The sequence below is a fragment of the Lygodium microphyllum genome, chromosome 20 (assembly GCF_053477565.2).
Source record: "Lygodium microphyllum isolate KBCC chromosome 20, Lygodium_microphyllum_v1.1.10, whole genome shotgun sequence".
In the NCBI taxonomy this organism is placed as follows: Eukaryota; Viridiplantae; Streptophyta; class Polypodiopsida; order Schizaeales; family Lygodiaceae; genus Lygodium; species Lygodium microphyllum.
The window spans coordinates 108,882,388-109,170,745 of record NC_141154.1 but is presented as its reverse complement, the minus strand read 5'-3'; the positions used below and the strand labels follow the sequence as shown (position 1 = coordinate 109,170,745).

The 288,358-nt window shown below is 40.7% G+C and overlaps 2 protein-coding genes across 7 annotated transcripts; both read left to right on the top strand.

Moving 5' to 3' along the window:
• The first annotated feature begins 32,744 nt into the window (after positions 1–32,744).
• Positions 32,745–35,919, top strand: LOC148019246 (putative xyloglucan endotransglucosylase/hydrolase protein 10). The gene is made up of 4 exons (XM_087660843.1): positions 32,745–33,236; positions 33,823–33,923; positions 34,146–34,342; positions 35,020–35,919. Exons 1-4 carry the CDS (start codon positions 33,005–33,007, stop codon positions 35,435–35,437), a joined length of 948 nt encoding a protein of 315 aa, XP_087516969.1. The 5' UTR covers positions 32,745–33,004; the 3' UTR covers positions 35,438–35,919.
• A 62,932-nt stretch (positions 35,920–98,851) lies between these two features.
• Positions 98,852–247,379, top strand: LOC148019245 (type 2 DNA topoisomerase 6 subunit B-like). Of its 6 annotated transcripts, XR_015687557.1 has the most exons (14): positions 98,852–99,300; positions 99,768–99,885; positions 99,971–100,075; positions 141,642–141,668; positions 141,844–141,946; positions 142,076–142,151; positions 187,827–187,847; positions 200,356–200,540; positions 237,520–237,661; positions 237,760–237,955; positions 238,107–238,231; positions 242,257–242,598; positions 242,778–245,909; positions 246,064–247,375. XR_015687557.1 is itself a non-coding variant. In XM_087660838.1 (13 exons), exons 1-12 carry the CDS (start codon positions 99,265–99,267, stop codon positions 242,554–242,556), a joined length of 1,434 nt encoding a protein of 477 aa, XP_087516964.1. In that variant the 5' UTR covers positions 98,852–99,264; the 3' UTR covers positions 242,557–242,598; positions 242,778–247,375. The 6 variants fall into 6 exon arrangements, 4 of the variants coding, with proteins under 4 accessions (XP_087516964.1, XP_087516966.1, XP_087516968.1 ...); XR_015687558.1 differs by lacking the exon at positions 242,257–242,598 and having other exon boundaries at positions 245,783–245,909; positions 246,064–247,370; XM_087660838.1 differs by having other exon boundaries at positions 242,778–247,375.
• Positions 247,380–288,358: the final 40,979 nt, after the last annotated feature.

Here is a 288,358-nt window from a genome sequence, read left to right as displayed (position 1 = left end):
CACAGGCTCAGCATTGTTGATCAAGCAAGAGGGATCGCTGAAGAGCAGCTAGCTCAGAAACTAAACGAAAGAAACTAGTTATGGTTCTATTCAAATGAGCAGCAACAAGTAATAACCACCCTGGCGGGCCAGCTAGAGGAACAAAGGCAAAAGGTGGAGGAGAGAGCCGTGGAGTGGGAAAGAAAAAACTTTGATAGGGTGAGGGATTTAACAGAACGGCTTGCAGTGACAGAGTGTGAAAGAATGCTGGCTGAGGCTAGGGTTGAGGCTGTAGAGATAACGACTAAGACCCAGCGACAGGCCTTTCTCAACACGGTGCTCCATGTGATGCAAGCCGAGGGCGATGATACAGTGGAACAGGTAAAAAGAAAGTTGGAACTAAGCACTCGGGCGCTACAATACGGCCTTCAAGAGCGGGAGCTTCCAACAAGTACATGAATGACTAAAGAGCAACAGTTCCACTACCTGCGATGTACAGACCTTTCCACTGCGGAGCTCGAGGAGTTAGGTTTTCAGGAACAAGAGCAGCCACTGCCACCACCACCAGTCGTTCCTCCTATGGTAGCACGAAATGCCGAAGAGGGGCCGGACTTCAAGCAAGATGAGGAAGACGAGCCGCAAAGGATGCCGAGTCCGCCTCAACCAGAGATCCTACAGGAGGAACCTACCGACGCCGAGCTACCTAAATGCATAATTGCAACAAGGCAAAGGAGACAGGAGTTAGCAGAAGAGGGCCAACGCCGAGTGCGCATACTTCCACGACAACTTTCTTAGGAGCCCATGCCACTGTGAAATGGTACACATCCGATAGATTGGCCCCAGGAGTTGGTCATATGGCGCTAGAGAGAGCTACATAAGAGGCCATTCGAGCTCTCATTCGCTTTTCCACGATCCCTGGACCGGGCCCTACCTCTAGGAGTCGTACCCAAGATCAAAGATCTGGCTAACGAACTCGCAAACAAATGGATGGAAGAGAGAAGCATAATAGTAACCAGGTGGAGGCAAGAGCCACAAGAATACTGGGAAGACAAGGTCGGTCTGGTTCCCAAATCCGTCCAAGGCTACCAGGCACAGCCAAAATGGCGGAGAAGGATTTGGGACACCAATTTTGAAGCCTGGACCGCATTTTGTAGCTCCCTCCCCGAAGAGCGCAATGATCCTATCTACATGCCCTACCCCCGTAGGCATGGAGTGGATTACAACAGAGATTTGCATGGGGATTTTGACTTCCCAAGAATCTATAATGTAAATGCTAGAAGCCCAGAGAAATGCTTAGCATTTAGGGCAGAAGATATACTTCCCTCCATAAATCGTTTCCTTGTAGATTTCTCCTCCTGCCCCGATCCAGCATTCTTAACCACTTGTAATTACCTTCGACTTCTCAAATTCTTGCTACTTCAGAAACCTGCCGCCGCAGAAAAAGCCCATCTCCCTCCACTCTTTTTTTATTTTAACCTAGGAATAGATAGTAGAACCATGGTGAGGTTGATGATGCGCGCTACTCTCCTCCCGGCCTTCTGCTTAGAACTATTAGAAAATATGAGTGACACCCATTTTGCAAGGTGTAATCACCCCTTTTTGTCCACCACTCCTCTAAGAGCTAGAGCTAGTATTAAGGAATACCTACAAAGTCACGCATTTTTATCACAATGCTTGCGACCACCTCGTGACTAAAGGGGTGCCCCATGCATCGCCCAATGCCCTCTCTCTCATTCACCAAAAAAAAAAACCAAAAAAAACAAAAAGAAAAGAAAAAAAAAGAGAAGAAGAAAAGTGATTGCTGCCTTCGTTCACTATCGTGGTGCACCATACTCACTGCATCTAGAGTCCTCTCTAGCCCCTCCCCCACTTCACGCTCAGGGCTCATCAAGGGCAAGACTTTCGGACTTGTCACCCTGAGCTTCGCATCGCACCTCAGAAGCCGCACAAACTGGATCCTCAAGTGTGGGACATTACCAAGGGCTTGCCCAAGGTTAGACCCATCTCCCAGTTCCACTCGCACGGGCACCATGCACTGCACAGTGAGACAGACACACCCCCTAGGAAGTGCACCACTTTTCTTGCAGGTTATCTTCATGTTTCCAAAACGGGCTGCTTAGCTGGCGGCGATCGCCTACTACATCCTCCGATGACAAGGAATTTTTCCAGAAGTCCAACATGACCCCGTTACTGCAACTTCAGGAGCTTCGCTGCGAAGGTTTCAGTAGCCCCACAGATTTCATGCTGACAACCATCCGCCCACTGATGGGCTGCCATTGGCATACATCTTGGAACCTCACCATCCGATGATCCATGCCCACTACATCAAGATCTACAGATCGCTTATTAGCACCACAAGCCTGAAGACTTTCACCTCAAAACCGAAGATCCTCTCCTCCCAGACAGGGGTTTTTTAGCCCATGCCACGGCTTTTCACGACAAACACTGGAGGGTTTCTCCAGACTAAATCCCCCCAATACCATCTTCCTAAGGGACTGCTTCTTGTTTCAAGCGTTTCGGATACTCAAACGACGACCAGTTCCAGAGGGGCGCCAGAACAGTGAGACAGATGCCGCAATTGTCAGCAAGCCTAAAGCACGCTGGAATCTCTCTTGGGCATCGTCATCACACCCCATCACCCCTCATTCACAAGCCTCAATGTCCTCCAACCGCCAGTCACACCAACCCATAGCATTCTTTATCCCACTACTTCCCGCCGCAGTGCCATGGGACTGGCACTCGTCTAGGAGGGGGTAATGTTAACCCCAACACGAAGAAAGCAAAAGAAAGTGGGAAAGACGCAGGGCAAAGGCAGAAAAAACAAAAAGAAGTAGGCCAACTGAAGTAGGAATAGGAGGGCGCATTTTAAAATATAAAGACGCACCCTGAAATCTTGTAAAAGAGCGCCGGCCGGGCTCTCACCCATGCAATTTGTAATTGTAGACGGGCGGTGGAAAGGAATCTAGGAAGATAGAGGGACAATGGGAAAAAGGGCCTAGGCTAATGGCCGGCCATGTAAAAAAGGGGGACAACTGCCCATGGAAATTAAGAGCATGTATATAAAGTTAAAAGGTAAATGAGAAGAGCATCCTCGTGTGTGGCAAACAATGCCTCCTTCTTCTCCTCCTGTTTCTCACCTTCGTGCCTCCTTGCTTGTGCTTGTGAGAGGGACTGAGAGCATGAGAGTGTGTGAGGGAGTGATCGTGGGAGGGCAAGGGAACCTAGAGAAGAAGCTCCCCATTCTCCCTCTTCATCTTCTCCTCCCCTCTTCTCTCCTCTGGTCTTGAACATGGCTATGGGGGATGAAGCTCATGGGAGAGGAATTGAGGTTGCTTGAGTTTGCCTCAAGGATCGTGGAGCTGCAAGGGTGCAAGAAAGAGGAGGGTACTCGATCGAGCATCAAGGTAAGCTCACTACACCCACAAGGTAGGCATAGCGCGACGACTATGTGAGAGGTAGCCATGGCTGCTCAGTTCTAAACACTTGAGCAATAAGTGGTCCGAGGGTCTTGGTGGTTGAGTGAAAGCTCCCACACTTGGTTACCAATCAAAAGTTATAAGTAGTTTTCTACAACATGGTCTAGTCCAAATTGACAATTTTTAAAGCTTAAGACTTTATACTTCCTTGGAGACATCACTTCCTTCCAATGAACTCAAAGCATAGTGCCTTATACATAAAGCCCCATAATAAATCCCTTCTCAATGAGACATTAGTGTGCCAAAACAGCCATGCCCATTCAAGATATTACAACTCTTGAGGCGAAATTGAACAAGGCATAAACCAAAAACCTTAAGACATAGACACAAGGATACAATAGAAAAGGAGTTGCTTGAGATGGCGTCATCCAAGACTTTTAGAAACGAGGATAGAGACAAAATAAGAAATCACTAGAAACTCAAAGAAACACATTAGAACCAACAACCAAACGAAACATAACCAACCCATCTCCCTAAACAAACTAAGTGTTATCATGCCTATCCAATAACAACAAGGGCTACTAAGTCAACAAACCCTTAGCACTTTAAGTACTACAACCTCACAAGCTTATGAAACTAGACATTGAGAGCACTGCACCTCTCTAAAGACAACCAATAGGAGACTCCACCACCTCTCTCTCAAAGTTCATCACCTGTATTGAAACCCTTATTATCAATTGAGAATAACCCATGACCATGGCTAAGTCAAGCTTCAATGTGGATACCTTAAAATTCAACACTATGGAGTTCCCCATGAGATTTTGGATCTAGGAAAAGGTATAACAATTGGAGAGAATGTAGGGAAGGATCCAAAATCCTCCTCAAATAACTATTATATAGGACTTCCATAGAAAAATGCAGTGCTACATTAGCCATCACACTCTTGATCAAATTAGGAGCAACACTAGAGCCACAAGTCAAGCAAAATAACTAATCATCTCACTAACCAAGCTGATAAGTATAAGGCATGGATGAACCTTATAGTTTTTTGAACAACTCAATGGGTCTTTGAGGTGAATAACCTCACAAATATTCATAAGATAGCATAAGATTTTGGGTTGTCTCTAGGAGAATAGAAATGAACATGGTACATTAGCCTTTAATGACACCAAGAAGAATGACTTTAACACCCTAACGCATTTGTTCATCAAACACTTCTTAGGGGCAAGATATGTGGATAACCTAAGTTTCAAGATCATTAATGTGAGCTAGAAGGACAAGGAGGAGATCCTAGACTACGTCACCTAGGTTGAGAAGTCTCTAGAAGCATATCCCTACTGTTGAATGGCCTATACCTAGGGTAGTGTCCACTATCTTTAGCAATGGAATCACAAACAAGGAGTTGTATAAGGTTATAGTGAGCAACTCAAGCTTGCAAAGAGACATATTGGAAAATGTGTTTGATAAAGCCATATGATTCAATGACCTATTAAAACAAAGGAATGGTAAGACTGTCTATCCAACATGTGTCATCACAATTCATAATGAGGGTTCCACTATTCGCAATGTGGAAGTGACATTTGAAGCTCATAACAAGGGCAAGGGAGTGGGTTTTTCACTAGAGATGTTAAATCTCAAGCTAAGAAATCAAGCTATAGGAAGCCTTGTGGAGACCCACTAGACCCAATGTCCAATGGCACACTACCCACTAGCAAAATTCTTGGAATCTAGGCCTACGATATGTTCTAATTATGGAAGATATGGGCATGAAACTATCCATTGCAGATTGCCACGATGCTTGCCTTACCACACCAATAGTATCTAATAAACCAACAATTCCAATTTGGATTATGGATTCCATTAACTCTTCTAGCACCCAATGAACAAAGACCAACTGTTACCTACAATAGAACTGGCATACCTAGACCCCATGCACCGATCATAATGTTACCACAAAGGGATGCTCTTGGTGCATTATGACACATCTATATGTGGGGTCACACATCTATATGTGAAAGACTATCCTAGTAGGAAAGCATCAACGAACAACTCAAGCATGCCATCAATATCCCTAGGTATCTTTGGCATTGAGTCCCTTGATGGCAAAGACACACCTATTCCACTAAATGTGATGACCCAGCACATGCCAAAAAATCCAGGATATCAATAACTCATCCTAGCAATCTAGACATCTCCTCAATTTGCAAGAATAACATGAAGAAGAAGAAGAAGAAAATAGCTGAAGAAATGATCAACCTAAAAGGTGACAATGCCACTACACTAATATTAGGGAGAACAATATAAGGATGCATAACCTAAATCTCAACTCCAAAAATAGAGAAGAAGGGGAGTGTTAAGGTACGGGAGCATCCCAATCTTAAGCACCAATTAGATATCATCCAAAAAGTGATGGGTTGTGTAGAAGAGGCTCAAGTACATATAGTTGAGTTAATACCAAAACATGATGAATATGTTAGAAGTATAGCATGAGAACCATGTGCAAGCAAAGATGCATGAGGGAAGGTGAGGTCAATGGACTAGAGGAGAGGGGAAGCCCTAGCCCGAGCTCACTTAGAGGATATATAACCATGGCCAAAGGTCACTCTCAATAGATGAGAGAGTGTGCCAGTTGTACCTTGAGAAACTTAATAAGCAATATGTTTTTCTTGTATTTGAGCTCTCCTTCTCATTCTTCTTGAGTAGCACATTTCTTTCTTTCATCACTAATCCTCATTTTCTTCACATGGTATCTAGAGCACCTTGGTTGAGTGATTGAAGTTGAGTGTGCTTGCATATCTATTGTAGAGCTTGAAACTCCATATCTAGCCATACCCACTAAGCTTGGAGGGCATGGTGGAGATTATTGATAGTATATCTCTCTAGGCCTTAAACTAAGGAATTTCTCCCCAACTCTAGGCACCCTAGTTTGACACTTCAAAGACCGTGCATTCATGCACAACATGTAGCATTACTCATTTTCTCAAGAAAATGTATAGTTTGTGTTTTTTTCTTTGTGTACCCATTAGAGGGTGCAATGGTGGTGGATGCCATAAGGTTTTGGTAGCCCCCTAAGAGGGCTAACTCCACCTAAGAGGGTTTGCTAAAATTCCTTCTATGTTGCTCACACTAAGTGAAACCCTAAATCTCAGTCTTCATGGCAGCCATAGCTAGAAAGCTTCAAGCTTTCTTCTTTCAACCCTAATCATCCTAGTTGCCACTAACAGTGATTCTAATCACTAATTAGCCATATCTATAGTTTTTTACAATTTGGAGGCTCAAAACTCAGAATGCCTTAACCCAAACATGACTCTCAAGCCCATCATTTAACTAGAATCCAACACAAGCATTTCCCTAAGCTTGGATATTAGTGTTCTTAAATACTACTAATCAATCTATTGGTCATTACTTGTTGATTCCTATAAAAATTTTGAATGTTAAGTCTGAGACATGAATGCCATTTAGTATTTGAGTATTGACATTAATTACTTCTCTCATTAAGTGACATTATAAGCTATGTGTAAAATTATAAACACTTAGACCATGTCATTGCTCCTCTCCAAATGTTATCTTGTTTATTTTTTTATCAGATTTTAAATAACATTTAGCTTGTTACTTATTTGATTCAAGCATCATTTCATTTTCTTCCTCTTATTGCCTCCTTTATAAAGGAGGATTAAACACGACCATTGCCTTGTGCAATCAGTAGTAAGACCTTCCTATCATGGCCTATGTTGATGTAAAACCTCAAATTGATAAGTTTGATAGGAGAGATTTCCATTCATGGTAGATATTGGGGAAATATAACATGATGAAGAGGGGTTACTAGCCCTTCATCAAAGAAACCAAGGCCATTGACCCATCCAACCCTATAGATGTAGAAGATGATGAAAGAGCCCAAGCTATAATAATGTTGCACCTGGATGAATCTTTAATCCACCACATTGATCAACTTGCAATTGCAAATGGGAAATTGGATGAGCTTGAGAAATTGTATAGTGCAAGAGGAAAAAACTCCAAAAATCTGCCTCAAAATAGAGTTCTTCAGCTTGGAATACAAGTAAGGAGAAGACTTCGGAAAGTTCATTTCCCACATGAAGGGGCTAATGGCCCAACTAGCTTCAATCCAAGCTCAAATTGTTGAAGAAGATGCCATCACAATACTTTTAAAGCCTGTAAGAAAAGTCTTCCCAACTCTTGTAACTACTTTAACAAATGTACCAAATCCTACACTTGAAGATGTCATTCAATCTTGTCTAGATGAGGAGAAAAGATAAGGCAGCACTAGTTCAACATTTACCTCAACAACCCATTATCAACACTTAGTTCATACCGTTTCCATTAAATGCTACTTTTGTAATAAAGAGGGACATATTATAAGCTACAACTGGAAAAATATCCCAACAAGATGAAGTGAAACAAATGTAAGAAAATAAGGCATATCACCAAAAAATGCCCTAACTCCATTGAAGCACCAAAAGAATTGGAGACCAACTGTCTCCAAAGCACTTGATGACCGTCTTTTCTAATATCCTTTGTATCATCTTTCCATAAGCATCCTTGTAGCCTACTTTATAAAGGCATCCCACTAATTGATTGAGGAGGGAAACATTTACATGCTATATAATCCAATGCCACCTTGGCATTGAGGGGGGATGCTAGAAGTATAGCATGAGAACCTTATGTAAGCAAGGGTGCATAAGGGAAGGTGAGGTGTCAATGGACTAGAGGAGAGGGAAAACCCTAACCTTGGCTCACTCAGAGGATATATAACCATAGTCAAAGGTCACTCTCAATAGATGAGAGAGTGTACTAGTTGTACTTTGAGCAACTTAATAAGAAAGATATTTTTTTCATACTTGAGCGCTCCTTCTCATGCTTCTTGAGCAACACATTTCTCTCCTTCACCATTGATCCTCGTTTTCTTCATGGAATAGGGATTGTTTAGCATGGAACCACCCTCTTTTCCAACCTACATGCAATTAGTGGGCAAGCCAGGGATTTGACCCCCATGTCCAACCACATCAAAGAAAGCCTATCTTGCCCCAACATGACATGAAAGTAAACATTCACCAAACAAGAGGGAACAAAACCAACAAAGTAGATGCAAGATTGCTTGCAGCACTATCATCCACTCAAGTGCCATTACCTCTTGGTGGATAGCTAATGAGGAAAAAACCATCATCTATGGAAAACATTCAAATCATGGATTGAAGAGCAAGGATTGACAATACTAGCAGTAATTAGACTCATATCCCAAGTGTAACACCTACCCCAATGCCAGGTTATTTATAAATTAATGCCTTCTAGGAAGGTGAGATTCACGTAGTCCTTCCATTTGTTGTGTTGAGAGATACCACTTGAAGAGGAATCGTGGATATGAGAATAGGAGCAAACGTCCTTAGCCATGCAATGTTGAGCTTGGGGAAGTCCCCCTATGGAGATTGCTCGATTCAATGTGACGCTTACTAATGGTACAAAAGTTCAACCATTTGGGGTGCTAAAAGGCTAGCCCATCAAGATATTAGGTGTCTAGTTCTCAATCAACTTCATCATCATGAAGGATATAGACTATGACATCTTGCTAGGTAGACCTTGGATGAGAAATGCTTGAGTAATCAAAGATTTGGGCCAATGGACTAATATTCCTTGGTAATTGGATTGATGTAGTTTGCATAGAAATGAACATGTGGGAGACTTCGCAATCAACCTAGATGCCATATCCACATTGCTCAAAGGAAATTCTAAAACCAATCCTAAGAATGGACCACTCACTAAATGCATTCCCGGTCCAAAGGATGAGTGTGACTAGATGCATATTCTTGCAAGCATCAACCTACCCTTCTCGATAGATGATGAGGAAGAATATAAGATGGTCAAAAAGGACAAGCAAAACAAGCAAGGCCATGACTATGCTAATGGTATCCTTGCGCATGCTTAACATAGATAATGAACCAACTCCCTGCATAAATTTCTAGGTGCCAACCTATAAGCTAGAGCTAAGTAAAGTCCTCGAGTTTCTTAGAAAGCCCTAAGAAACAATCCTGCAAAAGCACTACAGTAAAAGAGACAATTACTCATATCCAAGAAACACATAAAATAAACAAGAAAATATGAATAGAGCCATGATCAAGGCAACCATAGCTATAACTTAGATTTCATAGAAAGAAAGAAATGTAACATGCAACAAGGCACACACCCCTTGCAATGGTGGTGTAAGGTACACAATCTTTATAATGGTGGGAGGTCCAAAAGAAGTTCTCAATAAGGTGATTTGATTAATGGTAAAAATATTATGATTATGCCATCCTTACAACTTTATATACCCCCTTCCTGTAGCACTAAGTCCTAATGATTTATTACAAGCCTACCCAACCTAAAGAAGCATTTTCCTCAAAGCTTGCAATGAAATTTACAAATGAGTTACAAAGAGCTTATGAGCAAGTAGATCCCTACAAATAAATGAATCCATAGGTCAATGAAGAGCACATATGAAACATAATGCTAAAGAAAGTGAAATAGGTATAACTATCAAAATGGTACAAACAAGGTAACTGATAGAAAAATGCCCATGAATTGGTGTAGACATGTCCAAATACATTAAATGATATGTCATTAGAAAAGTCCCAATTTGACCGAGTTAAGCCGATTAATTTCAATGCAAAATTTTAATACAACAAGTTGCACTATTCATAGATTCACTATTCTTCATGCAAAAGCCACAGACTAGAGTAGGAGGATGGCTACCAAAGTAAACTCTTCAAGAGGAAAACCCCACCATTTGATAAGATGCTCTAGCAATGTTTTGTTCCTCAAAACTTTATGTCTCTTATGAATTAATTTTTAAGACCATCCTTATCCATTGGAGGTAACTCTTCCAAAACTGTAATGGTTGGACCTACATACTTCTTTACTTGAGAGACAAGAAAAACATTGTGCATGCACATAGAAGAAGGTAATTTAAGCTTATAATCAAACTCTCCCACTCACTTGAGGAATCAATAAGGACCATAAAACCAATGAGCGAGCTTATTGTTACCTTTCTTCAGAAGAAGCATACTTAGACTTGGGAACTTTGAGAAAAACCCAATTCCCCTTATCAAACTCTAATGGCTTCCTTTCTCATTAGTATAATCCTTCATGATATCTTGAGCTTTGCAAATATTTTCCATCTTCTCAAGTTTGGCCTTAGCTTGCGGGTTAATATCTTCATGGAAAAGAGCGTAAGAAACTTGCACTTTGTGCCCATAGAGTGCTTCGAAGGGCGGCATACCAATACTCATATATAATAAAATTCAACCATTGGTTCCAAGAATTTTGAGTATCATGGAAAAAATGGCGAAGATAACCTTCCAACCATTTATTGAGGTCCTCCATTTTTGTCCATCCATTTGGGGGTCATAGGCGATACAAGGAGTCAACTTAGTGTCCATAAAAGAGGAAAGAATCCTTCAAAAATTACCCATAAATTTAGTATCACAATTAGATACTATCTTTAGTGGATTCCATGAAGCTTGAATACACTCTCCATAAACTGATCAGCTTGGCTGTAATTTGGACTTTAGTACGGATGAAATGGGTAGATTTTATCAATAGATCAACAACCACAAATGTTATTCCATACACGCTTTGTTTTTTGCAATCCTATGATAAAATCCATGCCAACGACAGCCCATTTGCCCTGAGGAATAGGTAATGGCTAAAGTGATTGCCTAGGTAGAAGTGTGGAATCTTTATTTTGTTGACATGGTAGGCATTGCATAACATAATCCTTAACGACTTGCCAAATATTCTTCTAATAAAGACTCTTGTGGATAGTGTCAAATATCTTAAATAGACCATGGTGACCCACTAAAAGTAAAGATTGCATTCCTTGTAAAATGTGATACTTGAAATGTTAAGAAACACGCATCTTGAGCAAGGTTAGCTATGAAGGTTGGAAATCATAGACAAGAAGCATGATAACTAAGACTAGACAAGAATCTTACTCAAGTGAATTAGGTTCCAAGATTAATTAACTTGGACTCATAAACACAATCTTGAGTACATAGACTAAAAATAATACAATAGCATTATATTCAAATGATTGTCAAGTACACTCTTTTATAGTTGCAAGATGATACACTTTTCCCTCACTATGTCTATCATGGGATACAAGGTAGCTTTTCTAAATTATTGTAAATTCCTTGGCTTACTTCTCTATACAAAGAGGCTATCATACGAGTGTGATTGTATATTTCTTAACACCTCTCCTCAATCACAATCATGAAAGCACTCAGTATACAGAGGCTGTGATGAGTAGAACCTTGCTAAGTGTAGACATGGAAAAACCAACCATATAAATCTAGAGGTTGTCACAAGGCCTCACGAATTGTGTAGAGGTTGTAGTGCACAAGGTTACATGACGAGTGCAAGGCTTATGACTGGAACATTAATGCAAGTATATACAAGGCTTCAAAAAGTTGGTCTGAATAGTAGAAAAAGAAGGACTCACAAGGCTTGTCCTTCTATTGTTGAGTGTCTTCTTCTTCTTTTTCTTCATGATCTTCTTCACCTTTGATAGTTGCAAGGTAGGACTTATGTGATCTCTTTCTCTCATGACAAAATCTTTCAATGTGCCCATTTCTTTTACAAAAGTCACAAACAATATTTCTCTTCCCTTTGTACTTGTTGTTAACATAGAGCACATATTCTTCTTTTGAAGTGCTTGCATCCTCTTTACCTTTGAGCTTTTTCTCTTCTTCAAGGAGTGATGCTTTGATGTCTACCAGCTTTGGATCTGGTATATTAATTAGTGTGGTGGAGACATTACCAAATTCTAAAGGAAGACTCTTGAGCAAGTCTCCAATGCATATACCTTCTTCCATTTTTAAGTTAATCCCTACAAGTTGAGTTAGCATACTTTCCACATAATTAAGGTGAGTTGCAAGGGATGTATTAGCCTTCATATCCAACCTAAAAAACTCAATCAACAGTCCATATTTTGAAGATTTAGATTGGGCTCCAAACAATGTGTCCAACCATTCCCAAGTAGCATGAGATATATCACACACACATACATAGTGGATATAACTATCATCAAGCTCAAGCTTAATAATTGCTTCAGCTTTTTCATCGTCACTCTTTTGTCATACTGCTGCAAGAGCAACATCTCCAGGCTTCTTCTCCTAGCCACTAGTTATTGACCATAGACCTTTCTTCATAAGGATCAATTTGATCCTTGTTTGCCATGTGTGGAAGACTACTCCTTCGAAGCAGTAAGAGGGTGAATCCTTGCCCATTCTGGAGGTTTGAGCAATAGCAAATCTCTGAAAAGAGATCATCACAAGAGTTAAAACCAACCGTGTCAAGAGACACAAGTGAAAATAGTGTCAAAAGACACTAAGGGACTTAATGTGAAAATATTGTTAGAACCTTAGTGTAGCACTAGTTCAGAGTGGCATCAACAAGGTTGAGCCAAGGGAAGTGAGAGAAAGAAGAGATATTTGAGCTGTAGATAAAAATGGCTATGGTAAAATTAGGGTTTAGCAAACAAGCAACTAGTTTTCTCTTATCATAGCTCGAATAAGCAACCATTTGAGCTGAGATTTTATCAAGATTTTATCAAGAAATAGCCTAGGGTGGCATAAGCTTCAAAATCCCTAAGCTCTTGGGCTATATCGCATTGTGTATCATCAGAAACTGGAGGTTTATGATTGAAAAAGGCTCAGTTCTAGATAGAAAGAAGTGATTTCTGTAATGTCGAGTTTCTGAAGCAATAATGTTGATGTTTTTTGTGTTGGCTTGAGGTGCCCTAATGTAGAGAACAACTTCCTAGAAGAAATTGTAATGAGATATGCTTTGTATGAAGAGATCTAGCTACTCCAAGTGAGTAGGGTGTTGCTGGCTATGGAGGTCAAGAAGAGTAGAGTGAAGATGGAGTGAAGAGATGAAGACTCCTTTTGGAGTTGAGCTAAGCTGAGGTCGAGGAGAGCTGGAGAAGTAATGTGCAAAGCTAAATCAAGCTCCCCATGGCTCTGATACCATGTTAATAAACATAGATCTTGAGCAGGGTTAGCTATGGAGGTCAGAAATCATAAACAAGAAGCATGATAACAAAGACTAGACAAGTCTCTTACTCAAGTGAATTAGGTTTCAAGTTTAATTAACTTGGACTCATAAACACAACCTTGAGTAGACAAAGACATAGACTAAAAGTACAAAGTACAATAGCATTGCATTCAAATGATTATCAAGTACACTCTTTTATAGTTGTAGGATGGTACCACGTTTCCCTTACTATGCCTATAGGATACAAGGTAGCTCTTTTAGACTGTTGCATGTTCCTTGCCTTAGTACTCCATAAAAAGAGGCTATCATAGGAATGTGATTGCATATTTCTCAACATGAATGATATTTTAGGTGTTGAATAAGCCCAATCTTTATACCATAATAATCCATTATGCTATATAAAGTTTGGATACTCGTCACCTTTTCCTTGTTGAAATGTTCTCATCATAGTGGCTACATTTTGATCAAGCAAGTGTTGTTCTTAGATATCATGAATCTACTTTTTGTACAAAGTAGAAATGGAAGAAAGTGAACATATTGGTCTCAGTTACAATATTATATTTAGCCACCATGTAGGAGATATCAAATTCATAGCTTTGAAGTATAGATAGCCATTATCTTTGTTTAGGGGATAAAGTGGGCCGAGATAGATAATATTTCAGCACTCTATGATCACTCATGACTGTAAAATGGTTACCATAGATGTAGTGATACCACTTCTTGATTGCATGTAAAATAGCCAGCATTTCTTGCTCATAAACATGGAGTTAGCTTTCTTTTTCATCTAATTTTCAACTCTCAAAAGCAATTACTCCATGCATTATATAGAGAAATCCAAACAAACCAGAATGACTACCAAAAGTAACATGTAGACTTCAACTCATTGAAGCTTTTGTTTCCTATGGAATCCGAAAAATATATTCTTTCTTTAGCCTATAATTTAATGGAGTTACAATATGAGCATAATTCTTAATAAATCACCGATAGAAAGAAGATAGTTCAAGGAAACCTCTCAAAGATATAAAAGTTGTAGGGGTAGGCCAATTCTTAACACGTTGCACCTTCTTTGGATTCACTCTAATCTCTTGCTCACCAAAAATGTGGCCCAAATATTCCACCTCATCTTGCATAAAGGAACACTTGGATTCTTTGGCAAAGAGTTTATGCTTTCTCAATGTGACACACACTTCTTTGACATTTTGAAAATGCTCTTCCTTAGATTTACTACATATGAGGATATCATCAAAAAAGACAAAAATTGTCTTGAACAAGAATGGTTGTAATATCTTATTCATAAGAGCTTGAAAAGTGGCAAGAGCATTCGATTGACCAAAAGGCATCACAAGAAACTGATACCATTCCCTCTTGGTTCTAAATGCGGTTTTTTACTCATCCCCTTCTTTCATACGAATCTCATGGTATCCTAAACGTAGATCAATCTTTGTAAAAAGACCTTAGCATCCTTGAGTTCATCTAGAAGATCATCAATGCAAGGAATAGGATACATATTTTTAATAGTAAACTATTCATCTCTTTGTAATCAATGCACATGCGAAATGTCTCATTTTTCTTTTTCACTAAAAGCACTCGAGAGAAAAAGGGGACTAACTAGACTATATCAAACCCATTTGCAGCAACGCTTTAACTTGTCTTTCCACTTCTTCATATTCAAACCTTGACAATCTATAAGGGGGTTTATTTATAGGCTTAGAAGCAAGAACCAAGTCAATCATATGATTGTGAGGTGTCCGCCACTCTCAATCCAAGGCGTACCTTTTAGTAGTCCATCAGTAGGTTTTCCAAAATTATGCCACCTAGTGCTCCCTTGGAGTATCACAAGGTTTGTCACTAAAGCCCTACTGAGTCTACATTGCAACGGAAGAGTTCCGACAGAACCTACTAGGATCGACAAGAATTTTTGAGTTCCTAAAATTAGACAGGTCTCCTAACATCTAGCTAGTGTCAGTAATTTTGAGTTCACACTTCCTATAGGATTACTTGGACTGAAGCGGACTTGCCATTGCACTTGGTTCAAAGAGAATGGGAGACAGAGAGGAGTGTGGTACATCAACCCTCCTGCCCATAAGGCAAAATCCCATTCCAACCCCCTAAAATAATGCAAGCTGGTTCTACCTAAGACTAGTTGGTCAGTTTATCGTCTTCCTATTTCTATCGCCGATTTAAAAAAGCTCCCAAAGCTAACCAGGACCACCCTACCATTGGACAGACCTATAACACATTTATTGAAACATATACAACTAGATTTCTTAAATAGTCCCTTAAATCATAAGTTTCTTTACATAATTTATTTCACAGACACGCATACAGTTCAAACAAACCTTGAGTAAAACAAATTCCTTTATTATATTATTACAATTTTCATCTTTTCGATCCTGTGGGAGATAAACAGAATTCCATGAGGGTATTTTGCCCACCAAGATTCCACCCTTGTAACTAGTATAAGGGTTCCAGGATCCCATCTTGGGTCGCGAAGGGGCTCGTCAAATTCTAGGAGTAGTGTGGAATTTATGGCCAGAGCCCCCCCGTGGCATCCACATTTCCTACTACTCAAGACTTTCCTTATGGATAGACCTTTCCGCTATGGAGCTGATCTAAACCTCTCGAAGTGATAATCATGACCCCCTTGGAGTAGGGTCTCGCAGCTAGCTTAGGGGTAGCCTAGCACGATCTTTTCTTTTATCGTGTTTGTCAATGTTTTTAATAAGAGATCTAGATTCTAGCAAACACAAATAATCCTTTCAAATAATGACAATCACACCATAGCCAAGGTAGATCCTTAACCCAAGGTAACCTTACATTCTAACGACAAGGATTCTTCTTCCCATAAAGAAGTGTTGAGTACAAATCTTTCAACGTTGTTAAGCAAGACATGAATTTCCCGTTTAGGGCTAACTTACCCAACATAAGCGAATATAATTTAACGAGATGATTTACAAGATTCTTTAAATAGACTTTCACTTTTTAAGTGTTAATCAACTCCTAATCATTGTCGCGTTTGGTAATAAATATATCCAATTATTTTACTAATATCGAGTGCGCATAATGTCCTTTACTCATTTCGTACAATAACCTCCTACAACTATTTTCATCATGATTCTACGAATTATAATCTCCATTAATCTATCTACAAATCATAGGTAGCAATTAACTATTTGTGCATGTATTAATATGGTCTCTAGATGAAACTGACATTTCGTGTAAGTATAAAAGTAAAAGCAAGCATTTTATGTACTTAATTTTGGAACAAACTTTATTATTTTATGTGGCAATATGAAAATAATAGCCTATTTCTCAATTGTGAACAACGTGGTTTGGCATGACATCATTGCCCGAGGGTCCACTAAGGTTTACCGTATGGTACCACGTGAGTGTAAGGGAAGGGGTTATTTAAGGGAAGGAAGGTACATTTTATAAGGTAAGGCCCCATAAATAGGGGGTAGATAAGGGGTATTTTCATATATTTCTTGCACGCAGGTGATGTCTCCTTATTACTACTAGTGAATCCCCCATGCATCATTGGGAATTTTTTATTTGCTTGCACTTGCATTCACCACACCTGATGTTCCGTTTGATAGCGGCAATTCTTCTAAAAACCTTGGGCATTCTCGTATCTCTGGCAATACCGGTTATTTGACCAGTTGTGATGGATTTCATGGTCTTTCCATCTCATTGCTTTGGAGCCATTTTGGGGAGTGGGTTCGAGAGATAGAGAAGGTGGAATGAATTCAGGATGAGAGAGCATGAGAGCAGCTTGCCGAGTTGAAGACCGAGAGAGGGGGAGGTTGAGTTAATTCATTTCCTCTCTAACCCCCTCTCTAATTCCATCTCTCATAGCCTCTCAGGATCTTCCCTCTCTCTCTCTCTCTTTCTAATTCTCCCCCTCTCTAGCTCCCTCTCATAGCCTCTCAGGGGGGGATATTCTACCTCCCTCTCTTTTCCTCCCTCTTGCTCTATACTCTTGAGAAGGGCCTCTCCCCTCTTGCTCAGACTTCCTCAACTACTCCCCATGCCTCTTATTTATAGCTAAATTAGAAAAGAAGGGTTGTGGCTAAGAAGAAGAGCTCTTTATGGAGGGGATCTTGGCAAAATCGGCAATCTGAAGCTTCCAAGATGCAATCTGATTCTCAAATCGTAAATCTAATGGTTCCAATGGCTCCAAACAAGGGGTAAAACCCCACGACAGGACACCTAGTCAAAAGTCTTCCAAATTGCTCCTTCTCCTCGTTGTTTTTGGAGTAATGTTTGTTGCATGTAAACTGTGATTGCAACACACACGATTTCGCCAATCCTTCCTTTTGCATTAAATCTCCAAAACTAGCTGAAAAAATGTCAGGTTATGATCATCCGGGATTTTTTCTCGATATCTTTTCTATTTAACGATTTTAGAGTTCTTCAAGTCCATTTTGCAAGAAGTCGAGAAGATTTTAAATCAAATTCGGGATATCACAATGATCAACCTCTCTCCTGGGTGGTAATGAAGATGGGGGCTGAAATATGTCTTTATGTTCCTCCAACAATTTACTCAATGCTGAACTCTTATTCTTTTGAGTGAGTTTAGACTGATCTTTATTCTCTTTAGAAAAAAGAATGGCAAATACACAAGACTTAACATGTATTTCTCTCTGCAATTTCTTTATGGGAATGAACCCCATATACTTGTGATCCAGTGGTATGCAAGGTAATTGGCTAACTATTCCAAGAAAATTCCAATTTCATGGCATTCAAATCCATGGTAAATTTTCCTACTTTTTTCAACCAATCACAACCAAGTAATATGTCAATGGGTCCCATATCCAATGCTATCAAATTAGTTTGTATAATGCATGACAGTGAAAACTCAATAGGAGTGCATGGGTACACTTCGTGGTTGGCTTCAAAAGTCCCATTAGCAATATCTATCCTCAATGGTATCTCCATCTCTTTAGGTAGTAGCTTCAACCCTTTCAAGATTTAGTATTTATAAAACTATGTGTGTTGTTTGTATCCATAAGAATATAGGCAACCTTGCCATTAATAAGCCCTTTGATCCAAAGAGTATTTTCACCTCTATTACCTATCCATGCATTGTGAGATATAGAACAAATCATAAAACAACCACCCAGGTCGAAAAGAAAAATCGCTCATCAAATCATAGAACTCTTTATTTCCAACTTCTTCATCTTCATGTGGTTCCTCCACTATAGGTAAAGGTAAATATTGAAAAAACTCACTCTCATTCACATCTTCATCTGATCTCTCTTCTATGATCATGCGGATTTTTTCTCCCTTTAATTCGCACTTTGACTTATGATTAGGAGTCCATTTCTCCCCATACTTAAAGCACAAACCTTTAGTATACATCTCCTTCAATTTTTCAGTAGACACATGCTTACCTTGAGAATTATTTGATGTAGGTTTTCCTCCAAAATAGGTCATTTTAAACTCTAATTTTGAATCAACATTAGGCCTTGAATTTATTTTTTATTTTGTGCCATAAAATATAGGAAAAGTTGGAACCTTGATGTAAGAACTTTGAAATGTGTTCTCTTGTCTAAATGGTTTCCTTTATTGACTAATTTGTTGTCCCAACCTAAAAGGCTGATTTAAAATTGAATTTTCCATAGTTTTGGGCTAAAATGATGACATATCTCTATGATATGTTTGGTTATACTATTGAGCAAGCTGAATTGCCTCATGAATATTTCTAGGCTATATTGCACCCACCTCCAAAGAGAGACGTAAATTAAGCTTGAAGACGTATTTATTTAGCTTAACTATATTCATAATACCTTCTATATACATAGATAAATTCAAGAATATATTGGAGTAATTCTTTACAGACATTCGCCTTTGCTTCAAATCATACCATTTTCTTTGCAACATTTCCTTCTCCATTTGAGCAACAAATACATCAAACATTACATGCTTAAATTCATTCCATGTACCAAACTCCTCCATAATATTTTGCATGTACCTCCACCAAGTGTGGGCATAACCTTCAAGGTGAAGGGCTACATAGTAAATTTTTGTTGTATCTCTTCTTGGGTAAAGAATAAAATACATTTTAAGTTTGTTGATCCATTCTTCCCACTCCATAGGCAAAGAATTGTCTCCCTTGAAGTTGGTAATGCTAATCTTCTCCTTATAATCATAATCATTGTATAGAGACTGATTAGAGTTGGGGACTGTCAAAAGGATTGTTATCTCCAATAAACTTTATTCTGTGTTTGGTGCCTTTTATAGGGCTATCCATGTTGATTGCTACCAAAATCTTGATGAAATTATTGACCATTTCCTTGATTAGAGGACCTTTCAAATGATTGTCGTTCTCTTGGAAGTTGATCTTGCATAGATCTTCTTATACCCTCTTGTCTTTCACCATGATTAACCTCTACTTGTCTTGGCATGGTAGGGTACTGAGGATAGAATGACTTATAGAAAGGATCACATCCATGTTCTTCATCATCTATGCATACCTCCTCCTCATGCCTATTGTCATTCTTTTGACTAAATTGAGGTATTGATTTGTTCTTGATCTTATATCCATTGGGTTGATGTGTATCTCTAACCTTAGAAGTTTCTCCTTTCTCAATATTGTAGGATCAAGAAGTGGAGTAGAATATGGGTCTGTAGGAGAGGAAGAACACTATTAACTATAGGTGATACTTTTTAACTTTCAATTTTGGTATCCAAATAAGATAAAATCTATCTTGAGACCTTAATAATAAAGTCTCCAATCCTCCTACGTACTCTATTTTTCATTAGGAAGCCCTTAACTAATCCTAGAGTTAATTTTCAGCGAATCTATCCAAGATAATTCAAACACCTATATATGCCCTGTTTACACATGTAAGTACTCTTGAAATTGGTCTTAATTATACCAAATCTGAATAAACCTAAATTACACCTGTAGGGTACCTATAAGACCTATTATACCACTCCAAGAGTAGAAACACACCTACTATTAACCTATGTAAAACCTAAATTTTCTTTGAATTTCACTATTTGACTAAGAACCACCTGTATACACCTACAAATGGCTAAATTTCAACTCCAATCATCACTGCAAAATTTCCTTTTTCTTTTGTGTACACCTATACCCTGTTAATGAATGGTACAATAGACTGGAATAACCTATAGTTATGTTTATGCAAAATGGTCTTCAAACCTTTTCCACTCTATCCCAAGTAATCTTTCATGGTCCACCACATGTGGTGAGGGATAAAATGACAGAAGGGGCATCTAAATGGGCTCTAAAACTCCGAAAGGTGTGCAAATTTGTTCCGAGCCAAGTTGTGCATCCTTGCAGAGTCCTAACTAGCAAGGAAGGGTTAATCTTGCTTTCTCATCCGACTTTGACCTTTTTTCTCATTTAGTATGTATGCATGGCACTACTACGTTCTAGAAAACAAGTATGATATGTGTGAGTGAAATAAGGCTTTGGGCATTCAATGATATGCACCAATTTGAAAGCTTCTAATGAATCAAATGGGTCGATGAAGGTTTATCTTTAGTAATCACTAGGCTTATCTTTAGTAATCAATGACTCGCTAAATTACTAAACTCATTTTTTACAATTTCTTGGGTATTTTCAATGTAAAATATCACAAGAGATCAAAATTTTGAGATTAGACAATCACAAGAACTCACTAAAATTTTACGTTTCAATGTACTAGCATGCATGTTTCAATCATAAAGAATAGAAATTATGAAAATCAAGTTGAGGAGCTAAATTATCATTCACACAATGATAGAATTTCAATAAGCAATGAGTGAGCACTAAATTTCAACATAGTTTGACTGAATTTTCACTCCAACAAAGAAGTTATATCCAATTCAATCTCTCCATAAGCAATAGGCTATACTTCAACACTTGGAATTGGAGAGATTAGAAAAGAGTGAATGAAATGCCTTGGTCACTATTTGATGTTGATGAAGTATGCTAAGATTGATGTTGAATTTACTTGAAGTTTTTATCTATCTTCAAGTATGCCAATCTTGAATCAATATTCCATATATTAGTTGAAGAGTAATCAAAACCCCATAAATCCGAATCAATGCCTGCAATTATAGTTGAAGATTAATCCAAATTTCAAGAGAATAATCCAACCCTTGGTACAAAGCTTGGTTGTTAAGATACTTGAAGCAATTCTTGTTAAATGCTTGATGTTCCTCTTTAAGAGTGAGAATGACACAAGATTCTTCCATAGTTCAATAACATTGGCCAAGCTTTTGTGGAATGGATCTCCTTGTATGCCCTTGAAATGATTTAGCATAAAAGCTCCATGATTAGGAGCACAATGATCCAAGATTCTACAAAGATTCAATACTTTGTTGTAATGGTTGTCAAGAGAGGAGAAATCCCTTCAAAATATTGTTGAAGAAGTACCATGAAGTGTTTAGAGGATAAAAATTTCAAAGGATCCGTATGTTGCCCTATTTATGGCAGCCATTGAAGGTGGATGAACAAGCTTTAGTGGTGTAGGAAGAGGGAGAAGCTTAGAGGAAGGCTCAAATATGCCTTAAAGCTTGAGAAAGTAAGCTTGAGATGATTAAAGATGCTTCAAATATAAAATTTCTTATTTGTGTCTTGAATCTCAAAAAGGAAGCAAGAGAGACCATCCATTACTCACCTCCAAGAACTAAAAGATGTTCAAAACTTGATGGTCCTTCAATGTAGATTGTGAAAATCTTCATTTGGAGCTTTGTGGTGAAGCATATTGTAGGAGAAGTAGGCAAAGAGCTCAAACCATCCATGAAGCTTGAGGAAACTTGAAGAAGAACAAGAAAATAAGGGTTAAATTGAGGAAAAGTAACCACGATTACCTCCTTCTCCAAACTCTAGGAGTCCCACTTTGTTCAAGTTTCCTTAAAATTGATCTCTAATGGGATCACGACCTGTAAATTAGCATCTCAACCACCATTCTTTCCATATTCATGTCAATGGTCACCAAAATGACCCCAATTAAGAGTATTAAAATATATCCAACTACAAATATGATGTGACCACACCTTATAACCAAAATCTAATTACAATACCTTGTCTTGAGTTGATTATAACTAGATGCACATATGAAATTGATCATCTACTACGACTAAATCCATGCTTTGATACCAATGTAAAAGAGAAAGTTACTCATATCCAAGAAACACATAAAATGAACAAGGAAATATAACTAAAGCCATGATCAAGGCAGCCATAGCTATAACTCAGATTTCATGGAAAGAAAGAAATGTAACAAGTAGCAAGGCATACACCCCTCACAGTGGTGGTGCAAGGTACACACCCCTTACAATGGTGGGAGGTCCAAAAGAAGGAGTCTTGAACAAGATGGCTTAATTAATGGAAAAAAGATTATGGGCATATTATTCTCACAACTTTATATGCCCCCCCCCTTCCCTCCCACTTTAGCACTAAGTCCTTGATGATTTATTACAACTACAATCCCTAGAAGAACTCTTAAAATCTTGGAAGTGGAAGTGGACGAAGGTGCATGACATAAGGCTTAAGTACAACTATGCCCTTTTGAAGAAAGATGAAACTCTAGCTAATGTGAGCAACATGATGACAATGAGCCAACCACAAAAACATGCCCAAAGGATGAGCTTTCCAATGACAAACCCAAGGAAAGAGCATACCTACCTATCATCCTTTGAGACAAGGAACTCATGCAACTTGCCTATCTTAGGGGGTCAAGATAATGGCAGGAGCACACCTTAGATGCTCTCATTGTTTGACAAAGGATTCAATCAAAACATCTTGAAACATGATGCTTGTATAAAAATAGGGAGGCACAAGCCTATGCCAAGTCCAACTCTTCCAAAGATGAGATATGAAACTTTTTAGAAAAGTCCAGCAAGGTAATGTTGGGCATCGAGATAGAGTCTCCCCATGATCTTTCACAGGCTACCAATACAAAAGGGTTGGGACACAAACCCTAGTAGGCAGAATATTTTAATGATAAACCAAGTACAAGGTTGAGTACAACAATTAGTGCATACACTTAACCATACCCAATGTGAAAATCATCATGATTTTCAATAAGTGAAATACCACCTCTGCCAAGCAGAGAATGCCATCAATGTCTTCACTTGAACCTACTAATGCCTCTAGGGAGGGGGTAACACCCCACTCACTAATCCATGACAATAAGAGGAGATTAAAAAAAGACCAATAAGAGAAGTTGCAAAATCCAAAAGAAACCTAAAGAAGTGGATCTCAAAAGTTAAGAGTGCTAACAAAGATTTTTTTGCACCTATAACTCAAGCTCTAGGATCTATTTCCATAACTGGAGACCAAGGCATCATCAATATAGGAGGAGAACCAACACACAGATGTGATGGGTCTATAAAGCCTTATTGCATGCGTAGGGTTATTATGTTTGGAATAGATAGATCTAGCTCACCAAGCTTCAACAACCATCTATAGCTTTGCAGACTACCAAGAAACCTTCCACACATGAAACATATCTATGAGAACGTCTACCAACCCAAAACATTGCATAGTCTCAAATGGAAATATTAGTCGTCGTCAAGGCCACAAGACAATCAAAAACTGTGACTATGTATAGAAAGAAAGAGCCTATATACCAACAATTTCGATGCAACACAATGCCGCTAGCAGACAGAAGCAAGTCACACCCCCCCCCCCCCACATGTGTCAACCACAAAGATATCAGTGCCATAGCAACCTCAAGAGAATAACAAGGCCTCAACTATGCAAAAGAAAGAACCACATCAGCCATCTATGGTGGCTTGACTATGGCAACTACATGAATTAGTAGCTTGAAGAACAAGGAGAAGACCATAGAAGACTCAATGACTATCACCTTGTGTTCTTTAGATGTCGTGTCCAATGAAAATCAAGGTTCGGAAAAAGAACAACAATCAATAGCTACCCCACATACATCACCCACAACTAGTAATCGTGAGCAAGCATCGAAAGAAAATGCCACCATTGATGAAAAGGCGAGAACCCTCAAGAATCTAACATCAACATTGAAAACATCAACCAATCATAATCACCAAACACATAGCACTAGACCTTAATCACCTCCAGGTTTCTACCTGAAACCATCCATCCTAGATTTAGCTATCGACATGTCTACAAGCTCACATGAGAATATTGTTACAAGCATCAGACAATTGGATAGAGCCTTCACTTTGTTTGCTCATAGATATGATCAATTGGACTTAGGACTTCTAGATAACAAAACAGCTAAAGCAATTAAAAACCTCCCATGCTCTTGGAAGGACTACTAGTTTATCTTCATAAAGTGCACCACCATAATAGAAGATATTATAGCAAAAAAAAAGTATTAAAAGAAAGAGTGTTGTGTGACCACTTGATCACCTCCTTTAAGAAAAGTTGCATAAAAATGACAAAAGACTTAGATGAATTGGATCAACTAGCAAAATCCAAATCATGTTTCCTAAAGAAATGGTTTCCTCAATGAGCACAGTAGGAATGACTCAGTTGAAAAATCATGAAAAATGTTAAATAGCAACAAGCTATCAAGACAATTGAGTAAGACCTTACCTATGTTGTACACTAGCCTGCAATAGGCTCTTAGGAGATCTCATTATGCTACACCCATATTTGGACCACATCCTAAGTGAGGGAGAGCTTCATATAGCAAATCAATTAGGTTTAGGTGACTTCTTGATTGATGTTTTGACATCTAAACCCCACATTGGCATACATCCATATGACATGGATCATTACACATCACTTGAATACAATCCTCATTTTTTTGAATGGTTGCTAATGGGATTACTAGTAGCAAACAAACAACACTCCACACCATTGTCAATAAATTAATTTCTTTCTTTGTTTTTTTATACATAAAATTTATATATTTCTCATTTCTCTTTATTATTTTAAAAATTAATTAAAAAGGGCCATTAAAATGTACAATAGACAAGCTTCTTAGCCATCACTACAATGCTTGTAACATAGTACAGCATGGGGACAACAACAAACATTCCAATTTCCATCCAAAGTACAGTAGTACAAAACTCAAGCATATTTAAATTTCGAGAAAAAGGTTACTAAAATCTATGAATAGGGTTGACAACAACATTGAATGTAGCTTTCCACTGAAGAACCACAAATTCTAGCAGCATCCAGCCAAGAACTAACAAATGACTTGACTGGAGGCCAAAGAAGCCCTAACTATCCACTACAAAATATATTCCTCTTCAACAATGTGCCTTGAATACCATGATAACTAGCCATTCCATTCCTCATGAGGGTTGCAAGCATCCCATAAAAGACAAATCCCACTACAAACAATGACCACTCTTCGACCTTTGTTCTATCAACATTGACTTAAAAACAAGAGAGTAATAGTTCAAAATTTTGAAATAAAGTATATATGTATGGAGAAGACTTCTAGGAGATGGTCTTGTTGTTGGGCTAAGTTTATAGGCCCCTGTGTTTATTTAAGGGAGTAACTTTTAGGAGGCAAATTCATCATTGACCACTAAGGTCCTTAGCTTATCTTTACATATTGGTCGTTTGAGGTGTTTGTGCCTAAATAGAAAAGTCAACCCCAATGTGTAATGGTCCTTCTTCCATTTCGTCTTGAGTACTACACTACAACCATCACAAATGTAAAAAATCACTAAGTGCACAAATTCTACTTGCAAGAGCCCTAACCATCCAATTTATGAGATTGGACTCCCATCATGTCTTTTAGTACTCTTGATTATCATCTCAAACAATTTCTCCTCACCAATGGTAACATTTTCCACTTCATCCACCAGCATCCACCTTACTCCATCGAATTGTTGGCAAGAATCAAACTTTGGAATTGTCTTCTAATTATGTAATACCCTATGTAAGCACATGCACTCACATAATAAATACACCTTACCTATACAAGGATTGGGTCCTCAAGTGTGGGACAACACTCTAGGCATTCTTGGGGTTTGAGTCCACAACAAATGTCATGTGCACAGACAACAAACTAGCACTACCTTAGAAAGCAAATGCGCGTGAGGTTTACTCTTCCAATACATGGATGCATGAAGTGCTACTAGTGTAAATCCAAGAAGAAATCATAGTCACATCCATTGAGGAGGTACTTTACTATAAGATACCAATTCCCTACCGGCCTAGTGATTAACAATTCCAACAAACACATACCATGTAGCCACCAACAACATCAATGCTGACAATTTCTCCTTTTTTCTATCCCTATGCGACCAATCCCAACATTCAATGTCTTTAGTGCACACTAATGCATGCTACCTTTTTCGTTGAGTGCCAAGGGGCTAGCACTCATCTAAGAGGGGGTAATGTTAATCCTTTCCTGCAAATTGGGCTATGAGAGCAAAAAGTAGAAAAATTTGAGTAGGAAGCAAAAAGCAATGGGCGACAAAAGAAGTTAGAAAGTAAGTCATGCACAAAGATCAAGGAAATTGGCAAAATTAAAAGTGATGGTATGGAGGTACACTAACCGCATCAAAATAATAAAAAATCTAGGTGAAAGGTTAAAATACTTTTCAAAATTTTTAAAAAATCACAAATGGCATGGAGGCATCAAGCACTCCAAGAAAAATCAAGAATTAAATTCAATACCTAGGAAGCCTTAATAATTATTGTAAAATCATTATTGAGCATTAACCTCACTCTCATGCAAATTGTAATTGTAAACCCATATGCACCTAGATGTGTTGCATGTATGTGAGTCAATGCCAGATACACCGACGGGCCAAAACCTAAGGTTGCAACTAACAATGCATAGGTACAATGCTAAGAGAGAAAAGGCCGCCCAATTGTAAAATGACCCAACCATATTTAGGGTGGAGAAAACACTAATGAATCATTCATAAGGTTGCAAATCAAAAGCTTCTTTTAGTACTCTTGAGGATCATCTCAAATAATTTCTCCTCAGCAATGATAAAATTTTCCATCTTTATCCACCAACATCCACCTAACTTCATCGAATTGTTGGCAAGAATCAAACATGGAACTCTCTTCTAACTATGTAATAGCTTATGTAAGAACATTCATTCACATAATAATTACACCTTACCTATACACGGATTGGGTCCTCAAGTGTGGGACAACACTCTAGGAATTCTTGGGGTTCAAATCCAACAAATGTCATGTGCACAGACAACAAACTAGCACTACCTAAGAAAGAAAATGCACATGAGGTTTACTCTACAAACACATGCACATATGAAGTGCTACTAGTGAAGATCCAAGAACAAATCATAGTCACATCCATTGAGGTGGTACTTTACTGCAAGATACCAATTCCCTAACAACCTAGTGATTAACAATTCCAACGAACACATACCATGTAGCCACCAACAACATCAATGTCAACAATTGCTCCTTTTTGCTATCCCTATCCAACCAATCCTAACATTCCATGTTTTTAGTGCACACTGACACATGCTACATTTGTCATTGAGAGCCAAAGGACTAGCACTTGTCTAGGAGGGGGTAATGTTAATCCTTTTCCCCAAAGTGGGCTATGAGAGCGAAAAGTAGAAAAAAATGAGTAGAAAGCAGAAAGCAATGGGCAACAAAAGAAGTAAGAAAGTAAGGCATGCACAAAGATTAAGGAAATTGGCAAAAATTAAAGTGATGGTATGGAGCTACACTGACCGCATCAAAACAGTAAAAATCAAAACTAATAGTTAAAATAATTTCCATTTTTTAAAAAAATCAAAATTTGCATGGAGGCATCAAACACTCCAAGAAAAATCGGGAATTAAATTCAATGCTTAGGAAGCCCTAATAATTATTATAAAGTCATTCTTGAGCATTGACTTCACTCTCATGCGAATTGCAATTGTGAACCCATATGCATCTAAATGTGCTATATGTATATGAGTCAATTCCGGACACATCGACAGGCCAAAAACCCAAGATTGCAACTAATAATGCATGGGCACAATGCCAAGAGAGAAAGCTTGCCAAATTGTAAATTGACCCAACCATATTTAAGGTGGAAAAAACACTAAATGAATCATTCATAAGTCTACAAATCAAAAGTTTATCTCTTTTCTTCTCTTATGTGTAGACTCTCTCTCAAAGTTTTCTCTATTTCATGCAAGCTTGGCATTGTGTTGTGAATAGGTTTGTGAGCTTTGCTCTTCTGCTTCTTGTTGGCAACCTCTCCATCACTTCTTCTCTCCTTCTTGGGTTCTCCAAGTTTGAGAGGTAGAAAGACAGGGAATCTGTGATAATAGGAGCTTTAGGGCTTAAGAGAACTTAAGAGTTTCGAGGGGGGGGCATGTGCGTGCATGCGTACGCGCGCGTGTGTGTGTGTGTGTGCGCGCGCACATGTGTGTGTGCGTGTGTGCGTGTGTGCATGTGCGTGTGCGCGCACGTGTGTGTGTGTGTGTGTGTGTGTGTGTGTGTGTGTGTGTGTGTGTGTGTGTGTGTGTGTGTGTGTGTGTGTGTGTGTGTGTGTGTGTGTGTGTGTGTGTGTGTGTGTGTGTGTGTGTGTGTGTGTGTGTGTGTGTGTGTGTGTGTGTGTGTGTGTGTGTGTGTGTGTGTGTGTGTGTGTGTGCACGCTCGCGCGCGTACGCACACGTGTGTGCATGCGTGCATCATGCGTGAGTGCATGCATACGTGCATGTGTGTGTGTGTGTGTGTGTGTGTGTGTGTGTGTGTGTGTGTGTGTGTGTGTGTGTGTGTGTGTGTGTGTGTGTGTGTGTGTGTGTGTGTGTGTGTGTGTGTGTGTGTGTGTGTGTGTGTGTGTGTGTGTGTGTGTGTGTGTGTGTGTGTGTGTGTGTGTGTGTGTGTGTGTGTGTGTGTGTGTGTGTGTGTGTGTGTGTGTGTGTGTGTGTGTGTGTGTGTGTGTGTGTGTGTGTGTGTGTGTGTGTGTGTGTGTGTGTGTGTGTGGGCGTGCGCACACACAACTTGCTCGGCTTAGAGGAATAAGCGAGGAGCTGCAACATTATATGGAGTTCGTAGGATTGAAAGACACGAGCTTGCAAATATGCATTCGTCGAGATTGTTGAAACTTGGGAGCTCTTCAATGGACTCCTTGACTATAACAATTGGTGAGTTTTCTTGCTTTGACTATTTGTTTGATTCATTCTAATTACTTGGCTAGTTGCAGATTTTGTATGAGACTAGTCGAGTGGATAGGTGTAGATGGTAGGAGATCTTGCAAAGGTAAGAGACTTTGAGATAGCTTGACTAGAGAGAGCGCATAGCAAATATGTGTGCTTTTGTCTAGATCTTGCATGTAGACAAAGTGCACCTATGATGTAAGAAGTAAGAAGAGTGCTCACAAGATTGCACACCATAAGAATGAGCCAACCATTCACTTTCTAGCTTTTATACATGGCTTCAATTTTTCTTGGCCACTCTCCCATTTCCTTGGCTTAGATTGGTATGCTCTTGCCTTGCATACACTCTTGGACTTTTTTTCAACTCTTTTTTTACTTGTTGGGCCTAGATTTTTTTTTTTGCTCATGACCCTCTAAGAATGTTATTACAATTTGCACAAGAGTGAGCCTAGCTCTCTTTTACAAAATAATTTTTTGTCTCATAAATTTCATGTATTGGACATACACTCTGGTTTCCACTTTTCTTCGCATTCTTAAATTTGTATTCTTTTTTGTGCTTCCTGTGTCATGCATTCCTAGAAGGGTTTAACAACTACAATATTAGGAGTAAATCAAAGCAAAAATTGGTAAGGGAAAACTATAGCACTAAGAGAAAATTGAAGTGTAACATGGTTAGAGATCATGAGTGAAAGTTTAGAAGATATAATCCATCAAGCATTTGTGATTATTGATGTACTTTGTGCTTTTATTTAATGAAAACTAAAAAGTCACAATGTTTTATGGTCTTATAACTCACTAGCCTTGGAAATCAAAATGCACAATGTTGTGTGGTCATATAATAGTTATAAAACCATTTTTGAGACCCCTCCTCTAGGATGAGGTTTGCAAGGCCATCTAATTATGTTCTCTCTTATCATATTATTGCAAAAGATTATGCTACTAATGATTTTTGGATTGGCATAGTTTCTATCATTTACTACAAAGAATTGTGTGTTGTGCAATTATGCAAGCTATGTTGAGCTCTTTTTTTAACTTAAAATGTTGTATGTTTATATTTTCATAGAGCCTTTTTTATCAATACAATTTTCCCATAATACACTAATCATAAAGGGAAAAAATTCTTTTCTATAGAAGCCTAATTTTGTGACAAGTGTATACATACAATTTATTGTACACTAAAGCTCTGCATAAACAAGATATCACTAAGATGGAATGTTGCTAGAGATTGGGTACACTTTTGAAATGTGGTAGTATGCATTTAATTTATATGGTGGGTATGTTTGCATCCCCACCTAGAGAAGCGAGTATGGTTAAGTGGAGGTGGTTTTTCAATACATCAAGCTCCATTTAATGATTAGACTCATCATCTACTCCTCAAATATTACATTAGGAGAGCAAGAAGTCTAATAAGTACACTCACAATAACATTTATGCCAAGAATTGAAGTCAAATTAAACATGTCTATTCTCTACTATAATGGATTTTGGGTAGGATGAAAGATGTGGGACCTTTATGATTTCTTGATTATATATAGATAGTATATGAATATTTTGTTAATCAAAGACCAAGAGTTTAGACAACAAAGTGAAAATGTGCTAAAAATCCTTTATTTAAACTTTTTAGAAATTGTGCTTTAAAAACTTGAAAGTATCTATTTTGGCTTTAAAAATTTGGCTAAAATCTCCTATCTTTTTATATAGATGGGGTATTTTTCAAGATTTGAATCCCAAAATATTAGTTTATTCATAATAATAGCCTTTTTGAAAAAGCTATTTGAAAAAACTCACTCCTATCTTAAATTTAGATTTAGCAAACATTATATTGACATAAACCATCCTTAGTACATATACATGTAATTGGCAACAACTATTGTTCATATCACACAGACACACACACACACACAAAATTGATTGATTATGTATCTTACTAATCAAAATTCTTTTGCACAAAAGACCTATACAAGATATATAATTGTTAAGTTACCACATTCACAACTCTACAACCTTGATGGGATTTTTTCAATGATGTATATCACTCTTCTCTTTCAATGATTTATGCTACATATGTCCACATCTTGTGTGTGTGCGTGTGTGCGCGCACACGTGCGCGTGTGCGCACACACATGCGTGCGTACATGTGTGATGTTAAAAAGTAAAAGTTTTTTTAGAAAGAGTAAAATAATTTGTGCCCTCTGTTTAGCTTAGCAACATGATTGCGACACTAGGAATATTGTTAAACACCAATTTTTGCTACACAAAATTGTGATAAAGCCTTGGGAGGCAACCTTTGGTAGATATGCCCTCCATAAAGTAGGAATATCTTACATTGAGACACTCAAGAAAGGAATGGTCCTCCATTTAAGTAATGGTGTCTTACGTTAGGGAGACATTATGAAAGGAAAGGTGCCTTCTCTTAATCCACTATATACCTCTAGCAAATATTCCTAAAACCTTTACACCTAGTCTAGTTGGCTCACATGTTTATATTGAGAATTTGGAATTCAACTACATTGCTAATATGGCATATCCTTGGTAAAGCCCTTTTCCTAAAGCTTTCAAACTAGAGTCAAGTAAGAATAACTTTCATAGTTGTGTCAATTTTGAGCTTTGGATTTTTTTAATGCAAGTAAATTGATATTAATATTGTGAATATGGTTGGAAGATAGCCCTTAAGTTGCTTAGTAAAGCAACCCATCATTTTGGGTAAATTGCGCATTGCATCCTAACAACTTTGGATTTTTGAAGACCTCGAAAACATGTATTGTACAATTTGTGATAGTGACATACAAAGACCTAATTAAAAGATACTTGGATAGAGTTTAGATGCTAATAGGAATAATTAACACATGTTTGAAGGAGTTTTCTTCCCTACTTTCTTAATATTTGTGAATGACCATTGGTTTTGCATGATTGAAAATGGTACTTCTGGACATGGGCGAGAGGTGGAATGTCATGAAGAATACAGTTTAGATTCGTTGGCATTGCAATTTATGTAAAAGGTCAAAAACAACTGAACAAGAGTTTTCAATACGACAACGTGCAAGGCGCACACGTTTGGAGTGTAAGGGTGTATTGACCAATAGGTAGCGACAGCTCATCCCTCTCTCTCTCTCTCTCTCTCTCTCTCTCTCAAGCTGCAGGCTTCTCCATGCACGTCGTGAAATCTCTCTCTCTCTCTCTCTCTCTCTCTCTCTCTCTCTCTCTCTCTCTCGAGCGGACGCACATGTTGGACACCCCCAATCCCTGCATTGGCCATGTCTTTTCCTCTTTTTCTCCACTCTACTGGTGAGAGGCTCTTTATAATGTGTGCACTTATCCCAAACACACACACATCCTTTGATGATCATATGATCGATCAATAGCTGACCGTGGATGACATTCTCCATAATTAGCCGGCCTCTAATCAGCAGCTGCTAATCACCGCGGGTTAAACATAGGTGAAGCAGCCACTTGGAGAACTGATCTGCTTTTGGATCGTTGCCGGCATACACAGATTGGGCTAATTATCAGATTCGAACGATGACGATGAGCAGGACCCCTCATCGTCTCTCAGGTTTTGGCTTGTGTGCCGTCTGGCTCAGCACGTTTGTGTGGCTCATGAATTGGATGAGTACCAGTGAGAATATGGGGATGGTAGAAGCCGCCAGCAGCTACAAGTTCACGGATAACTACTATGCCGGGTGGAGACCAGACCATGTTTGGCTTCAAGATCAGGGCCGCACAATCAACCTCAAGCTTGACAACACCACTGGTATATCTTCCTGAGTCCTGACCATCAGCTTGCATTGAGTCAATCTCTTCTAATCCTCGAGGCTCGCTCCCTTTCAAAAGAAGGTTTACACATTTTCCAATGAAGGAAAGGGCAATCTTTTCCCTTTCCCTACAGTGTTCAACATCATGAGCTTTTGCTTGGGAAGTCTACATACCTAGATTTGGGGGCAAGGGCCTGTCGGCCCCCACCTCGGACCGATAGTCCCTACCCCCAATGGCACCTAGGTAGGTATGTGCATTGTTATCCCTCCCTTACAAGCTCGTGATGCTATGACAATTCAAAATATGGGAATTACTTGGGAATTTATCTAAAAATGTTTGTGTTTGTTTTAAGGCATCCCAAAGCATACTCTCTATTAGCCTTTGTATTGATCCATCTCTTCTTTAATCATCACTCTCTTGATCATTTCACGGCATTCCTAAGTTTCTTTTGGGGTAATGCGAGATAAGGAAGGCCATGCTTTGTATGCTGTGGCGTGATTGGTATTGCTCTTATTGCTGTCATTATTTAACAAATCCAATGCTTGATAGCTCTCATGTCGATGTCTTGTGACCAATATTTCCAGGTAGCGGATTTAGATCTATCAATAGCTACCTTCATGGCTATGTAAGCATGAAGATCAAATTGGTTCCTAGGAACTCTGCAGGTGTTGTGGTTGCATACTATGTAAGTAATTGGCTCCAATGCTGTATCACTTTGACAATTTGATCCAAACCATAGGAACAATTTGCTTAACTAATGATTGGCCCCATCGATGACAATTTTATTTTATTTTTCGAGACAGTGCAATGCCAAGTACACATTATATACACACAAAATAATCATTTGCCCTTGCTAATAGTTTTTCAGTACTCATTTGTTTTTCCTTGATATTTTCATGTTCAACAGTTGACTTCTGTAAGAACAAACACTTGGGATGAGGTAGACTTCGAGTTTTTGGGCAATGTGACAGGGGAACCATGGATATTACAGACCAACATCTTTTGTAATGGTACTGGAGGTCGAGAGCAAAGAATATACTTGTGGTTTGATCCAACCGAAAAGTTCCATACATACTCCATCCTATGGAATACAAAGCAAATAGTGTAAGTGTACTTCTATCAAAATCACAATATCTTTTCGACTCTCGAGATGTCATATTATTAATGTATGTGTACCCTTGTTGAACTTAGAATTTTCACTCATTTACAATGAGGTGCAATGAAAGCATAATGTTGTTGCCGATGCTGTAGAAGATGACGATGATGATGAAAGTAATGAGGTACAAATATAAGAAGAGTATATGAAAGAGGCGTATTAAAGTAGAATGGTCTTCTCGATACGTAGATTCCGAAGCTGATGATAGGAATGAGGTGTACTGGGTAAGAGTATGTAAGGATTCAGCCGATGGGATGGGTTGTAGCTTAGACGTTGGATCTAAGTGTGGGTTGCATCTTGCGGGTGCATGAGTTTGATCCTTGGGTTGTGCTTAACCCGGGAGCATCAATCTATTCGCAACTAAGAGGGGTATGATGAGGTGTAGGCGAAGCATGATTGGTTTTTGTTTGTTCAATATGTAGAAGTAGAAGATGACGATGATACTGATAACTAATGTTGTTTGACGTGGTGGTGCATGGGACGTGGGGCGGGGTGGTGGGTGGATATTGATGGTGGCTGCGCGACGACGTTACGGTATATGGATGGGGATAATTCCCACTATAATTGGCTGCATGAATGATGGGATGGATGTGTGTGCATCGTCTCTTCGGAGCACGGCGGCCAGGTGGTATGTGGATGCGGTACCCATTAGGGTGTACAGGAATAAGGCGGGCATAACAGCCGCGACGTACCCGAGGGCAAAGGCGATGGCGGTGTACAGCAGCATCTGGAACGGGGACAGCTGGGCGACCCAGGGCGGGAGGGTGAAGATCAACTGGGCCTACCAGCCCTTCATCGTCTCCTACAGCAAGTTCGTCATCGACGCCTGCAAGTGGCCCGCCAGCCCCACCGCCCCTCCCCCGCCCTGCTACACCAACAGCAGCGCCTTCTGGTGGGAGCAGCCCAAATTCTGGACCCTTTCCCCCATGGAGCGCCGCTACTACAAGTGGGCAGTCAGCCGCTACACTGTCTACGACTACTGCAAAGACTACCGTCGCTACCCCACCCCGATGCCCGAGTGTGCCATCAGTCCTTGGGACTGACCTTATTACTCCTCTTCCTTACAGCACTACAACACTACTCCATACCATCCGATTATCAGTCTCAGCTCCAAGCTGGCGCAGCTTCGGCCACCTATTAATGCTTCCGTGCACCAGCTTTAATCCTCCAGTACATCCCTTGCGCCAAATGTCCTTAATTAGCACCTCTCATTCATGACTCAATTCTCAAAAAACCAAGCAGCAACAAATGGTCTGTACCCGCACCCCCAACTATAGAAACAACATTATTCGGTCCTCACTTGTATTGCTCCAAGTGAAGCCTCATTCTTTTGTCATTCTTCCAATAAATTGTTTCACAAAGTATTACTTGTTCGGAATTCATGCCAACGATTCCAATTGTGATGTGATCATTACTTCATGATGTGGCTCGTAGTTGAAACAACGACACAAACATTGTTCCTTGTTTGTCATTGTAGTACAAAGTTACGCTAACATTACTAGCTCATATAGTCACTTGGTATTATCCCCAATGAAAGTACCTTGTTTTCTTAGTATCAAGAAAAAGTTACATTAACATAATTAATCATTTCAAATTTGCATATTTAGCTTATACATTTGAGGATGAATTCATTACCAAACACCTTATTTTGGAAGGGGATTAAGCTGGTGAAACCATTTCCAAATGAGAATGTATATTTTTGTGCATGAAGACCAGATATAAGAATTCTTTCACAAAAAGTGGACTCCTCAAACATTTAGTATGCAAGGCATACACCATTCTAGTCCTCCCCTCATATTTTTAAAGTCCTCAAAGTTGTGTATATACAAACTAGATTGCCAATTTCTAGTTGTAGGTTGCAATGGGCTAAGTCTTTATAGGATGTTGTTCATTCTTTGATCTAAAAGCCAAGCTACAAAGACTTTTGATTAGCAAGGAGCTAATAAGATGGGTAGTGTTTGCATTATGTTGTTATATCTATAGGACAAATACTTTTGAATAGTAAGAAGCTTGTAAGATGGGTAGTGTTTGCATTATATTGTTATATCTATAGGACAAATATGATTATAGAAAATCCTACCCTTACCTTAACATCTACTATAAGTTTACTCCATCTAAATTAAACTCTCTATGCTTACTTTATGGAACCAAATATAGAAAATGGAAAAAATAATTCAAGTAGGATTTTCCCTATGGAACATATAGGTACTTGTCATTTGCTCAAAGTATGTACAATCATTTTGTTCAGAAAAGAGAGGAGAATGAATAGAAGCATGGAACAAAAGGTAAATCATTTTTACATGTTGCATTACACATCCATGGGGAAGTGACTTGCTAGGTATGAGCTTGCCCAAATTGAACAAGAGGTCGTGAGATGCAAGTTTCAACATAGTGCACATCAATGAACTATTTGATACCCTAAGGGCCTCGAAGAAATAGCACTAATCATGCCTATGAGGTGGATCCATGAAGCACTGATGAAAGCACAATAGAAGGATGAGATAATCACAAAGAAGGAGTAGGAATTCTCAAGGGGATATAGGTGTGTGTCCCAATTGGCAATACTATTGGGGGTAAAGGCGCATGTGCCTAGCTACCCATGTATTAGTTACAATGATAGTATTTGCATACCCGCATACATATACACTGTAGGTGGTGGGCACCCATCACCATCACTTCATTCTTTATTATTTTAGTGACATTTGAATAAAGGGAAGGTCGCTTCCACCATAGCTCTTGATTCTTCTTCATGATTCCACTTCAAGGCTCACTCCCTTCAATTGGTATCAGAGCCATCTTCCTCAAGAGCTTGAGTGTGACCTAGCATTGCTTCAACTTGTGGAGAATATCTTTAGCTCACAATTTCAATGGCAGCCATGGATTCTTCACCTCGAGGTATGCATTGAGCTCTACCTTCTTCTTGATTGCTTCCTATCACTTGATGCTTGTTCCAAGGCTTTCCTAAGACCTACTGGAGCTTCGCTAGTGCCACATTCAACTCAAAAATGGCAGCAAGAGTGCCTAGTATTTCAGTGTGATTTGTGCTAGCCTGTTGGCCTCCATCTTCGATCAATTTGCTCCTCATCTTCAACTCCTGATCTCCTAAGCACTCTTGGGCATTCACTTGCCATTGTATTCAATACTCTACGAATGAGGTAGGCCTCATTTGAAGCTCTCGAGATCATCCTTTGGCCTAGAATGTATGATAGTTTGTTGTCATACACTTTGGGAGATCACTTCACTCATTGTCTGGAGGTCACTTATGCTTCCTAGGATGTTTATTTGATGTCGAAATCATATGGGGATGTTATCCCAATGTATTGATATGCTATGGGACTGATTTGAGCACTCTTTTGCTTAGTTTTACAGAGGTTGTTTACCGTTGTAATAAGCAGGATGACTAAATGCTATTTTATTAAAGAAACTTTATGCCTATTGCTTGTTGATGCTTCCGAGCACTTTGCATGCTACACTAGGGTATACCATTGAACTTACATGCTCGGTTATGCTTCTGGATTGCATTTTGAGCTAAGATTAGAGCTTTGAATCTTGACATTGACTATCATTCACCATTATGTATGGCTATTTGATGCTTCAGGAAGAGCCTTGCAAGTTACTTGGGACGGATGCTCCTGGATATATGCTACTTGGATCTTGGATGTATGAATGCCTTCCACATGATGTTTAGAGCTTTGTTTGCTCATCTAACATTTGACTTTTGTTCCTGTGGGAGTCACTACTTGACACTTGGATATTACATTCAGCATTTGTTTATGCAGTTGAGCTTAAGGGTCTTGTAGTAGTGAGACCATGGGACTTGGTGACATGTACATAATCTTGTCATACTTAATGTACACAATTGATGCTTATTGGACTCATCTAACATTCTTCTTGGGCTGGCACCTATCTCTGTCACAATGTTGTTAGTAATGTATGCATCTTGGTTGGTTATGTATTGAGCTTCCGTTACATTGCTCAATCTATTGTGCCTTTAGTTTGTCTCTTCTATTACCTGTGAGAACCACTCTATACATGATGGTTATGCCTATGGGATGTATCTCAATCTGACACACTTATTCTTTGATAGTTCTAGTGCCAATCTCATATTCACTCACTACTAGTTAGAGCTATTCCCTACTAGCAGTTGTAGTTTGTGTCTAATATCAATGATTTCTCATCTTTAACATTGACTTCTTCCTATTATACTTCATTTTCAGCATGTTGTAATTGCAGTTTACTGCACTATTTGTGCGAGCACACATCTCCATTTGATAGTTATTTGCATTGAGTTTGTGGATAGTTCATTACTTGGTCAATACCCCTTGTTTTCATCTTAATTTATTAGTGGTTTTAGGGTTGTTTACAGTAGTCATAGCAACCTGCTTTGACAGTTTGTGCACTTGTTTACTTTCATTATGGTTGGTGGCTTGAGTGATAGTGCTATCTTTAATATTGACAAGATGGATGGCACCAAGTATAGCTACTAGAAGGCCCATATATGGCAAGTTTTAGTATAGAGAATGCAGGTTACGCCTTTGAAACATAAGGGCATCAAGCCCAAACTTATTGATACAAAGGATTGGGCTAAATTAAATGAGCTATATAAGTCCACCATCATGTTGTCCCTCTCTAAGCAAGTATTCTATCATGTTATCTCTAATGGGCAATCTGCATGGGACTTATGGGAAAAGATTCACAATGTCTATGACTAGCAGAGCCTCACTTCTCAAATGTATTGGTGGTGGGCTGAAGCAACTCATGGACCTTTGCATAAAGGAGGGCACTTTTATGTTAGCTCACTTAAATGAGTTTCATTCCATTATTAGTCATGTTTCTTCGCATGGGATTGAATTCAAGGGTACTCTACACCCCTTGTTTCTTTTAGTTACATTACCTAAATCATGGGATACATTTCCTCTTGCTATGTATGCCAACATGCCTGAGGAGATCATACCCATCAATAACCATTAAAACTATTATGTACTAGCATTCTTACTACTCTCCATCTCTTCTCACCTCTCTCTTTGTCCCCCCCCTTCAATTTTCTTTCTTTCTTTTCTCTCTCTTCTCATCTCTCTCAATTTTTTCATTACCTCTCTATCTCTCCACCTTGAATTTTGTTTCTTTTAATATATATATAATTTTTTCTTGCTCTCCCTTCTCACGTTTCCCTCTCACGAGTTTTTCTTGCTCTCTAGCCTTACCTCTCCCTTTCATGATTTTTCCCCTCCTCTCTCTCTCTCTTCTCTTTCCTCTCAATTCTCTCTCTCTCTCTCTCTCTCTCTCTCTCTCTCTCTCTCTCTCTCTCTCTCTCTCTCTCTCTCTCTCTCTCTCTCTGATTTTTCTCTCCCTCACCTCTATCTATCTCTCTCCAATTTTTCTCTCTTCTTACCTCTCTCTCTTCTTATCTCTCTAATTGTTTCTCTTCTTACCTCTCTCTTTTCTCTCCCCCTCTCTCTCCCTTCAATTTTTTTCTTTCTTTTTTCTCTCTTTTTTCTCTCTTCTCTCTCCAATTTTTTTATCCCTTCTCATACCTCTCTTTCTCTCTTCAACTCTTCTTCAAAACTCTCTCTCTCTCACCCCCATTCAATTCTTTGTCTTTAAGTTTCTCTCTCTCTCTCTCTCTCTCTCTCTCTCTCTCTCTCTCTCTCTCTCTCTCTCTCTCTCTCTCTCTCTCTCTCTCTCTCTCTCTCTCTCTCTCTCTCTCTCTCTCTCTCTCTCTCTAAAGGTACCCAATCATCTTGCAAGTTGAAATACTCGTTTTTAGTACTCTTCTTTGCACTAAAATGCCTCCAAATTAATGTACGATTTTTAAACTCCATACGTGTGGTGCATGGGATCCTCTAGAGACAATTATATAGCCACTTTATGCTCCATTACTTCTTCCAAGTGCCATGTCAGTGAGATGGGGTAATTTTGGCCCCAAATTTTGACTTTTTCCTCCCTTCTCAAAAACGTAGTATTGTCTACCTCAAGATGTCTAACCACATTATATATTCATCTAAGCATTTTTCATGCTTTGTTCTGCCCTCTAATCCTTCTAAATGAATGTTATAATTTAAAAAACAATCTACACCATTTCCTCTCCTACCTTATATTTTATAATGGAAACACCAAGGGACATAAGCAATTGTAAGAGAAAAGTGGATTTGCATATTCATGTGGATGAAGAGAATGCTATTACAAAGACCTCTTAAAGTAAGCATGCCTATATACAATACTTTTCAATATCATTTATAGAAAAGAAAATTAATATTTGGGTGAATGGCTCATTGTATCATCCAAATGACCTTAGCACTATGCTAAATTCACATTTTAATGCCATTTCTTTGTTGCTCACTTCTATTGGGAATGGTGAACAAGGTCTATTAGGTTATTGCAAATGCTTAGGTGGCAATATTCATATATATCAATGTTATCAATCAATGCTAGATAATACTCATCAATCTTTGTTACAATCCCAAGATTGTTTAAATGTGTTGTAAAAAGTCTTGCAAGTTTAGTAAAATAAAGTGTATAATCCTGAAGAAGAATTAAAGCATTATAAAGATAAGGAACAAATGTTAGTAAAGATGTGTAAAGAAATTCATCCCTTGAGGAGGAGTGCTTTATTAAAATCAATTTTGGACCAATTAGAGAATGATAAGAATATTATAGAGATAAAGTTGCAAAAGTGCAATCAAACTCCCATGGGTTACAAGGAAAGAAAACAACAAGTACTACCAATAATGTTACTATCCTTGAATGGTGAAGCATGAAAAAGAAGTGTACAAGCATTGAGATTTGAAATCTCCCTAAAAGACAATGTAAAATTATTACATTGTGTGATAACATGTTTTCTTTTTTAAGAAATATTTTTTGTGATACCAAAGGCCAAGGTGAGGGTTAACAATTGGGGCTTTTAAAGATGTTATTAAAACACAAGCATCTAGTTGCAATTTTAAGAGATCCTTGGTATCAACCACTCCATGTTGCTACTTTAAATGAGATTTTATTCTTTCCCTTAATAATTTATTTGGTGGAAGAAGTGCAAATAGCTTGCAACATAGCTAGATTAGTTGATAGGGTTTTTATGCTATATATAACATGATGATAAATGCACTAGCTAGTAACAGATAAAACATATAGCCTTGCCTCATCCATTTTGACTTAGATCTATGTAACAAACACAAATGCATCAATTGAGAAATTTATAGGACAATACTTTTTTTATCAATGAGTATATGGAAGTCAAATGAATAAAACCCAATAAATTTTTTACTATGAATATGATGAGTTCAATAATATTTTTGTCAACCTAATTAACGTATAGTGCACAATGGTTTATTATTACAAAGTACAATGTATAGAAGGTATTGCCTTGTTAATAATATGACACAATAGACATATATTCTAAGATGTAGTTATAAACTATGTTTATCATGCATTGGTTCAACTTTGAAGCTTGTTGTGAAGATCTAAGAATGCCAATTTGTGAAGGGATACAAGTTGGAGATAGTAGGTCTTATACTAATGAATTATGCAATGGATTATGCTAAATACATAATACTCCTCCACTTAGTCTACAATTGGAAAATGAAAATTAGTGGCTAGTAGTAGAGCTTAGGTGCCTAAGGAGAGACCCATATGATGCTATCATAGATCATTCAATGAACTCCTTAAGACACTCAAGTGTGTGTTAAATTATGGCACCAAGGTATTGGTGTTGCTACCTTTTCCATATGGTATGAAAACACAAAATTGTTTTAAGTCCTTAGACCATGTCAAGTGGAATGGAGGAGCATTGGAGTGCAATGAAAATATGCCACCCAATAGGCCATACTTGGACAAGAATTGGTTGGAAATTCATATTTCCAATTAACATCCACAATATTCATTTTTGAACTCTACATTGCCTCATGTGCATCTTTGACAAGCTTTTAAAGCTACATATGAATTATGTGTATACAATGAAACTTGCTTCTAGGTGTTGAGAGAATATGGAGAACATTGAGGAGTTATTGCATTTCATAAGTGTGCATGGAGACAAGGTTAATATCCAAAAGAATTTAAAGGTATCATGGGATAGCTCATGATGTAACCTAAAAGATATATATAAAGAGGACCAAGGCCAAGAGATTCTTAAGTAACATGACCGACAAGTCTTCTAAGTTGAACTAGAAGCTTTGGAAATACATATACAAATGTAGTACAAAATTGGAAAGAGATCCCAACATTTAGAATGATCATGCCAAAGCTTGGAATTTCTTAGTATCCATAATGTTAAAACCCTCAACAAATACTGAGAGCGGAATTTTAGTGCCGGAAATTGCTTAAAAATAGCTAAAAATTACGAATATCAAGGGAAAAATATGCACCGTCAAAGGCAGCGGCTCGATCTAGGACGATTTTAAGCACCAAAGTGCTTTAAAGGTGCCCGAGCGACACTTGTTGATTTTTCATAATTTCTAGACAGTCGTGCGGGTTGACACGAGCTACTGGCCAATGCGGGATGCCAAGCCGGACGCCCAGGATTTTTCAGAGCTCAATTCCGAGTCCGGACGGGAAAATGGCCAAGGAAACGGTCAAGATGCGAAGGGGTGGACAAAATTTGGCCCAAATGAGTAAGTGACTCTTGGGAGCCCAAGAATGAAAGTCACATAAAATGTTGTTGAAGAATCGTGGAGAGAGAGAGGAGGAGATCAATGCCAGCATGCGGCGAAAAATACGCCCTTCTTGATGGAGATGGAGATGGGGGACTGCAAACAACCCCTGCAACTGATCATGGGCCCTCATTCCCTCTTGTCTGTGGATCTTATCGCCGCCCTTTGCTCCTCAATTGATGGCCTGAATGCTGAGATGGAAATCTAGTCTTTCTCTCTCCTCCCTCTCTCTCTTCTAAGGGGGAATTCATGTGGGAAGAGAAAAGAAGAAGAAAGAATGGTGGAGGCTTGTCCGGCATGGATCGGATTGCTCCACGGGCTGGAAATGGTGATTTGTGATTGTCATGAGCATGAAGTGTTGCTGATTTTCAGATTTGCAGCCATGGACATGAAACCCGAAACACGCAAATAAGCGGTAATTCAATTTTTTTTCAAAGGAAATTTGAGATTTCATGGCTTTTGATTGATAAAATATTGTTCATGTGGGCTAAAAATTGTTTATGTTGCTGTTTTCCATGATTAATTGTTGTTCATAATCAGAAAATCAGAAAAACATGCATCTTGTGACTCAAAATAATACATTAAAACACATAAAATATGGAAAATCAAGGGAAAATGATGTTTTTGGGCATAAAAATGGAGGAATAAATAGGAACACCAACTAAATTTTCATTTTTGTTGCAAGAAGGAACTAAGGGCCACAACTCATAACCTATTTTGAATTTTCAGTAATTAAATAATGTAGAAAATAAGGAAAATAGAGGAAAATCACTAAAAATAGGGAAAAAATGCATTTTGGGTGCGAAAAAATAATGAAAATTAAGAACAATGTTTGTGAATGTTTGTGGGGACTGAAGCATGAGTATTTTCCTCAGTTCAAACCCACCTTCTTGTTCTAGTGTGTTTTTCTCGCTTTTTACACATAAAATAATGGCAAAATGCCTTATAAATCTATACAACAATACAACATTTGATCGATGGGAGGGTAGAGTGGTTAGAATGTGTCTAAATGTGGAGTAACATGATTAAAAGATTGATGTTTTTTGTTTGCATGCCATATAGGTCGGTGAATAATTATAAAATAAGGGCCTAGTAGCACAAGGGTTTCCTCGATGCTAGGTTTGTGCAACGCCGCATAAGAACGGTAGTTGGAAATCATCGAAAGGATGTTTTCCACATGTGCACCATATTGATTTTATAATTGTTTGAGCACTTGGCATCCACACTATGCATAAATCATGGAAATATTTAAAGATATCAGAAATCTTGAATGCACAGCAATTGTTTTCATTAGGACCTTGACCCACGTTGAGTGAGAGACAGGACACCCTAAGCCATAGGCTAGTCGTGGGGTCTGGGGAAAAGAGAAGTAAGGACAATGGTACATTCTTGTATACGATTAAATGGTACCTTGAGTGGATTTTGTGCGACATGTTTATATGTTGAGCGACGCATCGAGGGGACAATCCCCAAAGTGTAGGAGAGTCGCAGAGGGTTGACGGCATTCAGCCGTTGGAGGACCCCTTATGTCTGTGCTTCGTGCCATTAGGCAATGTGTAAGGGACTCCCTCTGAGGAGTAGTGGGTGAGAGAAAAGTGGACTACAAACGACGTAATACAAACGTAAGACATTTAAGAAGGCAATGTATGTGTCATCAGCGCTCCTGGCTGCGAGGCCGTGGGGTTGTTGAGCGCGTGAGATAGAGGTCCGGCTAGAGCACGAGCCAGTGCCGGTCCGTTCTAGGTTCCATCAAATACTTTAACTTGATTTTAATTCCATCAAGTAGTTGTTGTGACAATTTTACAAATGCAAAGAAACCAACATCACTGTAATGTCCTTGGACTACTTAAATAGTGAGGTGCCATATTAACCATGCTTAAGGAACCAAATTGGAAAAACATAAAAGATAAGTACTAAAGTTATAAATTCTTAATATACCTATGTTTTCCATTGCTTTCAATTCACAACCTCATTGTTATCTACTGCATTGAGATCACAATCTACATTGACTTTACCAATTGGATGAACTTGAGCATCATCAACCAGTGAATCATGAACTCATGTGGCAAGAGTAAACTCTTTGAAGCTCTTGTTGGGATCAAGGCATCCACAAAGCAATGAGATTGAATGAAGCACTATGGAAAGAGAGACAGTTAGAGGCCATGCAAGCTACCAACCATAAAAAGAGAGAGATGTATTATTGAAGAAAGCAGGATGAATATGGGACCTTAACCTTCCATACTACCAATCTACCAATCCTAAGCGTGTAGCCATGCTAGCCAATCTAATGAAGGGGGAGTAAGAAGCCAGCCTTAAGGAGCTATATAGGTACCCTTATGCAAATTTGTAAAGGCTGACATTGTTGTGCTAATCACAATAGGATTTTATGTCATTCTATTCTACCTATTATTGTAAAAGCAAGGGAGTGATAAAGAGAAGATAGGAAGAGATAGAGAGGAAGGGAGAGGGAACCCTTCTTTTGTAATTCTTCCATTCTTACAAGTCACCACCGTCCTTTTGTTACCATCATTTATCCACATGAGCTATCATCCCGACCCCCCAAAGCGACACTACAAAAGAAGGTGAGAAAACTAATGGGGTCATCCAAGACCAAAGAAGGCTGGAATTCTACAAGATCTTTGAGCATGTGATGGCTCACCCAAGAGGAGCACTTTGGGTTTGATACATGTAATCAAGATGACATCTCCAATCCCAATTGGTACTCAAGCTCACTGGGTACATTATGTTAAGGTGATTGAAATAATATTCAAGCAAAGGACTCGCAAAGGATGTAATTCAAAATTATTGTGGCTTAGAAATTATTAGCATGACCAACACCCACTATATCACATTTGAATGTGTGGTGAAACTAATAAAAGACTTTTATTGGGTTGAGCATTAGAGGAACTAAGCATGCAATTGTAAATACTAGAATAAACCATTGAAATAAGAAGTATTGTTTAAGTTCTTGGTTTTTTTTTAACTTCTTTGTTTTTAGTTCCTTGAATAAAAGCGCACACATAAAAATGCAAACAAGATAAGTGATTTCCCTTAAATTTGGTGAAGGGTATGCGAGGGAGGGAGGGAGGGAGGGAGGGAGGGAGGGAGGGAGGGAGGGTTATTTTAAGTTTTTTATAATGCTCCTTGATAGACAATGGAATTCAACTCCTAAAGAGTTACATAGCTCACACAATCTTTTTTTGTATTACTGACCCTTATTTTTATATTTGAAGGGAGAGCCATGAAGTGGAAGCAAGAGCTATGGTGAAAGAACAAGAGCAAGAGAGAGAGAGAGACACACACACACAAGATGTGGAAACTCTAACAGTCACAATGTGTGACGAACCTTCCCTTGATTCAAATGTCATTGAAAGAATAAAGAATTAAGTGACAGTGATGGACATCTGCTACTTGCAATGTACACGTGTGTAGGTATGCATGTATTGTCAGTGTAACTAATACACAAATTGCTAGGCACATGCACCTTTAAACCCCAGCAATCTCCCACTTGAAGGCAAATGTGCCCCTAGTGAGGAGAGAACAAGAAAAAAGTGACAAAGTAAAAATGTACATAAATACAACAAGATGAGGAAAGACATCAAAAGTGACAAAGTAAAAATGTACCTAAGTACAACAAAATTAGAAAATACGTCATCTCATCCAATGCCCATCAACTTCCTAAGGAAGGCAAAACCCTCCACTTAGAGGCTCTTAGTAAGCATATCTGTAGGATTTTGGTTATTTGAGATCTTGGCAAGCTCAATGGACTTTCCCTCAATGACCTCTTGTATAAAGTGGTAATGCATCACAATGTGCTTCATGTTCACATGCAAGATTAGATTCTGGAGGTTAACTAAATAGCACTCATAGAATCCAAATGTAGCGTAGGAACCACATCAATAGTACCAAAGTCTGCCACCAGACGGCCTAACCAGAGAGCCTCCTTGCAAGCCTTAGTGGCTACAACATACTCTATCTCTGTAAATAGGCCCATGCATTTCTACACCCTAGACATCCAAGAAACAACATCTCTAGCAAAGGTGAAAAGATAGCCAGAGGTGGACTTCCTGTTATCTGCATATCTTGCATAATCAGAGTCAATGTATCCCACCACTCCTATATCCTAGCCACTATAACATATACAGATAGCTAATATGCCCTTTAAGTACTTCATGTTACTCTTGATGACATCCCAATGCCATCTGCTAGGTGTAGCCATATAGCATGCCACAACTCCCACTACAAATGCTATGTCAAAACGAGTGGCTATCATGGCATACATCAAACTACCCACTGTAGATGCATATGGGATATTGGCTATCTTAGCCTTCTACTCATCAAACTATGGACACTTGGCCTAACTAACCTTCACATGAGAAGGTAAAGGACATCCGATAGGCTTAATCTTTTGTAACAAGTGGAGGAGCTCCTTAGAGAGATCACATATAATGCGCATCCCAAGAATATATATGTGAGGCCTATCCCATGTCCTTCATCTCAAATCTCTTCTTGAGCTAACCTTTCAAGGCATCCAACTCATCATGAGCACTCCCATCAATAAACATATCACCCACATAGAGGATCAAAATCATAACGTTGCCATCATGAGCCTTCTTCTGTATAAACATGGATTCATATCACTACAGGAATATCTCTGTGATTGTTTAAAGGCATCAAACTTGTGATACCATTTCCTAAGTGCGTGCTTAAGGCCATAAAGACTATTTTACAATTTGTACACTAGGTGTTCCTTGCCAAGGTCTGCAAGGCCCTTAGGCTACTCCATGTAAATCTCATCATGCAAGTCCCAATGAAGAAAAGTTGTCTTGACATCCATCTGATAAAGATCAAGGTAAGCAACAAAGCCAATAACAAGTATAGAGTAGTCATCTCCACAACAAGAGAAAGTACTTCATCAAAGTCTACACCACGTTCTTGCTTGAAGCCCTTAGCAATCAATCTAGCCTTGTATCCTGGCTTCAAGTGTCTAGGGTACTTTCAAGTTTTACATCTACTTGCATGGCAAAGCACACTTGCCACTAGACAAAGGAACCAAATCCCACATATGATTTTTCTAAAATAAGTCATACATTGATTGCATGGCCCCCTCCCAAGAGTGACTATCACCTCTGCACATAGCCTTGTCATAGGTAAGAGATTCACTAGCATTTGTACCATAACATAATTCATAAAGGGCTCAAATCGTATAGGCTATCATCTATCTCTATTAGGCCACCTCAAGACAGGTTGTGGGGCTGTATATTCTGTGGAGCATCAGGGACCTGGGCCACTGGAGCATCAACCATTAGTACAGGTTGTCTAGTTGTTGGAGTTGTACAGTAGCAAGCGGCTCCTCCTAAAACATCACCTTCTATACCTCAACAATATCAGGCTGCTTATGCATTTTCTCTTCATGGAAGACAACATCATGGTTGCGAATCACCTTCCAAGCCTATGGATCCCATAGGTGATAGGCTATCTCACCTCATTACCATAACCAAGAAAGATGCATTTCCTAGACTTAGGATCTAGCTTATTGTGATTGTTGTCCTTGTGTACATGATAGAAATCCTCACAACCAAAGATACAAAAATGAGAATATGAGGGAGGTTTTCCATACCATACCTCCTCTACAACCTGATAGTTAAGTCTAGTTGTTGGTGTTGTACAATAGCAAGCGGCTCCTCCTAAAATATCACCTTCTGTACCTCAACAATATCAAGCTGCTTATGTATTTTCTCTTCATGGAAGACAACATCATGGTTGTGAATCACCTTCCAAGCCTATGGATCCCATAGGTGATAAGCCATCTCACCTCATTACCATAACCAAGAAATATGCATTTCCTAGACTTAGGATCTAGCTTATTGTGCTTGTTGTCCTTGGGTACATGGTAGAAATCATCACAACCAAAGATACATAAATGAGAATATGAGGGAGGTTTTCCATACCATAACTCCTCTACAACCTGATAGTTAAGAGTAGTACATGGAGACTGATTAATCAACTGTCGACAGTAGTGACTACCTCTGCCCAAAAATGTTGTTGTAAGCCTAACTGGCTAAGCATATTACTACGGACTCACTCTTGAATTGTCCCATTCATGCACTTAGCCATACCATTCTGGGGTGGGGTGTACAGGGCGGTCAATTGATGCTTAATACCCCTCTCATCACAAAATTTCTCAAAGGCTTTAGAGACATATTTTCCCCCATTATCTAATCTTAGGCATTTCAACCTATACCCATACTGATTCTCAACCAAGGCAAGCCAATGCTAAAATGTAGCCAAGACATCTAATTTCTACTTGATGGGAAATGCCTAGACTTTATGCATATAGTCATCAATGAAGGTAACAAAATACTTTGCACCACCTAATGACTGGCAGGGCATGGGATTACATACATTTGAATGAACAAGACCTAATGGCTCACCCATGTGTGTCATACCAAACTTCTTAATGAAATACTTTATGCCACCTAATGACAGGTAGGGCATGGAATCACATACACCCAAATAAACAAGAGCCAATGGCTCACCCATGCATGTCATACCAAACTTTTTATGCATATTACATGTTTGCCTACCATATAAACAATGATCACAAGACTCAAAGAACTTATAGTTAAGGGGTGAATGATACTGCAAAGGGCTAAGTATTTTCATTCCTTTCAACCAAGGCGATGATGCCACAGAGATACATGTGGAATTGCATCCACTATCAAAATGTGGTCAGCTGACCTATATACAAACAAGGGGTAGAGAGTATTGAACTTAGCACCATGTGCAATGATAAGATTCCCAAAGATAATCTTCCATGAGAAATCACCAAAAGAAACTACATAACCTATGTCATCCAAAGTGCCAACAGAGATAAGGCTCTTTGTGAGCTGTACATGACATACATCATGAAGAGTGAACATGCAAACTCAACCAAACTACAGCTAGATATCTCCAATATCAATTATTTCCAATGCTAGGTCATTACCCAAACAGATAGATCTAGTCATACTACTATGATAGGAGTAAAACCACTCTCTATGAGGGGTCACATGAAAGGAAGTTCCTGAATCTATTAGCAACGACAAACACTGAGAATACCTTGACAAAGCTTCAATCAACTATGAAGTATTAAGAGAAGAGGTTGTAAATATGAAATCATCATTAGAATCAATCTACACAACAATCTTAATGCTTGACTTGCTAGGGACAATGTTGCCATTATTATTTTTGTCATGTACTTTACCCTTACCCTTTTTCTTACACTTGTCTTTGTGCATTTTATGGCACTGCAGTCAAATATGTCTTTCTTTTCCATGATAAGGACAAGTCAATGAGAGCTGATGGCTACATGACTTACTACAAGACTATCCATGTGACTAAGAGCAAGACTATTGAGAGTCTCTCCCATGGTGGGCATTACTACTCCTACAATTATTGCCTCTAACTGTCAAAGCATGAGAGGTGCAAAAAGCATTGCAAAATTTTAGTGACTTTCCAACAAAGTGGTTATTTTTCCATTTGTAATAGACCGAAATATGGTTTATGCACAGAAATATTTGTGCATTATATTTGTAATTATTTGACTATCATCAATTTCCAAAAGGCTATTCTAAATTGTGACACTAGGTATGGCTCAAGAGTTATGCAGATGCTGAGTATTTTGATCTATGATCGAGGGGGATGCTTTCTTATATCCATGATAAGTGGCAAGTTGACATTATGGGTGTTTGACCCAAGTGGTGCATCTGTTGCACATACCCGAGGATGTGCACGTTCATAGGGGGTGGATGTCGTGCTACTACGCGGACATAGTGTGAAAAAATCTGGAGTGCATCATCATCCAACTTTCTTATTGATCTAGAGATTCAATGTGATATGAGTCATTAGTGTTAGTGTCCATGGCAGGGATGACCCAAAATTCTAGATTTTTGGACAATTTTAGCCTATTTTTGATATTTTGACATATATTGTAAATTGCATATTTATGTTAAGGTTCAAGGTTGGCCTCTTGAGATTCAAAAGCTCAAGAATATAGTGAGGTAGGGGATACAAGGCTACTAGGAACTCCAACCAAGATTTTTTTGTTAAATTTGAAGAAGAGACCCAAGAGAAAAGAAAATGGCAAGAAGGAGGACAATTAAATAGCAAAAACTAGATCTAGCAAAGAGAGAATAACATGACCTCCAAAGCCCCTTATTAAGAACTCGCTATAGTCAACGAAGGACACAACCAAGGGGGTAGCATTAGAGCTCAATGCAAAAGTAGAAGAAGGACCCATAAGAGCACAAGAGCACAATGAAGGCTCTGCTAAGAAAATTCCCAAAAGTTCTCATGGGTGGATGAGCATGGAACAACCTTCAAGCTCTACTAATCCAAAACTTGGTAGGGACTCTAGACACTTCCTTGTAGCATAAAGAAAGCCCACATCATTGCAAAGGAGTCACAAAAATAGCAAGAAAATAGATGTAACCAAGAAAGATACCGTAGTTAAATATATTTGACCTAGATGGTGATGAAACCTTGCCTACTTATGAATTAGGCTAATTCCTGATATAGGAGTTTATGCTAAATCCACAAATCAATGAAGAAGTAGAGCACAAAGTTCTACATTATGATATAGAGACTAGACTAGGACAAGTAGAAGTCGTATCCACTAATGCTTAGATCCAAAATTTTGGAGGCTAACCCTACTCAATATTAGGAAAATGTAAGATTGCAATGATGGCGAAAACCAATACTATCCCCATACAATTATTTTTCTTGTGGAACCAATAGCATGCAAAGAGGATAGTGCTACTTTGTAGATCTTTCAAAGTGAAGACAAGCATTTAGGTAAACTATCAAACTAGAACAATAGATCTTGCATTTCCTAAGGCCATATTCATCACCAAGTTCAAGCTCATAAGCTCAAAAGACCCAAGAGCCAAGCCAAGCGCATGAAAAGAAGCAACCAGACCTGATTTGAATGCTTCAAATAGCAATAGGATAAATGATTCGATCCAATCTTTGCAAGGGGCTCAATAAAAGAATCCTAAACTAGTTAATCATGTCACATTACTATTGTAGTAGGTGCAAAGGTATATGAAGCCAAAGAACATAAGGACACATTATAAACGAGGAGAAAATTGGTGAGGAAGAGGAAATGAGAAGCAATAGTTATTGGCAATGCAATGACAACTTAGAAAAACAATAGTCATCTTGATTCACTAGAGCATGATAGCTATGGCTACCAAGCAAAAGTAATGGGATAATCACCCAAACCAAAACTAATACTAAGTATCTCAGCCTACTATGATATAATAACAATCCATACAATGCTTAGAGTATGGACTACACTTAGCCCCACTCTGTGCTCTCAATGGTATACCTTTGTAGTGTATCATTATCTATTGTGTATCTTCTTCATGACATGATCCAAGATTGCAATCTAGTCATGTGGAACATCTTATGTATCTTGATAATTTGAGTGAATCTTCAAAAACCCTTTCATAGGTAGATACTATATGATGTGGGGAATAATTTTGGTTCCATCTCAATTTTATTTATAGCCTCAATTATTCAGCTCCCTAGATAGGTAGATGGCTAGGCGTAGTCTAGATCTCTATAAGTAGGCAACCAACCAACTTGGTGGATGTATAAAACAATTCAAAGATCAAATCTAGAATATCCCAATGGTGAAGTTGTAGTACACGAAGAGATGAACATTTCATATTTTTATTGATTCAGAAGTTGTGGTAGTACACGAAGAGATGAACATTTCATATTTTTATTGCTTCAGAAGTTGTGGGATTGAGATACATTAGCTCTACAAAACTTCTTGCAACAAAGGTGGTAACCATAAATTTACTTCTTGATTGAAGAATACTTTTCCATAGAAGAAGCAACCTAAAAATGTAGTGAAATGCATAGACTATAGGACAAGTAGATGAGAATACACTATGCACAATGTATGAGAGAAAGAGAGAGATAGTTTGGAAAGTAGAGTGAACTATAGTTGTTGATTTCATTGCTAGTAGCTGTATACATACATGGTATATTAAATGAGGTAGGTGAGTTCCTATTCTAAATATCTAGGATATCTTATCTATACTTTATCCTAACATCCCCCCCATAAAAGGATTCCATAGTAAATATAATGGAATACATCTAAATACAATTGGGAAAAAAAGGAACACCACTTAAGATCTGATTTATATCCATGAAGTCATGATTTACATACATCAATGAAGTCACATAGATGGATGTAAACCATGAATTCATGTTCTTCAAAGTTAGAGGAGTTGAAGAGAGTCATGGGCTTAGAGAAGGAGACGGGAGATGGGAGATGGAGGTTTAAGTCTAGTGACAATGAGGGCAGTAGGAGGTAAATTGTTGTAGGTTGAAGATATGGCAGCTATCCTTACTAACCTTTAAGGAGATGGGAGATGCAGATTTAAGTCTAGTGAAAATGAGGGTAGTAGGAGGTGAATTGTTGTAGGTTGAAGATATGTCAACCATCTTTATTGACCTGCAAGGGTTGGTGATAGAGTTAGAGGTGGTTTTTCTTCCTTGACTCCCTGCTATCGTTGAATGGAGTTTTTGAGGAGGGGAAGAAGACAGATGAGATTTTCGGGGAGCTAAAGATAGTGAGGATGGAGTGGATAAGTTTGTGATGATTGTTTGTTGGGTATGGCTTGCTGGTATATCTGTATTTTGAGGACCATTGTTGAGCTGAAAAGGAGGGAACTTCGTATGGCTAATGAGCTAGTTTTACAAGGATTTGTGGATTAGATATGAGTTGGAAAGAGTGCTGGGGCAATAGGCATGTTGTAGCCTATAGTCATGGCCTACTATGATGAGGTATCATGATCCATTTATTGAGTGTACTGGAGTTGATTTGCACCCTTTGAGTGGCCTAGTTTAGGCTAAACATATTGAAGAGGCTATGTTGCCACATTATGATATGGATAAGGGGGATTAAGCATGGAGTGGAGAGGAGAAGAAGGTGTTGAAGCTTGTGTAGAGATCTGGTCACCTCTAGGTCGTGAGCTAGAGGAAGGAGCCAATATATTTTGGCAATTAGTTATTTGATTAGGGATTTTTAGTTATTTTTGGTTTAGAGTGTTGTCCCATGTGACAATTGAGTTGGAGGTCCTATGAAGAGGCAAGTGGGTAGATGAGATGTGCAACTCGGCATTGGATGTGGGATTGGCAAGGCATGAACTAGAATATGTGGTTGCAAAGGGTGCAATTGGATAGAGAGTAAGAGATTGAGAGTTTGTGGTGGTTGAGAAGGCCAGAATGATATGAAGTTTATTAAAGATAACATTCCTACCATAAATAAAGACTTTGTTGTAACGTGCCCGCTCGAGCTTACCTTGGTGGTGCATTCTTAGTAGCCCATCAAGAGATGTCCTGGGAAGCGTTGTCCAGGATTTTGATGAAAACCCTCAAAGTTTGATAACTAGGCTCGCTTGAGTCTACCTCGCAGTGGAAGTTCTAGCCATTCCCATGAGGATCGACCTTAGTCTTTCTGGTTAAATGTATTACTAATGGTTGATTAGTATTAGCAGTTTGAGTTTCCATCCCCTATAGGAATCGCTATGACTGAAATGGACTTACGTTGTGCATGGTTCAAAGAGAATGAGATAAGTATGACACTTTAATTCCTTCTGCCCAAGGTTCTAAGTGATGGGAGTCATGCTCTCTAATCTCTAATGGTTCATCAAAAATGCAATTTTTATTCCTTCTTAGGAAAGCTCTCGGCTTACCGAGACCACCCAACCATAGGTCTAGATCCATCAGGGTTTATCCTCCCGCTTCCCTCAAGAGTGTTTTTAATTTCCTAATTACCTACCACTTTAGGTTCAACATATAAAAATAGCTTTTTTGAATTATTTCCTAATACAAATTCATCACACGCCTTTAATTCATGACATAAAAACAAAGTAAAGCAATTCCTTCTTAATAGTTCCTTTCAAAAAAATAACCTTTTACAATGTTTTCTATTCGAAGGCATTATTCTCTCCAAGTTCCATTCCCCAACTAGTATTGGAAGTTCCAGGACACTGTCTAGAAATCAAAGGGAAGTTGGCAGTTTGTAAGAGCCTAAGGAGTTTATGACCAGAGCCCCCTGGTATCCTCACCTCCTCCTATCGACTAGACTTCCCTACGACAAGACCTTTCACGTCGTGATTGGTTTATACTCACTAACATGAAACAAAAGGAAAAACCCCTTGGAGTAGGTTTTATTCACACTAGTCTTGGGGAGGTCTAGTGCTATTAAGAACACTACCTTGGTCTGCATTCTGTACTTGCCAAAATACTGCCTTAGTCAGCGATATATACTCAGTCACCCATATTTTAGCCTAGTGATTTTAGGAAAGATCAATACACCTGACTTACAATCACAAACATCTTATTTTGAATACATTATTTTTAACAAACTTATTTACAAGAAAAATATTTTCTTTCAAAAAATAATAACATCAAGGAAAAATTAGTGTAAGTGGCAAAATTAGCGTAAGTGGAAAAATTAGTGTGACTGACAAAATTAGCGTGAGTGGCAATGCCTTCCAATAGTCTTCCCAAATTTCCCCTCCCTCGGGATCTAGTTGGACTAAATCTAAACATGAATTTTATTCTTGAGAATAACCCCTTTAGAGTTTCATGGGTCCTTGCCTGCAATAAAAGAAAATCTTGGTTAGTTTAATTACGAACAATATTCTTTGGCAATTTCATCTCAAGGTCTCTTTTATACCAAGAATTAGCGTCCATGATTACCCATTAGAGGTTTCATTCAATCAACACAAATCTAAAATATTAAATCTTTTAGGGACATAGTACATTCCTTGTACTCGCTTAGGTTCATCTTGTACAAACCCCAAGCTACCCCTTGGAACTTGCAGTTACTAATTCTTTTAAAAATATTATATGCAAGAATTGAACAAAATCTTATTTTACGAATGTAGCTTTTGTTGCCTGTTCATGGAATGGTAGCCTACTAGCTACCTTAATTATAAAATATAGTATGTGGGGATCCATGATGAATGGTATTCGCAGCTTCGTTTGTAGCCTTAGTACTTGTCATTTCATTTGTAGTGATTGTGTCAGCAACATTATTGGCAACTCTTGCCTCCGCGACCTTCGTAAATTTCTTCTTCAAGGCCAATCTTTAATTGCAAGATTGAAAAGGGGATTTTTGGTGAAGGAGCTTGGGGGTAATTAGATTGATGGAGTTTTAATTGATGGGAGAAGGCGATCACCAAGAATTTAGAAAAATCGAGAAGAGTCTTGATTCCACAAAGAAATAGGATAGAAGGGATGGAGAATCTGATTCCAAAGTGCACGGAATATCCTTCTTGTCTTTGTGATGAGGGTTCTCGTCCTCGCGCTTCTCTTGCCCCACTACCTTTCGCTCTATACTCCTAAGGAGGGCCTCTCCTCTCTTTCTTGGATTGCTCTCAATGGCTCCCCATGCCTCGTGTTTATAGCTAAATTGAAGAAGAAGGGTTGTGGCCAAGAAGAAGAGCTCTTTATGGAGGGTTATATCTTGGCAAATCAGCAATCCAGAAGCTTTCAAGATGCAATCTGATGCTGGCGATTTGATCTTTGAGGCCCAAAGAGGCTTCCACAGATGCTATGACTGATTCGCCTGGCTCTCAGATGATCTTACTTCAATCCAAGCCTCTCATCGAATTGAGAAGGGGGAGAGATTGTTGGAGTTAACTGCTGAATTACTAAAGGAGAATTCAGGCTTCTTCATCTAGAACAAATCGAGAAGATTTGAAATTAAAGTCAAGATATCACATTTGTGATGTGGGTCATAAAATCTATAGGCTTTATGGCCATAAGGTGCACTATGTCTACTGAAGATAAGTTGTGTGACTCTTGGTGAGAATTTTGATTTGTGGTTTGTATTGACTAGAAAGGTAGTGTATCCAAATATCTTTAGATATGATAATTTAGGAAGGTGGCCAAACCATAATTCATATGGAGTGTGATTATGGAGGTAGAATACAACCTATTTTGAAGATAAGTTGTTGTAGCAATTACTTCTTCCCAATATTATTTATCAAGATGGGCTACTAATAGCATAGCTCTTGCAGCATTTAGCAAAGTGTGATTCTTACGTTCAAAAACTCCATTTTGTTGTGGATGATACAATATGGTAAGCTTGTGATGAATTCCAAAGGCTTTACAGTAGTCTTCAAACTTATTAGATGTCTACTCTCCTCCATTATCCAATTCTTTGTATTCTTGGAACTTTGAAAATACTTATGATTTGCTGATGTAGCCCATTGATAAAGAAAGCCCGCCAAGGAGCATAGCCCCCTCTCCATATAAAAATACGATTAAATGGAAAGCCACCAAAGGGCAATGGAAACCGAGATGCCTCGAACAGATTACCCTTGAAAACTCCAATTGGGGATGGGTGAGCCAAGCCTCTGACCCAATTATGAGACAATCACAAGGAACTATCAAAGGCACCATAAGCTACATAGGAACAACAAGGACCAAGGGCCAAGCAATAGGGAATGGTGGCTCAATGATGAAGAAAAGAGGTAGTTGCATACAAGAAACACCCAAAGGAGATTGTAAGTCTTAAAGAAACTCTTCACAATCTTGGAAAGCCCCCTTTGAAACACAAGGGGCCAGGAAATCTATAGTCTCATCACCAATATCATCCCCCTCTAAAAGGGATGGGAGATACAAGGAGGAGATGGAGGGGGATGGAATCGAACTTGTGGAATAGATGGTGCAAAATCGAGAATGGGTGTGGTAATAGAAAACTACCTCAGAGGGTTGTGCACAATGGAAGAGGGATGGATCATAGATAGTCCCCCTCTCCGACCAACCGGTCACAAAAGTGGCTCTTGTAGAAGAATCCCCAACAAAGACAGCCTTCTCGATGAAGACAATGCAGGCCCTAAGTCTAGGAAGGCCATAAACTGAGAGGAGAGGGAAGCCCAAGTCATGAACATATAGGGCCTTACAAATGGAGCTCGATGGATGGTTAGACAAAAGAGACAAGGTGCCAACACCACTAGTATAGGCACCGAAGAAATATCACTAGTAGCGATGATACCCTCAGGGGAGGCATAGGACTTGATGCACCACTCTCAAAGAGCCAAGGTTGCTCAGAAGACGAGACAATCTAAGAAGACTCCTCCACCTAACAAATGTGTAGAAACATAGACTCTACAGTAATAGCAGGTGATGAAGTAGAGGTAGACAAAGGCTCCAATGTAGATCCACCCTTGGCTCCTAGATGAAGGTGAGGGTATGTTCTCCAACACTTCTCCTCGGGGTGCGAGATCTTCCCACAATAAGGACATGTGGGATATCCTCTACGCTTCTCCACAAAAGTTGTATCAGAGTTGAAAGTGACTCCAAGTTCTTCCTCTCCCCTTTTTTCTACATGGCTTGTCATGTACCTATAGATAAAGCTACATAAGCATAGCCATGTGCATGGGCTCTGCAAGAATCTGGCTCATTGTGATGCGCATCTTGCTTAAGCACCAATGGGAGTAGCTCCTCCCAAAGTGAGAGTCTCCCGGCTATGAGAAGTGAGAAGATTGTTGTAGAGCACATCATATGTTGGTGACTGAGGATGTGAGAGAAGTGTCATAGCTAGGTTCTCTGAAGAAATATCTATACTAAGGAATAAAATCTCATCTCAAATCTCCTTCATCTTGTAGATGTGATCCCTCATCATAGGGGAATCTACTAACAGAAAGCTATCATAGCTTCAACACAAGAGATAAGTGATACCCAAATGTCTAGATCCAAAAGAGAGTTGCCAATCTATTCCAAATCCCTCCAATGGTGCGGATACATAAAACATGCATGAGCACAAAGTCTGTACAACTCAAAAGGAGAGAAGAGCGGCTTTGGTATTCAACTGATTCCATAAAGCTATCGAATCCATGGTCTCGCCATCATGAGATTCCACATTACAAAGGTCACAGTTGTCAAGGAGACATTCTATGCGGCACGACCATAGAGGGTAGTTCGTCCCATTCATCTTGTCAGATGCAAAGAGAGAGGGTTGGACTAGCACTTGGTCAAAAGATGTGGTCAATGCTAATCAGGGACTAAAAGCCCCAAAATATAACGAAAAAGAGTAATAAGATGGTGGTTAGTCTGAATGATCCCAAACGACACAGTGCCCCATAGCATACATGTTGGCCATAGATGTCCTTTAATTAAGTACCTGCAAGAAAACAAAGAAGATGCTACCACTAGAATAAAGGTGACCAGTCAATCCTTGGGATAATCAGGATTGGGCCATGGTATAGAAGAAGACCAACCTAGGGCAAGCTAGACAAAGAGTATTCAACACCGAAGGGAACACACAATGCCAGGCAAAGAGAGGGAGCGGTAAATGTAAAGGAAAACATGGCTTCAACCTGCAAACATAGCCAATCAAGGGGCTATTAAAGGACCATGAGTGCTTGGAAATAAAGTCCCTACAATAAATGCAAATCTACCATAATGTGGGCTTGCAATGAAGGCTGCTAACACCAAAAAGAAGTCACCTTGGTCAACAAAGGCCAGCTAGCATGAGAGCACATCAAAGAAAGAAATGTGTCCACATGTATACAGGTTGACTAGCAAAGAACAAGTGCCGCCTAGGAGGAACAGTTACCTACCTACACAAAACGTAGAGATACAAGGGTTGCATGCACAAAAACGTACGTAATGTAGGGCCTAGTTCTACAACATGCGCATTGGGGATTGCCTATAGAAAATGTAGGTATGTTTTGTTGTCGGCTAGAATGGCCGCCCAACTTGTTTAATGATGCTTGGGTGCAATAATGGTGCTTCCCAACCTAATAGAGGCCACTTTAGAGTAAAATGCAAATTTTCCCTGGTAACTACAGCTTAAAAGAAGGGCTAGAAACATGCTGCCTTGCCCTATTTGACTCCAAGTGCAAGGTCTATAGCACATGGGGATGACACCTTGCAAGTTCTATCACGCAAACAGCATGCTCCTCTTTGAGATCCTTGGCTCCTGCACGTGGCTTTCATACCATATGAGAGTGTGCAATGGAAAGAGAAAAGTGAACAAAGATAGAATGCAAAAGAGAGAGAAGAAACAATGTGACTATAATGGCTGAAGGTACAAGGATGTAGCAATCAAACCCAACAGATAGCTCTACACATTAGTGTGGGTGCCAGAGAGGGGATGAGAGAATGAGGAGGGTTGGTTGATCATGAAGGATTAATGATGGAAATAATGGATAATGAAAGTTGTAGGGCAAGCTGTATAGATATAGGTGAAAAAGAGGGAAAACCCTAAATGTGGTCAAACCCCTAAAAAATATCCAAAAGTGTACAAAAAGAAATGCACTAATGTGATCTCCATCTAAAGTGTCTAAAATACATAAATAACATAAAAATACAATGTCAGAGCTTCTAATTCCCTCGTTTGACTCGGACAGGGGCTCACAAGTAGGAGATTATCACACAAGACATGCATGATTGCTAAAACAGAGGCATCGTCATTGCTTGATTCCATCTCACTATATGATGACATCTTGCTATAATTAGTTAACTTAGCACAAAATCACAGTAATACAAAGCTTTTGGCTTGCAATTAGGTGCCTTAGGCCCACCAAGTCAAAGGACTAAGTGTTATCCCGGCAATGGAACCATGAAACCAGCCTTCCTTCTCAAAGAGGGTGGTAAAACCTGATCAAATACTTAATTATAGCAATTAAGAAATAAGCATGAACTGAAATGCACACTTTACCATAACATTGTTGGATATTGGACACCCTATTGGCCCCAAAACTTGCACCCCTACAGTATTTCTTTAACTCATATTGCTATTGGATGGAGTACGATTGAGATTTCTTAATCTCTTCCATTGATCCATATTACCTTTGTAGGAATTTGCTATCATCTTTGTCACACTCTTCATCGTTTGGAAAAACATAAGTTAAAAGCATTGAAATGAAGAGTTGGATCTATATTCTATCATGAAGTCCAAAGGTTATTTTTGTTTTTTGGGTTTATGGGAAGTATAATGCCACCTCATGCAAAATCGTTAGCAAGAAGCATGGCTGAAGATGCATGTTATGTGCATAACCCACCAAATCTACTAACATAGATGATGTTGAGCAACCAAATTAAATACATTAATTAATATATAGGTATCATGTATCTTGTCTCCAAAAAAGTAGTTCCAAAAAGAATTATTCATAACGAGTCATTTCTTAGACTCAATATGCACTTCATCACCATCATTATTCCTCTCTAGAAACTGCCTTTCAGTATGCAAACTACTAGTCTTCTCTTGACATGATCACTAGCCTTGGAAGTTTCTATTCCACCCTCATTCATTACTTGTTATTAGTGCTTCCTCTACTAGTAGTGGGTTTGCATGTTGCTTGGTGGTGATCCTTGCCCCTAGAGGAACTCTTATCAGCTATGATTTGTTGCTCAATCCCTTCTACCATTTGATATCACCCTATTTCCCGCACACCCTAAAGGTTGCATTTTTGTCATTTGGATGTACCCCATTATCTTCCACCCATCTTGGACTATTCACCTACACTCTTTGTCTTCTCGAATGGTTGTATCTTGGTTGGCATCTATTGTGCACTTTGATAGAGACTGTTTCTTCGCATTACATTGCTATGCTTTGGTTATTATTAGCTTTGATTACTACATTTACCATTGATTGAATAGAGATTGTTTCTTAGGATTACATTGCTATGTTTTGGTCATTCTTAGCCTTGATTGCTACATTTACCATTGATTTATTTGCCATTCATTCATCCCTTCATCATTACTTCACTTATCATTTATTCATTCATTAGATTAGCATTCTTCTTTTGTGTTATTCTATGAGTTGACTAGGTGTTGCTATTGAATATTGGTCTCACTTATGGTTTTTGGATTGAAGCTATTAAGATAGTTGTTCATTTGATTTATTAGTCACCTAGCAAGCCATAAGACAACAAGATTCTAGAAAAGTTGTGGTATGGAAAGAAACCCTCTTATGATCACTTGTGGTTTTTTGGCTATGAGGCTTATGTGCATGTCTTTAAGGACAAGCAAAATAAGCTTGATCCAAAGTCCAATAAGTACTTTTTTTTAAATATGGAAATTCGAGTGAGATGGGTTATTTTCTTCGGGATCCCAAAGATGAGAATATATTTTGTAATCATGATGTTATCTTTAATGGGGATAAGATGCATAAACAGCCTATCAACAGAGTTAAGATATGCATAGTAGTGTTCTAGGAGGATGGACATCTATCATATGAGTAGTATGTATGACCTATCCCACATGATTTAGGGCTTGGACAACCAAAAAATGTTGAGGTGGGAGTGCCACAAGTAGGTGGTAGCCTCACATGTAGTAGAGTAGAGAGATAGTCAAAATTTTCACATTAATCAAATAGATACACTCCACCTCTTACTATGTCATGCTTATAGATTGTGGAGAGCCTTCATGATATGTTAATGTTATGAGTAGGATGAAAATTATAAGTGGTAGAAGGCTATATAATTTGATATAGACTCTTTGGTTAAAGATGCTACTTTGGGAGTTGATTCATTTGCCTAAGGGTAAGCATGCCTTACCATGCAAATGGGCTTACAAGTCAAAAATTATCTCTATTTGATGTATTTCCTAGAGTACAAGGCAAGATTGGTGGCCAAGGGCTTAAGCAAAAGAAGGACATCAACTTTGATGAGATCCTATCACTAATAGTCAAGATGACAACTCTTCGTATGGTGCTTGCATTGTTTACATAGGAAGATATGAACCTTATGTGAGTGGATGTTAAGATAACTTTCTTACACTAGGATTTGCATGAGGATCTTTATGTGCAACAATGGAAGGGCTTTATTGTTGAAGGCAAAAAACAGTTGGTATGCAAGCTCCATAAGTTTTTATATGGATTAAAATTGGCTCCTAGGGAATGGTATCATTATTTTGATACCTTTATGAGGTCTCAAGGATACACTAGGCTTGAGATCAAATATTTCTTATACACATGAAATGCTATGGATGGCAGCCTCATAATCTTTATACTTCATGTGGATGACATGCTCCTTATTGGGAAGTTACTCATGGATATGGATGCATTGAAGAAAAGGCTACATGAAACCTTTGACAAGGATAACTTGGGGAATATAGGTCACATTCTTAGCATATTAATTATACAAGATAAAGACAAGAAGGTTCTCTATATGTCTCTTTACATATCTCAAAAGAAGTACATTGGAAATGTACTTGAGCATTTCAATATGGAGAGCGAGAAGGCTGTCAGTGTTTCATTCCTCCATATTTAGAGCCTAGCCAAGAGGATAGCCTTAAGTCACATGAGCAAAGGGCTAAAATGACCAAGGTATATTATGCATTGGTTATTGATAGCTTGATATATGCTATGGTTGTTGCCACACGTCCAACTATTGCCTATGCAATAAGAGTAGTTAGGATGTTTATGGAAACCTTAAGCAAGAAGCATTGAAAAGCATTAAAGAGTATCATGAGATATTTGAATGACACTAGAATTATGCATGTTTGCTTTGGAAGGAAGGATGAATTTGTCCTTGGATATATAGACATTGATTTTGCAAGGAATGTATACTTTAGGAAGTTTACAATATGTTTTATCTTCACATTCATAAGAGGTGCAATCTCATGGGGTCTCTCACTTTGAGGCTAAACATGTTTCAGTCATCACATGAAGGCATCCAAGGAAGTCATATGGCTTATTCATCTAGTAGGAGATCTAGGCATTGCTAGTAAAGAGGTGCCCACTTTGCATTGCAATACTCAAAGTGTCATCTAAATGGCACATAATCCTATCTTTCATGCAGAGAACAACACATCTAGGTGAAGTATCACTTGATTAGGGACATACTTGACGATAGTGAATTGAGCTTGTCAAGGTTCATGTAGATGATAACCCTACATATCTTCTCACAAAGAGTTTATCTTTGGAGTGCTTTGCATATTGTAGAGTACAAATGGCCATTGGATAGTATCTTCACTTGCTATACTCCCTTAAAGGTGTATTGGCCTTTAAGTGGGAGGTCGTTGAGGTAAAGGCCAATGGCCAATTGCCACAAGATGACACCTCCTATGCTAGCACGTACTATACAATTATATATGCATGAAGCTAATAAAGAATAATGGCAACTAAGTACCATGAAAAACCTTCTTGTGCTCTCTCTCTCTCTCTCTCTCTCTCTCTCTCTCTCTCTCTCTCTCTCTCTCTCTCTCTCTCTCTCTCTCTCTCTCTCTCTCTCTCTCTCTCTCTCTCTCTCTCTCTCTCTCTCTCTCTCTCTCTCTCTCTCTCTCTCTCTCTCTCTCTCTCTCTCTCTCGTCTGGAGGGCTGAATTTGCAGATTCAAGCCCCCAGACAGGAGCCTCTGTCCAGGGCTGCTCTAGGGGCCCAATCCTAGCAAAAATTAATCCCAATGGTCCTGATGCCCTAGAGGCCCTGTTGGTAAATTTGTGCACGAATCCAATGTATATATCTTTAGCACACTCCATGCATAGTGAGTCTGACGCTGAACTCGTGTCATGTAGACATTGTCTATATAGATGAATTTTCATCTAAACAAGGTGGCCGATTTGGTAGCCGAGGGTGCAGGACTCAGCATTGAAAGAGTATATCAGCCAGCTTGTAAGTGACATTATTGTATTTCATAAGACATGCTCTCCGGCTTTTGTTGAGAACTTCCTAAAGTTGAGGGCACTAATGAATGGGCCCTTCAAGACCATCCCAACAAACTCTAGCTTGGAGAAAGTAGTGTTGCTCCTACGTGTCTCTGTTCCCCCTGTTGTTCTCGTGATAGTCTTTGTTGCTAAAGTCACACACACACACACACACACACACACACACACACACACACACACACACGAGGAAAGAGATGACGTACCTCTCCCAATCACCACCTTTCCACTTTTTTTCATTAACGAGGAGGAATCAACCAATTCAAATTTGCATTGATATATGGTTTAGTATGGGAGCCAAGTTTGGGAGCTCTTTGGTGCTTTGGTGCTCTTGAACTTGGAGCTCTAATAATAAATAGTATAGATGTAATTCTTGTATTTGTTGGAGGTTTTTCTAGATGTTCATCTTAAGATGACACAATGCTACAACAAAACATAAGATCAATGACCATAGAGATTTTATTTTTAAAAATGAACACATATATACAAATGAGGGCAATGATTAGTGTGCTATCAAAGCAAATATAATGTCATTATTACACAACATTTTTGTATTACAATTGTTGTGTCAAAATTGTTGAGCTTTATGATGCAATACAAATGGTTTGAGTTTAAAAAAGTTCATATTGCATATTGACCTCCTTCATGCTATGTTTTTTTTTTCACACACACACACACACATATAAATTTAGAATTTATCCTACTAACTATAAGTAAAAATAGAAACATATAGTGATTTGTACTTTGATACTTACATTGATGTAAGAAAGCAATCAACCATGGAATGAAATCTAACTGAAATTGAAAATTAACTAAGCAACAACAAAGAATTAACAAGTCTATTGCACCAAGACATCCTCATCATGTATTAATGGTTGGGGATTCAAGAATACATGACGGCCATGGCTGAGTGCTTCATAGCCTAAGAAGAAGCTAACTTCAAGAAGATGGAAAAGCCAAGATTATTGAATGATCAAAAGATGTCTTGCCTTTGCCCTCTAGTCCCTTTTGTTCTAACCCTCTTTCCAAACTTAAGGGTTGTTCACACATGTACACGTAGGCTAGGGCTGAATTTACAAAGGCTGGAATTACAAGGTGCAAATATTAATGTTGTATTTTCCTTCATGACAAACCATCCCGTCCTGAAAATGGTTTTGTCCTCAAAACCAAGAAGTAATGGACTAAATCCAAGTCAAGGATGATAGTAATCATGCCCATTCATCTTCCAAGTGATAAGAAAGCACTGTCCATGAAAAGAAGACCTTTTTGCATGCCAAACTGTGAGAAAACTGGCTGCTGTCCAAACAGGGCTGATTCACTAAAACTGCCATAACTTTTGATATATTGGTCCAAATGAGGTGTATGAGGTGTAGAAACGAACTATACACTCACAAGCATCACCCCATAACATCAAAATCAAATTCTAATGAAGTCAGGACAGTTTTATTGTCTGCAGAAATTTCATACAGCAAGCTGTCTCTGCACAGTCACTGCATACTGCATCATATATCATCCTGTAATAACCAAGGAAAGTTACTGACATAAGTGGATGGTTGCCAAGAAGACTCTTCAATGGGCAAATTCTTCCACTTAATGAGATACTCAATGAGAGTACGATTTCTGAGAACTTTCTCTCTCTTTCCAATAATGCTTTCAGGTTCATATATGATCAGTCCTGCCTCATCCAATGGTGGTAACTCTTCCAATACTTGTACATCGGGCCCAACATACTTCTTCAGCTGTGAAACATGGAATACATCATGTATTCTAGTAAAAGATGGTAGCTTAAGTTTATAAGCAAGCTCTCCAATTTTGTCCAAGATCAAGTATGGCCCATAAAACCTATGAGCAAGCTTATTGTTCCCACCCTTTAATGAAGCATAATGCGTCTTGGGTACTTTGAGAAATACCCAATCTCCAACCTTGAAGTCTAAATGTCTTCTTTTCTCATCTGCATAGACCTTCATTACCTCTTGTGCTTTCCTTATGCTGTCCTTGCATTGCCTCATGAGCAACTCCATTCTTTCCAACTCTTCCTTTACTTATGGGTTGATGTCTTCATGGAATAAAACTGATGGAAGTTGGACTTTATACCCATAAAGAGCTTCAAACAGAGACATCCCAATGCTCATGTGGTGCATGTTATTATAGCAAAATTCAGCAAGGTGGATCCAACGATCCCATGAAGCTTGTGTGTCATGACAATAATGCCTAAGGTACACTTCCACCCAATGATTGACTCTCTCCGTTTGCCCATCAGTCTGAGGGTGATAGGCCGTGCTAGGAGTGAGGAAAGTACCCATAGATGAGAATAGACTTTTCCAGAAGTTGCCCATAAACTTCGAATCACGGTCTGATACTATTCTCATAGGCATACCATGTAGTTTGAACACACCTTCCATAAATTGCTCGGCGACTTGCCTTGCTGAAAATTGGACTTTAGTTGGGATAAAATGGGCTGATTTGGTCAATCTATCAACTACCACATAGATACTGTTCCATCCATGACTGGTAATAGGCAATCCCGTTATGAAATCCATGGAAATATCTGTCCATTTGCCCGTAGGTATGGGTAAAGGCTGAAGTAAGCCAGCTGGTAATAGAGTGGAATCCTTATTTTGCTGACACTCCAAGCACTGAGATACATACTCTTTAACATCTTTCCATAAACCTTTCCAATAGAAGCTTTGATGAACTCTATCAAACGTCTTGAAAAGGCCCAAGTGACCAGCCATTGGCGATGAATGCATCTCTTGAAGCACCTTCAACTTGAATTTACTGCTGGGAATCAAGTACACTTTACCCTTAAACCATAAGAGGCCATTATGCACTTTAAAATTAGGAAATTCAGCATCACACCCTTGCTGTAATTTCTGTAAAATATGGGCAGCATGCTCATCAAGCACATATTCCTCTTGAATGTCTTCAATCCAATCCTTATAGATGGTAGACACGGTAGATAGATTGCATGCCCATATTCTTGATAACGCATCAGCCACCACATTATCCTTGCCAGCCATGTATGATATTTCAAAATCATATGATTGCAAAGTGGCCAACCATCTCTTTTGCTTGGGAGAAAGATTGGGCTGCGAGAGAAAATATCTCAAGACCCTATGATCACTTTTGACTTTGAAGTGTGTCCCATAGAGGTAGTGGTGCCATTTCTTGATTCCATGTAAGATAGCAAGCATCTCCTGCTCATAAACATGCATCTCTCTCTCTTTGTCATCAAATTTTCTGCTCTCAAATGCAATGACACCATGCTCCTGTACCAAAACTGCCCCCAAACCTCTACCACTGGCATCTGCATAAATGGTAAAAGTCTTGGAGAATTCAGGGCAAACTAGTATGGGTGCTGAAACAAGCAATTGCTTCAGCTCATTAAAGCTCTTGTCAGCGATCTCATCCCAGAAGAAGGCCTCCTTTTTCAGCCGATCGGTAAGAGGAGCTGCAACATGAGCATAGTTCTTCATAAACCGTCGGTAAAAGGATGACAAACCAAGGAAACCTCTTAATGAAGTGGCATTGGTTAGCGTATGCCATTCTTTGACGCACTAAACCTTCTTAGGATCCACTTTGATTCCATCTTCTCCCACTATATGACCCAAGTACTCAACTTCCTTTGTCATAAAAGAGCATTTAGTGGCCTTGGCAAACAGTTTGTGTATCCTCAATATGTCAAAGACCTCTTTTACATGCTACAAATGGTCTTCTTTATTCTTGCTATAGATCAAAATGTCATCAAAGAATACCAAAACTTTTTTAAAGAGCAATGGCTGAAGTATCTTATTCATGAGAGACTGGAATGTGGCTGGAGCATTTGATAACCCAAAAGGCATAACCATAAACTAGTAAAGACCCCTCTCCGTCCTGAAGGATGTTTTAAATTCATCCCCTTCCTTCATGCATATTTGATGATATCCCGATCTCAAGTCAATTTTGGAGAACACCTTGGTATCCTTCAATTCATCTAAGAGATCATCTATTCTAGGTATTGGATACCTATTCTTGATAGTGACCTTGTTGAGATCGCGGTAATCAATGCACATTCGAAAGGAGCCATCTTTCTTCTTCACAAGAAGAACTGGAGAAGCAAAAGGTGATTGGCTTGCCTTAATGAGACCCATTTCCAAAATCTCTTTGACTTGGCGTTCTACCTCTTCTCTTTCCACTTTGGAGAGGCGATATGGTGGTTTGTTGATGGGCTTTGTATTGGGCAGCAAGTCAATGGGATGATCCACTTCTCTTTTGGGAGGAAGGGAGGTAGGTGGCTGAAAAATATCATCATATTCTTTCAGCAATTTACAAAGACATGGGTCCATATTGTTGGTAGGAGAAGAGGGCTGATCCTCTTCAATCTTGGAAAGAAGAATGGTGAACATACATGCCTTTGCATTTATCTCTTTCTTAACCTTCTTGGGGCTGATCATCTCCAATCTTTTCTTTTCAACTCCACGTAGTGTTACTTGTTGTCCACACCATTTAAACTCCATTTCCATGTTGTTGAAATCCATGGTAAATCTGCCCAAAGATTTCAGCCAATTGCAGCCAAGTATTATATCAATGGGACCCATTTCTAATGCAATTAGGCTCACCGATGTAGTGCACAATGGGGAAAGGGTGATAGATACATTTGGACAGCATTGATTGCTCTTCTCAAAATTTCCATTTGCCACTTGGATTTTGAGTGACGTAGGCATTTCATGCGTATTCAATTTCAGCCCATTGAATGACTTAGCATTAATGAAGCTATGTGTACTTCCCGTATCAATGAGTATATGAGCGGTCCTTCCCTTGATTTGACCTTTAAGGTGTAGGGTATTATCCCCTCTTGAACCACTCCATGCATCACTTGATATGGCACATAGCGATGGATGTAAATCAGTCCATGAATCATCCAAATAATGACCGCCCGGGTCAAAAGGAAACCCATCCATCGGATCATAGAACTCATCATGGACATTCTCTTCATTTTCATGCGCCTCTTCTTGAGTTGATGTGACATCAAGCTGAGCCAAGCTTCCTTCAATAGATTCAACATTGGAATCGTCCCCGATGATCATGCTAATCTTCATATTTTTGGCCTTGCATTTGGACTTATGATCGGGTGACCATTTCTCTCCACATTTGAAGCATAGTCCTTTAGCATACATATCTTTGAGCTTGTCATTCGATACATGTTTGCCTTGAGTAGGGGCCGAAGTTTTGGCACTTATATCAATTCTCTTTCCATCAAATCTATTTTCAGCATTAGGTCTGAAATTACTGCTTTGTTTTGACCCAAAAACAGTAGGAAAAGTGGGTATCTTGCTATAGGTATTGCTGAAAGTATTTGATGTCTTCCCAATATGCTGAAAATCAGTTTTAGCATGCCCATAATGGCCTGATGTCCTTGGGAACTGCGTAGGCTGAAAAGAATGCCCTATTTTTGGCTGAAGACCCTTGTATTTCTGCCCATAATGTTCAGCCAATTGAATGGCAGCTTGTAGGGATGTAGGATTCATGGCTCCAACTTCGGAAGAAAGAATAGGTTCCAAACCAAATATGTATTTATTCAACTTGGCACTATCGAAAACCCCATGAACATACATCGAAAGGTTCAAAAACTGATTTGAGTACTCTCTAACCGAGAGACCACATTGCTCAAGTGCATACCACTTCTTCTCTAACCGCTCTTTTTCAATAGGGGAAACAAAGACTTCAATCATAGCATTTTTCAATGCATCCCAAGACAAGAAGTCATGTCCCATCCTCGCCATATATCTCCACCAAGTGTGAGCATAGCCTTCTAGATGAAGGGCTGCAAATTTTACTTTGGCATTCTCGGGCCTTGGGTAAAGGGAAAAATACATCTCTAACTTGTCAAACCACTCCTCCAACTCCGTGGGTGAAGGGTTCTCTCCCTTGAAGTTTGATATAATTATTTTCTCCTTGTACTCTCTCTCGTATTGAGGAGGTTGTCCGTTATGGTGCTGCTGCCCACTATGGTGTTGTGGCCCAAAAGAATTGCCAAAAGATCCTTGCCTAGGATATTCATTATTTCCATGCCCTTGTGCATAAGGAGTTTGCTGTCCATAATGCATACCATGACTTTGTGGCTGGAAATAATGTCCTTGAGGCTGAAAGTATGTGTTGCTCACATTGGGAGGTTGTCCATGGTACCCTTGAGGTTGTCCATGCATAGGTGAGTTGAAAGGTGGTTGCTGCCCATTATTTTGTTGATTCCAACCATGATTTGACATGGGACTTGGCCTATTGGGCTACACTTGAATAGAGAAATTATGTTGTGGCTGTCCATAAGCATTTGGGGCTGAATTCACATGTCCATGTGGCTACCCATAAGAGTTTGGGGCTGAATTAACATGCCCTTGCTCATAGCCACCAACATTTGCTTGAGGGTAAAATTGCTTGTAGAAAGAGTTGCACCCATGGATGTCTTCATCATGCTTTGAGTTTGTTTGCACTCTCTCTTGAGGATCTTGCCCATGTGGCTGAGAGTGACCCTTTTGTTGATGGAATTGTGGCTGAAGTGAAGTGGGCTGAACAAAATCCTTAGCTTTAGATGACTCTCTAACTTCAAATTGACCTACCACCTTAGGAGTAGGTGGTTTAGGTGGTTCTTCAGCCATATGAGGATGTGGGACATTAAGACTAGCTATAGGCAACATTTTCTCACCAAGAAGTGCTACAAGCTTGTCAATACCCAACCTCATACCCTCGAAGCCTGATTTCATATCCTTTATGTCATTTGACAATTGTTGAAAACTGTTTGAATTCATTGAGATATGAGACATCTCTATGGGTTGATTGGTAGGGGAGTGGGTGGAACTTGCATCGACCTCTTCGTTCTCATAATGCATTCGGTAAATGGCATCTTGAGAAGTGTCATGTTCACCCCTTTCCTGTTGATGTTCACCCCTTTCCTGTTGATATTCCTTCAATTCTTCATTGATAGTATCCAAAACAGGGTCTCTCTTCTTATTGCTAGCCATGGGTTGATTTCTGTCCTGAATTTCCTGCAGTAGAAAAACTTGATTATCTTCACTTCTAGAGATCCAAATTACGAGATCTTTGTCTCTGTTCGAAGCTTGAAGAGTCCTCTATCCAAGAAGCTATCAAGTGCAGAAAATGGATGAGAACAAAAATTTCTGTAAGGGATTTTCTGTTGCTGTCTGAAAATTCCTGCATGCAGTGAATACCCTGTTCTAGTCAATTAATGACTTGTACCATCAATACCAAGCATGTACCAACTTCATAACCCTGTAGGAGAGTCTCATACATCTGCCCATACTGAAAATGACCTCTGTAATCAGTAAAATGGATGTCTAACTCAATGTAGACTGCAATCTTTAATGAGGGTATGCATATATACTCTGTCCCAAATTTTAATGCTGAACCATAGTGTCTTTACCATAGGATGCATACATTTTACTGTAGCCATATGTCTTCATACATTTGCCATATATTCATGAGTACCATACATTTGCCAATATCTCAAGAACTCACTCCCCATAAACTCATGCTGTAGGCTGATTTCAAGTGCCTTTGAGATTTGTACCTGCACCTAAACTTGAAAATGTGTGGGATTCGAGACCCGAGGGGTTTGCAAAGTTCCCTCTCGAGCCGGGTTGCGCTCCCCTTCAGGGTCCTCGTCGGTAGGGGAGGGTCACCTCTCTTTTGTCCTACCAACTCGCCCGGCATCCACTTTTCCTCGTGGGCATGTACATGGCAAGTGAATTCTAGCTCTAAAAATCAGTATGATATGCATGAAATAGGAAGGAAATACAATTGCCTTTTCATTTGCCCTTTCATGGTATGCAAGATTGGAATTGAAAAGGCTGAAATGTAAATGAGAAATGGAGAGGTATTTACCTCAACAGTGACTCACTGCTTACAAAGCTTTTCTCACTTACCAATTGGGTAATGATTTTCTTATGATCAAGAGGCAAAATAGGCAATCAATTTCATGTCAGGGTTAGGCAATAAAGATTGAGTAATGAAGATCAAGAAATTACTGATTTCAGTAAATGAAAGTAGATGGGTAATGCTCATTCATTATGGAAGAGTTTGAGACATTTGGAGATGGCCATTTCAGTAAATTGAAGAGGTTTAGTAAAGACAATGACTGACATAACCTATAGGCTTCATGTAATGCATTAGGCTATGAATGAAAGCTTCATTAATCCTCTTATTTCTCTTCAACAATTGGAAATGAGATCAGCAATTGGATGTAAAGAGAAATTAAGAGTGATTAGAGTATCTTATTTGATTGATTGGAGAAGAGTATTGTTGATGGAATGACCTTCAATCCATAATGCTTGACATAGGTGAGTTAAGCTTGATAATCCTTCTAAAATCAGTCCAAGAGATCTTCAATCTTCAAGAATAATCCCTTCCTTGATAAGCTTCAGCTTCATTAATCCCATGAAAGCTCCATGACTCCATGAATGCTCCAAATGAGGGTTGATGAAGACCGATTACCTTCTCTACTTGAAATAGGTTGCAATAGGTAATAGAGAGGGCTTCAATGTGTCCAAGAGATCCCGAAATTTGAGAGGGAATGCCAAAATTTAATGGCATAAAAGCTTCATGCTATCCATTGAATACCTAGACCTCCATTGGCTTCAATCTCCTTCAATGTCGGTCCAATGTTGATGGATTCTTGAGGGAAAATGGTTGAGGAAGCTTCAGAGATGCTTTGCCCACAAAAGCCCCATGATTTGCTTCAAAAATTTCAGGAATCTTTGATGCTGTCCCAAACTACCATAGCCAGGGTTTTGAAGAAGAGGGAAAACTCCAAAATGGTAAGAATCTTGAAGAAGCTTGTGAGAGACCTCTTGCCCAGGGTTAGTAGGATCATTAGCAATGCTCAAAGGCCATCATATCTCCGAATTTTCCACATAGTAGGGGAGTGTGTGCAGGCGGCGCAAACAGCGTGAGGACATACTCACGTATGAAAAATCCAAAACAATGCTAAGTAGCTATATTAGCTACTCCAAATGAAGCTCCTGAAACAGGGAAGAAGGTCATCTAATCCATTCTCATGATAGGAATGAGAAAGAGAAGATCTGATCTTGTCTTGGCCATGGATTCTTGTGGACAGCTTGAAGGAAAAGAGAAGAAACCCTTGTTTCATGAAAAGTAACTCTAACTTTTCCTTCCTCTAAGTCCTGTAACCATTAGTTTGTCCACTTACCCCAATTTTTGGCTCAAATCTTGATCACGTCTTGCTATTTTGGTTGGAGCCCGCCATTTCTTCCATTAGTAATGCCAAGAATCACCATCTTCATCCCTGTTTGTAGCAGACCTTCACATGTAACTCCGGTTTGAAGCCTTCCTATCCTGTCACTCAAATTCCTAACTATGGTTTGCTCTCCCTAGCCTAGGAAACTGAATCTACTAGTACTTGAAAATGACTTCTGCAAGGATCTAAGCTACTGCTGATACCAATGTAAGAAAGCAATCAACCATGGAATGAAATCTAACTGAAATTGAAAATTAACTAAGCAACAACAAAGAATTAACAAGTCTATTGCACCAAGACATCCTCATCATGTATTAATGGTTGGGGATTCAAGAATACATGACGGCCATGGCTGAGTGCTTCATAGGCTAAGAAGAAGCTAACTTCAAGAAGATGGAAAAGCCAAGATTATTAAATGATCAAAAGATGTCTTGCCTTTGGCCTCTAGTCCCTTTTGTTCTAACCCTCTTTCCAAACTTAAGGGCTGTTCACACATGTACACGTAGGCTAGGGCTAAATTTACAAAGGCTGGAATTAATCCAAGGTGCAAATATTAATGTTGTATTTTCCTTCATGACAATTGAGCTTTAAAATCAACATATAAACTTGAATGATTACATTTCACAAAAGCTCAAAGAAATTAATTGCTCAAACATTATGTAATTCTCATATCTATTGGAGGTTTTCTTGAATGTTTTCTTAGAATGGCACAACACAAAAGGCAAACACAATATCAATGAGCATAGAGAGCAAACCAAGCACATTAGCTTATAGATATAAATGAGAGCAATGATTAATGTGCTACCAAAGCAAATACAACAAGAGTAAAAGAACACCACCAGAGTGAAGAGGGACAAGAATAAACTAGCCTCCTTCATGTCCAAGAACAAGGATCTCATGCAGGTGCAATGGGATACAAAAGTACAAGTAAATCTAGAAGGGTATTGGCATATATAAATATAGCTCAAGTGATCAATAAACAACTCATGAGATGCTAAAATGACCTCTTACACTCTATACCTATTGATTGAAGTCCACACACACAAAATCTTAGATCTCTAGGTGCACATTGCGCTTGTCTAAGTTCAACCTTAAAGTTATACATAGGAGGTTAATAATACTTTTCTTTTAATGATTGAAAACACAAAAATTTAAGGTAACATTGATGTCACAAGTACTACTTGCTATACTACAAAATTTAGCTCCAATTCATGGAAAATATTTCTCTCTTATCCCCAGATATTGTATAATGCTTATTGTTCTATGGCTAGCCCTTTTATCCCAGTTCTCTACCTTTTCAAAGTCTTCAAAACATGGCATTTGAAGATTCAATGAGTAGAGACTAGTGTTCCATGCACACCACACTTCATGGTAGCTTCATGCTATTGCACAAAGCAGTCGCAAATTGGCAAGTGAAGTTGTACTACACAACAACTTTGCTTGATAATCCATTTCTTCTCCTGCTCTCTCCTCTTTCCCCTCTCTACTTCTAATTGGTTCTCTCTCCTCTTTCCCCTCTCTACTTCTAATTCTCTCTCTCTCTCTCTCTCTCTCTCTCTCTCTCTCTCTCTCTCTCTCTCTCTCTCTCTCTCTCTCTCTCTCTCTCTCTCTCTCTCTCTCTCTCTCTCTCTCTCTCTCTCTCTCTCTCTCTCTCTCTCTCTCTCTCTCTCTCTCTCTCTCTCTCTCTCTCTCTCTCTCTCTCTCTCTCTCTCTCTCTCTCTCATCAAACTCAAAACTAAAAGTAGTTTATAAAATTTGTAAGATAGAATGCCAGACATAAAAACAATCTCTTTTATGTACCAAACTTATGTATGTATGTATGTATGTATGTATGTATGTATGTATGTATGTATGTATGTATGTATGTATGTATGTGTCAAAGATCAAGCATTTCAAAAAGACTTACTCTAGGAGACCTAGTCAAAACAAAGCATTCTCCCTTTTTGAAGAATTATTTGAATCTCTAAGCAGGGCATTCACAAGATGAATAGAACCCAACACCAATATCTTTGGCCTCTTTCTAGCATTGATGCTATGAATGGAAGGTACAAGACATCCTACTTTCCATTAGCAAGCCATGAAGGTTGGGTTTAAGACATCCTACTTTTTGTCTACATATGCCCAATTGTTTCCAAGTCTTACAAAAATGGGCCGATGCCAACAAAAAAAGATAATGTCTCCAAGTAACCTAACAAAAATAGAGCTTCCTCTTCTTTGAGGAATCATTAGCAAAATCTTCATTCTCAATCAAAACATGCAAAGGTGAAGCAAGGGCTGATCACACAGTTTTTGTTAGTAATGGCATAGGGAATGTGATAGTCTTACCTCTCTTTTTGGCACCTACATTTGAAGAAAATTACAATATAAGTAGATACAATGACCAACAACCATTTCATTCCAAGCCATCAACAACTACACCTTAGCAAAAAGGAAATGCACATCGTTGCACCTTCTAAAGTATATCCTTGTATGCAATGTTTGTGGTCATATCCCTATCCTCTTCATCCAACAGGACTTTAACACCACCTAAGGATTTTACCCTTGAAAATACAACATACAACTGACCATGTGTAAATACTTGTGCTTTTAAATAAATTCCAACAACAAATAAAGTCTATCCATGTGACTTGCTAATCATCATAGTGAATGCCAATCAAATAGAAAACTACCTTCTTTTCATAGTAGATGGGATTTGCGTAGCATTGGAAATCAAAGTAATCATAGGAATGAAAACCCATTCGCTTACATGTGCCCCTATTATTATCTCAGTATCTATCACTTTTCTATTCAAAGCCTTACATATCAACTGTATACCATTACATTGTCCCTTTCTTGGGTTCATGTTTTTAAGCAAAATAATATATGCATTTATCCTTACCAATAATAAATGAGGAGGAAATCCACCTCCAAGTTTCAATGTATTTTAATACTCCATGGGGTACAAAAATGAGTTGTCTATCTCTGCAATTAAATATGCTCTGTAGTGCTACCTAACCTCCCCCAACATCAATTGCAATGCATGATTATTCACAGTAGTCACCTTTGTATTCCATGAGGCAAGTGTAGCCCACCCATTGAAATATAATGTATAGTCACCCACATTAGACACACCATTGTAGACACTACCAATCAATGTTTCAATAGAGTGGCCTTTTAGCGCCATGCTAGGTGGAACACACAACTTATCACTATTTTCAATAATGCCCACTCCATTCCTTATTCCTTACATCCAACAAATAAACCCATCGTCCATCACATTACCAGCAGTTGACACTCACATATTCCCAGATAGCTAGCAACCTCACATAATGCCACAAATGAGAGTAGCACAACACAACATTAATAATATCCTCATGTATCTCCTTTAGCACAACTAGAAGGACTTGTCTGAAATCCCTTCAAAATAAAACAACCTTTCCACCAAATGCCCTATCACAACTCATAACGTCTCTTAAAGTTATATCAATTGCTTCAAAGGCATATCGATGGGTCATAAGAGCCTCATCCCACAAAATAAGGCTCGACTATCTCAATAATTGAGTAAGGTTGCCTTGAACAAGAATATTCTAGGTGGATCGATTATTTAATTCTACTGGGATTTTAAATTGTGAGTGTTTTGTATGACTACCCAACAAAAGCAAGGTAGTAATACCACACAATGTTGTTGCCAATGCTATATGACCACCATTGTGCACCTTTGAAAACAAATGCTTGTACAAAAACATCTTTCCAAACCCACCATGACCATAAAAAAAGAATACATCCCCAAAATTTGCATCAGTAGCATCCATAACTGCACTATAGGCAATACTTTGTTCCTCATTCAACATTGCATCCACAAATTTAGAGACCCTACAATGTTTCGATGTACTGTATGTATATTCATCCTACAAAAGAGGGTTAGCATGCAATTGAGAGTTTGGTTGATGAGGTTCTAGCAACCCATAGAAATCAGAGAGTCTTCGCCCTATATGGCATGAAAGGTCTTGAAAATGTAACAAAACCGTGTTCGATGCCTCATGTTGTAGAATATCAGGAGGGATATACATGTGCTATAGTTGCAATCTATATAAGATATCCTCCATCATCGCTACCAGAACCTTTCCCATAACTGGCCCGATTGAGAAAGCTCACAAAAAACCAAAATTGCAACAAACAAAGTACAAAGTTGAGCACCAATTTGCATGGAGGTAGCTTCTTCCAAGGACATAGGATACTTATCATCACTCTCCAACATACCTCTTGCAATGCAAGCATCCTTAAAAGTATCATAGATCATAGTGTCAATAGCACATAAGTCTTTAAAAGAAGTGCATCCTCAAAGCACTGTTAAAAGCATTTGCAAATAGTAAAGTGAACCATACACAGACACCACAAAATATATCCGATGTATTCCCACGCTTCCTCTTTGCCTACATCTTATGATGTGTATTCCATATCTAGTACATTGGAAAGTCTTGATAGCAAAGGTTTCTAGGCTCTGGATGAATACGATTGCACACAAACCAATCAATAAGAGTAGTTTTTTAGAGGTTTTCATTTTGCACAACATCTGGTATATTATCTGTATCTTGAAACACATATAATTCTCCCCATGTGAGCGTACATGTAATTGCTATATATCAGGCTTTTCATTGTGAAATTGGTAATCATAGATCTCCTAGCATGCCCTAGAGGCAAAAACATATCATGCATCCAAATAACTTTGGATGTTGTTCACTTCATGAATATTGCCACTATTCTATACCAAATTAACCATGGTAGAAAATTTGATGTTTGCAGGGACATGCCCCTTGTACAGATACTTGTACAAATACTTAATAGTCGCTCTACTATTAAGCACACCTTCACATTTATGAGTGCATTGTATTTCCTACTCAAGAAAGGATTATATGGAACAATCCATTGATTATCATAACATTACCATTTATGATCATTGTGTTGTCATCATCTTGCCTTCAATAGATGGGATAGCTAGAACTATCAAATGTTGTCATACCCACTAATTTTCAAGGGTAGTCTTTAGTATGTATACCCTTTTCCATGCAAGGACTCTTGGGGTTCAATTCTCCGCAAGGGCCATGAATGTTGCATTTTGAAATTGTCTCAATTAAAGCTAAAAACTTAACTCTATCAAGTAACTCGACACAAACCATTCTATCATAGTAATATACTTAAGAAAATTTGAAAGACTGCTCTACAATTAGCAAAGTATGAGAATGTGGTAGCCCCCTCTTTTGGAATTCAATCACACCGACATAGCCTACAACCTTTCCAAAGAGGTCTCTTCACAACAATGTGTGCATCAAATCAGCATGCTTTTTGTTAAAAACATGAGTAGTCAAGTCTAGACAGTCATAAGCACTCTATCTAGGTAACAAAGCATTAGTTATCTCCAACCACTTTGGATCGCACATCTTTGTTATAAAAAGGTCAAGTTTTTCCTTGCATCGCACTATAGCCATGGTGTCCTAATATAATTTATACATGTGCCTTGGTCTACCTATAAATAACGATGCAAAACTATCCTCATACCAATGTCTGCCAAGACTCTGTAGGCCTCCTAATTGATTCTAGCGACACCAAGTTAACCTACATTGCTCTATTCTAGACCACTGCGCAACATGCACACCTCGGTATCCTCATGCACCTAAAGTTGAAATGCATAAAAATGCATTTGGGTAACACATTTTTTATTGGATGGTTCATGTATGCTAATAGAAACATTGACATTTCTATAAAGAACCTTTATATGCCAACCGCCATCACCACCATAAGGAAAAGAAGGACATATAACAGTGGCATATATGCCCTATGTAAGTTTGAAATAGCAATAGATTGACCACCTCAAGTGTAAACATCAATATCCCAATGATCAAGAGTATTCTCATCACCCTACACCAACATGATATCTGCAACCTCATTTTTTGCAAGAGTGAGTACTATCTGTTAGGTCTTTGAACTCCAAAAAAGTCATTCTTAATTCTTGGACATGATTATTTTGCAATGGCATACTCACAAATCGAAGAGCATGTACATATACATTGTATTGATGCATCATAGATTGAAGCTTTCTAAGTAAATCCAGTAACATCATGGATATCATAAACATAGAGTTATGCAAACCTTGGCCTTTCTTGGCATTGCATATGATGAAGCAAAGGACCTATACGGCGATAAATAGAGCCATGCACTCCAAAGGTGTAACCATTCCCAACAACATGCAACTTGTCAACATTAGCTTTGAGTGATACAAATGCAAGAGCATTATTGTATGCTCCTATGTTGTTTTTAAATATCCTACTCTGAGGGTGCATACCATACAACAAATCATGCAATGGTTGTGGTGGATATTGCAACTGAGGTAGCATTACTTTTCCATTCTGACATTAGTGCTTTCCAAAAAAAAAAGACCCTTACACTTGAGTCTCAAATCTTCACAATTTAGCTAAACACCTCTCATATACTTTAGAAAGAGTCTCTATGGAATGCACATCCAACTCTTGAAATAGCAACATCACTCTTGACGGATGAACATTCGCCATAGGAAAAGTACACAAAATGGAGCATAATCCACCATTTTGAAGATTGGAATATTATTAACACCTAACTCATTAAGCGTGGGATTTTCCACATTGCAGTCATTCCTAGCATCACAACCATCGGCCAATATTAAAATATTAGGCACACGATGATCAATATGCATCATAGTCAAATCTATATCAACATGTTGTTCAACTGGCTCATTATCCCCATTTGCAATTTCAACACAGTGAGACACACTCGCATTGCAATCGCTTGCTAATTGTAAAGCATTAGTCAAATCCATAAAGAATTGTGATTGAGCCAATATATTGCCACTTGTAATCTCAACATGAAAATACATATTCCAAACATCATGCATCCTCTAGAAACATCCTAAAATGGATCTATCGTGACCTAAAACCCCTCTGTGGGAGTTAAATGTAAAAAATTATGAACATGTGACCCATTTAATCACATGATTTTCTACATCCATGTGATCTCAAACATTGCAACCAATCATTGATCATAACTTATTCATAAAATCCATACCAAATTGTCATTAGCCTAGTTTGTAATACCATTTGGAATCTCTTGATGAAAAGGTAGGTTTTGAACATCCCTATGAATGTGTCTATCATGACCTAAAACCCTTCTCTCAGCCTTAAGCTTGGTAGTTTGTCTTCACCCACACCTTGTGAAGCTAAGCACATTCCTACAGAGATGTAACACATAGTCTTTAACCAATTGCTTGATGAGAACACCCCATATTGATTGGATGCCCACAGAATTTGTTATCAACACTTTTTATCGAATAAGGCATGGCTTAATATTTAGATGTATTGTAAATATTCAAATATCAAATATTAAATATAAATATTAAAATTAAACCACATACCAAACATCACTAAATTATCAGAAATGCTCCATATAGACCAAAAGAAAGAGACATCACATTGTACATATCCAATATACTTTACTCACTCTAGTTGTGTTTCATCAATAATAAGTATTGCACATCTTAGCACATTCAATGCAAGGTTCACAAAAAAGAAGCATATATTATCACAAAAAATCACTAGCCCAAGCACTTTAAAATATGCAACACAATAGGAGCTTATAAGCTCTATCTTGAGCAAGTCTTCCTCCTTAGTTGTGACCATTCATCTGATGATGCAATTGTTGTAGCAAGGCATTAAACCTACTAGCATTCATTTGCAATTGCAAGAATGGCAACCAACAAGCCCTTTGGCAAATCACAGGCTTGTGGTTATCCCCAACTTTCCAAAATGAAGCCCACACATCATTTACTAGTAGATTCATTAACATGCATGTCTTAGAAATAATTACTGAAACTACCTTTACTTCACCACCTAGATCAATCTCGTTGAGACTTGCTGAAGAACACCTTGGGTGTGCTTTGTCTCACACACAACACCATGCAAACCTTTTGCTTGTTTATGTAACTCCACTGAGTACATGGCAAGTGCATGATCAACATACACACATAAACTCATCTACATTTCCATCAACTCATTCATCTTGGTGTCAAGATTTTTAAAGTCTGAAGAACTTGAAGCAATCCTCGCGTTTCTTTGAACCCTTGCAGTTCTTGTATATTTAGCAGCATGCGTTCCTTATTTCCTTGCCACTTCTTTCATCTTTCACACATTCATTCTATTAGATTTTGGCTACATTCAATAGATACAAATGATTATCTCCAAAAATATATATAGTACTTTGATGCAAGCATAATTAATACAACTATCTTCCATACCCATGTAAATGGCACCAAGCTAGCAAGCACCAAAGAGATGATGTCGTGGTCGTTTTGTTTAATTACATTGAATCAATTGAATTCAATGGAGTCATAAGCACCATGTTTGGAATATCTTCCATGGCTTCACCTCGTTTCATGACTACACAAAACATTCAAGAGAATGTAAGAGTCTCAATAAACAAATCTCAAAGGTATTCAAGATATAAGTGACAAACACATTCATAACCACAAACCCTAAATCAAAGGTGTCCTTGACTCGATAAACAGTTCAATGATTCATGGCCTATTATTGATGAGTATATCCTATAATAAGGACATCCCATAGGACTATATTTTGAGATAAAAGCACATCAAAGACAAAAGAAGTCACGCATGAGTGCATGTATACACACTGCTCCCCAAATGCTAGCCAAGCTCTCTCTCTCTCTCTCTCTCTCTCTCTCTCTCTCTCTCTCTCTCTCTCTCTCTCTCTCTCTCTCTCTCTCTCTCTCTCTCTCTCTCTCTCTCTCTCTCTCTCTCTCTCTCTCTCTCTCTCTCTCTCTCTCTCTCTCTCTCTCTCTCTCTCAGCTATTATTCAAGGTATGAGTGATAAACACAATTGCAATTAAAAACCCTAAATCAAAGGTGTCCTCAACTTGATAAACAATTGAATGGGTGATGGCCTACCGTTGATGAGTATATCCCGTAAAAATGACATCATTAAGAGAAATAATATGGACTCTCTCTTTTGCCTCTTAAGGTCTCTCTCTCTCTCTCTCTCTCTCTCTCTCTCTCTCTCTCTCTCTCTCTCTCTCTCTCTCTCTCTCTCTCTCTCTCTCTCTCTCTCTCTCTCTCTCTCTCTCTCTCTCTCTCTCTCTCTCTCTCTCTCTCTCTCTCTCTCTCTCTCTCTCTCTCTCTCTCTCTCTCTCTCTCAAAAGAGATTCCAAAATAATGTTATAAGAAGAGATATTCTATAATCAAGCAAATCTCGTATTTGTATTTTTAATAGAATTCACCTATTATTTTATCCCCAAACTGTAGAGATAAGGTCACTTTTTTTTTAAATCCTCACAACTAAAAAAATGCAATTCTATTTTCTCCAAAAATGGAGCCAATCATTGATAGATGACTCTTTACTATCCTCATGACTTTTCAACATTAAAATATATTAGAATCATTCTCATTCTTGCTTCTTAAAAGAACTGAAGTTAAAAATTTGTATAAGTTGAGGTGCACATCATATTTTAAGATTATTTTTTACCTAAAGATACATTTTTGACTCGAGAGTTTCCTTGTAAATTTTTATCTCTTTTGGGCAAGTATATGCCCATTTCTGGTCATTTTTTTATTTCCTCTAAAAGCTCTAGTTTTATCCCAAATTTTGTGTACTCTTTTCTTTTCCTCTAGAATATGGTTACTTGCATACAAAATCTTCTGAAGCAACATTGAGGAGTGGTTTTGATACCATTTGCTAAAATCGAATAATCTCCATTTATAACACTCTCTACACTACTATAGGCAAACTCCCTCTTCAACATTCTATACTACAAGCAATCAAGTGATAATGGAGGTATCTTTTTTTTTTGTGATGTTATTATTCTTCACAATTGTTGCTTAATCCTTAATCAACAGTTCATGCAAAGAGAGAGAGAGTATCTAACTATGTGAGATTGTTCTTCACTATCCAAGCTTTTGTATAAATGTGTTTAATAATCTTTGACCAATTCTTTTGTGTGTGTGTGTGTGTGTGTGTAGAACAAAAGATAAGATTAGAGCCTAATAAGAAATTGATTTCAAGATAATATTAGAGGCTAACTAGGGGTTGATTAAGGTCTATCATGACTAAAATCAAGTGAAAGAGTCAAGATCCAATTGGGTAAAAAAGAATACAAATATAGTGAATCAAAGAGATATAATTATATGATTTGAATGTTAATCCAAGTTAAAATTATCATATATTTTTCTTTACAAAATGGAGGTGTAGTACATACTAAGAGAAAGAGAGATTTTCACTTCCAATTGGAGGATGAATATGCACCACAGTTCAAAAGAACTGTAAAAAGGGATGATGCAATAAGATACAGAATGCAACAAGAATGAAATACTGGGGGAAAAAATGTGGATCTTTGGGTTGATGGGTGCATTTATCCACCTAATCCACTAACTCAAAGATCACCATAATTTAATGGGCATACATCATTTGTAAAGTTTGTTTGTGAAGGCAATGAAGGATTGTATGGATACACATATAGACTTGTGACACAAGGATATGTAGGGGTTCATCAAGCCTTGACAAATATGCAAAAAAGATTACAAGGATATGTGCAGTCTCTTTGATGGAAAAAGATAGATTATTGGTTGAGAAGGATAGGGAGAATCAGAGCCTACAACAAGCAATGTCTATCATTGAAGATGCTATGCATGATACACAGGTACATAAAATTGAGTTACAGTCTAAAATTATGAAGTTGGAGAAGGAGAACAGAAACTTAAAGAGGAAGCACATAAAAACTTTGGAGATTGGGCCCACTTTAAAAACCAAAGAAGCGTGTCAACGCATCCGATTAGTTAAACCTATTCACCAATTAACCAAAGGAACTGGACAATATCATAGATGGATATATGCTCAATCTACTACAATGAGAAATATGTTTCCTCATGCAGAGAATGACACTATTGCAAAAGTCCTTAGCAAGGATATGGTCAAAAATGCATTGGAAAATCATAAATTCAAGGATATTGTGAATGGTGTCGCAAGTGAACATCTTAGGGATGTAATCAACTTGTTTACTACTACAGATGCTCAGGGATTATGTAACAAGGTGGGATTGAGTTCTGAGTCATACAAGTTTTAAGCAAGTTTTCAAAACTAAGCGAGTAGTGCCTTTGTCGAAACCATTTCATGTGAAGAAGGCTCGAAAAACAACCAAATGAGAAAGTTTTAGAACTGATTAGTGAGCCTACACATCTGAAACACACACACATATAAGAGTATGGTTCCAAAGAAGTTACCTTTGTATTGAATGCATCCAATAACTTTGTATTGAATATATGTAGGGTGAAAGTGACTATGGTCAAGTTCTACAATATGTGTTTGGAAGAATGTAGAGGCAAGGTCCTCAAACTTGACGAGAGTGAGATTATCAAGGGGCAAAAACTTGAACGTGCAAGTATAACACTTATGAATCGAGCATTTGATCCCGACATCAATGAAAACTATCCTTTATACTTCAGTGTGCAATCAGAGAATGAAATATGGTGGCTTGCAACATTTGAAGTACCAAAGGAGGATATCATGAAGTACTTAAAGTTTATTTTTAACCTCACTAATATACCCAGTGTTATTCAACAACAAAATAATGGAGCAACTTTACATGTTAAAGGATTTGAGAAATATCAAGTTGAATGGCATCTTGCAAGTGATTTAGAAACAATGAAGTGTATGTTTGGTTTATTGAATGCAGCAAATGCAAAATTTTCATGCATATATTGTATGCAAACTAGGAAGAAAGGGAAAGAAGGAACGAAAGAATGGCTTGCCAAGACAGGACAACAAGGTGCTCCAACATGTGATTAGAAAGTCATGAGAAATGGAGTGTTAGTCCCAATGGATCCAAAATGGCACCCTATTTTGGAAATACCATTGACAAGGGTTCACTTTTGCACATGCATTGTTTGGTTAGAATAATTGAGAAGCTACTATATGAATATGTATGATTCGCATATAAGATGTAGCTTGTGTCAGAAGCTGATGCTACATGTAAGAAGGTAGAACAAGTCTCCTCTAAAGTTGGATTGCCAAGGGCTAAGTAGAAATAAAAAAGGATGAGAAAAAATCAGGCAATAGTGAAAATATTCCTTGCAAACCATGCTTTGGTGGACCCAAGGCTAGGAATTTTGTATCTCCACCTCGAGATGAGGAGGCAATATACTTATGAAACAACCAGAGAAGTATAAAGCATGGAAAAAGTTGCACCTTGCTGTTCCAGATTCAAGCAATGGGGGAAGAACAAGGATTGCAAAGGCAAAAGTGTGGATACACCTAGATAGATTAGCAGCTCTCTTACAAAAGTTAAGGTTTAGGGATGGTGATGCCAATACATTTAAAGAGATAGTTGGTAAAATTCACAACTCTATGGTTGAGGCATGGACTTCAAACAACATAACACACTACATGGTTAGTATTGTCACCATTACAAAAATATATCATCATTGAGAATTAGTTTGTGTTTCTAATCTCTCTTTTGTATGTAGCATATACTTGAGGCACATGGTCCATACTTTGCAGATCAAGAGAGTTTAGTAGTATGGTCAACTCAAGGCATGGAACGATCTCACTGGCAAGGTCGTTGTGCTTCTCAAAAGGCAATTGATCATGGACGTGGTATAAATGATTCAAATTCTATGAGGCAATTATTCCAATGGTGGTATCGGAGATTAGAGATACGATACGAGAAAAAAAAGAAGTCCAAAACCTCTCGAGCAGAATCTATAAGTAAGGCAATAATATATGAAGTGAGGAAAGCAAGATATGAAAATAGAATCTATAAGTAAGGCAACCCAAGAGAGAGATAGCAAGAAATAGAGACCTATATAAATGATACAATTTTGATGCATTTAGAGTCAAAGAGAGAGTACAGGTAAGGATATGACTCATCAATACTCCTATCTTAAACATGAGATGTCTTTAACACTCCTATCTTAAGCTTTAGATAGTTTGTTTATTTGAATTTGGCTAAAAGAGCATTTTGTAAATTTTGTTTTAAATTTCAAAGGTTCAAACTATGTTTTTCAAATTTTTGATATCGATTGCTCTATCTTTTGAGTTTATCAATCTTAAACCACACTTCTTCTTGGGAGAAGAACAATGTAACAATGCCTATCTTAGAGAGTGAAGTTTAAGATTATCTCTACTTAAGTCCTTTATTTGACTATAGATACAAGATATTATTAGAACTTTTAAAATTTTGAATTTAAATTATAAAATTTTGATTTTAAAATCCTAAGATAAAGATTTGAAAATTCCAAACCTTGGAATATTCACTAGCCTAGAGAGAGAGGGGCATGAGGAGGGTGGCAAGAGAGAGAGAGAGAGAGAGAGAGAGAGAGAGAGAGAGAAGTTCATTTATGCTACAATGAATTTGAAAGTTCATTTATACTAAAGTTATTTTAAAGTTCATTTATACTACATTAAGTTTGAAAGTTTTATATTTAAGTCAAGCCTCTCCTTTCATTTTTTTCCATTACTCTTCACTCTACCCTCCACTTTTCTATCATACATCGTCACAACCATAGCATGTTCCAAGCTTCCTATTAAGAAGGAGCATGCAAGAGTAAGAGCTCAACACCCTTCTAAATCTAGTGAGCGTATTGTGAGTGATTATAGCCCCCTGGTGGTGACCGACAATAGTGGCCCTACTACAGCTTCTTATAATGGTGGTGCTACTGTGACCAACAGTGGTGACCCTAGTGTGGTCAATCATGATGGCCCGCCTATCAAGAATAATGGTCCACCATTGTGCAGAAATAATGGTCCATGTGCTCCAGTTGCTCCAGCTTCCACTACTACTCTAGCTGGTAATACACATCCTCCAACACATGAGAAGAGAAGATGGAGACCAAGTGCAACTGCTCTACGTGAGATAAGGAAATTCTAGAAGAGTATAAACTTAATTATTCCTAAGGCACCGTTCTCTAGGTTGGTGCGAGAAATACTACAAGATCTGGAATCAAGGCATCATCACAAGTTCTTTTCAAGGAACCACACAATGTGGAGTGATGGTCAAGCCAACAAGCCTTGCTTTCTAAGAGGCAGCTGAAAGCTACTTGATTGATCTCATGAGTGATGGTCAACTTCTAGCCATTCATGCACAACATATCACTATTAAGCCCGTAGATTTTATTCTAGTTCGTAGGATTCGCAACAACAAGGATGTATTTAATCTTAATGTCAACAACATGCTTTGAGAAGCTACCTTGTAAATGGATCTATGTTTATCTTAGGTGTAGTTGTAGATTTTATGGAGCTTAATTTCTAGTTATCCTTCCAATAGACCTTCAAATATTTGATTGTTGTGGCCTTCAAAATGGAGCTAAATATTGCCTAGCTCTACTTGTACTTGGTGCGATATACTATCTATCATGTATTTTGTGGTTTTGTAATGCTATATCCGATATGTGATATTCTATTTTGCCCATGACTTGCATTGTGTGAATTTTAAGTTTCCATTTTTGCAAGTAGTTTTGTTGAGGATAAATTTTGTGTGCAATCACACACAGGACAGTGAACAGTTGTACTTGGGTCGATGTACTATATCTTTACTGTATTTTATGGTTTGTCAATACTATCTCTGATATATGATATTCAATTTTTTCCATGATTTGTATTTTGTGAATTTTAAGTTTCTAATGTCACACATAGTTTGGTTGAGAATACATTTAATATGCAAGTACACACACTCTGTGAATTTTTTTTATTCTCAAGGAAGTATAATCTAGTTAATGCATTTTTCAAAAAAAAGATTCAATCGTCAATTTTATAAATTAGAATCTAGTGAAACTTCACCCATGTGCCAAGCATCATAAGAACTCATGAAAACTAAAAAGTTGGCCCCATCATAAGCCTTTGGGACACCTAGCCAGAGGCTCATGTGTGGAGCCTTGATTTCCCAATTCAGGGCCCCACACATGAGTCTCTAGCTAGGTATCCCAGATGTTTCTGATGGGCTTTTTTTTTTTAGTGGTTGATGTGTCCTAGAAGAGTCCACAAGTAAAATTTCAAGTCAATATAATCACTAGTCATATTTTTTTTTAAATCTAGGTACATTAATTAAAGTTTATGGATTTTTAAAAAGTTTGGCTATAAGTTGAAAGTTTCACCTCATTTTACCCATTTGAGTTCTGTGTTTCAAGTTCTCACTCCTGGAAGACATGGCACATACCAAGCAAGTGGCTCGCAGATTCCCCCCAAGAACTCCCACGCAGAGGCAACCTCACCCTGCTCCACCACCACGCCACCATCGCAAGTGTCAAATGGAAGCCAAGCACAGTGACCCTCCAAGAGATCTGTCATTATTAGAAGACCACACACCTCTTGATACCAAAGGTTGCATTCCCAAGTGCAAGAGACAATGCAGAACATATTGATTAGAAATAGCAAGAGAGGCACTTCCTCGATAGTTCAAGTGTGTGTCGATATGATCGGTGGACTGCCCAAACTCTCCTTGCACTACAAGGAGTTGCTGAAGACTTCCTAATTGACTTGTTTGGAGACTCGGTCTATGCAACAATGCATGCAAGAAGGGTCACTATCAACTGACAGGAATCTATGAATAGTGAGATTCTTTCGGTGATGGAGGGACAGTCATGGCGGAGAGCAGCAAGGATATGTGGAGAAGTACATTGCTTATATGTTAGGGATCATTCACTATGAGTCCTGACCTTTCTATTTTCTAACTTGAAATAGAAGTTGCACATGGGCTCATTGGACATTAATTGGATTTCTTGTCTCACAAAAGAAATGGGCCAATGACTCTCTATGCTAACCACATCTATGAGAGTTGAATGTGTCTCATCTCGAATATCTTGATCTAAACTGATCCATTTCCCTTGCAAAAGTCGCCATCTTCTATATTGAAAGTGAATGCACAGAGTTTGTCTATCGATGAAATACTTGTAATTAAAACAAAAAATATGATAGGTAAAAGTGATTAACACAACAATTCATCTATGCAATATCTATATATCAATTTAATCAAGGCATACAATTCAGTAAGAAAGATTTACATGAATGTAAGATCTGATTGATTAACCTTGCACTTTATCGTCTTATCAAAATGTTTTTTTCTGACCTGCCATGACTCGCCCAATAGCTAACTCATCCATTCCTCAGACAAACACTTGCATTGATAAATAATATTTGTTTTCTTCAGAACCTCATATGAACCAAACAAATGTGCAAACAATGAAAATGGAATAAACCAACTAAGATGCATATCTTTGGAGCCTGTGTTAGGTTTCATAGCACTATTGATGTCAGATTTTATCTTCAACTTACATACTCATGACAACTTAAAGCCACCAATCAACCATTCACAACTAGATAATGGCGGCAATGGGACATGCTGAAATCTCCGACTTTCTACTACATATAATGAATTATAAAAAAAAGATATTTTGAATTGCAAGTTGACTTATAGAGTTATTATCATAGATCAAAGAACTTATGTCTTCATGCCAAACGTGTATCTTGCCACTCAAGCATTCCACATTATGCCATTCATGCAGATTCAATGGATATAGAGCTGTCACTAAACACATGTGAATTAGAACACTACACAGATTATACAAAACAACTCTGATGCAAAAGAAAAAACAATGATAAAATTTAGAAACTTACTATTTTTAAAAATATTTTGCAATGTTGTTCTTGTCATGCACACAAATTTGTTTATGCGTAGAAACATGTTGGATCAACACTTTTGTTACTGTACTTGTCCCATTAAACACTTTTTTGAACTCTAAAATTCTACCTTTCCAATGTTTGTTAGGGTCTACAATATCCTTATGCTTGACCTTGAAACTTCCTCAAGTACTTGGATACATCAAAATCCAATCCAAATCATAGCATTTATCACAAATTCAATTATTGCTACTATCTTTCCTGTTGAAGACCTCCATTGCAAGTATGTTACAGATGTTTTTCCTCCGTGAAGACATCTATATTAACCAAATACAAAAGTAATCTATTAGCAAGTTTTTATGTGCTTTTATTATTACATGTAAGTGAATTTGTCCATATATAAAATCATGAGTATAATAATATTTTCATGCATAAGCATCCCTTTGTCATTTTACATATATAATTCTAATATTATGTGATGCTATGGACTGCAGCACTAATGCTATCTCATGCTATTCTAATATTATGTAATGCTACGAGATTGCAGCTCTAAAGCTATCTCATGCTATTCCATGGTTTTAGAATCTAAATAGAATTATCCTAACGAGATAAAAACTAACAAAATCCTAACAACTTTTAAATATCCTTATAAAAATATCATAGCGACTTCTAAATATAAAAACTATTAACGTTACTTAATGTTCAAATCTATACTAGATATTTATTCCCATAGATCCTAACTAGATGTCAACAACAATAATTCATAAAAAATACTTATATGTGAAAAAAAAAATTACATTTAATCATTGTAGAGAGCAACACACTTGAGAAACTTTGTAGCCCTCAATCCTAAGGCTATTAAAAAAGAAGTCGATTTCTCAACAAGAAGTGTATCTTGCTAAGATGGAGGCCTAGGATACAATAGTAAAATGTAATTTAACTCAAAATATGCATAACTTGCAAATGTTTTCTCCAAATGCAATTTAACCATGAAGTAGTTTTTAAAAAATGACATTGTAATTGTAATTCTTTTCACAAAGAAGGCCGAAGATGTTGAACAAGAAGTTGAGTTATTACAAGATCATTGTTTCTTCACTGTGAGATCCCTAGAGTATAAAAACAAAAGAAATGTCATGTCAAAGCATGCATATAACTTACATAAGCTTTGTCCAAATGAGTTGAAATTTAACCATGGAGCAACAGAAAAAAATGACAATATACTTATGGCTCTCTTTGCAAAATGTTGAAGAAGTTGAGCTTTTAGAAAATCTTTGTTATTCACTGTGGGAGATTCTTGGAGTACAAAAGCAAAAGAAAGCTTAGTATGCATATAACTTGCATAGATTTTGTCCAAACGAGATGAAATTTAACTATGGAGCAATAAAAAAACAAGACAACATACATGTAACCTTGCTTACTGAGAAACCCAAAGATGTTAAAGAAGAAGTTGAGTATTTAAAAGATCATTGTTCTTAACTGTGAGAGACTCCTAGAGTACCAAAACAAAAGAAAGTTCATGTCAGAGAATGCACATAACTTACACACGTATTTTCCAAACAAGATAAAACTTTACCATAGAACATCCATGGAAGAGAACAATATATCTGTAAATTTTTGTTAAGAAAATCTTAGGGCTTTTGTAGAATAAGCTCCGCTCTCATAAAACATGAGAAACTCACTCTGTGTTTGTGTAGAGGCAATGAAATTTTAAGGGCCATAGACATGGCAAGTAACAATGAGGATGTAAAATTTCATCAGGAAAGAAGAAGCGAGGAAAGAGAAATGATAAATTTGAGTTTTGCCTAAGAAAGAGGGAAAAAGTGAAAAGGGAAGATATGAAAAGTCAAACATAAAAAAATGAGAAAAGAAAAATTTGAGTTACTAACTTTCTTGTATTCCCCGCATTTTCCCTTATTTTATTATTGAGGGAAGATTTGGGCCAAGATATGGCTAAAAAATTCATGCTACATGAATCTGGAATACTAGCTCTCTCATTGGTTAGGCCTTATTTTGTTTATTCACTCCTTAAGGGGCAAAAAGAGATTCCATATTTCTCCTTATAATGCCCATAAAACTATATTTTGAGGGGCAAAAGAAGTCATGCATGAGCACACGTGTACACATTGCTCCCCAAATGCCTACCTAATATCACACCAAAACTTAGAGATATCCTAAATTCAAAAGCATCAGTCCTAAACTTGAAGGTGTCCTAGACTCGAAAGTGAAGGAATAGAGATGCATTAGTTTTAGCATACATAAGTAAATGCGTATATGGCCATGCATGAGCATATGCATATTTTGAGATGAAAGCACATCAAATACTTCTTGGTGCTATTGTCAATGATGCTCCTAAACTCTAAGAGGTCCCAAATAAGAAGGTAAAACATTTGTTTTCTCTAATATGATAAAGAGAGATGTACCCTAGTTGCAATATGAAACTATATAAAGCATCCAATCAAAAGAAAAAGCTTTATCTAAATACTATCATCATGAGGTAACTTAAGATGAGAAATCCACAATCATCATCTGTGTTACACTTGATGTGTTAGCTAATGTCAACAGAGGAAATAAGATGCCAACTAATCATGAGGTCACTTGAGGTGAGACCTTGCAACATTCATTCATTTTTTTAAATTATCAGGTTACAATAAAACATGCTATCAAGTCATTTTTGTGTCTCAACACCTTTAAGCTTCAACCATCCTATGTATTTAATCCAACTTATGAAGGCACTTTAGTCAAATTGTATCCATCATAATTAACTAAGTGAAACTCTTTATTGTTATAAGCTTAAAAGTGGGAATGTTACAAACTAATGAGTGTATCATTACCTACTCTTTTCTCTTTGTAACATTTTATTATCCTTGCAAAAGAAATGAGCATGAGCAACACATCAATACATTTGTTGCTCATGTAGTGGTAAAGTTTAAGAATATATCTTTTCAACAATAAATTCGACTACAATGTTATTATATAGGTCCCTTAGTCAAAAGGAATAATGGAGTATCTAATGTGCTCATTTTTCAATGATACAAATGTTCTAAAATTCAGCATGTACTAACTTTGAGGCTAGGTCACAACAATAGCAATTAAAATGAAGAAGAATAGCCACACATGAGTACACATGTACCTGATGCTTGCTCCTAAACTCTAAGTTGTCCTAAAAACAAGAAGTCGATTATCTACTTCTAGAACACCTAAAGACCAACAATTTTCCCTTTTTAACATTTTATGATCCTTGCAAAAGAAATGAGTATGAGTGACACAACAATACATTATTTGAGAATGCACTGGTAGAGTTTAAGAATATGAAAAATTTCAATAAGAAATTCAACTGCAATGCTATTATGTAGGTTCCTTAGTTAAAAGGAACAGCAAAGTATTTAATGTGCGATTTTTTGATGAGAAAAATGTTCTAAAATTCAACATTAGTACATGAAAGAACTTCAAATCTAGGTCACAACAATAGCAATCAAGAGAGAGACAAAGGAAATCAAGGACTATTAAAAAGGTTTAAAAACAATTTTATAATTTGCAAGAGATAGACAATGTATTTCAAAATGGAGATCTTCATAAAATAACTCATTTAAGAAGTCTTGTCGATATTACATATATTAACCAAACTATGGATTCGAGGATGAGCCTACATGGCAATTCAACTTGGTTGACATTTCAAAAAACCTATTATGATAAACTTTCAAAGAAGCAAGTTGCAAATTAAGGGAAATGTTCACTAGTGCAAGAAGATGAGCCTACATGGCGATTCATCTGGGTTAACATTGATGAAAACCTATTAAGACAAACTTTCAAAGAAGTAAGTTGCACATCAAGAGCAATGTTCTCTAGTGTGACTAAGCTCTCCTTCTTGTAAGCAATTAACTCTCATACTCCATCCTCTATATGACCTACACTATGAATAAGTTCTTTCAGCTTCTCTTCTTGATCATCAATAAATCTAGCATGTGGCCACTAAAATTTCTGGATGTGTTCATATGTGTCCCATATATAACCCTTGATTTCTTCTAAGTCACCTTGTATCGTTGCTCCATCATCATCACGGTTCCCTTTATATTTATCTTCCAATATTCTCTCGATCCTCTATAGGTGGTCACCAATGTTCTCACAAAGAGAAATCAAAGCTTTTTGATGTCGAAATACCGTCTTCACTTGCTGTTCAATCCCATCCAAGTGACGAATGATCCTCAAGAAACCAATAGAACTATCATGCCCTCCAGCATGCTTGAGTGCACAATGAATTGTCTTTTTCCTTGTGACCTCTTTCATTTTGCATACATTCATTTGTACATTAGAGATACATTGGACAACATTTGCTTCGGACATATTCTTGTTTGCTATAGAAGCCTCCATATTGCACAAAACACATGCGTTAACAATGAGAGGTATATTCACTATTCTCAAAATTTAGAAATAGTGAAAACTCCTAGATGGCATTGGATTAGCCTACTAATGTGTCAAATCCAATGTCAGCAAAGTTCTAAAGCCTTAAGGGCCTAGATTTTCAAATGATTTTCTAAGTGAATCTCCAAAGCATCTTACTTAGCCCATATAATGAAAGTTTTTCACATGGTATTAACATCAAATGATATATTTTTGATCACCTAAAACATTGAATGATCGATGTGAATATTCGATATTGATTGGATTTTCACCTTTTTTGCTTGAAGGTGAAGGATTTCAAGCATGACCATCTACACCTATTGACCTAAAAGAAGGTTATCAAGCACTTGATAAATGTCATTTTAGAGAGAGAGAGAGAGAGAGAGAGAGTCTTTGTCAGTTTGTCAGTTTATCAGTTTGGGTTAGATCTCTCTCTCTCTCTCTCTCTCTCTCTCTCAAACTTACTGACTAAACTAATAATAGTAAACATAAACGTACTAACATACACACAATCTTACTCATAACATAAATATATTAATATTAACTTGCACACATAAACCAATAAACAATTAATGAACTTACTAACAAATTAATAATAATAATTAAATAAACTAATAAGTAAGTAACAAATAAAAACAAACAAATCAATAAATTAAGGATTAATAGATAAACTAATATATAACAAATAAATTAATAACTAAGCAAAGCTAAAAATTAAAGTAACTAAACTAAAAATCATTATTTTTTCACCACACCTCTCTCTCTCTCACCTACATGACAAACTAACTAACTAACAATAAACAAATAATTAAATCTCTCTATCTTTCTCTCTAACTAATAACACTAGCAAAACTAATCCAAACTAATAGATTAACAAATATATATATATTCTCTCTCTCTCTCTCTTTGCGTTTCGGTATGGGTTGTAATTTTGTTTTGTTGTGTTTGTTGGTTTATCTATTACAACCCATACCGAAACGCAAAGAGAGAGAGAGAGAGAGAGAGAGAGAGAGAGAGAGAGAGAGAGAGAGAGAGAGAGAGAGAGAGAGAGAGAGAGAGAGAGAGAGAGAGAGAGAGAGAGATCACTAATCTTAACAATAGTTGTCAAAAACTACCCAATAGACCAACATGCAATCAAAATACCAACAAAGAGTAACATAATAAAGTAAACTATACCTAGCAAACCTCTCTCTCTCTCTCTCTCTCTCTCTCTCTCTCTCTCTCTCTCTCTCTCTCTCTCTCTAAAACCTAATGGCAAAACTAATAACAATAAACATAAACTTATTAACATATATACACAATCTTACTAATAATAACATAAACCTACTAACACTAACTTGCACACATAAAGTAATAAATAATTAATAAACTAATAACGAATAATAAACTTCTAACCAAGTAATAAATAATAAACCAATAAATAACAAATAAACTAACAACTAAACTAAGCTAAAGATTAAACCAACTAAACTATAAATCATTACTCACTCACCACATCTCTCTCTCTCTCTCTCTCCCCACCAAAATATTATCATCCTCTCTCTCTCTCTCTCTCTCTAACTAACCTCTTACCATCCCTCTCTCTCTCTCTCTCCTACCAAAATATTCTCACCCCCTCCCTCTCTCTCTCTCTCTCTCCCTCTCTCTTTAACTAACGACCTCCCCCTCTCTCTCTAACTAACCTCTAAGCACCTCTCTCTCTCTCTCTCTCTCTCTCTCTCTCTCTGTCTCTGTCTCTCTCTCCCCTTTCTCTTTAACTAACCATCTCCCCCTCTCTCTCTAACTAACCTCTAAGCACCTCTCTCTCTCTCTCTCTCTCTCTCTCTCTCTCTCTCTCTCTCTCTCTCTAACTAACCACCTCCCCCTCCTCTCTAACTAACCTCTAAGCACCTCTCTCTCTCTCTCTCTCTCTCTCTCTCCATCCACCAAAATATTCTTACCCCCTCTCTCTCTCCAACCAACCTCACCATCCCTCTCTCTCTCTCTCTGTCCCCCCACCAAAACATTCTCTCTCTATACTCTCTCACTACTTCCCTCTCTCTCTCTCTCACCACCTCCCTCCCTTCCTCTCTCTCACCATCTCTCTCTCTCTCTCTCACCATCTCTCTCTCTCTCTTCAACTAACCTCTCTCTCTCTCTCTCTCTCTCTCACCACCCCCATCTCTCTCTCATCACCTCTCTCTCTCTCCCTCTCTCTCTCTCCACATTGTGGTGCAAGTTGCCCTATTAACTAGCACAAGACTAGCTCTTGGTGATGACTTGGTGACTCTTGGCGACAATGAGCCCTCTCTCTTTCTCTCTCTCTTCCCACATGTAAGAACTGAACCTCTTTCTTTCTTCCCCTTGCACATTCTCCTTTGATGCTTGTGTGCTTGTAGCTCTTGGTGGTGGCTAGTGGCTCTAATGACTCTTGACAGCAACTTGGTAGTAATGAGCATTCCTACTCCATCGTTAGTGTCTAGTAGCATGGGACCTAGTAGGTAATGACTTGGTGGTGGCAACCACACTACCCCTTGTATGTGGTCTTCACTGTCATGCAACACCTTTGAAGATTCAAAAAAGAACGAGGTAGCTACCAACCCAAGGACACGTTGATGTAGAGAGAGAGAGAGAGAGAGAGAGAGAGAGAGAGAGAGAGAGAGAGAGAGAGAGAGAGAGAGAGAGAGAGAGAGAGAGAGTGAGAGAGAGAGAGAGTCACCTACTGATAACTTGTTGATGACCTGTTTCCTATCTCCCTCTACTATGTGCCTTTGCTTCCCCTACTATTCTCCCTCTATTGGATGCATCTACTCCCTCTACTATTTTCTTGATAGCCTTTGTGTTGAGAGAGAGAGAGAGAGAGAGAGAGAGAGAGAGAGAGAGAGAGAGAATGTACCTCTCCCAATCATCACCAATCACCACCTTTCCATTTTTTTTGTTGGCCAATTTAAATCTGCGTTGGTATATGGTTTGGTATGGGAGTCAAGTTTGGGAGTTCTTTGGTGCTTTGGTGCCTTTGAACCTGTAGCTCAAATAATAAAGTAGTATAAATGTAGAGTGCTTTCTCTCCTCTAGCTCTATGATCATTCAAGACTTTCCCTCCTTCACACTCTTAATTTGACATTGTTTTTAATAAATGTAAACTTAGGTATGGGGAAGGTACCTTGGTTATCTATACTTGTGTTACTCATTTATTTACCTATGTTGAACTAGAATCTTAACTTACATGTGTGGCTATGCTAGATTCACCCAACAATATTGCATAATATTTGTTATTCATGATCATGCCACACTTAGGTCATGAGTAGACTTTTTCAATATCTAATAAGTAAAGTTAGCCCCTTCTAATTTGTGGATAGATCTCATCGTACACATTTTTCTTTTTGGAGATATAAGAATATAGAAGCAATCCTCATGAAACAATTTTGAGTTGGAATTAGAATTGGCCACCAAAAAGAAAAAAGAAAATGTGACTTAAAAATTTGGGTGTGTAAATGAATTAACTTTTTTCCCTTTCAAGATGCTGAAATGGACTAATGATAAAATAGAGGTTTAAACCCTCATCTACAGGCATTTAGAGCGGCCACATTATCTCTTTATAGTGACTACACTACTTAGAATATTTTACAAATACTTTCTGATTGCACCATATTTGAGCCCCACTAGCATCAATAATGTGTTACAATATAAGGCAGTTGTTCAACGATTGGTCCTTTTACCCTCGTGTCAAAATGGAGGGTAACTTAGATAACTTGCACAAGTCTCCTTGATCATAAAAGCAAGCCATCGACAGTCAAGATATTTGGACACGCTCCGGGAAGCGTGTACCATGTAGACTTGGGCAGGCAGACCTGCGCGTGTCCCAGCCCTAAAGATGTTGCGTGAAGTGAGAATTAAAGATGTTGCATGTAGTGAGAATGTTCATGCCACCCTTGTCACCTCGATCGCAAATTGTATATTGTGTTGAGAGAGAGGGAGAGAGCATTCTAGATGCTGTTGAGGTGGGGTGCAGTCGTCACTCGCTTCTTTCCTTCAATATGGCCTGCCAGAAGGCTTGGTGAATGTTTGGAATTTGATCAGACGGATTTTGCGCCAAAACCGATCGAAGCCAAGCGCACAACCTTCTGCCATTTCTTGCGCACCTACAATTTCATTTTGTTTTCCATAGAAGCTTCTTCGGTGCCGTCACGTCAGCTTTGCCGTTCCCTTCCAGGGTTACAATATCGCGGATACTAGATGGCAACCATTGACGGCTACGCTCTTTGTCATGCTGTGAGAGAGGCGTCCTCTTTGTTGAGTTTGAAGAGAACATTAGTTTTCTTGTTTGGAAGCATGGCTTCCGAAATTTAGAGCATCAGTTTTTTTGTGCTTTCAGTCTGCACGCAGCGGTAGGACCGTGTGTTCAAGTGTTGCTAGAGAAAGTAGCTCACAATTAGAGACTGTTTTAGTCTTGAAACCGTGTGCACATCAGCCTTGGATCTCCTTTTCGTGAGATTGCTGTCCGATTACCTTGGATATTCTGTTTCTTGAACTTGCAGGAGTCTCGTGTTTGTTCATAGAGGTCTGTTAAACCCTTGGTGCCTTAATGTGGCCTCGAGGGTTAAACATGCTCGCACTCCAATTGGTTGGTTTTGCCACAATTCAAAATGTCGAAGTTGAATGATTTTGTTTCCATTTTGAGTAGGAAATTTTAAGCAGCAGAAGAAGAAGCGGAATTTAAGTGTAAGCTCTATTTGCAGCTTCTGGGGGATGCCTTGAACAGATGTAGACATAGTGACACTCTCTGTAGAGTTACTATAAGCATCAAACATATGGAGAATGACAATCCCGACACTCCTTCGTTGTTTCAGGTTTCAAGTAAGGAATTTGTTAGACGTTTTTTAACATTGACCTTTTCAAGGTTTTGGGACAATTAGTTTCTTGATATTGGCTTCCTTTACAGTCTCCGATACAGGCCCTGGGATTCTTCATGAAGGCTTCTTCAACCACTATCAAGTCTCTGCATCAGCTCACCGGACGCCTATGTGCAATGTTCCATTGTTTTGGGGTGCTAGTCTTAACTATCACATCCTTGTGTGGATAAATGGAGTTGACATAGCTGCATTGGAGCTACCTTGAGAAGGTTTCTGATGTAGCACATCCTGTTAAGTATGGTAAAGCTTGACAACTGTCCTAAAATTGCATTGTAAGAGTGAACAACACATACTCACAAGCTTAGTTGAATGTTGACATTAATGACAGGTATCTCCAAAAATGCCACGTTTTGTAGTGTTTGATTCATTTATCAACTCCATTTGAAAATCATTTAGCGAAGAGGGTGTAACTCATTTGACAGGAAGAGAGAACCAAAATTGCTCTCAATAATTCCAAGCCCTTTTGAGAGAGCAAAAATGTCTGAAGAACTCCAAGCTCTTTTGACTTGGTGGTTTAAAAAGAAGAATCCTCCTCTTGTTCCCTCACATACACCATCACCATAGGTGCTCCCTTACGCATCAGTACTTGCAAATGCAATATCAATGTGACTTGCTCTAGTCAGGCTCCTTAAGGAGCTTTCTTCTTGAATTTGATTAACATAACCCACCCTGCATCTCCTATTAACACTGATTGTGTATTGTGATCCATCATTCCCATGTGATCATACTACCAAGGCTCTCCTATGACCATGTCAACACTCATTAATGGAGCAACCTTTGAGGCTTCAATTGTGGTGAAGCTCTAAATTGGAGAGTAGCTGCATGCACTTGCTCATGAACAAGTTGATTTTAGATTTGTATGATATTCTTGGTAGATGTTTGCAAACATTTGTAGACTTGGAGTATGATATATGGTTTTCAAGCGTGGTATTTTTAAAAGGTTAAAATATTCATAAATGGCTGAAATACAATGCCGTTTTTGGCCCATAATTTTGCATTTGTGAATCCAAATGCAAGAAGAGGACACTACAGTGTCATTGTCACACATGAGGGCAAGTAGAAGTGATGTTCGTGGCCCAAATTTCCTTGGTAAGCATGACACAGATGACAACAATGATGATGATGAGGAGCAAGAGAAGGAGGTGAAGGAAGTGATCTTTTAAAGGTTAGTGGGCATAAAAATGGCCAAGAGGTTATAACTTTGTTCAATAATGATTCTACTTGTCAAAGACTGTGGCTCGACACGATATTTGTTGACCGAATTTATTGTGTACAATATGTGGAGAGACCTATTGTGGATTGTTGGGATCAGGTGGTATCCAATTTGGCTCTTTTGATCCAATAATACTATTAGCTTATGGATTTCCGACTCATGAGTTTTTGAAATGAGCTCAACGTGAGACTATTGGAGACACACTCTTATTCTTTTCAAGGGGTTTTACACACAAAGTCAATGATTATTTCTTACATAGTCTACTCACATACATAAAATACAACAAACTAACCTACCACTTGTTGAATGATAGATTGATTCGAGGTAGTTATAGTGAGAACGCTTACCAAAATTGCTATGTTATATTTGTATGCCTTGTTAAACATTTCTCCATGATCCATATGCGTTGCTCCTTGGTCATGTACTTTCTTCCATTTTCACCATGCAAAGAGAGGAGTTACAGGAAAGCTTGAGGAAAAGAAGCACCACTCATCCCTTCCTCCCTCACTCTTTCAACCACACATCTCACCCTTAACATAACACATCAAGATGGAGTAGAGAATAAGATAAAAAGAGATGATAGCTTCACTCCTTGTCTCTCACTCTCTCACTCTCACACACATTTCCTCTTCCTTACTCTTTCTCAATAGGCAATATAGGAGAAAGATAATACGAGCTTGAATTAGCACACATATAAATAGCTTTTTCCATTCTTTCTCATTTTTTATATACAAGTTTCTAGGTTTAGGGTTTACCCCTTGGGCATCCTATCTAATTTTCTAACACATAACCAATCTTTCCTCATTTGCATACGTTCCATAAGGCCTTTGAGCTTTCATTCCTCTTGAATTAACTAATACTTCCATAACTTTTCAACAAATAATGAATGACTTATTTCATTTGTATCTTAGAAAGTGGATAGTCATTTAAAAATTCCTTGATGACATTCTTATTTATAGTAAGTTGTTGAAGGAACATGTAAAATATTTGTGAACTATTCAAGTGCGAATTTTTTCGCATAGAGGTGTCATATTGTGTTTATGTCATCTCAATTGATGGCATTTGGATTGATCTTGAAAATGTTCGAGTAGTGCTTGATTGGTCTATTCTAGGAATTATAATGTAAGTAAAATATTTTTTCAATTTAGTGGATTTTTAAAGAAATTCGTAAAGGACTATGCTCATATTACTGAATCCTTGATACGTTTGCTTGAGGATATTTAAAGCAAGAAGAAGCATGTTAGTTTGGTGGTTGTTTGGACTAGTGAGCTCAATCAATGCTTTTAAATATTGAAATGACTGGTTATTACTATATTAATATTGTAGATTATTGATCTAAATAAACCATTTGAGGTTCATACGGATATAAGCGACTATGCTTTGGTTACTGTCCTTTATCAAGATGGTCGACCTATTGTATTCGAAAGCTGTAAGCACACCGATATCTAAACATGGTATACCACCTAAGAGAATGAATTATTGATGTTCATCCATGCACTCAATGGCGTTATTATTTGTATGGCTCTCAGTTTATTATTTGGACAAACCATTCATTAAAATACATTTGTGATTAGCTTGATCTCCGTGGTTGCAATGCAAGATGAGTAGAGCTTATACAAGAGTTTGACTTTGAAATTTACTTTAGAAAGAGCGCAATTAATGTTATTGTCAATGCTCTTAGTCAAATTTTTGAAGTTAATGCTTTATCCTTCTCCAAAATTTTGATTGATTTTTATCTTTATTTCAAAGGGCGTTGCCAAAATGATGTTCACTTTTAGTAAGATGAAGCAACTAGTTGAAGAGGGACCTTGTAGACTAGGGAGCTTTGGCGTCTTGGACACCCGAAAGTTCGCTATTGAGAGAGAGAGAATAGAAAAATATTCCATTCGTAATGATTGTTTTTTAAACAAGGGAAAGTGTGCGTGCTTAATGATCAGGATATCTATAAGAAATTTTTTTACGTGTTAAGATATGCTGAGCATTGGACACCTTAGTATACATCAAACTTTGGCTTTGTTTACTTGCTACTTTTATTGGCCACATATTAAGATTGTGGGTGAGTCTTATGTGCGTGAGCGCTTGTAGTGTCAGCTTAATAAAGTTGAATGGCACAGATAGACATGGACGTTGCACATTTACAAATTCCCAATAGAAAGTGAAGTAGCATTTCTATGGATTTTGTAGTAGGAATGCCCCGTACAAATTGAGAGCATGATGGAACTAGGTTGTGGTTGACCGATTGAAAAAAATAGGTCAATTCATTTCTACAAAGATGACGATGAAGAGCCACGAGTTGGCTAGTCTCTTTGCCAAATATCTTTATAGACTTTATGGTTTGCTCGATGAAATAGTTATTGACCAGGATTCTAAGTTCGTTGGCCATTTTTGGCAAACATTTTTCAAAAAATTGGAAACTCGATTATCCATGTTGACCTTAGAACATCCTTGAAACATCTTGAATTGATAGATAAACTAAACAGACAAATCAAACCATAGAGAATATGCTATATGTATATGTCTCCTATAGGTAGGTAATCTCATTGGGAGTGTTATCTTTCTTAGATTGAGTTTGCTTATAACAATTCTAAGCATTCGGCTATGGGTTATAGCCCATGTATGCTTATGTACGGTTATGAGTCAAAACCACCGATTACCATTTTATTGATGGGGTGAAAATGCAATCTATAGTTGACTTCCTGTATGATATGTAGGAGATGTTAACGATTGCTAGAGAAAGCATTAAAACGGCCTAGGATTGTGCTACATTTTATGCTAACCAACTCTTAAAGTTCCAAAGAACTTTGATTCAATAACTACTGGTAAGTGCTAAAATTTCTTCAAAGTATTGTGGTGCTTTACAGATTACCAACAAGATAAGTAACATGTTTTATGAGCTGGATTATACTTTATGCTAATTGTTGATGATTTTAGCATGATGACATGGGTGTACCTCTTGGAGTTGAAGTCCGATTCATTCTTACACTTTAAGGATTGATTAATCTTTGATGAAAAAAGGTTTGATAGGAATTTCAAGACTCTACGTTTTGACAATGGTAGGGAGTTTGTCTCCAACAAGAGCTGGCTAGGTTTTATGTAGATAGTGATATTCATTAGGAGTTTGCAAATATGAACACACCTCAGGGGAATTGCATATTGGAGCGGAAGAATCATAGTGCGATCAAGATGGAATAGACTATGATGGAGCATCGATAGATACCCCAGTGTGTATGGGTTGAAGCAGTAGCCACCACTGTCCACGTCCTTAATCAATTACCTACATCTGCCATAGTTGACATGACACCTTTTGAGGCTTACTTTGATCGAAAGTTAAATGTGTCATATTTGAGGGTGTTTGAGTGTGTTGCTTGTGTTCACATCTGAAAGGAACAAAGGGATAAGTTTGAGCTAGCTTTAAAACGATAGTTGTTTGTGGGTTAGAGCTTCACAAGGATATATGCTTTATGATTTTGTTTCATGGGAGGTATATACGAGTTTGAGATGTTCGGTTTGTGGAGTTTGCAGATGTAGAAGGGGGTGCTAAGCATCCAGTACTTGCAGATCTGGCCTTGGAAGCCTATGTCCCTTGAGGCTCCACCATTAGTGGAGGAGGAGATGGCTTCACCACCAGATTCACCCATTGAGTTGGGACCCGTGGATGTCCTGGAGACTTTATCAAAGGTAGAGTAGCAAGGGGAGTATTGGCCTTCTCCTTGTTGTGCACGTAATATACTTTATGATGCAGGGATTGAGGAGATCCTGAGGATTGGTAGTTGTAGGATGGCCCACAATGATATTGGAGAAACTAGGTACATTCCACCGAGCTTGTTTGTACTAACTATTGTTTGATGTCTTTTGCCATATAGGGTAGGGAGTTCAAATTCGTGAGGGAGGCTTTGCAATTATAGCATTGGAAGAAGTCTATAGAGTAGGAGTTGGAGGCTATTGAGAAAAATGACACTTGGGATCTTATGCCATGGCCCATTCATAGGAAGATAGTTGGAGTCAAGTGGTGTTGAGAAATAGACAAATGATGTATGCTCCAAGAAGAGAGGTCCTGAATCCCATATGCACAGTGAGGAGAGTGGACAACCCAACTTCTATAAAGCATTGTACTTGACCATCACTTTTACAATGATGAATTCTGACTCCAAGCTTCCATCTTGGAACCTAATTCACTTGTGTAACAATTGTTTGCTCATTGTCCATGTCAACATGAAATTAGTTTTTACCTTCCAACCTCCGTAGCTCCTGCTATGCTCTAGATCCAACATTTTCACATGGTATTAAAGCTCAGCTGAGCATGGCATAACTCTCCTCTCTGCTCTCTCAGTCCCTCTTAACCTTAGGTCATCTCAGATCTAGCTCATGGTTCCATTTCTCGCTTCCATCTCCACTTGACCTTGTGGTGGCCATAGCCAAAACAGCACCTACCTGACTTTGAGCTTCTGGATCTCTCAAACCAGAGCATATCTCTTCAAGCTCTCGCTTGGAAATCTATTCCTTGACTCCCTAGGTAACTTTCTATCACTTCAAACACTGGCATTACCCTTGGCTATAGCTCAACATTGACGAAATTTGAGTTCGCTATTGAAACTGTACTTGTTGGCATTTATACGGTGGCCTGCTCCTCCTGCATGTAGCGCGATACTCGCTGTCACCATAGGGCAACTGAAGCTCTACCTCTAAGCTTTCTCCAGCTTCGAGGGTTCCCTAAATGATCTCTTGTATGAGGTGAAATCTGAGAAAAACCAGTCAGGTATAGAAACCCTAACTGTGGACTCCATAGCCACTCAAGCTTCAAGCTCATCTTTCCTACATTTTCTCACTCTTGCCACTTGAACCAAGTTCCTACCACTGAGATCTGTAATTTCCAGCAAAGCATCTCGCTAAATCAACAAGCAAGAAGTAGATCAAGCATCAACATCCAACATTGAGCTCCAAGATAGTATCCTTTTATTACTCATGCAGTGTTGTTAAACACTAATCACCTTGTGTCTCTTGACACATTGAAGTACAACTCTTTTGCTGGCTGATTTGCTGCTGATAAAAAATGGCAGAGCTTGAACAAGTAGCAAAGTTCAATGGAGAAGGTTTCCATGCCTGGAAGGAAAAGACCATGTACCACCTCATGAGGAAAGACCTCTGGGATCTCTTTGAAGATAATGAAGGTGATGTAGATGGTGGGAAAGAAGATTCAGAAAGTGGGATCCTTGCAATAGCCTCACCAAAAACCAAAGAATGGAAGAAGATGAATAACAAGGCACTAGGCATCATTGCTTGGGGACTAAGTGATAATATGTTACATCATATCTTTGGCATCAGATATGCTAGAACTGCTTGGGAGGAACTTGACAAGATCTTTGGTACCCAAGCAAAGAATTCAAAGGTAAATAACTCATGCAGTTTTATAAACTGGATATAAAAGATAGTGCTTCCATGACCATACATATTAACAAGTTCAAGAGCCTAAAAACCAAGCTTGCAACTCTTAAAAAGAATATTGATGAAGATCAAGCAATAGCTATACTACTTGCAAGTGTAAATAAGGATCCATACGAGAATCTTATATCCATCCTAAGTAATGTTTCAAGTCTCTCACTTAAAGATATTGAGCACTCACTACTTAATGGAGAAAGCAAAGTTAAAGATATTGAGAATCTTGTGTCCATCCTAAGTAATGTTTCAAGTCTCTCACTTAAAGATATTGAGCACTCACTACTTAATGGAGAAAGTAAAGTCAAAAGCAAGGATGCAAAGGAACACACCACTAACAACAGTCTCTTGTACACCAAGGGCACTTATGGAGCAAAAGGTTGTGGTCGAGGACTCAACACCAATAACAATAAGGATCGGATTATATGTCATTACTGTGGCAAGACTGGCCATATAGCTAGTGACTGTTTCCACAAGAAAAGAGCACAGCAAATGCAGAATGATCACCACTTGAACCGGTTCATGAATAAAGAAGAATAAGAAGATGCTTTTGCTACCATCAATAACTCTGACAGATTGTTCTAAAGAAATTTCATTGTATCTTTTATATGTTTTTCCATAGTGGATCTCTATTTTTCCCTTAGTGGATTTGCTTTGTAAAAACCCTTGCCAAAGATGTAAAGTTTCAAGCTTTAACTTGACTAGGTTGCCTATAAGCTAGTCTCCCAAGCCATGTCATCATATAGAGGGGGGCAAAAGCCAACAAGTGTAGGAACTCATCATTTGAGGGGGGGTGTTGAGAAATAGATAAATGATGTATGCTCTAGGAAGAGATGTCTTGAATCCCATATGCACAGTGAGGAGAGTGGAACAACTTAACTTCTATAAAGCATTGTACTTGACTATCACTTTCACAATGATGAATTCAATATCATGATACTTTCCTCTTTCAGTTAGTGTCATTGTTATTGTTAGTCTAATACACAAGATCGTCTTTATGAGTCCAAGCTTCTAGCTTGGAACCTAATTCACTTGTGTAATAGTTGTCTACTCATCGTCCATGTCAACATGAATTTAGTCTTCATCTTCCAACTTTCATAGCTCCTGCCATGCTCTAGATCCAACATTTTTACAAGTGGGTCTTTAAGACCAAGTACCATAGTGATGGCACTTTGGATAAGCACAAGGTGCGGCCCGTTGCTAAGGGATTTGTGCAATGGCTAGGAGTGGATTTCTATGACGCCTTTTCACCTACAGCTCCGATGGCTATCATTAGGGCAATTCTTGCCTTAGCCAGCCATAGAAGATGGCCGGTTTATTAACTTGATGTGAATTTGCTTTCGTTAATGGTGATTTAAAGGAGGGGATCTATGTTTATTAGCCTCTTGGTTTTTCCTCATCAATGGCAAGTATGGATGTTTCTCTATTGATCCCCAATTGTATGCCCACACCTTAGATGGAGGGTACTTGTTGTTCATGCTTTATGTGGATGATCTCATTTTGACAGTGACCATGCATAGAAGGTCAATGTAAAGAAAATACCCTAACACAGAAGCATAAACAAAAACCGTACGACAAAGCACAGACTGATAAAAGAACACAGTTAGGGTTAGGGTTAGGGTAACTCAGAGACAATGAACACGGTGAATAAATGAAATGATATGACTACTAATAATACGATGCTCATGCAGCAAACACACTATGCAGTGAATGAATACTAAACCTCAAACTCCTGTATCTCAAGGATCAGGGCAAGGGTAGTGAGCTGGAGAGTGTGTCGTACTTCGAACAGATCCTGGATCGCAGCAAGGCAGCCTCCGGATGTCGAACACCAGCAAATGCAGCAATGTGAGCTGGATCTGATACCAGACTGCAGTCTAGAGAGAGAGTGTGCAAAAAACGCAGGTTGTGGAGGAAGGTAGACAGCAAATGCAGGCAGTAGAGGGAGGTAGATAGCAAACGCAGGTAGTGTGGAGGTTGGTGACAGCTGTGGAGAGAGAAAAACTGTTAGGCGCAACAGGTAGAGAGAGAAAACTGCCAAACGACAGCTGACAGGTGAGAGAAAGACTGCAGCGACTGCAGCAGGAGAGAGAAAACTGTCAGCGTGGCAGTTGGGGCCTGCAAACGCAGCAGTTTGCTGACGTGGCAGGTTGTACGACAGCAGTGCAAATGATCAACAGTTTTGCCAGGCAGAAACAGCAGCAATCAACGTGTGGAGGGCTGGAAACAGGTGCCTGACTGTAGGGAATAGTGCTGGACAGCAAGGGCTGAGATGTCCTCCGCGAACGGGGTGTGGGCAGCAAGCTAATAACACTTGAAACCTGCAAAAACGAGATTAAGGAAAGAGTGGAAGGCTGACTGTCAATTTATAGAAAATTAGAGTTACAGATCCTCTTCCACTTAACTCTCTCGATCCGCTCCCCGTTTTAGGGTTTTGGCTAAAATAAGCCTAAAATAAGCATGTTTTGGGGCTATTTAAGTGGCTAAGAGCAATTCTTAGCATAATACCCCCTCTCAGGCCCAAAATAGGGCGAGAAAAGTAGGCTAGCCTAAATTCTGATTTACCTTAAGGCGTCCTATCCCAAAGCAGCCAAGGCATCGGACAAAGGGTGCACGTCGGCTGCCCAGTGGCCTACCAAGACTACAAAGGCGATGGTTATCTTACCAAGGGAGCCCAAGTGATCACCCCAGAGAGGCCAGGGCATCGGACCAAGGGTGCTCGGTAGCTGCCCAAGGGCCTATCAAGTCCTACAAAGGCGGATTGAATCAATGGACTTTAAAAAAAAAAAGTTTTGAAAATACATAAGTAATATAGGGGCAGCGGCCGATTAAGTGATAAATAGGAAAAGATAAAGAGAGTTTTAAACGCAAGTCAAGCACAAAACTAGCAAGCCAATCCTTGGCACTGACTAGGAGAAGTGTCTAAGGATGATAAAAAGTGGGTGTATGTGCCAATCATGTGGTGAAGATATGGTAGAACAAAGCTAAAAGCTGATGGGACTTTAAACATGTAGAAGGCTCGCCTTGTAGTGTAAGGGTTTTGGCAAAAGCACGACATTGATTATGAAGAGACCTTTGCTCCTACTGCACGGTTGACTTCCTTTCGGTTGCTACTCGCGCTCACCGCTCACCACGGCTGGCTGATACATCAGATGGATGTCAAGAGTGCCTTCCTGAACGGATACTTGGAGGAGGAAGTCTATGTGGAGCAGGCACCGGGCTTTTCTTCAGGGAATGCTAGGGATTAGGTATTCTGCTTGCAGAAAGCTCTTTATGGGCTGAAGCAAGCGCCGTGGTGTTGGTTCCATAGAATGGATGAGTTCTTACAGACTCATGGATTCCATTCTACCCCTTATGACCCGAACTTATATGTTCGATCCACACCAGAGGGGGTTAGCTATATCCTGCTATACGTTGATGACTTACTCATCACAGGTTCAGATTCTGCTACCATAGCGGAAATTAAGGCTAAGCTTAAAGCTACATTTGAAATGATAGACCTTGGTTTGTTGTGCTAGTTTTTGGGGATGGAGGTAGTTCGTTCTGGAGGATGTATTTTTGTGTCACAGGAGAAGTACGCACTTCAACTTGTGGAACAATACACTTCGGATCAAACACGGCCAGTGGCCACGCCTCTTGATCCTACTGTCCACTTGTCGAAGGATTCCCTAGGACAACCCTTCGATGCACACACCTATCATTCTGTTGTCGGAGAACTTCTTTGGTTAATTTACACTAGGCCAGATTTAGCTTACTCAGTTAGCATACTCAGTCAATATTTCACAGCACCTAGGATGTTACATTGGATTGCATGTCTTCGTGTGTTGTGTTATTTACAGTGTTCTTATTCTTATGGCTTGACATATGGTTTTGGTTTATGTTTGCAGGGGTACATTGATTCTGATTGGGTAGGAGATCCTGACACCTGGCGTTCCCATGGTGGCTACCTCTTTACTTGGTCCAGCCGTAAGCAAGAGACGGTGGCGGCTTCCTCAGCCGAGGCTGAGTACCGGGCTCTCTTCGATGGCACCACCGAGGCCATCTGTCTGAGGAGTTTACTAGCGGCACTTCATTTTCCTTGTGTCTCTCCCACAATTGTCTACTGCAACAACCAAAGTGCCATTGCCCTTGCGGGCAATCCGATCATCACACCATGGGAGAGGGGGTATTGAGAAACCCTTCACCCCTCACCCGCAGTTTGTGTTTTTTGCATTTCTGCGTTTTGCGTTTAGGGTTTGCAGCCCCAAAAAGGGGCCCCGTCCTAGATTGACTGTGCCTAATTATAGGCCACTCTCTTATTCATTCCTTATGACTGATTCATTCAGTCTATTACCTCTTCTCTCCAGCCTCTCCACTACCCTCTTAGACCTTTAGGAGGACATTGCAGTTCGTGGTTTATGGCTGTCTTCATCATCTTCCTTGTGCTACGACACCCTTGTTCCCTTGTATCACATTCACTCCATGATTCAGGTCTTCATCATTCCATTCATCAGAGTTTTTTCTCTCTTCTCTTCTCTTCTCCATGTTTGCCGAGTTCACTCCGTGTTCCTCCCCGCCAACCCTACTGTCTCGTTGGTACGCCATCTTCTGACACTGCCTGCATTTGCTGTCTACCTCCCTCTACTGCCTGTGTTTGCTGTTTACCTCCCTCCACAGCCTGTGTTTTTTGCACACACTCTCTCTCGACTACAGTCTGCATCAGATCCAGCTCACATTGCTGCGTTTGTTGGTGTTTGACATCCGGAGGCTGCCTTGCTGCGATTCGGGATCTGTTCGGAGTACGACACTCTCTCCAACTCATTGCCCTTGCCTTGATCCTTGAGATACAGGAGTTTGAGGTTCAGTATTCATTCACTGCATAGTGTGCTTGCTGCATGAGCATCGTATTATTATTAGTCATATCATTTCATTTATTCACTGTGTTCATTGTCTCTGAGTTACCCTAACCCTAACCCTAACTGTGTTCTTTTATCAGTCTATGCTTTGTCGTACGGTTTTTGTTTATGCTTGTGTGTTAGGGTATTTTCTTTATCAGAGCAAGGGTAATGAGCTAGAGAGTGTGTCGTACTCCGAACAGATCCCGAATCGCAGCAAGGCAGCCTCCGGATTTCGAACACCAGCAAACGCAACAATGTGAGCTAGAGCTGATACAGACTGCAGTCTAGAGAGTGTGCAGAAAACGCAGGCTATGGAGGGAGGTAGACAGCAAATGCAGGCAGTAGAGGGAGGCAGACAGCAAATGCAAGTAGTGTGGAGGTTGGTGACAGCTGTGGAGAGAGAAAAACTGTTAGGCGCAGCAGGTAGAGAGAGAAAACTGCCAAACGACAGCTAACAGGTGAGAGAAAGACTGCAACGACTGCAGCAGGAGAGAGAAAACTGTCAAGGCGGCAGCTGGGGCCTGCAAATGCAGCAGTTTGCTAACGTAGCAGGCTGTACAACAGCAGTGCAGATGATCAGTAGTCAGTCGCCAGGCAGAAATAGCAGCAATCAGTGTGTGGAGGGCTGGAAACAGGCGCGTGACTATAGGGAATGGTGCTGGACAGCAAGGGTTGAGATGTCCTCTGCAAACGGGGTGTGGGTAGCAAGTTGATAACACCTGAAACCTGCAAAAACGAGATTAAGGAAAGAGCAGAGGGCTGATTGCCAATTTATAGAAAATTAGGGTTCTAGATCCTCTCCCGCTTAACTCTCTTGATCTTCTCCCCGTTTTAGGGTTTTGGCTAAAATAAGCCTAAGATAGGCATGTTTTGGGGCTGTTTAAGTGGCTAAGAGCAATTCGTAACACAACAAGGAGGCATTACATGAGATGCTAGAGATGATGGATATGGGACTTCTTCCAACAGTGGTACGTGTAGGAGCATTTTACCACTTTTTAGATGGAGGATTGTAAGACTATTTCTACTCCCATAGATCGGAATTGGAAGGCTGCGGCCCATGTAGATTCTCCGCCAATACATGCTATCCACTACAGACACTTATTTGGATCATTGATATGGCTCCTAAATACTCAAATTGGTTTTTGTTTTCTTGTAGGTTTGCTTGCAGGGTTCATGGGTGAACCCAAGCTGGTCCATTGGAAGGCTACTATGTGGATTTTGTAGTTCCTAAGGGGGACCTCAACCTAGGTATTTATTATCAAGCAGGAACAAGAGATTTAGCCTTTGTTCTACAAGGTTGGAACTTGGGCTGGCGATGTTGACCGTAGGAGGTCAAGTGTAGGATACAGATCCTTGAGCCTCATGCCACATCCAGGATCTGAGAAGGGGTGTTTGAAATTCAGTTATTGCCTGGATAGGCACAGGCAGTGTACAGTTGTACAGTTATTACTCTTGGGAAGATCTATGCATTTCCTCAATCAGGTCGGACAGTTCCATGCAGTCGCCAGCTGACCTCTAGCAGTTCTGGGCAGTCGTGCAGGTGTGCAATAGTTGGACAGTGCCATGTGGCATGCTGGCAGCACTTTTGCTGCATTTTATGTATTTATTTATTGTTATTTGCAGCAGTCGGTCAGTTTTTGGCTGGCCGACCTGCAGATTTTATTATTTTATTTCTGCCTATGTATTGGCTGGCCTGTCATGGTCATTCTCACTTGTCTTTTCAAGTGGAGTGAGATTGTTTGGTGGAGATACACTAGACAGCCTGTTCTACATGTCTGCCCTTCTTTATTTTAGCATTCATTCACTGCAGATTTCTGTGTTCTACTGTCTCTTTCTCTCTTCCTCTTCTCTGTGTGTTCTTTTTTTCTCAGTCTGGCTGACAGAGAATGAAGTTTGTTTGGAAAGATAGAGAGATATGAGAGTTTAGAGGTTAAAGAGTACGAGAGAGGAAACCAGAGTATAACAGATGTAATTTGCATATAACAGAAACAATCTGCATTTAATGCAGAACCAGGCCGTTTGAAAAAAATGATTCAGGGGGGCAGCTTAGGGGCTTGCTTCCTCTCAAAGTTAAAGGTTCAAATTGAAACCATGAAAGAGAGATCAAAAGTATTAAATGAAAGGGCAATTGCATTTAGGCGAAGTTGTCAATCCAGGTGTCATATAGAAAAGAAGATTCAAGACTTTTAAGACTGTGTTCTCATCCTGCCATACAGCCCCCAAATCACCACAGGCTATGCTACGTGGACTATACACGTTCAGGCTCCCCTCTTCCCCCCACACGGGGGCACCATGGATGCCCAACTGAACGCAAACGGGCTGCCTCAACGGCAATCCGTTCCAGGCCGCCGCCCTCCAACTTCCATCTCTCTCTCTCTTTCTCTTTCTTGACTGGACCTTTGTCTCTCTCTTCCTCTTCAACTGATCACTGCCGATGCCACATGACTGATCATAGCCAGTGCCTTCATTCTTTCTCACATCATGGCTGTCTCATGGCAGTCAAGGACAATCATACTCTTCTTTTCTCCAAACATTATGTGCACTTTCTCTCTCCTCAACATCATTTACTTGGATTTCTCTTTTCCCAATATCAAAATTATCTGATGTACTAAGGCTAACATTAAACGTTGATCAATAACAATGTTAACATAAATATTAATCATAACATTAATATAAACAGTAAGGGTTAAGAACCACATTAAAATTTAATGTTACATTACCATTAAAATTAATGATAACATCAGGTCAGTGTGATTAAGAGAGAAATTTCGATGCTCAAACAAATTGAGATTTTGACCACTAATGACAGTCCACCATAGCCTTGGAGTGGTAACATCTTAGGCTCCCTCATCAATGCAACCGAAAACTTCATGCACATGAATCATGCCAACACAAAAACGTGAGCATGAGTACTAGACAAGAAACGTACCTTGTCAAACCCACCACCCGCAACACATGCCTCCTATGCACACCCCTCCTACTAGTAGTATCCCATACCACCCTAAATGAGACAAAAGCGTACTTGGCAAGTGGAAGTCATCGGATCTCATACCCAATTGTAAGTTGATGCTTTGTGCCAAATGAAATGTTCCCCTTGGATCCAACTTGCCTACGAGACATGACACAAGCCACATTCGTGAATATAAGGGACTGGACATCAAACTCTCATCCTAGCCATAGAGCCAAATGCACTCACCCTCGAGCCTAGGAGCTAGCAACACTTCAAATTTTGGGTCATGACCACATCCCGAGGGTTGGTGTCCCATACCACCAACTCACACCATCTCAGTGTACGGATGTATTGGCCAATGGGCTAAGAGTTCAAGAGTGGTGATCACACAATTATGTGAACAAGAGGGCCTTGATTCCTATAAATAGGACTCAGCTGCCTTAACCTTGAAGTGTACTTAGTGCATACACACTAAGTCACTTCATAATCATTGTGACCAATTCTATTAGCATCCACTTAGATGTTCTAAGGATATAATGGAGACACTGGATTTACTAGAGGAGGCCCCTTTAGAGAGTATGATGGGATTTAGGAGCGTGGGTTTGAAGGGGTGTAGTCCTTGATAGGCTAGGCAACATGTCCTTAGGATACACTGCAAGGCTAAAGAGAAGACTTTAGATGAGCAGGATCAAAGCGCGACCATTAGCCACTTTCCATTGGTATAGACAAGGCATCTCAAATCATTTCTTGTCAAACTTTTGGAGAAAACTAGATGAAAAATTTAGATTAGATGACAACTTTAGCCTCTTCCTATGGCTATTAGCTCACAGGAGCTTAGTAGTTGGTACATGGCTTGGATATGGTAGTGTACTTGTGGCATGTGCAAGATGTGGTGAGCCAAAGGAGATGCAAAGGCACTGCTTATGGGATTGTTCTACAATCTTGGATATATAAAGGATAGTCCTCAAGATGGTATTTCATGGCACAACAAAGACCATAGTTGTGACTTGGGGGGTTGTAGTTTGGGTCACAAAAGAAGGCTCAACATGGGTATAAGGATTTTCAAGGGAGCCACTCCTTTCTCATCATTGGTTAGCATCTGAGGAGGATTCACACCATTGCAGATTGCTCACAAGCACAATGGACCTGGGGACATTGCCATAGATGAGAGTTGATTGCTAGTATTATTTCTTGGTACATTTGGACTGCAAGGTACATCCATACAATAGAACTCTATGATGCCTTCACTCTATAGAGACTATTTCAAGGTTTTGGAGAGAGATCATCCATACTCTACTTGGGAGATGAGAGAGGTTGTAGGTGTGAGAGCGCAAAACGGGAGAACACGAACACAGAGGAGGAGAGAGAGAGAACAGAAAATGACGGAAGAAAATCTGCACTGACTGTAATGAATGCTGAATACAAAACTGTGGACTGATCAGTCCCTGCACGCAGCCCGAAGCGTCAGTGAGGGAACCAGATCAGGCTGATGATGACGGTAGCACCGAAGATGGAGGAAGATGACGGAGTCGGAGTGTGCACCTGCCAAAGAAGGAGGGAAGATGATAATACTACTGACTGCCAAGTGGGAAATGGCTATAAATAGCCAAAAAACCCAAAAACTGGCCGACCTGAAATTTGAGGCCATAAATATGTCCGACCAACATTTAATGCTGATCCGACCAGCATTTAATGCTGGTAAAAATGCCAGAAATGCTCAGAAAAATCCCGGAAAGGGTGGACAATGTCCGGCGGGTGAAGCAGGCTGAAGAATGCAAAAACTGCCCCGGGAAATGCACATAAAATCCCAACTGGAGAAGAAAATGCACTGAAATGCAATAAACTGAGTGCTCTAGAATGAGCTACCTCCTCCGTCAAAACAAGTGATAGACAAGTCAGAGCTCCTAAAGTCCTCATCTGACTCAGACTGAGGCTCACGGGCAGGAGATGACAAGGCATGACAAACATGACTGCTAACACCCCCTCTCAGATCCTGGATGTGGCAGAAGGCCAAGGGAGAAACGGATCCTGGGGTGGCAAGAGGAATGCCAAGGTCGATGAAGTCCGTTGATGTAGATTGCTACTGAAGGAGCTCCTCACGATCCTGGGAATCCCCCTCTAAAACACTAGGGGCCAGGGAATCCACAGCCGCATCACCGAGAGCGTCCCCCTCTGAAAGGTATGGGAGGTACGAGGGAACCACCGGAGGAGAGGGTGGGGGATGGGAAGGAACCTGTGGAATAGAAGGTGCACAAGCGGGAACGGGTGTAGCAATAGACTGCTCGGAGGACCCTGCATCAAAGAAGGGGAATGGAGCCTGTAAAGCCCGCTCTCCTGCCAACCTGTAGATAAGATAGCTTCTGTAAAAGAATCCTCAATAACAACGGCATGCTCGGTGAAGATCACTCGTGTGCCAAGCCTCGTAAAGCCATAAACTGAGAGGAGGGGAAGGCCCAAATCCGGAACATGTAGGGCCTGTGAAAAGGAGCTCGAAGGTCGGTCGGTAAACAAAGGCAATGTGCCAACACTACTAATAGGCACCGATAAAATGTCACCAACAGTGACTGAACCCTCTGATGGACGTAGATCCTGTAACAAATCACCTCGGGGAGTCATATGACTCGAAGCACCACTGTCCACTAACAAAGGCTGCGCAGAAGACACTGCAGCCACGGAAGAAGGATCCTCCTCCAAAGCATGGATATGAAGGAACACTGACTCATGGGTAACAATTGGTGTAGAGGTAGAAGAAGGCTCCGATGTAGATCCATTCTTCGCTCCCGGACGAAGGTGAGGGTACTTCTTCCAACATTTCTCCTCTGGATGTGTCCCTTTCCCACAGTGTGGGCACTTCGGTCTCTCTGAATCTAAGTCAGAGCCTGAAGAATTGTCCTTCTTCTTAGCCTTTGACTTCGTCTTCTTCTTCTTTTGTCCTCCCGAACCTGCAACAAAGGCTCTAGTGGAGTTGGATCCACTAGCACTGACCTCTCTGAGTTGCTCGTCATGCTCCAAGACAAGCGGGGATAGCTCCTCCCATAGAAGCTTCTCACGGGTCCTCAATGTAAGAAGGCTGGTGTAGAAGACATCAAACCGAGGCGATGGCAGCTGAGTCAAAAGAATCATAGCCATGTCTTCAGAAGATATCGTCCGACCGAGGGATGCAATCTCATCCCTCATATCTTGTAATCTGTTGATGTGGTCCTTCATGGAAGGGCTATCATCAATAGCGAGCATCCGCAACTTCTTTTCGAGAGATATCCGGTGGGCAAATGTCTTCTGTTGATAGAGAGACGTGAGCTTTCTCCACACGTCTGCTGCAGTCTTCAACCTGTGAACATGAACAAGGACAGAATCCTGCAAACTCAGAAAGAGGAAAGATCTGGCTCTAGAATTAAGCCGATCCCATAATGTTGCACGATCCATAGATGTCCCATTTGCGGGATCCACCTGAGGCCGGGGAATAGGAACAGAAACAAGCTCCCAAAGATCGAAGGAGTCCAAGATACACTCCACCTTGTAGGACCATAGAGAAAAGTTGGAGCCATCCAACCGGTCCTCTTTGGGCAGCTGAGGAAGTACGGGTACCTGTAGAGGGGGTACCAAAAGCTGCACCTTCGGCCCACTGGAAGGGGATTGCCGAGATACATGAATAGTGAAAGGTGAGAAGGATCGAAGCTTGCACGCGAGCTATGGCGGGAGAGCAAGAGTAAGAAAAGAGAGAGACAAGAAATGGGAACTCCAATAGTCACAATGTGTGACCGGGCCTTCCTTTATTCAAACTGTCACTAAAAGAATAAAGAATAAAGTGACGTGACGGGCGTCCGCCACCTGCAGTGTGCAGTGGTGGGTACTGTCAGTGTAGTAATACACGGGGCGGCACGGCGGAGGCGCCTTTACCCCCAACAACCTCCCACTTAAAGGCGAATCTGCCCTAGTGAGAGAGAAAAGAAAAAAAGAAAAGACAGTACAAATGTACATAGGTACAAGGGATGAGGAAAGGTGACATCTCATCCAACGCCCATTAACCTCCTGAGGAAGGCAAGGTGCTCAATAGTGAGGCTCTTCGTGAGTAGATCTGCAGGATTCTCGTCAGTGGAGATCTTGACAAGGTCAACAGACTTGTCCTCCACGACACCACGTATGAAGTGATACCTCACCTCAATGTGTTTCGTCTTCACATGGAAGACCGGATTCTTAGCCAACTGAATGGCACTCATAGAATCCGAATGCAGTGTAGGTGTAGCATCAATCCCAAGGTCAACAACTAGACGGCCTAACCATATGGCCTCCTTGCAAGCTTCAGTGGCTGCAACATACTCGGCCTCAGTGGTAGACAAAGCCTTCTGAACCCTGGACATCCAAGAGACAGCCCCTCCAGCATAGGTGAATACATAGCCAGAAGTGGACTTCCTACTATCTGCATGTCCTGCATAATCGGAGTCAGTGTACCCCACGACCCCTGTATCCTGGCTGCCATAGCAAATACACATATCTGCTGTGCCCTTCAGGTATCTCATGACACCCTTCACGGCATCCCAATGTCTGCTGCCAGGTGTAGCCATATAGCGTGCCACAACACCAACTGCATGCGCAATATCTGGACGAGTGGCTATCATGGCATACATCAAACTGCCCACGGCTGAAGCATAAGGGATCTTGGCCATCTCGGCCCTCTGCTCATCTATCTGCGGACAATCGGCCTGTGATACCTTCACATAAGAAGGTAATGGACAGCCAATAGGCTTTACGTCCTGCATGCGGAAGCGCTCAAGGACTTTATGAATGTACTCCCGCTGTGAGAGATACAAAAGCCCCTGATGCCTATCGCGCTTAATGCGCATCCCAAGTATATGTGAGGCCTGTCCCAAATCCTTCATCTCAAAGCTCTTCTTCAGCTGAGATTTAAGAGCATCTAGCTCATCATGAGCTTTCCCTGCTATCAGCATATCATCAACATAGAGTACCAAGATAAGCAAACTACCATCACTGGCTTTCTTCGTGTAAAGACACGGATCCATAGCACTCCTGCTATAGCCCTGTGACTGCATAAAGGCATCAAACTTATGATACCATTCCCTAGGTGCCTGCTTCAAGCCATACAAGCTCTTCTTCAACTTGCACACTAGGTGCTCCCTGCCAGGTTCTGCAAAGCCCTTAGGCTGATCCATATAGATCTCATCATGCAAGTCCCCATGTAGAAAAGCCGTCTTGACATCCATCTGATATAGATCCAAGTCAAGCTGTGCAACCAAAGCCAAGACTAAGCGCAGGGTGGTCATCTTAACCACAGGAGAGAAGACCTCATCAAAGTCCACACCATGTTCCTGCTTAAAACCCTTTGCTACCAATCTAGCCTTGTATGCCGGCTTGGGGTGTCCAGAGGTACTTTTCAGCTTGTACACCCACTTGCATGGCAAAGCCTTCTTGCCCTTAGGTAAGACAACCAAATCCCAAGTCTCATTCTTATGCAGGGAGTCTATCTCAGACTGCATAGCCCTCTCCCAGGAGTGATTGTCACCCCTGCGCATAGCCTCATCATAAGTGAAAGGCTCTCCTGCATCTGTAACCAAAACATAATGCATAGAGGGCTGAAATTTGTCAGGTGGACGTCTGTCTCTAGCAGACCGTCTCACCGCAGGCTCTGCTGCCTGTCTAACTGCCTGTCCAACACCCTGGCCCTGTGGAGGAACTGCTGCAGGCTGTACTACTGGCTGTGCTGGAGCTCTAGGCTCCTCCTGAAAGATCACTCTGCGGATCTCAACCACCTTCTCAGGCTGCATGTGCATCTTGTCTTCATGGAAGACGACATCATGGCTGCGTACTATTTTCCGCGCCTGCGGATCTCATAGGCGATAGCCCATCTCTCCTGACTCACCATAGCCAAGGAATATGCATTTAATGCTCTTTGGATCCAATTTACTCCTCTTGTCCTTGGGCACATGGCAGAATGCCTCACATCCAAAGACACGGAGATGCGCATAAGAGGGTGGCTTACCAGCCCAAACTTCCTCTGCAACCTGGAAATCCAATCCACTGGAAGGCGATCGGTTTATGACATGCACTGCCGTACTAACTGCCTCAGCCCAAAAACTCTGGGGTAGGTTTGCATGGCTAAGCATAGAGCGCACACGCTCCTGAATAGTCCTGTTCATGCGCTCAGCCAAACCATTCTGGGGTGGGGTGTAAGGGGCGGTCAACTGACGCTTAATACCCCTGTCATCACAAAATTGCTCAAAAGCACGTGAGACATATTCTCCCCCATTGTCAATCCTAAGGCATTTCAGCCTATACCCAGTCTGGTTCTCAACAAGAGCAAGCCATCTCTGAAAAACTGCCAAGACATCGGACTTCTGCTTTATGGGATAAGCCCACACTTTCCTAGAAAAATCATCAATGAAGGTAACGAAGTACTTCGCGCCACCCATAGACATGCAAGGCATAGGCCCACAAATATTGGAATGCACCAATGCCAAGGGCTCACTCATGCGTGGCCTACCCGATTTCTTATGCGTAGACCTATTTTGCTTACCATAAAGACAATGATCACACGAGTCAAAACATGCATAATCCAAAGGCGGAAGATACTGCAAACTAGATAACATTTTCATTCCCTTTAAAGACATATGCCCCAAACGGGCATGCCAAAGTGATACATGTGGGATAGAGCCCACTGCCAAAACATGGTCAACTGAGGACCCAGATACAACAAGAGGATAGAGGTTGCCAGACTTGGCACCTCTAGCAAGCACAAGTCTGCCACGAGTAATCTTCCAGGCAGAATCCCTAAAACATACATGAAATCCTGCATCATTCAGCTGTCCTGCAGACATAAGACTGCGCGTGAGCGCAGGTACATGACGTACATCCCTAAGCAAAAATGAACTGCCAGTGGAAAACTGCAACTGAATATCACCCATGCCCACAATGTCAAGAGACCTGTCGTCTCCAAGTCTGAGTGAACCAGATATAGTGCGGTAAGAGTGGAACCACTCACGGTAAGGCGTCACATGGAAGGATGCTCCGGAATCCAATAACCAGCACTGTGCATACATACTAGATGTCTCAGTCAAGTGTGAAGCATCAGAAGAACTAGCCGCAAGTATAAACTCATCACCACCATCGGACTCCTTAGTCTGCGTGACATTAATTTCCTCAATCTTGACGCTGGACTTCGCAGGTACTATGCTGCGATCAGAGGACTTCTCCTGCACTTTATCTTTCCCCTTATCCTTGCGCTTCTCATTGCGCAACTCATGACACTGTGGTCTAATATTGCCCTTTTTTCCACAATGATGACAAGTGACATTTGCATTGCGCCCACGCGATTTACTACGCGACTTGCCACGAGATTTAGACCGACCCTTCTGCGAGTCACGGCCTCGGCCATTACCACGGTCATACTTGTCATTCCTGCCTCTAACTGTCAAAGCATGACTACCACGAGAGGCATCTAAGTTTTTGCGATTCACCTCTTCCTGAAGAAGAGCACTCTCAACATCTGCCAATTTTAGAGTAGCACTAGAGGCACATAGGGCAGTGTGGAATACATCCCATGACTCATTCAGAGTCCCAAGCAAGAAAAGAGGAGTTACTTCCTCTCCAAAGGTGATATCCTGCGAAGTCAGGTTCTTCAGTATAGCATGGAACTGGCTCAAGTGAGCAGACATAGTCGCATTATCCTTCATGCGCAGATCCATAAGCTGCTTCAACCAGTACATCTGACTTGCCGGACTTTTCTTATCATAAAGATTTTTTATCTTATTTCATAGATCCCATGCACTCTGTGCTTCCTCAAATACATTATAATGTACCTGTTCAGTGAGAGAATACAATCGTGGACTTGCATAGCTCATCAAGTTCAAGCCAGTCGTCATTGTCCATAGTTTCAAGCTGCTCCCCACTCAACCGAAGTGGCTTAATCTGAGATTTTTGCACCAAGACCTGTCAAATTTGACTCTTCCAATAAGAGTAGTTGGTACCATCCAACTTTGTAATGTTAAAGATGGCACTATCATGCGAAGATGACGCCATTATGCAGGCTGGAAATGCCCAAACAATCCAAAAACTGCTTGCTGTTTTACTGCAGAAACTGCCCAAAAATGACCAAAACGGGGTCCAAAGGGCGAGCAAAGTGTGCCAAAAGTTGCTGCCCAGTTAGTACTAGGTGTGGTACACCAAATCAGGATATTTCAGCATGAAAAGTACACCTTAGTCCACCAATAACTGCTTGCTGTAATAAATTGCAGGTATGCAGTCTAGAGAGCAAACTGTCCCAAAATAGGATCCAATGTCAAGCAAACAATGCTAGGTCCAAAGCCGGCATGAAACGGACATAAGCAAGGCCAATGACAGTGAAAAGAACATGAGCTCAACACCGAAGCATGTCAAAATAACATCTGCCAGTGAAAGGCACACCCCCAGACACTCTAGGCAAAGTGTTCCTGTAACTGCTAAAACCTGACACAAATAGGTGTCTACTCAAAGAGAGAGATCCAAATATGAGACTCAGCTCATAAGCATCCTGTGAACCAAGAGTACATCAATGCATATCCATAAAGATCGGAGTATGATCCCAAAGTCTCAATGCGTATGTAGCTGCTCAAGACATAAACTGCTCCAAATACATGCAAGTGCTCCAATAGCATGCACCTGTCAAAGGTCAAGCAAGCATGTAAAATGCTCCCACTGGCACAAAAGGCGTACAAAGCGAGCTCAAAAGCTCAAACAACCCAAGAGAAAGCACCAGTGATAAGTGACCCTGTCAATGCATCAAGCGCATCCAAGAGAGCATGACATACATGAAGCACCGGTCGTATTAACCATGAAGCAATACATAAGCCCAAATAAGCTCTCGGTCAACTCAATGACATCCAAATAGCAACCAAGATCAGTGATCAAGTAAGCCGGGAATGCTCAAATACATCCAAATCCAAGCTCCAAATGTCGGTATGGCATACACGAACCAAATAGCATATGTCACGAACCAAAGCATGTAATGCAAAAGCCTAACTGTCAAGCAGAGACATGAGGCATAGGCGGTCCACGAGCATGCCAAGTCGGTCCAAATGCCAGTGAAGACGGAGCTAATGCGAAGCTCAAAAGCATCCCATAATCTCATACATATGCTCCAAGTCGTCCCCAAATGTCAGAGACATCATGCCAAAGCTCAAAGCATACATCCGGTATCGGTAGGTAAGTGCGAAAGCATGTAAAGTACCTTCAGCCCACTGTTATTCCAGCATGTATTTACTGTTCTAAACAGTAGATTTCAGCCCCGAATTCAAGCCAAAATCATGGTCAAACCAAATGCATACATCCCCAATACATCCGGATAGGAAATAGACCGCATACGGGCATCAAATAGCACAATCGGAATGGAGTATAAGCAACAAATGCTAATGCCAATGGTGCTGCCCTGTTTTCAGCCTGTTATGACAGTTTATGACAGTCCCAAATCTGAAGAAATCAGCCCCGAATGATCAAGACCAATGCCCAAAGCTTGAATGACATCAAACATGAAGTCTATAGCCCTCTTGATCAAGGTAGAGAGCAAGAAGCAATGGCCAAGTGTGGAGCTGAAGTAGATGAGTGCTCACAGCCTGTAAAAAAATGATGCAATCTGCCCTGTTGGTGCTGAACTTGCTGCTGCTCCACATGGGCTGAAAAGGGGGTAATGGGGGGACTCAAGAAGGGCCTATCAAAGGCCTATGACAAGCCTCTTTGAGCCTTGATAGGTGTAAGGCACAATATGAGGGGAATAAGCTTCAAGGGTTTGAAGCCATGGCTGCCCTTGCTGTTTGCAACCTGTAGACTGAAATAAAACCCTGAAAGAATGATCAAATACCTCAGTATCAATGCCTTGAAGGTGCCTCAATAGGTTGGGAAGGTGCTCGGGAAGCCGGGGAGTGACGGGAGCTCGGGGAGATCAGATATGGCTGCCGGGATGGAGATCCAATGCGTGAAGCGAGTCGATGCGAAGGTCGGGAAGCACCGAGTCGAGCTCGAGCAAGAGAATGCCAAGCTCTGATACCAGTTGAAAGGTGAGAAGGATCGAATCTTGCACGCGAGCTATGGCGGGAGAGCAAGAGCAAGAAAAGAGAGAGACAAGAAATGGGAACTCCAACAGTCACAATGTGTGACCGGGCCTTCCTTTATTCAAACTGTCACTAAAAGAATAAAGAATAAAGTGACGTGACGGGCACCCGCCACTTGCAGTGTGCAGTGGCGGGTCCTGTCAGTGTAGTAATACACGGGGCGGCACGGCGGAGGCGCCTTTACCCCCAATAAATAGAAGGGGGACGGGAAAGAGAAATAGACTTCGGACGACAGTCCTCGTGATAAAAATCACGCCTCCGTTTAGATGAGTGTCGAGACAAAAGCTCGTCATCTGAGTCATCAAAGCCCGTAAACTGATGAGAAGACATCTTCCAATCTGCAAAACACCAAACACCAAAGAAAACTGTGCCGAAGCCAAAGTAGGACCAGAAGTTTGGTCACCAACCACCAAAACGCAGGCTGTGATAGCCTACAAACACATGGAGCTGCAAAACGCGAGGGTATCTAATGAAGATCACCAGAACAGAAACCGCCAACACCAAAACGCAGCCTGGGAGTGGGCTGCTAGCAGGAGATGAGCCACCAAGAGTGGAAACGACCACCAGATCAGGAAAACGCAGCCTGATGATGTGTCGCCCACCTGAAGGAGGGGCCGCCTGATGGTAAACGCAAGCAGGAGGGGTCGTTTGATGACGTGGCAGCCTCGAGAGTAGTCGTCTGCAACAAACACAAGAAGAATGGCCACTTGGAAGGGCCGCTTGGGCAGTTGGAGATGAGGCGACAGCAGCAAAAGAGGGGTGAGGTATCTCTCCACAAGGTTAGGTCCTCCGTGCTCTCAGTCAGGCGATGATACCATGTGAGAGTGCGCAACAGAAGAAGAACACGAACACAGAGGAGGAGAGAGAGACAGTAGAAAATGACGGAAGAAAATCTGCACTAACTGTAATGAATGCTGAATACAAAACTGTGGACTGATCAGTCCCTGCACGCAGCCCGAAGCGTCAGTGAGGGCACCAGATCAGGCTGATGATGACGGCAGCACCGAAGATGGAGGAAGATGACGGAGTCGGAGTGTGCACCTGCCAAAGAAGAAGGGAAGATGATAATACAACTGACTGCCAAGTGGGAAATGGCTATAAATAGCCAAAAAACCCAAAAACTGGCCGACCTGAAATTTGAGGCCATAAATATGTCCGACCAACATTTAATGCTGATCCGACCAGCATTTAATGCTGGTAAAAATGCCAGGAATTCTCAGAAAAATCCCGGAAAGGGTGGACAATGTCCGGCAGGTGAGGTAGGCTGAAGAATGCAGAAACTGCCCTGGGAAATGCACATAAAATCCCAACTGGAGAAGAAAATGCACTGAAATGCAAAAAACTGAGTGCTCTAGAATGAGCTACCTCCTTGTCAAAACAAGTGATAGACAAGTCAGAGCTCCTAAAGTCCTCATCTGACTTAGACTGAGGCTCACAGGCAGGAGATGACAAGGCATGACAAACATGACTGCTAACAGTAGGTGGCTGAGCATGAGGAGCAAGAGATATACCTTCTTGCAGCCCTAGGACTTTGTCACCTTTCTTCAAATATCCCCTTAGATGGTTTGGCATTATAGCCCATTAGATTAATGGCTCACATAACCATTGTATTTATGATGTACTTTGCTACTATGTGCAACGTTCTTTGTACTTTGTATTTTACCTTAGGGGGATTTTCTCCAAGGTGTTACGAATATAATTTTCTTTTCTTTAGGAAAAAGAAAAAGGATGGCAGCAAGGAGAGCTGGCATTGATGTGGGATGGATGGGGTTGAAAGTTGGAATTATAGTAGGTTCCTTCTATAGAACTTTTTGAGCCATTTGCCCCACCAAAGTTCTTGAAAATTGTGTTCAATGAAAAATTTCTATTTGTAACAATTTTGGGAGCCAAAAAAATGTGATAAAGTTGTGGTAATTTCCACGTTGCTCAATGTGCTGTTGTCAAAGGATTAGAACCGTAGTGTGACAACAAATGCTTTATATATCCTAACCTTGTTAACTTGCACAATGGAGAGTTGGAGAAAATCGGGCTCATCAAAGGAGACCTCTTTGGAGGCTATAGTGGAATTGGAGTGGGTAAAAGGATGTTGAGCTAACACACGCTTTACTGCTAATTAGAATATTTAAACAGCCCCAAAACATGCTTAATTAATGAAAAATGCAAATTTGGTGTGCGGTTTGAGAGAGTTTCAATGGTCCCCCAAAACCCTAATTTTTTGGGGAACCCTTTAACATCTATAAATAAATGGGCTGCCCACCATTCAGCCTCATCCTGTGGTGTAGGTTTCTCACTCCACTATGTAGATTTCAGCCACCAGCCACCTACCATTTGCTGTCTAGCCATCACTGACTGCAGCCCATCATTATCTAGCCCTAGGTGGCCTGTTTTCAGCCATCGCCCTGCTGTTTGGAGGTTTCCATGTATTGTGTCATCATAGCACCTCATCAGCCTGCGTTTTCAGCATTTGGTGCTAGGTGACAGGCTGCCGCCATCTCTCCTATTAGGCGACTGCTGCAATTTTGCATTTTTGCTGTTCAATAGGACTTCTACATCAGAAAAACACCTCTCTTGTTATTTCCTGATGGTTCTCTGCCTTGGGTGATCAGTTTTCAGCCTTCCTTTGGGATACACTCCTATGTTTACTAGATTTCAGCCTCCGATTGTTGTGTTTTGGTGACTACCTATTGCCCTTTGTTATTTAGCACTCTCTCATCTCCGACTGGTAATTATTGCACTTGGGATTCATCTCAGGTGGACATCACTCTTTGAGACCGCATTGCCTTGCCCTTGGGCATTTTGTGCACTCTTACATTCATTTATAGCATTCATTCACTTCAGAGTTTCTTCTCTCTGTATTTGTCTCTATGTTTGAGTTTTGAGTTTTTGCATTTTGCATTTTGCATTTTGTGTTTAGGGTTTGTCTCTGTTTGAGTCTTTGTGTTTTAGTCTTGATCGTACATGTTGTGTTTTCTTAGTGCAAACCCTAGCATATCTTCACATGGTATCAGAGTTGGTGCTCTTCTAAAGAGTATCCTATGGTGATTGTGGAGGCTAGTCTTTATATGAGACTCACACGTGACTTGATTTTGACTCATAATGTCTCAGGCACCTTCTTCTTCAGATCGTATGATGCCCTATTAGGCTTCTCCATCATTGGAGACTCTGAGAAGGCATTATGGTCTTGAGGAGGAGGTAGACACACCTTTACCTTTACTATCTTCTTCTTCTCATTTTGGTAATCTTACAGATGAAGAGTTCGAGGAGTACTTGTGCATCACATATAGTTCAGTTTACACTCTTTCAATGAGTCCCGCTACTTCGTCTAGATTGATTGGTAAGATTGGCCATCTCTCTGATCTTGGAGGGACCACGACATTTGACACGTCTGGCGATCCATCTCCTTTATCTCAGCTAGGCCCTATGTTAGGTTCGTATAACCCTTTTGAGTTGTATGAGTCAAAATCCTCTTCTGTTTCTTCTTTTGGTGTGTAGGATCTAGATGGTTTTTAGTATACCGACTTTAATAAAGGAGTCTCTCGAAGCAAACACCCTTTATCAGGTATATCTCTATCATCTATTTCATTTGAGTAAGTAAACCACATTTCTCAACTCCCTCTCATTCTACCACTATCTTCTCCACATTCTAATCTACTTACATCTTCATTCCAAAATCTTAGATTACCTTCCACTTTCACTCAAAGCACACTAGGGGTTGGATCTTCCATCTAATCTCCTAGCACTTTCTCATTTACTATCCCACAATCTACCTACTCTCCATTCACTTCACCTCTTGGTGTATCGTTAGGGGGAATGCCACCCTTTTAACATTGTACCTTCCGTCTACCTCCACTTTATAACATTCTTTCACTTTGGGACAACTATGCTGGGCATCCCCCTTACTACCCTCAGATACTTATAAATCCCCCACACGACCTTTCAAATGCAAGGATATCCATCCTTTGCTTATGGACTGTCGTCACACATCCCTTGGGTTACTCCTATGCAGGGATTTGCATCCATTGCTCCTTGTGTCTCTATCCCTCCACCTTGGGCTCCACAGGTGGTTACCATGCCCATACCCAATCTGCCCTTGCCCACGTTCAGATTTGCTATGCACACTTCTTGTATGCATGGTGAATGTCACGAGGATGTGAAATTTTGAGATGCTTTAATCTTGCTAGTAACATTTGATTAAGCTATTAATCAAATGTGCAAGGTTGTTTAGCACATGTGATGCACATGGTAGTTATTTCATGGGAACGGGCCAAGGACCTCGAGGATGTAGTGGGTGTTAAAGGAAAAAGTTGTGTTAAGTTATGTCAACTGGGTTTTGGGGGTTCTTTTGGTGCCAGGTTGGACCCTAGGACAATTGTTTGGCCATTAAGTGTCAATGGTGACACTAGGGACTAGCATTAATTAATTAATTAATGCTAGTCTAAGGGTCAACAGTGGTTGGGAACCACTCCAAGTTGCAAATGGCCTAGCCAATTTCATTACAAATGGGCATGTTTAATTTTGAGCAGGGTCAAAAGGGCTGAAATTAATTTTCAGAATTAATTAATTCTAAAAAATTAATTTAATGGCTGAAAATGCATTAGGAAGGCTACCACTTGGCAAAACTTTCCCATGCAACTAGGAAGAAGGCTGTTGAAGGGTGGTGGAAGCTGAATTGCAGCCATTCTGAGCTTGGGGAAGGGAGAGGAGGTCATCAGATTTGGCTCTAAGAGGCGACGACGATTGATTGTGCGCTACGATAGGACAAGGGGCAGCAGGTTTCCTCTTCCGCCTCAAGAGAGGCGCCGGTAGAAGAGGAGGGCTCACCAGTTGAGTTGGTGATTTACCCCCCTTTTGAAGCTGTTTGTGCCATCAGATTTGTCATCAGAGCTACGACTCAAAAGATACATTTCAATTGATTTTCTCTCTCTTTACAGCATTCTCTTATCTCCTCTAGTCTATCCTTAAGCATTCTCAGTAATTCTCAGCCATTGGTAGTAGAGTACCACCAAATTTGGTGGACAACAGAGAGTTTACTGCTGTAAACCCTAAATTACAGCAGTGATTAGGGTTTAGCAGCCACCTTGGGACCCGTGCCATCAGTTAGAGGCATTGTACACTGAAATCAGCATCGGAAATTTGTGGAATTGTGAGGATTTCAGATGCCAACTCATCTATTGTGAATTTGGGGCAACATTTGACCAGTTGGGGTTCCATTAGAGCAAGTCTTGGGTGAAAATCAAGGGGCAATTTGCCCAAATGCTTTGCTGATTATTGGAACAGCAAGGGGCTTTTGAATCAGCCAAGGAGATCGTGAAATCTCGGCTTGTAATTTATCCGTTAGCAATTGAAATTAAAGAAATACGGAAAGGGGTGCTAGTTTTGGGGCCAACAGGATGTCCGCTGTCCAAGTTTATGAAGATAAAGTGAGCATTTCAGTTTATGTTCATTTGCTGATTGCTGTAATTAAGTGCTTAATCAGGTTAAACCACCCTATCCGAGAAGGAAGGCTGGTTTCAATGGACACTCTAGGATTACTTCCCAAGTGTACTCCACTCCATCTCCCTATCCTCCCAATCTACCCTATCCCCATTACACACCTTCTCCATCTTTTAGCACTACCACTCCTGTTGCAATGGCCAAGAATGCCTTCATGGATAAGACTCGTTCTCGGGGACTTCGGGATCTTATCATTGGTATCGAGCCGGACCATCGATTAGCTTACCCTAATCACATCCATCAATGGAGTGCCCGCAATGCCATAGCCAATGTTGAGTCAGGGGTTGCTTCCTTAGTTCCACTCTCAATTACATCAATTTGCCCTTGCATCTGTGTGTTGGAGTCATCTCATTGATCCCTATGCGGCTCAATATCGCACTTGATGTATCAATCTCGATTTTGAGCTTTAGAAGTTTTCCGTTAAGGAAGGGGATGATTTGAAAGTCAAGTTGGTCAAATATTGACAGTTACTCGTTGAATTTGCTACTATTGACTCCCCAAAGTCAGACGACGATCAAGTCACGTTCTTCTTGAACAAGTTTCTCGACAAATATTTCCATTTTATCTAGCATATTATCTCACTATCTAGATTTCCAATCTCCTACGTGTTTAAGTGTTAGTTCTTGTGTTACGTAAGGCTGCATGATCAAGTCCACAAGAAGTCCTCCACACACATTCATTCAGAGAGGTGAGGGTTGGTTGCCTCTTCTTTGGGAGGGAAAACCAACAGTGGCAAGAACTCACAAGATGTGAAGGCAAGCCAAAACAAGGGTGACACCACTTTCTTCGATAGAAACAAACAAACACAACCCCTTTGGTAGCAAATTCCTAAGAAAAATAGGTTTTGTACACATTGCCAGAGGTTGGGCTATGTGGATGAGGAGTGCCATACCAAGGCCCAAGGTCTTTCTCCTAGAAAACCACAATAGAATGATGTGAGTATCTCCACTTTGACTGGCCAATCCAGTGGAGCTACGTCTCCTACTACTATGCTATCTACTGTATTTGCCCCAACGGCTATTGGATATATGGCATGGGGATAGTCTTAGTAGTCTATCTCTTGCACTACTCTTGAAGGATTGGATGCTTAGTCTGCTAGTGACTCACCTATTATACTTTATGCATCCATTCTTGGGACATCCACTGTACCTTTTGGGACCACTTCCCTACCTTGCTATACGCGTTGGTGGCCACACACTTAGCCTTTCTCCTTTTAAACTTCTGTTGCATACTTACATACTCATTGCATTGCACTTAGCTTTGCTTTATTTTATTTTTTTTGTAGTTTTGTTTTTTGGAGCATCACTCCTCACATCTGTGCTTGTAGATTTTGATCTCTTTTGCAGGGATTATATTTTAGTGTAGGGCTAACATGCTTGCTTGTGCCAATCCCTTTGAGCTAGAGATAGGAGATAACACGCCATTCCTTTCATAGTTTCATCTACTTGGAGTTTTGCTCTTCTACTAACATGGAGACTTTCCCTCCCGCAGCGGATCATGCAACATCTGTCTTGATACTATAATGGCAGTGACTTTTATCCTTGCTTTTCCAGTAGGGATGCTTCATCATTTTCATCCACATGGTTCTTGGCTCCACATGAAGAGCGACATCCTCAGGCTCTTTCGTTTTGGGTATCAACATCTAGCTTGAGAGGGGGTTCCTACTCTTCTTGGCATTCTACAGGTTTCAGTATTTGTTTTCGACATCGGACTTTTCTCCCTATTGTACATTCACCTATACATTGCATGATTTCATTATCTTTGTACTAGGGTGCTCGGGAAAGTGAACAATTTTCCCACGAAGGTCCAATTGACACTTGCTACATGAGCATTCTTCAGCATGTAGCATACTATGCATCCCATTGTGTAGAGCACCACTGGATGGATAGTAAGACGTTTCCACCAACAGATTACACCACCATTCTTCTTCACATGACACTTCATTACCTTTCTCGTCATTGACATTCTCGAGTGGTCGGATAAGCTTGTACTATTTTGTGATGTGTTGGGTGTACCATCCCTACTCTCGTCTTTTGGATCACTATTACTTCACCCGTCACCCCCAAATTTAACTTTCCACAAAAAAGAAAAAATCTTATAAAGAAAAGTTAAATGTGGTTCCATTTGCCGTTGTAGGGCTTGATAGGCCACTGGGCAGCTGACAGCATCGTTCGTCCAATGCCTTGTCCTCTTTGGGGTGACTACTTGGACTTCCTTGGTAAGATAACCATCGTCTTTGTAGCCTTGGTAGGCCATTGGGCAGTTGACATGCACCCTTTGTTCGACGCCCTAGCTGCTTTGGGGTGGGACACCTTGAGGTAAACATTGCCGGTCTTTTTCTTTTAGCTTAGTTTTAGGCCTGAGAGGGGGTGTTGAGCTAGCACACGCTTTACAGTTGATTAGCAGTTTTAAATAGCCCCAAAACACACTTAATTAATGAAAAACACAAATTTGGTGTGTGGTTTGAGAGAGTTTCAGTGGTCCCCCAAAACCCTAATTTTTTGGGACACCCTTCAACATCTATAAATAGACAGGGTGACCACCATTCAACCTCATCCTTTGGTGCAAGTTTCTCACTCTACTGTGCAGATTTCAGCCACTAGCCATCTACCATTTGTTGTCCAGCGATCACTGATTGCAGCTCATCACTATCCAGCTCTAGGTGGCTTGTTTTCAGCCATCGCCCTGCTGTTTGGAGGTCTCCATTTGCTGCGACATCATAACATCTGATTAGCTTGCGTGTTCAGCATCTAGTGCCAGCAGGCGACATGCCGTTGCCATCTCTCCTACTAGGGGATTGCCACAGTACGTATGTTTTTGCTGTCCAGCAGGCCTTCCACATTAATAAACACCTCTCTTGTTGTCACTTGATAGTTCTTTGCCTCGGGTGATTAGTTTTCAGTCTTCCTCTAGTGGTACACTTTTGGGTTTACTAGATTTTAGCCTTTGACTGTTGTGTTTTGGTGACCAGTTTGCTGTGCTTCATTATTCAACACTCTCTCATCTCTGAGTGGTGGCTATTGCACTTGGGATCCGTCTCTAGTGGATGTCACTCTTTGTCATTACATTGCTCTGCCCTTGGGCATTTTGTACACTCTTACATTCATTTTCAACATTCATTCACTTCAGAGTTAATAACTCTCTATGTTTGAGTTTTGAGTTTTGCATTTAGGGTTTGAGTTTTGCTTGTCTTTGTCCGAGTCTTTGTGTTTCAGTCTCGGTCGTACATGTTGTGTTTCCTTAGTGCAAATCCTAGCATATCTTCACAAAGGACCCTCTCCTTGAGAGGCTCTATGATGTTCCCATCTTTGGTTATATTACCATGTTGGAAAGGAGACTTTAGATGAGCTAGATCAAAGCGATGCAAGCAGTTGCCCAATATTGGCATAGACACATCATCTCTTCGCCTTTTCCATTGGACTTCTATAGGATATCGGATGATAGTTTCAGACCCAAAAAATTTCACTCCTCATATGGCTTGTAGCACTCTGGATTTTAACAGTTAGCTCATGGTTTGGATATGGTAAGATACCAATTGGCTGTGCTAGATGTGGAGAGGTAGAGGAGAGATAGAGACACTGCCCTGGATTGTCCTAAAGCTTGGGAGGTTAGAGAGGAGAGTTCTCATGCTGGTTTTCAAGACCGTGAGCAGCAATTTCTTGGGTCACAAATAGAGGTCCAGCATGTGGCCATGAAGACATGGGAGTAATTGATTAATTTATTATCTTTTGGCAGTAGTTGAGCACTATTTCTAGACAAGCCTCTCACATAGAGTGAACTTTAGGACATTGTCAAAATGGGAGTTGACTGCTAGTGTAACAACTTGATACATTTGGACAAGAAGATGTAGTCATGTCATTGAGAGACAAGATGTATGGCAGCAAAGACTCTTTCTATGATTTGGAGGGAAATCATCTAGACTCTACACTCTCTCTTGGAGATGAGAGAGGTTGTAGGGTGATTTGTCGGTGCATGAGCAAAAGCAGAGATGCATTTCTTAGTATAGGGGATATAGGCACTTTCTTTGTAGAGTCACAGATGGCTTGGCACTGCAGACCACCAGATTGACTTTTTAGTTATTGTAGTGGAGACTTTTTTGAGGGCTGACAACTCAAAGATCATTTCTGTTGGGTTTGACTTATGCCTATGCTCACAGAGGAGTGTTGGTGATCAGTAGAATGTTGGGGCACTTTTTACTCTCCTGACGAGAGGTTTTTTTTCTCAAATTTATTTCCTTCTATTTTATATGCCTATGTTACACAGTTTGGCCACTTATCGTGTTTTTTACCTTTTGGGTGTAAACACCCTCTTACAACCCTAAGGTTTAAGGGTTGTATTTTGTACTTGCACCTTACACTCTATTGATGATTGTGTATCCTCTCACCTCTCACATTTGGTATTAGAGCACCCCTTTGCTCAACCTAGCTTGTGGCCACCACCAATTGAGCCGCCACGCTCTAGCTCCTCGGCATTCAATCCAGCAATTTGCTCCACCACTAGGCTTGCAGCGCTGCCCCACGCAGTGCCTTCGCTAGCTGCCAGCTCTAGTTGCGCCTGACCCACTAGTCAGGGTAGCACTCCTTGCCCGCTAGCTCTAGTTGCGCCTGAGGAAGTGCCTCCACCAATCACTAGCGCTCCTTGCTTGCCAAGCATGCATGTGCGTTGCCTTTGCCTATTGGACTTCCACCACTACAAGCGCCACCTAACAGCTCCGTGTGGCTGTTTCTGCAGCCCTTTGCAACATTGAGTCTGCTAGATGACACCTACTCTTTGCACCACCTAAGTAGGAGACGCCTCTGCTTGTAGGCTCTCGCCTATTGTGCCTCGCCCCTCCAGTTGCTCTAGCTTGCCTCTTGTGCGCTTTTGCCTTTGGCTGTTGGCCTTGGCCACCCTCAATGCCAACACCGCCTAGTCTTGAGTGCCATCCGTACAAAAAAAAAACCTTCAAATTTTTAAATTTTTGATTTAGAGTTCATGTTGGAAGGGGCTTGTGCGTGGGCAGCATCTCTTTGCTTCAGCAAGTGTCTGGGACACATTTCACGCAAAGATTTTGTGCAATTTTGGATCAAAATTTTGGGGCTTTTGTTGTTAGATTAGAGATTGGCAGATGTACTTCAGTGACAGTCTAAAATAGACTGATTTCGTGCATTTTGGGACAAGAATCTTTGGGGTTTTTGCATTTTCAATGTTGCTGGGCACTTTTTGCATCTTGGACAGCATGCATTTCAAATAGTTCTTTGATAGAGTGTGATTAAATTTTCTAATTACAGCAAAGTGCTTGCTGTAATTTCTGGAAATTTTGAGATTTCCAGGTTGGTTCAGTTTGAAATATTACTCTTTTTCTCCTTGATCAGTGACATTTATCATGGCAAGTCAAGGAGGCGATGCATTTACATGTGTCCAAGGAGGATTAGGTTGGATGGCAACAACTATTTCCTATGGTCTTTTATGATGAAGAATGTGCTGATTGCAAAGAATCTTTGGGATTATGTCAGCAGTGAAGAAGTTAGGCACGGAGTTGTGGCTTTTGCTACACCTCCTCTAGGAGGATGTGGATAATGGGCAACTCAGCCCGCTCCAACTCAACCACTTTCCCAAAGATCAGCAACACAAAAGGCATGGGGCACATTGGCAGTTTAGCGATCTATCATCCCCCTATTTGGTTTGTAGCTTCTTCACAAGAAGCTTAACTGACCTTAGAGCAAATGTTTGCTAGAAAGAATGAGACACACATCTCTTTCTTAAAGAAAGAGCTTGAGGTTGAAGATAAATGAGGGTGATTCTATACAGGATCATCTAATAAAATTCGGGACTTGCATGAGCAACTTATGAATGTAGATGAGTACTACTTAGATGTGCAATTGATATCCACTACTTTGAATTCATTGCCGCCCTTATATTTGGCCTTTCATATGGCCTTGAACCTCACTATGAGGATTTTCCCACAACCACTTTCTTTCCTTTAGTTGGTCAGTCTGCTCTGAGAGGAAGAGTATACAAGAAAGAACAGTGGTGTGAATGTTATAGCCTTTGAGCAGGCTTTTATGGCAAGGCAAAAGGGCAAGGGCAACCAAACTAAAAATGCTTCACAAAGCTCTGGGACTTTACGTACTTCATAGGATAGCAAGAAATAGGGGGACACGGAAGCCAAGAAGGGCAAGTGCCACTATTGCAAGAAGCCAGGATGCTACGTCACAGAATGTAGAAAGCACATAGCCAAGGAGAAGGAGTTAGGGATGTCTAGTTTTGACGCACCTTCCACTGCTATTGAGTCCGTATCTTTTGTTGGAGACAGGGACGATTGTTTTTACACATGCAGTTATGACTCTTCTTGGGTTGATAGAGCATTTAGCTCTACTGAGGATGCGAGTGCATGGTTTTTTGACAGTGGTGCTTCGAGACACATCACATCTCGCAAGGATTTGTTTTCTTCTATTATTGCAACCCCTATTGGCAGGTTTGTATAGTGTGCCAACAATGTATCATACCTTGTTAGAGGCATCGAGGAGATTGTGTTGACAGCCATTGATGGCTCTATTCTCCGCTTGCAAGATGCCTTATTTGTGTCAGGCATAAAGAAGAAATTGCTAGCTATTTCTTCTTTGACAAGGTGTGGATTGCAAGTCACCTTTGATGATGACAAATGTATGGTCAAAGATAAGGAATACATGACTTTGGTTTTGATCGGCACTTTATGTCATGGGTTATATGACTTGGATGCCTTTTCAATTGATCAATTGGTCTCTCTTACATCTACTCTCACTTCTGCTATGTCATGGGCAGAGTTATGTCATGCTTGCATGAAGCATGTAAACTATGGTAGCTTGATGCTCATGCAGCATATACAGATGCTTGATGGTTTACCTCTCTTGGAGAGACCTCTTGAGCATATATGCAAGGGGTGCATTTTGGGAAAAATGCATGGTTTTTCATTTCCTCGTGATGTTGCTTTTAGAGCAATTGGTGTTAGATTATAGATTATATACTTGGATGTATGTGGCTCTACGCAAACAAAGTCATTGGGTGGCTGTTACTATTTTGTCACTTTTATTGATGACTGTACTCGCTTTTGTTGGGTCTACTCTTTGGTGAAAAAGTCAAAAGTGTATGATGGATTTTTGGCTTTTGTAGCACTTGCTGAAAATCAATCTGACTGCAAGGTGAAGACTCTCCGTTCGAACCAGGGGGGAATACATGTCTTCTATGCTGAATTCTTTTTTGAAGCAGAAAGGCATTGTTCATCAATATACTATTGCTTATACTCCACAGTAGAATGGGATTGCAGAGAGGAAGAATTGGTTACTCATGGAGATGGCCAAATGTATGCTGAAAGGAAAGAGCTTGCCACAGAGTTTTTGGATAGAAGCAATTATGTGTGCTTGCCATGTTTTGAATAGGTGTCCCATCAAGGCATTAAAGAATGTAAGGCCTTTTGAGGCTTGGAACGGTCGGAAACCTTATGTTGGACATTTTCGTACTTTTGGGTATCTTGCGTATGCACACATTCCCAAGGTACTTAGGAAGAAGTTGTATAACAAGGCTGTTAAATGCATTTTTGTGGGGTATAACAGTGAAAGCAAAGGATATAGATTGTATGATCCTATCTCTAAGGAGGTATTTGTTAGTAGGATTGTGGTTTTCGATGAAAAAACAGAATTATCCCTTGCTGGTTTTGATACATATTAGGCTGCCAATGATGTATTTCAAGGGTTGCTGCTCATTTCTTTTGGTGATAAAGTTGGAGCTTCAGCAAGTGAACTTAATGTTCAGCTAGCTGCTCCATTGGGTAATGCAGAAAATCAGCCTATGGCTGATATGAATATTCAGCAAGGTGCTAAATTTGAAATTCAGCAAGAGCTTATACACAGTTAGGAAGCTAGGTAGATGCCTAGAGGGTATTTGTAGACTATGAAAGAAAGTCATTTGGATGCTCCTATTGCTAGTCGTACTAGAAGGCAAGCTCGTATGCATGATGGTGCACATACCATGGAGTTTGTTATGGTAGCAGATACACTTGATGATGAGGAGCTTGAATGTTTTGAGGTTGCACAACATAGTGTGCATTGGATGGCAGCAATGCAAGTTGAGTTGATTCCATCATAAAGAATCAAACATGGGATTTAGTGTCCTTGCTTCTTGGGAAGAAAGCCATTGGTACAAAGTGGGTCTATAAGTTGAAAAGAAATACAGATGGATCCATTGATAAATATAAGGCCAGGCTTGTGGCTAAAGGCTATGCACAGAAGAGAGGCATTGACTATGAGGAGACATTTGCTCCTACATCCCGCATGACTACCATTAGGTCTATGGGTGCTTTGGCTGCCCATTATGGTTGGATTTTGCGCCAACTTGATATAAAAGCTGCATTTTTACATGGGGAGCTTCTAGAAGAAGTGTATGTACAGTAGCCCATTGGTTTTGTAGTTGTGGGATCCAAAGACGATGTGTGCAAGCTGAAAAAAGACTTTATATGGTTTGAAGCAAGCTCCTTGAGCTTGGTATGCAAAGATTGATGCCTTTTACTCAGCCAAGGGTTCATAAACAGCTCATCAGAGTCTACCCTTTACGTATGTAGAGAGGGGGGATCCTTGTTGGTCATATGTCTATATGTTGATGATCTTTTGCTTACAGGGACACATGGTGATCAGATTTCAGCATTCAAACAAAATTTGCAACAAACTTTTAAGATGTCAGATTTGGGGCCTTTGCACTATTACTTGGGCATTCAATTCATGCATGATGCCAGAGACATTGGATTATCACAGTCTAGATACTTTGGTAGACTTCTTGAGAGGTTTGGCTTACAAGATTGCAAGCATTGCAGTGTGTACACCAATGGAACCTGGACTAAAGTTATCCTTGTATGATGACTGACTTGTTTGATATCTATATGTATGCTCTTGAATCTATTCCGCCTTCTTTATCTCTTGAATCTACTTCCGAACGATGGCCTCCAAGTTGGATGTCTCATTTACTTATGCAACACAAAGCCAAGCATACAATTTGCAGTTTTAACCTTGAGCAGATATATGCATTAGCCATGCATGTCACATTGGTAAGTTGTCAAGTGTGTTTTCAGTTACTTGTAGGGTAATAGGACTCTTGGATTGCTTTATGCCAAGGGGGGACCACTGCACTTATATGCTTATAGTGATTCTGATTGGGTTGGTGATTATGATTCTCGTCACTTCACTAGTGGTAATTGTTTCTTTCTTGGCTCATCTTGCATCTCTTGGCTTAGCAAAAAACAATCCACTGTTGCCACATCGTCATGTGAAGCTGAATACAAGGCAGCTTTCACTACCACAGTTGAATGCGTTTGGCTTAGATGCCTGTTAGCTGATTTGGATGTATCTGTCATGGAGACTACTACTTTGTTCACTGACAATTAGAGTGCCATTGCAGTGGCATGGAACCCAATGTTTCATGCAGACATGGAACACATCAAGATTCACTATCACTTTGTTAGAGAGAGGCTATATGTAGGTGATATCAGCCTTGTCTACTGTCTTACCACTAGTAATGTGGCAAACATCTTCGAGCTCTTCCTCCTGACAAATTTGAAGCATTCCGCAATGCTTTAAATTTGATCTCCTTTGATGGGGATGACCCTTGTATATTAATCACTCTTCACTCTAGGGGGGGTTTGTTGGGTTTGACTCACGCCTATGCTCACAGAGGAGTGTCGGTGATCCTCGGTAGGATATTGGAGTGCTTTTTACTCTCCTTACGAGATTTTTTTCCCCTATATTTATTTCCTTTTATTTTATGTGCCTATGTTACACAGTTTGGGCACTTATCGTGTTTTACACCATTCAGGTGTGAACACCCTCTTACAACCCTAAGGTCTAAGGGTTGTACTTTGTACTTGCACCTTACACTCTATTAATGATTGTATTGGGTGTCGTGCTATCACACTTAAACACGCTCTCTTCACTGTCAACTGTACTTGCAGCTGAGCTTGAGCTTCGATCCTTGTGCATCCTCTCACCTCTCACAAATTCTTCATGGTTGTCTTCTTATACAATACTTGTATTTTATTTTGGCCTTGGTTACTTGACTGCTGGATTTTTTGGGTAGAAATGTCTTTTTCTGGAAAAAAAGTTTTTCAAAAAGTTTCTGAAGTGATGCTGTCTTTAATGTGAGCACCGGGATGTTATAGTGTAAGGCTCATTGTAGCTAAAGTGGAAAGTGTAATCCAATCCTTTAGACACAAGACAATTTGCAATACAGGTTCTAACTTCTCTTCATATAGTGAGAATTCATCATGTTAGTGGGCTTGTATAGGTGCAATAGTTGAGCATAGAGGTTGCAATTAGCCTTGTTGGACTGGGTAGGCCATAGTAGGAGATTGATTTATTGGGTTGCCAAGTTTACCTATTTCAAACTGGTTGAACCTGATTTTGCTAAGGCTGACCTAGCCTCAAAAACAGCTACTTTACTTCTGTCATATTCATTCATGTCTTTGTGTGTTTATTCAGAGTCAGCATTTTATTTCTCCCTTGCTCATGTTACTGGATTGATAGTGTATTGTGCTCACCTGTCCTTGGTTCACGGCATTTTTGCACACTCTATTTGTTGTATAGAGACTTTGTCAGTGAAAGGGGCAGCTGATTGCTATGATGTGAGTGGCTGGCTTGTAGGTAGCTTGAGAGAGAAAGCCAATTGTGCCCGTGTCACTCAAACACAGCATAGGATATTTGTACCTTCGTGACTTCATCAGGAAGATCGCAACTTGTCTTTGATGTGTGTAGTGCATGCATGCTTTTCAGAGCATGTCAAACCATTTTGTGAATATTTGATAGCATGCAGGGTGTTAGCATTAGAAATATTCTTGGTTCCGTAGTATCTCCACAATGCAAACCTTAAAAATAGAGGTTGGTGTAGCACCTCACACATTTCCCACCTCAATCTGTCCTTGTGTGTTGAAAATATCTATCTAGTCAATTTCAATCCCATCATAGAAATATCAAAGAGGCCTTAAACTGCTTATGTCAATGATTTATTTGATAACATGTGTACATATGCTACTAAGATAAGGAGAAAGGGAGAGCGAGAGGGAGCAAGGCTGCCAATGTTGCACACCTTCATGAGTGCCTCATGTATCCTTTTGGATGTTTCCTTCCACTATCTGCACAATTTGATGATGATGTGTGCACAGTGCTAGAGGCAGAAGGCAGTTTCTAGGAGTCCATTGCAGGTTTTAACTTTAAAAAAAAAAGGGGGCGGGGGGGGGGGGGGGGGCGGGGGCGGGGGGTGTGTGCACAGTGCTAGAGGCAGAAGGCAGTTTCTAGGAGTCCATTGCAGGTTTTAATTTAAAAAAAAAGGGGGGGGGGGGGGGGCGCTTCTTGTGACGGGGAATGCTGGAACGAGGGAGGGTATTAGGTAGGAAAGGAGGGAAGGGAATTTAACAAGACAAATGCATTGGCATTGTACATATATTTAACCCTTTTGAGGGGGGCGGGGGTGTGGGTTTTGGGAAGTGATGGGGAAAGATGGAAGAGGGAGTGAGTTAGGTTGGAAAGGAGGGGAAGGGAATTCAACAAAACAAATGCAGTGGCATTGTGTGTATACTTTGATTTCACAATTGCCTTTTGGATAGATTTAATCATTTTCCATGTCATGTTGAAAAATTTTCAGGAGGAGAACTTGAAGTGATGTCCACAGGTAGGAGGTCAAGGAGCTTTTATTTTGCTAACATCCAGAGCGTCACATTTCAGGCTATGATATTCAGTTCTATCTTACAATTTCTGGGTTATTATGTGATGTCTGACTCAGCAAAGTATTTTCTCTTGAAAATTGAATAGATTAAAAAAATATGATTAGAAACATGTCATAACAGGGCTAACAGAAGAAGAGGTTCGCCACTATCAAATTATCGATGCATTTGGAAATGCCAAAGTGATGCAGCTTCGATCAATTAGTAAGGGACAAAGATGTTATAGGTATTAGTTTCTAATTTATGCTCTTTATCAGAACAGTTACCTTTCTGGATAGAATGGAACCCTTGCTGAGATCAGGCTTTTCAAAAGAAAGAACAAAACAAAATAAGCTTTGTATGGCTATTATTGCAGTGGGACAGATGCCACATTCCATCTCAAAGGTTATCCCAAAACACTTCTGCAGTACATCCTTGATATCTGTAAAAAGGTATAGTTTTAATACAGCAAGCAACATTTCACAGAAAATTCAAATGGTTTTGAATGTTCTAATGGAATCTTGTGAAAGAGAATGGTAAGAATTGCTGGAGAAAATGAGGACATGTTCACATCAGTTTGAAACCAGCAACCAACAAAATTGGCTGCCCCCAACCCAAAAAAAACGAATCCATCTCATCTCATTCCACATCAAGAAGACTAGTGACTAATTCACAGCATAGCATGCAACTTGGCAGGTCAGAGAAGACCAGGAGAAGAATGTGGGAAGGATGTCGCAGTTCCACTACCAGTTTGAAACTGGTGGCTGGCTTTTTACCCAATGTCAACATTTGGAAGCGAAAACTGGAAACTGCCCTAAACCACTTCTGGTTCCCCCTGATGTAACAGCCGAAGAGTGTTGAGGGAAATGACCTGAATTTGGAAAGGGAGAGCCTTGTTGGCATGTGGAATGTGCCGCTGGGACAGCCATTGTTATTCTGACAAAGAAGCCATTGATTGCTATATAGTGATTCCTTCTTATCATGATGATAAGGAGCACTTGTAGCTGTCTTTACAGCCTCCGGAACAGATCTGCATGATAAGTCAAATGAAGACCAATGAGGAGGAGGAGGAGGAGGAGAAGGTAGATTCTGGTTGAGCAAACTGACATTGAGGAGCAGTCTATAGAGTGCATACTTGCTTTTGTGCTATTAAGAAGATTACGATAGTTGCACTGATGAAAGCTGATGTTCTCAAAGACCACCTATAAATTTGCAGGCAGAACACCAATGCTTGCAAGGCAGTCATTGGTGAAAACAACGTTCCTTCTGTTGGGGTAAAGGACAGTGCCCACGTAAGGGCCAGGTTGTACATAGTACATATACCTATCTAAAATCATTATTTAGGTACACTCTTCAATATCACAAATCGTGTGTCTCTCTCTCTTCTCTCTCTCAACCTACATCTCTATACAAGATCCATTGCAACTAACTTAACAAAGTGGTATCAGAGCTTGGTTCAGGCAATTAGGAGCTTGGTATTTCTCCAGGTGCAGGAGCTTGAAGTTGAAGAAGAGTTCACTGTGAAGAGTCTACAGGCAGGCCAGCAAGGTTTGAAGCCTCTTCTTGAAGCTTGAAGCTTTCCTCTTCATTTGAGCTTATTGGCAGCCATCATTGGCCACTTGAGTACCCTCCCCATCATCTCCAACACTTGGACCAGCATTCCAATCTCTTCAGGGCTGAAGGCATCATCAGTGTGCATATGCAAATCTGGTTTTCAGCATGCTCAGGACTTACAGCAGCTGCTCCTCTTCATTTGGCATCATGGTTGTGCTCCAAACTTTGCATCTAATGCTTAGCATTGAGCATTGAAGTGTAGTATTACACTTGGGGCTGATATACATTTAGCTTTAGGTCTGAAATACATAGTATTCAAATCTGTAATAAACAGGGCAGCATGTGCTGTCTTGAGATTGATGCTTGTATGATAGCTATTTGGATGTATCTTGATGTTGGATGCTTTGGGAACAATGTGACATTGTCTTGAGGCCATTTTGAGCTAATCCTGGCAAGGATTTTGGCTCATTTTGCAGACATATTTGGTTGTTGGAATAATAGGGCTGAATGACATTTTGACTGCATATTCATTATGTCTTGCTTCTAGACTTGGTCTCGGGCATTCTATACCATCTATTCATGCTTATGATGTTACATGATTGGATTTGATTCCAGAATGCATTTAAGCAATGATTAAAGATCATTTTTGGATCAGCTTTACCTACAGGTCTATTGCAGTACATTCAGGACAATTTCATGCATATTTAGAACAACATACCTCACTGTCAAGAAATTTGATATATTTCTATGCAAGAACATTATGGTGATGTTTTGAGCCGCTTTGCATGATCTTTGGAGCTCAATCTCAGTCAGTCTGAGAGGTTATTTTAGTTCTGAATTTTTAGGACTTAAATGTCAGGTCAATACTCTTGAATTGTAAGACAATCACCTGTATTGTCAAGAATTTTAGGATTGCGCTGTTTTTGTCAGGAAATTGGTATGTTTACTGTCATCGAATGCTTTTGAGGCATTTTAGACAATAAACTGATGTATATTATTGCTGCTACATACTTGGGGATATTCTGGAGTGGATTTTGGAGCTTTCAATGCTTGGCATTAGCTGTCATACAATTCTTTGGTTGTGAATCATGGCTAGCAGTAGTGACAATCATCTTATGCATATCAAGAAGCTTCAAGGAGCACACAACTTTGCAATTTGACAAAAGAAATGCTATAATATCTTGTTGTAGAAGAAGCTAGCAAAGCCGATTAAAGTAAAGGGAACAAAACCAACTGATGTAGAGTAGTACGACTGGGATGAGCTGAATGAGCTTGCACGCTCAACCATTAAGCTGTCGATTTTTGATGCCTTGCTGTTTAACATTGAAGGGCTGGATTCTGCTTATGACGTTTGGAAGCAACTAGAAGAATTGTACGTCCAAAAGAGTGTTGTAAGTAAAGTCTACTAACTGAAGAAACTCATGGATTTGCATATGAAAGAGGGTATTGCAATGTCTACTTACCTTAGTGAGTTTAACTCCATTTTCAGCTAGCTTGCCGCTTTGAAGTTCAATAATGATGATGAGTTCAAAGCTATTTTCTTGCTTTGCACTCTCTCAGAGAGCTAGGATACCTTCAGGACTGCTATGAGTAATGCTAATGCTATGCTTTTGTATGGTGATGTAGAGAGTGTTCAACTTATGGAAGAAATGAATCGGTAGAACAATGTATCCAGTAAGTCTTCCAGTGGTTTGCATACTAGAGGCAGATCACAGTAGAAAGGCAAATCTGATAGCAAGGGATGTAATAAATCATGTAATAAGGATGTTGAATGCCATCACTGTGGCAAGAAGGGTCACTTCAAACGTGTCGCTATAAATAGAAGAAAGAGAAAGGGAAGGGCAAGAAGACGGATGATAGCAAGGAAGAGAAGAAAGAGAGTTAGCCTGCTAAGAAGAGCAGTTATTAGATCGAAGAGGTGAATGTAGTTAGCCATGAGAGTGACAATGGAAATGATGTACTCTTCGTCTCTTCATGTTTCAGTGCACATGCTTTGATAGCCGATACGGATGATGACATTCACACTTGGATTTTGGATTCAGGTGCCTCTTTTCATATCACCCCTCACCGTTAGTGGTTTACAGACTAAATAGGAGGTTAATATGGTGTTGTACATCTTGGGGATAGTTATGTATGTGACATTGCAGGCATTGGTAGTGTGCAACTGCAGCTTCAGTATGGATCTGCCTTCACTTTTCAAAATGTAAGGCATGTATCTCAGCTCAAGAAGAGCTTGATTAGTATTGGACAGCTAGATGATGATGGATTTCATACCACCTTTGGCGATGGGAAATGGAAGATCTGCAGAGGATCTAGGGTTATTACCGGAGACTCAAAGAGCAATACTTTGTATCCTCTCCATGTATCTAGTGTGCGTGACTGAGCAGCCAAGTGTTTCCTTGTGGTATGGCCGGTTGGGACACATGAGTTAAACAAGAATGAAAGTGCTTTCTCGTTTAGGTAACTTGTCTTGTATTCGTTATGCTGATTTTGAGCATTATGATCATTGTGTATATGGTAAGCATGTGCAGACATCTCATAAAAAGTCTCTTTCATTGAAATCTTTGCCTCTAGAGTTAGTACATCCCAATGTATGTCAGATGCGAAGGTTATCTCTAGGAGGAAAGAAATACTTTGTCATATTTGTCGACGATGCTACTCGGAAGGTATGGGTTTATCCTATTTGTAGCAAGGACGAAGTGCTTGACAGGTTTCAGAAATTCTTGGCATTGATTGAGAACCAGATTGATAAGATACTTGAAAGTGTCTTCGCTTTGACAACGGGGGAGAGTATGTGTCGAAAGCCTTTTAGGCATTTTGTGACAACAAGGGGATAAAGAGGGAGCTCACTATCCCTTATAATCCATTCCAAAATGGAGTTGTAAAGCGCATGAATTGGACCATATAGAATAAGGTCCGTACGATATTGTCTCATGTTGCATTACCCTAGGGCTTTTGGGTTGAGGCTACTATGACAACCGTTCATCAGATTAACAGGTCACTGAACAGGTCTTTGGGAGGGAGAGTCCCTCAGGAAGAGTGGTTGGGCAAGCCACCTTCTTATGCTCATTTGCGAGTGTTTGGCTGCGAGGCTTTTGTGCACATACAGAAAAAAGAACACCGCAAATTGGAACCAAAGTCATGTAAATGCATATTACTAGGACACGGTGATGAGGGTGAGATGGGATATAGACTTTGGGATCCTGAGAAAATAAAGATAGTACACAACAATGACATCATCTTCCGTGAAGATCATATGCATAAGTAGCTCGAGAAGACTGAGGAAGTCAAGAGGGTTGTTTTCAGGGAGGATGTACCTTTTAGATAACCATTTGTGCCCAGTGGATAATAGCGTATACCTGTTATAAATACTCTTGAAAATGCAAGAAATGGTGCTTGAGATGACCACAAGGTATTGCCCATGATACACCACAATATCAGCTTGAAAACATGCAGTTAGGACAGCCTGAACTGTCAGGACAGCATGTTGGAATTTTAGAATAGCAACCTGTACATGCAGAATTGCAGGCTCATATTTTAGGACAGCAACTTGTACACGCAGAATTACAGGCCCGTATTTCAGGACAACATGTAAATGCAGATTTGCAAGCCCAGCAGCCAACAACAAATGCAGAACCTTCATTGCGTAGGTCAACCCAACCTTCAAGGTTGCCAAATAGGTTTTTTCCTAGTGCGCACTATGCTGCAGATTATGTCATGTTGACGGATTGTGGTGAACCGTCATGCTTCAAGGAAGCAATGACTAGACCGGACAACAAGAAGTGGTTCAAGACCATGCTATCAGAGATGGAATCTCTTGAAAAGAATGCTACTTGGGACTTGGTGCAGCTGCCTAAAGGGCAGAAAACTCTTCCATGCAAGTGGGCTTACAAGATGAAGGTCACTTTTTCGCCAAAGTACAAAGTACGGTTGGTTGCAAAGGGGTACAAGCAAGAACATGGAATTGACTTTGATGAGATCTGCTCTCCCGTAGTTAAGATGACTACTCTAAGAACCATTTTGAGCTTGGTTGCAGCTGAAGATATGGAGCTCATGCAGATGGATGTAAAGACTGCATTCTTACATGGTGATTTGCATGAGGACATATATATGCAGTAGCCCGAGGGGTTTGTTGCTAAAGGCAAAGAGACGATGGTTTGTAAATTGAAACAGAGTTTGTATGGGATGAAACATGCAATGCGGGAATGGTATAATAAGTTTGATACTTTCATGCAGTCTCAGGGCTTTTAGAGAAGTCAAGTTGACCATTGCTTGTACACCAAGAAGGCAGCAGATGGTAGCCTGATTATCTTAGTTATGTATGTTGATGACATGCTGATTGCTAGCAGGGATACTCATACCTTGGATTCATTGAAGCAAAATCTTCATGGCAGCTTTGATATGAAGGATCTTGGTGATGTCAATCACATTCTTGGGATGCGGATACTCAAGGATAGATAAAAGGGGTTACTCTATTTATCTCAGCAAGAGTATGTATCCAAGATCTTGCAGCGTTTCAATATGGAGGGGGGAAAGCAATTGGAGTTTCATTGCCTCCATATGTGAAACTCAGTGTAGAGGAAAGCCCTACATTTGATGATGAGAAGATTGAAATGGCCAAGATTCTGTATACTTCAGCCGTTGGCAGTTTGATGTATACTATGGTTGCTACATGTCCTGACATTGCCTTTGCAGTGGGAGTGGTTAGCAAGTACATGGCAAACCCTGGCAAGAAGCATTGGGAAGCAGTGAAAGATATTATGAGATACCTCAAGGGCACAAAGGATTTGTGTATTTGCTTTGGCAAGTAGAAGACATCTGTCGTCGGCTTTACGGATGCAGACTATGTTGGATATGCGGACTGCAGGAAGTCCACTACAAGGTATGTGTTTAACTTCAGACGGGGATCTCTCTCTTGGATATCCAGGCTGTAGAAGTGTGTTGCACTGTCTGCTACAAAGATAGGGTATGTGGTTGCCACTGAGACATGCAAAGAAGCCTTATGGCTGTCACGTTTGGTTTGCTGAGCTTGGGATTATTAAGGTTCGTGTCCTCCACTGTGATAGTTAGAGTGCTATCATGTTAGCACGGAACCTTGTCTTTCATGCAAAGAGAAAACACATACAGGTGAAGTATCATTTCATCAGAGAGGTACTTACAGCAAGAGCATTGAGTTGGTCAAGGTGCACACTGATGATAATCCTGCAGACCTTCTCACGAAAGATTTTCTAGCAGAGAGGTTTGGCCATTCCCGGAAAATGATGGGTATTGGATAGGTATAGTCTCTTTAGCTTTGTACATATATAGATTTAGCCGATTCTTTTCCTCTACCATTGGGCACATTGCGTTTAGGGGGGAGGTTGGGATAAAGGGCAGTACCCGTGTCCGTCCGTAAGGGCTAGATTGTACATAGTACATATACCTATCTAAAATCACTATTGAGGTACACTCTTTAGTACCATAAATTGTGTGTCTCTATCTCTTCTCTCTCCCAACCTGCATCTCTACATAGAAGCTCCATTGCAGCTAACTCAACACCTTCTTGCCAAGGGTGGTATAAACCTGATATAACTCAAATTACAGCAAGCACTAAATACACAAATCTGAAAATATACACTTTACCACTTAATCTTGGACAGCCGACACCCGATTGGCCCCAACAATTGGTGACCCTTGTGGTATTTCTTTAATGCATTGCTCTAATTTGAAGTACAAAAGAGAGATACATTGATCCCTCTTTAAATTAACACAATGTGCTATCATAAATGACTAGCATTGCTTGGGCATAATTTGCTCCTCGATAGTATAACAATTTGGGCATAGATTGGGTCACAATCTCTTGCATGCAAGCCACAATAATTTGAGAATCGGATTACCCTTGTTTCAGCTGCAATATCTTGACTTGAGCTGCTACCCCAAGTTTTGGGTCTTTAGTAGTTGGGCATGGATTCCGAATTGCTTGTGGAAACCCTGATTTTTATTGTAAAATTAGGATTTGAGTAGCAATTTCTGCAATTTCACTTCACCCCAAGCTGGAATTGGCTGAGAATTGCTAGGGGCTGATTGGTAGACAAGAAAGAAAATAAGCTGAAAGGAGCATCTTTTGATCGGTAGCTCTGATGGCAAGTCTAATGGCACCAATAGCTTCAAAAGAGAGGTAAAACCGGAGTGTGACACTAGTGAGTCCTCCTCTTCTATCATTCACTCTCATTGAGGTGGAGGAGGAAACTTGTTGCATCTATCCCATCGTGTTGTGCAATCAGTTGGTGCCTCTCTTAAAGCTCATCCAAAGGCTCCCTCTTCCTCCCTCAGCCTTTGAATGTTGAGATGACCCTCAACCAACCCCTAAACAGTTCTCCTCTAGTTTATGTGGGAAGTTTTGACAAGTGGCGATTATTTAACCATTTGATCTTGCCCAAGAACTCATTAGTGCATTCACATAAATTGTGCTAATCGACAAATACACGTCCTTATGACATACCTTTCCCTTGAAATCCTTGCAATTATTTGCGATTGCACATAAACTTTAACCAAAATTGTTTTGACCAAATAACCATAGTAAAGCATAAACTGTGCATAAATCATGGCTAAGTTGTCAATGGCATCCATGAAACACATGGCTTTGTCCATAAAAAACCAGCTGAGTACTACAAAAAACTAGTGATAATATATTGGAAACCAACAATTGATAATCAATCTTTGATGATCATAATCTAATGCGAATGTACAATTTTAGAGTTGCAATGAAAACCATACCCATTTGCATACCAACGCCAATGACTAATACAGTGAATAGTGACCCAGAGCTATTCATCACTAGATGAGTGGAAGGGCTACCTCCCCCTTGAGCATTAGGCAATGCTCTAGACTTTCTAAGCTCCGTTGAGCTGATCTAAAGTCCAATTGAAAGGCTTCTAGGTAAAGGTGCAACAAGTGAGAGTGGTTTGTCAAGTCACCCTCTTCCATCCATTTGGCATCCATTGGTGAATAATTTTGAAATTTTACCAAGTATCTCTTGAAAACTTTAACTCTAATTTTCCTTATCTTTAACTTGCTGCCTATTGGGAGAGTCCCTTACCACGTGCCTCTCCAGTTCACATATAAAGCATTTATTTGCAGCCATTAACTCCTTGTGTTGTCAAGTGATTTTCAAGTTTTTCCTTACTGTTTTTGGGTCTTCTCAGCCCTATTTTCAGATCTGTCCCATTTTCAGCCTTCGAAAAATTCTCGAATGGCTCCTTATCATTATCTTGGAAGCTTGAATCCTTTCCACATAGCAAAACATCATTTGTACTCGTCGTCTCTACAAGTTGTGACATGCTAGTTGCGGTGGTCTTTATGCAAAAATCTTGATTCCTTTAAGCAGCCCATAACAATCCTTCTCAATTTGCTCATGAAGGGGAATAACACAATAAGAAGTAATGGGTAGTGATGCTATCTAAAACTTCTTATTATACTGCTCCAAATATTTGTATTGCAATGCATTCAACTTATTCCAAGAAGTCATAACATCCACTTCAAAGGTGCTTGTTAACCAATTAGAAGTTAACATTACTTAGATTGTACCTATGTTGATGGTGCTCTACCTTGCATTAGAAGTGTGGACCACCATTGCAATGCATTGTCCTTCAAAGAAGTGGTTGGCAACTGCCTTTTGAATCTTAGAGGATTTGGTGAAGTTGTCTCTTAAGTAAGCTACATCAAATTGTTGAATTAAAGTTAATGCTGTCAATCTACCTTACGCATCACGAAAGTGTGGAAATATCAAGTAGTATGCTCTAATACCATGTGAAGATATGAAATGGTAGATAGCATGTGGAGAAATGCTAGGGTTTGCAAAGAAAGCACGGAGTGAAACTCGGAGAACTCAAACGGAAATGTAAAACACAAACATTGTAGAAAGATAACTTTAAAGTGAATGAATAAATGTTGTAAATGAAGGAAAGAGTGTACAAGATGCTCAAGGGGAGAGCTGTCCAACAGAATTTGATGGCTCTCGTGGAAGCCGATTGAGGGAGATGTCGGTGTATGGCATTCATCGGAGATAGATCTTGAGTGTTGTAACCACCAATCAAGACCTAAGATGATGTAGACAATGGAAGGGCAGTAGGTTGGAAACCAAAACACAATAGTCTCTAGGGCCATAGCTAGTAAATGTAACAACGTAATTCCGTGGAGATTATGGCAGCCGATTACTGAAGGCTGTGGGAAGTTAGGCGATAGTAGAGAAAAGTGAAGACGATGCTAACTAGGCCTATATCGTAGTAAATGCAAGTTGCAATATGGATCGAAAGTGGCTAGATAGCAGGGCGATAGTTATGGATAAGGTGCTAGAGGCTAGTGATGGTGTGGCAACAGTTGGCGATGGGCTGGACTGCCATTGGAGGGAAAGTTGATGGCCGAAATGTGCAAGACAATGGATAGGTTGAATGACGGGCAGCTTGCCTATTTATAAATGAGTGGATTTTTCCAAATTAGGGTTTAGCTTATGGGACACAGACATTTTGTAGGACAGTGCATGGTCTAATGAAACTTCAAGTAATTTACATGTTTTGGGGCTGTTTTAAAGGGCTTATTAATTTATAATGCAGGTTTAAAAAGCTCAATACCCCCTCTTAGGCCCAATACTGGAACCAAAAAGAGATTGTAAGAAAAGCTCGAGCCCATTTTACCCCAAGGCGTCCCATGTCAAAGTAGCCAAGGCATCGGGCATATTAAAACATTTGCATATGAGTGGTGCCTTCTTTGTATGCAACATAATATGAACTATACCTTAGAGAGTGGGTAGATGAGGATGTTGAGTTGGATGGATAAGGATTTGAGGTGGCAAGTCAAACTTAACTGAATACAATGTATCTAATGTACTCATGTGCCGATTTAAGAGGCAAGCTCTATGCAACAGGTTGGGTGCTTTTATTTGCTTTCTTAAACCTATGGCTTATTTTCTCTACGATCCTCCTTGAACCTCTATCTCCCTCAGTTGGTATCATAGAAACCATCCTTATGGCTGTGAGGTTGTGCATCTATCATCCAAGCAAAGCATTGAAAATCGAAGGCAAGAATAGGAGCCTTCTTGATGCAAATCAAGAAGCCATTGCCACTCAAGCTAGCATTAAGATACATTGGGTTCATTCAGCTTATCAATCTTATTCAGTTTTCATTTGGTGGTTGTGATTTCTTGAAAGAAGAGGGCTTGTTTAAGCAGAGGCCCAACTCAAGCTTAGGGGTAGCTTGAAGAGAAGCTAAGGGCATGCTTCAACAAGTTGGGGTAACAAGCTGGGGGTCAGTATCCTTTAGAGACACAGACTTAGACAAAGAAGAAGAGAAGAAAGAGAGATCTATTTGGTGGAGCTCAAAGCTCTCAAATTGATCGTCGACTGCAAAAGTGTATTCTCCATTGATTCATTTGTTGTGCACATATACTCTCGACTTGTGCAATTTTGCATTGTTTGCTGCAATCGTTTGTTCAAAACAATAAGGTTTCTTTTGAAAAAAAATTGCCTTTGCTAGTAAGGTTTTAAAAAAAGCCCTCTCTCAATTGAGCCCTTTTCGCATCTCTCTTCTCTGAATTGGTTCTCATTAAGTCCCATTCGTATTGGCTGCCCAAACTAGTTCATGTTCAAACTGCTTTCACATCTTGAATGTTCTGAACCAATTAAGACAAAACCACATTCGCACTAGTTCATGTTCAAACTGCTTTCGCATCTTGAATGTTCTGAACCAATTAAGGCAAAACCACATTCACACCAAAGATTGCATTCTCATTGATGAACACTGAAATTTGATATTGAAGGCTATTTAGATACAAGTTTTTGAGTGTCTTCATGTAAACAAAAAGATATTTCTTCAAAGCATCTATTGAGCATATTTTGTAAGGAGTTAGACATTGCTGTGGGAAATAACCCAGTAAGATCTCTTTGTATCCTTGATGCATAAAAGGCTTTCAAAAATGTCAAAAGTCTCAAGAAAAATCACGTGGTAAATCATGTGGAAGCCATTGGGCAATGCCTAAAGCAATGTAATGCCCACATCAATTTACATGTACATCATAGAGCCAAAGGCCAACAAAATCCCAAATTCTATGAATCCCAATATTATCTTTCATGTTCCATCAACCGTGTATGCCACAATTCCATTAAGCTAAAGCAATGTATCCTTGTGTATCCATCTTATTGAGCAAAAGGAGACTATCATAAAACTTGAAGGCAAAGAGTAATTGATTAAAGAAAAATCCCAAACAAAGATGAAGATCATAGAGACTAAGAAGATCAAGAAGAGCAAGGATACTATGAAGCTTGCCAAAGCATGTCAAAGACTAAGAAAGGAAGCCAAAAGAGCAAAAGTAAAGCAAAAGGAATATCAAAAGTGGAGCCAAAGGCCAAGTGCAAAGCCAAGGAGAAAAGAGGAAAACAACCAAGACAAAAAAAAGTAAGGGCACATTTTTTGAAGATAGGAACAAGAAGGCTTGAAGACATGAAGATTGCAAGACAAAGAGCTTGACCACCTACTAGTAGTGACCATAGAATGCACCTAGTTTGTGTGGGGGGGGGGGGGGGGGGGTTTCAAGAAATGATAGAGTAACTAAAGAGACAGTAAGGTTTGTAGGGGGAAACACAGAGTGTGGACAGCAAACCTTGAGAAGAGAAGAGAAGAGAAACTCAGATGAATGAAGTGAAATAATGAAGTGAATTTGATACAAGGGTATTGTAGCACAAAGGATGCCCTGGAGCAGGGAGACTGCCCAAGAAGCGCTCTGAGTCTAGAAACGTAGGGATAAAGAGGTGTCGCCTGGGGCAGGGAGATTGCCGTCTCGGAGGAGCCTTTGAATCCACAGCACAAGGATGATGAGGTGATGCTTGGAGCAGGGAGATTGCCGTCAAAGGATAAAAAAACTGTGTTTTCATTATAGTGCATATGGTTGTGGCTTGGTTACAAATTGCAAGTTTTGCAAGGTTGCTCATCTTATTGAAATGTCTAACCATTTTAATCAAATCATTAGTGAGAAGCTTGATAAGATAATTATCTTGCATGGAAGTTCAAGATGATAAATTTTTGAGGGACAAAGGTGTTTGAAATGGCATCGAAGGAGACATGGTCTCTAAATTTGCAAATGCAGGCCTGAAGATTGATTCCAGCTACTGAGGAGTGATGCGAAGAAGATGGAAGAGCCAAAAACTGAAAACACAAATGTAGTAGTCTCTAATGATGAAGCACTAGTTGGAAGTTTGATGCTTGATGATTGGGGAGTGGCCAGGAACCTAAATGCAAGGTATGGAGCTTGGAAAGGTGATGCCAAGTTGATGATGTAGATGTTAGGTGAAGGAGAAGTATCCATACGCTGCAAACGCAAATCAAAGGACTGTGAAGATGATGCTAGGTGAGTGGAGATTGACGCCTAGGTGGAGGAAGTTGTTGCTAAGATGGGGATATTGACGCCAAGAAGAGATGAGCCACTAGCTTCGTCACATCATGTTGGAAGGAATACGAAGGACTAGATTGGAGAGTCGTGAGGGATGACCTCATCACCACCACTAGAAAGCAGCTAAGGGGCCACCAAGTCCTTCCCATGATCCGAAGAAGAGGATTCCTTCCACGCCTTGGACTTCGCCTTAGCTAGAGGATTTGAGTCAGAATCTGAGGCTGATGATGACTTGTCAGAGGAGTCCGCATCCCCAAAAACTGCCAAAAACAGCAAAAACGGCTTGAAGGCACAGTCGCCTAGCTAGGAAGGAGACAGGAACACCAAAACGCAGGTTGAGTACTACCACAAATAGGCTAGAAAATTGCCGTAGTAACCTGAAAATTGAAAACGTAGGCAACAGAGGGGCTGTAGACAGCAGGTGATGGAAATCTACAGAAAAACGGAGGTAAAACAGGTCACCTGTATGGAGCAGCAATCACTTGATCAGCAAGGGTGAAAACAGTCCTAAAATCAGCAAGAAAACACAGCAGGAATACAAATCCTGAAATCAACCTTGCTCCACAAGAAAAATTAGACCCAAATTAGAATTCGTTGGTTGGCCTTTTGAATCTCCTTGAAACTCTTTTCAATTTCAGTTACTTGAATTCAAGTCCTAGGCCTTCAATTTTGAGCACACATCCGGAGATAGTTATCAAAACCTTGATTTTTGTTGTTTTAAATTAGAGTTCATAGTAAAGATTGGTTGCAATCTCTTCCTTTGATGACTCAAATTGCCAAGAAATGCTAATGGGAGTTGAGAAATGGTTGGAGAATGAGAGAGAATACTGAAGAGAGAGAAAATTCAGAGTTTCATTACGAGAAAGGGCTGAAATCTATTGCTGCCTTGTTTAAGTAACCATAGAAACTAATCTTCATTGATGGAACACCCCAAACATAGTGTTTCTTGTTTAAAACAACCCTCAAATTGTTGTCATCTATTGTTCTAGACTTGGCTAGGCCAAATTTTCTCCCAAGTATCCCTAGTTGTTGGCCCATAGATTGGCATTACTTAATTAATTAATGCCTACTCTCTAATGTTACCATTGACATTAGTGGCCAATAAATTGGTCTAGGTCCAAATCTGACAGCAAGTACCACCTAGTACCTATGAGGCATAACTTATTATAAGTAATATCTTTGGCACCAACTAATATCTTGGGGTCTTGGGTTCCATTTTGAAATAATTGACGTGCACCTCACATGTGCAAGTCGCATTTGCACATCTGATTAATTATAATCAAATGCTAAGAAAAGCAATAAAATTTCACATCCTCATGACATTGTCTTCTCTTCTCTTTGGTTGTAGTGGGGGGTAGCTGGTGAAGCTCCAATCATGTGAATCTCCATGCTCTGATAATGGCAGCTACGAATTTGACCTTAAAGCTCCTCCTTGAGTTTTTAATCTTGATCTCTTGAAAAATCTGGTGGACGCTACGCTACCATGGTCCTCTATGAGCATGTGTCATAGCTTATAGCCTCCCTATCACGAGTTTCTTCCAAGGCTCCTTGCCTAGAAGCAAACCTCTGACAATGAGCTTAGCCAACAAGGCTTTGCTCTAGTTGTTTGGGTTTATGATTCCCAATCCTTGCTTGGGTCTAGATTGTATGGTAACATTCCAAGCAATCTTCTCTTTGGCCCGATTCTCATCTCCTTCGAACGAAATGAAATTCTTGATAAGGTGCTTCACTTGGCCAATGCATGACTTGCATAATGCCTAACAAGAAGTGATGTTCAACATAGTCATAATGGCATGATTGGCTACCACTACTCTCCCTATTAGTGAGAGTGTCTGAAACCAATCTTTCTCCTCGGATAGGGTGGTAAAAACTCATCAAAAACTTAATTAGAACAATTAATAATTGAGCATAAACTGAAATGCATACATTACCTTAATAATATTGGACAATAGACACTTGGTTGGCCCCAAAACTGGCGCCTCTTTCCATATTTCTTTATCTTTAATTGCTAATGGACAGGTACAAGTTGAGATTCCATAATCTCCTTTGTTGATCCAAAAGCCCCTTGCTATACATATAATCAGCAAGCAAGTTGGGCCAATTGCTCCTTGGTTTTCACCCAGGAATTGCCCATGTGGAACCACCAATTGGCCAAATGCTGTCTCAATTTACATTGGATGACTCGGCATCTTGAAATCTTTGTCAATTCCACGAATTTCAAGTGCTGATTTTAATGTATGATGTCTATTCTTGTTGGCACAGGTCCTAGGTAATTGTCAAACCCTAATTTCTACATTATCCAACTATTTAATTAATTTTTAGAATTAAATCATCCTAAAAATCAGTTTCAACCCTTTTGACACTGCCCAAAATTAAATGTGTCCATCCATAATTAAATTGGCTAGGCCATTTGCAACCTAGAGTGGTCTCCAACCTCCGTTGATCCTTAGGCTGGTATCAATTAATTAATTAACGCTAGTCATTATTGTCACCATTGACACTTACTGGAGAAACAACTATGCCAGGGTCAAAACGGACACCAATTGACCGCCAAAGCCAAGCTGGCATAACTTATCACAACTTTTTCCTTTGACATCCACTGTATCTTTGGGATCCTTGGCTTGTTACCATGAAATAACTGCCATGTGCATCACGTGTGCTAAACAACGTTTTACATTTGATTAATAACTCAATCAAATGTTATTGGTAAGATTAAAGCATCTTAAAATTTGGTGTCCTTGTGATAGACCTCCATCTTGAAATCCCTACAATTGTTCTCGATTACACTGCATTGTGCCAAAGAAAAAGCATGCTGCACTGGAATTTCCACAAGGCATCACAATCACAACATTGGCCACTGTTGTCCAACCATGCCATTTGCTACAAACTTACTGAAAATTTTCAACCAGCATAAACATGTTATAAATCTGAAATACAATCCAGAATTGTTGCTAGAAACCCATTGGATGCATCCATAACTCATGTTTCTCAACTATTCTGACATCACGACCATCATAAAGCATATTCTCAGTATAAACCATGGATAAAACTATCAATGGCATTTACTAACATGTTACGTCTATGGAACTAGCTGTAAACATCTACAAGATTGGGCAAAACTTTGACTCTTGGGAGGAGTTCAAGCAAGCAATGATTGATGTCTTTTGTGTCATTGAAAATTGAGCATAATCTAGTCATAAACTAATCATTTGCTAATCTGAGAATTGATCTTAAACTATTGCAAATGTGACCTCAAACTAATTGCTAAAATATATCTGCAAACATGCAAAAACTGATCCCGAAAGTGACCATAAACGGTTCTCAAAATGATTAAAAACTGAGTTAGAACTAAGTAAAAATTGATCTCAAAACTAAGGCAAAAGCTCATGCCCCAACTAATCATGAACTAATCTCAAACTAATGCAAAAGTATAGTCTTAAACCGATCTCAAACCATGCTCATCTGCATATATCTCACAATGTTTAGTACATTGAGTAGAGATCCCATGGCAGACATACTATCAACACAGTACCTTGGATGCATGGTAAATATATTCGAGATTCACTACATATGAGAGTTGTTCACAATTGGAGGAGTGGAAGTACTACCTCCCCCTTAAGCATTAGGTAATACTCCAGATCCCTACTCAGTGAAACCCGACTGAGCCCAAACTGAAGTTGGCTCTAACTGAAAGGCATCTAGGTAAAGCTGTAACAACTGAGGATGGTTTGCCAAGTCATCCTCTTCCATCCATTTTGCATCCATTGGTGAATAATTCTGAAACTTCACCAGATATCTCCTAGAAACTTTACCTCTAACCTTTCTTTCCTTATGTGCCAAGATCTACTTAGGTATGAAAATCTCATCCAACTTCTCAACCTCAGTTTGATTTTTAGCAAACATATGTTTTGGCATATCACCATGAAAATGACTAAAAAAAACTAACATGAAAGGCATTGCGTATTCGCCAATGTGGAGGTAATTTCAGCCAGTATGCTACATTGCTGATTTTTTCCAACACCTGGAAGGGCCCATAGTATCTCATACTTAACTTCGGATACAATCTCTCTCTTCCTTTCAATATATAATCGCTCTCTACAAATTGCAAAGCACATCTATGGCGATCAACTTTCTTCTTCTACTTTTCCTGTGATCTCTGAAGTGCATACTTTATCTTTACATAGGCTGCCTCTAGGTTTTCCACATAACAACAGCCTCAAAGATCTTATTCTTAGTCTGCAAGATAGATGGTACCTTCTTGGCATCCTTACCATCTTAAATAGAGCTTTGCTAGTGGACTACGCATTGTATTATTAAAAGCAAACTCAACTGAGGGAAAATATTGCTCCCATTGTGTCTTGTGGTATGAGACATAGCGCCTCAAAAGATCTAACACTTTGGAAATTGCTTTCTCTGACTGACCATCTATCTGTGGATGGAAGGATAATGAGAATTTCAACGTGGTACCCATGTTTTCAAACAACCCCTTCCAAAATAAATTGGTCATTTGAGAGTCTTGGATCGACTCTAGCATACCATGATACTTAAAGATATGCTGCAAAAACAAGCATGCCATATGATTAGCCTTTATTTTCTTTCTCATCGAAATGAAATGGGCTTGTTTGCTAAACTTGCAAATGATAGTCCATATTCCATCATTCCATGTAAGCGTCCTAGGATGCTAAAAAAAAGTCTATTGCAATGCTCTGCCAAGGCCTATCTGAAACAGGCAAAGGCTGCAATAAGTCTGGTATCTTTTGCCTATCACGTTTTATCTTTTGACTTACAATGCATGTCCTAACAAACTGCTCTATATCATGCCTCAAAGTTGGCCAATAAAAGAAATACTCCACTACCTTGACTGTGGCATCAATACCTCTGTGTCTTGCATATGGATGAGTATGACTTTTAGTGATAACTCTAGGCCTCAATTGCTTTGTGACACAGTTGTCCATGCATCTCCAGAAATCCATCTCTAAGCACAAAAGTACTGATGTGTCTGGCCATTGCAAAGCTTATCATAAATATTAGCAAAGTCCAAATCAACGACATATTACTCTTTCATGGCATCCAACTCAGTGTGATAAATCATGTTGATGGCTGAAATTTGTGGCTTACATGACAATGCATCAGCCATAACATTCTTTTTACCATCAATATGTACAATCTAAAAATGAAACATAGAGAGAAAATTCACCCATCTCATTTGCTTCTCTGAAAACTTTGTCTGCATTAGAAAGTACCTCAAAGTCTGATGATTTGTTTGCACTGTAAAATCAGCCCCCAACTAATAGTGTTTCCATGTAGATAGTGCATGAATTACAGCCAAGAGCTCTTTCTCATAGACCTGCAAATTCTTCTTTACACTGGAAAATTCAGCTCTCATAAGCCACAACACAACCATCTTGCATATTAACAGCTCTAGTGTTGTTACCATAAGCGTCACACAGAACCCTAAATAACTTTCTTAGATTGGGCAACACAAGCACAAGATCTAAATTCATCTTATCCTTCAGCTTTTCAAATGCTGAAATTTCCATTACTGTCCATCTAAATGGCACATTCTTCTTCTACAAGGCATGCAATGGAGATGCAATTTCAGCAAACCCACATACATACTTCTTATAATAAGAACATAGACCCAAGAAGTTGTGGATCTCATGCACATTTCTCAAAGGTGGCCATGATCGTATTGCCTCAACCTTTGCAGGATCCATGTGAATACCATCAATCAATACAACATGCCCCAGAAAGTGGATTTCATATAAAAAGAATTCACTCCTTGAATAGACAATCATGTCATCAAAGATAGTATCCACAAATCCTCTATGTGGCTTGAAAATACGATCCATCATCCAATTGAAAGTGGTAGGAGCATTTGTAAGCCAAAAGGAATGACAAAAAACTCATATAGCCCAAAAGATGTTTCTGAAAGCTATCTTAGGTACATCCTCCGGTCTAATGCGGCGTTGATGATTACCACTTTTTAAATCTATATGACTGAATATGGTTGTCCTTTGCAATCTATCCATAACATCATCGATTTGAGGGATTGAAAAACGATTATTTATAGTGATCTTATTCAAAGCACGATAATCAATGCACATACGCCATGAACCACCCTTTTTTTACACCAAAACATTGGAAAACAAAAAAGAGATGAGCTAGGCCGAATCAACCCTTTTTCTAACAACTCATTTACCTGACTCGTAATCTCCTCTTGCTAGGTTGCACTAACTCTATAGGGTGGCTTATTAGGTAGGCTACGTCTAGGGATAAGATCTATGCCATGATCTTCTGGCCTTTCAAGCGGCAGTTGCCTTGGAAGTGATTGAGAGAAGCAATCAGCACACATTTTCAGAAATGACCTATGATCCACCTCTAACTTAGACATATTCCGAGCATTCTAACTATGAACTTTATCCTTAGTAAAAACCAAGTAGACTAAAAGATGATTTTTCATTACTTTAGAAATGGTAGTTGCAGATACAACAAGGACAGATTCACCTTTCAATTTTACAAGTGTGTGTCTTTTTCTTATGCTGAATAGTGATCTCTTTTGCATGAGAATCAATCATTACATGCATACGATGACACCATGTCATTTCAAACAATGCATCACAACCTTCAAGTGGAGCAATGAAGAACTCTTTGCTGTCCACATATCCCTATATATGTGACCAAACCTTTCCAATGAGTGGTATGGTAGGTTCTGCATGGCCTTTACATGCCATTCCAACTTTCCCCATGGATCCCATCTCATCTTCTTTGATGCCTAGACGGGTTGCCATGTCAATAGAGATGGAGTTGGTTCGTGCACCATTATTAAAGAAAATCAATGCATGTTGATCCCTAATTTTGCTCTACGCTCTGCATAACTCAGTAGCATCATCGTTGGGCTGATCATTAACAACATCGGCCACCAATCCCACTAATGTTTTGGGCTTCTTTCCCTTAGGATCTCCTTGATTTTTTGATTTTTCAATTGGCTGTCTATTGGGACAATCCCTTGCAATGTGACTCTCTTGTTCACAAATGAAGCATTTATTTGCACCTATCAATTTCCTACGTTGTGTTGAGAAATATGCAATCACACTCCTATGATAGCCTCTTTGTATGGAGCAGTAAAGCAAGGAATATGCAATAGTCCCATAGGCACAATGAGAAAAAGTGGTACCATCTTGGAACTATAAAGCAATGTACTTGACAATCCTTTAAATGCGATATTATTGTACTTTGTACTTTCAATTTTGTCCATGTCTACTTAAGATTGTGTTTATGAGTCCAAGCTAATCTATCTTAGAACCTAATTCATTTGAGTAAGAGTCTTGTCCAGTCATTTGTCATTATGCTTCTTGTCCATGAATTTCAACCTCCATAGCTAACCTTGTTCGATATCCGTATTTCTTAACATGGTATTAGAGCCATGATGAGCTTGATTTAGCTCTACACATTGCTCTTCTGGCTCTTCTCAACCTATGCTCAAGCTCAATTCTAGCATATGACTTCATCTCTTCACTCCATCTTCACTCTACTCTTCTTTACCTCCATAGCCAGTAGCACCTTGCTCACTTGGAGCAGTTAGATCTCTTCATCCAGGCAATATTCTTATCAACTTTTTTTGGGAAACCTTTCACTTTCTCTTGGAGCTTCTCCTTGGCACCTCAATCTCTAATATTGGTGTCACTTCTCTCTAGCATTACGCATTTTCCTTGTTGCTGTTCAAACTGTGCCCTTGTCTGCTTGTATGGCTCCCGTCATTTGTATGCTGCGCAATGCTGAGCTATATCTTAGGGCTTTTGAAGCCTATCCTCTAAGCTTCTTTCTCACCAAATCTTTTGTGAAATAATCGCTTCCTTGAGCCACGCAGATTGAAAGATCAATCGGGTTTAAAAATCCTAACTATGGCAGCCATAGCCACTTAACTTCAAGCTTATTTTTCACTTCATTTACTCATTTCTCTCAGCTCAAATAAGTCACTGCCACTTTGATCTGGTGCTACACTGAGGCTTCAACAAGATTACCACATCAAATCAGCAAGGAGGGAACATCGATCATCAAAGCATAGTGTGTTTTAATACTACTTCCACTTGTGTCTCTTGACACAGTTGGTTTCAACTCGTGTTGATTTTTTTTTAGAGATTTGTTGCTTTTTGAACCTCTAGAATGGGCAAAGATTCACTCTCATGTGACTTCAAAGGTGTCGGATTCTGCACATGGCACACAAGGATCAAGCTAATCCTTGTGAAGAAAGTTCTCTGGTCAATAACTAGTGGCCAAGAGAAGAAGCCCAGAGATGTTGCTCTTGCAGTAGTATGGTGAAAGAATGATGACAAAGCCCAAGCAATCATCAAGCTTGAGCTTGATGACAATTATATCCACCATGTAGGCATATGTGATACATCTCATGCCACTTGGGAACAATTGGATACACTATTTGGTGTCCAATCTAAATCTTCAAAATATGGATTGTGGATTGAGTTTTTGAGGTTGAATATGCAGGCTAATATATTCCTTGCAACTCACCTTAACTATATGGAAAGTTTGCTAACTCAATTGGTAGGGATTAACTTAAAAATGAAAGAAGATATATGCATTGGAGTCTTGCTTAAGAGTCTTTCTTCAACATTTGGTAATTTCTCTACCACACTAATTAATACACCAAATTCAAAGGTGGTAGATATCAAAGCATCACTTCTTGAAGAAGAGAAGAAGCTCAAAGGTAAAGAGAAAGCAAGTACTTCAAAAGAAGAACATGTGCTCTATGTGAATAACAAGTACAAAGGGAAGAAATACATTATTTGTGACTTTTATAAAAGAACTGGGCACATTGAAAAATTTTGTTATGCCAAGAAAAGATCACAAAAGGTCTATCTAGCAACTATCAAAGATGAAGAAGACCATGAAGAAGAAGAAGAAGAAGATACTCAAGAGTAGATGGATAAGCCTCATCAATCCTTCCATTCCCACTATACAGGCTGCCTTTTTTAAGCCTTGTATATACTTGCACTAATGCTCTAATCATAAGCCTTGTAAACCTCATCTAACCTATGCACTACAGCCTCTGCACACTTAGTTAGGCCTTGTGACAACCTCTAGCTTTATATGGTTGGTTTTTCCATGTCTACACTTAGCAAGGTTCTACTCGTGACAGCCTCTGTATACTCAATGTTTTTATGGTTGTGATTGAGGAGGGGTGACAATTACACTCCTATGATAGCCTCTTTGTATGGAGCAATAAGACAAGGAATATGCAATAGCTTAGAAGAATTGCCTTGTATTCCATAGGCACAGTGAGAAAACATGGTACCATCCTGGAACTATAAAGCAATGTACTTGAGAATCCTTTGAATGCAATGCTATTGTATTTTGTACTTTCAGTCTTGTCTATGTCTACTCAAGATTGTGTTTTTAAAACCAAGCTAATCTATCTTGGAACCTAATTCACTTGAGTAAGAGTCTTGTCCTATCATTTGTCATCATGCTTCTTGTTCATGAATTCCAACATCCATAGATAACCATGCTCAAGGTCTGTGTTTGTTAACACATTGCGCCAATGTGTTCGAGCCCTTTCTTTGCTATTTTGGTCTCTTTCCAGGTGGATTTTCAGATCTGCCCCTTTTCTCAGCCTTAGTTAACTTTTTATTTAGCTTATATGCCAAGAATCTCCAAGAGGTAGTGGGTGTCAAAGGCAAAAGTTGTGTAAATTTATGCCAATTGGGTTTTGGTGGTCGGTCGGTGTCAATTTTGACCCTAGGACAGTTGTTTGGCCAATAAGTGTCAATGTTGACACTAGGGACTAGTATTAATTGATTAATTAATGTCAGTTTAAGAGTCAAGAGAGGTTGGGGACCACTCCAGGTTGCAAATGATCTAGCCAATTTAAGTATGGATGGGCACATTTAATTTTGAGTAGGATTAGAAGGATTGAAATTAATTTTTAGGATGATTTAATTTTGAAAATTAAAGAAATGGCTGGATAATGCTGAAAAATGCGTTTAGAAGGGTGCCACTTGGCAAAAATGCCCATGCAAACTGAGAAAACATTTTTGGGGGTTGGGTCTCATCTATGAATTTAGTTTATAGCTTGGGGGGAGAGAGATAGAGAGAGAGAGAGAGAGAGAGAGAGAGAGAGAGCTGTTGGTCCAATTTCTAATTAGAGAATAACAATTCGCTAGAGAAGATAGCCATTTGGGGGCCTAAATAGGTAGGGGATGTTGAGCTAAAATATGCATTACTTGCTGATTACCCTCTTAAACAACCCCAAAACACACTAAAAATGCTCTTTTAGAGTAAAACCCTAAAACCGGGAGCGGTTTGAGAGAGTTCAGTGGAAACCCTAAAATGGGGAGCGGTTCGAGAAAGTTTAGTGGAAACCTTAATTTTTGGGCCGCCCTTCCACATCTATAAATAGACAGGCTGCCCCCATTCAACAATCATCCTTGTTTTGCAGGTTACACCAACCCACACATCCTCTGCTATTGTTGGCACTCAGTTTCCAACCTGCAACTCGCCTCCATCTGCTGTCCAGCCATCATTGACTGCAGCCACATCATCTTCAGCTTGTCCATTGCTGTAGGCGACAGCTCTCAGCTGCTGGCGACTGCTCCAGACTGTCCCAGACTGCTATTTAGCCTGCTGTCCATCATCTCTAGGGTCAGCCAGCTTGCGTTTTCAGCATTGCAGGCCCTAATACTCTCAAACATTGTTTCAGCCTGCTGTTTACAGCAGACTGTGCATAGTTTCCAGCCCCCGATTGGTGGTACACTGCTGTGTTTACCAGTTTCTAGCCTCCAAACTGCTGTGTTTTGGTGACCAGCTTGCTGCCATTCACTATTCAATACTCCTACACTCTGACTGGTGGTCACAGACTTGGGATCCGTCTTCGGTGGACGTCACACTCCGACATTGCTCTGCCCTTGAGCAGACTGTATACTCTTACATTCATTTACAACATTCATTCACTTCAGAGTTGTGTTCTCTCTCTCCCTTCTTCTGTTTTTGTTTAAGTTTTAAGTTTTGCGTTTAGGGTTTGAGTTTTGCCCTCTGTGTCTATGTCTGTGTCTTTGTGTTTTTGTCGTGGTCGTACACTCTGTGTGTCCTCAGTGCAAACCCTAGCAGTCTTCTTAGCATGGTATCAGAGCCGGTGCTCTTGTAAAGAGTATCTTGCAGATATTGTTGAGAGCTAGTCTTTGTGCAAGGCACACAATACGACTCGTAACCGAATCACAATGTCCCAGACACCTTCTTCTCCAGTTTCTATGATATCTTATAAGGCTTCTCCATCATTGGAGGCCCTGAGACGGCATTATGGACTCGGTGAGGAGGACAATACTCCACCTTCACCATATTTCACTAACATGACAGAGGACTTTGAGGAGTACTATTGCAACAAGTACGGTGATGTTTACACCCCTCCTACCAGTTTTGCTACCACATTCGGACCGGTTGGTGAGGCTGGCCACCTCTCCGATCATGGAGGACATACGACATTTGGAACGTCTGGCGATCCATCTTCATCATCTCCGCCAGGTCCAATGTCAGGTTTGCACAATTCTTTTGTGTTGCATGAATTAAAACCCTCACCTGTTTTTTCTTTTGAGGTACAAGATCCGGATGGCTTTGCGTATGTGAACTTCAATAGATGGGGCTCACGAAGCAGACGAAATTCAGGTACATCTACAGCTTCTATTTCATTTGAGAATATTACACACACTTCTCACTTTCCCTCTTCTATATCACACCTTGATCATCTCTCATTATCTTTCCAAAATCTTGGATTATACTCCACATCTGCATCACACACCCTAGAGGTTGGATCTACCATCTCCGCTCCTAGCAACTTTTCCTTCTCCACCCCATTCTCTACCTCTTTGCACCATGGTACTTCATTAGGGGAAATGCCACCCTTTAACACAATGCCTCTCACCTTTCAGCAAATGAGCACACCCATCACTCTTGGGTCGACTGTGATGGGCATCCCCCTCACTATCCCCAGCTTCATATCTCCCATGACCACTTATACGCATGGGTTTCCATCCTCAGCTTATGGTGCGTCTTCATACTCTCCTTGGGTTATACCTACGCAGGGATTCCTATCTTCTGCTCCCCGTGTTCCCATCCCACCTCCGTGGGTTCCTCATGTGGCTACCATGCCCATGCCTAGTCAGCCCATCCCTACCTATGGATCCACCTTGCACACTACCCGCATGCCTGGTGGGTACTCTGGGGCCCATTCCCAAGTGTACTCCACTTCCCCATCCTACCCCCACTACACTTTTTCACACTATCCATCCCGGAGCACTACCACTCTTGTTGCAACGGCCAAGAATGCCTTCACGGATAAGACACGTTTTAACGGGTCAAATTTCACTACTTGGTCGAATTTCATGCAACAAGTGCTTGAGTCTTAGGGTCTTTGGGACCTTGTCGTTGGTCTAGAGTCTATGCCGGATCCTCGATTAGCTCACCCTGACTACATCCGTCAATGGAGAGTCTGCAATGCTACAGCCAATGTTGAGCTGATGCAGGGATTGCTTCTTGAGTTTCACTCTCAGTTGTAGCACTTTCCGCTCGCGTCAGAGCGTTGGAGTCACCTTCTCGACCGCTATGCGGCTCGTGATCGTACTCAGCATATCAATCTCGACTTTGAGTTTCAAGAGTTCTCTCTTAAGGAAGGGGATGATCTGAAAGTCAAGCTGACTGACTATAGGCGGTTACTTGTCGAGTTCGCCATTGTTGGCTCTTGAAAGTCAGATGACGATTAGATTACATTCTTCTTGAATAAGTTGCCCGCAAAATACTTCAAGTTCATTCAACACATCATCTCCCAATCTCGATTGCCAACCTTCTACGAGTTCGAGTGCTAGTTCTTGCATTACGCAAGGCTGCATGATCAAGTCCACAAGAAATCCTCATCACAACCTTATTCAGAGCAGAGGGGGTTGGTTGCTTCTTCTTCGGGAGGGAAAACCACTAGCGGCAAGAACTCACTAGATGCGAAGGCAAGCCAATCAAAGGGTGACTCCTCTTTCTCCGATGGAACCAAAGAATCAAGACCTATCTGGCAGAACTCCCTAAGAAAAACCAGTTTTGCACACACTGCCAAAGAGTAGGCCATGTGGACAAGGAGTATCGCTCCAAGGCCCAAGATCTTCCACCTAAAAAGCCTCAGCAGACCGCTGCGACTTCATAGTCCAGTGGGGCTACGCCTTCCGTTGCTGCCCCATCTACTCCTCCAACCCCCACAACGACTACTGGACATGTGGCACCCGCACAGCCTCAGCGGCCATCCTTCTCTACTTTTGAAGGATTGGTTGATTGATTTGCAGGTTCCGATTTCATTGCACTTCATGTATCCATCTCACCTTCCTCCCCACCTCGTCAGACATTTCCTTGGCAAAGCCCTGCTATTGGACGTACGCGATTGTGGCCACCTTCTTAGACTAGCATGTCTCTAAGTCCTTTCGGATACCCTAGGTCACTCTAGCATTCATTTTTTGCACTCTTAGAGTCGGGCCTATAGGATTTTTGTCTCTACATTTTAAGTCTTCCGCTGCATTTACTTACACATACATACACATTTGCATCTTTGCACTTGTTTCTTTAGTTAGCTTTTTATTTTTGTTTTGTTTTGTTTTTGGAGTATCTCACTACTGACCTTTGTGATTGCAGACTTTGATCTCCTTTGCAAGTTTTGTTTTCAGTGTAGGGCTAACATGCAGGTTTGCCCAATTCTACCTGGGTTGGAGACTTGGGATGTGCACCGCTCCTTTATGGTTTCATCATCCTTGGAGTTTTGCTCTTCTACCAGCATGGAGGCTTCCCCTCCCGAGGCAGATCGTGCAGCATCTCTCTTGATGCTATCATGGTGGTGACTTCTACCTAGCTCTTCTAGTTGGGATGCTTCCTCCTCCTCTTCATTCCTTATGGTTCTCGGCACCACACGAATATCGACATCAGGCTCCTCTTCCTTCTTTGGCATCTACATCCATGTTGAGAGGGGGTTCCTACCCTTCTTGATATTCTACAGGCTTCAATACTTTGTCTTCGACATTGGCTTCTCCCCCCTGTTGTACCTTACCCTTTGCATTGCACGATTTCATCATCTTTGTACTAGTGCGCTTGAGCAAGTGAACAATTTTCCCGTGAGGGACACTGCCAAGTGGCACCTGCTGCATGAGCATTCTTCAGCATGTAGCATACTTTGCATCTTATTGTGCAAAGCACCACTTGAGCAGATCCTAAGTTGTTTCCACCGGCGGCTGTTGTTACCACACCACCATCCTTCTTCATCACATGGATATCTCATCATCTACTTTTTCTCGTCATCGACACCTTGAGTGGATGGGTTAGCTTGTACTGTTTTGTGATGTGTTGGGTGTACCCTCCCTACTCCCATTATCTGGGTCACTATTCCTCAATCAGCCGCATCCCATAAAATTTACCATACTTATTAAAAATAAAATAAAAAACACAAAAGTTCCACGTAGTTCCATCCGTCTTTGTAGAGCTTGGTAGGCCATTGGGCAGCCGACGTACACCCTTTGTCCGATGCCTTGTCCTCTCTGGGGTGACTACTTGGATTCCCTTGGTAAGATAACCATTGCCTATATAGTCTTGGTAGGCCACTGGTGGGCAGCCGACGTGCACCCTTTATTCGATGCCTTAGTTACTTTGGGGTGGGACACCTTAGGGTACATCAACATCACAATGGCTGGCCTAACCTTTCAGCTTAGTTTTGGGCGTGAGAGGGGGTGTTAAGCTAAAATATGCATTACTTGTTGATTAGCCTCTTAAACAATCCCAAAACACACTAAAAATGCTCTTTTAGAGTAAAACCCTAAAACGGGGAGTGGTTTGAGAGAGTTCAGTGGAAACCCTAAAATGGGGAGTGGTTTGAGAAAGTTTAGTGAAAACCCTAATTTTTGGGGCATCCTTTCACATCTATAAATAGACAGGCTGCCCCCATTCAGCAATCATCCTTGTTTCATAGGTTACACCAGCCCACATACCCTCTGTTGCTGTTGGTGCCCAGTTTCTAGCCTGCAGCCCGCCTCCATTTGCTGTCCAGCCATCATCGTCTGCAACCACATCATCTTCAGCCTGTCCATTGTTGTAGGCGACAGCTCTCAGCTGCTGGCGGCTGCTCCAAACTACTGTTCAGCCTACTGTCCATCATCTCCAGGGTCAACCAGCCTACGTTTTCAGCATTGCAGGCCCTGACACTCTCAGACACTGTTTTATCCTGTTGTTTACAGCAGACTACACACAGTTTCCAGCCCCCGATCGGTGGTACACTGCTGCGTTTACCAGTTTCCAGCCTCCAGACTGCTGCGTTTTGGTGACCAGCTTGCTACCATTCACTATTCAGCACTCCAACACTCCGACTGGTGGTCACAGACTTGGAATCTGTCTTCAGTGGATGTCATACTCCGACATTGCTCTGCCCTTGAGCACACTGTACACTCTTTACATTCATTTACAGCATTCATTCACTTCAAAGTTGTGTTCTCTCTCTTTCTTCTTCTGTTTGTGTTTGAGCTTTTGTGTTTGAGTTTTGAGTTTTGCATTTAGGGTTTGAGTTTTGCCCTTTGTGTCTATGTCTGTGTCTTTGTGTTTCTGTCGTGGTCGTACACTCTGTGTGTCCTTAGTGCAAACCCTAGCAGTCTTCTTAACAGGGACAGTGGGGAGACACCTTCTAGGGGCTGGCAATAGCATTGTTGATCTAGTGATAGCATTTTTAAGGTGCCTAGTAGTAGGTGACTGCATTAAATGCAGAGTGGAGCAAGCAACATGTAGATTTTAGGATTTTCTCAGAAGGAAAATTAGATTTCTCTCTCATCTTGGCTTTCTCTCACTTCTCCAATAATTTCTCAAAAGATCTCAGCATTTCTCAGCCATTCTCAGCAGATCTCAATCAAATTTATTGGATAGTAGAAGGATTTCTGCTATAAATCCTATTTTTTTGTAGAAATTAGGATTTGACAGCCACCTTGGGATCCGTGCCAATAGGAATAAGCATCATACACTGAAATCATCACTTGAAATGGGCTTTTGGATTAGCAAAGGAGATTGTGGAATCTCAACTTGTACACTATCCATTAATTAAAGATAAAGAAATACCGAAAGGGGTGCTAGTTTTGGGGCCAACCGATTGTCTATTGTCCAAGATTGTTAAGGTAATGTGTGCATTTCAGTTTATACTCTGTTAATTAATTGTTGTAATTAAGTGCTTGATGAGGTTTTATCACCCTATTTGAGGAGGAAGGTTGGTTTCATGAAATAACAGCCATGTCCATCACATGTGCTAAACAACCTTGCACATTTGATTAATAACTTAATCAAATGTTATCGACAAGATTAAAGCATCTCAAAATTTCATGTCCACGTGACAGTGTCACTGAGCTCCAATAAAGAAGTTTTAGTCTTACGCTCCTAAGAGAGGTGCATTGTGATTGACACGTTTGCATTCTTGGACAAAACTTGTTTGTGTGGAGTGGAGTGGATGATATTTGGCATCAATGGGGTTAATCTGAGATTGATTGCCTTTGCAAGGATGCTATTGGCAATTTCAAGAAAAGTGATTGGTCACCATTGTGTGATCTCTAATTAGGCCTCCCTTCGTTTGGGAATGAGGTGAATTGATCCCTTTGAAAGTGTCTTTGGCATGACCCTTGATGCTATGATCTCCTAGAAAGTTGAGATAAGGCATACATTGATAAGATCCCAATAGCTCAAAACGGACTTATTTGGTTCGTTCTCTTGTACACTTGCTTGAGAGCAATGTTGGAAACACCCTTTGCACCTCCTCTGTAAAATGAGCCATCAAATATGGCTCATCTAGCTTGTATAATTACCTTTTTGGTACTCTGCCATATTGTCTCTTTATCTCTCTCGTAGCTTGGTGGCCTAGTAGTGGACCCAAGCCAAGCTATATAGTTCTTTGTAGCTACTTATCTTGCCTCCAAAGAACCCTATTCAATAGATCCATTTTCTCTCCTAAGTTTGCTAGCACTCTATCTAGATTGTTTTGGCCTTGTGGTGTGGGAAAATTCTTTGTTAATCATATCATCAAACTGAGTCCAAAAGAAGTCTTTACATGAAACCTATACTTTGATATTCATATCATCGATATTTGTTGTAGCAATGTGCATCCTCTCAACTGTCCATTTGCACCTTGGCCATCTCTCCTCTCCCCTTGGTAGAGTAGGGTAGGCAATGATGCTTTTGTTGAGATGACAAGCTCAACACATGCAGACATTAATGATGGACCGTCTGGTTAGATGTGTCCGCATGTTTACACTTAGCACATCGGTGGTCATTATGACTCTCACATGGCCACTGACTCATTACTTATTATATTCAGGTTGTTATACCTATTTACAGCTGGCATAGTTATAGCGCCAGTCGACTAGTGTAGTTGGTTATGCATTGTTTGACTTAGTAGGACACTTTCTTGTATGTTGTATCTTATCTATACTTTGTGTACATTGTAAAGTGTGTGGAAGAAGAAGAAGAAACCAGTAAGAAAACGTTTTGGCCTCCATCTCTTTTCTCGTCTCTTAAGTGAGCTTCTCCTTGTGCATTCTGTGTGTGTTTGGTGCAGCATCTTAAGCAAGTCCCCCCACCATGCGATTCTTGACATGGTATCAGAACCGCGCCACTGAGAGAGGCTGATTTCGAAGGCTGAAGTGAAGGAGAAGAAGCAAGGTTCGAGCAAGCAAGCCACGGGTAAGAAGCTCTCCCATTCTTCTACTCTTTCTCTTGGACAATACCTGTGGAGGCACCAGAAGCAGGGCAAAGCAAAAATCTCAGATTGCAGTGAGATTTGGTGTGCGCGAAGAGCGCTATGTATTCTGTAGATAGACCCTTTAGGGCTTTCCCGTTGCTATTTTGGCCATCCGAGGTCATTTCAGGCTCCGTTTTAGAGCCGCAAGGTTGCGGACAGTAGTTCGAGATACCCTGCAATTTTAGCTGTGTCTGCCGTATACAGGTGCACAGGTTACAAATTTTAGATCTGTAAGTTCAAAGGTGTTTACCAGTGAATAAACACAAGGTTTATCTGCAAACTTGTTGCAGATTGCATATATTGTTGAGCAGACAGTGAAAAAGGTTGTTTGGTGTATTGATGTGCACTACAGGTCGAGGGTTGTAGAAGATTTGCTTGTTGTTTGGTATTAGTTTTGTGATAATGGTAGAGAACAGTGGAAATCCCATCATTGAGAAGCTCGACAAGAACAACTACCCTTCATGGAAGTTCTGTGTCACGAACTTCTTTATTGGAAAAGGCCTCTATGAGTTTGTGTCAGGTGAAGAAAAGGAGCCGGAGGTGAGTGATCCTCCAACTGCAAAAGAGACAAAGGCACGGAAGGAATGGAATGCAAAAGACAAAAAGGTCATGTATTGGTTGTCTGCAGTAATTGACAATGATATGCTGGGACATATCAGAAATGCAGAGAATTCATATGCAGCTTTGACCATACTTGAAAGTATGTTTTCCGTAAATACAAAGGCACGAAAGATTCAACTCAAGCAAGAGTTGAATACATTGAAGAAAGGGAAGATGTCTATCAATGAGTATGCACTGAAGGTAAGGAGCATTGCAGATGCCTTGGCAGCAATTGATGCAATGCCCGATGATGATGATTTGGTGTTGTCTACCTTGGGTGGACTTAACAATGAAAAGGCTTGGAAGTCTTTTGTAACTTCCGTATATGTCAGAAAGCCATTCCCAGATTTCAATGAGTTGGTCTCCCTTATGATCGCTGAAGAGATCAACATGCAAAGTGAGACATCTGAAAGAAGTGGTGAACAGGTCCAAGCTTTCTACTCCAGTTTAGGAAGGGGACGTGGCAGGTTCTCTTCAAGAGGCCGTGGTACGGGACGTGGTAGTGACAACCAGCAAAACAGATTGAATCAACAATTTGGCGATATGCAGGTTTCAAGAGGTCGTGGTAACTTTAGAGGCAGGGGGAGCTTTAGAGGAAGAGGTGGATGGCAGAACAGAGATTCTAACAACTCTGGTATTGTGTGTCACTACTATGGCAAAACAGGTCATATTGTAGCCCAATGTTATGCTAAGAAAGACGATATTTACAGTGGTAAGTTGCAGCAAGGAAACTATGCATCATCTTTACGACAGAATAAAGATAAAAATGAACGTCTGTTTGTTATGCAGCATATGTTGAATGCTGTTATAGGAAAGGAAACACATGATGATGTTTGGTATGTTGATTCAGGTGCATCCAATCATATGACCAGCCATGCAGAATGGTTTGGAGAGATGCAGGATTTGCAAAATACAGGGTATGTGTAGATGGGTGATGATTCATGCCACCCAATTTCACACATTGAAAAAGTTCCCTTGTCCTTGCATGATGGTAAGACAAAGAGTCTTTCAGATGTATTACATGTGCCATCTATTATAAAGAACTTGGTGTCAGTCGGTCAAATGGTAGAGCAAGGGCTGCAAGTCAGATTTAATGCAAAGGATTGCTTTGTAGAGGACTTCAATGACAAGTGCAGGTTGGTTGCAAAGGGAAGTAGAGTTGGACGTATATTTACTCTGGATGCTCGAATTCCTACTATGAATGCTGATATGTATGCTAAAGGAAAATGTGTTGTTGCAGATATTAAAATTTGGCACAAACGCATTGGACATGCAAATGTACAAAGACTGAAATTAATGCAGTCCCAAGGGTTGGTTACAAGTTTGCTTACATTTAGAGTTGCAGAATTTCATAAGGTATGTGAAGCATGTCAGTTTGGTAAGTAGGCAAGACAACCCTTTTCACATGATAGAGATGTAAGCAGAAATATCCTTGATGTTGTGCATACAAACATTTGGGGGCCTACACAAAATGTATCTCTTAGAGGCAGTTCATACTTTGTCACATTCATTGATGATTATTCTAGAAAGCTGTGGGTATATTTTATGAAGGAAAAGAGTGAAGCGTTTGAGCACTTTAGAACTTTCAAGGCTACAGTTGAAAGAGAAACAGGCTTAAAAGTAAAGTGCTTGAGGTCAGATGGAGGGGAAAAATACCTCTCCAATGAGTTCAGTGATTTTCTGAGGTCTCATGGGATAAAGAGACAGTTTACATGCAGGTATACCCCACAGCAAAATGGGGTTGCAGAAAGGAAAAACAGGCATATTGCAGAAGTTGCACGCGCCTTGATGACTGAAAAGAATATGCCTAAGCATTTTTTGTCAGAGGCTGTTCATACTGTTGTTTATATTATGAACAGAACTCCCATAGTTGCAGTCTATGGTATGACTCCTGAAGAATGCTTTACTGGCAAGAAGCTTGATGTATCGCACTTGAAGGTATTTGGCTATGTTGCATACATTCATGTGCCACATGAGCTATTGAAGAAGCTTGATCCAAAGGCAAAAAAATGTGTTTTTATTGGATACTCTTTAGAGCAGAAAGGGTATCGTTGTTATAATCCTGTCACACGTAAGTTCAGAGTGAGCAAGGATGTCATCTTTAATGAAATGAGCAGTTGGTATGCATCTAGTGGTGATGCATTGGATGATGATGATGATCATGACACTCATGTGCAGGTTGAAAAGCAAGAATCACGGACTCTTAGTGGACCAGAGACATCATCTGGTAGTCGTTGGTCTGGGAGACTAAGAAGTAGCTCTATATCTTCAAGTGCATCTAGTAGCACTATAGGTAAAGACAAAGGAAAGAATAAAGTGCCAGATGGCATTGATGCAGTTCTTGATGGAGACTCCAGTGGCTCAGAGAGCTTGGATGATGAGCTTGGCATTCCTTCTGTTAGGACACCAGGTGTACAGAGAGCTCATAGTAATGTAAAGGCTCCATTGAGTGATCCGGTGGTACGCAGATCTGGCAGGGTCAGATACCCTGTTAAAAGATTTGGTTTTGAAGGTTATGCAGCTCACCATTATGCTTATATGGTGAAACTAGTTGAGGAAGTTGAGCCCACTTGTTTTGAGGATGCTATTGGTCATACTCATTGGAATGCAGCAATGGATGAGGAGATGGCTGCATTAGAGGCCAATAAGACTTGGGATCTAGTATCATTACCGAAGGGCAAGAAAGCTATTGGATGTAAGTGGGTTTATAAGATTAAGCACAATGCAGATGGTTCTATCAGTAGGTACAAAGCTAGGCTGGTTGCAAAAGGCTGTGCCCAGACATATGGCATAGATTATGATGAAACCTTCAGTCCAGTTGCTAGGATGACAACTATCAGATGTGTGATTGCTTTGGCAGCAGCCAAAGGTTGGAGATTGCAGCAAATGAATGTGAAGAATGCCTTCTTGTATGGTGATTTGCAGGAAGAAGTGTATATGGATCAGCCAGCAGGTTATGAAGATTTAGAGCATCCCACATATGTGTGCAGGTTGAAGAAGGCGCTCTATGGACTCAAGCAAGCACCTAGAGCATGGTCTGACAAGATCAGAGAGTATCTTGTCAATATTGGCTTTTATATTTTTGATACTGATCACTCACTTTATGTGAGAAAGGGAGATGTAGGTTTGGTCATCATAGTCATCTATGTGGATGACTTGATTATTATAGGTGATAGTGATAGTGGGATTGCTGAAGTCAAGGACTTTTTGAAGAAGAAGTTTGAGATGAAGGATTTAGGTGAGCTAAGGTACTTCCTTGACATTGAGGTGATCAGATGTGATAATGGTATATGGTTGTCCCAAAGACAGTACGGCTTGGATATGTTGTCCAAGTATGGTATGATAGCATGCAAACCACTTTGAGTCCCGTTGGAGCAGAATGTAAAGTTGAGTGCTGATGTTGGGGATGAGATAGAAGACCCTACTATGTTCAGGAGGATAGTGGGGAGTTTGATCTACATGACCATTACAAGGCCAGACTTGAGCTACGCTGTTGGTCTTGTGAGTCAGTTTATGCAAGTATCTAGAAAGCCACATTTGGATGCAGTCAGACGCATATTGAGATATGTGAAGTCCACATTACATTATAGACTTTTGTATGAGGCAGGTACAGATGTACAGGTGTTTGGATACACAGATGCAGATTGGGCTGGTAGTATGTCTGATAGATCTACCAGCGGATACATGTTCTCTCTTGGTAGTGCAGCAGTTGCTTGGAGCAGCAAAATGTTGGGTATCTCACACGCCTTACTTACGCCTACGCTCATATGGGAGTGTGCGGGTGATCACTAGGACACTGGGGCACTTTTTACTCTCGGTAGGAGAGGTTTTTCCCCAAGATTATGTGTACTATTTTGTATGTGCTTGTGGTGCACACTTACGGGCACTTACTGTGTTCGGGTGTGAACAGCCCCTTATAACTCTAAGGTATAAGGGTTATCATTTGTACTTTCAGCTAACTCTCTATTCAGTACTATTGCATTGGGTATCGTGCTCAACTCTGTCTCTCACTCTCACACTGTCTACTGCACTTCAGCTGCACCTCGATCCTCTCCCATCTGACATTTGGTATCAGAGCTCAGTTCTAAGCTTAGCTTCTGCTTGCAACGTGCAGTCCTGACCGCACTCGAGCCACCTCTGTTCTGCATCTGCCCTGCGCGCAGCTCCAACAGTCGCCGCGCAACACTGCCCTGCCCAGACACCACCTGTACCTGCACTCGCCCTGCCCAGGCGCTGTTCCTCTGTGCGTCGCCTTTACTCGAGTGTCCTGAGTCGTTTGTAGTCCACGTTAGCAGCACTAAGTCAAACGACGCCCGCCAGACGACCTATTATGCGCAGCCCGTCAGCCCGCCGTTTTGAAAAGTTCACGTCAGCACGCGCGCTGTTCGTCAACGCAGTCTTCGACAGTCCTGCCCGCCGTTTTTTGACCACGTGCAGCCCGCCTGCCCATCGCGACTGGTCAGCCAGTCTGACGACCTGCTCCCGCCTGCCCGCCTGCCTTTGTCACGTCAGCAGCTCGCGACGTGCTGCACGCCCAGGTAAAATTTTCAAAATTATTGTCATTCCAGCCCAGAATAAAATTCTGGAAGCGGCGGTTCACACGCGGTTGGCACAGATTTACTGGAAAAGTAAATTTCATGCAAATTTCTGACTGAATGGTCAGAAATTTTTGGGGCTTTTGTGTATTTGGAGGACAGATGCATTTAAACTGCTGATACAGTCACAGACCGATTGTTTTTGACAGAGATTTTGGCAAAATTTTGGGGATTTATTCATAACAGTGTTGCACTGCACTGTTTGCACATTGGGAAACGTGCTGTGTCTGTCTGTGACACATTGAATGCACATTTTGGGGCTTTTGTAACAGACATTTGTGACAGAAATTTTGGGCAGAAAATTTTGGGGCTTTTGATGTTTTAGTGCTGCTGAGCACTAATTGCACCTTGGGAAGCGTGCATCAGTGACAGTTTTTTTGACAGAGTACCCTTTGCACATTAATTGCAGACTTGTGTTTGCTGCAATTTCTGGAAATTTGCAGATTTCCAGCTCGTACTGCATTGACATTGCTCTATTGCCTTTTGGGAAATAATGGCAAATCAGGGAGGAGATGTATTCACCTATGTGTCCAAGGAAGACCGATTGGATGGGAACAATTATTCCCTTTGGTCTTTCATGATGAAGAATGTATTAGTGCCAAAAAACTTGTGGGATTATGTCAGTGGAGAGGAAGCACGACCGGGAGTTGTGGCTCCCGCTACTCCTCCTCCAGGAGGACGTGCAAGAGGGCAACCTCAGCCCCCTCCACCTCAGCCCGCTCAGCCACTTCCCCCAAGAACTGCAGCTCAGAAAACTTGGGATACACGGGATGCACAGGCTATGTCGCTGATTGCATTGGCAGTTCAGCGTTCTATCATTCCTCATATTCGTTCAGCAGCTTCTTCACAAGAAGCTTGGTTGATATTGGAGCAGATGTTTGCAGGAAAGAATGAGACTCGCATCTCTTTCTTGAAGAAAGAGCTAGAGACTCTAAAGATGAATGAGGGTGATTCTATGCAGGATCATCTCAACAAAATTCAGGACTTGCGGGAGCAACTCATGAATGTGGATGAGTACTACTCAGATGCGCAGCTGATTTCTACGACATTGAATTCACTGCCTCCCTCTTACTTGGCTTTTCATACTGCCTTGAACCTCACTATGAGGATTTCGAAAGAGCCCATCACTTTCATTCAGCTTGTCAGTTTGCTTCTAGAGGAGGAGCAAACTAGACGGAACAGTGGTGTGGATGGTATAGCCTCTGAGCAGGCTTTTATGTCAAGGCAGAAGGGTAAAAACAGCCAAGGGAAAAATGCTTCGCAGAGTTCTGGTAGTAGTAACACTTCACAGACAAGTCAGAAACAGGGGGGCACGCAAGCCAAGAAAGGAAAATGCCATTACTGCAAGAAGCCTGGCCACTACATCACTGAGTGCAGGAAGCGCATCGCCAAAGAGAAGAAGAAGGAGTCAGGGATGTCTGTTTCTGTAGCTCCTTCCACTGCTAGTGAGTCCACGTCCTTTGTTGCAGACAGGGACTATTGTTTTTACACTTGCAGTTATGATGTCTCTTGGGCTGATAGAGCATTTAGCTCTACAGAAGATGCTGACACTTGGTTCTTTGACAGTGGTGCTTCACGGCATATCACATCTCGTAGAGATTTGTTTGCTTCTCTTGGTGCACCTCCCGTTGGGAAGTCTGTTCAGTGTGCTAATAATGCATCATACCCTGTTCGTGGTATTGGGGAGATTCAGCTTACAGCCATTGATGGCTCTATTCTCCGCCTACAGGATGCTTTGTATGTGCCTGGCATTAAGAAGAATCTGCTTTCCATTTCTTCTATGGCACGTTGTGGTTTGCAGGTAACCTTTGATGATGACCGTTGCATGGTCCGTGACAAGGAACACATGACATTGGTCTTGACAGGTTCTCTGTGTCATGGGTTATATGAGTTGGATGCTCTTTCGGTAGATCAGTCTGCATATTTGACATCCACTCTTACTCCTGCTATGTTAGAGGCAGAGTTATGGCATGCTCGTTTGGGGCATGTAAACTATGGCAGCTTGATGCTATTACAGCGTACTCAGATGTTGGATGGATTACCTCTTTTGGAGAGACCTCCTGAGCATTTATGCGAGGGTTGCATTTTGGGGAAAATGCATCGTTTCTCTTTTCCCCGTGATGTTGCTTTTAGAGCAACAGCCAGATTGCAGCTTGTGCTTTCGGATGTTTGTGGGCCCATGCAGACACAGTCATTGGGTGGTTGTTACTATTTTGTAACATTTATTGATGACTTTACACGTTTGTGCTGGGTCTACTGCTTGAAAAAGAAGTCAGAAGTGTATGATGCATTTTTGGCTTTCAGTGCACTTGTGGAAACTCAGTCTGGTTGCAAGATTAAGACTCTCCGTTCGGACCGAGGGGGGGAATACATGTCCTCTATGCTGAATTCTTATTTGCAGCAGAAGGGCATTATCCATCAGTACACTACTGCATATACTCCACAGCAGAATGGGGTAGCAGAGAGGAAAAATCGGTCACTCATGGAGATGGCCAGATGTATGCTGAAGGCAAAGAATTTGCCTCATAGTTTTTGGATGGAAGCCGTCATGTGCGCTTGCCACATTTTGAACAGATGCCCTACCAAGGCCTTGAAAACCGTCACACCTTTTGAGGCTTGGCACAGCCGCAAACCTTCTGTTGGCCACTTCCGTACTTTTGGGTGTCTTGCATATGCCCATATTCCACAAGTACTTCGAAAGAAGTTGGACAACAAGGCTGTAAAATGCATCTTTATGGGATATAGCAGCGAAAGCAAAGGCTACAGACTCTATGATCCCGTGACCAAGAAGGTTTTTGTCAGCAGGGATGTTGTATTTGATGAAAAATCAGAATTATCCTTGGCTGGTTTTGATACATATCAGGCTGCCCGTGATGTCTTTGAAGGGCTGCTGCCCATCACATTTGGTGATTCAGCTGGTACTTCAGCAAATGAACCTAATGTTCAGCCAGCTGCTCCTATGGAACATGCAGTAAATCAGCACATTGCTGAAACTGAAATTCAGCAGGAACTTGTACACAGTCAGGAAGCAAGACAGGTGCCTAGATGGTACACGCAGACTATGAGAGATAGTCATTTGGAAACACCCTTGGCTGGTCGTACTCGAAGACAAACTCGACTGCATGATTCAGCACATTCCATGGAGTTTGTTATGGCAGCATGTACTCATGATAATGAGGAGCCTGAATGTTTTGAGGATGCACGACATAGTGTGCATTGGATGGCAGCCATGCAAGCTGAATTGGATTCTATTCATAAGAATCATACTTGGGATTTGGTGTCTTTGCCAGTTGGCAAGCGTGCCATTGGTACGAAATGGGTCTACAAATTGAAAAGGAATGCAGATGGATCCATAGATAAGTACAAGGCACGGCTGGTAGCTAAAGGCTACGCACAGAAAAAGGGCATTGACTATGAGGAGACCTTTGCTCCTACCTCCCGTATGACGACCATTCGGTCTATGATTGCCTTGGCTGCACATTTTGGTTGGAAAGTGCATCAGCTGGATATAAAGACTGCATTCTTACATGGGGAACTTCAGGAAATAGTGTATGTACAGCAGCCCATTGGTTTTGCAGTTGAAGGCTCAGAAAATTTAGTATGCAAGCTGAAAAAAGCTCTATATGGTTTGAAACAAGCTCCACGAGCTTGGTACGCAAAGATAGATGCCTTCTTGCTTAGTCAGGGGTTTGTAAACAGCCCATCTGAGTCTACCCTTTATGTACATAAAGAGGGGGGATCCATGCTGATTTTGTGTCTATATGTAGACGACCTTTTGCTCACTGGAACACGTGCTGATCAGATTTCAGCATTCAAAAATAATTTACAGCAAACTTTTGACATGTCTGACTTGGGTATTTTGCACTATTACTTGGGCATCCAGTTTGTACATGATGCTAGAGGCATTGGATTATGTCAGTCAAGGTACATTGGGCAACTTCTTGAGAAGTTTGGCTTACAGGATTGCAAGCCAGTTTGTACACCCATGGAACCTGGGCTCAAACTGTCATTACATGATGACAGTGATTTGTTTGATATCCATACTTATGCTCCAGCAGTGGGATGTCTCATCTATCTATGCCACACTCGGCCAGACATACAGTTTGCCGTTTCAGTTTTGAGCAGGTACATGCATCAGCCTCGTATGTCGCATTGGCAAGCTGTGAAGCGTGTGTTTCGTTACTTGCAGGGTACTAGAGCTCTTGGATTGCTTTATGCCAAGGGGGGACCACTGCAGTTACATGCTTACAGTGACTCTGATTGGGCTGGTGATTTTGATACTCGTCACTCCACTAGTGGCAATTGTTTCTTTCTTGGCTCGTCATGCATTTCTTGGCTTAGCAAGAAACAATCCACTGTTGCCACGTCGTCATGTGAAGCTGAGTACAAGGCAGCCTTCACTACTGCAGTTGAGTGCGTATGGCTTAGACGCTTACTTGCTGATTTGGATGTATCTGTTACGGAGCCTACTCCTTTATATACTGACAGTCAGAGTGCCATTGCAGTGGCACGGAACCCTGTGTTTCATGCTCGCACGAAACACATAGAGATTCACTACCACTTTGTCAGAGAGAGGCTACATGCAGGTGATATCAGCCTTGTCTACTGTCCTACCACCAGCAATGTGGCAGACATCTTCACCAAAGCTCTTCCACGAGACAAATTTGAAGCATTTCGCGATGCTTTGAATTTGACGTCCTTTGGTGGCGGATGATCCTTGTACACTTGATCACTCTTCACTCCAGGGGGGTTTGTTGGGTATCTCACACGCCTTACTTACGCCTACGCTCATATGGGAGTGTGCGGGTGATCACTAGGACACTGGGGCACTTTTTACTCTCGGTAGGAGAGGTTTTTCCCCCAGATTATGTGTACTATTTTGTATGTGCTTGTGGTGCACACTTACGGGCACTTACTGTGTTCGGGTGTGAACAGCCCCTTATAACTCTAAGGTATAAGGGTTATCATTTGTACTTTCAGCTAACTCTCTATTCAGTACTATTGCATTGGGTATCGTGCTCAACTCTGTCTCTCACTCTCACACTGTCTACTGCACTTCAGCTGCACCTCGATCCTCTCCCATCTGACACAAAAAGCAATCTACAGTTGCTTTGTCGAGTACAGAGACTGAGTATAGAGGTGCTGCTGTTGCAACATGTGAGGTAGTATGGCTATAAAAGTTATTGGCTGATTTAGATGTGCAGGTGCAAGGTCCAGTTGTCATTTATTGTGACAACATGAGCAGTATACAGTTGGCTAGGAACCCTGTGTTCCATGCCAGGACAAAACATATTGAGGTACACTACCACTTTGTGAGAGAGAAGATACTAGCAGGTGAGATTGTCTTGGTGTATATTAGCACACAGGATCAGATAGCTGACATTTTCACAAAGGCATTGGGTACAGAGAAGCTTCAAAAGTTTCAAAGCTTACTTGGAGTTATAGAGATGCAGTTGAGCTTGAGGGGGAGTGTTGAGATGACAAGCTCAACACATGCGGACATTAATGATGGACCACTCGGTTAGATGGGTCCACTTAGCGCGTCGGTGGTCATTATGACTCTCACATGGCCACTGACTCATTACTTATTATATTCAGGTTGTTACACCTATTTACAGCTGGCATAGTTATAGTGCCAGTCGACTAGTGTAGTCGGTTATGCATTGTTTGACTTAGTAGGCCACTTTCCTTTATGTTGTATCTTATCTATACTTTGTGTACATTGTAAAGTGTGTGGAAGAAGAAGAAGAAACCAGCAAGAAAACGTTTTGGCCTCCATCTCTCTTCTCGTCTCTTGAGTGAGCTTCTCCTTGTGCATTCTGTGTGTGTTCGGCGTAGCATCTTGAGCAAGTCCCCCCACCACACGATTCTTGACAGCTTTGGTAGATCTCTCCTTCTCTAGAAGGCCGTCTCTGATCTAAAATAGTAACTCCTCCCAAGCAGCTTTATCTTCTACTTTAATAGTTTCCATGTATCTACCTCTCCTATCCTCAAGAGCCTCCACCATATTAAAGTCACTTCCTACTATCCAATGATCCATGTGTGGTAGAGACTAAGGATAGTTCAGAATTGCCTCCTAACTCATTGGCCATTTGGGGCATAAATGACCAATAGACTAATAAGTGACTTCTCCACCCTCACCGAGACCCACAGCTTTTCCTGGAATCACAATACACCAGCCTTGCACCGATTGGGTCCATTGCTCCTCAACACATATGCATACTCCAACCTCTATCTCTATACCTCTGTACCCCCCACAGCTGTTGCCACACTAAGTGTGACTTTGTCTTGGTTGTAACTTCCCGTTGCATCGAGATATCCTCTCTGCTGAGAGATGGTGCTCTTGCAACATGAGAAAATCAATCGCTCCTCATACTAATGCTCTGTGCAAATCGTGCCTCATGAGGCTCTAGCCTTGCTTGAAGTGGCATCCTCTAAAGCCTTGTACATTCCATGAGAGTATCCTTGTGGAGTCCATCTCAACCTCTCAGACCAGCATGGCTCTGCCACCTATGCTTGTCTCTGCTGTCTTCTGGCATATACCCTCTCACGTGTCCTCTTTCTAGCTCTACTATAGGGCGTAGTGGGGGAAAGTCCTCGGAGTATGTGTGCGAATCCTCTACCTCTTACTCACTCTCTATGTTGAGTATCTAAGATGAGATCGGTTCTAGAATCTCTGCTTGGTGAACTAGAAATCTGGGAGACGGTGATGTGTCTGTGGCTTGATGCATCTCCTACGTTGCTGCAAGTATTACTCCCTCTGTGTGCTGTCTCATCTATTTGTTGTGTTGTTGTAATGTGTGGTACTGCCATAATCAAGTGTTGTGGAATGTTTAGCTCCTGGATAACCAAGGGAGTGACTATGGAAGTTGTAAGAGATTGAGGTGGCACCATATGGACCGGTGGTCTAATGTCCTCGACCACTCTCCACCGTCCCTCCAAATATCTCAGCTTTGGGCCTCTTTGCTCTTGCCCATGCCCCTCCCTCGTATGCGTGCTTTCACTATTACTCGTAATGTCTCCTCCTTTGTCTATCATTGTGTTGTCTCTTGCACTCTACATCACTCCTTGATGCCCTAGGTCTACCACTTCCTTCATCTCTAGAAGAAGGTGTGGTGTTGTTGAGTCTTGAGGCACTCCACTGCAAGATCTCCGATATATCCTGCATGCCAAGCACTGGCCTGGGAGTCCCAATGGTCTAAGGGAGGGAATGTAAGGCCTTGGTGGGAATGATAACTCGAATTGATGGGTATCTATGTGGGCCTTCCGAGATTGTATCGGCAAAAGTCAACTCTCTCTATATAATGTGGCTGTAAGCACTACCAATCTTGGAAGTTTGGTGTGAAGTACTCATCAAGGCTAGGAAAAGCAATGGTGATGGCAATGCCATCCCTACAATGATTTATCTCAACCCTTGATCCATTTGTCGAAGTATGCCATTGAAGATTTGATATCAAGCGGGTTGGTAGCAAGCAATGCCTCCATTTTCTCGGGCGTGCTAAATTGGATCCTAAAGCACCCCTTCCCTAGTGATACCACTCATGTGACCTTGGTTAGAGTGCTAGTAGGAGTTGACTTGATGGAGTCCTTGAGAATGCAAATGGGCAACCAATCCACAAGCCAAAGAAGATGCCTCAAGCATTGTCACCCTATCCTTGAGTGCTAGCTTTGTGTCTGGTGAAGTGAATCAGTGGGAAAGCATCAGCCAAGGGGGATGCATTGCAGCCCCCTAGTGGTGGTGGGGGACTTGCTACTATCTCGTGTGACACAAAAGCTCCATGTGACTATGGTGCTGGCTTTGATTGGACAACTGGTGTGGAGCTCTATTTTGGAAATTCTCATGCCAGAGGATGTGCCAAAAATGGGGGAGATGGATGTAGCTTGGGCAAGGAACCCGACAAAGGCTGCGAGGGTGGATGAGGAAGCTGAAGATGCATCCATGTATGGCCATAGCTAGACTGCACCTATCCACCTTGGAGCCTATGGATCCCTTCAACCAAGCCATCTCAGGCATATCTTCTTGACCTTAGGGCGCTCCCTCTTGATACCTCAATCATAGGCATTGATGATCTTTGACTCCAACATTCTAGAAATTTGCACTCGCTGTCCTGATCACGTTGCCGCTTGGTCGTATGATTTGGGCTCCTTTTACACGCAGCGCTTTAACCTGTAAGGCTTCTCAAGTACCACATGTAAGCTTCTTCTTCACTAAAGAGTTTGCCAAAACATTGTCCCTATGTACTACACGAACCGAAAACACAGTCGCGTGTTGTAACCCTAACAGAGAAGCCATAGCTCTTTCAACTTCAAGCTTCTATTTCACTTCATTTTCTCACTCTTTTCAGTCAATTCGAGTTTTTGCCACTGGGGTTAGAGTTTTACTCAGTTTGCGTTAACACTTGAGGCATCAAACCAGCAAGGAGAGGACATTTTGGAAGATTCAAGTTCAATCCAAGAAGATACAAGCACAGTGTCCATTGACACTCATCTAGTGCTTTTAGCACTTGTGTCATTTGACACAATCAGTTTTTTTTCCCTTGATCAAATCTGAGAATTTGGTGCTGATTTGCTGCTGCTTCAACCATCCAACATGGGGAAAGGTTCACTGACATGTCGATTCAAAGGAGTCAGGTTTCACACCTAGCAAATCCGCATCAAATTCATCCTGATGAAGAAAGGCCTATGGGCCATTACCAATGGACAAGAAAAGAAGCATCGGGATGCAATTCTTGCAATTGCTTGGTAGCAGAAGAATGATGAGAAAGCACAGGTCATTATCAAATTGGAATTGGATGATAACTACATCCATCATGTAGATGCTTGTGACACATCCCATGACACTTGGCATAGATTAGATACCTTATTTGGTGCACAGTCCAAGTCCTCAAAGTATGGTTTACTGATTGAATTCTTTCGACTTGATATGAAGCCTAATACATCCATGGCATCTCATTTGAGCTACATGGAAATTCTCTAACTCAGCTTGTGAGGATAAATCTCAAAATGGATGAAGATATTTGTATTGGTGTTTTGCTAAAAAGTTTGTCTTTTGATTATGATAATGTTTCAACTACCTTAATCAAAATGCCAAATTCTAAATTGGTTGACATTAAGGCCTCTCTATTGGAAGAAGAAAAGAACAAAAATAAAGAAGAATCAAGTACTTCTAAAGATGAACAAATGTTGTATGTCAGTAATAACAGGAACAAAGGAAGAAAGGACCATCTATTTTGTGACTTTTGCAAAAGAACTGGACACACTGAGAAGTTTTGCCATGTTAGAAAGAGGTCTCACAGGCCTATCTTGCAATTGTAAAAGAAGAAGAAGATCATGGAGCAAAGGAAGAAGAAGAAGACCATCGGGAGCAGAAGGACAAGCCTCATGAGTCTTTCTATTCCCAATTTTCTGATAGACTCTTTTGAAGCCTTGTATGACCTTTCCCTAATGCTTCTGTCATCATAAGCTTTGTAAACTCCTCATGTAACTTGGCATTACAACTTTTGTACACTTTGTGAGGCCCTTGTTACAGCCTCTGGATGTCCACCATGTGTTTAGTACCCACACTTAGCAGTTTCTGCGACGGCCTTTGGTGTTTACCATGTTTGTGTGGTGACCCACTAAAGTCTCTACACACTTTGTGCCTTCTTGGTTGTGATTGAGGAGGGGTGTTGAGATTTAGGCAATCACACCCAGGAAATATGTGCAAGTCAGGGCCAGTGTCGTTAGGGCTATGGGGTCAGTGAGGACAGGCAGAGTCAGTTGCAGGGCGATGGTGCATGTCTTGTCAGACTCTTTTGGTCAATCGACGACGTTTGTTGACTTGGCAGGTAGGGGGATCTCCTTGAAGCAGACGGAGTGCTTCGAGCAAGGGGCTACTTCCCAAAGCCATGGAACTATATTCTAATAATCTCTTTTCTAGACTTTACGGCATGAGTTATCAGAGTTTAAACTGTTTCTAGTGACTTCATGTTCATGTTTGATGGATTGTTACTAGTGAGTTCATGTTCATGTTTGATCTAGCTGTACACGATTACTGTATTTTCCTTCCTTTATCAAGGTTAGTAGAAAATAAAAGGTAGGTACACTTGTCAATGACCATTGTACGATTTTGTGTCCTGTATTTGCAGACTTATTTTCTCTCTTTGTATTGCCAATTGATTGCATGCAGGTGGTGATACTCATGCTGAAGGTGAGTGCCACAGGATTATATCTTCGTGCAATGAGTAATTCATTGAACGTTCCATTATTGGTTGTGTAAATGGTTGATCCTCAACTAAACTTTCTTCCCCTAAAGTTGCCATTGTCCTTATTGCATAAAAAACAGTTGTCCCTGTGTAAGTTCCTCTTCCAAAGAAAATATCATTCAATGAGTGGAGATGAAAGTTTGGCAAATAAAGTGATAACAATTTTGTCTTTTGTAGCAGTTTCTTTCTTATCATACTTATGTAACCATCACATGCTTTTTCCCAGGACAGAAAAAGAATATTTTGAAGTCCATTGGTAGACATATATTGCTAACCTAAAGCTTCAAGAGTACCAACTCCTATAGGCCTGAACTTCGGAAAATGTTTTCAAAGCTAGGATATTGCCTAACGTCCATTGGCTTCCTTTACCCAAACTCAAAATTAAAGTGTCAATCAGAGTATTTTCTCATGAAGAGTCCATTTTGAAATATAAACGGCCATGGTAATCATGATGCCTAACTACAGTGTTCAGCATGGAGAGTGGCTGGAGCAACTATTGATATCCGACTTCTCAGAAAGCATCATCTTATTGTTGCATTCCTTGCGTAGGATCAAATCCTCTACATCCTACTCACGCTCTCTTTTTTTTCCGTAAATAGTCACGCTCTCTCTCTCTCTCTCTCTCTCTCTCTCTCTCTTTTGGTGTGTGCTTTGGCGGTTTTGGGTGCAACCATGATGTTGAATTCTGGTCAATCTCTTCGAGTCCTTCAACAGTCATAAATGAATTGATGCAAAGGTCTCCTAAAGGACATCAAATGATCAAGAGTGGTATCATCAATGACCACAGTTTTTGAGATTCCCAAACAGTCCAAAGCTCCCAAAACGGTTTTGAAGTGAAGAGGAAAGTCTCAAAGGAGCATGGATAATGCCAAAAATCCAAAGGTATTTGCTAAAACCGATGAGAAGAGAACTGCATCCTCAAATAATCTGATATCCTGGCACCTGTTCAAAAGCTCAAAAGTAAAGGGAAAATAAATAAAGTAAAAATTATAGGTTATAAAAAAAACGATGTTATTTCCTGCAGATCCAGTGCATGACTACATCTTACAATCCAACTAGGCAATGATACTAGCAATCAGCCTGCATCAACAACAATGTCACTTGTCCATTTGTGTGTCAAACCTTGAGAGTGGGAATCACGCTTAAATGCTAACCAGTTAGGAGAACGTGCAGCCATGGAAATCATTCATGTATTTATGCGCTTTCTTTCTTTCGTTCAGGGATTTGCATTTTATTATTGTGCATAAGCTTTTGCTCGCAGAATTTGTGTTTTAGTCTTATGAGCACTTGCATAATGACTTGTACCATGAGTTTGGCTTATGCTTGCTTCTGGGCTTCAACACCTTAGCTCGTATTACTGTGAACTGGGTTAAAATGAAACTCTCTCATGATCTGGTATCTGTTGGTTCTTTCATCAGGATACAGTTAAAATGCTCCTGCTCCTCTTAATGGGGCACTTGAATCCACTCTTGTGGTTTCTTATATTCCTCCATGAAGGTGAAACACTGCAAGAAATGTAGTTTATCTGACTTCAATTGTTATAAAAGTCAATTATCGGGCAGATGTTAGTGGATCCCAACCAATAGTTGTTGGAGATTGATGATATTCGTTTTATTGGCCAGGCATTTTGTACCTAAAACCTTGCATGCAGAGAAAATTTTGTTCTAGCTTTAAATATTATCATACTTTCAGTACTTTTTGATTGATCACCTTCCATTGCAAATAAGAGCCAGATGATTTGGTAAGCATATGGAACCAGCTTATAATCTTTCTTAATTGAACAAATGTGGGTGCATTGAAAAGGTCTGTGTGTTTGGCTCAACATTCAACCTTGACAACTACTAGATGATCAGCATGGTGATTCGCTTATCAAAAAAACACTAGGCATGGGAACTGGTATTTTTCTAGCCTGTTTTGCACAGATTCTTCAGAAGATACTTTACTTTCCATTGCTACTCATAAACTAGGCACAACAAACCCCACTGGTACCATTGCTTCTAGCCAATAAACAAGCTTCGACGGCTTCATTATTGTAGTTTTTTTATATGTTGTCTTGATGCCCACAAAGCCGAGTCCAATTCAGTATCCAATCTTTCTTCTCCTCAACTATTTCCTTTTGGATTCTAAGAAAAAGTTTATTGGAACTCTCTACTTGCAGATTTGCTTGTGTACAACACCCACTCCCCCAAACCAATCTCAGGGTGTATAAGGGAGGGGGATGTTTGCCACCTATATTGTGGTAGAGTCTGGTTCTGTCAGCTAAGTTTCCAGTTGTGGCTCAATTTCCATATAGTAGTAGGTGGCCTAGGGTATCAACCAATCAAATCACTTCTGTGGGGATCTGCCACTGTTGTGTGGTATGCAAAATGATGCCAATATGGGAGTACCATACTTTACTCCACTGGTTGATATCCATCATGAATGTGGGCCACTGCTTGGAAATCAGCTCAAATCCACCCACGCCTAGCCACTGTGCCATATAGATCCATGTTGTTCTGAAATTTGTGAATCATGTAGATTCCCACCTCCAAAGGAAGCGGGAACTCTCTGCGACCCACTAATCTCATGTACAACCATGGGCCACTATGGAAAAATTATTGTACTGGTAGCTGAGCATGGTGGGGGAAAGCTCGAGCTGTCAAGGGGGGATCTTCCCCATGGTTGGGATGGACCATCGGGAGACTATTGCTATCGAGGTGAGGTTGTCAATGTGTGTACCTAGTCCCCTCTAGGAGGGATATGGGGATAAGGGTAATAGGGGGGATGATGGGAGGGGGAGGTGGGGGACCTTTTCTTTTTCTTGGGTGGATGGGAGGCTGTTTTTGTAAGGTCTTTGTAGGTATACCATGGCATTGCCTACAAAAACACTTATATAGGGAGTAGTAGTTACTCAAGCTCGCCTTGGGTCATACTTCTATATGTGATTTCCTAGGCTTAGTCGCGAACCCTCACATGTGCAGCGTCATAGGGTGTAGTCTTGAGATGTGCCAGTTCTGTGTCTCATGATAGGTTATGGCTTGAAGTCCCGTGAAGGTATGTAAAACTTGGTATTAGAGCAATTCTAATGTGAACCATACTAGCTTGAGAGGGGAGCAGGCTCATGGATGCAAAGAAGATCCCACCATGACACAACGTGACGCGACGACCTCAACACGACACAATGTCACATCGCACAACACCCCCTCGGGTATGATACCTCTTGAAAACTGGAAGAGAACATGATGTGCCAACAAAGTTGAGGAGTCGTAGCGTGATAGCAACGCATGGCATACTATCCAAATGATGACATAGAGAGACTTGAAGCTATGGAAGGACACTTTCTTTGAAGAAGAGGATGAGCTATGTCGTTGGCTCAAGATCACATACAAGGAGCTGTGGCTCAAAATGATCGAGCAAACAAGGAAGACAATCAAAGCATTGGAGAAGACCCACAAAGGAACATATGTGTTGTACAACTGAGCATGTAAGCCACTCTTCTCAAATCCCTTCCATTCCATATGCCTCTTCTAGCCCACACCTTGATTTTCTCGCTTCTTTACTTTATAACCTTGGATTACACTCCACATCTGCATGCTCCACGCTAGGAGTTGGAACCTCCGTTTTTGCTCCTAGTACATTCTCATTCTATGTTACGTACTCACACTTTCCTACTCCTTCACATCATAGTACATCATCAGGAGGAATGCAACATTTTAACAATGCACCTTCCACTTACCCTTAAGTCACTTTGCACCACGAGAATCCAAACAAAACAGGACCTGTTCATATGGAAAAAGCAGTAAAAACACACCCAGAAATCCAAACAATCCGTAAGGTAGAACAAGGAGCAACAAAAAGGAAAAATGTTTGAGGAATGATGGGCAATAGGGCCATCGAGTTAGAACGCAATTTTGGTGTAAGAAAGACGTATTCACATGGAAAAAGGAACAAAAATGCATAAGGAAACACAATTAAAAATTAATAACAAAAATTTGAATTATGAGAACCAAGGGGAGAAAAAAAAAACATGTCTGGGAAAATTAATAGCTCAAGGCTATCCAAACAAAATGTCGTTCCGACAAGAAAAAAACATGTTCACATGGAAAAAATAGAAAAATCGCGTAAAAATAAACTTGCAAATACACAAAAATAAATAATAGCCAATCCATGCATCGAAAAGAGGGGTTGTAAAAAGAAAAAGTGGTCACAAAAAGAGGAAGATTAGGTTCAGGGGCCTTGTTACAAGGCATTCCACCCTTTACTACAATTCCCTCCATCTTTCTATCAATGAGCACATCATTTGCCACTGGGACAGCTATGATGGGCATCCCCCTTACTACTCTAGTCACCCACCTCCTTTGACCTCTTAGACGTAGGAATTTCCATCCTGTGCTTATGGTGTGTCATCTCACATTCCTTGCGTTACTCCTACACATGATTTCCCATCCTTTGCTTCACATCCCTATTCCTCCACCATGGGCTTCTCATGTGGTTACTATGCCCATACCTAGTCAACCCATGTCCACATTTGGATCCATTGTGCATACTTCTTGCATGCATGGTGGGCACTCTCGGATTACTTCTCAAGTGTACTTCACTTCCCCACTCTATCCCCCTATCCACTCTACCCCCATTACCCACCTTATTCATTTCCCAACACTACCACTTCTATTGCAATGGCCAAGAATGCCTTCATAGATAAAACTCATTTTAACGGGTCGAATTTTACCACTTGTTGAAATTCATGCAACAAGTGCTTTAGGGACTTTGGGGCCTCATCATTGGTCTAGAGCCTATGCTAAACCCTCAAGTAGCTCACCCTGATCTCATCCGTTAATTGAGAGTCCATAATGCCACAACCAATGTTGAGTTAATGGAGGGGTTGCTTCTTGAGCTCCACTCTCATTTATAGTATTTTCCCCTTGCATCCAAGCGTTGGAGTCCTCTCATTGACTGTTATGCAATGCGAGATTGTACTCAACGTATAAATCTAAGTTTTGAGCTTTAGGAGTCTTCCATTAAGGAAGGGAATGATGCGAAAGTTAAGTTGGCCAAATATCGGTGGCTACTCGTCGAGTTTGGGACTATTGGCTTCCCAAAGTTAATAGACGACGATCAAGTCATGTTATTCTTGAACAAGTTATCCGACAAATACTTTCATTTATCCAACAGATTATCTCACTACTTAGATTTCTGACTTTCTATAAGTTTGAGAGTCAATTCTTGTGTTATACACGACTGTATGATCAAGTCCACAATAAAGTCTCCACACAACCTTACTTTGAGCAGAGGGGGTTCATTGCCTCTTTGAGAGAGAGAAAACCAACAGTGGCAAGAACTTGTAAGATGTGAAGGCAAGCTAATCAAAGGGTGATTCCTCTTCCTCAGACGGAACCAAAGACCAAAACCCATTTGGCAACAACTTCCTAAGAAAAAAAGGTTTTGCACACACTGCTAGAGATTAAGCCATATGGACAAGGAGTGTCATACCAAGGCCCATGATCTTCCACCTCAAAAACCATAGTAGATTGCTATGTCTACGTCCACTCTGGCTAGCTAGTTGAGTGGGGCTACGTCTCTCATTCTTGCACCATCTGCTCCATCTGTCGCAATGGCTACTGAACATGTGGCACGTGAGCAACCTTAGCAACCTATATCTTTCATTACTCCTGAAGAATTAGTTGATTGGCCTACTAGTACCAATCCCATTGCACTTTACTCATCCACTTCACATTCACTTCCATCTAGAACTACTTCACCACCTCATCAAGCATTTCATTGGCAGAACCCTGCTAGTGGGTGTACGCATTGGTGGCCATATCCTTAGGTTCTCTCCATCTTCCCACTCTTAGGTCTTTAGGCTATTGTGTCGAGCCCATAGGATTTTGTCCTTACATCTTTATTCCTAAATCTTTTGCTGCATTTACTCACATACATATATACATTTGCATCATTGCATTATTTATTCAGTTAGCTTTTCATTTCAATTTTATTTTGTTTTCTAGATCATCTCACTACTGACCTTTTTGTACTTGCAAATCTTTATCTCTTTTGCAGGGTTTTGTTTTGAATGCAGGGCTAACATGCAGATTTGCACTAGTCCTACCTGGGCTGGAGACTTGGGATACCGTTGTTCCATTCATGGTTTCATCATCCTAGGAGTTTTGCTCTTCTATCAGCATGGAGGCTTCCCCTCTCAAGGTGGATCATGTAGTATCTCTCTTGATGCTATCATGATGGTGGCTTATCTTGTTCTTCTAGTTGGGATGCTTCCTCATATCATGGTTCTCGACATATACCAAGACTGACATCCAACTTCTCTTCCTCCTTCAGCATCGACATCTATGGTTGAGAGGGGATTGCTACCCTTCTTGGTATTCTTTAGGTTTTGGCACTTGTCTTCAACATTGGCCTTTCAGCCCATTTTGTACCTCCTCCTTTTGCATTGCATGATTCCATCATCTTTGTAAAGGGTGCTTGGGCAAGTGAACAATTTTCTCACGAGAAACACTGTCTAAGTGGCACTTGCTACATGAGCATTCTCAGCATGTAGCATACTATGCATCTCATTTTGCAAAGCACCCTTAGGCAGGTCTTGAGTTATCTCCACTGGAGGTTCTTATACCACACCACTGCTCCTTCATCACTCCTCTCCTCGTCATTGATATCCTCGCGTGGATGGGTAGCTTGTCTATTTTGTGATGGGTTGGACTTAACCATCCCTTCTCATTCTCCCGTATCATACGGTTACTTAATCAACCGTCAACCATCTCTCCAAACACCTTTATATTTATTTATTCAAAAAACAAACCACACAATTTATTGTGGTTTCATTTGCCTTTGCAAGACTTGGTAGGCGATTGGGCAGCCGATGAGCACCCTTTGTCCGATGCCCTATCCTCTCTAGGGTGACTACTTGGACTCCCTTGATAAGATATCCATCGCCTCTTTAGCCACTATATGCACTCTTTGTTCGATGCCCTAGCTGCTTTGGGGTGGGATGCCTTGGGTAATTGACCTTCCTTTCTAGCCCTATTTTGGGCTAGAGAGGGGGTGATGAACTAAGAAATGCATTTCATGCTAATTAGTCTCTTAAACAAATCAATGCATGGTTCGAGAGAGTTTCTATGAAACCCTAATTTGGAAGGATTCATCCACTTCTATAAATAGACAGATTGTCCCCATTCAATCTTTACCCCTTCCATGCAGGTTTTTTGCATTCATGTGGAGATATTTACCATTAGCTTGAAGCTCCACATAGCTGTCCGGTCTTTGTGAGTACTGCTACCACTCCCTTTGTTGCTTCAAACCTTGGTGACTGTCCTTTCAGCTACCACTTGTTGCATGGTGCTTCTTCCATTGCTGTGTTTGACCCCAAATAGCCATCACCAATCCCTATCAATGCCTTTTCTATTGTGTTTGGAAGTTTCAGCCATCGTTGGCATCCTTGTGCATCTCCATTGCTGTCACCAGGCATCGTATTGCTTCCGGTGATGTGTGTTTTGGTCTTCTACACCCTCCAATACACTTCAAGTGGTAGTTACAGCAATGGGAATCCATCTTCGGTGGACATCACACTCCAACAATCACTGCTCTACCCTTTAGCATTCTATACATCCTTAGATTGCTAAGAACAACAATCCATTAAGTGGGGGTGAATCATAGTAGCGATGGAATGGGAACAAGAACAGGAATGCTGTGTCCTAAGAGAACGAGAACGAAGACCCAAGGGGAACTGGAACGACTTGTACTATATACATGATTTATATATTTCAAACTATTCATTTATATATTTCATAAAAGCTCTTTGAAAAACACATGCACAATTTGCAAAACACGACAATCTTTTTCATATATGAAAGGATGGTTACATTGAAATGGCACATAACTTATAAGATCCAAAATAGATGATAGTCTAGGATTATACTACATGAAAGAATCAAGAAGCATCGAGTAACAAGCATAGTTGACAAAATATGGCAGCTTAGAATTTGAAAGTCTCTCAAAGTAGCTATTGGATCATACATGGCTACCACTAGCAGCAAGACTATCCAAAAGACTATCATCCATATTGTCTAAGAAAGCCATATCATCATCAAAATCAGCATTTGCAAGTTCCAAAGCATCTTGATCATCGGCCATATGTGTAGGCATAGGTGTCTCCCCATCCTCATCATCAGAGGAATCTTCTTATCAAGAGCTATAAAAAATTTTGCTCTGAGGGAAGCCACATTTGCAAGCGCAAGTTTGCACTAACAAATATCAAGTCATTCACTTGTTTTATCTCAAATCTATTCCGCTTTTTATATGCAACATGTTGAAATACACTCCATACTTGCTCAATGGGAGAAGGGCTTGCACCTTGAGATAAAATCCTTAGTGCCAATGTTTGAAGCTTAAGTGTATATGCCCCATAATCTTCCCACCACAAGACAGTCCCAATCCTAAACCGATCTATTTGTGCATCAACTGACCCAAACCTTTCTAACTTGTTTCTATAAAAAGTAAGTTGATCTTTCACCAATCTTCTCTTAGTATCAATCGGAACCAACTTAGAAAGCACTATATCCCGACCCTACATTACCTCATCATCCTTGACCACACCCTTAGAACTTTGGATCTAATACATATGCTACTACATGCATAGGTTAGTGATAAGCATTCCATCTTACCTCACATAAATCTCGGACTTCTTAATACTTTGCATCATCCAAACAATGCTGTCCTAGCTTCTCAATCATGCAATCTACCCCCTCATAGACCTTTCCAATGCATGGCTCTCGTCCATCTGCAATTCACATCAAGTGCATGATTGGCTTGATGACAATATTGATGCTTTTCAATTTACTCCAAAATGCATGATCTTGTATGATGTTCTCCACTGCTATACCAGCCCTTGACCTAGTAGTAGCCCATCCCATCCACTCATTACTTACCACCAATTGCTTCAGTGGTAAACTTACCTTCTTAAATCTCTTTGTCATGAGAAAGTTATAGCCAAAGCACATCTCAAAGTACTTTAAGAGATCCTTTTTAGGTGATCTCTTGTGGAACTCACTAAGAATGAATTGATGGCTTTGGATGAAATTGATTATATCATTGCCCTTTTGGATGAAGGGATCAATCCATAACAAGCTACCAATGTTTTTCAACAAATTGCTCAAACAATGAGCAAAGCATGGGCTGAATGTGATCTGCAGGTATCTCTCCTGACGTCTCATACTTGCTGCCCTATTTGTTGTCTCACCATCAGCAATAAACTGGATTATATTTTCAGCCCTTACTTTTTGAACACCTTCTGCCCATTCCTCCACAAGCTGATCTGCACTTTTTCTTGTACTTGAGGCATCATGTGAGGAAATGAATTGCATCTTTCCTCGAGAATAAGCAACCATCCCATGGATGGACCATTTTTGAGTATCATACCACCCATCTGCTATCAAAGAGACACCATTCTTCACCCAACTTTCTTGCACAATTGCCAAAGCACATTCAATTGCATCCTTTTCCTTTTGCAACAAAGTAATATGCAGTGTCTCATATGATGGAGGCTTATAGGTTGGACCATATTCTACAATCTCTTGGACCATCTCAAGGAAGTAGGGAGATCTTATAACATTGAATGCAACATGTTCATGGTAGAAAAACCTTGCCACAACTGCATCCACCCTATCCTTTCTACGAGGATCCCAAGTTGTTCCCAAGGTTTGTTGCTTGTTGCATTTTCCATGATGGGATTGTGAGGATGCAAAAGTTCCAAGTCCTCCATGCATGGCTCCATTACCCATGACTATATCATCAGCTTGTCCACTAAAAAAAAAGCATCAATTGCTTGCTTTTTCCTTGCATATACTTTGTCTTCTTCGCTTGGGTACTTTGCAAAGAGCTGCCTTCGCATTTTGGGTGTGGTATTTGGGCAGAAATTTATGTGGGCTCCAATGTCAATATGGCATAAGTGTTGCTTGACACGATTGGATCCTTATGTTTTCAATTGCTTACACCTTTTGCATTTCCATTTCTTTGCACCTCCCTTTGATGCATAATGGCTCACTTTCTCAACCTCGTCCCACCAATTAGGTTGAGATCACTTATTGCTCAAACACTTCGATCTCGAGGAAGCTATGACTTCTACAAATTCAAGAATCTAAAGCATTAGTTGACCCTCCATGAGATAACTTGTTTTTTTTGTGTGTGTGTGTGTGTGTGTGAGAGAGAGAGAGAGAGAGATTAACGTCTACATAAGGCCAATGTGGCCTATGAGACAAAATCCAGAGTACATCCATGCCTAATGTCATCTCATCAGTAAGGTAAAGATAACATTACAAATAAGTGGGTGGCCTATGAAACAATACTGAAAATAACTATACGATGGGACTATACTAGGGTTGAACCATGTATAGTGTTGTTTCATCGATAGAAAAGAAAAGGAAAGGAAAGGAGAACCCAAATAGTCATCTGTGAAAACCAACAATTCTTCTCACCTCCTGCTGCTAGTTGTCTAGATGAGGTTAGTGCCAATCTAGAGTATCTATGGCGTTGAAGTTCCCATAGTCTATGCCAAAAGGTCACTACCCTGAAGAGTGCCTTCGTAACTATAGGTGTTGCCCCTAGCTCTGCTCTGACAATGGGATGTGGGGTGGAGGGGTTACTCCTAATTATATGTGCTATCATCATGATCAATGGCCTTTCCATGCTATCCCAACCATCATAATAATCCCTCTCTACTCCAATCTGATCAGTGAGTGGGCTAAGACGTCTGTGGTACAAGCTGCAATGCTCCATATAGTAATGTACGTGTGACTAGGGTGTCAAACAACCAGAATTCGGTGCGGGGCTCCTGGAACTGTATGTGAGCACATTGACTCTGGAGTGCACCTAGTGTTGCATATCCATGTACCAGACGTGCCTCTAATGCCCCTCTCAACAAAAAACATGGGCTAGAGAAGGTTTTTGACTTAGGTGCACAACCTTGGGCTGCGGACCAGAGGCTCCCATTCTGGGTGCTTTGAGGGAAAACCCTTATCAGGAGCTTGTCAAAGAGAAAAGGGGTGAATGCTTTTGTAAGGAAGGGAGGGGGAGCAAGCAAAGACGAGGGCCATGAAAAGAGCAAGGAGGGGGCACATGGGATAGAGGTGGTGGCAAAGCCAAGGCAATGGAAGTGTGGTGGTGGTCAAAGAGCAGAGGTGAAGCTGCAAGGAGCTGAGATGGACACAATGGGGTAGCAAGTGCATGCAGAATGACGGAAGAGCAGTGAGAGGATGGGAGGTGGCAGGATAAAATGGTGAGAGGGTACAACGAGTTGTGCAATAGTTGAGATGAGAGGGTGGCATGATGGCTAGGTGGTTCATATAGTTACTGGCAATGGGGTTCATGTTTGCAAAATAGGATAACCCATGGGAGACAGTATTGACCACCATAAAGGATGTCTTGTTGCTAAAAGTATTAACTTTGAGGATCCATTTCCACCCAAATCCCCCATTGTTACCATTCAACGATTCCTATCTATTGCTGGTCACATGCATTGGGAGGTACATCAGCTTGATAGTAAGATTGTATCTCTTCATGGTGACTTAGTTGACGTTTATGGTAGTCAACCTCTAGGCTTTGAGGTTACAGGTCTTGAAACTAAGGTATGCCAGTTGTGTGAGGCCCTTTACAGTCTAAAGTAGGAATCCCATGCGTTGCATGCAAAGATAGATGCCTATCTGTTTAGCATTGCCTTTCAAATAGTCACATCAAGCCTACGTTCTATGCCCCATTGCAGACCTCTCTCTCTATGATGAAGATGGCTCGGTGTTTACAAAGCTCCAATATTTTTTTAATGTCCCATTGGAGACCTCTCTCTCTATGATGAACATGGCTTATCAGGTGTTTACCAAGATCATAAAAAATAGAGCCACTTCTCTTGACATATGTAATCTTTACACATTCTTCAACGTAGAATCGTCTAGTATTATAGACTTCACATAGCACTTGTATTAGACACTCTCCTCAAAGTGGATATCTCAGAGAGCTTTTTATTTTGTATTATCATGGTTGTAACGTTTCTGTTTTCCAGAGGTATTAACCACTTTAATCAAAAGTGGCCAAGGTAAAAGACAATACAAGCCTTGTCTAGGAAAAATAATGTTTCAATGATACATACAAAACAACAAGAGATAAAAGTGTTGGAAACCCCAAATATAAAAGAAGGGAGCATACAGATTAGTCATCTCCTATGGCTGCCTTCTAGGGACAATGTCTTTTAGCTTTTTGATTTTGAATTTGTATTTCAAAACATACATTTTAACTTTTCGTTAACTTTGGATGGAAAGATTTTGGGAAGAAACCAATATTTAGCATTCAGTTCATGATTTTTCTGCATATATTTACTGGTCAGAATTGATTAGGAAGTTTAATTCTCTGCAGAAATTAGGTGAACGAACTTGCTGATCAATTTCAAAACCTTAAATTCTGTCTTTGTGGTGCACACAGAATGTTGCTATTGAGATTTGTTTATTGATGAGCAAAGGCACCTTCAATGAGGAAACTGTATTTTTTGGTGATGGACTTTCATTGCGGCAAGGCATCTCAAGCATAGAGAGACTTAGCTATGGTCTAACCACCTATCTCTTGGATAGTGTCAATGATTCAAAATGTTCAGCTGCCGATCATAAGAGGTAAATGGATTGACTAGCTTGGCAAGAATTTAGATAGTATTTGCTTTGGTTGGCTTGTGACAAAGACAGCTACCATCTACTAACCAAGGCACAACAATTCATGTGGTTTGGTTGGAGAAGTAGATGTCCTTTCATGGCCAATGGAATGAAATAACACAATTCAACTGAATACCTTTTACTAATCTCAATGATATTTTCTTGCAAAGGACATTATTCCTTCCAACAGTTAGTTTTTGAGATTAGACCAATTCAGAGTTGAATTTGGTATGTAATGTGCCTAGGACATAATTGTTGTCTTTGTTGTGAAGTACGTGAACTTTGAAAAGGCATATAGAACATTTTGCTAAGCTAATAGCTACATGTGGCAGCTATTCAATCATATGATATTGTACCCTTATGAGATGCATGACCAAAGCCTGTATGTGGTTAATCAGTTCTTCCCAGGTCTCTGTCTCTGATCTCTAAACGATCTATCTGATGCTCAGCCACCAAGGATTACCCAATTATGGTCTGATCCCTTCCAACTGTGGTCTGATCCAGTTAATAAAGTGAAATGGAATGATGAAAGAAAAGTTGATGTGCTAATTATCACACTGGTTTCAGGATCAAGTTTGTAATATATATGTATTACATTATTTCCAGTCATACAATGTTTTGCAATTCCCTAATAAAATTGAGACTAGAGATAGTGGTTTGACAGAGGATAGAGCAGCCCAAAGTGATGGGCTAGAACTTGATAAAGTACTGGAGAGAGAAAAGGCAAAAGAAGCATTGTATGATACGTTTGGACCTGCACCCTACCTGCTTCAACATGGCATGCCCCCTTGCCCGCTGCTCCTCTTGCCTCTGGTGCATTCAAACAAGATGTCTCCTATAAATGGAATAAGAACAGACACGATGACTGGATCTTTGCCCATTGGGTGACCACATCAAAGCCATGTTTGAAGAAAAACCAAGTCAAGAAGATTCATGACTCATCTTGAACCACCAGAACTGACAAAATTAAATAGAATCCTGAAGCTACAAGACCAAATCAAGAAACTTCATGAAATAATACAAGTAGACATGAGGACTTCAGAATGCTAAGGATGACCCTGTGCCCCAGCTGGAAACAAAAATGATGGTAATGTGATGGCAGTCAGGGTTCCAAACTAAAAGAGGGAGGATTAAGAAAAAATGATTAGGTCATTTTTAATGAAGAAGATGAAAACAGTGAGTATCAAGGTGCTGAGTTCAATTCCAAGAGATGGATTGGCCTTTCTTGCTCTACCCATATCGGTCACTGCACAATATCTTAAATATCTCACATTGAAGAAAGAAAGAAAGAAAGAAGAAAATGAAAGCTAGAAAGATGGAATGATAACGAGCTCAGCACCGTCGCGACGGTCAGCACTACCCCCCCGCTCCATCTGATCGCGCCCACCCCCTCCATCTGCTTCACGCCCTTCGCCTCCACCTGCTCGTGCCCGCCCTCCAGTGGGAATCACGTCCCTCGCCCCTCTAGTTCGCGCCCTCCCTAGTTCGCACCCCCTAGATTGCAACCCGTTTTTGCTTCCGTCAGTTCGCCCCCTTCGTTCGGACATCTGCCCCCCGCCTCTGGCCACCCACGTGACTGGCCAGCTCACCCACTTGGCGCTTCCCCCCACCTGTCCACCCAGGCGTGACAGCGCCCCCCCCCCACAGCTGTCATTCCCCTCTGCCCCCCTCAGTCCGCGCAGGCAAGACTTCCCCCCTCCCCGCCCAGACATTTTGCGGCTCCCTCCCCCCCCCGCCATTGATCCCCCCCACCCACAAGTTGCTCCCTCCCCCCCCACCCTCCAGTTGCTCCCTCTATCTGCAGCAACTCCCCCCCCCCTAGGTAGCACCGCGACATGATTGGTAGTTCTCTCAGAAGGGACGCGTAATGGAAACCTCTAGTCAGACGTTGGCACACTCTGCAAGTGTCCCCCAGTCAAACACCTTGCGGGCAGTCCTCTTTGAGGAGCAATTCTTAGCCGTCCGAGCTAAGGAGCTGGAGCTAATGGAAACCACGATTTATGGTCAGGTAGTAGGACATTCCCCAGCCAGGGCCCAGCTTCGGGACTGGTTTTACTCCACACTGCGCATCGGCATAGCGCAGATCGTGGAGGCGGCCCTATTGGGCCAAGGGATCTTCATGGTACGGCTCAGCTCGGCGGACGCCGCTCGCAAGTTACTCGCCAATGTACCATATGTGTCCACGAAAGGGGTCATATACATGGTCCCTTGGTACAGTGGCTTTACTGTGGAGGCATTTGCACTCCACAACAGGTTTCTTCAACACCCGGTCACCCTTCTTTTCCCCGGCCTGGCGATTGAGTATTGCCAATTAGTGGAAGACTTTGGATGGCTCTTCGGCACTTTCCTTCCCGAATCTTTCGCAGATGCAGTGACAACAGCAGGAGTCTCAAAGGTACGGGTGGCAGTGAAAGAGGTCAAGAATATCCCACAGTTCCTAGAGATTTGAGGCATGGGGGCATTCCTTTAGGCAGCAGGTCATTGTGACTAAGCAACCAGGGCACTGCTTGTGCTGCCACGATTTTGGGCACCAGGTAGCAGTTTGTACACGTTTCGGTGCCAAGGCGGCTCCGCCAATAGGCCCGCACGTGGACACCAACAGCTTTACTCGGGTCCAGAGACGAGAAAGAGGGAGACGGCAAGGAGGGCGCAGCCAGCTCATCAGGCCCAACCTCATTAGCAAGGTGCAGGCAGGAGTGCGACACCCCCTCGACAGAGCACTCCACAGCTCCCCCTGTCCGTCCCACCCGGCAGGTCCGTAGCCCCCCACATCCTCCACCCGCGCCACTGACCCCCCCGCTTGAGTCCCCATAGTCCCCTCACCCATCCCCCCACATCCCATGCCCCTCTCCCCACTGACCTTGGCCCACACCCCCCCCCCTCTCCAAGGTCGCCACCCCCCCTCCCCCCACACCTGCCATGCATCTCCATCCATCCCACCATCCCTCGATCCTCTTTGGCATTCCTTTAGATAGCAAGTCATTCTAATTGGGCATCCAGGGCAGTGCTTGCGCTGCCACGATTTTGGGCACCATGTAGTAGTTTGTACGCGTTTCGGTGCCAAGGCGGCTTCGCCGATAGGCCCGTAGGTGGACACTGACAGCTTTACTCGGGTCCAGAGATGACAGAGAGGGAGACGGCAGGGGGGGCGCAGCCAATTCATCAAACCCAGCCTCGTCAGCAGGGTGCAGGCGGGCATGCGACGCCCCCTCGGTAGAGCACTCCACAGCCCCGCCTGTCCGTCCCACCCGGCAGGACCGCAGCCCCCCACATCCTCCACCCGCGCCATAGACCGCCCCGGTTGAGTCCCCACAGTCCCCTCACCCACCCCTCCCACATCCTATGCCCCTCCCCCCACTGACCTTGGCCCACACCCCTCCCTCTCCAGGGCCACCACCCTCCCTCCCCACACCCGCCATGCATCTCCGTCCATCTCACCATCCCTCGATCCTCTTCCCCCCCACCACCCCCCCTCCCCCCCGAGCACCCCCCCTGATCCGCACCCGGCTCTGGTGACCCCCCCCCCCCCAAACCCACACCCCCTCCTCCCATAGGAGGTGATGAGCCACACACACCTACCTGCTCCGTGCACCAACACTCTTCCCCCTTCCACACAGCCACCAGCTCATCTACCCCTGCCACCCGCCATACCTTCCCGAGATAGGCACAGCTGTTGCCACAGGAGTTCTTCCGTAGTGGACCATGGTCCTACCTGAGAGTTGCGAAACGCAGAGAGTTTCCACTACCTCTAGAGGTGGGGTCCTTCGTGGTTCGTAAGTCAAGGAGGGGCAAGGTTCACCTACTAGCACCACCGGATGGACCAAACTACGTCTTTTTTCTTCAGGCCTCTCACTTAGGGAAATGGAAGACCACACAGATTGAGGAGTTTAAGAGTCAGGTGGTGGATCACATCTCCCAGTGGATGGGAGATGAAGGATTAGCATTGTTTGCACAACAATGGCTTGGTTGCATGATGGACATTAACTGGCGGGCTGGTGCCGAGGTCCCACACTTGAGCATTATCTTTAGAGCCCCCCATAGTGGAGAGCTCCGAGGGACGTGATTGAGTATCCCCCGGCACTAGGCGGCCTGTTTCTACCAGTGTACAAAGTCGCGCTTCTCAGCATGGTTGATAGTATCACCTCGTGCATCTATCACCCCTATGGTCCGACTGAGGGCCACCATGGGGGACTGGAATTCACCGTCCAGACCAACGGCAAAGCGCACTTGCATGCCTCATAGTCTCTCCTCCTCATCAACAACATCCACACCGAATAGATGCCTGTTAGGTCAGTCATAGGTTTCCCATGAGCTTACACCTTGCATCTTGGAATGTGAATAGTCTCCACTACAGTGGGGCATGTGGCCACCTCACCTGGGAACCCACACCCCCCACACCCTCCCCAAAACACCTGCCTTGTGCATCTGACTACCCCTCCATCCCTCGGTCCTCTCCCTCCCCACCATCACCCTCACCACCAACCCCCCCAATCTCCATCCAATAGAGGCGACCCACTTTCTACCCATCTCCCTCCCCCCCAAACCACCAGTTCGTCTGCCCATGCCGCTCGGCACACCTTCCCGGTACAGGCACAATTGCTACCATAGGAGTTTTTTCGCAGCGGGCCATGATCCTACTTGAGAGTTGCGGAGTGCAGAGAGTTCCCATTACCCTTGGAAGTGGGAATCTTCGTGGTACGCAAGTCAAGGAGCGTCGAGGTCCATCTACTAGCACCACCAGATGGACCAAACTATGTTTTCTTCCTTTAGACCTCTCACACGAGAGATTGGATGATGCCTCAGATAGAGGAGGAGGTGAAGAGCCATGTGCCATATCACACCTCCCAGTGGATGGGAGAAGGACTGACACTTTTCTCTCAGCAGTGGCCAGGTTGCATGATGGATATCAACAATGGGCCAAGATTCCACATCTAAGCATTATCTTTCGAGTCCCCCCTGCAATGGAGAGCTCCGATGGATATGATTGAGTGGCCCCTAGCACAACAATAGTATGTCCTTACATGAGCTTCGAATCCGTGACACAAACAAATCCGAACAAACAAAGCGTAGAATTAAATCGTACAAGCCTTTATTGGGGACTGATCTTTTACTTGTTGTTTCATTCTCTAATTATTGTTTCAATTAAATATTGCCCTAGTGGTACCACACCAAGCGTATCCATCATCCCTATGGTTCACCCAAGGGCTACCATGGGGAATGGAGTTTACCATCCGGGCCGGCAACAAAGCATATCCGCATGCCTCATAGCTTCTCTTCTTCGTCAGCAGCCTCTACACCAAACCAATGCTTGTTCGCAGGTTTCTCTATGAGCTTACATCTCGCATCTTGGAATATGAACATTTTCCACTATAGTGGAGCACGGGGTTCCAGGAAGTTGATCCTTCAACAGGAGCTACAGTCTGCCCTTGCCAGACGGATTGACATGTTACTGTTATAGGAGCATAGGCTCACTCCCGCCCAGGCCCACCGAGTAGGGAAGGTACTCCTGGGCAAGTCATAGACTTAGTGGAAGCACTCCATTGGTGCCCACGGCACAAGTGGAGGGGTATGCACCTCGATTGCTTGTGTACGGGACCATGGGACGATTGTGGCAGGGAGGATTCTATGGATCAAATTGGATATTGGGGACTCGTGCCTTAGAGTCCTCAATGTCTATGCCCCCACTGAGATCAAGGCACGCAGCAGGTCCTGGGCGGAGATTGTAGTAGGACTCCTAGATGTGGACTCCTGGATTGTTGGAGGAGACTTCAACAACCTAGAGGCCTTAGAGGACTAGCACGGTCGGTAGAGGCAGAAACTACCAGGGCATGGCTGGGGAGGAGCAGGAGGCATGGGAGGTCTTCCTATTGGCAGTAGGAGCTCGCGACGCTTGGAGAGACCCAGCTTTCCACAGGAGGGACAGGTCGTTGGATTTGTCGTGGGGATACAGGCGGCTAGGCGGAGTCTTGCTGGAGCGGTTGGACAAGTTCTATGTGGGAGAGTGAGGATGTTTTTGTGGAGGCTAGATAGGGTAGTTGGCTGGCACCACTCTGCCCCTGATCCTCCTAACACTTGATCCCCCAACATCCTCCTTAGGTACACGATCCTGTCGGATCCCTAACTCGATCTACAGGGGAGAGGAGGTGAAGAGACAAGTTGATTAGATTTGGACTAGGGAGTGGAGTTGGGGGGACTGGATCGTAGAGGAGGTTGTAGAGATCCTAGCTGAGTTGAGTAGTATCTGCCAGGAGGCAGCCCTACAAGCCAAGTAGCATTGTTGGGAGGAGGAGAGAGCACTCCGGCGGGACCTAACAACCACGTAGAGATTATTGCAAGAGACACCAGGGGATCCCATCCTCCACGCACATGAGGTGCGCGCACGAGCAACCATCGCCGGCCTAGAGGACAGGCGCTCGGAGTTCTCATTCCGCACCTCAGCAACCTTTTGGGCGCGGAAGGGGGACACGATGTGCAGGGAGTTCTTTCAAGCACACCAGCCCCGCACCTCAAGAGAGCAAATACGTAGCCTTTGGGATCAATATGGGAGTATTCGTTCTAGCCCAGACGAGGTGATGGAGATTGTCACTGATGTCATGAAGGAAAATACAACATAAATATTTGCACCTTGGATTAATTCCAGCCTTTGTAAATTTAGCCCTAGCCTATGTGTACATGTGTGAACAGCCCTTAAGTTTGGAAGAGGGTTAGAATAAAAGAGACTAGAGGCCAAAGGCAAGACATCTTTTGATCATTCAATAATCTTGGCTTTACCATTTTCTTGGAGCTAGCTTCTTCTTAGCCTATGAAGCACTCAGCCATGGCCGTCATGTATTCTTGAATCCCCAACCATTAATACATGATGAGGATGTCTTGGTGCAATAGATTTGTTAATTCTTTGTTGTAGCTTAGTTAATTTTCAATTTCTGTTAGATTTTATTCCATGGTTGATTGCTTTCATTACATTGGTATCAGAGCCATAGCTTAGATCCTTGCAGAAGTCATTTTCAAATACTAGATTCAGTTTCTTAGGCTAGAGAGAGCAAACCATAGTTAGAAATTTGAGTGACAGGACTTGACAGGACATGAAGGATTCAAACCGGAGTTACATGTGAAAGTCTGCTACAAACAGGGATGAAGATGGTGATTCTTGGCATTAATAATGGAAGAAATGGAGGGCTCCAGCCAAAATAGCAGGACGTGATCAAGATTTGAGCCAAAAACTGGGGTAAGTGGACAAACTAATGGTTACAGGACATTTTGACTGTGGTTACTTTTGAGAAGGAAGAGTTTCTTCTTCTCTTTCCTCATTCCTTCAAGCTGCCATACAAACTGCCATGGACATTTCTTCTCAGATCTTCCCATGACCTCTAATCCTCAAATGGCTTATGTAAGAGTGTAGTATGGGTCTTAAGCTACCTATGGAGTACCTACATGTCTCATATCCACCACGTTTTCATCACGTGATGCAAGAGGATGTACAGCAGCAGTTTGCGCTGTTTTTACAGCCCCCCCCCCTTCGTGATCAGCAAACGTGATGCAACCAGAGCTTGTACTCTTCATGGGATGATCAAATGGAGTGCAACTATGAGTATACATCATCTTCTACTTGATCTTTCACTCCTTTTGGAAGATGGGAGCTTTCTCAAACCCTAGGTATGGAGTTTTATGACAGTTTTGGACAGCACTCAAATTTCTCAAATTTCTTCATCAAGATCAAAGGGTTTTTGCTCTATTATACTCCCTGAGGCTTCTACATGCATCCTAGTACCAACATTGATTGATCTTGGATATGGAGATTGCAAACTCTATGTATAACAGTTTGGGACAGCATTAAAGATTCCTGAAATTTTTAAAGCAATTCATGGGGCTTTTGTGGGCAAAGCATCTCTGAAGCTTCCTCAACCATTTCCCCTCAAGAATCCATCAACATTGGACCGACATTGAAGGAGATTGAAGCCAATGGAAGTCTAGGTGTTCAATGGACAGCATGAAGCTTTTATGCCATTAAATTTTGGCATTCCCTCTCAAATTTCGGGATCTCTTGGACACATTGAAGCCCTCTCTATTACCTATTGCAACCTACTTCAAGTAGAGAAGGTAATTGGTCTTCATCAATCCTCATTTGGAACATTCATGGAGTCATGGAGCTTTCATGGGATTAATGAAGCTGAAGCTTATCAAGGAAGGGATTATCCTTGAATATTGAAGATCTCTTGGACTGATTTTAGACGGATTATCAAGCTCAACTCACCTATGTCAAGCATTATGGATTGAAGGTCATTCCATCAACAATGCACTTCTCCAATCAATTAAATGAGGTACTCTAATCACTCTTAATTTCTCTTTCCATCCAATTGCAACTCCATTCTTTCCAACTCTTCCTTTGCTTGTGGGTTGATGTCTTCATGGAATAAAACTGATGGAAGTTGGACTTTATACCCATAAAGAGGTTCAAACGGAGACATCCCAATGCTCATGTGATACGTGTTATTATAGCAAAATTCAGCAAGGTGGATCCAATGATCCCATGAAGCTTGTGTGTCATGACAATAATGCCTAAGGTACACTTCCACCCAATGATTAACTCTCTCCGTTTGCCCATCAGTCTGAGGGTGATAGGCCGTGCTAGGAGTGAGGAAAGTACCCATAGAGGAGAATAGACTTTTCCAGAAGTTGCCCATAAACTTCGAATCACGGTCTGATACTATTCTCATAGGCATACCATGTAGTTTGAACACACCTTCCATAAATTGCTCGGCGACTTGCCTTGCTGAATATTGGACTTTAGTTGGGATAAAGTGGGCTGATTTGGTCAATCTATCAACTACCACATAGATACTGTTCCATCCATGACTGGTAGTAGGCAATCCCGTTATGAAATCCATGGAAATATCTGTCCATTTGCCCGTAGGTATGGGTAAAGGCTGAAGTAAGCCAGCTGGTAATAGAGTGGAATCCTTATTTTGCTGACACTCCAAGCACTGAGATACATACTCTTTAACATCTTTCCATAGACCTTTCCAATAGAAGCTTTGATGAACTCTATCAAACGTCTTGAAAAGGCCCAAGTGACCAGCCATTGGCGATGAATGCATCTCTTGAAGCACTTTCAGCTTGAATTTACTGCTGGGAATCAAGTACACTTTACCCTTAAACCATAAGAGGCCATTATGCACTTTAAAATTAGGAAATTCAACATCACACCCTTGCTGTAATTTCTGTAGAATATGGGCAGCATGCTCATCAAGCACATATTCCTCTTGAATGTCTTCAATCCAATCCTTATAGATGGTAGACACAGTAGATAGACTGCATGCCCACATTCTTGATAACGTATCAGCCACCACATTATCCTTGCCAGCCATGTATGATATTTCAAAATCATATGATTGCAAAGTGGCCAACCATCTCTTTTGCTTGGGAGAAAGATTGGGCTGCGAGAGAAAATATCTCAAGACCCTATGATCGCTTTTGACTTTGAAGTGTGTCCCATAGAGGTAGTGGTGCCATTTCTTGATTGTATGTAAGATAGCAAGCATCTCCTGCTCATAAACATGCATCTCTCTCTCTTTGTCATCAAATTTTCTACTCTCAAATGCAATGACACCATGCTCCTGTACCAAAACTGCTCCCAAACCTCTACCACTGGCATCTGCATAAATGGCAAAAGTCTTGGAGAAGTCAAGGCAAACTAGTATGGGTGCTGAAACAAGCAATTCTTTCAGCTCATTAAAGCTCTTGTCAGCGATATCATCCCAAAAGAAGGCCTCTTTTTTTAGCCGATCGGTAAGAGGAGCTGCAACATGAGCATAGTTCTTCATAAACCGTCGGTAAAAGGATGACAAACCAAGGAAACCTCTTAATGAAGTGGCATTGGTTGGTGTAGGCCATTCTTTGACGCACTGAACCTTCTTAGGATCCACTTTGATTCCATCTTCTCCCACTATATGACCCAAGTACTCCACTTCCTTTGTCATAAAAGAGCATTTAGTGGCCTTGGCAAACAGTTTGTGTATCCTCAATATGTCAAAGACCTCTTTTACATGCTGCAAATGGTCTTCTTTATTCTTGCTATAGATCAAAATGTCATCAAAGAATACCAAAACTGTTTTAAAGAGCAATGGCTGAAGTATCTTATTCATGAGAGACTGGAATGTGGCTGGAGCATTTGATAACCCAAAAGGCATAACCATAAACTGATAAAGACCCCTCTCCGTCCTGAGGGCTGTTTTGAATTCATCCCCTTCCTTCATGCGTATTTGATGATATCCCGATCTCAAGTCAATTTTGGAGAACACCTTGGCATCCTTCAATTCATCTAAGAGATCATCTATTCTAGGTATTGGATACCTATTCTTGATAGTGACCTTGTTGAGATTGCGGTAATCAATGCACATTCGAAAGGAGCCATCTTTCTTCTTCACAAGAAGGACTGGAGATGCAAAAGGTGATTGGCTTGCCTTAATGAGACCCATTTCCAAAAGCTCTTTGACTTGGCGTTCTACCTCTTCTCTTTCCACTTTGGAGAGGCGATATGGTGGTTTGTTGATGGGCTTTGTATTGGGCAACAAGTCAATGGGATGATCTACTTCTCTTTTGGGAGGAAAAGAGGTAGGTGGCTGAAAAATATCATCATATTCTTTCAGCAAATTACAAAGACATGGGTCCATATTGTTGGTAGGAGAAGAGGGCTGATCCTCTTCAATCTTGGAAAGAAGAATGGTGAACATACATGCCTTTGCATTTATCTCTTTCTTAACTTTCTTGGGCCTGATCATCTCCATTCTTTTCTTTTCAGCTCCATGTAGTGTTACTTGTTGTCCACACCATTTAAACTCCATTTCCATGTTGTTGAGATCCATGGTAAATCTGCCCAAAGATTTCAACCAGTTGCAGCCAAGTATTATATCAATGGGACCCATTTCTAATGCAATTAGGCTCACTGATGTAGTGCACAATGGGGAAAGGGTGATAGGTACATTTGGACAGCATTGATTGCTCATCTCAAAATTTCCATTTGCCACTTGGAGTTTGAGTGATGTAGGCATTTCATGCGTATTCAATTTCAGCCCATTGAGTGACCTAGCATTAATGAAGCTATGTGTACTTCCCGTATCTATGAGTATATGAGCGGTCCTTCCCTTGATTTGACCTTTAAGGCGTAGGGTATTATCCCCTCTTGAACTACTCCATGCATCACTTGATATGGCACATAGCGATGGATGTAAATTAGTCCATGAATCATCCAAATAATGACCACCCGGGTCGAAAGAAAACCCATCCATCGGATCATAGAACTCATCATGGCCATTCTCTTCATTTTCATGCGCCTCTTCTTGAGTTGTTATGACATCAAGCTGAGCCAAGCTTCCTTCAATAGATTCAACATCGGAATCATCCTCGATGATCATGCTAATCTTCATATTTTTGGCCTTGCATTTGGACTTATGATCGGGTGACCATTTCTCTCCACATTTGTAGCATAGACCTTTAGCATACATATCTTTGAGCTTGTCATTCGATACATGTTTGCCTTGAGTAGGGGCTGAAGTTTTGGCATTTATATCAGTCCTCTTTCCATCAAATCTATTTTCAGCATTAGGTCTGAAATTACTGCTTTGTTTTGACCCAAACACAGTAGGAAAAGTGGGTATCTTGCTGTAGGTATTGCTGAAAGTATTTGATGGCTTCCCAATATGCTGAAAATCAGTTTTAGCATGCCCATAATGGCTTGATGTCCTTGGGAACTGCGTAGGCTGAAAAGAATGCCCTGTTTTTGGCTGAAAACCCTTGTATTTCTGCCCATAACGTTCAGCCAATTGAATGGCAGCTTGTAGGGATGTAGGATTCATGGCTCCAACTTCAGAAGAAAAAATAGGTTTCAAACCAAATATGTATTTATTCAACTTGGCACTATCGGAAACCCCATGAACATACATTGAGAGGTTCAAAAACTGATTTGAGTACTCTCTAACCGAGAGACCACGTTGCTCAAGTGCATACCACTTTTTCTCTAACCGCTCTTTTTCAATAGGAGAAACAAAGACTTCAATCATAGCATTTTTCAATGCGTCCCAAGACAAGAAGTCATGTCCCATCCTCGCCATATATCTCCACCAAGTGTGTGCGTAGCCTTCTAGATGAAGGGCTGCAAATTTTACTTTGGCATTCTTGGGCCTTGGGTAAAGGGAAAAATACATCTCTAACTTGTCAAACCACTCCTCCAACTCCGTGGGTGAAGGGTTCTCTCCCTTAAAGTTTGAGATAATTATTTTCTCCTTGTACTCTCTCTCGTATTGAGGAGGTTGTCCATTAGGGTGCTGCTGCCCACTATGGTGTTGTGGCCCAAAAGAATTGCCAAAAGGTCCTTGCCTAGGATATTCATTATTTCCATGCCCTTGCGCATAAGGAGTTTGCTGTCCATAATGCATACCATGACTTTGTGGCTGGAAACAATGTCCTTGAGGCTGAAAGTATGTGTTGCTCACATTGGGAGGTTGTCCATGCATAGGTGAGTTGAAAGGTGGTTGTTACCCATTATTTTGCTGATTCCAACCATGATTTAACATGGGACTTGGCCTATTGGGCTGCACTTGAGTAGAGAAATTATGTTGTGGCTGTCCAAAAGCATTTGGGGCTGAATTCACATGTCCATGTGGCTGTCCATACGAGTTTGGGGCTGAATTAACATGCCCTTGCTCATAGCCACCAACATTTGCTTGAGGGTAAAATTGCTTGTAGAAAGAGTTGCACCCATGGATGTCTTCATCATGCTTTGAGTTTGTTTGCACTCTTTCTTGAAGATCCTGCCCATGTGGCTGAAAGTGACCCTTTTGTTGATGGAATTGTGGCTGAAGTGAAGTGGGATGAACAAAATCCTTAGCTTTAGATGACTCTCCAACTTCAAATTGACCTACCACCTTAGGAGTAGGTGGTTTAGGTGGTTCTTCAGCCCTATGAGGATGTGGGATATTAAGACTAGCTGTAGGCAACATTTTCTCACCAAGAAGTGCTACAAGCTTGTCAATACCCAACCTCATACCCTCGAAACCTGATTTCATATCCTTTATGTCATTTGACAATTGTTGAAAACTGTTTGAATTCATTGAGATATGAGACGTCTCTATGGGTTGATTGGTAGGGGAGTGGGTGGAACTTCCATCGACTTCATCGTTCTCATAATGCATTCGGTAAATGGCATCTTGAGAAGTGTCATGTTCACCCCTTTCCTGTTGATGTTCATCCCTTTCCTGTTGATATTCCTTCAATTCTTCATTGATAGTATCCAAAACAGGGTCTCTCTTCTTATTCCTAGCCATGGGTTGATTTCTGTCCTGAATTTCCTGCAGTAGAAAAAACTTGATTATCTTCACTTCTAGAGCTCCAAATTACGAGGTCTTTGGCTCTGTTCAAAGCTTGAAGAGCCCTCTATCCAACGATCTATCAAGTGCAGAAAATGGATGAGTACAGAAATTTCTGTAAGGGATTTTCTGTTGCTGTCTGAAAATTCCTGCAGGCAGTGAATATCCTGTTCTAGTCAATTAATGGCTTGTACCATCAATACCAAGCATGTACCAACTTCATAACCCTGTAGGAGAGTCTCATACGTCTGCCCATACTGAAAATGACCTCTGTAACCAGTAAAATGGCTGTCTAACTCAATGTAGACTGCAATCTTTAATGAGGGTATGTATACATACTCTGTTCCAAACTTTAATGCTGAACCATAGTGTCTTTACCATAGGATGCATACATTTTACTGTAGCCATATGTCTTCATACATTTGCCATACCATACATTTGCCAATATCTCAAGAACTCACTGCCCATAACTCATGCTGTAGGCTAATTTCAAGTGCCTTTGAGATTTGTACCTGCACCTAAACTTGAAAATACGTGGGATCCGAGACCCGAGGGGTTTGCAAAGTTCCCTCTCGGGCTGGGTTGCGCTCCCCTTCAGGGTCCTCGTCGGTAGGGGAGGGTCACCTCTCTTTTGTCCTACCGACTCGCTCGGTATCCACTTTTCCTCGTGGGCAAGTACATGGCAAGTGAATTCTAGCTCTAAAAATCAGTATGATATGCATGGAATAGGAAGGAAATACAATTGCCTTTCATTTGCCCTTTTCATGATATGTAAGATTGGAATTGAAAAGGCTGAAATGTAAATGAGAAATGGAGAGGTATTTACCTTAGCAGTGACTCACTGCTTACAAAGCTTTTCTCACTTACCAATTGGGTAATGATTTTCTTATGATCAAGAGGAAAAATAGGCAATCGATTTCATGTCAGGGTTAGGCAATAAAGATTGAGTAAAGAAGCTCAAGAAATTACTGATTTCAGTGAATGAAAGTAGATGGGTAATGCTCATTCATTATGGAAGAGTTTGAGACATTTAGAGATGGCCATTTTAGTAAATTGAAAAGGTTTAGCAAAGACAATGATTGACATAACCTATAGGCTTCATGTAATGCATTAAGCTATGAATGAAAGCTTCATTAATCCTCTTATTTCTCTTCAGCAATTGGAAATGAGATGGCAATGCAAGGACAGCATAAGGAAAGCACAAGACGTAATGAAAGTCTATGCTGATGAGAAAAGAAGACATTTAGACTTCAAGGTTGGAGATTGGGTATTTCTCAAAGTGCCCAAGACGCATTATGCTTCATTAAAGGGTGGGAACAACAAGCTTGCTCATAGGTTTTATGGGCCATAATTGATTTTGGACAAAATTGGAGAGCTTGCTTATAAACTTCAGCTACCATCTTCCACTCGAATACATGATGTATTCCATAATTCAGAGCTGAAGAAGTATGTTGGGCCTGATGTACAAGTATTGGAAGAGTTACCACCATTGAATGAGGCAAGACTGATCATATATGAACCTGAAAGCATTATTGGAAAGAGAGAGAAAGTTCTCAGAAATCGTACTTTCATTGAGTATCTCGTTAAGTGGAAGAATTTGCCCATTGAAGAGTCTTCTTGGCAACCATCCACTTATGTCAGTAACTTTCCTTGGTTATTACAGGATGATATATGATGCAGTATGCAGTGACTGTGCAGAGACAGCTTGTTGTATGAAATTTCTGCAGATAATAAAACTGTCCTGACTTCATCAAAATTTGATTCTGATGTTATGAGGTGATGCTTGGGAGTGTATACTTCGTTTCTACACCTCATACGCCTTATTTGGACCAATATATCAAAAGTTATGGCCGTTTTAGTGAATCAGCCGTGTTTGGACAGCAGCCAGTTTTCTCACAGTTTGGCATGCAAAAAGGTCTTCTTTTCATGGACAATGCTTTCTTATCATTGGGAAGATGAATGGGCATGATTACTATCATCCTTGACTTGGATTTAATCCATTACTTCTTGGTTTTGAGAACAAAACCATCTTCAGGACGGGATGGTTTGTCATGAAGGAAAATACAACATAAATATTTGCACCTTGGATTAATTCCAGCCTTTGTAAATTTAGCCCTAGCCTATGTGTACATGTGTGAATAGCCCTTAAGTTTGGAAGAGGGTTAGAATAAAAGGGACTAGAGGCCAAAGGCAAGACATCTTTTGATCATTCAATAATCTTGGCTTTACCATTTTCTTGGAGCTAGCTTCTTCTTAGCCTATGAAGCACTCAGCCATGGCCGTCATGTATTCTTGAATCCCCAACCATTAATACATGATGAGGATGTCTTGGTGCAATAGATTTGTTAATTCTTTGTTGTAGCTTAGTTAATTTTCAATTTCTGTTAGATTTTATTCCATGGTTGATTGCTTTCATTACAACTGACTACTACAGATGCCTTTTCCAACAGAGTACAGCCTCAGCCAGAGGACAACGTTGCAGACAACAGGTCTAGGATCACATCCCATCCCTCGTCACAGAGGAGATGGAACACTCCCTCCTAGCCCCCTTCACAGAGAAGGAATTAGAGGAGACTTTCCACACACAGGACGGGCAGAAATGCCCGGGAGAGGACGGCCTAAGGCCTTCTTCACCACCTTCTAGGAGGTAGTGAAGGACCCCTTACTGCTTGCTTTCCAGGAGATTTTTAGTTCAAGTCAGATGCCATGGAGTTTATCGGCAAGTCTTATCAGTCTCCTCCCCGAAGGGGGAGACCGGTTGGAGCTATCCCAGTGGAGACAAATCACCTTGTTCCCAGTTTCCTATAAGGCACTGGCAAAGATGATTGGTAGACGACTCCACCCTGTGCTTCCAGACATCATTCATGACACACAGACAGGCTTTGTCTAGGATAGGAGCATCCTAGACAAAGTCTTTACCTTCTTTGAGAGGTGACAGAGTGGGCCCATCATAGTGGTTAGGGATTGGCTGTACTACTTCTGGATTTTGAGAAAGCCTATGACAGGGTGGACTGAGACTTCTTGGAGGGCACCATGGAGAGGTTGGGCTTCTCCCAAGCATGGATCCATGGGTTCTCCACACTCTATAGATCGGCTACCAGCAGGGTTCTCATAGGTGGCAGGAGAGAAGAGGAGTTTCAGCTGGAGAGATCGGTACGGCAAGGCTGCCCATTGGCCCTGTATCTGTTCCTACTCTTTATAGAGGCGATGTCTCACTTCCTCAAATCATATGTGAGTGGGTTACACGGCCTCCGACTTCGAGTGAGAGAGGAGACAGAGCTATTAGACTCAAAGTATGCAAATGATACAGTACTTTACATAGAGGACGATGAGTTGATGTTGGAGAGAGTGAGACTAGCTCTTGAGGTGTTCTGTACTGCAGCAGGAGCGAAAATCAATTGGCGGAAGTCGATTGGTTTCCTTACAGACCCGGACTCTAGTACAGAGTGGGGCGTCCACTTGGGATTTAGATGGGTGTGCAGAGGGTAGACCGTCCGTTACCTAGGGTTCCATGCGGGACTCGACATCACCTCCACCGAGCAGTTTCTCCCAGTCATTGACTCTATTCGGAGGAAGCTGACCTATTAGAGTACTGCTCGCCTCTCCCTAGCGGGCCAAGCCCTGGTGGTCAACCAGGTCCTCCTAGCGACGGCTTGGTACATCGCCTCATGTTGGTGCTTCTCCTCGTCCTGTATTGCTCAACTTCGCCGCCTAGTGCCGAATTTCCTCTAGCCCAGGTTGGACGGTTCTAGGGATTCTCGGGCCAAGGTGGCATGGGCGACCATCATCTGGCATCGGTCAGAGGGAGGGCTTGGGATCATTGACCCAGAGTATCAGAGTATGGCCCTTTTGGGCAAGCTTGTAGTCCGCGGTCTCACACCAGAAGGGTAAACTTGGAAGGTCCTACTACAGGATGGTCCCGAAGAGTGCAAAGTGAGGCTTGGCGGGGATTGGAGACCGTCCTTGAGATGGATCTTCACGATGGCCTAGATCACGCCCCCCAAATCTCCCTTCCTACGTAGCTTACTTCGTGTGTGGCAAGGCCTTCGTAAGGCCCTAATTCAAAGCCTCCCAGGTTGCCAAGAGGAGATAGACCATCAGTTGGTGATCTGGAACCCCTAGGTCAAAGATCAGGAGGGGGTATAGATCGGTGAGTGCCCCCACATCCAATGGGCTGGTTGGGAGGCCGGCCGGGGCTCCCACCATCAGGACGTGGCGGGAGGTGTACAGGTTGGTAGACGTGGAGGTGTTGCTGCGGGCATCAAGTTGCCAGAGAGGTGTCGAGTTGAGGAGAAGGGAGATTGATGCAACAATACCTCAGGAGTGGCTTGGCCCCCCACTACAAGAGAGAGATATGGACCGCTAAGTTTTCACCGACAAGTATCCCCCTACAAGTAGCAAGTAGAGTAGGCGGCACCCCACGTGGGACTTTCTTCACTGTTCAGAAGGGGGAGCGTCTGGCCCTTGGCAGAGGGCAAGAGGATGAGGGGATAGCTGTCCTTTTATGGAGGAGGATTCGGGTGGTGGGCCTTCAGGGGAAGACATGGTGACACCTCTGGATAGCTCCAAGAGTGGCACCTCTGGATTTGGGGGGAGGGCAGACCACTTGATGAGCTAGAGTGGGATCCAAGAGAGCGGCTATGGCTAGCCACTGCGGTCGCTAAGAAGCCATTGAGGTTCTTGGAGTACATAGCCAGGATTGGCAAACACGTGCTGATGCAGGAGGACATGGACTGCGTGCCGTCGCGTAGCAGGTACTAGACAGAGCACAACATCACAGATACTTTCCGACGGACTTTTTGGCACCGCCTATGGGACTGCTGGAGGCCGAGGAGGGTATCGTATTTCGTATGGTTGGTAGCACATGGAGGCCTGGTGGTAGGGAGTTTGTTAGCCCAGATGCAAAAGGATGGAGGATGTAAACACTGCACACAGCAGCTTCTAGAAACTCCAAAGCATTGTCTTTGGTCGTGTGAGGCGACACAGCTAGTGTGGAGAGGAGTATGCTGCATCCTCCACCGCATAGCACCCAGCCTTGGATGTATCTCATGGGGAGCTTTTTGCTGGCAGGTAGTCAGCCAGGGTCGTCACCTTCTGTATGAGGCTAGGATGCATGACACAATCTTCCTTATTGAGGTTGGGTCGTGCGTAGTAGTCGGCTTGGAGACTCTACCCATCCGCCAGGTACTGGAGCCCATAGCAGACCGCTCTGAGGTATGGGAGATTGTAGGGAGTCTCATTGGGTGGCATATCTGGAAGGCGCGGTGTCAGGAGGTTTTTGGAGGAGAGAGACTTTCTATATGTATAGGCGACTTTGGTAGAGCTCCGGACCTCCATCATCCACTCCCTTCGTGGCCGATGGGACTAGGTGTAAAGCTCGAGCTCGTCAGGAGCTCCGTCTTCACTTCATGCGCACTTGGGGTTGTCAGGACTTGTTTTTCGTGATGCAGGCAAGCAGCCACAAATGGCAATACACCCCCCCCCCCCCCCCCCTTCCATGGCTTCTTGCTCCCATCCCCCCTAGACTGCCCTGAGAGGCCTATATATTTAATATATCTATGACTCTGCATCAGCTCCTAGCTAGTCTGTTGAGCAGGAGCACTTCTTTGTATTCAAGGTTTTTCTGAAGTAATATAATTAGCCACACTTAATTTGCAAAAAAAAAAATGTACTACCTCATCCTTCCATTTTATCCCTATATGAGCACTATCTTGTTTTGTACATTACTTTAGCTTCTTTTCATAGTATATCACCGACTATCTTTTATTATATCACACTTTGATATCTAGTGATGACCAGCATTGTACATGTTTTTGTTTCATAGGCCAATTTTGGCCTCAACAAAGGTTAATCTCTCTCTCTCTCTCTCTCCAAGCCATAAAAGAACAACTTTCCCTTTGGATTTGAGTAGTCCAAAGGGAGAAAAAGAAAACCTCTGCTGCAACAGCCAGCCTCCAGACATATTCGATCCCCCTACCAACAACAAAGCCTTTGTCATGGACATCTTACCTACTACAAGAGTTGGAAAAAGTTCAAGGAGAGCTAGTAACAATGAATCAAGAAATGATCAAGAAGTAAGAACACATATTATAAGAATTGTGGAAACAACAACAAGGCATGAAGAAGGAACAATAGAAAGCAAAGGAGGAGCCCGTACCAAAGTCATTACAAGCAGATTTGGCCAACTTGATTAAAAAAAGTGAACTCATCTAATTCAACACACTTTTGTACAAAGATTATGTTAGTAATCGAGGAGAATGAGAGAATTGAAAGTAATAGGAGAAAAATAAGGCTTGGTGGTCTCTCTCTCCTTGGGCTGGGACAAGGAGAATCTTGCTCCAAAGTTGGAAGAAGATTTCATCCTAGAGACAGATGTCCTATGAGCACAGTGAAGCCTTTCATAAATTTTGGACAGCCCAACAACATTATCTCAAAAGGCACACAAGCAAAGGTCGGCTGCATGGATATGACAAAGAAGATAGCAATGATGAACCAAGCTAGATCCCTACTACAAGGGACAAAGCGTGGATAGCGGATGAGTTGGCTCTATAGTACAAGGAAAGGGCAAAAGGAACAAAGTGTGCAACTTGAAACCTTCATTAAATTGAAAGTTTGCACCTTGTCCAATGAGCAGCTCACTTCCAATCAATGATGAAGTCATTAATTAGCCCTTAATATAAAACGTCAGTCCTTCTATGAGTTTTGAACAGAAGTCAGTTTTGACTTCAAGTGACTTGTCTGACTTGCAGAGTTGCAGACTTATGTGACTTGCAGAGTACCAGAATTTGCAGAACTTGAGTGATTTAGCAGACTTGCAGAATTTAAACTTGTTGACTTTGTAAATTCTGTGTGACTTGACTTAGTGTAGTAGGCTTGAGAGACTAAGCGGCACAAGAATTTGATTAAGGAGCAACTAGTTATTCATTTGGAAACTTGAGCTTTGCTGTTTGGGGCTCTCTTTCTCTCTCAATTGTGGAGTTGCCCAAGTTTCAAAAGCTCTAACAACAAAAGGAAATGCATGATTGCTGATTGTTCGTGATGAATAGCAAGAGGAGAGTCTTTTGCAAACATCCTGATATGCTGGACAAACGGGAATAAATGTCTTTCTTCTCATTTCTTTCTCTTGGACAGCCCAACAATATTAAAGAAATACTCTAGGGGTGTTCACCTTGAGGGACAATCTGGTGTCGTCTACTGTGCAAGAGTGCTCTAGTTCTGAGGTTCTTTGTGCCATTATTTTCTTTGTTAAATTGAATAATATGTGTGCTATAAGTTTAAGGAGCAACTCGTTATTGATTTTGGAACTTGATCTTGGCTATTTGGGTTCTCTTTCTCTCTAAATTTAGGAGCAATCCAATGTTGGAGAGCTGTAGCAACAAAAGGAGATGCATTCTTGCTGAGTTTTCATGATTAACAGCAAGAGGAGAGGGTTTTGTAGCCATTCTAATGTGTTGGAAAGCTTGGAATTCATCTCTTTCTTCTCCTTTCTCTCTCAGTCTATGCAAGCTCTATTTTACAGCAGATCAGAATAGGGTTTGCTGTTTACAGCAGATCAGTGGCTAGAGTTTGCAGAAGTCAGTCATCTTGAGTGTGGAATTGCCTGCGCAAGACATTCCAACCCAAAACTCTAATTTCCCCCTGTTTTGGGTCGCCAAGTCAGTTAAGATTTGGGGCAGACATCAAGGAAAATGTATTCAGACATGCAGATCTAATTTCCAGCCACTTAAAGCATTAAATTCAGCACCAACCTCAGGGAAAAATGCATACCAGAGATTAGGCTTTATGGACAACAGGTTTATAGGTTTGAATTACTTCAATTTGACAATGAATTGAAGTGCCTCGGTTAGGGAAAGGCTCTAAGATTTGGACAATCAAGGTTGAGGCCTCATTAGATGACTTGAATTGGTCTAGGATTGAGATTCGTGCGAATTCCTCATTGATTGCACTATGGTGGCAATGAGAGACCATGGATGCATTTCTCAATGTTATGTTAGTCAACATTGATTGTAGCTCTATATGCTTGAAGACATACTAGTTTGGGTGTGTAATTGAGACAGATTCAAGGCTCGTTGGCCAACCTTGGTGAGAGCAATTGAGGACATAGCAATTGGAGAAAATTTGGTCCATTAAAGAGCGAGGCATGCGAGGAATCATTAGCAGAAAGAGTGCTAGTTTGCGACAGCTGTGTTGATGGCATGGGCATGTCACAAGTGGTTTGTGTAAAGGCTCATATTCAACATTAAGGAAATACCATAAGGGGTGCTCACCTTGAGGGCCAATCTAGTGTCATCTACTACACAAGAGTACCACAGCTCTTAGGTTCTTTGTGTTATTTATTTTCTTTGTTGAATTAAATAGTGTGTGCTATAAGTTTATGTTCATTGACATGTAGATCAAATCTAGAGACCAGTTTGAGGTGGTTAGAGAATAATACCTATCCATGCTGCAACCACCTCTCGGAGGATCACACTAGCTGGAACCATGGAGGTAATTTGTCATAAAAACAATCCTTGAACATGGCCCACATGACCACAGATACCCAAGGCTGAATCGAAAATAAAAGCATTGTGTGTTTGCTAGATGTTGCAAAGACCAGTTCAACGTAGAAAATGAAAAAGATAGGGATGTTGCGGCTGTAAAGTGGCAGTGCATGACATCTTGCCCAAAATGGATGATTGTTCGTTGATTTGTCCACTAATGTCCATACTTTGCAAATGAAATCCAGATTTGTCTAGCAACTAGGCAAAAGATTAAAAAAGGAATAGGAATCTCATCACATGTAATATAGAAGACACATCTACCTCAGTAGATGTTGTGACCACATAGGATATGCTTTGGGGGGGAGGCCCTTGATAAGAAGCTTCCATATAAAACTTTCTCCCAATAAGGAAGCTTAAATCTCCACAATTGAAGCAACCAATCACACCAATTAGCTTTACCATCTCAAGTAGACTAGATTTAATTTGCTTTCTCAGTCACCCATCCCTTATCCTCAACCATTTTATGATAAACCTAATTGGTAGATCATTCCAAAAAATCATTGGTTTCACAAAAGCCTAGTCTAGCCATAGGGAAAATGTCGAAATGGCAAAGGGAAAGGCTGTTGAAGTTGTTTCTCCAAGTTTGACCAAATCAACATGTAACCACGAGGCACCCTAAAGCATTGGCAGATACGATGGAAAGAATAAACCTGAGACTAGCCAAGAATGACAACATCCTATGTAGTCCTCAAACCCAGTTCTACCATCCTATTAAATTTATCATGCTCTATGTGCTTAAGGCTAGTCAAACAACCTAGATGTAGCCAAAACCTTAGCTTACAAGAAATTAGCCTCCTTTCTAGAGTCACGAGGATGCCAAACAATGAAGCAAAAAAGGCAATTAGAAAAAGAAGAAAATACACTTCTTTTGATTGTTAGAGAAAGAAGAAAAGACACTTGTTTTGATTGTTTGAGTCGAATTCGACACATTCCACCAAGTTGCTTGGATTCTAGTATGGGCATGTGAGATGTCCATTTCCTCAATAAAAGCCATAGCAACGTCTGTCCAAGGATGATGTTGCATACATAGAGATTGTAATAGGGCAAGCCACAAAGCTGTCATATGAGTCTTAACATCCAATAAGAAAGTGCCACCCAAATGTTTTGGCATAATAACATGTTGCCAAGAGACCCATGCTTGGCCCAAACTATTTCCTTGCTTTTTCCATAGCATAAAATGGATGAGTACACTGATTTTGCAACGACTTCTATGTCCAAGGAAGCAAAGGCACGAAATAGGAGATCATACTTGTGATGACCATTTGAGCAACTTCAAGTCACACATGTAGAGGCAAGCATTGAGATTTCCAATATATAAACTTGTCATGAATGCATAAAGATATCCAATCAAGCAATGCACAAGGAGCCACATCCACCCTAATGTGTCTAGTGATCTCCCCTCAAGAAACAATCCTGGCCTGCTTACCTAAAGCATGCATATCTCTTTTTGTACAATTGATCGGAAATTCATGTGCATTGATGTTTCGGCTGCCCGAGACTAGGGTAAACAGTCTCCAATTAGCCATTGCTCTATCCATATTAGACTTCTTAGCCTTAAGAAACATAAATGAATCATCTGATGTGGGAAGAGCCAAACCAATGATTTCTCTATGCACTATCTTTCCCTATGTTGAAACATCCTATGAAGGAGATATTGGGATCATGGATGACACACCAACACAACATCATCTTGTTGGTTTTTAACATAGTTGCATTCGTACTATGTACAGATTGATTCATTCCATACGGTTCGTACTGTAACATACAGTATGTATCCATACCAATTCATACCAAAAAATAAAGTACTTTTTGCCCATGAAGATTGGACCATACAATATCTTTCAACTTCCAAGCCTTATGTTTATTATTCTAATATCAAGCCTCTCTCACACTCTCTCTCCCAACTTCCAAGACAAATACATAATTCCATCCCTCTCTCTCCCTCTCTTTGTCTCTCTCCTCCCTTCCCTCCCAAATTGCCAAGCCTCTCTCTCTCTCTCTCTCTCACTGCCCCATCGAAGTTGAGGCCCTCTTCCAAACAATGGCCTTCTTGCACCAACTATGGGATTTCCCCGGCATCGATACCCCAGACTCGCGCTGTAGTCGTCCAAACAACTAGCACTACAAGGGGACACTGAATCTTGGTATGCCTAAACAAAGACGTGGCTACGGCCACATGGCCTACACATGGACCACCTCCCCCCACTACAATACAGCCTAGATTGCCCCCACCTGGAGCTCAACCGAGAGGAGGTGAACCGTATTATCAGAATAGACATCATTCAGCTACACACGGCCAAGACATGGGTGACTCCTACAGAAGACCTAGGGACAAAGAAGGCTTTCTACCGGGAGCACTTCTTGCATATATCTATGGACAGCTTCATTACCTGCTCAAGCTACATGGACACACACTTGTCCCATGGAGTCAGAAGCGCCATCGGGTAGATGTGTACATCTTCACACTAGCTACGTGTCGAGACAGGTAGATACGGGGCCCACCCCCGCCCCCTAGAAGATCAGATCTGTGAGCTTCCATTGCCTGTTCAGAGAAAGATTCGGGCCACTCTCTAGAGTGATGGATTTCAAGGACTAGAGATGCCTTGGGCTCTTCCTGTTGGAAATATGGTGCCATAGAGACCAGCTCCTCCGGACCTCAGAGTAGAGACAAGGAGCTGCCCAACACTTGCACACGGAATTCTACCGAGAGCCAACCACCATCTCCACCCGTGAGCCCCCACCAGCCCCACTAACCTCCCGGCCGCGGGGGACCACCCTAGCCATAGCCACAGCAAGAAGCAAAGCTTGGCGCCCATGCCCAACCGGCCCCCGTCCCCGCAGGAGGCACATGTCAAGGATACAAGGGATACTACGCCGCCTACAGAGGGCCTTGCCCCACCGATTCAACCTCTCGATGTTAGATAGACCCATGTGGGACATTTTAGGATGACCAAGCTTCATGAGTAGTTCCACACCATACTTGGAACACATATTAATTGTACCCAACCTATATACCATTTTGTACCTACTCAATTAGTTTATGATAGCATTAAATGGTAGCTTTATTGGAACCTGGAAAGTTTCCGAGACATTTTGTATGTGATGTTTTGGTCTCATAGGCCAACTTGGCCTTTCGTAGACGTTAATATAACTTTCTTTCTTTCTTTCTTTCTCTCTCTCTCTCTCACAAGGATGAAGAGGCTCTCTAGTCCATCCACCCTACACTTTGCTTTTTTGTATGATCTATGATGTATCATGTATACACTCCCATATGTCTACTTGTAGCACGTTGTGCAGCAAATTTTTCCTTGTTACCCTTGTGTGTTCATCTTATTAACTTAAGTGACATTGCTATTTTAGCTCTAAACATGTGCTCTATCATCTGTAGTCCAAAATTACCAATGCAATTTTTTATTTCATACTAGTAGCATACCATACCTTATAAAATCTTAAGGTACCAATTAGTACTGTATTTTATCGTACTATACCGTATCGTATCTTTTGTACTTGACAACCTTGATTTTTAAGAAATTATTTCCACTTTTTAGATCCCTTTGTAGTCGTAGATCTTTTGCCAAAATCAACTTTCACATAAATAAATGGCAATACAACATAAGCTTTGCAAACGCAATGGACTTAAAAATTGAAAAAACTGCAAGTTGGTGCTCTAGCAAGCTCCAAGATAAAACTCATAGCCATATTTTCCATCATCTATTCTTCACGATGAAACTTGCAGCCATATCATTGATAGGCAAAGAGGGCAATAAACAAGGTGTCTTTTGATACATGATGCAAATTCCTCGCAAAGCATCAATATTTTGTCTCAAAGCTGGCTAAAGAAAGTCTCAAGTTCTTTTAATGTAGCATCAATATATCAATGCCTAGCAACTCCAAGGCTCAACTAATTTGTAACACCAAAGACAATCATATGTGCACCCTTGAAAGTATAGTACACACATTATTGATCATTAATATGTTGAGCTAACATAAGCATTACATGTTGAAATAGCTACTTAAACAGCCCCAAAAGTGCTTAATTAATCAAAACCCTAAAACAGTGCACGGTATGAGGTCCTAAAACTCTCTATAAATAGGCATGTTGCCCTCCATTCAGTTCAATCTCATTTTTGCGAGTTTCACACCCTCAAGCTTTACTGTCTACACCCCATTTGTGGAGGACATCTCATCCGAAACTGCCTACTATCTAAATAGCGCTTGTTTCTAGCTTCCATCTTGTTGTTCACTCACCTTCCAGCCATCGCCTTGCTGATCCAGCAACATAGTTGATGCATTTGCTACCGGGTGAACCTTGTCCACAGTTGGTGACTGCTTTTGGACTACTTTCTACTATTGTCAACCATCCAAACACTCTTGCCTTGTTGTTTTTGCTATGGCCTAGCAAGGAGAACCACATCAGCATTTGCTTTTTTGGTTTTCTATTGTCGCACAATTTTTCTCTCCTTAGGTACCTGCATTTTCAGCTTTTCTTTCTCCTCACTACTTATCTGCATTGGATTCAACTTCCATAGTTGCATTTGTTGGTGTTCGACTCTCAAAGGCTGCCTTTGCTACATTTTGGGATCCGTCAAGAGTAGGACACACACTCCCGCTTAGCACCTCTGCCTCAGTCCTCGAGACATGAGAGTTTAGGATACATTTTTTCATTCATGTATGGTTTGTTTGCTACATGAGCATTGTCTATTCATTATCCATTCATTCATTCAATTCCATTGTGTTCACTGTCTCTGAGTTACCCTAACCCTAACTGTGTTCTTTTGAGTTTATGCTTTGTCTTACGCTTTCATTTATGTTTCTACATTAGGATATTTCTTCGCATGGCATCAAAGTAAGATTCTCTTTCACAAAACTTCAACCCTTGATTTGAAAGCCCTACACAAGAAGGAAGAATAATAGAAGAGCAAGATGACTTCAAATACATCTTCATGATGCTCCCGAGCCTATCACATCGAGACACATAACGGAGTGGGCTTCACAGCTCGCTTCTCCATCTGACATGGCCAAAGAGTCTTTGGACTACCATGGAGTTCACAAACTATATGAGATCTCACAAGTTGAATACGATATCATCCTCATGTATCAAGCTCAACAACAAATTGAAGATAAATTTAAGTTTTCTCCTTTGGATTTTGTGCACCAGTCTAATGGTTTTGTAAGAAGGATGGAAGCTCCACAAAGGACTGATCACCTTGACATGAAAATTGGCATGGAATATAAACCATTTTCCTCTCTACCACAATCATCTTCATCTCAACCTCTCTCATCTTTTTCATACACTTTTCCACCTTCATTTACTTCTATGTTAGGTAAGCATGCTACTACTTCTCAATCTTTTGAGTCTACTTCTTTTGTTCTGCAAGATATTGGTGATACACAGGATGAAGGAACTCTTCATACCAAGTATTAGTTCATAAGCCTTGATGGGGACAGATTTTTCTTTTTGAACTCAAGAAAAGGTAAGAAAAAGTTGCAAGGAAAAGTTGCAAGAATCTTTTCATCTTTTCCTTCCGCTTTTACATCTCATTTTGGTGATTCATCTATTTCTTCATTTGCATTAAATGGATAAAAAAACCTAACACATTTCCCATAACAATCTCAATGACAAATCCATTTAATCTCCCACCCATCCCACCAACTAGTTCCACTACACCTTCCTTTCAACCTCCATTAAGTGCACCCTACATGTCTTCATACATCACACGGGAGGTCCTTCACCCTTCAGCATGCCTTTTAGGACCTCCTCTTTTCCTCAGCTGGGTGGTATCCCCACACTTTCGAGTTTTTCACAGCTTGGGCATACCACCAAGCCACCATCGAGTGTGGATCAATTGGTACCACAGTTTGCCTCCATGGCATTACCTAGTAGGCTGTCTAGTCATTTTGTTGTGCCCTAGTCATCTCTTGGGTGGAGCTTACATGTCCCAATGCCTTCACCTCCACTAGCACTTTATAGAAACATTCATGTTCCAGTACCTCCACATCAATCGGCATCCATTGGACATTATCAGTCTATTTGTGCCTACCCACATCTCCCTCCTACTTATCCCCCTCCACCACCTCTATCCTATTCCACTTATCCATCACCTCATGGTTCTTCTTTCTCATCAACCAAACATGCCTTTAATAATAAGACTCATTTTAATGGGTCGAACTTCACTACTTGGTCAAACCTGATGAGACATATCCTTGACTCCCACAACTTGTGGAATCTTGTGCAGGGGTTGGAACCAAACCTAATCCCGCACTTGTTCCATACAAGGTTATCCACTCATGGAAGGCTCACAATGTCTCTACTATTGTTAAGCTAATGAAAGGTCTCTTACTTGAATTTCATTCATAGCTTCAGCATTTTGACTTAGCATTCGAGCATTGGTCACACTTGATTGACTGCTATATAGCTTAGGATAGGACCCCCGTTTCAATTTGGATCATGAGTTCCAAAACTTTAAAATCACTGACCGGCATGACTTGAAAGTCAAGTTGATTGAGTATTTACATCTTCTTGCCAAGTTCTCTGCCACGGGGACTCCTAAGTCCTCAGACGATTAGGTCACATTGTTTCTAAACAAGCTACTAATGAAATACTTCCATTTTGAGCAGTAGATGATCTCACAGCCCATCATGCCCACATTCTATGAATTTGAGTATCACCTACTACATTACACTCGGCGATTCGATCAGTTTCATAATTCGACCTCTACAGAGAGGACTCTCGTTGCTTCTTCTCAAAAGGGGCAACAAGGGAAGGATAAACAAAATCAAAATTCCAATCAAAATAAAAAATACATTGGATTATGTATACTATATCCCCCTAGCTAGGGGTGAACTTGTTATCGACTTAGTAACTTTGCCAATTGGGTCAAGTAATCTTCTTCACAGTAACCACAATCGAGGTCCTTGAATCTCAAATATTGCTTTAGTGATTGCTTGCAGTGAGGCATAGCCTAGTGGCTTGTACCACATAACATAGTTTCTTTTTGAGCCGACAACTAAGAGCTCTGGGTTCCACCGGTTCCAAGCTTTAGCCACTACACAAGAGCCTACGAGCGCTGAGTATCTTTGGCATTTTCGCTTGGGACATCTTGGATACAACTCTCTCTATGAGTTGTCGCATTGATAGATGGTTGATAGCCTTCCCTACCTAAAGCTATCGTGGGATGTCTATAAAGCTTGTCAACTCGGGAAACAACCCCCTACCCCATTCCCTTAGCACTCATTGAGCTAAGGCACCTCTTAGATCAATTCATATTGATCTTTGTGAGCCGATACCACTGCCACCTTGAACAGTGCACTATGGGTGCACTTTCTCAAGTATAAGTCTGATGCCTTCACTTTTTTTTTTACTTAAGTGTTGCTAGTACATAATCAAATTGGTCGTCATGTAAGATGCATAAGTGGCAATGGAGGCGAGTTCAACCCCCCATGAGTTTTTCGAGTTTCTACAGGAGCATGGTATTTCACACCAGTTTACCTCTACCAACTCCCCTTCATAGAATGGAGTCACAGAGCATAGGAACCGAACCATCATGAATATGCCATGCTCTATGTTGTTCACAGCTGAGCTCGCTGAGTGCCTTTGGGTCGAGGCTATTAATACTTTGGTATACATCCTCAACTAGTGTCCGACTATGGTTGTTCTTGAGAGCGCTCCATATGAGACATTCTTTGACTCTTGGTCTGTTATTTCCCACTTTAGAGTCTTTGAGAGTCATGCTTACAGTAGAAGTATGCTCTTCAGTTATTAGTGGACTAGTATTGCATGGATCAGACAAGGCCAGTGGCCATGCCTCTTGATCCCATTATCCATCTTTCTAAGAATATCCTAGGCCAGCCCTTCGACGAGTATACCTATAGGTCTATGGTAGGAAAGCTTCTTTGGTTCATTCACACTAGGCCAAATTTAGATTACTTAGTTAGTTTACTTTGTTGATATTTCATTGCACTTAGAATATCACATTGAATTGCATGTCTTCGTGTTTTGAGATATTTGTTGTGAACCTATTTTTATAGCCTAACTTATGAATCTAGTTTATGTTTGCAGGGATATACTTACTCTAACTGGGCAGGAGATCCTAACAGCTAGTGTTTCCATGGCAGCTACCTCTTTAAAGATGTCGGGCACAGCATCTATCTTTGGGGCCAGCCATAAGCAAAAGACAGCAACAGCTTCCACTGTCGAGGCTGAGTATTGGGCTTTTTGTTATGGTACCACAAAGACTATCTACTTGAGGAGATTATTGGTGGCTTTACACTTTCCGTGCAACTCTTTCGCCATTGTCTACTGTGACAATTAGAGTATCGTTGCCCTTGTGGGCAATCCGATCATTACACCATGGATGCAGCATGTGGGGGTTCCCCTCCACTTCACCAGAGGGCAGCTTGAGCTAGGCACCATATACCTAGAGTTTGTGCCTTCCTCCAACAACTATGTAGACATCTTGACCAAGGTAGTCAATCGGTCGATGTTGTAGTATATTCTATCCAGGATTGGCTTAGGTACACTCTCCTCTACTTCTTCAAATTAACGAGGAGAGAGTGCTTCCCTCTAGCTTTCCCTTCCTATTTAAGAGAAGATGGCTTTCTTCTCTTAGTGGAAACAAGATGTCCTTTACAGATTCTTTTTCAAACATTATTGTATATTGTACTTTGTATCTTTATCTGCATTATGACGATGACATGATTGTAAAAGGATGCTTAGAAAAGTAAAAAATTCCCCTACGAGGACACTATCCAAGTGGCACTATTGCACAACATTTTACACAAGCATGATTGCAACTACATTGTGTCTCTTGCATAACTCCAATGAATTGGTATTTTTTTCTTGTAAAATCCATCTATATGCATTTATCCCTTTTTGGTCTTTCTGTGTCATCGACTCTAGATCCATCGTATTCGCGACATTGTATATGGCAATCTCCCTTGCTTGCTTAACCTTGCCAGCTTTCTTTCCACACATATTTTTTGTCTTCCACATATCCCCTATATTTGTTATACACTCTACTAGCTTATTCCTTCATCATCGAAATCAAGTAGTGGTATGAATAGCCTATTTATTTTGTGAAAGCCTTTGGGTCTAGCTACTAGTCTCCTATCTATTACTTAATCAACTACCATGTCCCCTTTTTTAAATACACATTATCAAAACAAATCCCAAAAAAAAATCTGTTGTGGTTTCATCTGCCTTTGCAGGACTTGGTAGGCCATTGGGCAGCCAACATGCACCCCTTGTCCAATGCCTTGGCCTCTGTGGGATAACCACTTGGACTCCTTGGAAAGATAACCATTGCCTCTATACCACTAGGCAACTATCGTGCATCCTTTGTCCAATGCCTTGGTTTCTTTGGGGTAGAATGCCTTAGGGTAAAAACTCTTAAAAAACAAAAACACTCAAAACTTAGGTTGTCCTTTCTTTCTAGCTTAGTTTTTAGGCTTGAGAGGGGATATTGAGAAAACATAAGCATTACATGTTGAATTAGCCACCTAAACAGCCCAAAAAATGCTTAATTAATCAAAACCCTAAAATGATACATGGTTCGAAAGCTTTAAAACATTGCATGATACGAGGTCTTGAAACTTTTTGTAAATAGACGTACTACCCTCCATTGTAAGTTTCAATCCCTCTAGCTTCAATGCCCACACCCTATTCACGGAGAATATCTCATCCAAAGTTGCCCATTGATGTCTATATCAGTCTAGAGCATGTTTCCATGAGCCATGCCATTTTAAGAGACTTAGACGTTTTAGCATTTGAGGCTTGGAAGACTATTCCACCAAGGATAGGGCCTCATGAGATAGGATCTCCGATCTCCATAGAGCAATAGTCTGAGAATCTATGGATTTTCTTATGCTACAAGTGCACCACCTCTCAAAAGAGACAATTTCCCAATGTAGTGGGAAGTTGTTGCTAGAACCGAGTTTAACATATTGGGCTCTTGCTATGGGAGCCTTATCAATATATGCAAGGGCTTCTATTTGTATTGGTGAGCATTGGCCTTATATAGTTCAAGATTGTGGCATCCTTGTAGGAAGGGCCCTTCAGGTATTTGTGAGAGTAGAGCAGGTACTCATAGGTCTATTAATTATATTGATCCCCTAATCACCAAAGGGACAAAAGACTTGTTTTGGACTATTCTTACTCAATCTTTACCTCATGTTGATCATTGGACAGTAGAAGGGGATTTTAGAATGGTTGGGGCCTTGGAGAACAGAAAGGGCAAATGCATACACATAACTAGTAGAGGAGAAAAAGCAACTTGGGAGGATTTTGTCTTCCACAATAGGGGGACAAGACCCTTAGTTCATGGCAGCAAATCTATATGTTATCTCTAGTGTTCTAAAAGAGACATGACAATTAGGGCTAGAATTTTCTCCTAGTTGGACATATTTTATGCAGATGATTGGCCTTCTGACAAAAGGGGTCTCGTCAATATTATTGAACCACTTTATTACACCATGCAATGGAGGGAGCTGTGGGAACCAATACTTATGTCAAAATTCTTGTGCATTTTTATTATGAAAAGGATTAGAGGGAGGATATTACTAGGATTTGGAGAGCCAAGTCCTTCTCACCTAGCAAGGCAGCTAGAGACTTGGATGAGAATTTGTAGGAAGTAAGCTCTTTTTTCAGGGAGGAGCTGCAAGCAACAGAAAAGTAGTCTTAGAGAGTGAAAGAGAGCTACATGAGCCTTGTTGCCAACACTTCAAACAGAGGAGAAAAGGTAGGCCGGATGTAGGTGGGTGGCTAAGAGGATGCATGCTGCCAAATCAAAAGAGGTAGGGGATAGACTGAATAAAGAAGTCTTTTGCACTATAGGTCCTAGACAATGGGTGTTATGAGACTTGGGAGAGCGGATGGGTGTAAAGAAATGCTCTACCACAGAAAACACAACTCAGTCGTATGACAAATACACATACTGATAAAGAAATGCAGTTAGGGTTAGGTTAACTCAGAGACAATGAACACATTGAAAGATAATGAATGAATATTGAATAGAATACAATGCTCAATGCAACAAATATATTATGCAGTGATCCCAAAACGCAACATGGCAGCCTCCGAAAGTGTCTAGCAGCAGCAAACGCAGCAGTAATTTGTTGGATCAGTGTGACAAAGAGGCAGAAAACAGGCTGGAAACTGCAAACACAGCAGGAAGATGATGGCATCACAGTTGCCAATGCACATGATTAGCAAAACGCAGCTGTTGGAGGTCACGATCGGGCTGGGCAGCAGCAGTTTGCACAAAATGTAGCACTTGGATGATGTGGACAGGTTGGGCGGCAGCAGCATGCAGCAAACACCACTCGCCAAGGTGTCATCAGCTGCAGGGGGCAGCACAACGGGCTGAAACACAGCTTATTTGGTAGTGTGCAGTAGTAAATCCAAAAATCCAATGATGACAGCAGCCATCTGGTTAACCAATAGTATGGAGATGGCTGGAAACAGCAGTCCGAATCTGCGATGGATGGCTGAAAAGTAGGCACTTGATGGTAGAAGACAATGTTGGACAGCTTCGGCTAAGATATCCTCTACGTGCAGGGGTGTGGGCGGCAAAGCTCTAGCATTTGCAGGTTGCAAAAATGAGATTCTGGCTGGATGGAGGGTAGCATGCCTATTTATAGAAAGTTTGGGTCCTCCCAACATGGTTTGTGCTTATGGGACATAGACTCTCTAGGAACACATTTATTTTTAATAATAAAGTTTAATTCATTAATTAATCATGTTTTGGAGCTATTTTAAAGAAGCTAATGTATTTTGTAACTCAACAATGGGGCCCTTACCACAAGCCACGAGAGGTTGGTTAGGTAGCTACATATTACTATACAGCCTTGTTGGGTTCAATGACAAAGACACTTGATGGCCCCATTCTCAAAGGAGGAGAGTGCAAAGGCTTTATTAGCACTTTCATTAGGATACTGCCTTGGGAATGATGGATTGGACATGGCTTTCTTCTTAAGCACTTGGGATGTGATCAGCAAGGGACTTCTAGCAACATTTTAGGAGATTATGGCATCAAAAAAGATATGCCAAAGAGTTGGTTTGAGGGATTGATTCACCTCATCACAAAAGACAGTGGAGATAGATTGGAGATTGCCCACTGGAGATTGGTCACTTTGCATTGAAACAATGCATAAAATCATACCTAAAGTGGTCAGCCTCAGACTCTCTTGATGCTAGACCCAGATTGATTTTGTTTGCAAGCACAGCATCATCTACAATATTTTCACCTTTTCGGAGTCCATAGCTCATGCATAATCTAGGGAATAGGACCTCGTTGTTCTACTTTTCAATTTCAAGAAGCTTTTGGATAGAGTTGATTTGGAGTCACTAGAGGGTACCATGCTAAGGATGGGTTTACCAAAGCAATGGATCAAAGGTGCAACAGCTCTCTACTCTTCAGCTCACAGCCAGGTTCTCATTGGTGGTGTTAGAGGTGACAAATGTAGCATTCAAAGGTTGTGAGATAGGGATGCCCCTTGGACCTTGTCTTCTTGTATTTTGATGTAGAGGCCATGAGTTCTTTCTTGAGGGATAGATCTACAGGTATTCAAGGTCTCAGACTTTTTGTCCTAGAGTTTGAGGAGCTTTGGATGTAGAGTTTGCCAATGGCAAAACTATTTACCTATGGGGGTGAGGAGAATTTCAAGGCCTTTGTAGCTGCAATGGAGGTCTTTCGTAGAGCTTTAGGAGCTCTTTTTAATTGGTACAAATCCTATGGAGTTTGGGTTTGTGATACTGAGCAGCTAGATTGAAGCTATATGTGAATTGCACTTGGGTTCCCCACACCACTTCAATGCAATACTTAGGCTGTCATGTGGCTATTAATATTTCTTCAAAACAGCAGTTGGCACCCTTACCACTGAGCATAAGGCAAAAGCTATTGTATTGGAGCACAACGAGATTGTCACTAGCAAGGAGGGTGGTAGATGCAAACCAGTCTTTTGCTAGCCACTATGTGGTATATTACTTCTGGTTAGGCCTTCTCTAGATCATGCATTGACTAGGTGAAGCAAATCATCCAAGATTTCAGTTGGTCAAATGGAGGTGGTAGCCATGTGAGGAATAAAGTAGCCTAGGATGTCATCATTGAGCCCAGATGTAGGGGCAGTTTGGTGACCATTGACCTAGATGATCAGAGCAGAGCATTGATGGTGAACCTCATTGTGACATCTTTATCTAGGCAAGGAGCCATGGAAGCAGGTATTGCTATGGAGATTAGAGACCATTGCTCCTACTCATGGAGGACTCTGGCAGCGTATGCTTGGGAATAGCTTTTATGTTATATTTGCTACATCTTCTATGGATATTAGGATCTATAGGACTTCACTAGATTGACTCAGCCACTATTGAGGAGAAGTAGAGGTAGCCACTTCTCAGCTACTTAGGACAGAGAGAGACCACACCATAGAGACAGGACTTGCCAATCTTGGGGAAGGTTCTCTTACCAAGTAGCTTCTATAGTGGGGGAGTGATTTGTCTTTCTTGAGCTATTAGCTCAAGTATAGCGACAGACTTTTGAGGCATCAGGGGACTTCAACCATAATGGAGAGCATTAGAAACCTTGGCATGCTTGGAGTGGAGGAACACAGATACCTCACAAACATGGATTGAGCTCTTCACTAGAGCAGAGATCCTTCATGCAAAGGTAGCAGCCACTGGAGAGAGAGTGTTCGTTTCTTAGTAGAGGTGGATGGCACTCGGGTGAGAGGATTTGGATTAGTCAAAATTCACTGGATGTTCTCACCAAAGGATTAGAGTTGTTGTGACTAGGTATCTAGACCCAAACCCTCAGACTTGGATGATAGATGGATGGAGACATTTGGCACTCAGGAAGAGGCTGCTTCAGAGACTACAGTGGGACCTTGGGGAGTGGATATGGAGAGATCCATTTGCAAAGACACCTTGGATGTGCCCTTCTTTGGATATACCATTAGTCTGGGGAGGAGGATACAAATGGCCAGGATCAGAGTGGTGCCAGCTGCAGCTCAACTAGCACTATAGACTCTTATGGCTGGTATGTGGGGAATGATTGCTTGGGTGATAGACAGAGGTCCAGCTTGTAGATATGAGGATGTACATGGGTGTCTTGCCTATCTTGTCTCGGGGAAGCTTGTGAGTAGGATTGCCATGCCAGATTTCTCACAGACAGTGTGGACCCAGTGACATTGTCACAGATGTGAGCTCATAACTAGCATCATTGCTTGTGAGCAGGATTGCCATGCCAGGTTTCTCAGACAGTGTGGACCCAGTGGGATTGTCACAGATGGGAGCTCATAACTAACATCATTGCTTGGTACATATGGAGCATTCAGGACCTCAAATCAGCTTCACATTGCTTCCATCCTGGGTATCCTCCCATATGGCAAATGATAAATGGTGTGTACATCATCTGAGTTCTGACACTGTTGTATAAGTTCAGCAATTTGTTTCGCTCCAGCTTTGGCATTCATTAGCTCCATCAGTTCACTGCATCATGGGAATTTTTAAATATGAGAAATAATATTCAGGGTGTGCATCAGCTGAGTTCATATGCCCGCATGCATGTCCAAGCAAATTGTTGGTACTCCAGTTTATACTCTAGTGCTGTGGCTTATTTTTATATTCAAGCACAATAATCTGATGACATCAATTCAGAAAGGCTTGCAGGTGCTAAGGGTTAACCGTCACATCCAATGCTCCTAGGCAACTAAGGTGGAACATGTTTATCACTCATTCATATGTTGGTATTGATAATTTTGTTCTGGATGTAAGAGCCCCAATCATGAAATTCGTGTCTGATGAATATATGCACTCTAAATTGTGTTATGAAGTACATTGGGCATTGGAATGTCATGTAACTGTGCAGCTTGGTAGTTCATCGAAAAAAGTTGCAAAAGTCAAACTTAAGCGGTGCTTCAAGAAATGTATCTTTGCAGAGTTTGAGAATTAGACAAGTATAACTAAGTTTTTCATTATCGGTGATTTTCTTATAATCAATACATAACACTTCTGTACTCATTTGCCACCTTTTTGTTGGGGGGGCACAGAAATTCCATCATGATTGGAATGGGACTGGCTAGATCATCAGAAGTTTCATGTATAACACAATGGTTTTTTGAGGTTTGTTTTGCTTTCATGAAGCATGCAGAGAAAGAAACACAACCCTCTTCAGAACATATCAAAACAGAGGTAATGTTTTTGTGCAAATGACCATATCTTTGGCTTTTGTGTTTAATATTACATTTTGAGTGATTACTCCATTTCTGTGCTACTTGTAAACATACTAGGTCATATTCTTTCAAGACTTTATGAATGCCAGCATCACAGGAATTCTGGTTGACGTACTCAAAACCAGAGTAAATTGGCAAAAATCAGGCTTAAGCGTGAAAGATATCTATATTGACAGTGCTGGAATAGCCATAATTGTATGGGATAAGTTACCAAGTTTTCACAGGATAGAGCTAGTGTTGCACAGGTACAAAGGTAATATCCTTTGGTCTGTAGGTAAAACCTTTTTTGGGCATGAAAATTCTTCTGTTTTCTGAAAAAAAAATCTGCAGATACAGAATTTTTTGAAAGTCCTATACTGTTTTTGTTGCTTTCATAATTAAAAGATGGTTCTTTAACTTGAAAGAAAGCCAGACTAGGTCAAACACATGGAAAAGGGAAGCGAAAGTGTTGAGAGAATCAGTAGAAGGAGCTCTGAATGATCTGAAAGAGAAGCATCCACAGTCATTTCTTAGCAAGCATGCTGTTGAGGTACAAACACTGTAATCCTCTTTATGAATCCTTTCTACATAGTCAGCCAAACAGGGACCATGCACAGAATAATTCAACCAATGGTTTAGTCAATTTACAACACAGGTAATGCATCTTGTAAGTTCATTTGCAGCGTAGCACATCTAGCTTAATGTATATCATTTCCTTTTAGCTGCTCCTTCCATAGGTGACCAGGTCAATCACTTTTGCCATCTGTTCAAGCTACCTCTTTATGATGCGTGGTGGGTGTTTTTCTCATTGGAGATACATTAGCAAACAGAACGATCACAGCTGCCGCATGCCCCTTCTGTTCAGGTCAAGGCACGATTGTTCCAACACTCTAGTACAATACCCTCCCACATGATATGGTTTTGTGAATAGCTGGAGCTCTTTTTCACCATAGCACATCACGCTTGTGAACTACAGATTCCCAACATAGACTATTTTAAAGTTATTCTGGATTTTTGTCATCGTCTTCCCTGCATTATGCTCAATTCTCAGCATAGATAGATTTCAGAATTTGTGGAGCATTTGGACTGGAGTCAATCATGCAAACTGAGTGGATGGTACGGGTCGTAAGAGAAAAAGCATACAAATGGAAACAATCCAACTACACCCCTGCCGGCAATTTGTGGGGTGAGTCTCACAATATATGTGGGATTTTTTCTTCTTCACTGTTTTGTTTTATGGGCATCGAGTAGTGCCTGGTTCGCTATTCATAAAGCCCCCCACTGAACCACTGTTGCATCTGATGATATTTGTAGTCCAACCATGCAGTCTTTTATCCAAAATTTTCAGATAGTTTTCGTTAAAATCATTCTATGAACACTACCAAACGGCTTTAGACACAACGTCCAATAAATATGATTTCTTCGTCATAGAAAGCAAAAGAAAGTTAATTACTTTGTACAATCAGATTTGGCCTCGGCAGCACGTGTTCCAAAATTGGCCCCAGCAGCACTTGTAACATGGCTTTGGTTGCAAGGGGGATTACTCACTAGAGAAGGTTATTGGGTGCAGCTTTAGTACCTGGAGACAGGCAAAGAAATTCTCAAATTTTCCTCTTTGAATGAGGGTATGAAAACAACACGAGACACTTAGCTGCTACTATTGCAAATTGTACAGTAAATTTTAAAGCTTTAGTTTAGCATCAACCGTTATAGGAATCAGCACTCAGCTTCACCACAGCTGAAACCCAAAAATTTGGGAGGACTCCAACAAGTGACAAGAAACCGATAGGAGAAGAAAAGACAAAGTTTAAGTTTGGCCTCAGTTGTGGACTTAACAAATCTCATCATAAAGACCTTAGATTTAGCATTAAAATCTCCTGTGGAGTGGAAGACTTCAAGAGATCCGAGGACGAAAGCCCAAGTTTCAGTACTAGGCATGGCAATTCTGAAGTTAAGCCACCTTTGTGTTTCATGAAGGATTAGTTAAAACAAGACAGGTATCAGCTTATCCTCAACGAACAGGGAAATGTGCAAGGGAAGAAGATTAAAGCCAGCCAGCCAAACGGGCTAAAAGTGACAAATTATTGGACCCTGACAAGTTGATAATCATCCAAACTTCATAACATAACAGAAGCCTTTTCAAAGTCGCGTGTAAGGGACACACGGCCTTTATTCATGTCCATATATACCAATTCGACGTATAAAAGATGGCTTAGGACCTAGGGGATTAGTAAAGGATTGTGACAACAGCCGAGGAGATTAGATCCTAAATGGCTTAGGGGGTTGAAAACAGATCCAAGAATGGCCTTAAGAATGAATGGATTACTTGGAAAGTGTCGTGGTAGAGTCACAACCTTCAAGGTTCAAGGTGTATTGGACTAGAGTCTTTGTTGTGGTAAACAAAGGAAGCAAGAACAGGTATTTGAAGAACACCAAGGTCCTCTAGTATTTCCTTTCAAAAGAGGAGATATACGCGTAACGCAACTATGTGACCAACTTAGGTCGTCAGCGCATTGAAGAAGTAGATGTTCTCATAATAAAGAAAGTACATGTATTTATCAATGGAGGTTCATAAAAGAGTGACAATGAGGGGTCAATAGAGTAACACCTTGAATGCATTGTTTTGAGGTGTTACAAAATCCAAAATTTATGGTTTAATTGTTTGAGTCACATTTGACCTGTATTTAATATGTAAGAATTTGTTCCATAGTAACAGTGGGATGCAGACTCAGAGAACCCAATTCCTCCTTTTGGAAATTCACAGAAAGGCACACTGCCTTCTTTTCATCCTTGCCCCTCTACCTGCCCAAGATAAAACTAGTCTGATGATGTTTGTGGCAAACTCCCCCACACAGTTGATATCTCTAATACTTTTTCTGTCCAATATCCGGAAATGGAATGCTTATGGTGAGAAATTAGTATGCAAAGGAGGAAAAGTTTTTATTCAGATAAGCAGACAGTTCGTTAGTTGACAGGAGAAGTAGTTTTCTGTGTTTCAAACTCCATCATGTTATATAATCACACTGTTCTTCAATATCTGTAGTACATATTTGACCTCTTTTGCCCAGAACAAAAAGGAGAGGGGAACTTTACCAGCCTCCTTTATGTCACCAAAAGAAAGCTGTTTCCAAAATTTGTTCAGTAGGTAGGCACTGGGCAGTATTGTTCATTTTAGGTGAATGAGTTTTCTTCTTCTGAAACAACAAGAGTTCACACCAGCGTAGATAATCTCATGGAGACATTCTGGATCATCACACCAATTTCACCTTTGGAGTTTCCTTATTTCTGAAACAAAAGATTCTTACCAGCGTAGATAATCACACTGTTCTTTTACATTTAAATGATTATACTTATATTATACCTATTTTTGCCCCAACCAAAAGAAGAAGAAGAAGAAGAGGAGGACCTTAGCAGCCTCCTGTTCTGTTAATGCTGGGCATTCGCATGCAGCGAGAGCCAGTTGCGTAGTCCCAGACTCCAGTCACCACACAACCCCAAGCAGCACCCGAATTGCCGCTGGGCCCATTCATGATGGAAAAGTAGAATATTGTTTTTTTGTCTCCCTTGCAAGTTGCAGTGCCTCTATCATTTGTTGATGAACCTTTTATCCCTTTTGGGGTCACATTATTATACCTCTTTTTCTACTCCGCCCTTTAGTACCACCACTGGCACATACTGATTCACATCAGTGATAAGGTGTGCTCTAGCTTTTCCAGGAGAATGCATCCAAGCTGTTGCTCATCCTTAATGAAAAGGGCTGCCCAGTAAAAACCCTGCAGGTTTTGTCTATAAGGTATAATGCAGTACTGATTCATGAGATGGGTAAAGGTTGAATTCTAACAGTTGTGAGGCGAATTTTATTTTATCAGGATGTATGGTATGACCTCGAGGCTCATGGTCCTCCTCCATGGCTGTTGGAATAATTTGTGGATAATGAGAGCCATCTGTTGAATCTTCTCTTTCTTCTGTTCCTTAGAACAATTCCAAGCCATACCTGCAAAAGCAGGTGGCCACTTGTAAACAGCTCAGTGATTCTTCTGTTTTCTTTCTCTTATTTTAAAAGATTAAAATGCTGCAGCTTGTTTTTTAGCCTCAGGGTTGAAGCCTAGCTATATGAAACACATGCACATACTCTCTCTTCTGATCATGCAGTGTTTTGAGGTTTTTGTCTCAAGCTTCAAGTGGATGAGCGCCAATAGAGTGACACAGTTCACTGACACTTGGATGCATGGTTTTGAGGTTTCACAAAATCCAAAATATATAGAAATTTACACGCTTCAATTGTTTGACTCACATTATACCTATATATACCGTGTAAAACACTTGTCTCGTGTGGCTAAAAACGATGCATTATATTTTAAGTAAAATTGTCACGAAATTGGGGTGGGTGGGTGTCTCATAGCTTCACGTGGTTGGAAAGGAAAGGAAATGTCTGCCTAGACTGTCAGGCTATACAAAGGTGTCTCGATTGTAATATCACATTTCATATAGGATCCTGTTGAAACTTCACCTTATTTCGATTGGTTGCAAAAGACTAATTTGCGCACCTGAGGAATCTCTGTTGGGTTTCTTCAGTCACAGAAGCTTGTTCCAGACTTGTCAAGATGCGTATCTATGCTTGTCACGTCATCTTCAGATAATATATTCAGAGAAGCGTGTGCGGAGATTCTGGGTGTGAACTGTACCAACTTTCTGGTGGTAGAACCAGTAATAAGATCCAAAATTGTACAGAGTATTGAAAAAGTTGACCAGATGCCTTTGGAAGGAAACAAGAACGTGCTGTCTGAAGAATGTAGTAAGTGTGATAATCAGACTGAGGTTGTGCCAGAGAACGAGGATGATGGCACTGTGCACAGCATCTTTGAGTACGCTTAGACACTGCCATCAGATGATTTGAACATTATCACTCTGCATGAGGTAATGTTCATGAATGTCTCATTTGTTATAGGATGCTCACCACCAAGAGCATTACAGGACTGTCTCTATTGCATAAGAACGCATCACTATTTTCTGATCCTGGCAATGTAGCCTTGAGTTTTGGGAGATTCTTAAAAGGTGAGTTGTCATGCTAATCACTTTATATTGGATTTTCACAGAACAAAGGAGTTTCCTGTGGTCAGGCCCATCCTGAAAGATTGGATGTTCAAGATACCCACATTTGACCGAGTTTTGATATGACAAGACAGAGTAGGTTAGTAACCTGAATATTGAAACAGTCGTGAGTTTTACACCTTTTAAGGTTGCTATTCAGCAGATGGAAAATGTCAACACTTACATGGATAAGGTATGGGTTTGAATTAGAGCAAGAGTGTAGTGATTCTCTTTGTGCCACATATGTTACCAAAATTTGTTTATCTTTTTTTCGTGAAAAGGCTTTAATGTATTGTTTAAGTATCAAAAAAGAGTATTACATCACTTATGGAGCCAAAGGCTAGCTTGGAGGATTAGCCAGCAAACAAAGTTCCAGAACAGTTTCACCAGAGCTAAGGGCAGTGCGGGGCACACTAGTTACATATGGTGTATGGGTAGATTTATTTACACCCATTGGGGGGGATAAAGAGGCTGATATTGTTTGTCAGATAGACAGGGTGTAGCCAGAATAAAGCGGCCATTTTGATAGTATAGTAGATATGGCCAAAACAAAAGAAGGCGAGACTTGATGTATGTGACCTAGTATTAGTGACCAGCATCTCTAATAATGGTAAGAATGTGCACAAAGTCTTGTTCTTCAGTTAGGGCAACAGCAAGAGCTCAGGCTTCCTTATCATTATGTTCCTTTTGTTGCTATTTCTTCTTTGATTCATTGGAGGGTTTTGTAACTTGGATCGCAATAGCTTTCTCTGCATTGCAAGGCTGCACACAAAATCAAGTTTTTGTTCTTTGATAATTGGCAGAAAAATGATCTTTAAAGATTGCTAATTCCCTTGTAGCCAGATAGCCCAAAGAAAATGTGTGCTAACAAATCTCCAAACTTCATTGGGGAGGTGATTGGCCTCTCCAAGAAGGATTTCTTTCCAATGCTTGGGAGGTGTGGAAATAGGTAAACACTGAATGGACAAAATTCATAAACAGAATAAGCAATAGTAAAATCGATTTTTTCAGAGGAATGTTTGGAAACCACAAGTGGGAGAATATTAATTCCCACTGGCTTTTGTCCCATTGTATATGTGATCTCTCATTAAGTTCATGGCAGCAGGGGATGTCCACTACCCATGTGATGACTTGAGTGAGAATTGGCTTCTGAGTTGTATGGCCTTGGCAAGACTCAGATTCCATTTGTTCGTTCTCTTGATTAGGAGTGCCATGTCTTCTCTTTTCAGTTTGAAGATGTGTTTAAGTCTCTCAGGGGACTGCCATTGACAATTTTGGAAGTCCCATAAATCCTCCCAGAGCTGGAAAAGCTTTTTGTACAGTCTCCAGTCCATTTGGTCCAGTGTAATGTTTCCTTAGAATAGGCTAAACCAAATCGAGTCAAGCACTGCCCCAAGGAAGGGATATGTTCCAATTCTAATTGAGGCATACTTCATCTTTGAGCATGTGTTCCATATACTTTTGGCAAGAGGGGAGGCTTTGCCTATTTTAATGGAACTTTTAGCAAATGCAATGGCAATGATTTTATTTTTTTACTTCATTTTGGACAATCTTGGAATAAAAAGTAGCTAATGCTTTTAGGTTTACCAACTAGATTGAGTCCTGTACTCGAAGATTGAAGACCTAGCATTTGGAACAATTGCTGGAAAAGGTGTAATTTCAGTGCTTCCAAGTGGTCAGCACATTCCAATTTGTTTTGGGGCTAAATTTGACCGGCCAAGTGTCAATTGAAGGCCAATTGTGTGAATGAGGGGGCAAACTGATAAGAAGGCTTGCTGGCCATTTATAATAGCAAGAGGCATTGGAAAGTGAAGGAGATTGCCAATTGGAATATAAATTAAAGAATACAAGGGGTGCCAATTTTTGGGGCCAAAGGGGAGTCCACTATTTGAGGTTAAGTAGTCACATTTACATTTTCAGTTTATGTGAGTTATTGCAAGGGAGAGGTATAGGATAGCTTGTTGTTGTCCCACTGTTATTATTATGCCTGACTAGAAGAAATGGGATTCTTGAAATGTATAAGCTTTGTTATTGATAGCTTTATGATGGGTGAAAAGAGCTATCATACCTCTCATTCGATCTTGCAAGACCTCACATGCAATTTGGATTGTCTTGGAGCAAATGCTCACAACCAAGAACGAGAACCACTTTTCCTTTTTGCAAAGAGAGTTGGAAAATGTTCAGATATATGAGGGTGATTCTATGATGGATTACATCACATACATTTAAGATTCACATGAGCAATCGCTTAAGATTGATGAGGCAATTCAAGTTGGATATCACCTTAACTCGCTTCTAGAGTTATATCTTGGTTTTCACACTTCACTAAATTTGTCATTGAGGGGAGAGATTAAGCCTCTTATATTCACGGAGTTGATGGGCCTCTTGCTTCAAGAGGAGCAAACTCAAAAGATTATGGTTTTACGTTCAAGCGATTCAACTATACTTTTTGGGTACAAAGACAAAGGGAAAGAAAGTAAAATGCAAATCAACCCAAAGTTGATGTTGGAAAGCCTTCAAACAAGGATAAGTTCCACTACTGCAAAAATCTAGGTCATTACATTGGCAAATTCAAAAAAAGGCTTGCAAAAAGCAAAGAAAAGGGACTCTGGTATGACTGTCCAAGAGATATCAACCACTTGCACGGGCAATGGTGATGTTTTTGCCAACCTCATGGAGGACCATGCTTTTCTTGCATATAGTTATAGCTCTTCTATGGATGGGCCAACCGTTAATGTGTTAGAGATAGAACTGTTGAGATATTTAAGCTCAGACTACCTACTACCTACCGACATGACAGCCAAGTGTGTGTAGCTATCAATCATGTGTGTGTCGCGAATAAGTCGGTAGCTGACTTAACTAGAGTTAGAGAGTTAGTCAGTGGTTAGTCACTAGACCTAAGCTAGATGTACTTTGTACTTTTGAGTGTGATAATAATGAAGATGAATATTGAGAGCTGACTACTCTCTGTTGCCCCTGTCTCTCTCTCTCTCTTCTAACATGGTATCAGAGCCATGAACCCCCATGATCTATGAATGATCTATGAAGCCCGAAAGCACGGCATTGGAGTTGCAAGGAGCTGGAGATTGAAGTCCTGCGGAAGTTCATGTGTGGCAGTCATTTGCATTACTTCAAAGGTATGATTACCTTGAGAGTTTAGCTCAGATATTGCTGAGACTATTCAAGTGGATCTCTTGGCATATGTGGGGGCTCATTTGAATGAGCATTGAGCTCTGTAAAGGCAGCAGTTTTAAAAAAACGTGATTGCTGAAAATTGTGCCTGTTTTCCAGCAAGAAATGGACAGCATGAAACAACACAAGCAGCATTGCTTTCTTCATGACAAACATCAGGTTTGGAGCATTAGCACCCTGGTTGAGTGGCCCTATTGAGGCTTGGCATTTGGCAGGTGCCTTGATCATTTCAAGAGTGTATTCAGCAGTGACTGTGCTCAAGTACAGCAGATAACCAGCAGCATTAAATCTGGAGCAGATCACTGTGAGGTTGACTGAAGCTTTCTTGTCTTCATCAAATGCTTGATGGGAAGTATTGCCATTGGACTATGTAGTAGGCATCATGTTTACCTCTTGGAGCAAAGCTTATGAGCTTGGTGAGATGCATATGAGGCTATATAAATAGCCTTCTCAGGTCTGAAACAGTGTTGGTATGCTGCCCATGATACTTATGTATGTCCTCATGTTGATGGGATATGTCAGATGACTCTCTACCATAGATGCCATGCGATAAGCATAGACAATGTCACGGAATGTTTGATAATGTAAATGCCTTCACTCTCATGCATTTGGGCATGGTTTTGCTCAGATCTGGAAGGCAAGAGCCGGCTGAAATTTGTCATTGAATGTATGACAGTTAATACTTGAAAGTTGAAGCACTATGATGCTTGTTTGGTACCTACAAAAGCTTGAATCTTTTCCACATGTATTGGGGATGTGATGTGGATGTTCTTTGGATGTTGTGGGCTGGAAATAATTTAAATCTGGACTAAATTCATTGCTGGTTATACAATGGGCTGGCTGTTTACAGCTTGTAAGAAGCTTGTCTGCCATTGCTACTGGTCATCATATACACCACTGTTGATGCTTGTATTTACCTGCATTGAACCCCCAGGGTTATGGTACATGTCAAAGATGTTTTGAGGCTATTTTGAGCTGAAAATACTTCAGATTACACAGAATTTTTACTGCTGGTTACAACATTGAACTGGCTGAAAACTGTCTATTACAGTTATGGAAATCTGAGCAACCATTTATGCCTATGTGATCATGTAATGTTCTCTACGAGTCATGACACATGTCTAATGTGATTTGAGGATGTTTGTGGCCTGAAATTGCTTCAGTTTTACACAGAGAATTGTTGCTAGAAATTGCAAGCTGTAATCTGTAAATGAATTTGGGAACATATATATATGTCCTGCATGCAGTGAATGAAACCTACTTAGCATGCTACTCATAGTTACTAGGAATGGGAATGGGAACGGGACCCCCCCAGAACGGGGGGAACGCCCAAAGTTAGGGAAGAGAAACTGCGCGAGCACACACACACACACACACACATATATATATATAGAGAGAGAGAGAGAAAGAGAGCATCAACACTTAAGTCTTAGAATCTAGAGATATCAACCACAATTCGTGAAGTTAGAGACATCATAATCAAGTTTCAACAATGATAAAGATTCAAAACATTGTAATCAGCAATGGATTGTCACATTCAACATTGTAATAAACAATGTTGCATAAGTCCAACAAGTGTGCATTGCAAAGACACAAAATATGCACTAAACTTTAAAGTCTAAAGATCCAAGTTACAAGAGCTCCAAGTTCCAAGTCAATACTCTAAAGTTCCAAGAGGCTAGCAGCTAAGTGCGCTCATTCATGGAAGATGGCTCCACTATGCTTGAATGCTCATCCTGTTGAACAGCATCCTAGTCATCACCATCACTATTACCATCATCATTATCGTCATCTTTTTCCCAACGTATAGAAGAATTAGCCTTTGCAACCGATATACGAGCTAGCAAGTGAAGATTGGAGCTTACATAAACTAGGTCATTCGTCTTCATTGTATCAAGACAATTTCTCTTTTTTGAGTGAATATGATTGAATGAGCTCCATAGTTACTCTAAACACGAAAAGCTAATTGTTTGGCTAAGAATATGAATAGCCAAACTTTGCAACCCTGGAGCTTCTGTCCCGTAGTCCTCCCACCATAAAGCAGCCCCAATATTTGTCATGTCCTCTAGTGCATCTTGTGTACCAAACATCTCTAATGTTTGTCGATACATAGAGAACTTATTTTTAATTTTGTGTTACATTTCACGACTAGGATAAAGCCTTGCAAGCAATGTGTTCCAAGCCTTGACCACCTCAAGGTCTCTTTCTTGCATCTTTCCTTGAAACTCGGGATCAAGCACATATGTTGCAACATGCATAGAAGAGTCATACTCATTCCATGTGCTGATGCATAACTCCTTGATCTACTCATACATGTTTGCATCTAGTTCCAAACTCTCCAACTTCTCAATCATGCGATCCATACATTCATAGATCTTCCCAATGCATGGATGTAAAATATTACACGGCGCAGCGAACAGAATCTGAGAAAGAGATAGAGAGTACACAACAGATAAGAGAAGAATCAATAAATTCTTTAACTTCAAACAACTGATACAAAGATGGCTCTGTCCAGCCGTGCGCTTCCACTGTGTGAAGCTTAGATGGCAATCTAAACAGAAGATAGGTGAAGAGCTTAAGGCTAGCTGGAACAACAACTCTGACTGGGTGAAAGATGAGTGAGTGATGGCTGCGAAGGGGTTTAGCTTTTATAGCCCGCGAAGGTCGTTAGGTCGGCCTGCTAACCAACCTACCATATGAGCCTCCACTAGTCGGCCAGGGAATATTCCCTTTACCATCGGGCCGGGGGCGCTGCCCTCGGACCCCCGCCAGGGGGGCCTGGGACCCCCCAGCCAAGGGCCGCTTCCGCGGCCCCCGGACCCCACAATAGGGGCCCCTTTTAACTCCCTTACACCGCAACTCGATGCAATGCGCCTCGAGTTGCTACCAGCTTAACCACTCTGTCTAACCCAAAGATTAGACCCACAATGGTCACCTTTTTGCCATCCGGTCACATAGACCTCATCTGATATACAAGTCAGGACTCCACCAATGTCCGGGCTTACACTTGGCTTCTCCTCATAATGGGGGCCTTACAACTTTGAGCACCATGGATCATTGGTAGCACCTAATGAGGGTGGGGCATTGATCATATCTAACATGGATTCATGCCATCTGCAAGTCTCAACATCTACATGATAGGATCAAACATTTGGTTGGTGCGATTCACCTCATCTCAAAAATCTCTATCAGAGACATGCATTACATAACACAGCAATAGCAATGGCAGTCCCACTCCAAGTTTCATACTTATCACTAGCAAATAGCTTTCTAATTGTACCTTTGCAATAGTGCGAACAACCAAGCATAAGAAAGTTATATGTAAATCGTGTATCCAAGTATTTGAGAAGTTCTTTGTCACTTTTCTTGTGAAACTTAGTATGCAAGTACTGATGATTATATATAAATGTGACAATCTTGTTGCCTTTCGCAACAAGAGATGTAGTCCATGGCAAGTCTCCAATATCCTTCAACAAGTTATTCAAGCAATGCGCCATGCATGGACTAAAGGTGATATGTGGATACATGGCCATTTCTTGTTGCTCTATTTGTAGATTCACCATCTGCCACAAACTACACTACATTTTCTATCCCAATAGCCTACATTGCCTTGCATTACTCGAATGCCAATACATTTGCACTCTTTCCAATCTCTGAGTCATCATGACTACCAATGAAGTATACATCCCCACGAGAATATGCGACAACACCATGTATGGACCTATGGTGTGCATCACTCCATCCATTTGCTATCAATATCACTCCATTTCTTGCCCATTGATTGCGACTCCCTGCCACTATCGTCCCGTGGTCTCGTACACAGGCAATGAGACTCGGGCCAATAGAGGTACATACGCCTCCACTCTTGCTGTGGGCATTGATGGCGTGCTCCCAGTAAGTGTGTGAGCTGTCTGGGAGCACCTTCCCTACCCGTTGGGCTTGGGTGGGAGTGAGCTTGTGCTCCTATAGAAGTAAGATGTTGATTCGTTCGACAAGGGCCAGGTTGCAGCTCTTGTCGAATAATCAACTTCCTAGAACCACGTGGCCCACTATAGTGGAGGCTATTCACATTCCAGGATGCAAGGTGTAAACTCATAGGGAGACTTGTGACTGGCTGAACAAGCATCTGTTCGGTGTGGAAGCTGCTGACGAAAAAGAGGAACTATGAGGCATACGTATATGCTTCGCTACCAGCTTGGATGGTGAACTCCATTCCCCCATGGTAGCCCTTGGGCGGACCATGGGGTCATGGATACACCTAGTGGTACCACCAGGGCATCTATCAACCAGGCTGAGAGGCGAGACTTCGTACAGTGGTAGAAAGGGGCCGCCCGTGCCAAGGGCCACTCGATCACATCCATCGGCACTCTCCATTTCGGAGGGGCTTAAAAGATAATGCTCAGATAAGGGACCTCAGCCCTAGCCCCACCAGTTGATGTTCATCTTACAACTCGGCCACTGCTAGGAGAAGAGTGTCAATCCACCTTCTCCCATCCATTGGGAGATATGGTCTGCCACCTGGCTCTTCACCTCCTCTATTTGAGTCGTCGTCTCGTCTCCCGTGTGAGAGGTCTGAAGGAAAAAGGCGTAGTTTAGTCCATCCGATGGTGCTAATAGATGGACCTTACCACTCCTAGACTTGCGTACCACAAAGATTCCCATCTCCAGGGATGGGGAGGGGGGAAAGCTGTGGGCTGTGGGCTATGGGCCCTCGGGTGATACGGCCTATGACTCCTCTATGGGGGGTGGATGTGTAGACCTGTGGACTTGTCAGGTAGGGCGAGGAGGGGGAGGCAGCATGGTGCTCTGCTAGGGGGGGCGACACTCACCCTCCTGCTCCCTACCGTGGCTGTGTCTAAGGAGCTACTTGCAGCCCCCCCTGCCGGCTCTCTCTATGTCGTCTCCATACTCATATGAAACCTTCCACATCCACTTGTGGGCCTGTCGTCGAAGCTGCCCTAGCTCCGAAGCGCGTGCACTCTGCTGCTCGGTGCCCAAAGTCATGGCATCGCATGCACTGCCCTTGCTACCCAATCACAATGACCTGCTACCTGAAGGAGTGTCCGCTTGTCTCAATCTCTAGAAACTCTGGAATATTCTTGGTCTCTTTCACTGCCACCCATACCTTTGGGACTCTTGCGGCTGCCACTGCGTCCGTAAAAGAGGTAGGAAGGACAGTGTCGAAGAGCCGTCCAAAGTCTTCCACCAACTAGCAATACTCTATAGTCAGTCCGGGGAAGAGTGTACCAAGGGACCATGTGGATGACCCCCTTCGTGGAAGCATAGGGTGAACTTGCCAGTAACTCACGGGCTATTGCGTCAGTCGAGGTGAGTTGAACCATGAAGATCCCTTGATCCATTAGAACTGCCTCCACTATCTGTGTTGTGCCAATGCGCAGTGTGGAGTGAAGCCAATCCCGAAGCTGGGCCTATGATGGGGAGTAACCTACTACCTAACCAAAGATTGATGTTTTTCTAAGCTCCAGCTCTGCAGCACGGACGGCTAAGAGCTGTTCCTCAGAGAGGACGCCGCGCAAGGTGTTTGATTGGGGGGCACTCGCAGAATGCACTGGCGTCTGACCAAAGGTTTCCATTGTGCGTCCCTATTGAGAACCTACCAAACACGACGTGGTGCTGTCGGAGGGGAAGGGGAAGTTGTTGGAGAGGGAGAGAGCAACAGGAGTGAAAAAGAGGGGGGGGGGGGGGGGGGGGGGGAGGGGAGGGAAGGGGGGGGGTGTGTTGGGCACCCAAGTAAGCCGGCTCGCAGTGGCCACAATGCGGGTGTTGGGTTTGTTGGACAAGGCCGGGTTGCAGTACAAAAGAGGTGAAGGACCAGGGCGAAGGAGGCAGGGAGATCAAGGCGAGTTCAAGTGGGGGGGGAGGAAACAGAAGACGGTAGGCGGACACAATGCTGGGGGGAGGTCACACCAGGGGACATGCGGAAGGAGGCAGGGTCAACGCTGGGGGGGGAGGGGAGGGGGGTCGTGCCAGGGACAAGGCGGGAGGGAGGCGGAATAGAAGGCGAGGGAATAGGCGCAACAGAAGGCAGGAGAAGACAGGTGCAATGGGGGGGTTGGAGCAAGAGCACACGTGTCGGCATGAGCTTGCAAGAATTTTAAAGCTCATGCCAAAAAAAAGCTTAATTGTTATGTCTCATGCTTACAGCCTGATGGTGGTGGAAAGTATATCTCAAAGGAGTTTGATAGATACTTAGCAAAGCCTAGGATCAAGAGGCAATTGACTTACAGTTATACTTCACAATTGAACAAAGTTGGAAGAAAGAACAAGGTGATTATGGAGGCAACTAGGGCTATGTTGAATGAGAAGAATATGCCTTTGTCTATGTTATGAATAAAATATCTATAGCAGGAATACATGAAAAGACACCTTATGAGCAGTTGTATGGTTACAAGCTTGACATCCAACATATGAAAGTATTTGATAGTATTGCCTATGTTCATGTTCCAGATGACAAAGAGAAGGAACTTGACCCTAAAGTAGTGAAGTGTGTTTTCATTGGATACCCACAGGAAAGAAATGCATATAAGTGCATTGTTCCAACTACACAAGAGATACAGCTTAGCCGTGTTGAGATATTTGCAATCACTCCTACTTCAGTCTCTTTGGATGGAGCAGTGAGGGCTCAGGACGAGAATCCCATAAGCATAGTAGGAGGATGTGCTGCCTAGACTTTCCTATAAAGCATTGTACTTGCTTCCTTTTTTCAATGATATGATAGTACTCTTTTCCTTTTAGTAAAGTGTCTATGACATTGTCCACACACAAGATTATGTTTATGAGTCCAAGTCTTAATCTTAGAACCTAATTCACTTGTGTGATAGTTGGTCTTGTCTGTGTCTATGTCTTCATGAGTTTGGTATTCATCTTTCAACCTCCATAGCTTCCGCATTACCATGTCCTAGATCCATGTTTTAACATGGTATCAGAGCCCAGTCGAGCATGGCCTAGCTCAGCTCATGACTTCAATTCCAACTCCATTCTCACTCCTCTCAACTCAGGTCTAACTCATGAGTGCATATCTTCACTCCATCTTCACTACACTCTCTTGACTGCCATAGCCAATCAGCACCTTGCCTTGTTAGAGCTCTTGGATCTCTCCATCCAAGCAATATTTTCACAAGCTCTCTTTTGAGAAAACGTTTGTCTACTCCTAGCGTAACTCCTTGTCACGTCATAGCCCACCGACATTGGCCAACCATGGCTCTAGCATTTCAGAAGTTCACTGTCGCGTTCTCTGAATAGGCGTAGCTTGTTCGTACCGTCCTTGCACCTCCTACATGCTGCGATTTGGGCCACCACCATGGGGCTTTGAAAGCCCATGACATAGGCTTTCTACCCATATAAAAAGATTGGGAAATGATTAAGTCTACAATGCACAATGAACAAAAAACCAGGCCAACACAAAAACCCTAATGAAGACTCCATAGCCATTTCATTTCAAGCTCTCTTTTTCACTTACGTTTCTCACTCTTCCAGTCAACTTAAGTTCCAACCTACTAAATCTGAAGTTCCCAGCATCAAATCAAGGAGGGGAATATTTGGGTTTGGAAAATCTTGAAGTTTTTGGATGATCCAAGAAGATGCAAGCATAATGTCTATTGACACTCATTCAATGACTTTTGCCACTTGTGTCCTTTGACACAATCAGCTCATTTCCTAATCTGATCTAAGAATTTTTGTGCTGATTTGTTGTTGCTCTAGCCATCCAATATGGAAAAAGACTCTCCAACAGCTCGCTTCAAAGAAGTTGGGTTTTACATCTAGCAAATGTAAATACCCTGAACAACGTAGTATCCTTAACAATTATGATATTCGCTTGTTTTCGAGATTTAATATAAAAGAGAATGAACACTTAAAGCTGAAAATGAAAATTACAAACAAAATTACAGTCATGAAAATGTAAAAGTAATGGAGACAAGATAAAGGGTTGAAGATGGGCAAACCTCCCCCCCCGAAGGAAATGTATTTCTGCTCAACCCATGTCCCTTAGGGAAGAGCTCAGTTACAATCAACCTGAGAGTGAGGAGAAGTAATTCTCACTCTCACAAGATCATGCAAAGATGTACAAACACACATGCATTATCTATTATGCAATGATAAGAACTGATTTCTTTACAGTATGAGAGAAGAAAGAGGGGAAATCAGCCTTTCTCCATCGTTGATCAGCAGTACATGGATAGGGCTTGCTTCTTGTTGCTAAAATGGAAGAAAGAGCTCGACAAGGAGGTGATGTAATGAATTTACAGGCTTGTTGTCCTATAAAACAATAGTGATAGAAGAGGGAATATGGAGGAATTTGACAATGGAGAAGTGGGGGATGATGATGGGGATGGATGGGGCCAGTTTTTGGCTATCTGTGGGTGTTGTACATGAGTTTACAGCAAAGAAAAATGATGCTGAATGAAGAAAAATGAGCTTTTATTTATAGGAGAGGGAAGAGCTAGTACAAAAGGGGAAAGTGGAGTAGCACAAGACAAGTGTCCAGCCACATGTCATGAGATGTGACAAGTGGTGGGACACTTGGAAACTTGTGTGACAACAAGTGTCTTGACACTTGTCTCTTCTCTATGGCCTTTCTTTTTGGGTTGAATACTGTCAAGAATAGAAACAACCAAATTTAGTAAGCAGAGTTAGAGTACAGAATTTACTATTTTTAGAATGACATCCCTATTTTTTAGGACTAGCAAATTTAGGGACCTAAAATTTAGGGATCCCCCAATATGGATGTCATATGAAAGCTTTTTCCGTGTACATTGCAAAAACGACATCAGAATCTTCATGTGACTTTCCTATGCAAAGAAATGTGCATTTTAAGCTTTCAGCCCACACATGCACATTGTATAAGCATTTCATGATCATGCCATCTTGTTGATTGTAATTGTCTTTTCTGGTAGATATAGCCCATACTTCAAGGCATCAATCCTTTTTGTGTGCGAGTCTAACCCTGATATGTGTGAGTTCTGTTCATAGACGCCCAATCGGGCTATATAGGTGGAAGTGTGAACTATCTTCTCTCTAACCCACCGCATGGGTCCACCATAACTTGTGACTACTCATCAATGGCTAGCTCAAATGCACTTTTCTCTATATCTAATTAGTGCAAAGGAAACAAATTTAATAAATCATTATATAGACAAATTAATGAAAAATGATACAAATTCTGTTTCTATAGAGTTGTGACAGCAAACCCGCATCAAACTCATCCTGATGAAGAAGGGCCTATGGGCCATTACCACTAGACAAAAAAAAAAGCCTTCAAATGAAACTCTTGCAGTTACTTGGCAAAAGAATGATGACAAAGCACAGGTCATCATCAAATTGGAGTTGATGACAGCTACATCCATCATGTAGATACTTGTGACACGTTCCATGATACTTGGGATAGATTAGATACATTGTTTGGTGCACAGTCCAAGTCCTCAAATTATGGCTTATTGATTGAATTTTTTCGACTTGATATGAAGTCTAATACATCCTTGGCATCTCATCTGAACTACATGGAAAGTCTTCTAACCCAACTTGCAGGGATAAATTTGAAAATGGATGAAGATATTTGTATGGGTGTTTTGCTAAAAAGTTTGCCTTCTGATTATGATAATGTTTCAACTACCTTAATCAACATGCCAAACCCTAAATTGGTTGACATCAAAGCTTCTTTATAGAGGAGGAAAAGAAGATAGTCAAAGAAAGAACCAAGCATCTCTAAAGACGAACAAATGTTGTATGTCAGTAACAGAAACAAAGGAAGAAAGGACCAACTATTTTGTGACTTTTGCAAAAGAACCGGACACACTAAGAAGTTTTGTCATGCAAGGAAGAGGTCCCAAAGGCCTATCTAATTGTTGTTAAAGAAGAAGAATACCATGGAGCAAAAGAATAAGAAGAAGAAGAAGACCGCCACAAACCTCATTAGTTCTTATATTCTAATAAACTTTTTTAGCCTTGTATTGCCTAGTCCTAATGCTTCTGACATAAGATTGTAAAATCCTCTTGTAACCTTATATTGCAATCTATGTACACTTTGTGAGGCCCCTGTTACAACCTTTGGATGTCCACCATGTCTTTGGTACCCACACTTAGCCTTTTCTGCAACAACCTTTGGTGTTTACCAAGTTTGTGGTGTGCCCACACTTTTTAGGTGGTTGCTCACTCAAGCCTCTACACACTTTGTACTTGTGGTTGTGATTGAAGAGGGGTGTTGAGATATTTGCAATCACACCTACTTCAATCTCTTTGGATGGAGCAGTGAGAGCTCAGGACAAGAATCCCATAAGCACAGTAGGAGGATGTGCTACCTAGACTTTCCTATAAAGCATTGTACTTGCTTCCTTTTTTCAATGATATGATAGTACTCTTTTCCTTTTAGTAAAGTGTATGTCATTATCCACACACAAGATTGTGTTTATGAGTCCAAGTCTCAATCTTGGAACCTAATTCACTTGTGTGATAGTTAGTCTTGTCTGTGTGTCTGTCTTCATGAGTTTTGTCTTCATCTTTCAACCTCCATGGCTTTCGCATTGCCATGTTCTAAATCCATATTTCGACAACTCTTGATATGATACTAAGCAAGCTACAGTATATGATGACACTTCACAAGGCACATATGCTAAAAATGGACAGCTAGGCACTTCTTCTATTAGTAAACCTACTCAGGATGCATCTGGCAATGTAAGTCCTTGGACAGGCAGGTTATGCAGCCATGGGTCTCCATCCACTGACATGGATATGTTAGTGAGGGGGAGAGATAAAGAAAAAGAGATCTTTGATGATATTATAGGTCCATTGAGTTCAAGTTATGACTCTTCTGAGAGTCTTGACAGCGAGTTTGGTATACCTGCAGTGGTTACACCTGGAGTTAAGCAAAGATATGTACCACCTCATGAGAGAGCGGAATCTACTTCACCTCCGTTGCCGGAGATCACAAAGAGAAAGGAAGCCTGCGAATACTTAGTGAAACATTATGTATGCATGACAGAGATGCAGAAATACAAAGAGCTTACATCATATGCAAAAGCAATTAAGGATGAGAACTTGTGCAAGGCAATGGATGTTGAATACGAGGCTTTGCTGAAAAATGAAACAGGGAATTTGGTCGAGTTGCCTAAAGGCAAAATGCATATTGGATGCAACTGGGTCTATAAAGTAAAATTCAAGTCCGATGGCTCACTAGAGAGGTACAAAGTTAGATTGGTAGTGAAAGGATATGCCCAACAGTATAGGCTGGATTATGAGGAAACCTTTAGTCCAATTTCTAAGATGGCAACTATATGGACTATTACAACATTGGGTGCATCCAAAGGCTAGGAAGTGACTTAAGCTTGAGGGGGGGTATTGAGATATTCAGGCTCAATCTACGTACTACCTACGGACTTGACCGCCGAGTGTGTGTAGTTGTCAATCATGTGTGTATCTTGAATAAGTCGGTAGCTGACTTAAGTAGATTTAGAGAGTTAGTCAAGGGTTAGTCACTAGACCTAAGTTAGATGTACTTTGTACTTTTGAGAGTGATAATAATGAAGATGAATATTGAGAGTTGACTGCTCTCTGTTGCCACTCTCTCTCTCTCTCTCTCTCTCTCTCTCTCTCTCTCTCTCTCTCTCTCTCTCTCTCTCTCTCTCTCTCTCTCTCTCTCTCTCTCTCTCTCTCTCTCTCTCTCTCTCTCTCTCTCTCTCTCTCTCTCTCTCTCTCTGTGTGTGTATTTTGATAGTGGGGCATCACGTCATATCACCCTTTAGGAAGTGTTTGTTTTTCTTTATGTATTTAAACCTTCACATAAGAGGGTAAGTTTTGCCAACAATACTTCTCATACATTTTTGTGGAATTGGTGAGGTGTTTATTACAAAATCATATGGTATAGATTTTGGACCTTCGGATATTTTATATATATCAAAGGGATTATAAAGAACTTGCTTTTAGTGTTTGTTTTCAATAGAAGTGGATTCCATGCCATCTTTGAGGATGAAAAATGCATTGTGCGTGACAAAGAGCATGATTATGCATTGAGGGTTTTTGTCTCTTTTCTTTTGGATGATTACGTGAAGAGATTAGACAATGCATTATCACTTATTACACTTGCTCTTGCAATGAAAATATGTGAGTTATAGCATGCTAGATACAAACACCAGTTTTGGTAGACTCGTGACTTTTCAAGCATATCAAATAGTTGATGCTTTGTCTACTGAGTTTTGGTAGTCTCATGATCCTTCAAAGGTGTTAGATAGTTTATGCTTTATCTACTTTGGATAATTCACCTATCCATGCTTATGAATGTTGCATTCTTGGCAAAATACATTGGTTTGTTTTTAAAAATGATGGTGTAGTGTGTACTGTCCAAAAATTGTAGCTTATACACAATGATATGTGTGGTTACAGACCTATGCTCTTGGGGTTATCTTTATTTTGTCACACTTATTGATGAACTACTCTAAATACACTTGGGTGTATAGTTTGAAGAATAAATTTAATATGTTTATGCATTTCAAGCATTTGGTTGTCGAATTGGAAATTGAAATTGGTTTGAAAGTGTTCTCTTCATACAGACAAAGGGGGAGAGTATATGTCTAAAGCCTTTGAGGCTTATTTATTGGATAATGGCATTGCATATTGGTTTATAGTGAGAATGTCTCCTCAACAAAATGAAGTACAAAAATATTGAATGCAAATATATTGTATGAGGCATGGTATGGTAAGCCTAGTATGGATTGCTTTCACATTTTGAGTTATGTTACATATGCACATACATCCAAAGAGCTTTGTGAAAAGCTTGATGACAATGTAGTAAAATGCATTTTTGTCATATATACCATGGAAAGCAAAGGATATCAATTGTATATCTCCATTCCAAACACAAGGTTTTCATGAGTAGAGATGTCATATTCTTTGAAAATTCAAACATATATAGGTGTTGAATTTAAATGCCAATCATATGAGATACTTCTAGATGTATTTTAGGGTCTTCTTTGTTATCCTATTTGTTCAGAGGCTGATTATCATGCAAAAAATCAACTAGTATAATATGCTAAATCTAACCCACTTGCCCCAAACCAGCCTTTAGCTAATCTCTTTCTTCTAGGGCACTGGATAAGATAGTTGTACAAGAAAGATAACTATATATATAACCAAAATGGTACCTAGGTAGCTATTATGGAATCTTAAAGAGAGCTATCTTGATGTTCCTTTACTTCAATATACACGCTTAAGGTGCTAGAAATGCGTGGGGGGTACATTTTGTTGATATAGGTCATCATATTGATTGTTAGCAAGCATGTGCTTTTGTTAGTACTCTTTTAGATAAGGACGAGTCTACATATTTTGAGGATGTATGACATGATGCACATTGGATGCAAGCTATGGTTGGTAAGATGTGCTTTATTGAGTAGAATCATCATAGAAAATATGGGCTCCGAAAGGATCTTGTAAGAAATTAATTAGGAGAGAATTATTTTTCGTAATCTTATAATTCAATTGGGCCTAGATATCATGATGAGGTATATGAGGTTTGGAGAAAGCCATGAGTTGTTTATGATTGGCCTAGTGGTAGGAGTAAGCTTATTACTAAATCACGGATTCAAAATCCCACGCGTGGTGGTTTGCATTTTAGCACCATTCTCAAGGTTTATCTCCTTGTGGTGAGGCCATAACTATATGACAAGAAATCCACCATTTGTAATTTAACATTTGAATTTTTATTTATTTTTTAATTGCAAAACCACCACCATTTTTAGCAAAATCAACTTTGTGGGCCAAAGGGAGGAATGGGGGTGAAAATGTGTGTACCACTCCCTCTCACATTGCTTCACCTCAAATCCAAGGTGATTAGAAAGGAGATTAAATTCTAAGCCAAATGGCCCTTTTTTAGTGTATATTCCCCCTAGCAAAAAGGGCATAGTACATGTTGAGTTCACAAGCTAAAAAGGAAACTTGAAGGGTCTATTGATAGATACAATACAAGGTTGGTTACAAAAGGATATACTTAGAAAATGGCATTGACTATGAAGAGATATTTGCTTCTACATCGAGCATGACCACTATTAAATGTATGATTGCTATGGTTGTGGAATATACTTAGAAAATGGCATTGACTCTCAAGAGACATTTGCTTCTACATCGAGCATGACCACCATTAAATGTATGATTGCTATGGTTGCACATTTCAAACACGATGTACATCAATTGGATATAAAGAGACTACATTTTTTAATGGAGATTTGGAAGAGGAAGTGTACGTTGTAGAATCCCTAGGCTTTGTTGTGCAATGCCAAGAGTACAAGGTATGCAAGTTGAATAAAGCCTTGTACAGCTTAAAATAGCCTCCATGTGCTTGGAGATTTTGGACTGCATAGAGCTTCCAAAAAAGACCAACTTAAACCCATCATTTGCATGAAGATGGAAGGGAGATTTGGTGAACATCATTCTTAACATATGATATGTTGGTCATTGGATCGAATGAGAAAAAAATTGATGATTTTAAGGGTGAATTGAAGTCTCCCTTTGATATGTCAAATATATGTATATTTCACTACCATTTGGGAGATTCAATTCACCCAGAAGTAGCATGGAATTATAATGTCTCTATTATAGAATATTCAGAAGTTGCTAGTAAGATTTAACATACAAGATTATAACCCTATGAGTATCTATGGAAATACTGTTGAAATTTTCAATTCAATTATTGCAATATGCTATCAAATATTGCTATTTATAAGTAGACTATTGGTTGTCTCATTTGTTGTCCCAACATATAGTATATAGTACCATAGGTAAATAGATATATGCATAGCTGAAGGACATTACATTGATAAGCTAGATAAGCTATTAAGCACATTTTCCATTATTTGTAAGAAACCCAATTGTATAGTTTGTTATTTTCCAATGGGGAATATTTGCAAATGCATGCTTATAATGGTCATGATATCGCATGCATTTTCAAACCATGATACTAGATTGCCTTGTATTTTTGGATGAGTCATGCATCTTTTTACTGAGCAAGAAGCAATCTATTGTGGCTATCTCATCTTGTAAAGTTGAGTATAGGGTAGCTTTCACAATGACAATCAAATGTATCTAGTTATGCAATTTAATATTTTATCTTTATGTTCATTTAGAGAGACCCTTATTTATTATTTTTTATAGTTAGAGTACTATTGCAATAGCGTGGAATCCAATGCTTCATGCAAAACACATCAAGATGCATTATCACTATGTTAGAGAGAGAGTACATATGCGAGAGATCAATGTGATCTACATTCCCACATAGGAGAATGTTGTAGATATTTTCACCAAGGCATCGTGGTATGAAAATAATCCTTTAGTGATTAATTTAGTCATTGTACATCATCACATTGTCACTACATATAGGGGTGTTAGAATTTATTAGTTATGGATTGTGCCCAATGTTATAAGTGTGTGGTGTGGACATATTGAAGTTAGTAAGTTGTGTCACTATCTCTAGAGTCATTTTAACTCTTAACTGAGTTAGATATTTACTTTAGAACTATTGCGCTTTCATTCATTCATTTAGTCTCTCTCACATCTTGCTCTTACTCAATTTTTTCCTTTTACATTCTCTCCTTATTTCATGTTTCTTTTGTTAAAATCATGTTGTTAAATCTTTTCATTTATTTCACATATATCTACTTTTTTAAAAAATTTCCCGTCTCTTTGTTTTTCTTAATTTAGTTTAAGTGAAAATTTTGTGAAAATTGTGCTAAAAAACAAATACCTTAGAGCTAATAATGTAACACAAAAAGAGAATATGTTAAGAATCTTGCTTGGGTGTCATTCATTGATTTTCTAAAAGTGTTACATTACTCACAAGTGTGCCATTACATTGAGAAATCCCCAAATTTATATTTTTTGAGTTATGTAAAATAACTTAAAACTAAAATTTCAATATTAGACAAATTTAATCTATTTTGATGTTCCCTATATGTTTACATCTTTAGATCATTTATAAGGATTCCCCTTTTGTTGCATGTATATGGCATAATCTTATCTTCCACTTGTTTATATTTTTTTTTTCTGGTCTCACTAAAGGCTTTTTCAATCTCCACTTCCTAAAATTTATCACTATAATAATCTCTAAACCCAAAACCGCTATTGTAATATACACAACACATACTTTCATTACACAAGAGAGAAAAGTTAGCAAAGATACCAATACAAAAAAGTAAGAAGAGTGAAGAAAATTCCATGGTTCCATGATCCATAGAAAATAGTAGTTTTAACAAAGAATAGAGCTTTGAGATATGTGAATCTCAATACCACATTCTAAACATATTTTATATTCTAATCTTGCACATAGATTATGTATAACTCTCTTAACAAAGTAGATTGGCAAAACCATGTGTTGAAACTTGTCACATTATTAGCATATATTTAATATGTTAGTCTTGCACATAAAGAATGTATCATACTCTTTAGATTTCTCGATGAAAAATCTCTACATTTACATCATCATAAACTTAAATGGATAAGGTGGAAAACATGTCAATGTATATGTAAGTGTCTTTAATTTAAGAATTTTCTCATATAAAATTGAATCATATATGATTTTTAAAATATTTATAAATTAACACAATTTTAATAACTAATTTAAAGATAATTGATGAGATAAAAGTAAAAGTATATAAAATTAAAAAATTAATTACAATCAAATAGGATAAATGCATCTATAAAAATGTCATTTGAAAAGTATTTAAATATTTTATAAAGTATAAAAAATATTTTATTTTATCGAAAATGAGTATTTAAAAGTAGTATTTTCATGTCTAAGTGGGTGAAGAATCTAGCAATTACATGAGTCCATGTGAATGATGAAAATAAAAATCCTACCATCTACTATATATTACAAGCGTCGTTTAATAAAACATAAGTAACCTTAGTCTAGAGTAGGCTAGGGTGAAGTATAAAAGGTGGAGATGTAACTTATGAGGGATCTTTTTGCCATTTTAAACAATACATGCTTTGAGGTTCATTCCTTCCACCATCTAAGAGGGTGTATGCTCTTAGCCACCAAGATATGGGGTGCATACCATATTCCACCTTGACATGAGGTGAGTATTTATGTTGCAGCTTACATCTATAATTCTCAGCCTTCCATGGCAATGCTATTTCATGCTTAGCTACCTTCCTTGCAAACATGGTGTATTTTTTGTATTTCTTTGCAAGTATGGTGTATTTCATAAATTTTATGTTACATGTCTTGATGTGAGAACTAGTATATTACATTGATATCAGAGCATGGACTTTGATCCATGGAAATAGTCATTTTCTTGGAGAATTTAGTCACAGGGATAGGACCTAGCTAATTGGAGTACCAAGATTTGGTCACAGGGTTTGGTATAGTTCAAACTGTGACTAGTTAGAGTTCTCTGCAACAAGTCAGAACTAATTTTGGAGATTTCTTGAAGAAGATCTTGAGGAAGATGGAGGTTCTTGGCCGAAATAGCAGAACATGGTCAAATGGAGGTCCATTTTGAAGGTTCTTAACCCTAACTGGAGTCAAATTGGGGTTATAAAAGTTAAACCTTGATTACTTTTTGGGACCAGATTCTCTCTCTTCTTCTGCTCAAGCTTTTCTCCAAGAATCCATGGCTTCTATTGCTTCAATCTTCTTCCAATTACCATTACTCACTGATGAGACATCAGAGCTTGACTCCTTGTGCTATGAGCTTCATGTAGAGTAGCCTATTGCTTAGCCTAGGTGAACTTGATCTTCTAGGATAATAGGAGTAGTTTGTGCAATTTGCGCTAATTTCAACCTCTCTTTCTTCTCACGAAAATCACTAATATCAGGTTGAAGCCAAGGCATAACAAGCTTAAGCAATCATTATTGAACGTCTTCAGCAGCATACATGGTTACTTCACACTTCCTTGATCATTCTTAATCACTCTTGAGCTTTCAAAACCTGGCTATAGTAGATTTATGAAAACAGTGAGTTTTTTCTAAAATTTCTTCAAAGTATCAAGGGCTTTTGTTCTAACAAGCATCCTTGAGCTTCTTCAACACTCATTGAATCGACATTAAAGATTTCTTGCAAGATTAGAGCACTTCTACTCTTGAAATGAGTCAAAACAAGGCAGCCACTTGAATTCTCTGAATTTTTTATCTTTGAAGCATGTTATCATGGGGCTTTTGGTTCTTGATACATCCTAAAGCTTCTATGCACGGGATTATATCAAGAATTCATGATCTTGTATCAATATTGCAAGAATAGGGCTTCTTCTTGGCATTGCAAGTGTATGGGCAGCATATGCAAGCTTATGTGCTACAATGGAAGAGTTCTCCATCAATTATTGAAGTCTTCTACCCTTTTGGATGCTCAATATTGATTCCTTTTCTAATTTCCAGCTAGATTTAGGTTACAAGGATCACTTCTATCAAGCTTTTGGATATTGGAGCTTTCTTGAAGAGAAATTGGAGTCAATGAGCTACATATTCATTATTGGGATTGTAATTTGAGGATATTCTTGGCTACATCAAGTGGGAGTTCAAGAATTTCAAGTCTCATACGGGTATTGGAGCTTCTATAATCATCTACTTCAACAATACAAGAGGTATTTCTTAATTTTATTCTTAATCTCTTAAAAATCCAATTGCTTAAGCCATCCATTTGTTGAAAAGGGATAATGAAGAGTAATATCATTTAAGAATTATCATTTGATTGCATATAGAGTCAACTTAGGGCTGAATGATGTCATGCTGAATTCTTTTCATCTTATCCAAAAAAAATCAGTAGCCAATTGTTGCTAATTCCTCCCATTTGTTAGAAAATTTGTGCTAATCCTAATTATGAATTGCTTGATGTGATTGAATGCAATATGGCTAAAAATAAGAATCAATCGGTAAGTGAAATAGAATTGTAAAGCAGTGAGTCACTGCTGTAGGTATTCCTTACCCATATACATTTCAATTCAATCATATTTCATTTTATTCTTACATATCATGAAATGGCAAGATTTTGATTTAGCCATGCATATCATGCTTTGATTGACTCTGCCATGTATTTTTTGACCAAGGAAAAAGATCAAAACCGAGGACGAGATAGCAAGACAAAAGAGAGGTGACCCTCCCTTGCTATTTAAGACTCCGTAGGAGTGCACAACCTGGCTCGGAAGGAACTTTGCACACCTTTCGAAGTTTCAAAGCCCATTTAGGTGCTCATCCTATCATTTTATCCCTCACCACATGTGGTGGACCATGAAAGACCACTTGGGAAAGAGTGGATGAAGATTTTAAGACTAGGGGTATCGAACAGGGCAGTTTGTGACATCCTTGGGCGACATATATACAGGTCTTTCCAACATGTACCTATCAGTTGCAAGTATTTATTGGATACTTACAAGTGCCTTATAGTCCATCATAGGTCTATTAATTGCTTTGGAGGTCTACAAGTAATACATGACTCATTTCAGGGTAAAACAAGGCTTCTACAGGGTATTAACAGGTTGCAAGAATTCATTGGACAAGTACACAGTTTCTATTACATAAAATTTTGTCATGATCTGATTTTGGATCTTGATAGCTTGATTTGAAAAGGGGATGTTAAGCTTTCGTTTGAATCAAAAAATTTAGTAATCGGACATCGGGAGCAAAAGTTATGACCAATTTTCTAACAGGGGGTCTAGTGGACTACACCTAGACAGGTTGACAAGGGTACATAGTTTGAGTTCATTTTACCCATATACCCTATTGCAAGCTGAGATCTTACTAAATCCGGAGTATCCCTGATATATAAGCTTCATTTGGATCAATAAACGATTGGCTTTGGTACAATACTAAGCAAGTTATTGACAGTTTTCTTCCCCATAGTAATTTTGACAGCACCTATCCTTAATGGCCAAACACAAGAGAAAAGATCAAGTCATGGAGACCATTCAAGAAGATATCAGAGAATACATCAACGATCAAAACAACACTAATGAAGCCCTCAATCATGACCAACAAGATGATGTAAGTGTTGGTAATGCTCATAGTGCACGGTTGGGTAATGATGGAAATCCCTTGTCTCACAAACCTTTTGAAGATCACATGCTTTCAAGAGAGATGCATATGCTGAACATTGGGATGCATGATCAATATGAGCAACTTTTTAAATCTTTGGGAAAGATTGAGAACACATCCAACAAAGTGGATGGACTTCAGCAACAACTGGTCAAGTTTATGAAGAGTGGATTTGAGGATGTAGTAGCAGCTATCAAGGATTTGAAGACTTAAACCACATCTTTTACACCAAATGAACCCCACTATTCATATTGAAAATACTTCATCCCAGCCCTTCAATATGAAAGGAAAGGGGATTGATCAATCTATTATGTTAACCTTTGAGAAAGGAGAGCCATCCACATTGAGGAGTACTCATTACCAACCACTAATATCATCAAAGCACCCTGCTCGTTCTCAATTCAATCCAAGACGTGAGGCTACTTATGAAGAAGAGAAGGACATAAGAGGAGAAGAGAATGAAGAATTTCATGGATGTGACCCCTTCTACAAATCTTTTTCCTCTCAACATACCATTAAGCAAAAAGAACTGGATTTTCATTATAAGAGTGGAAGATTTGATGAAAGAATGTCATTTCATGATATCACCAAAGACAAGTCATTTCATGGTCAGCCCACCAATGGACAGCATCATTCTTTTGGATTGGGACAACCGAATCATGGTGGTAATAATCCTAGACCAAATTCTTTTAGAAGAGAGTCAATGAATAGAGATTTTTTTAGACAATTATCTTTTGGGTAGCACTCTAACAATTTTCAACTAACTTATAATGAAAGGGAGTATAAAGAAAAGATTACCATTTCTAACTTCAAGGGGGATAATGCATCTCCAATGGAGTGGAAAGAATGGGTAAAAAAAATTAAAGATGTACTTCACACTTTTTCCTCGCCATGATGAAGCCAAGATCTATTTTGCAGCACTCCATCTTGAAGGCTACGCAAATACATGGTGGAGATATATGCAAAGAGTTGGTCTAAATTTTGCTTTTTGGGAGGATTTTAAGAAGGCAATGTTGGAAGTGTTTGTCTCTCCAATGGAAAAAGAAAGATTACATAGAAGATGGTATGGTCTTCAACAACGAGGCATGTCCGTTCATGATTACTCTTAACATATTCCTTAATCTTTCTATGTACATTGAAGGGATTGATGATTTGTCCAAGTTAAATAAATATATCTTTGGTCTGGATTCAACCCTCTCTTCAGAAGTAGGTGCAATGCAGCCCAATACAATTCACGAAGCCATTTTATATGCTGAAAGATACGAGCATAAATATAGAAGAGAATCAATGGGGGTTCAGCCAAAAAGTGCAGGGTATTCATTACCTAATCAGCCTTCAAGTGTTGGAGCAAATTTCAGCTAGTAAAAGGATGTTTATAGGCAAGAAGGCAAAGGAACTAGTACTTACAACAGTAATTATAGCAAGTTGCATATATATCCAACAGTCTATGGATCAAAACCAAGTGGAGGAAATGGTTATAGACCAATGGGCTAAAGCAAAACAAAGCTTTGCAAGGGCTGAAAATACACAAAAGGAATCTGAAAACGGCAGTTACAGCAAAGTTCTTTCAAATGAACAAATTAGAGACATGAGGGCCAAAGGGTTATGTTTCAAGTGTGGAGAAAAGTGGACATAAGACCATATGCTGAAATACAAATCCAAAAATAGCAAGCTTAACTTTGTCATCATCGATAGGCCGGATGAGGATGAAAGTGAAGAAGGGAATGTATTTCATGTGGAAGCAAACCCTATGGTTGAAGAAATGCATGACGAAGATGAAGAAAATAATGATGAATTTTATGATATTGTGGACAGTTTTCCTTTGATCCAGGTGGTTCTTTATGTGCAATTTCTCATGACGCATGGACCGGTTGTAAAGGAAAAAACATCCTTAGACTTTAGGGGCTAATCAATGGTAGGACAGTTCACCTTTTAATTGATACGAGCAACGCCCATAGCTTCATTAATACCAAATATTTGCATGGATTAAGATTGCTTCCTCAACAAATGCAAGCGTCGTTGAAGATTCAAGTTGCTAATGGAGCTTATGAATCAAGTAATAAAGTATGCCTACACACTCCTATTACTCTTATCTCCTTCATGTATTATGGAAGTGGACTTTGTCACTTTGGAAATGGGTCCCATAGATATTGTCATTGGTTGCGATTGGTTGAAAACCATTAGAAAATTTTATTTGGACTTGCAAAACATATTGATGGAATTTCAATGGAATTGACAGCCTATAATATTGAAGGGCATTGGTCAAAAGCAAATGGAACTTATCTCTATAAAGAAAATGCGTAAAGAAATCAATGCACGGTCAGGCATATTCACTCTTTTGCTTGCGAAAGTGGATAAAGAGCAGTCACCAAATAAGCCATCATCTTCTTCAAAGCAAGAGGATCCGAGAATGGAAGAGGTATTGAAGGAATACAAAGATTTATTTCAACAACCATCATCTTTGCCTCCAAAGAGAGAGGTAGACTACCCTATTGACTTGCTGCCCAACACAAAACCCATCAACAAACCTCCGTCGCTTATCAATTTTTGAAATGGAAGAGGCGGAAAGACAAGTTAAAGTGTTTCTGCAAATGGGTTTAATTCAGCCAAGTCAATCTCTGTTTGCGTCTCCTAAACTCTTGGTTAAGAAGAAAGATGGATCTTTTCGCATGTATATTGATTATAAGGAGCTTAACAAGTCCACGGTAAAGCATATATACCCGATTCCTCGCATTGATGACCTCTTGGATGAGCTCAAAGATACAAAGGTTTTCACCAAGATTGATCTTTGTTTGAGCTATCGTCAAATTCGAATGAAGGAAGGGGATGAGTATAAAACAGCCTTTAGGATTGAAAGAGGGTTATATCCTTCTTGGTCATGCCATTTGGGCTTTCAAATGCATCCTCTACTTTTCAAGCACTCATGAATAAGATATTGCAGTCTTTCTTGTTCAAAAAAGTCCTTGTATTTTTTGATGATATACTCATTTATAGCAAATCCAAGGATGAGCATTTAATGCATATGCGAGAAGTCTTTGACACATTACGAAGACACACTTTTTGGCAAAATGTCAAAGTGTTCTTTCATGGAAGATGATGTGAAATACTTGGGTCACATTGTGGGAGAGCAAGCCATTCGTGTGGATCCTAACAAGGTGAAATGTATCAAAGAGTGGCCTACTCCTACAAATTCTACTTTCTTAAGAGGTTTCCTTGGATTATCTTCATTCTGTATGAGGTTTATCAAAAATTATGCTCATGTGGCGGTTCCTTAGACCGATAGGTTGAAGAAAGCGGCTTTCTTTTGGGACTCCATAGTCGACAAGAGTTTCAATGAGCTGAAATCTCTATTAGTTTCAACACCTATTCTTGTATGTCGTGACTTCTCCAAGGAATTCATTATATGTGTGGATACTAGTGGAAGAGGAGTTGGGACTATCTTGTATCAAGACCATGAATTTATAGCTTATAAAATTCGCAAGCTTGATGACAAGGAGCGTCAACTCCATGTCTATGAACAAGAGATGTTGGCAATTTTGCATGCTATCAAAAAGTTGCATCACTATATATATATGGCAATCATTTCAAGATGAAGAGCGATCATCATGTACTGAAATACTTCCTTTCTCAACCAAATTCATCCCCTAAACAAAGGAGATGGCTAACTACTCTTCAAAGCTATGATTTTGAAATATCCTACATGACTGGAAAAGATAATGTTGTGGAGGATGCTTTATCACGTATGTGGGCATACTCTATATATTCAATCTCAATTGCACATAAGGAGAGGATTCACATCATCCAAGAAGAATATTTGCTTGATGAGCAACCATCAAAGATGAAGGAATTTCAGTAAGAAAAAGGAGAAGAGTATCCCAATTTCAATTGGCACAATAGTCTTTTATGGTATCATGGTAGAGTCTACTTGACACCATAATCCTATTTCAAAGACCGTATTTTGCATGAGATGCATTATCCACCTTTAGCGGATCATCATGAGTTGTTCAAAACATTTGACAACATCCATAAGAGCTTCTATTGGAAGGGCATTTGGCGGGATATCAAGGATTATGTGATCCAATGTGTTCCATGTCAACAAAATAAAGACTCATCTCTTCTACCCAACGGCTTACTTCAGCCACTTGTTATTCCTCAAGGCAAGTGGACTGATATCTCTATGGATTTTATTGTGGGATTGCCTACAACTAAGCATGGGTGAAATAGCATTTATGTGGTAGTTGATCGGTTGACTAAATCAACCCATTTCATCCCTACTAAGGCCCAATTTATAGCAAAGCAAGTGGCTCAACAATTCATGGAATGTATTTTCAAGCTTCATAGTTTTCCAATGAAGATTGTGTCCCATCGTGACACTAAGTTCATGGACAGCTTTTGGAGAAGTTTGTTCTCTTCAATGGGGACTCTTTTGACTCCTAGTATCGCATATCACCCACAAATGGATGGGCAAATTGAAAGAGTTAACAAATGGCTAGAAGTTTATTCGAGGTACTTTTGCCATAAGACACAAAATGCATGGGACCAATGGCTCCATCTAGCGGAGTTTTGTTACAACAATACTTACCGTATGAGCATTGGAATGTCTCCTTTTGAAGCTTTATACGGCTACAAAGTATAAGTACCCTCCGCATTGTTTCATGATGATATAAATCCACTAGTACGTGAGGAGTTGGAAAAGATGGAGGCCCTTATGAAGCAATGCAAGGACAACATTCATAAAGCTTAAGAGACAATGAAGGTCTATGCGGATGAGAAAAGAAGACATGTGGAGTTTGAGGAAGATGAATGTGTATTTTTGAAGACTCCCAAGTCATGTTATGCTTCTCTTAAAGGAGGACACAACAAACTTGCTCATAGGTTTTATGGTCCTTATCGTATTGTCAAGCTAGTTGGGATATTGCCTATCAACTAGACTTACCTTTAAGCACAAGAATCAATAATTTCTTTCATATGTCTCGGCTTAAAAAGTATGTGTGACCTCAAATTCAAGTTCTTGAAGAACTACCTCCCTTGGATGATGATGGTTTGATCATCTATGAGCTCGAGAAGATTATTGGTAAGCGGGAGAAGGTTCTAAGGAACCATATTCTTGTGGAATGCCTTATTAAATGGAAGGGTTTTCCTATTGAAGAGTCTTCATGGCAACAAACATCATATTTGGAACAATTTCCATGGCGTCAACAAGAGGACAGTTCATAAACAAGGTAGTAAACAGCTTGTTGTATTAAATTTCTATGAGAAAGTAAATTCTCTTATCGGCTTCAAAATTTGATTTTGAATGTATGGCTACACACTACATGTTGTCCTCTATATTTCTATATCTCACACATGGAAATCGGTCACTTCTAGCTCAAGATATGGCCAATTTTGTACCACATCCTATTTTGGACAGTTTACAGCAGTTTGTTTCATTTATGTGGTCCATCTTCATCAACTTCTTTGATCTTTATCAACATGGAGCTCTATTTCAGCATGATCCCAAATGCTTAAAGCTATCTTTGTAATCATCCTTGTAATTTGTTCCCAATTCAGCTTTGTGAGGACAAAGCTCTTTTAGGCCGGGATGGCTTATAATAAAATATAAGTCACCTTAGTCTAGAGTAAGCTAGGGTTAAGTATAAAAGGTGGAGATGTAACTTGTGAGTGATCTTTTTGCCATTTTAAACAATACATGCTTTGAGGTTCCTTCCTCCCACCATCTAAGAGGGTGCATGCTCTTAGCCCCCAAGATATGGGGTGCATACCATGTCCCACCTTGACATGAGGTGAGTATTCTGTTGCAGCTTACATCTATGATTCTCAACCTTCCATGGCAATACTATTTTATGCTTAGCTACCTTGTCTATGGCTTCCTTGCAAACATGGTGTATTTCTTGTATTTCTTTGCAAGTATGGTGTATTTCGTAAATTTCCAGTTATATGTCTTGTCGTGAGAACTAGTATGTTACACGCCGTCAAAGGACTCAATTGTCATCTTGGTTGCACATACAAAAACGTGAGAAAAAACTCAACCTTAAGGACAATTTACAAGTAATTACAATGTTAATATATAAATTTTATGTTCTAAAAATACATGGTTATTTCTTGGCAAGATTTAAACGCATGTTTCCCTTAATATTACAAAGATATGAAATTTGGAAAGGTTTAGCATTCACACCAAAGTCATATAATAAAGAATTTTTTAGATCTTTACATGACAACTAGACAAATCAAGGTCTAGCATGAATGAAAGAAAAGCTAGAAAGCATAATAAGTATTGGAACAAACACAAAAAAATCATACGAAAAGAAGAAAACCCTTTTAAGACTAAAGATTTCCATGAAGCTAAAGTTAGTGTGCATATTTGTGCATGTACTAATTTTCATTTCTTAGAGACCATAATTCATCATAATCTATGTAACTTACTTTTCCTATCCACATCTTTGCAAGGTTCTTAATACCTCGAATGTTTGCATACATATGCATTTTTAATTAACATTACTCACTTCTAAAGTGACTAAATCTTAATAGTGATATTATATGTCACTAGTGACGTTAGTAATGACTTCACCTTAGAACAATACTTAGACACTAACTTTAAGCTGTATTTAGAACTTTAAGATAAAGAAAAAAAAAGTTATGAAATCTTAGAAATACAAGAATCCCTAAAATCGTGTATATGAAAGTATTTATTTTGAGAAGAGCTTAACAGTTCTACAAGCAACTTTGTAGTTCGCAAAGTACCAATAATGACACCCAAGCTTGCAAATAATGCCATTACTCCAATGCATGATTGGTGATATACATTAAGCTTATGTATCATTGCATATACTTAATGCTTAGTATCTAAGAGGTATTAGAGGTCTCGAAGCAAAGTAAGAATATGTAATTATGAAATTGTGATTCAAGGCAAAGAACTAGATAAGTAAAACTTCCAAGATGCATCCTAAATACTAGAACCTAATTTCAAAAGGTTGAAAAATTAACAAATAAGCTCATTAAAACATGGATGGAAAAGAGGCTAGTTCAGAGTATTGTAATTTTTCCTTCAATCTAAACATGCTCATGCTTCTAGTCCAATTTCAAAGCAACCCCATAGGTGCGTAATCTAACAACCAAAATGAAAGGGATGTGTGTGTGTGTGTGTGTGTGTGTGTGTGTGTGTGTGTGTGTGTGTGTGTGTGTGTGTGTGTGTGTGTGTGTGTGTGTGTGTGTGTGTGTGTGTGTGTGTGTGTGTGTGTGTGTGTGTGTGTGTGTGTGTGTGTGTGTGTGTGTGTGTGTGTGTGTGTGTGTGTGTGTGTGTGTGTGTGTGTGTGTGTGTGTGTGTGTGTGTGTGTGTGTGTGTGTGTGAGATACCATATCATAGAATTAAATGCAACTCAAAAGTACTTGCAATGTTTTTCGTTTACATGGCACACACAATATATATGCCTATCCTTATACTTTGTGATTTATCGTATTGCAAGACTTGTGATTTATCCTTGTAAATATGCAATCAAAGATAAGTATAACAAGTTGAAGTTCATCCAATGCTTTACCACATGAGCATAGTAGCTTAATGCAAGACTTGGGCAACATGTAAAATCAATCATACACCATGATTGTATGTGGAAAGAGAGTTGTTTTTACTACAAGATTCCTACAATTGACTACATGAGGGCACCATTTCACTTCAACGATCCCAACTAGATCACTGTAACTTAGGCATATGCATACTGAGCAATCCATTCACCATCATGGGTGAGATAGAGAGAGAGAGAGAGAGGAGAGAACTTGGGGGAGTTCAAGCTTTTCAGCCTAGGCACTACTATCATTACATTAAGTATGAGCTTAAGATTCACCTCAACCTTCAAACATGGAAAAGAAGGATACAAATAATCAATAATTAACAACTCGAGACACAAATAATTGAATACTCATAGATATCTTTATTTCATATGCTCCTATCAAAGACCACATAACAAGCCTAAAAGTAACCATAGTACAAGCATATGTTGGCTATGTATACTTATCAGTTTGAGGTCTCATTGAGAGGTGTGACAAGTACGTCAGTCATGAAATATACTCCTCCAACCACTATACTAGGTCAAAATTTAAAAATGAAGCTAATATAGTATAATCAAAATGAGTCTATGGATTGTGCACATAGATTATGTCAGCAAACTTATCATAGACCTACTATTTGTACATGTGACTTGCTATGTTATGTCATGCTTCATAATATAATAATCATGTATATGTACGCACATATATATACATTAGTTATTTTTCGAATAAGCAACAACCCAAACTAGCAATCCATGTAGTCTATCTAGAGGGCAAAATTCTGAGCACGTATAAAGGGAGGTCATGTTGATATGTATACTAAGAGATAAAGCATGTATTGAGCTCATAACTCTGAGGATTGGCAAGAAAGAAAAAAAAACACTATTTTCATCAAGAAGCCCAACCTAAGAAGCAGTTGAAGCTTGATACAATGTATTGAATGCCTGATAATTCAATGGCTTTGGTTGTAGATTCTTGAGCAGGCTCATCAACAGTGAAGAGTTTCTTAGCAAACATACGCTTCCACAAAGCGCATGGAAATCTTTTGAGTAGCTAGTCTTCTTCCTCGAGATTTGAAACTTACATTGTGCTTGTGGGACCTCTCAGTCGTATTAGTAATGAATTTAGCATGATTTTAGTCTTATAAAAGGGGGTTATTGATGTGAAAGAGAGAAAGTCTACCTACCCTTAAAGAAAAGCCAAAAGTATAGTTCGTGGTACCACTCTTATGATGGTCATTAGGGAACCTATAAAGAAATGATGTTGAACGCCCTTCTCTTCCCACACACACACACACTCTCTCTCTCTCTCTCTCTCTCTCTCTCTCTCTCTCTCTCTCTCTCTCTCTCTCTCTCTCTCTCTCTCTCTCTCTCTCTCTCTCTCTCTCTCTCTCTCTCTCTCTCTCTCTCTCTCTCTCTCTCTCTCTCTCTCGTGTATGTGTTGTTTTGGATTGGGGGTTTTAAATGAAACTTAGGCAAGTCAAAACATTCTATGTGGATATTTCAAAATGTTTAAATATGTTTTTCGTTTCTTGTGCTAATAATGTCATTTGTATGCATATTAGTGTGATGTAATTAATATTTTATGGGTGGTTAATATTTGTTTATATAAAAGTTATGTGGTCTACTATCATGAATATATCCAAACTAAGCTTCTTGTAAGTTTTTGCTCAAAGAAAAAAGTTGAAAAAAGAATAACTTAGTTTACCTATGCATTTGTGTAAAAAAAGGAATATTAAATGCAGGCACACTAACAAAGTTGATGCATGTGAAGCCTCCTCTTAGTGTTTGGTGGGTTAGGGTTTGTTTATATTAGTTGGGTAGAAGAGACTCACACCTCCCCTTCTTGGGAGGTCACCCATCCTAGTATTGTTCACACCAAAGCATATCTAACTGGAAGATTCCCATGATTGGATTGGCCCTCTAGCCCCCCGAAACCGTATGGTGATGGATGACCTCTCCTTTATCCAATTATAAAAATATTTCTTCATTTGGCCTAGGAATTCAAACCTCGTTTCCATACATTGCAATTGCATTGATAGTGAGCTTGTTTTCTCTATCAAGTGTGGATAGAGTTTCCAACACCCCCCTCAAGCCACACCCTGGTTGAGATCCTAGTTTGCCCAAGCCTGGCAACCTAAGTCTAATACCAAGTTAGAAACTGGGTATGAGAGATTCATACCTATCCTTTTTTGGAGGTCACCCATTCTACTATTGTTCATGCACCAAAGCACACTTGGCTAATATCATCAATCTTGCAATGCATTTCAACATGTGGCAATTGTATGAGCAAGAGGAATAGTCAACATAAGCTATTAAATAACTTGATCCATCATGTGATTACCAAAGCAAGATATAATAGGAATCAATAGCATGCAATTTTTTTTAATTCAATAATTCTTGTTTAAAAGGGCATTGAGTGATTGTCACCTTCCCAAGTGGATGTGTGTTTAAAAGAGCATTGAGTGATTATCACCATCACGAGTGGATGTGTTCTTCTTTTAATATCTTGCTATCTTATCATTGTACACATAACCATGATGAAATAAATAAGGGAATAGTAAGAGAATTGAGCCCATACCCTATACAAAAAGCATCACCATCAACCAAAGCACACACATTACAACATGCTTAAGTGCTCCTTAAGAATGGGTCATTTCAATAGCACAAACAATATATTTATGAGAAATCAATTTTGAATCACCCCCTACACCTAAGTCAAATTGATGCATATGCTATAGTAAAAAGTTTGAGGATGCTATTTCCCAATATGCTAATAGAAAATCATTTGATAAGCTTGCATAGAAGAAAACGCAAGGAGCACATTTACATGAAGGTAATGGGGTGGATGGATTAGATGGGTAGGACTTGTATGTGAGAGACAACATGTACATTTTAAAGTGGTGTAGCAAGCAAGTGGGTTGCAAGTCCAATATATCTTGCATCGAGGAATGACATGCTAAGTGGTGTAGTAAGTGGCTTGCAAATTGCCACATATCTTTAAACCTCTGATGAGGCCTCGAACCCTTCATTGCCTATGGACAAGTTGTTGAAGGCCCATATCCAAAGGTTCAATAACATGGTTGCATTGATGTTATTGAATCGATATTCACAAAAAGAAGTTGCCGGTCCAACGAGCCATATTTAACAGCATCTTCTAGTCCACCAAGAGAGAAGAGCTTCAAGAACCTCCAAGCTTCTACCCAAGCATTGGCATACCGGGCTTGGACCGCTCATGTGTCCTTAGGTCAAGCATCACCCACTTTGGGCACACCAAGGCTAGTGTTAGAAGCATGCTTAAACCCATGACCACGATGAAGGCAACCAAAGAAGAGGATGTAAAAGGTGCAACCGAAGAAGAGAACATTGTAGATGCCACCATCTAGTAGGTCGAAAAAGCAAAGGTCTCATAGAGGGCCTTTCTCTCATTGTTGTTGATGCCCATGTCGTACATCACATTGAGCATGCTCAAGCAACAAAAGCTAATGAATCTAACCACGAAGATTTGGAAGCCCATCTCTCTCTCTCTCTCTCTCTCTCTCTCTCTCTCTCTCTCTCTCTCTCTCTCTCTCTCTCTCTCTCTCTCTCTCTCTCTCTCTCTCTCTCTCTCTCTCTCTCTCTCTCTCTCTCTCTCTCTCTCTCTCTCTCTCTCTCTCTCTCTCTCTCTCTCTCTCTCTCTCTCTCTCTCTCTCTCTCTCTCTCTCTCTCTCTCTCTCTCTCTCTCTCAGCACACTAACTCGCTATTAGTTGGCATTATGCTGCTATTAACAAACAGAGAGAGAGAGAGACTTATTATAGGAAAAGTGAGTTGCTAACCTACAATCCTTAGATATGACATCTTGCAATCTCCATTGATGTACATAACATTAGAGATTATTCCATGAAGAGGCTTCACAACCATCGAAAGACTTATTGTAAATTGTAGCAATTGCAACATGGCAGCGTCCATTTGCAGCTATCCTTTAAATGACATGACACAACAAGCCAAGGAAAGTATCTAAAATTTGAATCCTTGGATCCAGTAGCCTAGAACCAAAAGCAAAAGCAAAGAGACACCATATTCATTTCCCATGTGGTGGAACCAATCTCGAAGTTCAAATAAAGCAACAACAATATTACTTAGGAATATGTACATAAAAGGGGGAGAAATGAGACCCCTTGGTTTTTTGGAATGCAAGAGTATCTTAGAGTATCCTCTATGCACAAAAGAATAGTTGGTGTGCTAAGGAGATGTCAAGCTCTAGGGTGCACTAGCACAAAACATGGAAAGCCAGCATCAATGGATGTTTTTGTGTAGTGCATGCTAGTATATGAGCTTGAAGACAAGATGCATGGCTTCTTGCTAAGGCACATGTCCTGATGCATGTTGATCCATGGCTTCTTGCTTTGGTCCAATCGATTGATGCCCCAAATTTCACAACCAATATTAGGAAGCTTCCACATAGTGGGTTGCAATGGATCAACATTGTTAGTGCTCACAAGACCTTGAAGGAGTGAATTGCATGTGAACCCATCGAGGCAATCTTGTTATATGTTGCATATATAGCTTGCCACTGCTCATCACAAGACCTTGCAGCTTTGAGTTCTATGTGAACCCATCAAAGCAAGCTTGTTTTCTCGTACATGTACACTCATGGAAGGGGGACTTGCTATCTACTTCTAAAAGATTTCTTCAAACAAAACCTCTTACTGTATTTGGAAGCCCCTCTCTCAAGGATAGAGACGTTGCAAGGTGGACCTTGCAAGGCATGTACGTTACAAGGATGCATGCATGAATGCCTTAATCATGTAACCAAGCCACGGCAAATCTAACCCTCTTAGCCATGTTGAAAGGCCTAATCGACTGATGAAGAAAGAGATGAGCAACATTGAGGCTCCATTGATGGAATCACTAAGCTTGCACTGAGCTTGGTAGGGGCAAGACATCTAGATGCATAATCATGCTTCCATGCAAGCATTGATTGAAGGATGCTATAGCTCCTTCTCCAAGTGTGAAAATTTGTAGGGTGGAGGAAGAACAAGACTAGGTCCTTCAAGAAGCAGTCAAAAAGGGGACAAATGCAAAGTATGAAGTGTGATGCATAGACTCATGTTTCCAAAATGATGACATGGTTGATGCAACCTCCACCTATTGTAATGACAACCTACACCTAGTGCATAGAGAAAGCGATGAGTTGTTGCATATGATTGATTACCTAATCTTGTACTTGCCCCCAAAGAGAAAGTGATGACAGTTTGCACTTCCTACACTAACAATAGTTTGATGTAACCCACACTAATTACCTAATATGAGAGAGAGAGATGCATGTGGAGGTGTGGATGGGGTGCAGATGGGTAGAGAGAGGGAGTCTTGCAAGGAAGGGATCATTTCCAAACTAAGCACGAGTAGTGAGTTAGCACATCAAGGAGGGAAGAGAGAGAGAGAGAGAGAGAGAGAGAGAGAGAGAGAGAGAGAGAGAGAGAGAGAGAGAGAGAGAGAGAGAGAGAGAGAGAGTTGCATGTGGAGGTGCAGATGGGTACAAGGAGGGAGACCTCTGTAGAAGAAGGGATCGTTTTCAAATTGAGCACTAATTTAATGCTTAGCATGTGGAAGGGAGACTTGTGTGGAAGGGATCATTTCCAAATTGAGCACTAATTTAATGCTTAGCATGTGGAACATTTAGTAGATAAAAAATGAAAGCACGTATTACATCAATTGAATCACCCTGTGAGTGCCATGTAGGATAGGTGTTTCTTGTCCTTAGGCTTGGGAGATTGTAAAATAAGAGATAATATACTATCCTTCAAATTATATTGATCCGTGTTTTTTACAAACCGGATTTCTACCACAAAATTTGTCCAAAACCTCTATCAAGAGCCTTACCCATAGCTTAAACCCTACATCTTATCACTTTGGGTTTACTCTTCAAGCACTAGGTATACTACATTATTGCTTCTCGGTTATGATAACTCTAGCAAGTGGGGAAACAAGTTCTTAGAAGGGATGTCAATGTAAAGGGTAAAAGAGATGGGTTATGTTAGTGAAGGTGGAAATGGGTTGCACCTAGGGGTTGAGTGAGTACATAGATTTTTTCAAAGGACTAGCCTCCAACCACATGTGGATTCCACCTGCATCACCAAGATTTGGGATCTATCACCATCATTAAAGGATACCTCACTCTTGTACACAAGTCAATGTCCACATCATGGTGTCATTTGGATCTTATACAAAAGCTTATAACCATGGACCCCCTCTATCACATGCTTATATGTATTTATATATATATAAGGAACTAAAGTCAAAGCAACTTTTGGAAGCCATTTATTATAATTTCAATAAATCCTAGGAAAAATCGAATTTCAAGAAAATTTTTGTGTTGCCTGACCAGTTTCGATCTTGTCTAGAAAGTTACAAAAGAAATTTTTTTTAGATTCTTCACTAATTTGAAGTTACAAAGGCATAGACTGCTGGTTGTACTCAATTTTCTTCTCTCTTTCACTCTTATCATATCAACTTTCCATTTTATCATTCTCGTAAATATATTATAATAATGTTCTTTTGGCACCCACCTCTTATAATCTAACTCCCTTTCTCTAGCTTGTCTATCACCACCCTTGGCTTCTAGCATGATAACCAAGGTAGGGACTTGTCCCATCCACTATTCTCCATATTTTCAAAGATGTCATACATCATCTAGAGTTATGTTAATCAAGAAGATTAGTTTAATCTAATCTCTCATTGAAGGCTATATAAGGTGCCCATGGAGATATAAAGAAACACAATGACAAGCATATGAGAGCACTCTAGAATACCCTCATGCTAGTCCATCTCTTTGAGGTAAGCTATGAGTGAGTCTCTTTTATTATGTAGCATTCCATAAATGCATAATGGCAAGCTTCATCTACCTCTTCTCTCTCTCTCTCTCTCTCTCTCTCTCTCTCTCTCTCTCTCTCTCTCTCTCTCTCTCTCTCATATTCTAATATGGTGTCCAGATTATCAAGATTGTGAGAGAGAAGGAAGAAGTCTCACTTGTAGCTTTCTTGCTTGCACAATGGGGGAATACACACAAGGGTGGAGGCTGAAAACAGTTTTCCTCTTCTTAGTTGTGTAAGCCAAAAGAACTCAAGTACAAAGAAATAGAAGAACCCTATATATGGGTCTCAAACCAAACTCAACTAACTAAGGTGGAATACTAACTAAGCCACGAACTAGAGTAGATAAGGATAGCTATCATGTAGCTATTATTCATGGGTGGTGTACCAACCGCATTTGCAACTGACAAGTCGGTGACATAAATACACAACGATCACCCTGGCGTATCACGAGTGGAGCTCGATATCTCAACACTCCCCCTCGAGCTCAATCCCAATTCCTGCACACCAAGCAGGTCTCTGAACTTGCGCAGCTTCTCTACGCCCAATGCCTTCGTGAATATGTCAGCTACCTGATCCTCTATGCTAACATAAACTAGATCAATAAGACCTAATAAAACCCTCTCTCGCACATAGTGATAATGCACCTCAATGTGCTTTGTTCTAGCATGATAGACTGGGTTATTTGCCAAGTGTATACTACTCATGTTGTCACAATAAATGACAACTGGCCCATCTGTAGACTGATACATATCATAAAGTAGCTTATGCAACCAAGCTACCTCACATGCAACCATTGTTGCACCCCTGTACTCAGCCTCTATGCTCAATAAGGCAACTGTAGGCTGTTTCTTGCTGCTCCAAGTGACTGCAGCACTTCCAAAAGAGAACACATATCCACTGGTAGATCATCTATCAGAAATACTACCAGCCCAATCAGCATCAGTGTATCAATGCAACTGTATCTGAACCCCAGTCTCATAAAATAGTCCATACTGCAATGTGGACTTCACATACCTGAGTATGCGTCTAGCTGCATCCAAATGTGGTTTCCTTGGAGCCTGCATAAACTGACTTACCAATCCAACAGCATAGCTCAAATCTGGCCTGGTAATAGTCATATAAATCAAACTTCCTACTATGCGTCTGTACATAGTAGGGTCTTTTAGAAGCTCACCTGCATCTGTGCTTAGCTTCACATTTTGCTCCAAAGGAACTGAAATAGGCTTACAGCCTGTCATCCCATATTTAGACAGCATGTCCAATCCATACTGCCTCTGCAAGAGCTGTATCCCACTTGGTGATCTAATCACCTCAATGCCCAAGAAATAACGCAGCTCTCCCAAATCCTTCATCTCAAACTTCTGCTTCAATAGCATTTTCACATGAAGAATATCTTCATCACTGTCACCTGTCATAATCAAATCATCAACATAAATGACAAGTAGCATAATACATTTCTCTGTTTTTCTCACATAAAGTGAGAAATCTGCCTTGGAAATCTGAAAGCCAATAGTGACAAGATACTGTCCTATCTTGTCAGACCATGCTCTAGGTGCTTGCTTCAAGCCATACAAGGCTTTCTTCAACCTGTAAACAAACTCAGGATGAACAGCATGCACATAACCTGGTGGCTACTCCATATAGACCTCTTCTTGCAAATCACCATGCAAGAAGGTATTCTTTACATCCATCTGATGTAAAGACCATCCCTTTGATGCAGCCATAGCAATGACTGCTCTTACGGTTGCCATCCTTGCAACCGGACTGAATGTTTCTTTATAGTCAATGCCATATGTTTGTGCATATCCCTTGACTACTAATCTTGCCTTGTATCTGTTCACAGAACCATCTGCATTGTGCTTCACCTTATAAACCCACTTACAGCCAATTGCATTTTTACCTTTAGGCAAAGGTACCAATTCCCATGTAGCATTTGCTTCCGAGGCATCCATTTCTTCATCCATGGCTTTCTCCCATTTTTATTTTCCCATGGCTTGCTCAAAAGAAGTGGGTTCTGGTTCCTGTATCACTTTGACCATATATGCATAGTGAATGGCTGTAAATCCATCATATTTCAGCCTATCCATAGGATACCTAGCTCTCATAGACCTGCGCAAAGTAGGTTCACTCCCAGGTGCTCTCAAAACATCCCTGGTCTTCCTTAATCCAGGTGTAACAATAGAAGGAATACCCAACTCATCATCAATGCTCTGTTCTGAGCCACTGGATTCACCATCCACATAAGAGTGACCTGCATTCACATCAAACATGGGCTGATCAACCTTCTCTTTTCCTTTTTGTGATACCTGCATACCACTATCTGCATTACTTTGAGAAGATTCTCCTAATCTCAATCTGCCTGTCCATGGCGAAGAATGTGAACCACTGCTAGAGGACGCTCCAGGTCCACTAATATTTTGTGACTGCTGCTGTGAATTCTGTGCAGCATTACCATTTTGTGCATCTACATCATCAATCACATTTACTGGTTTATACCAGCTACTCATCTCATCAAAAACAACATCTCTGCTCACTGTAAACTTACGAGTAGAAGGGTTATAGCATCTATACACTTTTTGCTGCAGAGAGTAACCAATAAAGATGCACTTCTCAGCTTTTGGATCCAACTTGGATCTCAGCTCATCTGGCACATGTACATAGGCAATGCAACCAAAAATTTTCAAATGAGAAATATCTAGTTTCCTACCAGTATACCTCTCCTCTAGAGTCATTCCATGTATTGCTGCAGTGGGAGTCCTGTTCATTATGTAGACTGCTGTAGCAACTGCTTCAGCCCAATAAAAATCTGGTAAGTCTTTTTCATTGAGCATGGCACGAGATACCTCTCCAATATGCATGTTTTTCCTTTCTGCAATTCCATTTTGTTGTGGGGTATGACTGCATGAATATTGCTGCTTTATGCCATGCTCGTGCAAGAACTTTGCAAACTCATTTGAGAGGTACTCTCCCCCTCCATTTGACCTTAGGCATTTTATCTGCAGGCCTGTTTCTTTTTCAACCATAGCTTTAAGAGTTTTGAAATGCCCAAAAACTTCACTTTTCTTTTTCATAAAATACACCCAAACTTTTCTGCTATAGTCATCAATAAAAGTGACAAAATAATGACAGCCTCCAAGAGATGCAGCTTTAGTAGTCCACACATCAGAGTGGATTAATTCCAATGGCTTCTCACTCTCTTGAACATGTCTAGGAAATGGTTTCCTTGCCTGTTTTCCAAACTAACAGGCTTCACATACCTTATGCATTTCTGCAACCTTGAATTTGGGCAATCCTGCAACAATATTTTGGGCCTGCATTGATTTAAGTCGCTGTACATTAACCTGACCAATGCATTTATGCCAGATATCAATATCTGCAACTACACCGGTCCCATGTGCAAACATTGCTGCACTCAATTCAGACATGTCTGCATCCAAGGTAAACATTCTGCCCTTCTTCTTTCCTTTTGCTATCAAGCGACCTTTATTTTTCATATCCTCAATAAAGCATCCATGAGGATTAAATATGATCTGCAAGCCCTGCTCAACCATTTGACCAATAGAAACCAGATTCTTGGTGATATTCGGGACATGAAATACATCGGACAGGTATTTCTTTTTCCCATCTTGCATAGACAAAGGAATTTTTCCAATCTGCACAATAGGATGTGCAGTATCATCACCAGTCTCCACAAATCCTGGTTTTTCCATTTTCCTTGCATCCTCCATCCATTCTGCATGACCTGTCATGTGGTTTGATGCACCTAAGTCAACATACCATACATCATTGCTTTCTTCTAAACTTGTCACAGAATTGTTCATGTGCTGCACCATAAACAAGTGCTCATTTCTGTCATCACCCTGTTTACTAGAAGATGCATAATTCCCTTGTTGCAGTTTTCTATTCATGATGTCATTCTGCTTTTTATAGCAGTCTTTAGCCATATGACCCATTTTACCACAGTAGTAGCATTCAACATTACTGTTTGCATTTTGGCCTCTTTGCCATCCACCACGACCTCTTTGGCTCCCCTTGCCTCTAGAGTTACCACGTCCTCCTCCATAGGACTGGTTTTCTTGAGTTTGCTACATATTCTGATTTCTACCACGGCATCCATATCGGCCTCCTCTACCTCTGCCTCTACCTCTTCCAGCATTTGAGTAGAAGACAGCTTCTTTTGAAGTTCCTCCTGAAGAAGATGCACCACCATTTCTCTACTCCTCAGAAATTAAAAGAGCAATCAACTCCTCAAAATCAGGAAATCTTTCACGGACAGAAATGGATGTTCGGAACTGTGCATAATCCTTTCCTAGACCATTCAAGGTCACAGAAACTAAATCATCATCTTCCACTGGCGACCCAATGGAAGCAAGTGCATCTGCAATCTTCTTCACCTTCATGTGTTAGTCATTGATGCTCATATTTTCTCTTTGCACATTATGCAACTCTTGCTTGAGCTGCATTTTCCTGGCTTGCGTATTTGTGCTATACATTTTTGACAAAGTATCCCATGCCTCCTTTGGCGTACTTGCATCTTGAATATGCACAATCATAGAGTCTGAAATGCTGATAGACAGCCAGTACATAACTTTCCTGGCTCTCTCATGCCATGCTTTAAATGCCTGCATTTGCTATTGATTGGGAACATCAAGAAGAACTGGTTCTTCTTCATTTCCTGCAACAAATTCCCAATATCCTTTTCCCATAAGGAAATTCGTCATTCTAAACTTCCATGCTTGGAAGTTGTTCTTGTCAAGCTTTTCAGTGACAATCTGTGAGAGAGAATCATACGCCATTACAGAACACTGCAAAAAATTTTGTCACTGCAAAGAACACAGCTTCAGCCTCACAAAGGCAAATCTGCAAAACTGATGAAAGTGGTATTTGACAACACAGTCACTTCCTAGTGACGATTTTGCATCAACAGGCAACAGGGATGATTCTGTAACTCCCAATGTCTCTACGCACAAGCATACGATGCAATTTCTACAGTAACTTTTCACCGACCTGTAGAACAGTGGCTACACAGTATAAAACTGGGCCTTTTCCTGAGTGCGTGCAGAAAACTTCTGCCACCAAAACAGGCCCCGAAATGGCCTCAAATCAAAAAAACAAGGTCGCTAAGGGCTAAAGCCCTTGCCCGCAGCATATACTGCCCTCTTGCTTCACCGCAAAGGGCGTCTCAACCTGAGACAATGCACTCCTGCACTTTCCGGCTGTGCTACCTGCAGAGATCTGCTCCCAAAACAGAAAATGAAAGCAACACTGCTCCTCTTACCAGAACACCGCGAGCTTCGCTTGCTTTCTTGAGCTCCTTACCACGAACAAGGCTCTGATACCATGTCAAGATTGTAGAAGAGAAGGAAGGAGTCTGACTTGTAGCTTTCTTGCTTGCACAATGGGGGAATACACACAAGGGTGGAGGCTGAAAACAGTTTTCCTCTTCTTAGTTGTGTAAGTCAAAAGAACTCAAGTACAAAGAAATAGAAGAACCCTATATATGAGTCTCAAACCAAACTCAACTAACTAAGGTGGCATACTAACTGAGCCATGAACTAGAGTAGATAAGGATAGCTATCATGTAGCTATTATTCATGGGCGGTGTACCAACCGCGTCTGCAACTGACAAATCGGTGACATAAATACACAACGGTCACCTTGGCGTATCACGAGTGGAGCTCGATATCTCAACATAGATCATATATACTCTCTTCTAATTCTCCCTCTACATTCATACTTAAGCTTATTAAGTAATACTTTCTGTATACTCTATTGGTGGGGAATCCTTATTTCTTCATATTATATATATGTTCATGGGAGAAATTAGGAGCCATCACCTCTCTTAACCTTCCATCATTTTCATTTCTCTTAAGATGGGCTACAAATTCTCTCTTGTGAAGTTGTGTTTTGGTTATTTCCATTCTCTTTGAGGAAAGGGATGTCCTAGCCCATCCTCCCTTTAGCTAGGTGGTGCCCTTCTTTAGCTCTCTTAGTGAGGATTGGAAACTGGGTGGGTAAGAGGCAACCCACTTATCTTTTCAGCTCTCAATATGACACAACAAGACAAGGAAAGCATATAAAATTTGAATCCTTGAATCCAAAAACCCAAAACCAAAAGAGAAAGTAGAGAGATGCTATATTTATTTCCCATATGGTGGAACCAACCCCGAAGTTCAAATAGAGCAACGATAATATTATTCAAGACTATGTACATAAAAGGGGCAGAAATGAGACCCCTTGGCTTTTTGGAACACAACAATATCTTAGTATATCCTCTACACACCAAAGAAGAACTGGTATGTTGAGGAGACATCAAGCTCCAAGGTGCAACTCCAAAAAATAGGTGAAGTTGCCACCAATGGATGTTTCAGCATAGTGCATGCTAATATATGAGCTTGGAGATGGCTTCTTATAGAGGGACATGTTCCAGTGCATATTGTATATAAGCTTCGAGACACAAGAGCCATGGCTTCTTGCTAAGGCACATGGTCCAATAGATTGTTGTCCCAAATCTCAAAGCCAATATTAGGAAGCTTCCATATAGTGCGTTGCAATGGATCAAAATTGTCGGCACTCACAGGACCTTGCAATTGTAACTTGCATGTGAACCCATCAAAGCCAATATTAGGAAGCTTCCATATAGTGGGTTGCAATAGATTTGAATTGTCAGCACTCACAAGACCTTGTAGCTACAAGTTGCATGTGAATCCATCAAAGCAAGTTTGTTGTTTATTGCGTGTACAGAATTGTTGGCACTCACAGGACGTACATGTGAGTTGTATGTGAACCCATCAAAGCAAGCTTGTTGTCTCTTGCATGTACACTTATGGAAGGGGGCTTGCTATCTATTATTGAAAGCTTCCTCCTAACAAAACCTCTTACTATATTTGGAGGCCCCTCTCTCAAGGATAGAGATGTTGCATGGGGGATCTTGCAAGGCATGTGTGTTATAGTGCTACATGCATGAACGCCTTAATCCATTAACAAAGCATGGCATGTGTGTTATAGTGCTACATGCATGAATGCCTTAATCCATTAACAAAGCATGGAAAATCTGACCCTACTAGCCATGTTGAGGGACTTGACTGACTGATGAAGAAAGAGGTGAGCAACATTGAGGCTCCATGGATGGAACCACTAATTTTACACTGAGCTTGGTAGGGGCAAGATGTCTAGATGCATAATGATGTTTACATGTAGGCATTGACTGAAGGATTCTATAGCTCTCTTCTCCAAGTGTGCATATTTGTGGGATTGAGGAAGAATAGGACTCAGCCCTTTGAGAAGTTGTCAAAATAGGGGAGAGATGCAAAGTATGAAGCTTGATGCACTAACTCGCATTTCCAAAATGATGACCTAGTTGATGCAACCTCCACGTGTTGTAATGACAACCTACACCTAGTGCAGAGAGAAAGTGACGACTTGTTGCACATGATTGACGACCTAATCATGTACTTCCCCCTAGAGAAAAACTAATGACAGTTTGACATAGCCTTCATGCATTGATGACCTGATCACAGAGAGAGAGAGAGAGAGAGAGAGAGAGAGAGAGAGAGAGAGAGAGAGAGAATGTCCCATGGATCAATGATGCAGATCCAAAACTGCATTGAATTTCAAACTTTGACTTGATAAGTTTTTCAAGCAACAAATTAATCATCTCAAGCTTTGATCATGAGTGAATCAAGACCAAGAACTCTAAATATTTTGGTGGAAATTCTCCTCTACTTGAACCAACCATAGATCAATGCAAGGCCCCATTAGCACGAAGTAGAATAGGAATCTTAGTAATGCGCCACACTTCAATAACAAGTTAATTCCCTCAAAAACTCCAACAAATACTTTGAAGATCCAATGGCTCATACCATCAATGCCACATTGAATAACCAAAAAATCTAGAAGGAATCCAAAATATGTAAGTGTTCTTTCAAACTAGATACATATGATGGTACTAAAGATGGAAGAAAATATGTGG

What these genes read in the sequence shown, in the direction of transcription:
- LOC148019246 (XM_087660843.1), top strand. Translation starts at nt 33,005, where the DNA reads ATGACGATGAGCAGGACCCCTCATCGTCTCTCAGGTTTTGGCTTGTGT. An exon ending in GTGTTGTGGTTGCATACTAT is followed by an intron (nt 33,924 to 34,145) that starts GTAAGTAATTGG and finishes CATGTTCAACAG; the next exon opens with TTGACTTCTGTAAGAACAAA. An exon ending in TGGAATACAAAGCAAATAGT is followed by an intron (nt 34,343 to 35,019) that starts GTAAGTGTACTT and finishes CACGGCGGCCAG; the next exon opens with GTGGTATGTGGATGCGGTAC.
- LOC148019245 (XM_087660838.1), top strand. Translation starts at nt 99,265, where the DNA reads ATGGCAACCATTGACGGCTACGCTCTTTGTCATGCT. An exon ending in GCTACGCTCTTTGTCATGCT is followed by an intron (nt 99,301 to 99,767) that starts GTGAGAGAGGCG and finishes CTCTATTTGCAG; the next exon opens with CTTCTGGGGGATGCCTTGAA. An exon ending in CAATGTTCCATTGTTTTGGG is followed by an intron (nt 100,076 to 141,641) that starts GTGCTAGTCTTA and finishes AAAAATTTTCAG; the next exon opens with GAGGAGAACTTGAAGTGATG.